The sequence below is a fragment of the Colossoma macropomum genome, unplaced genomic scaffold (genome assembly GCF_904425465.1).
Source record: "Colossoma macropomum unplaced genomic scaffold, Colossoma_macropomum, whole genome shotgun sequence".
NCBI lineage: Eukaryota > Metazoa > Chordata > Actinopteri > Characiformes > Serrasalmidae > Colossoma > Colossoma macropomum.
Window position 1 is genome coordinate 38,682,923 of NW_023494805.1, and position 274,909 is coordinate 38,957,831.

At 39.7% G+C, this 274,909-nt stretch overlaps 3 protein-coding genes across 3 annotated transcripts; 1 reads left to right on the plus strand and 2 right to left on the minus strand.

Annotated features, from left to right (window-relative positions):
* Positions 1-1,589: 1,589 nt before the first annotated feature.
* Positions 1,590-100,164, minus strand: ak5 (adenylate kinase 5). The gene is made up of 14 exons (XM_036596314.1): positions 99,811-100,164; positions 97,973-98,159; positions 92,915-93,082; positions 90,395-90,567; positions 83,914-84,027; positions 66,762-66,953; positions 43,454-43,544; positions 31,411-31,487; positions 20,051-20,093; positions 19,372-19,416; positions 12,764-12,927; positions 7,374-7,490; positions 5,806-6,000; positions 1,590-2,987 (listed from the first exon to the last, which is right to left on the minus strand). Exons 1-14 carry the CDS (start codon positions 99,868-99,870, stop codon positions 2,922-2,924), a joined length of 1,692 nt encoding a protein of 563 aa, XP_036452207.1. The 5' UTR covers positions 99,871-100,164; the 3' UTR covers positions 1,590-2,921.
* Positions 100,165-102,780: 2,616 nt separating this feature from the next.
* On the plus strand, positions 102,781-164,951 carry pigk (phosphatidylinositol glycan anchor biosynthesis, class K). The gene is made up of 11 exons (XM_036597385.1): positions 102,781-102,909; positions 105,976-106,029; positions 106,159-106,250; positions 112,168-112,303; positions 114,489-114,600; positions 117,249-117,345; positions 118,294-118,411; positions 120,225-120,335; positions 127,386-127,561; positions 147,397-147,472; positions 164,198-164,951. The coding sequence occupies exons 1-11, from the start codon at positions 102,826-102,828 to the stop codon at positions 164,312-164,314; spliced, it is 1,173 nt and encodes a 390-aa protein (XP_036453278.1). The 5' UTR covers positions 102,781-102,825; the 3' UTR covers positions 164,315-164,951.
* A 23,048-nt stretch (positions 164,952-187,999) lies between these two features.
* On the minus strand, positions 188,000-245,467 carry st6galnac5a (ST6 (alpha-N-acetyl-neuraminyl-2,3-beta-galactosyl-1,3)-N-acetylgalactosaminide alpha-2,6-sialyltransferase 5a). Its single transcript, XM_036596633.1, has 5 exons — positions 245,318-245,467; positions 244,386-244,577; positions 206,494-206,906; positions 189,606-189,713; positions 188,000-189,191 (listed from the first exon to the last, which is right to left on the minus strand). The coding sequence occupies exons 1-5, from the start codon at positions 245,330-245,332 to the stop codon at positions 188,945-188,947; spliced, it is 975 nt and encodes a 324-aa protein (XP_036452526.1). The 5' UTR covers positions 245,333-245,467; the 3' UTR covers positions 188,000-188,944.
* Between the last annotated feature and the right edge of the window lie 29,442 nt (positions 245,468-274,909).

A 274,909-nucleotide genomic window follows, 5' to 3' on the forward strand; every position in this document is an offset into this window, starting at 1 on the left:
GTCTTTCTACACCCGACTGTGGCATCGTCCTTCTGTCTCACTGTTCGTTTCGCTTTCCACTCTGACTTTCTCTTCAGTCATTCCAGTTAATAATGACAGTAAGTGCATTTACATGCACTTAATAATCCGATCATAATCAGATTTCTGCAGTTATCTGATCATTTAAATGGTCGTGTAAACAGCACACTCTGATTTGCGTTTATGGAATTTGGCAGACAATCTTATCCAGAGCAACTTACAGATCATTTTACACAGGTAGGCGAAGGTAGTGTTAGGAGTCTTGCCCAAGGACTCTTATTGGTACAGTGTATAGTGATTTCTTAGATCGGAATAAGGTCTAGAAATCTGATAAAGAGAGCTGAGTTTTAGCTCAGTAGTCCGATTTCTCAGTGCATGTAAACTTTTACTCTGATTTCTTTCGGATTTCTCAGTCTGAGCAGCTGCGAAAACAGACGGCCGTCCCGGAAATAAGCGAGCAGCGTTTCTGTGCGACGCAGCAAAACACTTTTGGAGCGACACTGAAACCGACTACATGCTTGACAAAATGGATTTAAATATTCTTCGTCTTCTAGATGATATTTGTTCATATTTTCAGATGAAGTGGTGCAATGTTTAGCCGCAGCATTAAGTTTGAGTTTTATGTTTACGTTGCGTCGTCTTCTGTGAGTTTATTGGCTTGTGGTAAAGCAGAAATCCGATTACTGTCTGACTCGTGTAGACCCGGAGTTTCCCCATTATCTGATTACTCAAGTACATTACTGACAAAATAAGATTTTCTGCAGATTATTCAAATGGTCATGTAAACAGCATACTCCGATTTCATTTGATAGGAATAAGGTCTAGAAATCTAGAAATTTAGAAAGTCCGATAAAGAGGGTGGATTTTAGCTCAGTAATCAGATTTCTCAGTACATGTAAACTCTTGCTGATTTCTTTCGGATTTCTCAGTCTGCACATGTGTAAACACAGACTGTTGGGCCAGGAATAAGTGAGCAGTGTTACCACGAGACGCAGCAGAATACTTTTGGAGCGACGCTGAAACCAAATGCATACTTGACGAAATGAAGGATTTAAATAATCTTCATCTTCTAGATGATGTAAGTTCATATTTTCAGGTAAAGTGGCCTCAGCATTAAGTTTGAGCATTAAGTTTGAGTTTTACATTACGTTTATGTCGCGTCTTCTGTGAGTTTATTGGCTGTTTGCAAAGAGTGAGTTCCCCCATTATCTGATTACCCAAGTGCATGTAAACTTGATCGGATTACTGACAAACTCTGATGTTCTGCAGTTATCGGATTATTAAATCCATGTGAACACACTCGGTGGTGCCTTTTTGCTCTGATTATTTTCATATTTGTATGTTTTGAACAAAATCTAAACAGGCTGAGCTGCAAATGTGGTCATGTAGCCACCAGATGGCACTAATGTAACAGCAATGTTCTCATAACACAAGTGAGGCGGGCACAGTTTAATAGCTCTTAATTATCCCTTAATTAATGAGCATTTAATAGAATGATTATTAGGAAAGAACTTGTTCACAGTTATTTCATTCAAGTATTTCTTTTAAAGAGAAATGCAAAATGAAAATGGTTCAGATGCAAAACAATTTATTGAGAATCATTGCTTACATGTCATCATCCTCTTGCTTCTGTATCAGTCCATGTGTACAGCCTCATACTTCACATCCCACGGTCTTCAAAACTCTCATAAGAACTGATTTTTTTACATATGAAATGGTTTTATTTCATCCAGACGTTTCAGAAGGAACACAACAACCAGACTTCAAGGTGAAACTCATCCGTTCCTTAAGCCTGTAGCCAGACAGACAGCAAATACAAAGCCTGAATGTCTTTTCATTAAATACACAAAAAGCGGTTGGCTTATTGATCATACTGCTATTCTGGCATGCTTTAGTGCACTAGGATGTGTGAGGAGACGCGACAGGAGATGTCCATCTGCTCTCTGTGCTGCTTCCCTTCCTGCAGGTTGTAGTAAATAGTGCTGATAAGATGTTGTTGAACTTGCTCAGCTGCTTATCTTCGGCTGCGTTTACATTACAGCAATGCAAATCACTTCCCTCTAATCGCTGGCTGCTTTGGGGGAGATGAAATGAAAGCAGGTTTAAAGAAGCAGTAGTGTATGCGAAGGTGTGGGCTACTTCTGAGCTGCAAAGAAGCTGACAACAGGCCAAAAATAATTCTTAAAAATGAAAAAATTCAAATAATGCTAAGGATAATAATAATAATCTCCCCTTGGATGTTTAAGATATATTAATCTCCGTGTTTGTCATTATCTCCTGTTAGTTTCTCCATGTTCTCTGCACTGATTTCAATGTTTTTGACTGTGCAACATGATGAAATGCACCTCTCTATGTAATATCATTGGCTGGCGAAATTAGCTTCTCATTTGCATAAAGTTCAGCAATTTATTTCCACTCTCTATGCTTACTCTTCCACTGCTACTCCCACAATGCCTTTGCACAGCACTGCTGCCTGTCTCCTTAGAAAATGAATGGAAAACAAAAAAAAAGAGGAAAAGCTTTTCGCTCCACTTTAATATAAATGCAGGAGTGCAGTGTGGCTGGAGTAGCATGAACAGCAGGATATAGGAATGAACTCTCTTCAAACTAGATGGAGCTGAAGAACTGTAGCCTGGAGAGGCAGCGTTTGCACGGAGTTCTTTAACAACAAGCAGGCGGGTGTGTTTCGTGTCTCTGCAGGCGGTTTTCGTTGAGCTGCTATGTACAGCGAGGAAGAAGAGTGGCAAGACGTTGAGAGACGTCACAAGGTGCTGGCAGATGTCCTTGCCCTGCTTTTGTGGATAGCTGTGTACGGTGTGTGGGGTTCGTGATAGAGGTTTGTGTGCTGTGGCGCTGCAGGTGATTGTTTGGTCCAGCAGGGGGCAGTTGTGCGGTTCTGGTCTTTAGCAAGAGTCCAGGGCCAGGCATATCTGCTCAAACACCTCGTCAGGGGGCTGTTCGGCATCAATCTGCACGCACACACAGAAACGTAAGGATGTTTGCATTCTGACATCGAAAAGTAGGGCAGAGAGACGCGTCACGCAGCGCTAATTAATCTTAAAAATACAGATCCTTTCTGCGAGGATGAGGGGGAAAAGCGTCTGGGGAGAACAGATTATTAGCTGTGGGTGAAAACTTGTACAGCTACACTGTTAAGTACACCGTTGAGAAAAGGGAATTACTGTTTTTCTTCCGACTCAGTAAAAAGAGAATTCCCTTTAACTTATCTCTGGATTTTCAACACGTTTCTCCTGGAGACCCTTCCAGAAATAACTGTACCTTCTAGTACTGCTGTTCTGACGGTTGTTGGATGAAAAGAAAGTGATAATTGCAGTTATGCATTTTAGACTCTGTTTAAGTGGTAGGAGGTACGAGGAAGTCTTGTAAAAATGAAAAGTAAGAGTTTCTGTCCAAAGAAAAACAAGCATCACAGCAGAAGGCAAAAATGTTCTTTACTTTCAATGGAAGTTGATGTGAAGAGATTTTACTCCAAGCATATTTGGAGCATTTCTGGAACATTCATCATGAAATTCAATTCACACAATGTAAAGAGCAGCTGCTGCACTGAAAATACGTAGAAAAGTATTGAAAAAAAATGGAGATGCATGTTTTTCTTTGGACAGCGATGATATATAATAAGTTTGTTCTCTTACTGGGTGAGTGAGTGAGGGTAGGATATCTGTCAGCCCAATCAAACGTCCTCACGGACCAACTTTGTCCCACGGGCCACATATTTGGCAGCTTTAACCTAGAAAGTCATTTTTCCAGCCTTTTTTTTTGGCTAGACTGACCAACATATTTTGAAAAACCTACAAGTTTAATTATCTGATCTTACATGACATTTGAGATAGAAGTCACAGATATTTTGAAACTGACCCAAATGCTGATAAATTATTAGCTACAGCAAAAATGTACAGCCTAACTAAATAAAAACAGGTCAGTTATCTGCTTTGAATGCTTCTTTCAGCTGAGTTGTCTTTGCTCTCCAGACTGTAGCAAGACCCGTTCACTGTTGTCTGAATAGCAAGTATATAACATGCTTCCCCCTCAAATGCATTCTTTTGTGATTACTGTTCAGAGACTGGATAAGCTTTACTGAACGCTGGTAGAAAAAAAAAAACATTGAACTTAAGAATTTCTAGCGTACATTGTGTTTGTAGTCTAAGGGGTGTTCAGATGCGCTGTGTTTTAAACCGCAGCGCATCGTGTTCCGTCTCGTGCTTGAAAAAAAAAGCAGGGCAGGTTAATGCATTTGATTAAGTAAATATGAAACAGTGATTTGAGAGAACACAAAACAATCAACCATTTCAAAACTGACATATACACTAAATAGACAAAAGTATTGGGACACACATCCAAAACATTGTTCTGGTGTTTCAGCCACACCCATTGCTAATAGGTGCATAAAATTAAAAAGCACGCCGCCACTCCGGAGCAGTGGAAACGTATTCTGTGGAGTGATGAATCAGCTTCGCTGTCTGTCAGTCTGATGGACAAGTCTGGGTTTGGCGAATGCCAGGAGAACGTTACCTGCCTGACTGCACTGTGCCAGCTGTAAGGTTTGGTGGAGGAGGGATGATGCTATGGGTTGTTTTTCAGGGGTTGGCCTAGAACCCTTAGTTCCAGTGAAGGGAAATCTTAATGCTTCAGAACCAAGACATTCTGGACAATTCTGTGCTTCTAACTTTGTGGGAACAGTTTGGTGAAGAACCTTCCCTGTTCCAGCATGACTGAGCCTCAGTGCACAAAGCAGCTCCATAAAGTCATGACTGGGTGAGTTTGGTGTGGAAGAACTTGACTGGCCCTCACAGAGCCCTGACCTCAACCCCATCAAACACTTTGTGATTAACTAGAACAGAGATTGTGAGCCAGGCCCTCTCGTCCAACATCAGTGTCTGACAAATGCTCTTCTGGATGAACGGGCAAAAATTCCCACAGACACACAAAATCTTGTAGAAAGCTTCCCAGAAGCTGTTAAAGCTGCAAAGAGGGAGCCAACTCCATATTAATGCCTATGGATTTAGAATGGGGTGTCATAAAAGCTCTTGTAGGTGTAATGTGTGGGTGTCCCAATACTTTTGTCCATATAGTGTATATTAATACAGAAAACTCTTATAATGTGTAGTGTGTAGAGTGTTGTACAGCTCTGCATGTTTGAAAACATCCCAAGCCAGCTTTTCCTTCCTGCTGGATGACTGAGTAGAAAGAAGGCATTCTCAGTATTGACTGGCCAGCTATGGATGTCGTATGGTGCTATATGGGTGCTCAGCACAAAAGTTGATGGGTTTTTCTACTTAAATGTGTAGCCTAAAAACATAAAGCGTGTTGCACAGGGTAGAAGAGTGTTTTTCAGTTGTAGCTCTAGTGCGTGTCGTTCCAGAACAATGAAAAAAGTGCATTTGATCGAGTTTAAAAAGCCGTTGTCTGAACGTCCTATTTGAGCTACATGTAACCTACACACTAGAGTAAAAAGATGCATTATGCCGCTGATTTAGCCAGCAGGTAACGTTAAAACAGCTGAAGTAGGTGAACGTCCTGCTTAGCCAGTCAATTAGATGTTTATCTTCTTAAAATTATGATCTAACATTGTGACCTTTCACACAAATACAAAACGATTTGAAATTAATAACGCACATCTTAAATGTAGCTAATTTCACAAAAACTTTGTGTGGACTACAACTGAATAAGACTTTTATTGCACCATGTAAAGCTTAGCAACAGTTGCTATGAAAGAATGCATTTGTGGGCGGAGCCAGTTGATGTGGGCCATTAGTTCACAGTACCCACCCTGCGCAGGACGCCTGTGTGTTCGTAGTGGTTGATGACGGGGGTGACGCTGCTGCAGAAGCTGTCGACCCGGCGGCGGGCGTCCCTGTCCCGGGCCTCTCTCGAACGCAGGCTGGAGCAGGTCCTCTGCTGAAGACGGTGGCTCATGATGTCTGCAGAGCACTCCAACAGCAAAACCACGCTCGGCTGCCCCATCTGACACACACACACACACATGCGTGATCCAACAACCCTCAGAGAGCTGCAGTTAACAGGGTCTGAGGGGATGCAGGTGGCATGAATGGTAAAGCTGTACAGGTTGTACAAAATCACACTGCTAGGCTGTTCTAACGTCTGCTAATGCTCTGATTTATAGATCAGGGGTGTCGAACTCAACCATTAAAAGGGCCAAATTAAAAAATCAACAAAAAAATATTTTAAATGTTATTTTTACTTAACATTTTGCCATGACCCCAACTGCCCAATGTTTATTGAAAATAAGACAAAAATGCAACAGCAATTAGGCATTGGGTTCTTAAACTATTAAAAAATAGTTTTAAATAAAATAAATAATTTATTACAAACCAATAGGCTACATTAGCTGCAGATAACTGTTAAAGCTCTTTGAAAGTCCTCAGGAGGTAGGTTTTTAAACACTGCCTATTTGCTTGAACTAGACCTGACATCTTTTCTTTTTGTGTAGCTGCTGTCCCATAGATTGTCAGGGAGGGGTTGGAGCGCACATTATATTGCAGTGCATGCTGGGGACTGTTGTGCAGCTCAGTGTGAAACAGCCTAATAATAATAGAAAATTAAAATAATTCTGCCACAGGCCTGATTTGGCCCACAGGCCTTGTGTTTGACACATGGGATATAGATCTTATAAACAGTAATTAACTCAGAACCAAGTGTGATAAAATGTGATGGATCTATAAGGGATGTTCAAAACCAGAGGTGGGTAGAGTAGCCTAAATTCAGTGTTGTTACTTCTGTGAAATAATGCCTATGAATATATTATATAATACAAATAGTGCCTTTTCAAACAACTTCAGTAGAAATAGAAAAGTAGCTGTTCAAAAAACTATTGAGCGTTCCAGCCGTAAACTAGCATTTAATGTTATTTTTACTAACAGAATTGACTTTTTTTTGTATTTGTCAGTGTTCTCTTACTACAATACCCAGTATGCATTTCACAGTTGCACCATACAACCATTAGGTGATGTGGTAGGCTAATAAATACAGATATAATATCTGGCTTCCTGTTGCCACCTCAGGTCTGTCAGGACTGTTTCTGTTGGCTTATTCATTAAATGTTCCCACAGTGTAAACATAAGCTGACACTTTCAAATGATGTTAAAAAAAGTTGATATTTGATAGGCGGTTCAGAGAGGTAATAAATGCCTTCCTTTCCTCCACTGCTGAACAATAAGGGGCAGCGCTGGTGCCTGATACGATTAGACCGTGTCTGCTTAACGCTGAGCTTCTGACGTCATGCGGCTGGACCGTGTGTTACATGCTACAAGGAAGATGGTTGTCCTTGACTGTGATGGGTTTTTGGCACGTAGCATTCCTCTCTCTCAGACACTGACCTTAGCCTCGTACTCCTCTGCCTGCCTCAGGTCCCGTGGGAATCCGCTGACCAGGAAGCCTTTCCCGTGTCGCACTGTAGACTCCATAGACTCACACAGAAGGTCCAACAGTGTGTCCTACACACACAAACACACAGCACATATTAACAGTAAATGGTGACGGGGGGAAAATAAGAGCACACAAATACAGGATGGGAGATAAATGTGAAATGATTCTAATATATTAGTCCTGTGGGACACAAGTCTATAATGAAAAATACATAGAAGCTGCACAAAAGTTAATAAATAAAAAGTAAGTAAATAAATTGCTGAAGTTCTTGCTATTCAGCGGCCTTAGCGTTCCTGCATGATTCGTTTTTTTAGCACCACAAGGCTTAACAAAGTGCCAACAGCTGGAAGTTGTGCCTATATATTACAAGCTCACGTTAGAAACAGTTTAAATCCTTATTTTTCTCAACTGTTATTAGCAATGGCTACATAGCAATAGCAGGATGTTCAAAGCTTCTTACAGCTTGTGTGTGCAAGTTTCCCAGAATATGTGTACCGTAATAACCCAGAATGATGAACAGAGCTGTAGATAAATCTGAAATAACTGCAAAAAAGTTACAGTAACATTAATATTCATAAAGTATTTCAATCACACCTTCCTGGAAGAACATTATACAGCAGTTAGTTTGGCACAATCTGATTTGAAAAGTTTTTTTTTAATGTGTGCAAATAAAAAGATGGACTACATCCAGTTCTGAGTCTGTCGTTTCACCTAATCAAGTTTTTTTGCAGCTATGATGACGACGGCATCTGAAATTAGTCAAAAACTAACAATTCAATTGAGTAAACAAGATGGTCTAAGAATTTAATACAATATTTATATATATAATATTTGATTAGATACAATATTCAGGGCTTCTTTGCTTTACTTGTTTCTCTGTTTTTCTAACTGTTGTATGATGATCTACTGTACTCGCCTTCAGCATCGTGCCTGCGACCAAATCACAGCTGTGGTGTTTTTTGTGATAACACACTCCCTCTTATGTTATATTGCTTAATTAAAAGATTGTTTAACTTATTTTGAGACATTTTAAGTAATTTTATTTCTAGGAGCATACAAACCTATCTGCCAATAGAATAATAAACTCTAGATACAATTACTTAAAACAAGTAACAAACTTTGAGAAATAAGAAAAAAAAATATTAGATGTGTTGACTAGATTTAAAATGTTTTCACTAACCAATATATATTTTTGGCAGAGAATTTGACAAAAAAATAAGATAAACAGATAATTAGAGTATGATCTTTATCCTTTAATAACTTCACTTCTGTTGTCTAGCTTAGAGTATTTAAATCTGCACTGTATAAGTTGTTACTAAACTGTAAAAAAAAGATCTTGTAAAGTGAAAACTACATTATCTTCTAAGAATATATAATATATAAGAACAGATGTTTGCTACTTGTATGTCATTTTATCAAACAATTTTGCATAATGCAGATAATTTTGCCTGTTTGAAACAAATGAAACTCTGCTAAAAGATTAAGACAATTTATCTCAGTGACTTAAAACAAGTGCAAATGCCTAGAAATAAGTTAAATCGTCCCAGAACATTCCAAAACTGAAGTATTAGACATACTGATTCACTTAAGTTTTCACAGCCAAGATAGCACTTTTTGTAGGGCGTGTATAAAATAACAAAGATTATTAATGTGAAAAGTGATTCAAACTTTTTGAAGGGTAGTGTTAAACCTGCGTTACTGCGGTTAACCGTATTTGCTTACCTGTATACAAAGCATATATTTACATGTTAAATGATGACGGCAAAGAGTTTCATACAAACATGCTTTCTTAAACAAACACACTGCACACACAGTGCAGGTCAACAGGGAAGAAGAAGAGCTGAGTAGATGCGCGTGCACACGTTTACCCAGTGTTCATGCATGTTAATCATGACAAACACATTTGCTTACGCATAAACAATACACACACACAAAGTCAGACGGCTGGCATGCAGGAAAGTACTTCACAGCAAATGTTAATGATGCCTGCGTTGCTAGGCAACTCCACTGTAACATAAACCATCTGATAGCTCCGAATCTGAGTCACTGAGCCGCACACCAAACCCTCAGAGCAAAGAAAACCTCTGACCAGAGGGTTCAGGTCTGATCCCTGAGACAACACGCCGACTGCATGGACTCCTAAGCTGAGAAGCACATGAGCCTCACTGAAGTCCCTGCTGTTCAACAGCACTAATGTTTGTCGTAGCGTTCCTGTATGATTTGGTGTTTTTAACACCACAAGGCTTAACAAAGTGCCAACAGCTGGAAACTCAAAATTAAAATCCTAGTTTTTACTTCTAACTGTTATGATATATGGCTATTTAGCAATGGCAGTGTGTTCAAAAGTAATTTTAGGGACTATTTACTACTTGTGTGTTTATGTTTCCCAGTGGGCCCTGATAACAAAATCAGAGTTTTCTGAATGCACTGTAGACCTGCCCTACCATTCAAAAGTTTGAAATCACTTGTTATATCACTGTTATTTCACATACAATAATAACTAACAATAGAATGTGGATGTAAAATTTATAAACTAGACATCAAAAGGGTACTTTAGATGTTTTAGTCAATATTTCTTTATTTTGAGTTAGTATATATTGCAAATGTGTTGCTGGAGCCTATCCCAGGGGTCATCGGGTGGAAGGCAGGAAACACCCTGGACAGGTCACCAGTCCATCACAGGGCAGACAGACAAACACATTCACACACACAATCACACCTAGGGGCAATTTAGCATCTCCAATTGGCCTGACTGCATGTCTTTGGACCATGAGAGGAAACCGGAGCACCTGGAGAAAACCCAAAGAGACACGGGGAGAACAGGCACACCGAGAGGACCTTGGTCGCCCGTCCGGGGAATCAAACCCAGACCCTTCTTGTTGTGAGGCGACACCAAATATAACCATATATCCTATTTATAGCATAATACTAGCATGTTACATCGCATGTTGCAGCTTATCACTGCTTTGACCTAACTTGTGTCAAACTGTAAATCAAGCCATTAAGAAGATATCATACATATTATTTTAACACTGTGCTTACATTCCAGTAAAGCTGTCTTTTTTATAAATATTACTGCTGCATTCTGAGCAGTAGTTTGAATTTCATGCGTACTGGACGACTCTCCAAACACTGTCAGTTACACCAGCTGTGTGGTCATCTGAGCCAAGAACGGAACAAAAGAGCTTTACACATACTGCTGGATTTTGTGCAGACTCTTTCTTTGTGGAGGATCTTTCTAAAGCAGCTTTGTGCCAGGGTTCATACATCTTTTCCAAGGTCCAATTCAAGCACTATTTAAGCACTTTCCAGGTCAATTTTCACACTTTTCCAGCACCTTACAGCTGTAGTAAATTACATATTTATACAAATACATACATGCTCAAAATAATTCATTCACTTTTTATCTCATTAAAAGAGATGGTATTATGCTATAAACAACCTGAATTGTGTTTGGTAATAGCAGAAGGATAAGAATTAAAGCAAAACACATATGCTTTATGTTTCAAAATGTGTCACCTGTTTGTAAGTAGACTTTCCTTGCTATCTAACCTCGCTGAGTCAGGATAAAACAATTACCCAAAAAATCACTCAACAAATAACTTTAATTTGAATAAATTCTTTACTAATAATGTCAAAAATAACAACATTCACCTTTGAGGTAGGCAGTCAATCAGCTCTATAACCTTTTCCACAGTATTGTGCAAATCAAAACAATAGAAATAGAGCTAGTTACAACTTGAAACCAGACTGGCAGATCGCAGTCATACACTAGCAAGTGGTGTATGGGTTGCAAACAAGCTCTTTGAGCAGGTCTTTTAAGTCAGAGGTCGACAACTCAAATGTTAAGAGCCACTTTGTCCTTTCAACAAAAATCAAACCACCTTGTGAGTCACAATATTTCATGTACATTTTGCCATCTTGGCTGTAAATATGACTCAGTATGTGCTGATGTGGTAGTATAAGCTAAAACATACATAACAGAAAACGTAGACTTCCTTTGCTTTAAGCCTTAGCTCAGCTATAGCCGCGCTTCTCGCATCTTTGGCAGGAAACTTTTCATCAAAAGCCGAACAGTTTCTTGTAAAATGCCTCTTAACGTTCGACTTTTTACAAAGTTGAATTCAGCTTCTTATTCACAGCTTCTTGGATGAATTGTTTTTGTTCCACCTTAAATGGTGCACCATTTAAGGTGGAATGGTACAATTCTAACAAGAATCTGACATCAGCTTCGCAACCTTTTACTGTTTCTCGTTGCAGATTAAACGTATCAGGAAACCAGCTGGAGTGGTTATAAATGCAATAATTCCATTTGTCTCTAAATTATCGATGTTTGTCTTAAATGTTTCTCTTTGCCTTTTCATTAGCTACTCACTAGGTGAGACTTGTGTGTGTTGCTATGGTGACCAGTAGTCTGGCCGCCAACCTTCAGGGTTAAAGGGTGAATTAGCAGTTCTACATTAACTCCAGTGTTTAAGACCATTTATTGTTAAACTGTGTTGAACGATCAGCAGAGCTTTATTTTACTGTAAAGGAGGATTATTTTATTTTTACCTAAAGATCTAATTCTGCTGTGGAGCCACAAAAGGGCAGTAAAAGAGCCGCATGTTGCCAACCCGTTTTAAATGAACAATGGGAGCCGGCTTCTGTCCAAGAGCCATTTGTGTTTCTTTCTTTCTTTCTTTTTTGAAACTTAATATAAGGGAGAATGTTAGGGTGATCCTCTCCGCAGTGGTATAATGAAGAGCCGTTTGGGAGCCAAAAGAGCCGGCACTTCTGGGTGAGCCGAGCCAAATGATCTTGGTTCACCAAAAAGAGCCGAAATTCCCATCACTATCACACACACAGATGCGCAAGCGAGCCCAGGCAGAGCCATTTTAAACTTTGGCTGGAACTTTTTTATTTTATTTCTCCATCTAATAACCAAACTATTCAGTCAGAAAGCTATTTGTTGTGAAAGAACTACAGTTACAATTTCAAGCATTTTCAAACACTTTATGCAAAATTCCAGCACTTTTCAAACCTGGAAAATACAGCATTAAAATTCAAGCATTTTCAAGGATTTCAAGCACCTGTACGAACCCTGTAGTGCAGACTTGCTTTGAGGAGTTTTTCTAGCAGTTTAGGTCTCCAGCCTCTAATCAGATCTCCATTCTGTATCGCCTTTGGCTTTATGGGTGTGCAAACATGGAGTTTCTCACTTTATTAAGACGATATAATGCTAAAAGTGAAAGACAGTGTTCTGGAATGCTGTTATGCTCCCATGTTACATAAGTGTCAAATGGATGGAGAATAGATAATTGTTCTTTTTTTGATAATAGAATTTAATTAGTGTCCTAACCTGAGGAAGCTGTTCTCCCCTCTCGAGGACGTCTCTGAGGAATCGTCCTCTCTCGCTGTGGGACTGCAACTCACTGCACAGGATGTCTCCGGGACACAGGCGCCTCAACCCGTACTGCTCCTCAATCTTCTCGCATTGCAGAGCTTTCCCTGAGCCGGGACCACCTGACACACACACACACACACACACACACACACACACACAATCATCATCAATGTCATCATAAGCATCATTAGCAGTCAACTGACACTTTAGCCAGTATAAGATGGATATTGTGATTATGTATACATACAATATATATTTGATATAATCTATAATTTATTATAATTTAATATAATTTCAAAACCTCGTATCTCCGAAAAGGTAACTTTACAGGAAAAATTTTCTAAATTTTAATGGAAGTAAATAGAGAAATATTAAATATATAAAAGTAATTCTGGAGCATTTCTGTTGGTCCTTTTATCATGAAATTTTGACACAACATAAATGGCGAGTGGTACAAGGTTTTGTCCTGACAGCAGCGATATAACATAGCCAATTCTCCCTCAAATGATCTAAAATGTTAACAAAATGTGTAAAAACTAACCAATATTAATTTTTAATGTTTTTTTTCAGGTTGAAGAATGGTGTTCATTAGAAATTAAAAGGCATTTTGTGTGTTAGAATATGCTCGAACACAGTCAAACAAAAGTGTGCTGCATGAAAATTCTATAAAAATGTACCAACTGGAAAGCAGATTTGGACATGGCACAAAAAATTCAAAGAGGAAGGCTGTCTGTGCAGGACAAAGAGATCTGGACGACTACCAATATCGGAAGATATTACATTTGTGAAGCTGTGAAATCGGTTATAAAATCTACATCCCTCTGAATTTCTTGTTCGAATTTTGAAAAATAAATCTTGTATTGTTCAACATGAAGCCTATTTAATTTTGTTTGTCCAGGACATGTAGTTACTTAGATATTGACATCTCACATGATGTAATTTTTTGGGACACCCTGTGTGTGTGTATATATATATATATATATATATATGCTTACATTTTTAGCATATGCACTGGCCAACCAGGACTCCCATATTAGTGACTGCCCTTCATTTCTAACAGGCTTTTGAAATAGAAAGTACTGGTGTGTTGACCACCCCCTTGTGGCTTCTGCCATGTCAGTCAGCGGCTAATCTTTTATCTACATTTCCATGTTTATTTTCGATTACAGTAACATTTAACGTGCTAATACTTAATGTGTTACCATTTGAAATGCTAGCTCCTTAGCAAACTTCGCCAGCCTTGATTTGAAGCTGTTCTTGGGAAGTTTTCGATGAAGGTCTGGTATTTGTAGGTGTCTATCAAAACCGGGTTCATTAACCTGTTGAGGTCTAAGCTCTAAATTTTTGCAACTAATTTTTACATTAAATATAAACTCCCATTAGTAACCATAGATTTTTACATATATTTGTTTTCAGCACAGACAGGACTATGTGAATCTTGTAGAATCAAGTGTGTCAAGTAATTTCACAAAAAGATAAAGGTATATTATTGATTTCAATCAGTGGAAAATTAAACTATACACTTTTGCATCATGAAATGGTTTCCCCAAGGCGATTTCATGGCTCAACTAGGGACATTTCATACCACACAGAAAAGAAAAAGCTCCTCAGAACCTGATGCATATGAGCACAGCGCTATCCAAATAATAACTATTCACATGCCATTGCAGTATTGCATTATGCTACATAACACTCAATGAGTGCTATGAAGATCCACAAACAATCTGGATGGACCAGGAGATGAAGATTAGACCCATCCGTACATTTTCATGTTTTTGTTGACACGTATAACGTTGTTATGAATGACTAATAACAAATAACTGAATCACAAGCCACTTGATTTGTCTAGACAGCTTCTTTTGTAGCTGCTGCTCACTCATTGCCGCTTTCGTGTTGTTTGAAAGGCAATTAAATAACATTACAAACTATCCACAAAGTGCTTTTTATAACTAAAATAAAACAACAAAAATATATGCAAATCTATGAAAGCTGAGAGTACATTTTTCAGATCTCCATGCCAAAAACAAAATATAAAGCAAGTCTATACAACAAGAGGTCCCAAAGTTATTAAACAATATCTGAGCTATGGTTTTTCATTGACTCATTCAATGTCATTTTCAGAGGATTAATGTGAACTAGCCAGCTAATACAATGTAATGTTAGCAACTTTAAACTCATATTAACTCAAATAGTTTATGATTCTAGAGAGCAGGAGTTCCTGAATTTGCTAGTTGATTAGTTGACCACTAATCATCATCAAACAAGCTTTTTCCACAGCAGATGTTACAGGAAACGAAAAACATCCATTATAAGTGAAAAGATAGAGATGGAGAGGCTGCATTAGAAACTGAACTGTGCACTAAGGAGCAGAGCTTATTTAATAGAAGCACTAGGGGGTATGTTATTGCTGACCCCGTCACTTACACCTTTACATTATCTATACAAACCTCGTTGGTCCAGAGATTCACCCTTCCTCTGACTTCCCATCATTACCATTCTCTACACGAGTAAAAACCAGCCTTATCTGTTCATGCAGGACGCAGCCAGACCTCCTCATGGCGAAGGCATCTCCGCAGGAAAACAGATATACTCCATTACATTAATCACTTGCCCAGGAAAGCCTACTTTTGAAGAGTGCTTTTAAAATGCCTAATGTTCTCTCCTGAAAATCTGAGGCTAGTGCAATGGTTGAATGGCTGTACTTGAAAATTAAACGTTCAAGAAACTGGTTTGGTTTCTATGCTCAACGTATGAATGATTCATACTGAATTTACAACTACATAAGAATGACTGGCCCATAATAGCTCAGTTTGATTCCCCAGTGGACAAATATTTGTTTACAACATTTAGCAGACACTCCTTTACAGAGCAACTTACAGTTGTAATCATGTTACAGAGGTAGATGAATGTAGCTTTAGGAGTCTTTCCCAAGAACTCTTATTGGTATGATGTGGCCCTTACACAGGCAGGAAACCCCAGTCTGCCATGTGGAAGGGAGCACTACATCATACCAACCACTTCAAGATGGCACTTAGATAAACAGAGTATGCACTTTTGGCCGCACAGTGTCAGAAACCAAATAATCTAATTGAAACCAAATAGTCTAGTTGAGATTACTTAACACCTCAACACGGTTTGAGGCAACTGTGTGATGGCAAAGGCATGCGGCTTGCATGATACTAATCGGTGTACATAAGCTTCTATTACTTATTAGCAAACCTCCGAGGCCAGTTGTGTCTTGGCAGATATGCTACACTCTGGGGTAAGTGGAGAGTTGTGTAAATTATTTTGAACTATTCCTTGAACATCATATACAGCTGTCAATCTCCATCAGCACAATATTTAGCATTCTCCTTCTGTCAGTAGGTTTCTCCTCAAGTCAGAATAACACTGTCTCTAAAGAATGCCCAGCGGCTTTGAAACAAAAGCTGAACCAACTCACAGTAACAGGAATGGCAATTAGGATGGAGGGAGGCATGGAGGAATGACACAGTACCCTCTCATTTAAGAACAGTGGAAGTGTGGGTTCAGAAAAAGCCTTGGGCTAAAGAGTGTATTGATTGCACATAACAAAGAAAGTAATATATTGCAAACATAACAGATTATATTCTATTAATTAACAGCTATTTCTTTTTCGTATGGGTCAATTATGGTGTGTCAGTGTTGATGGCAGCATTTAAAGCAGAATACATGTCCTCTCATAAGAAAACCTATAACACTCCAGCTTAAGTGAAGTGCTTTCTTCCGGCTGCGGTTGGCAAGATTGTCTCAAGCTGAAGATGTTCTAAAGCAGAATGTAGGTGTTAAAGACAGAAAACATCAAAACAGATGTAACTCACATCTCTTGAAGATAACCTCAAAACAAGCTGAAGTGAGAGTGTATGTGTGTGTGGCTCCATTCAACTGGGACCAATCATGTGAGGATGAAAATGTCTTAGATGTGTTTTAATTTGGGCAGCTGTGTCTTTAGAAGCATAAGATGCCGATGCTATCTGTTATTACAGGCCTAAGACGAAAACACTGACATTTAATTTCACTTTCCTTCATTGGCAGATGCAGCTTAATGAAAGCAATCTATTGTACCAAGAAGATACAGTTTGTAGCTGGGAAAGATGCCAAAAATTGATTGAAAAAGTAATAAATTTCACTGGTCATGGAGGATGGAAGACTACCCTTTTCACCCAGAGAGAGCAAACCTAATCATGATCTCTTGGACTCCAGGCCACAAACTCGCAATCTCCCAAAAACAGGGTCAATCCTTAGACTTTTGTGCCAAGTAGAAGCCCCTAAACTAGTTATATTTAATGAGAAGTTCATTTTGGTTGTCCAAACAGTTTTTTTTAACTGTCCATATAAATTATTCAGAGGTCTGAATCAATGATGCATTCACAAGTCAACTTTATCATCTCCATATGCAATAAGATTCCGTCAGAGCCAATTTACAGCGAGCATGCCCATCTCCTATTCATCTCGTTATTATGCCACGTACATTGTATTGGTATTATATTGGTATAATATCATATACTGAAGCTAAACTGAAACTAAACGTGACTGCAGAGCACCAGAGGGAGGAGGCTGTCAACATACCTGCAATAGCGACAAAGTGAAATACAGTATAAATTGCCTGAACTTCATATGCAGATGGTGCAAACTTCACAGAGACTATTAATGTAATTACTCAAGTGCAGAGCAGTACAGACTCAAGGTTGAAATTAATAAAGTTATTAAGTTATGAGCATTATAAGGTATAAGCATTACTGCTTTAGCTACCATGACAACGTTGTAGAGAGTCTTGTGGGAGGGTTGATAAACAAAAAGGGGGAAGGTTAAGGCCAAACAAAAGAAACAGCAGAGCAGCGTCTTTAAACTAAAAGGAGTTTCAGGAAACTAAAGAGTAAAGCAGTCACCAAAAGGGCACTCAAAGTTTTTTGTTTTGTTTTGTTTTTTTATGCTTACTCTGAAAGACACTCAAGTAACCACTCCGAGACTTGAGAGAGGAACGAATACCGAAATTACCCGCTTAGTCTGAGTTGTGCATGTGGCACTATGAACTCAAGACTGAGCAGAAAGCAGCGTGTGAGCACCCCTGAAGTAGGGTGCCCACAGCTGTTACCGCTCAGCCCTAATTATCACTTAGTGGTGCCTTGTCTCCCGCTAGTGGCTGGAGGTGGCCTAGCACGAGGCCGGGACATTACAAATACCTAACAGTTAAGGTTTATTTTATTCAAAGGCTTATTATTCAATAACTACAGGGACTTCAATACAACCTAATAGAGCTATTAGGTTATAGAAGTGTGTAGTAAAACTTTGGGCCTGCCGGTGAGCTCATGGCTTGTTAAGGAGTTAACAAGCCCTGAAATGTGCAGATACTCCACGGCCGAAGTTCGGAACCTGTATCGGGTGGCTTTAAAAGTCTCCACAGGGACATCTTTTGACCTTATTTGGAGCTTCAATTTCTAAATACATTCCCAGCTGGTGAGCTAAAAGAACTGAAAGCTTGACTGAGGTAATGATCGACAGCAAAGGTGGCTAATCAGTGGTTGGAGGGCTAAGAAAACAAGGTGGGGGTCGCAACTGGTCATTGGTCATCGCAGAGGTGATTATGCATTTATAACAAAAGAAGCAGAGGTGACTTATGGGCCCCTCAAATGTGGAAACACAAGTGTGGTAAGGATTGAAAGAATATGCTAAAATCTGCACATTTCTCCAATTCTTTCAATAAGATGAGGCTGAGAAATAATTTGTATAAAATTGAAACATACTTTGTTATAGCCAGCAATAACTTCAGTATGGGCTTTAACCGTCTGGACTTTTTTAGCCATAATAAAAAAGCTATTTTTATCTGGTTTTGTCCAGACAGAATTCAATAAATCCAACCATTGTCTTGTTCCCAAAGGAGTTGCTGAGGCCAGCAGTGATGGCCAGTGTAGCCCGTTCCATTCTGACAGGTACCTGAGTGCTGTTGGAGAGATGATTTATCTGCTCACCCAGCCTCTACCTTTTCAATTACTGCAATAACTCACACCATAGCATGTTACTGTCTTCTACAGTGCTTACATTCAGCTATTATTTCGCCAACTGTGTGACACTACAGCCTCTCGGTATACGGTCACCGTGTTAAAGCCGGACCTCCTCCTTCATTAACCTTTATCACTGACACCCAATTAGCGGATGATGGGGATGCTGGGCAGCAGTTAGTGGAAAAGCCAGCTAATTGTTTTTTCCCCTTTATCCCCTTTTCTTTTCTCCGAGACATGCAGTGTGGCTTTTTACTTTTATTTCTTAATTGACCTGTAAGAAAAAAAACCCTACAATAGGGGAATGTTAAAACAGATCATGCAAAAATAAAACCCATTTACAGTGGAATGAAGTGTATCTTTCAGGCATCTCAGAACATCACACCTTTACCCAAGTTGAAAAAACCCTGCTAATCATATGTTCTGGGAGTGTACTGTCTTGAATGCAGAATCGCAGTGATAATGATAAATAGCATCTCTTAGGAGAAGGGGAAAATAAGATTACAAGCCAGTAGGTGGTTTTAATGGCTCCAGCACTGAACATACCAATCACGAAGATGACCTTTGGTTTCTTCTTCTCCACGGGAAAACCTGGAAGAGAGAGACGGCATATCAAAACTGAGTAGCGCAAATTGGCAAACCGTGCTAGGTGTACCAATTAATATGCAGATGCCAAATGGTTCTTCCTACAGAAGCTCAGAGATTTATTATTTATTATCTCCTGCTTGATACCTCAGGGATGGCATAAAGAACAACGCTGATGTGGCCTAGACAAAAATAAATGTCCCATCCTTGCAGGGCAGTAAATAAACTGAACACCCTGCCCCCTGTCTGATCGATCAAGACTGGAGGAATGACTGCTGTGTCATTGGGTTTAGAAAGAGAACTGCTTATCCGTGCTTTCGACCGACTTGTGCCATTCACAGACAGAGGGTTATTTTTGGATTCCAATTTGAGGCAGTGCTAATGTCTGTTACAGAGTAACAAATGACTGCAGTGTCTGACTTTCTTTGACCTCGCACTCATTTTGCTAGATTCAAATTTCTACGTCTTTTCCACATGAATAAAATGTTACATCAACATAATCTTTGCCAAATGTAAAAAACTGCAGCTGATGTAATATGTTTTATTCATGTGAAAACTGTGAAACTGAATCAAGTGAATTTGATGCATTTTTGTTCAGGGTACACAGACAGAATAATCAATACAGCTCCACTGGACTCACTTTCTTCACTCTGCTCTGTGTATCCCAGCTCTTCCTCAGCAGCCTGTTCATGTGAGAAACAGCAGAGAGAAAAGTTCAGCTCAGTTTTAAGGAATTTCAGTCTAACATGGCTAACACATACTCTCACAGCGACATTCGACATGTTCAAGACACTGAGCTGATGGATTTCAGTGCCATCCTGAGTTTAAAACACACTATACGGCCGGATCTGCTGTGCTGAATGGGCTCCTGCAGAGTTAAACACACTGCAGCTCTGCTGGAGTAACTTGGTGACAATGAATGTGAAAGTGGTAATTTTACTGTTGAACTTCTCCACAGGATGCATACAGGTACGCATCACCTAAAATGAGAAATTTGTGTTCCATCCAAAATTTATTTTAACCCTTAGAAGTCTAGAGGTATTAAATGTAAGTAAATCTAAATAAATGGTTCCTAATTCAACAGGCAGCCACTTATTAATGCACACGTAACAATATGATCATTAACAAACTATTATATAATTACTACGTTAGTATTTTTTAGGGGCTTTATTATAGTGTTATCATAACTTTTCATCAAACTGACATCATAATAAAGTATATCCTCTTTTACTTAGCATGGACTGGAAAAGATTATGTATTTTTCAGAGAATTTCTCAGCTCGTTTCATGAGAGAAACAGCAGAGAGAAAAGTTCAGCTCAGTTGTAAGCAATTTCGGTCTCACATAGCTAACGCATATTCTCACAGCGACACTCGACGCGTTCGAGACGCTGAGCTGATGGATTTCAGAACCACCCTGAGTTTAAAACACACTATACGGCCGGATCTGCTGTGCTGAATGGGCTCCTGCAGAGTTAAACACACTGCAGCTCTGCTGGAGTAACTTTGTGACAATGAATGTGAAAGTGGTAATTTTACTGTTCGGCTTCTCCACAGGATGCATACAGGTACGCATCACCTAAAATGAGAAATTTGTGTTCCAACCAAAATGTATTCCAACCCTTAGAAGTCTAGAGGTATTAAATGCAAGTAAATCTAAGTAAATGGTTCCTAATTCAACAGGTAGCCACTTATTAATGCACATCTAAAAATATGATCATTAACAAACTATTAGACAAGCTATTAGATAAACTATTAGATAGTGTTACCATAACTTTTCGTCAAACTGACATCATAATAAAGTATATCTTCTTCTACTCAATATGGATTGGAACAGATTCTGTACTTTTCAGAGAATTTCTCAGCTTGATTCATGTGAGAAACAGCAGAGAGAAAAGTTCAGCTCAGTTTTAAGATATTTCAGTCTCACATAGCTAACACATTCTCACAGCGACACCTGCCACATTTGAGACGCTGAGCTGATGGATTTCAGAATCCTGAGTTTAAAACACACTTTACGGCCGGATCTGCTGTGCTGAATGGGCTCCTGCAGAGTTAAACACACTGCAGCTCTGCTGGAGTAACTTTGTGACAATGAATGTGAAAGTGGTAATTTTACTGTTCAGCTTCTCCACAGGATGCATACAGGTACGCATCACCTAAATTGAGAAATTTGTGTTCCATCCAAAATTTATTTTAACCCTTAGAAGTCTAGAGGTATTATTGTCGTTTTGCTATACATTCGATTTACACAATTATTTAAATGTAACATTTATATTACATTTACATTCTGGATTGACAGGTTTGAGTCTGCATTTCTGACGTCTTTGTCTGTTTGGTTCAACGTCAAATGTCAAAAAATGACAATCACTATCAAAGAGTTTGTTAATACTTTAAGGTTGATGCAAAAAAGTGTCTATTTCTGTCATTTTATCTCTTTTCTATTAATAAATTGATTTCCCATTGCGGTTGTTATTTTGATATGTAAAGAACATAATTTAATAAAGCTGAAAAGTTGTAGATTTTTATTTTGTTTGCCTCACAAACTACCTTTCTGAACAAGAAAGCATATGAATAGGAATACAGGTCACACATCAGTAATGCCTTACTGTCACTCTGATAACACAAAGCAAGAACCAGGCTCATCAGGTTCAAGTGATTAATGACTGTACACAGTGGATTAATAAATGGTACCATTTGAATTATTAACTGTTTACTTAATGAAATATAATCAATTATTATTTTGAATTGTACAAACCTAATCTTATAGTAGTTTGAATAGTTTGAACTACTAAACGTTCACTTAGTTGCACAAAAACAATTCAAAATAATTATGAATTAATTATCCATGTCCTGATTTAAATGATTAAGTAGCTATTTACTATCCTGTTACTTTATGATACAGTAACTTTATGATACTTTATGATACTTCATACTACTTCAGTACTATAAAGTATACTACTTTAGTAGTATAAAGTATGATACTTTATACTACTTTATGATACAGCAACTTTTCCCTACTTCTTAACTATTATTAGTTATATATATTAGTTAATATAGATATTTTCAAACTAACATTTTTTAATTGGAAGCCTATATTTCATATTACCTACTACAAATAAATATATTAACAATGCTTCAATTATTTATCACACAGTTCCTAATTCAACAGGTAGCCAATTACAGATGCACATGTAACAATATGATCATTAACAAACTATTAGATAATGATTGTGTTGGTATTTACATGAGCTTTATTACAGTGTTACTGTAACTTTTCATCAAACTGATATCATAATAAAATATCTCCTCTTCTACTTACAAATCAATTTAATATGGATTGGTACTTTAGATTCTTTACTTTCAAGAGAATTTCTCAGCTTGTTTCACTGAGCTATGAGCGAGAAATAATTAATATGAAATTACATCATGCTGCTATTATTGACGAAAATAACTGTAACATGAGGGCCTGGATTACGGCACGAAAATAGAGAGGCTTGGCAAGACCAACACAGAAATGGGCAGAAAAAGAAAGCTGATTCGCTGCCTTTGCTTATTTGGCTGCCCAAAAGGTGCACCATGCTGCATGTGTAGATAAGGGTGTCATGGAGAGGGTTGAAAGAGAGTGGGCTGCTGTGCGTGAGGCAGTAATGGGGTTGTGAGGAAGTGTGTGTAAAAGAGTGTGCCAGAAATTTTGATCCAAACCTGAACACAGCCTGAGCCCAAGCCTGACCCAACCCAAACCACATCACCAAGTTTTGAGTCTGAACTCAACCTGAACTGCATCAACTTTTGAGCCCAAAACTGACCTGTGTACAACAAAATGTTGACCCCAACTCATCCATCATCACCCAAAGTACAGAGTAAAACCTGACAGGATAGCACCAGTTACACTACTGTGGAGCAACAATAACAGCCAGCACTAGATCATGGATAAATAAAATAAAAATAATTAAAAATATTATGCTGTAATAAACAGATCAGTTGTCCAAAACTACGTTAATGTTTCAAGCAGTGCTTTAGAACAGCCTTGCCAAGTTTTTTAGTTTGGATAAACTTTCATACTGTGCTGCTTTATTTCCCATGCGTCCATTTTTTCACGAGCGTGGGCTCTCGTGGATCTCAGTGCTAAATTCATGAGTGGGTGACTCAGCATGATAGATTAAAAGCTGTTTCAAGGTAATGAAAGTAGAGAGGAAAATTCAAGTCCAACACATATTTGGGAAATTACTTCTGAACCCATCCAAACCCAACGTGAGCAGGTTTTTAGACAAATATTTCAAGCTCTAGTGTGTAGAGGGATAGTGGGAGTTGTGGTGTGGGAGTAGTGGGTCTGAATGTGTGTGTATGTGTGTGTGTGTGTGTGTGTGTGTGTCAGGGAGGCTGGGTGTCACGGATAAGCCGAATTGCAATGTGGGTGGGCCAGACGGTCCGATGACTCACTGCTGGAGAGAACAGGAGAGCGAGGGGAACACGCACATACCCACACACTCGAGCACAGCATCCGCGTGTACACATGCATATGAATTACAACTACTGTGATTACAGTACTGTTACAGCACGTTTCTGAGTCGAATTAGTACTTTTACTTGGGTTCTAATAGAGTACTTGTAGGAGGGGCCTACATACACTGCACTACACTGAGGCCATAAAATATTACAGTCAAAAGCACTCTGGTACTAAGCTGTCACTGGGGCAGTGCCCCTCTTGTCACTGGGGTGGTACCGTCACAGGTACATCTCAGTACCTTTAGTCAGGGAACAAAACTGTAACATAATCCATTGAAATTATATTTTCTAAGCTGTACTGACTCCACACACCCCGTCTCGTCTCCAGGCTTTTTATTTTATTGATCTGTTTTAAAACATTCGGTTATGAAAAGGTACAAATACGTACTTTTCACCTGGAAAAACTTATTTAAGGTTCACAATCAGACAAAAAAAAAAATAAAAAATACAAACTGAAGCTATCTCTGTAACAAAAATAAGCTCCGAGGACAAAAAAAAAGTTATATGCATAATGTTTTTCACAGCATCGATGGCTCAGCCTCATTTGTGTTATAAAACCAACGTCTTATTACTTTAAAACATACTTCCTTCACCCAAATCTAAAGAAACAAGCTGACTACTAAGTTTATATCAATAATCATCTCTTTAAAATGGAATGATGAGGGTGGGACATGGCTGTCAGGGGTGGACACTAACAAGGAGATGGCACTGAGTGACGTCTCCATGATGAGTACAGACTTTGCCTTAACACAGAACTTGGCTGTTTAATTTGAATATACTATTACACATTACATTTGCTGGCTAATTAATCTTAGCTTAATAGTACATCAATTTACTTGTTCATTCATTTTTCACTTCGATTCAGGTACATAACTTAAATGAAGTCTTCACGAGTGCCGATTTAAGTGCGTGAAAAAAAAAACAGGAAGTTCACAATTTCACTAATTGCTGCAACAAAGAGCTACGTCTTCCGAACTAAGAACAAGGACTGCACTCCAGCTCCTCTAATTAGCTTCACAAACAGGCAAGAAGGCGATGAACGGCGAACAGCCGACTAACTGCTGACTGGGTACTGATCGGCTTAAGTATAAGAAGAGAAAAGAAGGCTTTCATATGGACATGAGATTTAGACAGTGCCATTCGCCCCCTTCTGTCTCCTTTGCACTCTCCCTCCCTCCCTGTTGCAGCGAGCTGAATCATGAACATCAGCCAGCCTCCAGCTCATTAGCTGTGAAGAGAGAAAAGCAGAAAGGTTGGCCTGACACGGAGGAGAGGAGCGACTCTTGTTCTTGTGGAGCCGTGGGCGGTACAGGAAGTGCTGAACTGCCACTTCTGTGGGATGACTTTCGTGGGCTCGCTAAGTCCCATTTGCTAGTGCACCACACTTTGCTGTACGCTGACAAAAACACTGTTTTTACATTATACGATGTGAGTCCACATACTTCCTCTGGAATGACTGTACTGTAAAAAAAAGAATATATACTTTCTCAAGGAAAAAGGTTCCTAATAGGTTCTTGGCTTGGACGTACAGATAGGAAAGAACTCTTTTTGGCCCCTTTATTTTTAAGGGTGTATTATAAATTAGTAGAACTAATTTGGAGAATAATGAGCTAAACTGTGTCCTTCCTCAATGTAATGTCTTGTAAACCTACTCAAACACCTTGAATGTTATTAAAATTTTCTTGATTAAAAGTGATTCTTATTTTTTAATATACTGAAATATTCTACTTGAACAAGTATTTACATCCCTCACATTGAAATCCAAGTCAACTTTTGTTGCAACAACTTCACTGTGGTATATGGATGGTATTTCCTAAGGCATGGGCCGCGTTAGATTTGTGCCACTTTCACTTTAAATTCTGGCCAAAAAACTCTAACTTGGTGTCAAATATTTTTCCACATGTTAGTCGGGTCACTCTCATGCTTTGTGGCAGCTTCTTTTAGAGCTACTGATACAATGGACTCTTGCCCCTTTACTACTTATCTAAGAAGTCTCTACTTTATGAGATAACTCATAAGATGTAGATGCTCACTGATAGATGCAAATGTAAGTACTTATTGAAGTACTTATTGATGCAATTTAAGTACATTATTGAAATGTTTTGTATTGCGCTGTGTTTAATTCTGTTTCTTCTTCTCTAGGTATCAACATAGGCTTTTGTTTCTAGCAGTATCTGAGCTCATGACTGGCTTTCTGGCTAACCTATTTGTAACTAGCAAAGATACATTCTCTGAGCAGACAACAAAGCACTTTTGTAAGCCGCTCTGGATAAGAGTGTCTGCTAAATGCGGTAAATGTAAATATTCTTTTGGGCCCTTTTCCTAAATTATGCGTTTTTTTATGATTTTCTGCATCATCTCTAACTTCCATCACTTCTATTTAGTCTTCTTTCTTGCACATTTCCTTCAGATTTACAGCCTGACCAAGAACAGGGTGCCAGTTAATGGTTTTCAGGTAGAAACTAATTATGTGCAATTAAGAGGCAATTTTCTTTATCTTTGTTTTGTTGGCACTTCCAGAGCACAAAGGTTCGAACATTTGTACAGGCAGTTCTTTTTTCTTTAACATATCTGCAGACAAATAAGTCATTTTTGCTTTCAGCGTATTATTAGGTGTACTATTACATGTACCTGCATTATTAGTAAGTATTGTTGGTAGGGGTGTCAAAGTTAATGTGTTTATAATGCACCACTAATTTTTAACACTACAAATGCATTTCCCTATTTTGATCCTGGGAATCAACTGTAGTTCCAGGCTGAAGCCCAGCTGCTTGTGCACTGTAACTTGATATGATTGACTCGGCAACTCTTATATAAATATATATTTAACAAATATAGCCTTTAAATGAAGTTCCATTGATGGCTCTTTTGATAAAACCAGTCATTTCTAGCTACTGCCTTGCTGTGAGTATCACTGAGTCTTAAGTATCATTTAACAGCAAAATATGTAATATCAGTAAAGTTAGCACTTCAGGATGCCTGTGGCAGACTATGTTGTGCTTGTGGGAGAAGCACGAAAAAGTATATGAGCAATAAACTAAAGCAACAGCAACGTGGAAAGCTCCAATTCCCATTGAGAGCTACTGTAACAAGAATCCTTGAACTGTATGAATAACAGTGAGAGCAAGAGGCTACACTCATGGAGGGCTTGGAACAATTGACTGAATATATGATGTAGTTGTATGCAAATTTTGGCCGCCCCTGGTCAGATTTTTCTACAAGAAAATCAGTTAATATATCCTCTACAGAGAAGAGAAGGGGCACAATTACAAGTTTATTTGCTAAATTTAACATTGGAAACATTGAAAAAAATAATAAATCTGTGCAAAACTTATGCACATTTCACATCTCAGTCAAATAAATAAAATAAACTGTGCACTAATATTTTCATAAACATACCACATGTAAGTTTGTTTCCTGTAGGGATTTGTTCACTTATTTTACAATCACCAAACCTACACTGTTAGAAATAAAGGTTCTGTGCAGATACATCTTTCGTTCATCAAGGCACAAACAATGTAAATGTTCCCTCAAAGGTACAACAGTGGTGTTAAGGTCTGATTGTGAACCTTAAATAAGTTTTTCCAGGTGAAAAGTTCGTATTTGTACCTTTTCATAACCGAATGTTTTAAAACAGAGCAGTAAAATAAAAAGCCTGGAGACGAGACGGGGTGTGTGGAGTCACAACTTAGAAAATATCATTTCAGTGGATTATGGTACAGTTATGTTCCCTGACTAAAGGCACTGAGATGTGCCCTTGAGTTACCACCCCAGTGACAAGAGGGGCACTGCCCCAGTGACAGTTTAGTACCAGAGTGCTTTTGACTTGAGTGTAATTGCATATGATATGTATGATATATACACTCATTGGTTGGAACATGCATTGGTCTACTGCAGATGGGCAGCCTGACCTGAATGCCTGCACACAACAATAAATGGACGATGAACACCAACAACTGCTCTGAAAGAAGCCTCATGCTGAGCTGAAAACTGCTCCGAGATCTGTTGTGGATAATGGAAGTTTTTCCAAAAGTACTGCTCTCCTGCTGACAAGTACACATGATCCAGTTCTCGGTGTGTGAGTGGGTTCCTGGGGTGGCACAGAGAGAAAGAATCCATGGTGGCCAGCCTGGGTGCTGCCCACAACCTGTTCACACCACTTTCGAGATGCTCGCAACCTCAACTCGGCGTCCTCACCCACCACGAACAAACACTGCTCACTTCCGTCAACAGCATGAATAAACAAGACTTGTTTGGGAAAGCAAAGTCATCTCTCCAAAGGCAGGACGTGAGCAGCATCGGAGATGCAGCCATTCACTTTCAGTCTCAGAGTGCGCAGACGGCGGCGGAGCGATAATTTGCTTACTGGTCTTATGTAACGCGACCTAATATGTGAGGATTAAAACAAGGACCCCTCAGAACGCTTGAGAAAAATATAAGTGGGAGAGAAGAGAGACAGGAAGAGGGTGAGAGAGAGAGAGACAAAACAGGAGGTACGAAAAAAGCGTTAGTAGGAACAAAAGGTCATCTGATTAACACTTTTTTTCCGTACAGCTGTGTCTGAGCTTTCATAACCATGATTACCTAGTCCTAGGCACTGCTGAATATTATCTGTTGGTATTTGATATGTATGAATCATAGCTCTATGAGCTATTAGATATGGATTACTTTTGCCAGGATTCAAATGCATGCAAAAATACCATCTAACACCGGCATAGCCAAATGATGTTTTATTGTTACCAAAGCTCCAGACGATTAAATAGAAGACAGAATTTTCTTTGCTCTTGTGAAATAAAAACATGTTATAGACATGTATATACAGAACTAGACTGCTTATAACATCACTAAATACACAGGAAAAAATGAAGCCACTTGGCTACACCCTCAGTACTCCCTCTGTGCACTGTGAAGTGAATACTTATCTATGGGTGAAATGTATTTACATATTCACAAAGAACAGATATAACCAAAATGCTAATGAGCTGTACTGTGTTTTCCTGACACAATGCCAAATTTGTGGGCTCTGGCAAGACATTTGTAAATATCTGCATAGTAATATCTGCAAGTATTATTTTTTGACTAATATAATGCAATCTAGGCTATTTGGTGCATAGGTTCATAGAGATGGAATCTGAATATATATATATATACAAACTATACATACTGTTACCAACATCACGTGTTCATATAACTTACTCTGTGTCTCTGAAACAGACATGTGCAGTCGGGAATGAAAACAATGGAATATCTTCTGAATTTAAGTAGGATTTGGACAGTGTGCAACCTATAACCCTACAACTGCAGACATGGCACTTACGTTTGCAGACACAACCTGAATGTATATCAAGAAAAGTGCCTGAAATCATACCAAAACCGAACACACACTATGTAAGAATTTGGTTTAGTTTAACTGGCACTCAACTGACCAGCTTAGCAGAAAGCTCAGATAGCTAACAGGCTCCTTCAGTAATATTCAGTTTTCTGAAGGATTAATTCAATAATTGAAAAATAAAAATAAAGAATATGTTACATGAATGTCTTACCAACTTCAAATGTCCTCATTTATGTAAAGCCGCCATAAGGACTGTTAAACCAAGAGTGGAGAAGTGAATATAAACTTCTGTTAGCTTGAGGCTAACATAATGATTCTTATTAAGATGCTAGCTAAAATTTTACACACACACACACACACACACACACATATATATCTATATCTATCTATCTATCTATATATAAATATATATATATATATATATATATATATATATAACAAAACCTTGCATCTCCAAAATGATAACTTTGCAGGAGAAGAATAAAACATACTTCACTTTTAATGTAGGTCAATGTAACCAGACATTTTCCAAGCCATTTTGGGTTGTTTCTGTTGGTCTATTCACCATGAAATGTATACACAATGTAAAGGGCAACATGCATTTTCAATCTCAAATACTAAAAAAAAATCGAGATACGGGGTTTTGTTTTAACAGCAGCAATATATATATATATATATATATATATATATATAAATCTAACACATATTTATACCTAACACATTCCTTGCCTTCCCCCTCATTACAGTCTATGTACTGAAATACTAAGATGTTGTTTTTGTGATGTTGCAAATAATAACACATTTACATATATTCACCTATATGCCCCACCCATTCACGCCAAATATATAACGAGTGTTTTGGCCCAGACTGCATTTTGGACAATACAGGTCAGCCAATCAGAACAGAGATCATTTACTAAGATCAACAAAAACAACCTGTTTAACACTAAAGGATAAAGAGAAATTGGAAAATTATGTTAAAATGAAATATAATGATTTTTTGGTACATAAAACCCCAAATGGTATAAGTGTATATAAAACCTAGATGTCCTCTCTGAAAAGAGGACGACAACTGAATGAACAGGTTCGCCCAGAGGCTCCTGCTCCTTAGTTACATTCTGACACGACTGCAGCACTCACAGTGGACGTCACACCTCAGTTTTTCACTGAAGCACATTCTCCTGACCTCGAGAGGTGTGAAAGAGGTGGAAAAATACCTTACATGAAAGGTGTGCCAAACATTCTTCTTAGCGAAAGACACCTCTAAACAGCATCTACTACAACAAATCATAGAACTTGACTATAAATCACAGTGAGGGATTTCTGCTACCTTTTATATCATATTTTGCAGCATCACACCATGGGGAAAGTTTCTTAAGGTGAAAATACTTCTGAGAAGTTTTTCTACCATCCAGGTCACTGAAGGTGTAGTACATCAAGATGAATGATGGCATAATATATTGGATTTTATAAATTATTTTTTAATATATTGGACTTGTCACCTTGACTCAATACTACTAGACATCTCTATATTAGACGGACTGAACCTAGGCTTTCTTTAGAAGGCTCTCACACAGCATACACACGCAGAAGGTTATGCAATATGCACTTTGTTAAAGTGATATAATGCTGAGTTTGGTTACATCACCCCAATGAAGGCTGAAGGAGATCAATCATTCATTACCCAATTTGTGACAGTGATAATTAAACATAAGGACAGTCATGAACAAATTAAAGATTATAGCTGACATTAGTTAAAATGGCATGTTGGAGAAACGTCCATCTGCTAATGCAGGGCCACCGCTCACCGGCTCATTCCCGTTAAAGAGGCACACTCCCACCCTCGCTGACTCATCTAGCTTTCCAAATGCCAATTCATTGAGCCTCATTCTGAGCCAATTTAAGGTTTCGTTTTAATATCTTTCAATCACTTTGAGATTAATGAAGGAAAAGGGAAGACCAGAGCTCTGTGTCATAGCCTAATGAAAGCCTAAACACTAATGTGCCATTATAATAACGCCTGCAAGAGATACCATAGGAGCTTCCTATGCCGCAAGAGAAAGAGTTGCCATTAACATGCAACAAGGAGGTAATGAGAAAGTGTGACACAATTCTATACACAAAATAGGCCCACAAATTGGTAAAGATACTGGTTAGCATACCTGCTCGTCGAATTTGGAGGGCACCTCTGCCAAGCTGGTGCTGTCTGCTAGCAGACTCAGATCAAGCTCACTGGGGCCTGCACAAAAAGAAGCAAGACAGAATGACAGACAGCATTAGTATTACAGCAAACACCCTTGAGGGAACAGTGGAGGGGGACACTTCGAGCACCACAAGAACATCTGGATACTTTAAAATTTTACAGCTGAAATGAATACAGTGGTATCTGGTTGGTTGCAATTTTTACTATGACTTGTCTGTCACCAGAAAGTCCTGCTGAACCTTCGCGACAAGCCAGGTACTTCAAAAGAACAGCAGATATTAATGGATGAATTTTGTTTGAAGGATGAAACGAGTCTGTCCTTGCTGAGCTGTGTCAGATTCATTCAATCGATTCAGCACCTTTGGTAAGGTTGTGGTTCCAAGTGAGGGCTGAAGGTTGTAATTCTAGCAAAACCTTGATCTATCATGCATGGTCTAAATAAGAGTTGTGTAACGATCAGTTAGTTGGGCACTGAATCCATTTTCAAACCCCTGCCTTGTTTTTCAATCACTCTTCATGTGGCTGTGATGTCGTTAGAACAAAAGGCCAAAATCCCTCTAGAAGGATGGCTGGCTCCTCAGCGGTGGTTCTCTGGATCCAGGTGATACGATATTGCCTGGAATTCTGAGCTATGAGCCCTGCAGTGTGGTCCCCTATTCCAACCTGGGCTCAGACAAGTGAAACACTCTGTACTCTGTCTTTGTTGTGAAGCCTTTTCTAAGAGAATACATGTACTACTCTGCTCTAAAATGACATCCTGGTAATTCATGTAGTTCCACTGTGCACTGAAAGAATTGGTTATGATTTGTGCTAGTAAATTGCGAGAGGAAACCCTGGGGCACACTTAGGTGGCTTTGATCTTTGCTTTATGATCCTTATTTGTTACAGAGCATAAACATCATAAGGGTTTCCTGTATGTGAATGATTCACTTCTTTATAGCGCATGATCATGATAAACCTTGCTCTTGCCGTCTCATATCAATTCATGCCATCCACTGAGTTTGGGGCCATTTGGTTGGATCTGTGCTTTCGAATTCATCCTGCTGTTACTCCATGAGGTGGCATTCTCAGTGGTATTTTGGTAACAAAAATACCAAGGATTTACATCTTTGTGAAGTTCTAATAGAAAGTCTGAGAGCCCCTGCAATTAGGCCTTTTTCCAGGGGGATGCAATACAGAAACATGCCTGTGACCCAGTTCATCCACCGTCATTCGCTTCAGTATTTTCTAGTTTATACAGGGTGATGCAAAAATATTCATCTGATTTCAAAATGATTTATTTCACTTGTAAATCATTACAGAACAATGCAGTGAACTGTAAATGGTTTAAGTGTTGCATAAAGTTTATTCTGCAACTTTACAAGTGTTCAATATGAACCTCCTCCAGCTGTACGGACAACATCAACGCCATAGTCAAATTCATCCCATACTCGATTGAGCATGTCGGGTGTCGCCGCACTCACGGCTCTTTCAGTGCGATTTCGGAGATCATCCAGTGTTGTGGAACCAACAACGAACGCTCTGAGCTGTTGGAGCTTCACTGCCCACGAAAATCACGTTGCACAGTTATGACGGATTCACTCTTATTGAAGTGGAGAACACAGAACGCTTTCTGTTCAGGGGTCGCATCTCCTCTCAGACTGAAGGGAGCCATCTTCCACTGACAGTCAGAAAGTCTATGACCCCCTCTTTCAATTGGTATGTGATTGGTTCCTAGGCACTTCACGGTTGTAAAAATATGGCACTTTTTGAATCAGCCTGTATAATATTTGCCACTGCAATGGAAAATTCTGGTCTCCTGTTCTGGCAGCTAAAACAGTCAGTGTCAGTGCTTCAAGATGTCTCAGTTGCAATTATGTAACACAGTGACCAAATAAATGGCAAATGGTACAAGGAGCCATTTTGTGACGTTTGGAAAGTCTCCAGAATGTTCCCTCTATTTACACTGTTTTTTTGGTTTTCTATGCATTCTAAAGCCCTTTTAAATACTGAAAGCACACAAAATTGTTTTGATTACTCTCTTACAAAGGCAAGCAAAAATAGGCATATTGACCTAAATAACCTCTGTTATTTTCCTGCATTTTTTGATCATCACTGCTATTGTAATATAAAACACGCAGAATTGCCCTAAGAGGGTCCACTGAATAAACTACGCTGACCAGGTCAGAGCTGTGAGTAATACATCTCAGAGGTTTTGACAGCCTTCGAGGCGAACACGGGAGCTCTCGTTTCTAGAGAACGACCTCTGCTGAGAGGTGACACATACAGAGCTTGTGTTCAAAGCCAGAAAACCTTAATGTTTAATGGCTGTCAGTATGTGACCTGCTGGGAATGTCAAGGTGAGGTTTGCAGGTTTATGGACAGTTTTCGGCGCAGTGTTTGCACTGCCTTTTATCAGCCGGCGTTGGAGAAGTTAGAGAGAGACTGTCAACAATGTCAGTGTTGCCATTTTTATAGCTTAGAATTTTCTTCATAGTAGATACACTAGATTCAGGGATATGCTCTGTGATCAAGTTACTAATTTTATAGCACCCCAATGCTACTAACATGGACAACTAAATTTAATTACATGTTTTTTTGTAAAATGCAAGTCTGAGATACCAGTGTTTATCACACAATCTCTTATAACCATCTTTAAACAATTATAACACTTATAACACATAATAGAAACAGTTTCTAAGAATTGACTAATAATAAGCCTTTGCTGAAACAAATGTTAATAACATCATTTTTTAAGCACAGGTGTCCTCTTACCTTATTCACAAAGAGCCAGTGTGCTGCAGGTTTTCATTCCAACCAAAGAGGAGCACAACTGGCTCTACTTGTTTAATCAGTGGGTCTCAGTCTGTAAACAACTGATCAGTCTAGGAATTCTGGCCATTACTGAGGGGAAAGGAAGAGAACTTTATGCTTTATGGTTCTGAAAATGCTGGACTGGATTTTGAAGGGTAAAAAAGAATCTGAAAAGAGTCTGATCCAATCCTGTAACAATTCTGTCCTTAACCAGCATTTAAAAATAGCTCATTTTACATACTAATGTTTTTTTAAAGAAAAATTTGAATTTGTATCAGTATTAGCTGAAAATTTCAATATCAGTATCAGTATTGGAAAAGAAAAAGTGGCATCTCTATTCCTGGGGTCCACTCATCAAGTCAAGTACATGCTGTCTTAAATTAATTCATACAATAGAGTCTGCATTTACAGAAATCATGCAAATTATTCCTAGCTCAGAGAATCGCAATACTTTGGATCTTAAGGGGGCTTGTCCATTTCCACTTGCAGATTAGATTCTTGGTAACATGAATGTCAGCTTTACTTGATGGAAACACTTCCTACCATTAACAGTTGCTTTCTGTGGGAAACCAAGAAGCAGGTCATCTTTTAATTAATTAAAAACTTCTCTCATGAATAGACTATCTGGCACATTCTACCTGCTACGGTTTGAAGATTGAACACAGAAAACTATTCAAGATACATTGGCCAACTGTGCTGCTTTTACTTTAGTAAAACTAAAGGCCACTGACTTTAAAAGACTGAGCTACTCTAAGCTTTGGCTCAGCATGGGGTTCCAGCTCCAGCACTGTCAAGATTTGATGACTCCCAACATGGCTGGTCTGGTCACAGTCTGCTGCGCTGTAGCTGTATGTACTCTAAATCCAAAGTGACAGGGGATACGAGACAATGTCATTCACTTCATTAGCTACTGAAAGTACTGGCCTGAAATCTAGCGTCGTCCACATATCTGTGAGAAGGCAATCTCCAAAAGTGGTAGACCATCAAATAACTCTCGTCCCCTCCTCTATGCCTCTTACAGCCCTAGTGTCTTTTTTTTCCTTCCAGGCCTGGCTCTGCTGAGTGATTTTATTGACTCTTGATTGATCAATAGCAGTTTGAGTCAATGTTCCATTGCAAGTGGATTGCAAATGGGTGCGTGAATGAAACCGGAAGGAGTAATGGGAGATGACTCAGCCCTCTGGAAATCCAATTGCACATCAAAGGAATGTATTTCGCTGTAACAATGTGGCCATGTAGAAGAAGACCTTGTGACAGGAACTTAGTGGAAGAAAAAGCTCAGTTTTCACAGGTGCTTCATCCAGTCTCAGTGAGTTAGGTTCAAATTTGGATGCTTTAAAAACACCAAATTCTGCTTCTGCAAAAAGAAACCTATCATTTAATCATTTTCAATCAGCTTTACCCTGGAGTACAATATACTTGCTACACCATATAATATAAAGATATAATGTATATTCTCAATTCGCTGAATTGTTGGACAGAGCAAAATGAATTGCACTCCCATGACGTGACACTTAAAAGTGCATCAGAACCTGAGCATTACATTTTCGGCAACTACGAGGGGGCTTTAATAATGAGCCCTCTTATCAATCGGCATAAAGCAGAGGAGAGAAAGAGAATGGACTCATTATCCTGGAGTTAATAGATGGCACGAGGAGGTGATGTTTAATTAACTTGTGCTCTACTTGACTGACACCACAGGCCCACTTCATAAAGCCAAAGGCTGTTGCTGGATGGCCTCATATCTGTCTCTCATGTGCTGAAATATTGATGAGAAGATGCCCCAGATTTCTGCCTCAATAGACATTCTGGCAGCCACGCTGCACAAATGTAATTAGTGCTGGATAAACATGCAACGTTAAAACAAGGTGGTAAATTGTTTGAAATTCTTCTCTGTCTGTCTGCGCACTGTACAGTATCTGTGTATGTTTCCCATCTGTATATTACATTTAGGACTACAAATACTGTATAAAAGAATATATGATTATTTTGCCTGTACTTGGCAACAGGATTACGTGCTTCTCTATAAAGCATTAAGCCATGAGAGGCCATTTGTTACAGTGATATTAAGCTAGGGCTGAATGATTTGGGGACAACATGTAATTGTGATTAACTAATATTGCGACTGCAATTTAAATTGCAATTTTTTATACATTGAGATTCAGGTCTGATTTATTTTGGCCAAGAAGATCAAAATATCCACCTTTCTTGGCTTGAGGCTTGACTCCTGAACGTAGAGCGCCAAACTGCCAGTAAGTTGTAGTTGTGATGTCAAGTTTGGTTCCCTCTGATTTGTCTAAGTCATCTATAGGCATTTCACAAGCCCTCAAGGCTCAATTTCCCCACTCATAACTTAAAACAACAGTTTTGCTAATGTACACACTTTAAAAAGATGGTTCTTCAAGGGTTCTCTAGTAAAGACAATGGTTCTATACAGAACCATAAACAGTGAGCAACCCATGTGCATGCTTAAAAAGTTCTTTGCATGGTGAAATTGTTCTTTAGATTGATGGAGAATGTGTTGTACATGGTTCTATACATATTCTATTGCTACAAGCTTGACATCATAACAATAGCAGAAACCATATTTGGTGCTAGGACCATATACAACACATTCTCCACCATTCTGAGGAACTATTTCACCATGCGAAGAACCATTTAAGCATGAAAATGGGTCTTTGAGTGTATATGGTTCTATATAGAACCACTGCCTTTACTTTTTTAAAACATTGATGATCTTTTTTAAGAGAGTAGGCTTTAATAAAAAAAAATGCAGCTGTTGAGATTTGAAAATTGCAACTTAAACTGCGATTTTGATATAAAAACAATTAATCTTCCAGCCCTATATTAAGCAGTGTTGTATGGCACAACACAAAGCAGAGTAAAACCTCCTTACCTAGGGATGTCACAACTGGACAGTTGGAACTGATCCAAGTACATTTTAACGGGTTGGGCATCGTCTGTATTAGAAGGATCTAGTTCTGATTCTATGTATCTTGTTTAGTTGCATTATAATCACGCACCTTCACAGAAGCGACATAAATGAACCTCATTCAGGTTTTTTCAGAGGTTAACAAAGAAATCTAAATGTCTACAGTGCTGAGATATTTTATAGTGGAATCTGAAATATCTATAGCACTGATATGTTCGAGCTAGCCACATTTTGTCAAAACAATAGCATCTAAAATGTCAGCAAAAGGCCGTTATGCTTCCAGTCTAATTTCTGATTGGTATATCTCCAAAAGCACCTAGAAGGCACCCTCCCACCACATTTTCACTGAACAACTATTGTGGAAATATTTTGCCACCTCTGTCATCAAATGACAAAAAACAATATGATGAAATACAGCAATGTTGAAAACAGACATGTACTATTATTATTATTAATAGTAAATGAAATAAAAATTCCTCCACTAAGCAATGTAGTTTGCTGACAGCAGTCCGTTGTTGCCAAGTAACACATTAATTTTTAATAACTTGGTGCTTAAATACTGCATTCAATTGATGTGTGCAGTGAAATTGATTATTTTACAACAGCTTAGTACATGGCTTAGCCAAACAGGGCTTAGAACCAGAAATATCCATTCTACAAATCAAGATATCATAATGTAACAGTGGCATGGTACATGTCTCTTCCCTAGCCCTCTGTTGTGATCAGTTTCACTCTGCTCATTGCAAAGCCTTGCCTGTGGTTTACCCTTGTAATTCACAGCCTATCTGTACTTCCTTGTACCTTGTATGTCTAGTTAGCCTAGGCTGTGTTTATCTAGCTTCTAGTCATCTCTGGTTTGCCCTGCATTCAGGATTTGCATTTTGGATATGCCACAGATTATCCTGTGTGTTGTTCTCTGACCAATGCAGTGGGGTGTGCTAATGATTTAAGGAAAATCCCTATTGGTGTGGGGAAGAGGGAGGAGTTGGTTCACAATGTTGTGCGCTTGTTTCCAGTTGTTTTCAACTGGGGACGTGTTTTACTTACTGCTTTTGTGGGCTGAACACTTCATGTTTAACTGTCTTTTGTGCCAAACACTCCAGGCAACTGAGTTCAACTAGAAGAGGTCAAATACCCTACATCACAAACGTTTTTTTGTGGTGAACAACTGGATCAAAAGTAAGGAAGAAGGTCTTTAGTGGCAGTTTTAAAGTTTTAGTGTCGCACTGACTGAGTACAGATCGAAAGTGTCCTGACATAAACAAAACACAGCTTTTTTTAACTTTAGCTCGGTTTTGCTCACTGATCCACACTTGCAAGTTAAAAGTAGATCACTTTCTAAAAGGGCAAGTGTCAGAGCTTTCTTACTGAACATATTAAAGCTACATGTAGCTAGCACAACTGACTGACAGTTATGACGCTATTACTGCGTAGCAACAGGATATGCAGCAACTGCAGTACGCCTCACACCTTTAGAGATAAAATCTCATATTTATACTGCTTTTGCCGTTTGCCACAAACAGGCACCTCAGGCTATGTCTCCCCATGTTGAAGACGTCACATCAGTAATACAAATAGGGTCGTATTTTTTTATAACTCAAAGAAATCTCTGAATACTTTCACAGGCAAGACTAAAGGCTTTGGTATATTTTCAGCAAAGCTAAGCTTGTGATGGTTGCGCGGAGCTGAAACCACATTCATGAGCTTACAAGCTTGCATACTCTCTGTGGTCTTGTTCGGCTGAGAGCTGCTCCTCAAAGTTATTCATCTTTGAATGATGCCATTCCTCTTTTGCACCAACCCAGTTTTTCTGCAGAATTCGCCCTGCTGTCTCCAGCTGTTTGTTTTCTCCGCAATTATGTCACATTGTACGCCAAGGCCAGAGAAACGTCGTCCTCGAGTGAAGTACACTGAGGCTTTAAAGTAGACATACTGATCTGAGACAGACAGCTTGCTGAAGTAGTTATTCCTCCAATTAAGGCCTATTTGGTAAAAGGAATTTGAGCTAAAGCTGAAGTCAATTTTGTGAAAAACGATAATGCATCATCTACGAAATTTAATTTCTTATCTGTGAAATCAGAAAGCCTCTGAAGCGGCAGCAGCGATGCTGTGGCGCTGCAGAGAGTGAGGAGTAACGTCTGCGTGATTAAAGCTGAGGCTTAGAGTTGACCTGACCTCGCTCTGATGCGTCACGCTGCCCTGCAGAACAGAGGAAGTGTCCAGCCCACTGCAGCCTCAGCCTCAGCTTCAGCTCTCAGCCTCGTTCTTCTCCTGTCAGCATCCGCTCCAGCACACAGCTTAGCTTACACACACATACACACACACACAATGCTGCCAAGCACACAGACACACATATAAACTCACATACATATACATACACACCAGCATTTCATTATATAGGCCAGGCGGCCCGTCCAGCCAAGCTCACGTGTTGTATGACTTGTACAGATACAGGCATTAGGATGTAAACGGCAGGCTAATGTTTGCTTACTAGCATTTGGTTTGTATGAGGTACGCACTCATTTTTTGACCAAAGTAAAATTCTCAATTTATTTTCAAATAGAAAGATGCGCTAAATTCAGATGTGAAGTTCAGCACAGATCTGATCATTGATGTAACTTCACCTCCATATCAAGAGAGCCATCAATTACATTAAATTACACATTTAAAAGGTGTATTTGAATGAGAGGGCAACTGACAACAGCATGTGAGCAGCTGGGCTTCAGGCTGGAATTACACATGGTTTGAAGGGTCAAACTATGAAAAATGCATTAGCAAAGTTAAAAAAAAATACATAACAATAAACATTTAAAATGCATTAAGATGCTGATTAGAAGAAGAGACTTTTGGTTCCTGACTTCTCACTGCATGCCAGCCATTGCATGGATTTGTTAAATGTAAGGTAGCTGTTAATACATCAAATTCCTTAAGGCAAGCATTGGAAATAGTTAAGCTAATCCAATCACACATACCAATTAACAGTGTATGTTTATTTATTCTAATGTTAGTGTTTTTTTAACAAATAAACAGTTAATGTCCAGACTAACCGGCATCACAAATCATTTTCTGAGATTGCAAAGTAAACTTACGCAAAGTACTGTATGCACATAAACACACATACCCCAGTTACTAGGAGAACACTTTAAGGATTTTAACATGAAAAATCTGGTGCATTCTGAGACTAAAATACAGGGGTAATTATTTAGTTTTATTGAATTTGACAACCGTGCAAATGCAAGCCATGTCCAAAAATTGCATTGGCTTCTAGGATTTTGACTAATTTGTTAAAAATCTGTTGCTTACCGTAACATTAATTAATGAAAAACTCCTTAAATCGACATTATATTTAGCACTCAAAACAGCCAAACCACAACGAGTTTGCACGTATGCATCTACCAATATACACAAATACACACACACCACACTGAAATCCTCATGCACAAACACACATCATACTCACATAGACACACACATGACATTCACATCCTAATACACAAAAACACCAGCGCTGTCTCAGTGCCCGGGCTGATACTGTGCTGGGGGTCAGGCTGTATAAAGAATGGGTTCAGAGGTTTTCCAAGTCCATGCTGTTATCTGTCTAAAGCATTCTGGCCAGCATCTGTTGAGCTGTGCTGGATGTGTTTATTCTAAGCTGCTGTGTCAATATTTCTGTATGGCCAGAGAGAGGGTTTATGAGCTTAATCAAATGCTTGATTTTTGGATTAATGCCTACATAGTTTTACTGTTCTACCAAACCATTTAAGGCTTTCGATAACAATCATGAATATACAGTGCGCACGAGTTCTATATCTATTACATGTGGCAACAGTAAGAAATAACACAGCTGATACTGATCTGATCATTCTACCATAAAACTTCACACACACCTCTAAATCGCCTCATTATACCTTCTACTACTAACTAAAGTTCTCTCTCAACAAAAAACACTGTCATTCATAACACAATGAGCTAAAAACACTAACATCAACATCTTTCCCATATAAAATCTACTACAGTATATATTACAGAAATTAATCAAAAATTCTGAAATATACTTCTCTTCCAAAACCTACACAAATAAACATACATACAAGGGCCTGGCTACGGCCCTTTTCTTCATAATAAGAATAAAAAATGCTAGTAATATGCTGATGTCTCAGTAGCTAGATAGCTAAATTTCCCATTCCACCTTAAATGGTGCCAGAGGTGCCAGAATGTAACTGCTGCTCCATTTAAGGTGGAACAGGAAAATTCGAACAAGAAGCTGGTGAATATCTGACTTCAGCTTCATATCACTGAAGAATTAGAGGTGGGTGATAATAAATAATTGCCCCCCTCTTTGAAGGCATATGATGCCCTAAATGTAACTAAAGTCCAGCAGTGAGGAGCTGAACTTTACCCTCCTCTGCTGTCCCTGCAGACTGGCAGGGTCGCCTACAGAGCAGCGCTGGTAGCTGTTAATGAAGTAATGCTCTTTTTATTTGAGGGTCCCATTTTGTAGGGGAAGATTTCCACCAGTACCCACAGTAACTCAGTTCCAAAGTGACACTCGAAAACAAGGGGTAGGGGTAAAAATAAGAAATGGGATTGGGCCTAAAGCTCTTGCTCCTATAAGACAGACATCTAAAAGTACCACGTTCAAACTGCACAAAAACAAACTCTACTACTCTGCTGGCCTACAGAAAGAAATACCAATAATATATTTTATACAAAACAACAGCTTTTTTTACGTTCTGTTGAACTCTTTCAATAAACAAATGTCATATACAGTGCACGTGTGCAACAGCAGGCTAATCAAGAAATTGCAATTATAGTACAGTTTGCTTCTCAAGCTCTTAAATCATTATTTATTTTCTCTCCTGACATTTAAACCCAGTTTGTGTTGTTTTTGAATGCAACCTTGAAGTTCATATCCTATATTACAGTCAATACAACTTTAAAGCAACTGTTAATGTGCACCATTGATAAGCTGGTGTTTGGTTAACCACAATTACATTTTTGCAAAGCTGTTTTCATCTACAGTAAATATACGGAATATGTCCACTGAAGATGACATTCTCCTCCAACAAGCCACACAATTCCACTCTATTGCTCCACTCTGAGATGCACAGACATTTTGAAATGATGAATTGGTCACTGCCTTCCACTCATAAATCAGCCCAAGCTTTCTGGAATGAATCAGAAAATAAAGCTGCCTGTGTCCTTCAGCCTTCAGCAGGCAGACGGGTTCAGGTTGCCTTTTCTCCTCTATGCGTGGTAATCCTCAAAGTTTGGTGGCTTTTTTTGGCAGCTGGACATGAGCTATTAATGCGCATATTATCACACAGCAACTTCCCACAGCACCAAAACATCCATTCATCTCATCAGCTCTTACTGCTGACGCCAGTAAATAAACTCCAAGGCCAATCGGTGCAGCAAGGCAAGATTAGTTCCAGGATGAAAGGTCAACGTTCTTGGAATGACTCTGCTGAACCTCAGGCTAGATGATGGAAATGGTGCAGATGTAGTGAGGTATCTACAGAAAATCTAAGTCAAACCCAACAAAGTAATTATCATATTGAGTAAAAACAGAGTTTAGTTTAGAAATCTATGAAAAAAACATACCACTTCATAGGCCTTCACAGGACAGAGCCAAATAATCCATCGACTGCTTGCTTCTAAAAGCACAACTTCAAAAAAGAGTTGATTTAAGGAACTTTCGAAAACGCCAGATCCATTAGTGTCAGTAAGATCTGCCTTGGATCAAAACATCTTCCATTTAATTAATAAGTGAGCCAAAAATGGCTTTACTGAACAGACGCTGATGGATTTGGGTAGAAAGGCACCAGGACATCACGTTTTTTTCCACTGTGAATAAAGTCTACCAATTTGGATCAGCAGCGTTTTGAACTAATCTTAACTCACTGCTGTTTTTTGATAGACGCTGTTTTTCCATGGAAAATCTATCCGATAAACACTTAGCTGTTCATAACAGAAGATTATATTTAGCACAATTAAAGTGGGAGACGCAAAATATGCGCTTACTAACTACATGGAAAATATTCATGGCAATAACCCCGAATTACCAGAAAGGCAGCTACCAGAAATAAACAATAAAATAGCTGCTTAGGTCATCGTCCTCAGTGGCCTGCTTTATCTTCTGACAGCTGCGCTTCACATCTCACCCACATGCAGTGACTCCACTTAAGTGCTCGTAACAAATCATTAAAATCTGATACCAGTGTTTTCAGCTGGGAATAATGTATCTGTCAAGGCTCATTAGTGATAATGTTCTTACCTGCAACAGGTTCTTTGGTGGGGAACAGCTTGTTGTCCACCGTCATGCTGATGTCATAGAAAACTTCTTCCTCATCTCGGTCTGCATCCAGCTGTGCAGAAAAGAGAGGAAAAACATAGTTCAGCCTTACAAACTTTAAGAAGAACATTTAAGAAGCTCCTGATATCATTTATTTAAGCAATAGGACATGAGAGGGAGTGTGTTATCACCTATAACATCACGGCTGTGATGATCTACGGCGTCCAAATCACAGCCGTGATGTTATTGGTGATAACACACGACCTTGAGTGTTCTATTGCTTTCATACAACAGTTAAATAAATAGAGTAATAAATTAATAAACTGGGCCGTGAACGTGGTATCTAATACGTTTTAATGTTTGCAGTTTCCGCCAAATTATAGTTCCTTAACAAGCAGCTCGTTGCTACGTCAGAGTAACGAGCTCCGCCCACTCGCTGCACAGCCGGCAGTTTGTTCTCCAGTTCCTTACACTAAATTCCCAAACTGTCATCACCACTGAGCAGCTTTTCAGTCGGCAGCTGTGACAGAAGAACAGCTAAACAACCTGGAATCAGCCAGAAATTAACCGAATATAAACCGACTTAATACTTAAAAACGGTCTAGAAAAAAGATACATAACCTTAAATTAAGCTTGCAGCAATCTCAACAGGAGAAATGTTAAGATTTATTGACTAAATTTAAGATAATTTTACTCGACAAGAGACCATTTTTTTGCAGTGTATCCAAAGAGAACTCCGTCAAAACTTGGTGAAGGACTTGTCTTGGAGGGAGGACGTAAGTGGATGATCCACTGTTGTCATATCTTCGTCAGTTAATGTTGATTTTACATTGGAGACCTTAACATCAAGCCAGGCCTTCTCTTTGAGCCTATGCGTTTGATGTTAATACATAAAAACGTATGTCATTGTCCTACGAAATCCAACATCACGCCTCTGACTTTTAAGTTATTATTTCAGGCTTTACAGGGTGACTCACAGCAGTGCACTCACCCCATATTTTAGCCTGTTTTTTCTCCTGACTCAGTAATGCTGCCTCAATTTAAAAAAAAAGACTTATGTAGTGCAGCTTTAACGTATGTCATTATGAATAGGCCAAAACTAGGACTAGTACACAGAGTAAACAGTCCATTGTACATGTGCATATATAACTGTTTTCACACGTGCTATTTTTCCTTTATTCGTTTTTGCCTTGGCTTACCAACCATATGAGACTCACTGACTAAGAAAAGGGAATTGTGTGCTTGTAATGGAAGAGGGGTAAACAATCCAGCACACTAAATCCTAAACAACTCATTATTGGTCGTTATTGATTTGTAATAGAGAAAAAAAACATCTTAGAAGAAAGTGAAAAGAAGAAAGAAACATACAGAATAAATAGTGAATATAGCAAATTTGAATAAAAAGTTAGTACCTTAACAGTTCATTTTTGAGACCATTTCTCTCTCTAATCCAGCCTTTCTCAACCAGGGTGCTATCTAGCATAGTCAGGGGTGCCGTCAAAAAATATTCTGACATTGCTGACATAATACAATTAATTAAAATCCCAAAAAAACAACAGTTATGCGACTTAGAATGAACATGCAGATTATTAGCCGCCTCATACATGGTCAAAATTTGTCTCACAATCTTTCCTCATGTCACAACATCAACGCTGGGGTCAGCGTATGACCACGTAAAGGCTGACATAAAATAGCCTTTGACATACATTTTTAATCACAGCACAATGCAGTACAAGAGATGCATGAAGCAAACAAACAAACATGGAACGGTTTTTGAAAAGAAAGCCTCATAATTCTGAATCTCAGCCCCCAACTTCATCACCAAGCGGTAGCTCAGCAGCAGTATGTATATGTGTATGGGGTGTGTTTGTGGGTGTGTATGTATGTATTGACTGCCAGAGGGATGAAAAGTGTGTATTTTTATCTGTTTTAGACAGGGGTAACTCGAGATTTTGCATACCTTCAAAAGGTGCCGTGACTGAAAAAAAGTTGAGAAGCACTGCTCTAAACAACACAGAGAGAGTGACTGTTGCCTGACTGTCAGTCTTGGCCAATCACGTTCTTCGGATGTTCAAACAGAGATCCATGTTAATGTGATTATGGTTAATGCAATTCTGTTAGGCTAATGCAGTAAAGTTTAGTACAGGGAAAAGGTGGCAAGATTTATGAATGACGACAGGCTTCCATCGCTGGGGTAATTTCATTCACCCTCCCTCCAACCCTCACTCCTCAAAAAGAGGATGGATTGGCCAGTGGCCTGTTTATAATTGATAGCACTCCTACATCAGTTTGGAAAGCCTTTAAAAAGCACTTCACAAGACTGTTGCCCAAACACACGGGAACTGTTTGAAACAAAGATGAAAAATCTCAAGATATGGGGAGGCACAGGAACAGCCCCCCCACCAACCTCGCCACTGTTTCCATGACAACAGACTAAAAGGAGCCACCGTGTAGCATGCGATGCGTGGGAGTGTCCCTCGAACCTCAGGAGGCTGCCAAGCTGCTCCTCGGGACTAATATGGGATGCAGCAATGGGGGTCTGGGGACCAAAGATAAACTTTTAGAGACAATTTGGTTGTGAGTGCTTCTCTATTACCTTTATCGTCCCCTTTAAGTACAATTCTCACACTGAAGTGTGTCTGAAAAGAAAACTCAGGAAGACGAAAAAGAGCATCTAACAGTTACTGAATTTTTGTATTGTATGTTGTGAGCATCATGTTTAATTACATGTTCTTTCACTGTAAAAAAAATGTACATCATCCTACATTCATCCTTATTTTCTCACTTGAGTCAAAAGTTGTCTTAACTCACATTTTTAGCACTGCATTTAGGTTTAGGTCTACAAATTGCAGTTAAACCCTTGTGTGGTGTTTGTTACTCAGTGGTCTGGTGCATTATTGTTTTTTAAATCAATACAGCCAAAACAATTTATGTAAAAATACCAGATGTTTAAAATATCACACGTGTCCAGCGTAGGGTTCTCCTTTAGCAGCTGTAGCCAGTCAGCAGCCTGTCCATGTTGTCCACCCTCACACACACACACACACACATATATATAAACACACACACACACTAACAGCAGGCCATGTAGGAGGAGAACAGAGTGAAGGACACAGCACCTCCACACTTTTACTCCCCGCAGGTTCACCCAACACCACATGTGTAATATAAATGTGTGGGGGGTGAACAGAGTGAAGACACTGAAAATGGGTTATTTTATATGTTCTTCACAGAAAATGAGCAAAGACCAAGGAATCTGAGGTTGAAATAACAATAAATCACATCATTTATTCTTTTGGTAAACATTGAAAATGGGTCCCACAGACCTGAACACCACACAAGGGTTAAGTTGAGCTTAATTAACAGTGAATATGGTTGTCTCCTTGTAAGCTGAAATTGCTTACATTTTTGGCTCCATCTTCTCGTGTTTTGAGCACAGAGAGCCGAGGCATAGCTGGGATCTAAACTCATGATCTCTTGTCCTCTGATGACAAAACAGTCATGCCACAGGTAACAGTCTCCAAGCACTGCTCTGATTAATTCACCTATACATTCTTTCTTGGACAAAGACATGTGAGGGACTTTGTGGCTCCTGTGTGACGCAACAGTCTAATTATCAAGAAGTCCTAAGTTTGAATCCCAGTAACGCCTCAGTCCTGTGGTCAAAATTCTGAGAAGAAGTAGCCCCCAGCTCAGGGCACTGTGTTTTTGGGAGTCGTAGCCTACGGGTGGGAAATAGTTAATTAATTAATGGCTAAATAGGCAGGAAGAATTGAGTAACAATTCACCTAAAAACGTAAGCAATTTTATAAGTAGGCAAAAACATTCATCGTCTTGTTGAGTTTTTTCAAACTGAGAACTTCTGGCTTAACTAAGTTAAGAAAATTAAATAAAAGCTATGCAAAAGTTTGACTTGTTGACTTGACTTTTAATTCTTTACAGTGTTGGAGGTTTGGATGAATCGAGCATTCAAACGATCTAACAAATGAAAATTATGCAGGCCAATCTTATCTATTTTTAATGCATCACAGAATATACTGCAATTACAATATGTCGCAGTATAATCACAACATAATATATGATTTATATATGATATTTTGTCCGTATTTTGCAGCCCTAATCTGCAATTTCCTTTTTTATGCTATTCAGTCATTGGCTCCATAATTTCCTAAAGCAAACCAACCAATGTCGACATAACTAGTTTGTCTCAAGTGGGTGTAGTGCAATACATTTATTCTCAGTCCAGCTACAGGGAACAAGCAGTGGCTAGTGCATTGGCATTGCTGCCTCATTATGCCATATTATGTTGAGGGGGCTTGGTGAGGATTTACAGCAGCATCTGCTGGGAATAGAGCAGGGTGCCCATGCGCAGCAGAGTAATGGTTCCAATAAAGGGGTCATTTCGGTACTCATTAAAAAGACCCAAGCTTTTCCAGTGCCTGACACCATATCCCCCGTGGTGACGGTAGAGGGCTGCAGAACCTTAGCCCCTGAGATTTGTTAATTAAATCGATCTGCTTTCCTGGAATGAACGGGGAACTTCAATCAAAGCAAAACAAACAAGTCTCTGTGTGTGTGAGTGTATGTGTGTGTAAATCTCCTGTTCCCATTAAAAGGTTTAGAGCAGGCCTAATCATCAGAGGGCCCTGGCTCTGTCCTCAAAACTGCCTTTGACTAAGTAGAGGCTGCATCTGCAAAAGTGACTTCAAAGTGTTTAATTTAGTTGTGGAGTTGGTGTATTTCATGTGCACAGTCATTCCAAGAACTGACAATTTAAAAAAAGGGTAAAAAGGATCTGAGCACGCCTTCTGATGTTATAACAAAGCTAAGAAGATGGTTGTTTACTTGCTTGAACTGGTGAAAATAACTAGTCAATATCCAAATTATGAAGGAGCTAATAAAAGGTGCATAAATACTGATTGCCAGATCAGTCAATCAATCAATTATAGCTTTTTGTAATGTTTTGATTGGCTATTATGCTCCACACCATTGAGTAACAGGTTAATTAATGGCCTTTAAGGTTTCCATATTCATTATTATTGATTTTCTCCCCCAAGTAATCATGGTAACAGCGTTACCGTAGTGACACAGACAAGAAAACAGATCAAAGAAAGTTGTTTAGGATATGAATAACTCTTAAACCCATCATCCTTTCTGAACCTTCTTTGACATTTCAGTCCTTTCTCCACTCTCTCTTCTCTTCAGACAATCCACACAGAGGTTCTTCAGGGCCAGAGAGTCGAAGTTTAATTCTTACAGCTTGAGGACTCCGGCCGTTTACCACAGTTTATTAAATGCTTCTAATTAAGAAACTGAATTAAGCTGAACTCCCCACATGGCATTCTGGGGCACGCAGCTTTCTCCTTCTTGGCCGAGCATGAAGCCCAGAGTTTTTGCCAGAGCCTCAGTAAAGAGGCAGATCAGAGCCAGCCTCACAGCTCAGCGAGACCGACACTGAGTCACAGCCAAATTCTCAGATACTCCCAGGACTGTTCTGCTGTTCACAAGACTAGGTACGAACGCAAAGGAGCTGACAAAAAAGGAGCAACACAGAAAGAACAAAAAAAAAAAAAAGACGTCCTGGATGTGTCCCAGTTAGGTGCCAAAGATTCTGACTTGTAAAACACTGAGCTTGTACTTAAGCAACACAATGCTTGTAGATGGTGATGCGGCTGAATAGGAGTCACAACATGTACCATCACTTCAGTTACATAAACAGTGCTGCCCAGGCACTGTCTTCTTCTGTTTATTATTTCACCGCTCTGCATGGATGACCCCTTAGGTCCAAAACATTGTTCTCAATATTGCGCTAAATATTTCAAAATGCCACATGAGGGTTCAGTCCTTTGCAGAACCATAAATCTTTTTAAATTAAACCAAGAGAGCCACAATCTTCAAAACAGTTTAATACCCGCTGTTCCTAATAATGTGGGGAAAAAGGAAGTGGTCAGAGTCAGATTCCAGAGTGAGTGGGAACTCAGAAAAATGATGACAGGATTTGGTAACAAATAACAGGATGTTGATCATGCTGAGATCGACAACACTGGCATTTGGGGGTGAAAATATCCTTTAGATCAGAGGTATCAAACTCAACCACTAAAGGGGCCATATAAAAAAATCTTGACAAATATGTGGGCCAGAAAACACTTATGTTTTATTTTGTATTTAATTAACATTTTGCTATAAACTGAACTGACCATTCAAAATACACAGAAACCTAAATAGCGAAATATAGGCACTTGTAGTAAACCTTGAAATATTACATGAATACTTTTCTATTTTAAATGTAAATGTCCTCAGGAGCTCAGTCTTTTAAAGCTACCTATGTGCCTGAATTAGACACCTGGCATCTTTTCTTTGCTGCAAGTTCATTAAGACTTGGGCTCAATTTCTGAGCTGCTCAGCTGACGTTAAGTGTTTATGTTGGCTGAACTGCAGTTAGTTGTTTGGTGATATGACTGGTGTGGAATTATGTGGAATTGTGTAGAATTGAGGTGTAGATTGTTGTTGGGGTAGCAGAGTCAGATTACAGTACGTTACAGTGCATGCTGGGGGCTGCAGTGCAGCCACTGTGAAACAAGCTAATATTAATAGAAAATGGAAATACTTTTGTGGGCCTTGTGTTTGACGCACAAGCTTTAGATGATGCTGATGATTCTCATACAATACAATTAGCATTTTTGGGGTGAAGTCTTCCTTTAGATTATGCTTAATTGAAAAACATGTTTTTTAAAGGTTTTTCTGGCATGTGCATATCTTCACAATGAGGGTGGGATTTTTCCCGCTTGCGGCTTTACCAGCAAGCCAACTGGATCTTTTTATTGAAGGGCAGGACTTCAGATGCCATGTTAAGCGTTACAAGCTTTCCCATTCATTTTTCCACTGTGTTCTCCTCCTTTATAACGCCAACAATTACGCTGATCATTCCAAGAACAATACAATTAGCATTTTGGGGTAAATTCTTTCTTTTGATTATACTGATCATTCAGAGGAAAATACCATTTGCATGTTAGGGCAAACCCCTGCTTCAGATTATGCTAAACGGTGACTCCTTTGTCATAGATGTATGGCACTGCAATGTCCATTAAAACCCTGTGCTAAATCCTGTGGATGTTATCACACATGATGTGTAATTATCACTTCATTAGTCCTTGAAATATGCATGGATGAGCCCAGATTGCTTGCAAAAACAGTTTTCATTTTAATTTCCGCATGATTTGTTAAGAGATTGCGTGTATTTTCTCCCAGTGGTGCTGTACACAGATCTTATACATGCTGCTCTTAATGAAAGCACCAAGCTCAGCCCAAGCCTCCTCTAAAGCAAATGTAATTAAGAAATATTATTGCACGTATTAGTCATTAGAAAGTGCTGAGTCACCCCAAGCACAAAAGCTGTTAAAGCCAAAAAGCCCAAAAGTGTGAAAGTTTAGAGCACTATTTAAATGTCCGTTTGTTGTTTTTGATGTTTTTCTCATGATTCATACGCAAAACTACCCTGAACAGTCCAGGTGTGGTCTTGAATGTAGTACTGTAGTATTAGGAGTGTTTTCTTCCACAGTGGGCCTGTATTGTTGATGTTTATGATATACTATGGATTTATATTTATTTAATCCACAACACATCGTGTTAGAGCTTTACTGCTGGTCTATAAAGATATGCTGGTTCCCACATGACATCCTTTAATTATTTCCAAAAGAGACGCTAAACACTGTAATAATGAACATACTGAATATATAAATACTGAATATTTTACTGCCAATCAATTATACAATTGTACATGTTGGTCTTCCTCTCTGAGGCTTAGCATTCACTTTTTAATCACCATCTTTCGGCAGTTACATTATGTGCTTCACCTCCCACATCAGATAACGAGGGATTTTAGTTAAGTGAAACAGAACTCATCTCTGCGGTAATACATGGTAATGACACCCAATCAATTTAACCATTTTATGAGAATTTTGGTTGCTTCTGGACGGCTATGAATAACGAATCTAAAGTAATGAGTGACTAAAGACAGATACGGAAGATTTGCGCTTATTAAAGCCTCTATACAAGGATTTGTCAGTGGAAAATATCATTATAGGTGTGGATTTCGATCTCACGAATCCAATTGATAGATCTCCTACAGGCACTTTGTGACAGACAACGCAGGCAAAACATATCACTGGCCTTTTTGAAGAATTAGGATATGTGGATATCTGTAGGACACTTCACCCTGCAGACATTCTTTTCTAATCCCCACAAATTGGCCAAGAATTGGCTCTTTTTTCATTCTTAAAAAATCTTACAATCTGTTCTTGCTAAATTAGCAATATTATTATCTCTGATTGTGCTGCAGTGTATCTTAGTGTTACTCTTGTGCACTGGAGACCATATTTTTTATAACTTACTTTATATCTGAATTTAAGTCACTCTACTGCAATATTTCCTCATTGGCTACTAACCCATCTTTGCTCTGGGAAACTTCCAAGGCTTATGCCAGGGGATTGGTAATATCCTATACTGCCACTAAAAAGTGCAAAACTACAGAAAAGCACAACTTACAAGAAACAAAACGCAAAATAGCTGAAAGAGAATATATTAAAAACCTACAACAACCAAATTAAACGAAATCTAGCAGTCTACATTGGACTCTATTAACACAGAAACTGGTAAGAAACTAGGATTTGCAAAACAACAGTTATTCAAGCATGGGAATAAGCCAAGAAAATACTAGTCATATTTGACAAGTATGAAAGCAGCCTCTCAGTCTACAGACGTAGTGATTGATGTGTCAGAATGCCCCTCTTCTGATCCTAAAACAATCAACACAGTGTTTAGAAATTTCTATGAAAATCTCTATAATATGGAACAAAATAATGAGGCATAAAGTTTAGTGGAGGCTTTTTTCTGTAAGCTAGATCTCCCAACTATATCAAAACAACAAAAGCAGTTTCCCGATGCACCGTATATGAAGTGCAGTAAGCTGTAAGACTGCTCCAGACTGGAAAGGCGCCCTGGCCCTGGTGGGTTTAGTAGTGAACTTTACAATCACTCCTTTGGTTCGCCACCCTTAAGAGAGGCCAAGAGAGGCCCTCACTAATTTTCAAAATAAGGAAGCATCCAGATTAAGCACAGAAGTCACATCCAAAGTTCTGGCCAAACATTTGGAAGGCCTCCTACTTCCATAATTAAAAGTGATCAGACTGCTTTCCTTAAAGGCTGTAACTCCTCAAATAATGTTAGCAGGTTCCTAAATAATATTATATAATGGATAGTCTGCATAAGAACCACTAGATGCGGAAACGCCTTTGACCACATTGAATGGCCTTATCTGTTCCATATACTTAAACAATTTGGCTTAGGTGGGTATCAAATGGGTAAAAGTCCTATATAATACAATAGTGGTATTCTTGACTGGTGATTACAGGTCTGAAAATGTTAGAAATCCGAGTCAACAGGCAGCGAGTCAACAGGCAGTGGTGTTCATTATCACCCCTGTTGTTTTTGAAAGCAATTAAACTGTTGGCTGAGGCCATCAAGCAGGGCCCCGCAATATGCAGACTGGCTCTTGGTCACAAATTACACAAAATTACTTAGTATGCAGAAGATGTTCTGCTGTTTATTTTAAACCCTGCTGTATCAACCCAGCTGATTCCAGCTGTCACTTTGTTCGGCAGAATAAATTTCTCTAAATCTGCGGCTATGCCTTTAAGTAACCTGCAGCGAATGCCTATTGCTCCCACCCCTGGTGTCCCTCAGGATTTATCTAGGCATATTTATTACACCAAAATTTGAACAGATGTTTAAAGCCAATTTTGACACACTGCTTCACAAAATCAAACAAGACCTTGTAGAGCAGAATATTCTTCCATTTTCTTGGTTAAAGGTACTCCATTATCTACTTTACCCAATTCAAATGATACCCCTTATATTCACTGATTAAACAGTCATATAAAAAAAAAAACTAACAGCTGGTTTAGTTCTTTCATCTGGAATAAACAAAGACTCCTAATTAAGATGTCTTGTTACAATTGTCAAGTAACAGAGGGGTCATAGATTTCCCATGTATCAAAAAATATCAGTTACGTGCCCACCTATATTATATAGTGGACTGGGTGCGTGATGATGGCTTCTCCATATGGCTGGATATTGAAGCATCTCAGTCAAAATGTCTTCTCCTTATAGGCACTCTAACTACTGTTAAGGTATACTGTAATAACCAAATAACAGTCAAGATAGTCAAAGCTTAGAGAACAGCGCGAAGTATCAAACAGAGAACTAGATTACCTTCTGTCTTCATTCAGGTCGCTGATCATCCCGATTTCCTGCCAGGCGTTTGGGATGTGGGATTTAAATACTGGGCCTCTAAAGGTCTGTCTGTTTTTTGCGATTTGTCTGAAAATGGTGTTTTAATGGCTTTTAATCAAGTGGTGGAAAAGATCATATATCCAGAAATGATCTTTTCCTTTATTTTCAAGTATGGGACTTTATAAGGAAAAAATACGTACCACGTTGACTTCAATGCTTCGCTTATTGAAAAACTTTCTTGCTCGGAGGACTACGTCAGCAAGTGCTTTCTATGCCATCCTGAAATCTTACTTAATCTGTTAGGAACTGAGATTGACATAGGAGAGAAAACTGGGGGTAGAAATCACAGAAGAGATACAGAAAAACATTTGGGATATTGAAAAGACAATTACAACTTATAATCGAGCAAGAGCTTAATAACTTAAGACACTACATGGAGTACACAAATTCCCTCTCTTCATTTGTCCATATTCAAAGCTGGTGCTTCCTCTTCATGTAATAAATGCAAAACAGACACTGGAAGCCTCACTCATTGCCTCTGGTCATGTCCCAAACTGCAGAGATATAAGAGAGGTGATTTACAGGAAATATAGAAAATACTAGGGGAGAAAATGAAACTTGATCCATTCTAGGGTCTCCATAGTAAACATATTGTTGCACATAGGAAAAAAACACTCCACCACTGGATTACTGACAAAGTCCCTTCCATTTTTCAGATGGCATAGAATAATTCTGGAACACGTCCCTCTGGACTTTCTGACCTGCCTGTTTTATGAGAGTACACGGCTTTTTATAAAATATGGAAGCCTTTTTTGGACTTTTCTGATGTAAATATATCTGCTATGATGTGTGCACTCATATGAACGATGGGCTGATAACACCCACCCTGAATGATACTGTACTATTGCATTATGTAATTGTAATTTTCCAGACATGTAGAAAAATGCTTTCAAGCTTTGTGAGCCGTGCGTGTACGTTCTTTGTATGTTTTCCTATTTCTCTGTGTGAGAGTGGCCTTTAAATATTCTATGGGACCTATGTATGCAACATTTCTAATGCCACTGATGTTTTTTTCTAATGTTCAAATGCATAAATATAATTAAATAATAATGATAATAATAATAAGAAACGACTGATACACAACGATATGTTTTAGGTCTACTATTCATATTAACATACAGGACTTTTAAGTTTAGAAAAAAGAAATGATTCATAAGATATGGCTTGTTATTCATTACCTAATGCTTATATTATGAACAGTAATGTTCAGAGCTCCTTGCTGTTTCTTTGCAGTGCATTGTGAGTAATAATGTGTAATAATGGTAAAGCATATAAGCCTGATGTAAAACAATTGGCTCTACTGGAGACATCAAGCATCAAAACGTTTAGTTCTTGAGGTTTGATATGTTGGAAGAGAAAAAAAAACAGCAGTGCTATGTTTAAAAAATACCATCAAACTATGTATACAATGATTTATATTCAACATTTATTTCTATACTGCACTAATTCAAGTAAACAGGCCTTATTATGCTCTCTTTGCAATGAAACCTGTAGTTTGTTGTGTTCTTTAGGTAGTGATGATATCCACAGTACCTTCAGAAAAACATTTGTGATGTGTAATTTGTCACAATAATAATGACATGTCATCAAGTTGCCCATCTCTCGGTGAGGATTCCAAAGTGTCCACAAAAACCAAGTTTTTGCATTGACATTTGTGTTCTTTTTGGGCTTAATCAACACCTTCACACATCTGAATGTGTCAAATCAGATTTGAAAAAAAGGCAATTGTATGAATGCTTGATGACGAAAATCCATTAATGTGTCATATCAGCTTAGACAACGCAATGATTTGCATCAAATTTGCATCGGTTTTTCATTGCTTACGAAAACAACCCTTTTTACAGTATTGTGTGGAGTGACAGTGCTGTGCAGACTGTTCAGCCCAGTGCATTACGCTTCTTATTCTAATACTTCTTTAAAATTCAGAAAGCAAAAAAGTCAATATTAAAAACAATCTGCTGGTTGATTTTTGGGCTTTGCAATAAGCCAGTCATACATTTTTTTCTAATCATAGATATAGGGACAAACTGCAAGCAGTTATTCTCTTAAACTGCACTGTCTGATTCACTGCCCTAGCCCACAAACACAACGCGCAACCAAGCAATAAATTCAGGATGCAGGGTGAATTGGATTTGTGCAGCCTTGTCTCATCTGAAAATGTAGACTGGAGAAGCTTATTTTTTTGCCTTGGGGAGAGAAATTGCATCAGTTTAACTGCAGCTCAGGGAAAATCCTCATTCATTATGAAAGAACATTCAGCTGCTCCTCTGCCAGATATGAGAAATATCCCTCATTAGGCAAAACAGCCACACACTTAGACCTACAGCTGCTTAAGTTCAGTTTTTCAGTTTCAAATGGGCTAATTATGAGATATTGTAGGCACTGGGAGAAACCTGTGTCCAGTGGAGAGCTAAGTGGGGGCAGCTGAGGAGACAAGCAGAGGGAATTTTTAAGTGTATGGTTACAGATATGTTGTTTTTTGTTATCAAAATAAAAAGCAAATGTAATAATGTTATTGTTAGGATATTTGTAAGATATATGTGCTCATTACTCCCTTCTTTTCATGTTGTTTCATTTGCTTTCTGCATATCTATCCTCCATATGTCTATCACTGTCCCACAGTTCTGTTCCATAGAGTATCTACAAAGGTTTCTAGTTTGAATCATTCACACTGGACTATGATGACTATTCCATTAGAGTCTTTACTTCTACACAGATAATGACCCATACGATGAAACTGTCTTCCATTAAGTGCTGCAAATGTTTATATGCATTCAATGACTCTCTAATTACTGTGTTATCTCACAATCTCAAGCCAATTAAAGTGTATTCAAACCCTTAAACCTGATATACAATAATGCAGGAAAGAATTTGGACAAAAAGTCATTTAGGTTCCACCATTGTCTTGAATTTCAGAAACTCAAAAGCAAAGTTTTAACCACTTTATTACATTTGAAAGTGCTAGAATTGCATACAAATCAAGCTCCACATGTCCTTAGTGGCACTCTAAACCTTACCCATCAATAGGATAATTTAAAGGCAAATTAAAAAGTACTTAAAAAGTAGACAGTTTTGTAATGAAGTGTAAAAAAAACATCTAGGGACGAAGATCCAATCCCATTTCTTATTTTTACCCCATCCCTTGTTTTTGAGTGTCATCTTGCCCCTGGGAACTGAGTTACAAGTTGTAGTGGTTGAAATCTTCCCTCTGAAATGGGACCCTCAAATAAAAAGAGCATCACTTCATTAACAGCTACTAGCGCTGCTCTGTAGGTGACCCTGCCAGTCTGCAGTGACAGCAGAGGAGGGTAAAGTTCAGCTCCTCACTGCTGGGATTTAGTTGCATTTAGGCAATCATATGTCTTCAAAGAGGGGGGCAATTATTTAATAACACCCACCCCTGATTCTTCAGTGATATGAAGCTGAAGTCAGATATTCGCCAGCTTCTTGTTCAAATTTTCCTGTTCCACTTTAAATGGTGCAGCAGTTCTGATACCTGAGGCACCGGAATGTAACTGCTGGACCATTTAAGGTGCAATGGGAAATTTAGCTAGCCAGACATCAACATACTAGTAAGGATTTTTTATACTTGTTATGAGGAATCGGACCATAATTCATTGAAACAACGTTAATCTAAGACAATACAATGGTTATTATAATTTTTCAGCAGAGAAAATTCTCACATTTGTGGGTTTCTTTAGTCTCTTGTGCAGCCATCTTGCCGATTTTTCTTTGTTTCTCATAACACTCTGTTTGGAGTGAGTCTCTGAACAACCTCCGTTTGGAGGGCCATGTAGCCCTAACACTTCGCCCTACCCCTCTATCTCAACAAAAATCAGGACACCCTACTCCTAGATGTGAATGCGCAAAACAGAAGGGTAAGGGCTGAGTGGTAGGGGTGAGGGATGAATTGGAACTGGGCCAAACACTGAAAATTAGTGCACTGTTATCAATGTTGTCATATTTGGTAACAGAAAATTCCTTGTAATGTTCTATGTTCATGTATTTGTCTATTAAATAAACATTAAATTAATTAATTAATTGCTTGATGTAGAAAAAGCAGGACTGAATTCTGAACTCGGTCAGTGGTTGCAAAGAAGTTTGTCATTCTTTAGAGTCACAAAAATATGATGTCAACTGATTTAATCTAAGTCAAAATGTTATTTGTATAAAAGACAGATGTGTAAGCTTTGCTTAAATGTTACTGCTGTTGATAGATTGCCATGTCCTAAATCACTTTGCAATCGCATTGCAATGCGGATATAGTGTGAACAGATGATAAGATGGCTGTCCGCTAATGTTTAAGCATAAGTTTACTTTCAGGGGGCTTTTGTTTTGATGCTGGTAGCAGGACAAGCACTATGATGGTATTTGGATTCAGTAGAGCGCTGTGTGTAAATAACACCACAATAATCAATGAAAAATAAGGAAAACGATAAAGTGTAAAACAAAATTAAATGGTGTATCATGGTGATGAAAGGTTATCTTTGGTATAGTTAGCAGAAATGTTCACGATGTAGGGGCCGTGGAACGTTTTCTAGATAATAGAGGTCCTTGGAGGCAAATATTCCAGTAACAAATACTCAGTTAGCACTGACCTCTACATCTGCATCTATAGCAGCATTCCTGTTCAAATGTTTTGCAAATTTGAACTGACTTTGTTAAAAGAAATGCAAATGAATCTTTGTTTCCATCAACTAATCATGCACAAATACCTGAGGATCACATCATATGCTTGCACCATACTGAGTGAGACAGAGTCTCACTGTGCATGGAGGATTTCAAACTTCTATTTATACTTATCAGCTCTCAGCAGAGCAGTTTTGACAGCCCTCCGTCAGCTGTGCATGGTTGTACCACCGACAGTTCAGATACGACAAGCGAAGCTGGCAGTAGCCCATTTAATGAGGGCTGAAGTCACTGTCCCACTGTTGCCCTGCAAACCCTTGGGAACTCATCTAAATGTAAAAAAATTGTTTGCGATATTCAGGCATTTTGTTATTTCTGGCTTTCTTATCCAGTGTTTCATGCACATGTTCTAACTTTGCAGCAAGAGGTGGATGGAAAACTCTCTCATGATGTTAGTCTGTTAATGATAACATCTGTAGGCTAGTTACATCTGTACAAAATCCCTAGTAGTAATGGAACAGGGCAAAGGCTGATTTAAATGTTTTTGAGATGGTACTGACACAAAATATTGCATTTGTTTACCCACACCTACCTTGCTTTCCTTTTCTGACTTGAATAAAAGCATTTAAACTACAAACCCATCTCCAAAAAAGTCGAGACGCTGTGCAGAATGTAAATAAAAAACAAAATTTAATGATGTGCAAATCATTGAAACCCTATATTTCATTGAAAATAGTAGAAAGATAACAATCAGATGTTGAAACTTAAAAATTGTATAGTTTTTTTGAAAAATATATTCCCATTTTGAATTTGATGCCAACAACACATTCCAAAAAAGGTGGGACGGGGGCCTGTTTACCACTGTGTTTCATCACCTCTTTTAACAACACTCTGTAAGTGTTGTGAACTGAGGAGACACTGCTGTAGTTTTGAAAGAGAAATGTTTTCCCATTTTCGCTTAACATTGGATTTTAGCTGCTCAACAGTTCGGGGTCTCTTTTGTTGTATTTTTCATTTCATAATGCACCAAATGTTTTCAGCGGTGTCAGGTCTGGACTGCAGGCAGGGCAGTTTAGTACCCGGACTCTTTTACTATGGAGCCATGCTGTTGTAATACGTGCAGAATGTGGTTTGGTATTGTCTTGCTGAAATAATCAAGGCCTTCCCTGAAAAAGACGTAGTCCGGATGGCAGCATATGTTGCCTAAACATGTATATATTGTTCAGTATTAATGGTGCCTTCACAGATGTGCATGCCACCCATGCCATGTGCACTAATACCCTTCTTTACCATCATGAATACTGGCTTTTGAACTGTGCATTGATAACAAACTGAGTGGTTTTCAGCCCAGAAGACACAGTGTCCATGATATCCAAAAACAATTTCAAATGTTGGTTCGTCAAACCACTTTACACTTTTCCACTTCCCCTCAGTCCATTTTAAATGAGCCTTAGCATTACACAACTTTACCAGCCTTTTGTTGCCCCCATCCCAACTTTTTTGGAACGTATTGTTTTTGTTTTTATTTACATTTAGCACAGCATCCCAACTTTTTTGCAAATGGAGTTGTACTTGTTACTTTTGAAGCATATCTATTTGGGTCGAACTGACTAAATATTATTATAGTGTACAACATAATGTGCTGTCTTAGTTCCTATCTGTCCGAATTCTAGCAACAACATCACTTCCAGTGAATGTGCAGCTTGTTTGCCCAGCCAGCTGCTTCAGGTTCCTCACAATCTTGACAAAGTAATTGTGGCATGCGATGATTCCAAATACCACCTATCAACCCAGACTTAGTCTTTCAACGACAACAAAGCTGCTGCCAAACCAACAAAGTGCCTCTTTCCACTCGTCTCCTTCCCTCCCTGGGGTGGGGGAAGAACGCTCTGACAGGCCTGAATGACACTGGGCTAATAGCCTGGAATGCCAACGACCTGCAAAAGTCATTTTCTCCTGACAGCATACACTTGAAATGTATCTGAAAAAAACCTGCATATGAAAATAGCTGTGTGTCTAGCCATGGATATACAATTGCCATGCAATTCATGAGTATATCAACTGATTACCTTTTCACTTTGCACACATTTTCAGGGAGAATACTGAACGCAGTGGTCATGATCAGAGTCTAAAATCAGAAAAATAAACTTTAAAGTTGTTTAATTGCAATTTGTTCCTAATCAAATTAAACAAACAACAACTAGGTAACATGTTTTAGTAAACATTAACCTCATTGTAGTCTATCGACAATGCTAGCTGCAAATGGAGCGAGGCTCTTTCATTTGTAATTAACCTTGGCAGCACACGAGGAGAAAGTCCGGCGGGGGCACTTTTACAGCTTTTTAACTGTGGAGAGTAATCAATCGCTTTTAAGCTTGACACTAATGAATGCGCCCTAATTTGTAGGATTATGAGATGAAGCTCCTGTTCTTTGTCTGCTCGGGGTGGTGGAACTAGAGAATGAAAAGAAGTTAAACGGTTGAAATTACCTTGACCCTTTTCTCTGCCCTGTGTGGTTTTCACTTATATGCATTTTTAAATTCCACCCAATCAGTTTCCTGCGGGAGTTGCAACAGCATCACAGCTGAGATTACACATACATTCTATGATATAAGCTTGGACCAAATGGCTTAAGTAAAATCTGCAGCGACAGCAACTGGAGTGGAGAATATCTGCGGTACTGAACTTCAAAATAGTGTTTTAATATATTCAATGTACTGTTTTAGTTATATATGTAAACACGCAATAGGTTTTTAGGACAGCTACAGTTGAATTATGTTTAGCAAATGTTGTTATTTAGTTTCAAGGCAACTTTAAGCGACATTTGTTGCAAAAACATGTAATTCTAAGTCACTATTAAATGCTCCCATTTATGTCAGATCATCCGGTCTTGACAAATCTTAGAAATACTGTGTAAGTACAAGACGTTGACAGCACTGTTTAGGTTGCTAACAAAAGCAAATACTGAGTACACTTTATATTTTATTGTGTTATAATAATAGGACGCTTATATTATTATACATTATAAAGAGGGATGTGTTTTCGGTTGTTCTTTCGATTTAAATTACACCCAGGAATGACCTTCGCACTGCTGGTAAATTCCACATAGTGTTTAATCATTAAATTATTGATCCATATAAGTACATAATTACAGCTCCCACTTAATAATCAATTGTCCTGACTTCCCAAGGATGCAATGTTCCATTTTAATGTAAATTAATTGCACTGTTGATATCTTACGTTAACATCTTTTACACTTCCAGGGTATTCCCTTCATTTCAAGTGCATTTTTACTTCTATTCCAATCAGCAGCAGTGCAGAAAGGCAGGTGGGAATGAGGTGCTGTTCAGGCAGACAGCAGCGCTCTGGTTTATTTACGCTCTGTTGAGACGCACTCGCTCCGAGAGAGACTACACTCCTGTCAGAAGTGGAGATTTCAAGAGTTTCCACACGTCTTCAAGCCTTGTTGACAGACAATATCCACATCGGGGAGGAAGAAGAGAGAGTCCATTTGGAAAAAGTACAGTATGTTGCTTTTTTTTTTTAGTTATTCTTCACGGCGCCCACTACTGCCCTTCTCATTTCTGGGTATGATTAAGTATCTGCAGCAATTTAATGATCTAATACGTATCATGATTCAAACATCATGTCAACAAGATGGGCTGTAAAATGCTTTAAAGACTGGCTGGAACAAAATATCATTCAGGTTAATTTGGCAAATATTGAAAAAGCTAGGCTCAACCTGATATTGCGACTATCCATAACACAAAGGCTACTATTTTTTTGGCGGAAGGAATTTTCAATATTAAAGCACATTCGATGCAATGTTTGGACTTCGCTTTTGGTTTTCCTTTATTTTGCAGAACTGCACATTACCATACTGCTATTCTTATGGCCTCAGCATACTTCTTGTGAAACGAAATTCTCGATGGTTGTGCAAAGCCGAAAGCGCTTTCGCGAGCTTACAAGCTTGCATACTTTCTGCGATTTCGTGTTGCCTGTCGCGGACACTCCATGTGGCGCTATGTCATTTTATGATATGTTTCATGACCGCTGGAAAATTCTTTCACTGTTCTATGACAATGTTTGAGTTCAGAATACTGACACCATTTAAGGTGGAATGGGAAAATTCAAACAAGAAGCTGGTGAATAGAAAGCCAACTTCAGCCTCGTCCTCTTGTGAACCTAAATATAAGATAACCTGTATGTTTTGGTGCTCAGTACTAGTTAGTACTACCGAATAACAGACTTAACACCTTACATTTAGGAGATATTCATTGTTTATTTAACAAATGCACGTTTCACCGTGAAATATTATTGTGTCTGCCAAAACCGAAGCTCCTCAAAGTTGTCCATCTTTGTTTGATGGCATGCCTCTTTTTTACAGACCAATCACAGGCTTTGGCACCTAGCGTCTTCGCCTGCAGAGTTCGCCCAGCTGCCATGTGCGCGACATGGCAAACGAAGCTTCCGCTTGACCTCTGCGGTTGTACGTTTTCTCCGCAATTACGTCATGTTGTTCGCTGAAGCCAGACGAACATCGTCTCCGCAAGAAGTATGCTGAGGCCTTAAACCCGGCCTTGACTCAACCCATCATGACTGAGAATGTACTATAAGCCATGTTTTCAGTGCTATAGCACCCAGTTTGCATTTGTGGTTTGGCACACTGCAGGTTTTACAGTGTGAACAAACAGTTCTCTTCCCACTGATGGCTGCAAAGAGAGAGGCGTCTACACTGTGGTCAAAAAGGCTTGGCACAAACCAACACATCTGTTCCACTCGACACAAAACTGCAAGGCAAAGTCATTAGTCCCCACGCAGCAGTGAATGGCCTCGCCTCCATTTAAAACTGACAGTGATGCTTTCACCTCTTTTTTTAATCTATCTTTTGTTGGTATGATGTGGCTGTCTGTGTTCGTCGGTGGTAACAGCGAGAGAAAGTGAGAGATTAGCAGTGAGGGGTGTATGAATACATGAATGCAAACCAGATAAGGCTGGATCAAGGGATATTTACTACCAGGATTTATCCACTTTCCAGATAACACAAGCTGAAATTTAGTATTGTCAAAAAAAAAAAAGCTACGGTACTAAACCAGGGGATATTCCTACTGACCAGTCTCGACATTCAAGCTGTGGTCATCCACTCCTTGAGTGCATTAGGAGTCAGTTTCAGATATCTGAACAAGCTTGAAAGTAACTTGTGCTAGTTTCCCACTCTGGAAGCAAAGCATCTAACTGCCCCTCTAATTCAAATCTAGTCAGTCAAAACATGTTCAAGGTATGAAGTCTGCTTCTTTAGTGTGGCACTAGAGCTACAATGGTGGGTAAATAAGTACAACCCACCAATTAGCACAATGCAAACTGCATATCTATCATATAACAGGTTTGCATGATGCTAACTAGTGCAGTATAAGCACTCATTACTTGTTATTTACTTTTGTTCCACTGCAAAATTAAAGAAGCTCACTTCAGACAACAAACATGTCTTGGCTGACTGACTACCTTTGGGGTCAGGAGAACATGTCAAAATACCTGTTACAGATCTTGAGAAAGAGAGTTTTTCATGAGTACTGCTAACATATCTGCTTTAACCCAACAAAATGTCCCTTTACGTCTCTTTCTCCTGTAGATATGGTCTTTGTATTGATTTCCCCAATGTTCATCTCTGGCTGTATAGAGAAATTCAGCTTGAGTCTAATTTGGACTAAACGCTGCAGCATTTGCCCTCCAGCCTTCGTCGAGAAATGAACAGTTTCCAGGGAGAAGGAATGGGCTCAGCTGGAAAGAGCCGCGCTCGCTCGATATTAGTCATACGCGCACTTGGCCGTGCAGTACAGCACGCTACATAGATTTGACATTCAGCATAGATGGCTTCCTGTTTCTTTTTTTTTTAAAGACCCCTCCATACACCATTGTTCACAAGAATTTCAGCCTTCTTCGGTTTCCATGGTTACCCAATATACACCCGAGGGATGTGAGAAAATAGGCTGAATTTATACGTCGCTCCCCCGTTACTTGGGTTTAATTAACTGAAATGAGCTGGTTCTAGTTACAGCTGCAGCTCCACTGGGACACTGTTATCCAAGCTGAGGCAGACTGCCTCTGTTTCATGACAGTTAGGTTAGTGGCTGCTTTTTAGTGGCTGCTGAATTGCAGAGATGAAGACGATGGTAGCATGAAACAGCAGAGTCTGAATACAGGAGCTTAACAGCTGTCAGTCTTGAAGAAAAACTTTGGGGTCCTTCAACCTGTTCAGCATCCGGTCAAAGCCTTTCATCATGGTTCATTAAAGGGCTTCCCTAAGCTTACACACTTGTATTGCACCATGTTTTCATCATAGCTTACAGCCTTGCCTTTTCTAAGCAAGTAATGCAGAATGTGAAATGGCAAATGGAATGCTGAATGGCACTAATGGCATTATTTGCCTTAATCCTGATAATCATGATATCACTGTTGTCAGAAGAAAACCTTGTATCTCCATTTTTGACATTTTTCTGTTTTTGACATAATTTGAAAATACCTGTTGCCCTTTACATTGTATGTTAATTTCATGATGAATAGACGAAAAGAAACGACCCAAAATGACTTGGAAAATGGTCTGGTTCCATTGACTTACATTAAAAGTAAAGTAGGTTTTTCCTTCTCCTGTAAAGTTACCATTTTGGAGATACAAGGTTTTCTTCTGACAGCAGTATGTATGACAATCATGAATTGTAAAGAAAATCAGGATTTTTGTTTTGTTTGTATCACAAACTACCTTCTTGAACCAAAAAAGGAATAGAAATGTGTCAGTCATCAGTCACATTTTAGCAATTCTCTAATTAAACAAAACAATGAGTTTGTATACATGCACTCAATAATCCGATCATAATCAGATTTGTGCAGGTATCTGATTATTCAAATGGTCATGTAAACATCATACTCCGATTTAGAAATCTAATTAAGAAATCCGATAAAGAGAGCTGGATTTTAGCTCAGTAATCAGATTCCTCAGTGCATGTAAACTCTTACTCTGATTTCTTTCTGATTTCTCAGTCTGCGCATGTGCAAAAACCAACGATAGATGTCGAGAGATGGCAGCAAAACTTTTGGAGAGGCGCTGAAACCAAACACACAATAAAGTATTTAAATATTCTTCATTTTCTAGATGATGTATGTTCATATTTTCAGGTGATGTTTTAAAAAAGCCGCGGCATGAAGTTTGAGTTTTGCGTTAAGTTTACATCACGTCTTCTTCTGTGAGTTTATTGGATGGTTGCAAAGTAGAAATCTGATTACTGCCTGACTCATGTAGAACCGGAGTTTTATATTATTATCTGATTACTCAAGAGCATGTAAACATGTTGATCGGATTACAGACAAAATCTGTTTTTCTGCAGTTATCAGATTATTAAGTGCATGTAAACACACTCAATAATAAGCACTTACTGATCCGAACAGCAACGCATTCAAACATAAATTTAGTGTCATGTGACAGATTTCCCTCTCATGCCTCTTATAACAAACACAAACACAAAGAGCATGGTGGAGAGGTAGAACTGGACTCGAGAGTGTTTTTAAAAGGAATGCTGTCACTTTTCAGCTCTTACAGAGAGATGGCCAGAAAATGGAAAGTGCTCATCTCTATATGGCAGAGAAACATGATCTCTTGCGTAACAGTTCAGATGAAAAATAATAACAAAATTTTCTTATAAGAATGTTCTCTGGAAGCTAAACAACTTGCGATATACATGAAAGACGGAAATTAGAAATGGAAAGATAGAAATTACACTTTAGAGACGGAACCATAGCAAACACAATTTAGTTATCGATAAACCAAAAAAGAAATCATATTATTATATAAAGCATTTCTATTGCTAAAAGTCATTTTGATGGAAACAAACATTTGCATTGCTTTATGCATTTTCATTTTTGCACAGAAAGTCAATGGAAACTTAGCTAGTGTTGTTATACTAGCAGGTACACTATTCGTCCATAAGCATCCAGGCACCTCCTCTAATTAGAGAATGCAGCTACTTTAGGGGGCACTCATTGCTGATACAGGCATTCAACTGCACATACGGAGGCTGTATACTCTCTATATAAAAAAACACTGCAAATAGAATGGGACACTCTGAAGCAGCCACACATGAGCTTAAGATCGCCATGCCCAATGCCATTGTGTGTATATGTAGCCCCTGACTCTGTGTGTATCCTCATATAATAGTGGGCATTAATGACCAACCTAATATAATAGTGGGCATTAATGACCAACTTCGTATGCCAAATATCAAAGGTCTAGAGGAACAGGTAACTCAAACCTCGCCCTTACCGTGACGATGAGACCCTTCTCCTGGAAATATTTCACCAGTGGGACAGCATTTTGTTTAAAGTTGGCCAGTCGTCGCTCGGTAGCTTTGGGGTTGTCATCGGGGCGACCTTGCTGCTCCGCTCGCTTTTCTAGGCGCTCCTTTAGACGCTGATTGGAACAGGCCAGAAAGACCACCAGGTCTGGAGTACAAATCTGCAGAATCAGAAACAGTAGGCACTATGTTAAACACTGATATACATAATTGCATTTTACAGCAGCCACACATAAAACAAAACCAGGTCTGCACGATATGAATGAAATTCTACATAGTTATTATGATGTTAGATTTTGAAAACAGCGGTCACTAACCCTCTTCCTGGAGATCAACTTTCCTACAGAGTTTAGTTTCAACCTAAATTAACCCCAAAACTATTGTATCTGACTCAGCCAATCAAGGACTTATGAAGAAGTTAATCAGCTGGAGCAGGTGTGGACAACAGTGGTTGAAACTAGACTCTGCAGTAAGCAGATCTCTAGGATCAGGGTTGGAGACCACTTCCTTAAAATGTATTAAAACACACTGTTGAACAGCTGATGTAATATTTTTCCTAAAATCATTTACATTTGTCGGATCAGCTGATTGGCTTAACTCTTCAAAACACTCATTTGGATCATCTGTGTCAGCTTGGATTCTCACAGCACACAGAAAAAACTTTTGTGATTAGTTCATTAGAGTCATTTGCATATCGCTGCCTTCTGTTATGTAAGTGTGATAAAGGTTAATATCACAATAACAAATAACAAAAGATAAATTGTGCAGGCCTACACAAAGGTTCACGTGAACCGTGGTTTACCAAACATACTGATTCTAGATGTGATGCACAGGACACCACTTATATGTAATATGGTACTGTACAAAAATTCAAAGGCCATCCTTTCATTGATTTTATTTTCAGTCAAAACAGCCATTAAATACAAGTTAATCATTTTTCAGTATCAGGAAAAAAAGGTAGAAAACAAATACCTTAACACAGCCTCAACAACTAAATATAATATCATTTTTCAGTGTTTACTGTGTGGAGCTCGAGGATGTTAGATACTTTACACTTCAGGTTTGCTAATGTGCAACCACCTCCTTTTAGCATATAACTACAGGACTGACTAAAGGGTGTAGACAGCACTGACAGCGCTATAAATTTCTGTTTTTATGCTCTGTGTATCTCATCTATTGTGTACATCTTATACGCTTTGCAATAAAACATTCAATTACAAAGCAAATGCAGAGTTTGGGACAGTGTGCAGTTTGGACTTTAAAGCTAAAATATCTGAAAATCTGGATGAAAGTGAAAGTGTGTATCTGAATACTGAAAGTTACAGTTTATAGTTTATAGTTTATTTTGCACAATTTAAAATACACACAAATAGACTAAGAAAACATACAATGCAGGGAGAGGCAAAAAACCTGATTGGCTTATGTAAGGCCTCCACCTAAACAATGAAATTACACAATATAAGGGAAAATACAAAACAATATACAACATAATAATGACAAAAAACAAACATCAAATGACTTAAATATCAGCATCGACATAACACATTCAACAAAAACATTTGAATGTGTAAGCAGATGTGTGTGTTGTGCATGTGCACAAGAGCGTCCGTGCATAGATGAGATATAAATACATATGTGAAATAATAAAGATTTATACAACCATATTAACTCCTGAGCAACAGTAATAATAAACATCACAATAAATAAAGCAAATAAAACAACAGAAGAACAACTACAGTACAGATATTAAATGATCTTTTTAGCATTTTTTATAGGATTTTAAAGAAGCCTATTCCACATTTTACTGCCCCTAAATCATATTGAAAACTGACCTCTACAAGTGAGAAATTTAGGAGGATGAAGATCTGAAGATTGATGAGTTGAATATGGATGAACCCCTGAATTTGCTGTGAAATAAATTTTAAACTGCTCTGGAATATTCCGCTCACTTAAATATATCTTATAAATAAAAACACCTATTTGAAAAATATTCATATCATAAATAGTAAGAATCTGAAGTTTCTGAAATAAAGGAGCAGATGACGTATATAAATCTGATTGGGTTGCAATCCTAACAAAACGTTTCTGAAGGACCCAAATTTTGTGAAGAGTAGTGGAGAAAGTACTTGCCCAAACTATATTACAATATGAAAAATAAGGATAAATTAGACTATAATAAACAGTAAGAAGACAATTTGTGTTAACCAGATGACCAACCTTCTTTATTATACCAATAGATTAATTGATTTTTCTGCTAACCCAATCTATTTGTTCTCTGCAACTCCAACTCCAATATACCATTCTATACTGTATGAAGTGCTAGAGTATTACTTTTACTCTGGCCTTAGAGCCTCTGAGAGTTCACAGTATGCAACACCCGTGTTTAAACGAACGTCAAGCCCATTTCTCTTTCTCTTTCTCTCTCTCTCTGCCCACAAATAAGGAGGCATGTTTCTTCTTCCTTGCTGTCAAAGAATAAGTTGAGAGCTGCACAAGTACACCTTCAGTTTGCTCCCAATTCCTTCTTTTGTTCTTCCCCAGACAGCAGAGAGTGAGCTTAAGGGTGTTCAAAAATAGCATTCGGTGAGAGTGCTCCAATTGAAAACAACCCCACATAACAAGAACATCCTAAAAGATGAGACAAGCAAATCAGGTACGCTTTTTTTAAACAAAGCATCTGTTCCTGTTTAAAGTTTGCTCTGCTGTACTAATTTCGCAATTCAAGTGAGCCACATGGAGAATATGATAAGAACGGGGCACTCAAGCATTTACTCAGTGCCCATGTAGCATATTTGCAATATTTTGAAAGACAAGAGTTTGCAAAATAACTTCCTGCGTAGGCAGACATTTCACCTGAAAAGCAGCATTGCCCTCTCAAGAGTTGGCCTATTAAAATCCCTTGGGAGGGCATATGTCATGAATCATTCTCTGGAAAAACAACTGTCAGCTGAAGAAAACTGTCCTTTTATGTGCCTTTTATGCAACAGATTAATCATAATGATAATTCTTACTAGCGGTTCTGCAGGCAAAACTTCCAGATTATGAAGAGCTTCTATGCTTAGTGCAATACTGGCATTTTAAAAAAACAGCCATTTGATTCAAAACTCTCTCTAACCTTGATTAGAAGGTAATAAAAACACACTTATGCAAGCTATTTAGCAATTTAGCAACTTTAGCCCTGATGTTCATTTGACAGCAGGCGTTTACAGGTCCACTCTGTTAATTAAAACCCTGATGTGCCGAATAATAAGATGTGAAGTGGGGAAAATATCACGAGGACCTTTGTTTGACCTCACACAAAAGATGCCATGTCAGAAAAGTGAAAAGCTCTGATCTCTGGCTTTGTGCTCTTGACAGGTTTATGGAAAAATATCAAACAATCCCAAGTCCAATATTTACACGGAGGCAGGCTAATTTACGTTAGCCGTGCGATTCGGTTGTCTTCAAGGGAATATCAAACACTCCTATTAAAATGTTCGTAAAACGGCATAAAGCTTCCTCTGAGCGGAGGAAATTGTTTTTTCCAGACGGCGTACGGGGACAGAAAGAAATCGGATGAGTCCCGGAGGGGTGTCATGAGGTTAGATAAAAAGAGGGGAGAGCGCTATGCTTAGAAAAAAGTCCATGTGCCATTTTAAAGGTCGATGCAGCCAGAGGTCCTGAGCCCCTAGAGAAGCGCTGCCACTCATGCCTCCTGGTGGGTCACACTGCACACACATACAGAACCAGTCAAAATCACCTGATTGAATGTATGTGTTTCATAATCTTAAAGACATTATAATTTAAGGGCTTGTGCTTATAAGTTTGAAATTCGTTTCTACGATAAATATAAAAAGATGCTTAAATATGAATAAATTTCCAAAAAAATAAACATTTAACGTAAAATACTGATATACTCTTTCCCAACAAAGTCTCAGCATATAGAGAATTTTTACCAAGAGGGTTGTCGCTGCTCCCGGAACAAAACCTCCTTTCTCCATTTCTGTCGTTTTTCAGTTTCTGACATAATTTGAAAGTAACCATTGCCCTTTACGTTGTGTGTTAATTTCATGATGAATGGACCAAAAGACACAACCCAGAATTACTTGGAAAAAAGCCTGGTTTCCTTTGACTTACATTAAAAGAAGAGAATGTTTTTTCATTCTCCTGTAAAGTTACCATTTTGGAGATGCAAGGTTTGGTTCCGACAACAGCGACATGTATAAAGTTTAAACAGATTGAGTTTAATGTTCCCTACTTTGCCTGATTGTATGGAAATGTACAACATAGTTAAATTAAAATTCATACTACGATTTAGGCTTTTTGGCGTGTGTTGGAAAAGCATCCCAGAGTGACTCCTCATGAAGTTGCCTGAAAGATTGTCCAGAGCATGTAAAGTTGTGTCAAGGCAAAGAAGAGCAGCTACTTCAGAGTATCTAAAACAGAAGGTTTCTTTTTTTGAAAATGAATCATTTCATATCATATGGCATATGAAGACTATTATACTGAAGACTATTATAACACATATGATATGTGTTATATCAGTGATTATAGAGGAGTATTGTAACACGTGTTATATCCATCTTCACTATAACAGTTTTCATATTCCATATGATATGTAATAACAGTTACAAAAAAAGGTTTGACTTATAAACTGAGTATGTTGTTAAATAAATTGCATTTAATGTTCCCTACTTTATCTAATGGAATGGTAATGTACAATATGATTACATTAAAATTCATACTACGATTTATGCTTTTTGGCATGTGTTGGAAAAGCGTCCCAGGGTGACTCCTCATGAAGCTGCTTGAAAGATTGTCTGTAAAGTATGTAAAGTTGCGTCAAGGCAAAGAAGAGCAGCTACTTCAGAGCATCTAAAATAGAAGGTTTCTTTTTTTGTAACTGAATCATCATATTAGGCTATTATAGTGAAGACTATTTTAACACATATGATATGTGTTAAATCAGTCTTCACTATAATAGTCTTCATATTTCATATGACATGGAATTATACAAAAAAAATAACCAAGGGGGTTGTTTGACTTATAAACTGAATATGTGTAAAGGTTAAATAAACTGTGTTTGATGTTCCATACTTTATTCGACTGAATGGAAATGTAATTAAATTAAAATTCATACAATGATTTATGCTTTTTGGTGTGTGTTGGAAAAGCGTCCCAGGATGACTCCTCATGAAGTTGCCTGAAAGACTGCCAAGAGAGTGTAAAGTTGCATCAAGTGAAAGGGGAGCAGCTACTTCAGAGCATCTAAAATAGAAGATTTCTCTTTCTTTGTAAATTAATCATTTTATATCATATAGAATATGAAGACTATTGTACATGTAATATGTGTCATAATGGCCTTCACTATTATTCTGTCATGGAAAACTATAAAAATACAAAACAAATCTCTCAAGATTAGGCATGTCCAAAGTTTTGACTGCTACTGTATATACTCACAGGCTGACATGCTTAACCCACCCAGCTTTCCATCACACTTTCTCTATGGCTCTGTAATTTTAGTCTTGTTAGTCCTTCAAAACCTCTCGTATATCGCATGCTCTTTTTTATTTTATCTCTTTCATCTTCTTCTTTCTTCTCTGGTTATCTGCTCTCTCTGCTATCTTTCTAATCTTCAGCCCTGATATTATCCTTGTGTGAATTCCCCAATCTTTTTTCCCTCCATTCTCAACTGGTCCTTTTTTATTTCTCTTCAAAGCGTCTGTCTCTCTCTTTCTATCTCTGTGTTGCCACTACCGAGCTGTTCTTAGCCCATAGAAGACAGCACTGTGAACAAAAGCATTCTGTAGTTATATGAATTATTTCACACCAGTTCACTGAAACAAGCAGAGACATTATGTGAAAATCCAGATTTTAAACTTTCAATCCACACCACATTTGTGCTTGTAAGTAGATCAGAAATGTTATTGATTTGATGAAAAGTTATTATTTTGTAGAAAAAAATAAACAGCATCCTTTACATTTTGTCATATTTTGTCAAACAGAAAAAAGTCAGAAGTGTAGACTCAAATCTGCCGGTACAAGAAGCGAACTGAATGTAAATTAGCTACATAATAAATCTGGTAATTACCCTTAAATACTACAGCAGCTCAAAAATAATGACTCTAGACGTCTACGGTCAAGTAGCACTCGATGATTCAATGGATTTCATGCCATGTCCTCTTGGACCTATTATACCACTTGCCAAGCCAACGTGCACAGCAGTGACCCCAGGCCCAAAGCTAAAATATCAGCCGGTGTCGTCTCAGAAACAGTTGTCAACTGACAGGGAAACCCTCCACATATGCCACCAGTGCTCTATGTGCCCCATTCTGGCTCCACCTTGTCCTGGCCTTTCCTCTATTCTGCCGCCCCCAACTCTATATCTCCCCTGGCTCCTCCTGCTCAGTATCATTCGCACCTGTGTCCCATGTTGTTGTACTGGTCTCACCTAGGTTTAGTCCAGTTTCTACTTGTATACACTGTATAGCCTTTGGGTTTCTTGTTTAGGTGTAGAGTTTCTGTGTTGTTCTTTTCTCTCTTATTCTTCATATGTACAATCTAGGTTTCTTTTTCCTCTTGTATTTTGGAAATACTGTTGGTTTCGAAATGGTTTTATATTTCTTTTTAAAACTTATTATAATATATAAAACTTTGGCTATACACAAAATGGATCCCCACTCGCTCATTAGTATTGCACTATATAGGGAACTAGTTTACTAAATAGTGGTAAAAACACATGAATAAATGGTTGTGGACATGTTCTCATCATCAACCTGTGTCAGTATTCATCATTCGCAAAACAAACCAAAATTAGTTGCTTGCGAGGCTGAAGTTCGTAGATATTGCCATAGCATTTTGAAAAGTGCAGAAGACAAGGAAAGAGTAAACAATTCAGCTAGGGTAAACATATATGCAGTTACCAGTCAGGATTCCTGCTGTATGACGAGCAACATCAGAGTTTTGTTTTTACCTGTACAAAGCTGCTGTTTCTCCATAGAGTCGTGAGCGCCTGCTGTTTAATTTTCAATGGTCAGCAGCCATCGTTAACGTAATGTTCCATTGTCTGTTGCACAGTTACAAGAAATTCGCAAGGCACTCTGGTACACATTCAGATGGTGTAGTGACCTACGGTGTTCACTAGAAATATTACGATCCGGACACAAAGAGTAAAATGGTCGATGTATTCAGTAGCGCCGTATATAAAGAACTATTTTGGTCACAGTCACTGATTCTAAACTGTGTACAGTAGTGTACATCTGCCTGTCACTCAAATGACTTTTACTTTTTGTTTTCACTATTTCACAAATGCCTAACAAGGTTGCATCACAGCTGAAAGGCTTAAACCTGCACATAATGCCAAGCACACAATGAACACAATAACCTGAGCACTGCCTTCAGGCTAAGAGTCATTCCAGCCTATGTGTAACATGCAGGGTGAATTTGGATTATTATCACAGCCATTATCTCGTGACACAAGTCTTTTTATAAACCTGATACAACACATCACCTGATTATCAAAGCCTTCATGACTTAACTTAGCAGGTTTTAAGCAGGGAATGCATTTGAATGTGGAATATACTGCAATATGTTGTAAAAAAAATCCATTTGAATATAAAATATAATCTAAATATTGTGTTTTGTAAAGTATTTTTTTAGTACATTACATTTTTATGGTGTAGCTATCCAGTGGTTGGACAGTTGTGCTTTAAACGGTAATAAAGTTGCTGTAGAGCATCCACAAATTTAATTCTTTGTCTTTCCCAATATCTCTTATCCTCCCTTGCCCAGTGTCACATTAGTGTCACTATTTTCAATGAGGGTGCCAAAGGAAGGGTAGAAAAACAAGAAAACAGTTTTCAGACGTAGGTCTGTAAGTCAAGGTATAGTAAAAATAAAAGAAAAACTCTTTACATTTAAACGTCCTGAGTCAATAATTCTATTATGTAGGGCACCACAAGGGTATAATGGCCTCTTTAAGGAAAACATGTTTTTAAGGTTCCATAAGGTATAAACATCCATGAAATATATTTCTATTAACTGGATATTGATGGACTAGCACAAATTGGGAAATTTGATTTGATGTAAATCCATGAACACCTTATGAGAGCATCAGGAGGCATGGAGTTGTTGGAGGGGGTTGGGTTAGACCCTACACCCCATGTGTCAAACACAAGGCCAGTGTGTCAGATTGGACCTGCGACACAATCCTATCCGGCCCCCAAAAGTATTTTAATTTTCTATTAATATTAGCTTGTTTCACAAGGCTGCACTACAGTCCCCAGCATGCACTGCAACATAATGTAATCTGACTCTGCTACCCCAACAACAATCTACACCTCAGTTCTACACAATTCCACACCAGTCATATCACCAATCAACTGCAGTTCAGCCACTATAAACACTTAAAGTCAGCTGAGCAGCTCAGAAATTGAGCCCAAGTCTTAATGAACTTGCAGCAAAGAAAGGATGCCAGGTGTCTAGTTCAGGCAAATAGGTAGCTTTAAAAGACTGAGCTCCTGAGGACAGTTCAAGTATTCATGTAATATTTCAAGGTTTACTACAAGTGTCTATATTTTACTATTGAAGTTTTTTGTGTATTCTGAACAAACAATGGTCAGTTCAGTTTATAGCAAAATGTTAATTAAAATCAAAATAAAACATACGTGTTCTCTGGCCCACGGATTTGTTGAGATTTTTAATATGGCCTTTTTTAGTGGTTGAGTTTGACACCCCTGCCCTACATCAAGGGAGCGCTTTACCCCCAGTTCTATCCTCACACTTATTCCTTAATTATTGAAAAACTAATGCTTCCATCATCTTGAATGTATCTGACAATCTTATTCAGAACTTTTGTCAAACGATATATGAAATAATGTCAAGGCTTGCCCTTAAAAAGACGTCTGCAATGTTTTAAAAATAATACAACACAATCATTTTCCCTCAGGTTTGATCCTCCAGCACTGCACACCATGAATATACAGATTAGCAATCAACAATAACTCACAGTACATAATGATACGCAGCTGTTTGGAAGAAGGATGCATTGATGTTTTGTACTATCTATATTCACAGATTGTGAATGTAGATACAATTGTGAAATACAGTTTTGCTTCTTTCACCAATGTCATAACTTGCTGACTTCATTTTGTAACAGTCATCATGCAAACAACTACGGTCTTGTCTTTTTTTGCAGCTCTGAAACTATCATCTGGCCTTTAGCTTGTGACAGGCGAACTGCCTCCACATCATCTTCTTCTTTTTTTCTGCTCAACACATTAAAACATCAGTCTAACTGACTCTTCTGGCTGCCTGCTGACATTTTGGGATAATATTTGGTTGACATTTGCACGGACGAGCTAGGCTGAGTCTGTCGTCTGTTTCACTGTCATCATCCTGTCCAAAGCAGGAGTTCAAATCCCCTCCTGGACTCAGCAGTTGGCTTCTAATTGAGTTTTAAATTCCCTTTGCTGCCCTGGAGTCAATGCTACATCAATTAATACAGTTTTCTACAATGTGTTATTGGTCGTCCGATCACCCTATTACATACAGCACATTGGCCTTTGGCTGGTCAAGCCCCAGCTATAAGATTCAGCATTTCTGTTAGCTAATTCTTTCTTATCTAATTCTCATTCGTCCCGCTTCTCCGAGCATGGAGGCTGGAAGAGGTTGGAAGCACTTACAGACTGTGGACAGCACCGTACACTGTTAGAAATAAAGGTTCTGTGCAGCTACATTTTTCATTCATCAAGGGACAAACAATGTAAATGTTTCCTCAAAGGCCCAACAGTGGTTTTGAGGTCCAATTATAAATCTTAATTAAGTTTTTCCAGGTGAAAAGTTCATATTTGTACCTTTTCATAAACAAATGTTTTAAAAAAAATCAATAAAATAAAAGCCTGGAGACGAGACGGGTGTGTGGAGTCAATACGACTTAGAAAATAGAATTTCAATGGATTATGGTACAATTATGTTCCTTGACTAAAGGTACTGAGATGTACGCTTCAGGATCGAACCCCAGTGACAGGAGGGGTACTGCCCCAGTGATAGTTTCGTATTTTTATTTCTGAGAGTGTAGAATCCCTAAGGACAGGCAAAAAATAACTTTTAAGATGACTACTGCAATGGACAACTACTGCAACTGCTCTTTTTTTGAGCAGATGCGACAGTGCTTGGTTCTGCATGTAGTCCAAAGGTCTACAGTTAACCCTAAGCTAAGAAGTTGCCTTAAAGATCTCCTGTCCCTAAAGCTGTTGTACTCGTCTCCACTCCATTTCTTGTCTCTGGTTCAATTAAATCTCACCCTCCTCCACAGTGTTCTCTTCTAATTTCTCACAGGCTGGGTGTGCAGAGGCAGATGTCTGACATTAGCCTGGCAGGCACTGCTTAATTCTTCCTGGAACCGGGAGAAATAGTCTCCAACTCCCGGGTGCCATGCTGTGGGGGCGACTAGGGAACTCAGCCACGTCAAATTCTCTTTACCCAGTGTGGAGGAATTTTGTGATGATTTCTGGTGAGACACGATTTGAAGATTTCTGGTGATCTGGAGGTGGGTCCCATCATATGTCAAGAATGGAGAAGAAAATGGGCCATGAAAAGGGGCTGTAACTAAGAGTTTCTATAAGTGGTTAACCTATCGACTGTTTTTTTAATTAATAAACCAATCTAGCTCTTGTGTACCTGTTTTAATGTAAAAATACTTAATCAGTGGGAGCAGAAGACACATTGTAATATGTGTTCTTTTGTTTAATCCTTAAGATTAATGCAATGAAGCAGCTATTTCTGCCATTTAATCTACTTTTCCCTGTTAATAACATGATTTTGTAAAATTTATTTGAGTAATGAACATAATCTAATGATGCCAAGAATTACGAGACTTTGTTTTGTATCACGAAGTATCTTTGTAAGCAAAGGTTTGCTGTTGCTTGATTAATCCATTCGATAATAAACTGATCCAAAATCAATCCAAATTCCATTCTGAATGAGCCTGTGTGTTCACTCAAAAGTACTGGTGCATCCAGCAATAAAGGAAGCATGGTGCTTCTTTTATATAGTGATAGAAAATATGGTACCAAACAGAAACCTCCGGTTCCACATGCTGATCCATTTCACTATGATGAACATGGTCATGCATGCATTGTAACTACTCTAGGCGCAGGCTTTAATAAGTTAAAGGGGACGCTGTGCAAGGCCCAATCCCATTCCACCCCTGGCCCCTACCCCTTAGCCCTTAGCCCTCTGTTTTGCACCTTCACGTCTAGGGGTAGGGTGTCCCAATGTTTGTTGAGATAGAGGGGTAGGGTGAAGTGTTATGGCTACATGGCCCTCCAAACTGAGGTTTTTCAGAGTCACACTCCAATCAGAGTGTTATGAGAAAAAAAGAAAAAACCGGCAAGACGGCTAATAGCATGCTAATGTCTCGGCAGCTAGCTAGCTAACTTTCCCGTCCCACCTCAAATAGTCCAGCAGTTTTGACGCCTGAAGTGCCAGAATGTTACTGCTGCACCATTTAAGGTGGAATGGGAAAATTCAAACAAGAAGCTGGTGAACAGCCGATTTCAGCTTCATATCACTGAAGAATCAGGGGTGGGTGTTAATAAATAATTGCCCCCCTCTTTGAAGTCATATGATGCCCTAAATGTAACTAAAGCCCAGCAGTGAGGAGCTGAACTTTACCCTCCTCTGCTATCACTGAAGACTGGCAGGGTCGCCTACAGAGCAGCACTAGTAGTCTGTTAATAAAGTAATGTTCTTTTTATTTGAGGGTCCCATTTCATAGGGAAGATTTCAACCACTACCCCTTGTAACTCAGTTCCAAGGGGTTAGGGTGACACTTGAAAACAAGGGTTAGGGGTAAAAAGAAGAAATGGGATTGGGCCTAAGTCTCTGAATGTACCTCTGAGAAGACATTAGGTTTGTCAGGGTTAAATGTTCGTTTACTTTTTATATGCTGCTTTGTACCATGCTGTTACTTTCTATATAGATGAAAAGTCCCACGCTGTGAATCCTCACACTTGTCTTCATTGGTTCCTCTCCCCTCACTGCCACCATTATTCAAAGTTCCATCTCTGTGACAAGTGATGATGACTTCTCAACAGAAACCATATTGCTCACAGTGTTTCCAATATATTATTAAAGAGTTTTACAGAGTGCTTTTTCAATAAATACTCCATTTCACAAATATACACAAAATATATACAACCCCAAATCAGAAAACAGGGCGGGATGGAAAATGCAAATAAAAAAGAGAAAGCAGTGATTTTGAAAATGTACTTTAACGTATTTCATGGTAGACAAGATATTTCATGCTTTGTCTTGACAATCACATTTATTGGTAAATATATATCCCATCCTGCCATTCAGGCCTGCAACACATTTCAAAAAAGTCAGATGGAGACAATTTAGGGCTAGTAGTGAGTAAAATAATTAAATAATAATATGATTTAAAACAGGTGATGCCAACAGGGTACGCAGCATCAAGGAAAGGCCTAGTTCTTTAGAAGCAAAGATGGGCAGAGATACTAGAATATGGTGCAAGAATAAAAATTGAAATAAATATTATAATGTGCTGTTGTATTGTTTTCAATGTAATACAGGTCAAAAATAATTTACAAATCACTGCTTTCAGTTTGCCCTGCGATGGACTGGCGACCTGTCCAGGGTGTATCCTGCCTTCCGCCCAATGACAGCTGGGATAGGCTCCAGCACTCCACCGCGACCCAGAAGGATAAGCGGTTTAGATGATGTATGTATGTATGTATGTATGTATGCTTTCAGTTTTAATTTTAATTTAACATACCGTCCCAACTTTTTCAGATGTGGGGTTGTATACATTTTTCATGATTAATGTTGTCAACTTTGCCGACTAATTGTTGCAGCCTAGCCATCACTAGCATAGAATAGAATAGCATAGCATGGAAATAGCATGAAAAATGACAGATTATGGATAAAAAGACAAAAGATTATGGATAGCACTCTGTATGAATGCTGTCTTGTGGCCCACTGTGTCTTATATCTCCTGCCACTCCATCACTGTAGATTCTGTGGAGAGGAGGAAGAGAAGGCACACAAGGGACACTGCACTGTTGTTAAGTAAAGGCTGTGGAGTAGCCCGAGTCAGCCAGCCACCAGAAAGCAAACTAATTACCAGCACAGCAACACAGGAGGATAGACCTGCTTTGCCCTACAAGGAAATCATTATAGAGACGCTGCTTTTCTTTACTTTTGTTTACTGTACTATTTTTATACTTTAAAATAATAGTAAAGGCATCAAAACTATGAAATAACTTTATGCAGAGACCAAAAAAGGGTGCTCAAAAAGATTCATCCAATTTCAAAGCGCCATATTTTTACAACCGTGAGGCGCCTAGGAACCAATCACAATCCAACAAATATGTGAAAAGTTTATTGTTTTGTGGAAAGTTGTCCTGTACATTTTCACCAAACATCATTTTTTGACATCAAAACAATCAGAAAAGAATGCCAAAGGGAACTTGTCACTACAAAATGTAAAGTAAATATAATTATGTAATGAAAATGTAATTATGTAACTCAATTAAAATACAGGGTGATTCAAAAAGATTAATCTGATTTCAAAGCGCCATATTTTTACAACCGTGAGGCGTCTAGGAACCAATCATATACCAAATAAAAAGAGGGGGTCATAGAGTTTCTGACTGTCAGTATGGCAGTGAACCTCCAACAGCTTAGAGCATTCGTCGTTGGTACCAACAGTTCCAAGAAAAAGGTCACCAGAATCACCAGATCTCACGCAGTGTGACTTTTTTTTTAGGGGTACGTTAAGGATTCTGTTTATGTGCCAACAACACTGGAAGATCTCCGAAATCGCATTGAAAGAGCCGTGAGTACAGTGATACCGACATGCTCAATCGAGTATGGGATGAATTTGACTATGGCGTTGATGTTGTCCGTACAGCTGGAGGAGGTTCATATTGAGCACTTGTAAAATTACATAATAAACTATATGCTCAATTAAACCATTAACAGTTCACTGCATTGTTCTGTAATGATTTACAAGTGAAATAAATCATTTTGAAATCGGATGAATCTTTCTGAATCACCTGTATTATACAAATAAAAATGCCTGTTTTAGATTCTTCAAAGTAGCCTCTCTTCTCCTTTCTCCATCTTTAAAAACTCTTATCATTCTCAACTCTCAAGAAGCTCTATGAGGACCAACCTGGAATACTTGGATTGAAGGAGATGCTTCCTACAACTCAGTTCGACGGGTGAAGAGGAGGCAGACAGGCCGCGCTCGATCAGTTGATGTGACGTCTCAGGAGGCTGCATGATAAGCAATCTCCTTCGAGGTGCAACAAGTGGATTGCACACAGCTGTCGGCCTATGCTGAATGACCTCTCCGATAATTGGTGTGAAATGAGGAAGGATGAGCGAGTGATAAAGACTGGATGTAGAGAAGGGAGAGAGAGGTAGGAATCTGATTGTCTCCCGAAGTGTTACAGCTGGTGAAGGTAAGCAGGGATCCGATTTGTTGCGGAAGGAAAACGTGACATTTCCAGGTAGCGAATTCCAGCAAACTATCTCCGTCTGCGTTTAAAGGTTAAGGCATCACTGTTCAAATCCACCGAATTCAGGCATGGTGAGGCATCAGCCTGTGGAAGCGTAGCTGCTGCACGCCGGGGAAGGTCACTGAATCACACGTAATGTGGAATGCGCTGCTCGGGGAATAAAAGAGTGTGCGTCACACAGAGCTAATTAACTAAGATGAAAAATGGACTGAGACTGGATTGTAATTTAGATATGAGCACGCACATAGATATGAAACCAAAAGCCACGAAATATCATCTGTGTTAGGTCAACATCCTTCCATCAAATTTAAACTTACTGAAATTGCTTTGCGAAAAATTACAGAGTTTTTGTCAAATATGTGAAAAGTTCATTGTTTTGTGGAAAGTCCTGCACATTTTCACCAAACTTTTTGACATCAAAACAAACAGAAAAGAATGCCAAAGGGAACTTGTCACTACAGAATGTTAAGTAAATATAATTATGTAATGAAAATGTAATTATGTAACTCAATTTAAATACAGGGTGATTCAAAAAGTAACCAATCACATACCAATTGAAAGAAGGGGGTCATAGAGTTTCTGACTGCCAGTGTGGCTGTGAACCTCCAACAGCTTAGAGCATTCGTCATTGTTATCAACAGTTCCAAGAAAAAGGTCACCAGCATCACCAGATCTCACGCAGCGTGACTTTTTTTTGTGGGGGTACGTTAAGGATTCTGTTTATGTGCCACCACTCCCAACAACACTGGATGATCTCCGAAATCGCACTGAAAGAGCTGTGAGTACAGTGATACCGACATGCTCAATCGAGTATGGGATGAATTTGACTATGGCGTTGATGTTGTCCGTACAGCTGGAGGAGGTTCATATTGAGCACTTGTAAAATTACATAATAAACTATATGCTCAATTAAACCATTAACAATTTACTGCATTGTTCTTTAATGATTTACAAGTGAAATAAATCTTTTTGAAATCGGATTAATCTTTTTGAATCACCCTGTATTTAATGTAAATTGAAACAACAATAAAACTCGGAGGGTTAGACAATGCTTACACAGAAAGGGTGTTTTTGCCTGCAAAGGAAAGTTGTCTGAGTAGGTGTGAATTCAGCAGAGTGTGAACCATCCATGTTCATAACACAAGGCTGACTGAGCCAGCCAGCATGCCACTGGCGCTAGCCAACCATTGTTAATGACAGACAGGGCTGAGTTTGTTTCTGAAATCTTGTATAAGCAAAAGATCCACCCCACATGACAGACATGTCAAAGCAGAGATTAAGAAAACTGCTAATGGTAAACTCAACAGAGCCAAACATGCCATTTGTCCTTTTCTTTTTGGCTCACCCTCAACACTGGTCATTAAAGCACTTTTAAAAGCTAATGAATGCAAGCACAATAACGAGCGGCCTTAGCCTTCCCAGCTCCATCATCGACTCAGCAATTAGGCACTCAGCTGTGAGAGATTCAGCTCCATTAATGGTTTCGAAGTTGACATGTTACACACTGCTTGCAGCACTGCCCTGTTTAAATCAGGGACAGATAGGATGCTGCTGTGGCTGAGATACAGAACCTCACATGGGAATAGCTAAGGGTGGGTGATATGGCGAAAGTATAACGTCATGATGCTTCAAGACATTTTCACAATATGTATCACAATATTTTGCTTTTCTTTTACTTTGAAAATGAACTAAAAATAGAGTATTTACAAAGTAACCAAGGATAAATTAAGCAATTAGTAAAAATAAATAAATAAAATAAGATAATGTTCTGACATTCAATCAGTTGCTTGTCTTTATGCAGTTACTATACAGTGGTTGTTGTTGTTGTTGTTTACAGGCTCTTCATTACTGGTCTTTTTTATGATCTATACAGTAGTTCAGTGTTCCAGAAGTACTGATGATAAAGGTGGGTTGAGAATGAATTTACACTCAATTAAAAGTATTTTTACTTCATTAATGCCAATGATGTTTAGTAACTCAAGTAAAAGCACCCTTTCAAACCAAGTTGAGTACAAAAGTAGCTCAAAAAAACATTTAATTGCTGTAGAAGCACTGCAGTGAAATTCTTAGTATATTTATCATCTATCAGTGGAACTTAAGCTATTTAAGGCTCTATTCTTCTCTTTTTGATGCATTCTCAGTCTAAAATAAAAGGCTAAACCTCAGAAATCAGTGGTGTGACCAAACGCAAAGCAGTTCAGTCACCAACATAAAGAAATTGAACACAAAAAAATCCGTCATTAAATGTTAATGAGTAAATGAAACTAGTTACTTCCCCCTTCTGATGATGTGCTCAGACAGATGTATCGTGACCTAATTTACGATAACACTAACTCACTATCATGTTGCCCACCCCTAGCAATCGCTGATTCTGAACATGAGAACTGGCTGAAACAAAATTATTCTTTCTAAAAACCTTCTGAATTACCTTCTTGTGATAGGCACTGACACTTGAGGCTGGAAATCCTACCAGAAACTTCGCTGCCAAGTGAAGTTGGGCTGTTTGGTGACATTGTGATATGAAGGAACATGGTCCAAAGAGGCCAGCTGTTTAATATTGCAAGACAACCAGGCTATTTTTAAAAGCACTCACCTGATCTTCAAAAGAAAGCGCCTGTCCCACATCCCGGGGGAAGCCATCTATGACTATGCCATTTGCATCTGGTATCTTCATGATCTTCTGCTTGATCTCAGTGATGGTTGTCTCCTATTGGGGAACAATAATGGAGTTCAGTCACACAGGAGAATTTTTGTCCAACAATATTGATTGATACAGGTTTCAGGATGTAAACTTTAAAGATATCCTCATTTAGACCCTTTGGCTGTCTCTCTAAAACTGTTCCCTATCCAATAATGAAGAACAGCCTATTTCTTCTGTTCTCCAATCCACATTAGCAACAGCTGAGTCAGACACATTTAAAGCAACAGGGTATAGAATGTGCTTTATATTTTGAGCTGCTATTTACACCATAAGCCCTAATCATTTTAAGGACCAATGCCATTTTAAAACCATGTAGAGAAAAAGTCCTTGTGCAAAGCTGAATGTGCACAACCTCCAGGGCTGAAATGGCGGCAAGTGATTTTTCAGATAAGGACGCTATCAGCATTTCAAGGGCGACGGATGTGCCGTCCTTTTCTAGATCGTTCCCAATCACGGAAACAGTTCCTGTGCTCTACATCTCGCTCCCCACATCTCAGCATCTCTGATCTTTTGTTGACAGGTTTTCCCTTGTTGCCACCGAGCTTTCCTCCCCAGAGAAGCTGGAGCTGAATTGTTAATTTTAAAGGCTGGATACAAAGAAAGGAATCCGTGACTCATGACACGTAACTTAGCATTTTAAAGTCATTTCTCAACTTCTTATATAGCAGAGTGGTGTCTTTTTAGTGTATGCTGGAGGGCAATGTGCAAGCAGTGCATATCTAATGATGCAGAGGGAATCATTTAGGATGCAGATGAATACTTAGTGTGGGACAGCTCTAAAAATATGCCCGACTTGACTTGTTTGCCCTGGAGTTAAAAAAAATGCAGGAATGGAATCTGTACAGCCTAAAGCTCTTTCTTCCCCAGGTCAGCTGGATGAGGCTGAGAACTGTTTTAACTGTAGGACATAGAGGCTGCTGTCATACAAGCAGTACCATCCTGACTGCTCTACATAACAAAATGCAGCATCCAAAAATAGTTCATTGGAGTATATTGAGATTTTAATGCTGTGCTATCCGATTTTGTGTGCTTTTCTTTAAGTAGGACGGCAGAAAAATAGCAGTATTTTGATACATATAGTACAGTGTAAGCACTGAATCAACAATAATGAATGTTCACTTACCAGCCACTTTATTAGGAACCCTTCTAATACCGGGTAGGACTCTCTTTGCTTTTAGAACAGTCTGAATTCTTTGTTGCATGGATTCAACAAGGGTGGGAAACAGTCCTTAGAGATTGCCTTATGTAATTGATGCAGATTCTTCAGCTGCACATTCATGTTAGATTCTTCTGTTCTACCACATCCTATTGGATTGAGGTCTGGTGACTGGGGATGCCACTGAAGTTCAGTGAATTGACTGTCATCTTCATGGAACCACTTTGAGATGTGCTTTGTCACCATTAGGTGAATTATCATGCTGGAAGTAGCCTTAGAAAATGGGTAAATTCTGATGCACAGGGTCTGCAACAACACTCAGATAGGCTTTGTTTCTCAATCAATGCTTGAGTGATAATAGGGATCCCAATATTCCCCACACAGCACCACCACAAGCAGCCTGAACTGTTGACACAAGGCAGGTTGTTTCCATCGATTCATGCTGTTTATGCCAAATTTTGAATCCCAATTAGAGGATAACTGCATGACTAAACAGGTGTTTCTAATAAAGTGACTGGTGAGTATATCTTGTACTAGAGCTCATAATAAAAGCTGACAACAACCACTGTTGGAACCCTGAACTTAGGCTCTGTTCACATTACCAGGTTGAAGTGGAACAAATCTGATTTTTTTGTCCTAATGTGACTCAGATCTGATGATTTCAGGGCTGTGTGGACATGCAAATCTGATCTCTCTAAATCCGACCTAAGTCACTTTCATATGTGGTCCTAGATCTGATACGTATCCGATTTGTGGCCATGTGGCCTTAATGTGATTATTTAAACAGAATGCACTTGCCCATGGCAGGTTAGCCTCAGTGAGCTAATTGGCTAGCCATGCAAATGGCAATGCAAAACTTTTTTTAAGAATTGTGAGCATAACGTACATGACATATATGAGCTACTGCTTTGTTTAGCTATAAATTTGGAGTAGAACCGTGCTGTAGTACCTTTCTTTTTGTTCTTGTTAGCTGTGTAGCCTTTGGCACGCTAATGAGCCAGCTAGCAGAGGAAAGTAATGAAGTTGTATTAGCAGTCATGTATAATAAATGTAGTAGTTCGTAACCCAAAGCCCAGCAAATCAAATAGTTTTGAAATGTGAAGCATTTTAAAGTACTTTATTGCTACAGCTTATAAACAGCTTTGTTCGCCATTATTTATGGTTTGAAAAGGGAAATGTGCTGGTTCGCTATGATTTCTGGGCAAATTTTGCTGCTGAAGTCGACTCTAGCCCTTCTGAGGCCTTCACTTGAGCTAATAAAGTAGTGAAATGGCCTTTACGATGACGCTGAGGGTTGCCCCGAGGGAAAATGACGAGGCTAAGTGGACGAGCGCTTGTTAAAACTGCTATTTAAAAGGGGGGCAATTGTATTTCCCTCAAGTAAAGGATTCTTCTACTTTGTCCACCATTGAAGGCCATAAGCAATCACATACAAATGTATTACGTATTGAACATATATTGATATTTGGTATATATTGATGAAATATGACATTATTGACAGTACAGCTGCAATCATATGAATTGCATAACAACAAAATTAGATCCTGGAATTCAAAGCACATATTTCCGAACAAATTCCTAATTATTAATTAATACTTATCATTCATAATTATGTTAGGTTTTAATACCTAATTATGTATGAGCACATAGTATAGCCTATGCTCCTTTCCTCCTTTAATGCATGCATTATATTTTATGCATAATGTACTTTAAACAGGCCAAAATTTGCTTTTCTCTCTGAGGCAAATGTGGGTTATTTTTAGCCCCTTAAAATCAAACAGCCCACACTTCAATTCCTCACTCTCAACTACACAACTTACATATCAGATTCACAGTAGTTACTGAATAATCTGTACTAGTTACTGGAAAATAGGTCTTAAGATTAATCACTGAATAATAAGCCTAGAGTTTTAGGTGTTAATTCATTTTAACAGACAATTTAATGCTAAGAAATCCTTCCAAACTTCAGAGCTTCCAAGTGTGAACCTGAGTGAGAAAAAATGACACCCACGCCCTTGTTTTGAGCACATGAAGTGATGATCCAAATTTTTTTCAAGCAAGTATTGCTTTTTGATTACACAGAATAAGCAGCAGGCATTACCAACCAGTTGGACAAAATGACCCTGTCATACTTCCGTAGACTATGACGTTAACATGTATGGCAGATGTTCCTGTTTGACCTAATCCAGTAATCTTTGCCGGTGTGTCTTTATCTCTCTGTCAGGGAAAGGAAAGCCTGACTTGTCGTCTGTCCGATCATGTTAGTATGTATCTGAGGCAGCTTTGGATTAGTGGCTCACGTTGTCCATTTCATCCTATCAAGAATAAGCCTCATGGGTTGATGCCCTTATTTCTCTTCAAACTTACACAGGGGTCCTGCTTCTGGGAACAGAAAGCCAAGCACACGTTTTACGGTTTGTTTATCTTTTAAGCCCTGCACTACAAATCTCTCAAGCTTTTGTGCTCAGCTTCCTTTAAAAATGAAGAGGAAAGAGTGTGGAGCCACATAACCTGATTGCGGGGCTGCGGGGAATTTGGTATGTGTTATTGTTGGATTTGCGAACACATTGTGGTGGTACACAGATATGTGAATATAGTGCACTAAGCAAGTAGATTTTTTCATTACAGAAGGAGCTGCCTAACCCTGTTCTTTTCATAATACGCACACAGATAGATGCAAACACACAAATCTATTCTGGGCTTTTTCCTGGTGCCTCAAGAGAAGGTAAGTGTTGTGTGTCTGCATCTGAAAGGTGTTCACAAAGGGAATGTATGATGATGATTTGTGTTTCTGAAAATGAGTCACCGCCGACAGAGCCAGGAGGGAGGCAAAGAAGATGAGAATATTTAAAACAGAGAGCTGAACAGTGATGCTGAACATCAGCAATCCATGTTTTTAATATACTGTCACCTTCCAGACAAAAACAAGTATCTCCAAAACACTAAATTTACAGGAGAGGGCAAAAATGTTCTTTCCTTTCCTTTCCTTTCCTTTTCTTTCATTTCATTCCTTTGTATGTTAATGTGAGGAGATTTTATTCCAGGCATTTTTGAAAGATTTCTATGGGTCCAATCTCCATGAAATGTGCACACAATGTAAACAACAACTGCTGCGCTCAAATGTAGAAAGGTAAAAACTGAAAAAAATGGAGATACATGTTTTTCTTTGGACAGTGACAACATATTCTTCCACAATAACAACTTAAAAGCGTAGCAGTATTAAGCATTCATAAGACAACACTTTGAGTTTGTCCTCAAAACTCAAAAAAGATTAACCCATATTTATGTTGCACTATGACTGAGTCAAAGCTCATTATAATGTCTCACTGTCCAAAAATCCAAAACCAGCCCTACTGCAACTACAACATTTGCTCTCTGTGTAGCATTATATCACAATAAGGTAGTAAAAAAAAAAGAACCCTTTCCTTTGACCTCTGAGTTTTCGTATGGTTCAATATCCAGTCATAATTAATTTATTATTAATCCTTATTATTAATAGGATTAACACCGCATCCCTAGGAGCTGGTTTCTTGGAAATGGCTTAAGCCTAGACTTGGCCTAAAAATAGCAATGTCAATGGTGTTTCTCTTCTCTGTCAATAACATGATTTCTCAGTTCTGTTGTTTCATTTATTTGATGTATATAATGAATAATAATAATTAATTAATAAATAAAGACATTTGTTTGTGTCACAAGCTACCATTTTGAACAAGAAAACACAAACAGGAATAGAAGTCACAGATTAGTAGTGTTTTATCGTTACTCTGATTAAAACAATTAAAAATAAGGTTTTAATTGTGCTCTGAATGGATTGTATGTTCACTTGCAAAAAATACAGTTTATCCAACAATAAAACCTTTTGCATCTTTCCTATAGTGATATAAAACACAAAAAACTGGCCAATGTGGATATACATGCGCCGTAACTCCCCTGGCAGCAGATGTAAACGAGTTTAAGGGGCAGCTGCCAAATTCTCAGAATGGATCGCCTGCAAGACGCTCGGTTCAACAGGGTTAAGAATCTTATTTAATCTATGTTCAGGCTAATTTGGGTCTGTGAGACCAGCCATATGTGAAACTGATTCATTTCAACCTGCTCCGCTATCAAAATGATAATATATTTTGGAATCAATAAACCCTAGATGGTTTTGCTTCCACTAGGCCCATCCGCTATGAGAAACATGGGAGAGCACGGTGTCAGTGATAACTTGACCAGGGGCCGTATTATAGAAACTTTCTATCTTTTTGTTGAGTTTGTTTAAGGTCAAGATAAGATTTTTCACAAATTCGTATCACAGAAGTAAATCTTATCATGATTTAAGAATCTTATCTTACAGCATCTTAAGTTGGGAAATCTTAACTTACTCGACAGAAGTCGACCATCAACTGTCATGTCTGTTACCTAGCAACCGACCATACATGCACCGCTGAAACGTAAACATGTAATCAAGTTAGTTAGCCAGACAGCTAAGGTACTGAGGTATAAACGTCAAATAAAACTAAAGCTAATGCTTTAGCCGAGCGCGCTAACGTTATTCCTCCTAATAAACAGACACCCGTTCAGCTCTGTCTCCTCATTATTCACCATCACTGTAATACTGTATCTGATGAGTTTTATCAAACATTAACACATTAAGGCATTAAGAGGGGATGGTGGAGATCGTCTGTGCAGCGTCTGGGGTTTTTAAAACAAAATCAAAGCAGCGTTTTTTAATGTAGATAAATGTAACGTCATTATGCTGGTTATGGTGAACTGTGCTGAGACAGCTCAGAGGTTTATCTTAAAGTTAGGACAGAATTTAGGAAATTCTGTCTAGTTAGGATGTTTCTGTAATACTGTTTTCTTATCTGGAGATTTAAGATTACGAACTTAAGAACTGTTGTTCTGTAACAGCTTCTGTCCTAAATTCAGTCCTAGCTAAAGTTGTCATGGTGACTAAGCAGATAAGATTTCAGACTTAAGAAGTTTCTGTAATACGGCCCAGGACTATAAAAAAAAACTCCCCATTTAAATAGAAAGTGATGAGGATTTGGGAATGTAGATCAGGCCAAAGGGCATATTCAGCCTGCACAAACCCAAACCCCACTTCCATCGGCCTACTACTATTCACATTATTTCCTGACTCATCATTAAATGAAAGACTTTAATTAGCCAGCATGCTGTGCACTTGACCTTTACTTATAGTTACCATTCATTCTCCATTCACTGAGGCTTTACCTGTGGAGCCAGTTCCCCATTAGTGATGATCTTGGCGATCAGACTCCACTTTCTGTTGCTGGTGGCATTGTGGATCATCTTCTTCCTAAGCAGTTCACCCACGGAGACATACTCAAAGCCATAACGCTCAGCGATCTTCAAGCTTTGTGTGCCTTTACCACTGCCTGGTCCACCTGTTCGAGGAGGAGCAGTTAGAGAGATAGGACTGCATATGAACAAAACACCATATTAGCATATACACCGATCAGGAATAACATTATGACCACCTCCTTGTTTCTACGCTCTTTGTCCATTTTATCAGCTCCACTTACTATATAGGTGCACTTTGTAGTTCTACAGTTACAGACTGTAGTCCATCTGTTTCTCTGCATACTTTGTTAGCCCCCTTTTATCCTGTTCTTCAGTGGTCAGGACCCCATGGACCCTCATAGAGCAGGTACTATTTAGGTGGTGGATCATTCTCAGCACTGCAGTAACACTGATGTGGTGGTGGTGTGTTAGTGTGTGTTGTGCTGGTACAAGTGGATCAGACACAGCAGTGCTGCTGGAGTTTTTAAACACCTCAGTGTCACTGCTGGACTGAGAATAGTCCACCAACCAAAAATGTCCAGCCAACAGCGTCCTGTGGGCAGCGTCCTGTGACCACTGATGAAGGACTGGAGAATGACTAACACAAACTGTGCAGCAGCAGATGAGCTATCGTCTCTGACCTTACATCTACAAGGTGGACTGACATGGTAGGAGTGTCTAATAGAGTGGACAGTGAGTGGACACAGTGTTTAAAAATTCCAGCAGCACTGCTGTGTCTGATCCACTCGTACCAGCGCAACACACACTAACACACCACCACCACGTCAGTGTTACTGCAGTGCTGAGAATGATCCACCACCCAAATAGTACCTTCTCTGTGGGGGTCCTGTGGGGGTCCTGACCACTGAAGAACAGGATAAAAGGGGGCTAACAAAGTATGCAGAGAAACAGATGGACTACAGTCTGTAACTGTAGAACTACAAAGTGCACCTATATAATAAGTGGAGCTGATAAAATGGACAATGAGCGTAGAAACAAGGAGGTGGTCATAATGTTATGCCTGATCGGTGTATATTACAATTGCAATCTGTATTTCAGTGTAATAAAAACACATTGGAGAACCGTAGATGTGACTTTGTTAAAGGCTGATCTGCATTACGTTTACTGAAATATTTACTGTTTTTTCAGCACTTGTGTTTCCTGGTTCATGCAAATACACTGCCTCATAGAAAAGGCCAAAGAAACACTCATCTGGAGCTGTGATTGGTCAGGATGTTCATAGCACGCAGTAAAAACACTGTCATTGGCTAGAGAGATCATTTGCATGATACCAGCATTGCAAAATCCCATATTGTGACAACGATTAACAAACAATATATATTTCTCATCCCTATAAAGGAAGCAAAACATTTTCTGTCGCACTTAGACTTCCAATTTTGAAAGAATTTTAACAGTAACACTCAGACAACATATACCTGTATACACACATATATGCTAATTTCAATCAGCTGAGGTACTCAGAGCTGAGGACAATGAACTAGGTCATCTGTGCATATGTCTTAACTTAAACTTAAGGGTTATTAATCATACGACTTATTATGCAGTAGCCTTAAATAATTAATTACTATGAAACTAACATTTGCTCTGTAGTTATGAGCGTACGCGAGCAAGATCCCTGCAGATTAAGGGATTAATTGTATTATTAATTATATGTACAATATATGTTTGGTGTTTTTCAGTAACTCAAAGACTTTTTCAATAACTTTAATTAAGAATTTAGAGTGAATAATCTTTTCAACACTTTATATAGGATCTTTCATAACTCATAACTGTAGGAGATTTCAACTGTGGGACTAGATAAAAGAGAGACAGATGAATGAACTACTGTGTGTCTTATTTGCATATAGGCTGTGCAACACATACACATTTCCATTCCAAATGAAATCAGAACTTCATGTAGCTTGTCAATCAAGGAAACCAGATAGGACATGGCGGAAATATGAAACTATTTAATTCTGAACTATCTGCTTTCCATTCGCTCACATGGAAAGATTTCATCTGCTTTTCAAAACAGTTTTGATTAACATTTAAAAAGTGTTTGAATGGATATCACGCAAACTCTCATAATGCGCAGAGTTTACTAATTATCAAGTTTTGTCTTTCAGTTTATTTACTATTGGTAAAAGGAGACGTTAACATACAGGGTGATTCAAAAAGATTCATTCAATTTGAAAATTATTTATTTCACTTGTAAATCATTACAGAACAATGCAGTAAACTGTAAATGGTTTAAATGAGCATAAAGTTTATTATGTAATTTTACAAGTGCTCAGTATGAACCTCCTCCAGCTGTATGGACAACATCAACGCCATATTCAAACTCATCCCATACTGGATTGAGCGGGTGTCACTGTCACCACGTATTTAATTTATGTGGAAGGTATTTAGCTAGGTATCACCACACTTCATAGCTGTTGGTTATACACTTACCAATTATGAGGATGACTTTGGGCCGTGGCCGGGAGGGGTCGAAGACTTCGTACTCCTCAATCAGCTCGGCCGTTTCAGACAGGTCAGAGTCACTCTCAATAGAGAACTGATGGATGGGCGGCAGCCGGTCATACCTTCGATAAGGGAAATTGGGACTGTCCGGCAAAACTATGAGGAAGAAAACAACGAACATGTGAGAAAATCATGAAAGATTTCACTGCAAATCTTGCAGTCTCCTCAAACATTCGCCAGTGTAATGTAACTCTTTAATGTGTGGCCATTTCAACTATAGCTATATCTGACACAAACCGACATATATTCATACAACCCTGTTTCCAAAAAAGTTGGGACGCTTTGCAGAATGTAAATAAAAATAGGATGCAATGATGTGCAAATCATGTAAATCATATTTTTAAAGGAAAATACTACAAAGACAACATATCACATGTTGAAACTGAGAAATTTTATTGAATTTCATGTCAATTTTTTTAATTTTAAGCCAACAACACGTTCCAAAAAAGTTGGGACAGGGGCATGTTTACCACTGTGTTTCATCACCTCTTCCTTTAACAACACTCTGTAAGTGTTTGGGAACTGAGGAGACACTTGTGTAGTTTTGAAAGAGAAATGTTTTCCCGTTGTTGTTTGTTATAGGATTTCAACTGCTCAACAGTTCGGGGTCTCCTTTGTCGTATTTTTCATTTCATCATGCGCCAAATGTTTTCAGTGGTGACAGGTCTGGACTGCAGGCAGGGCAGTTTAGTACCCGGACACTTTCACTATGGAGCCATGCTGTTGTAATACATGCAGAATGTGGTTTGGTATTGTCTTGCTGAAATAATCAAGGCCTTCCCTGAAAAAGACATCGTCCGGATGGCAGCAAATGTTGCCAAAACATGTATATATTGTTCAGCATTAATGGTGCCTTCACCGATGAGCACGTCACCCATACCATGTGCACTAAGGCCCCCATACCATCATGAATACTGACTTTTGAACTGTGCACTGATAAAAAGCTGAGTGGTCTTTAGCCCGGAGGACACAGTGTCCATGATTTCCAAAAAGAATTTCAAATGTTGATTTGTTGGGCCACAAGACACTTTTCCACTTTCCCTCAGTCCATTTTAAATGAGCTCGGGCCCAGAGAAGGTGGCAGTGTTTCTGGACCCTGTTTATATATGGTTTCTTCTTTGCGTTTTTGAATTTTAACTTGCATTTGTGGACGCAGCGCTGAACTGTGGTTTTCAGAAGTGTCAGATGGCATTTAGAGGCACGCACAAATTGCTACACTTCAATCAAAGACTACAGAGAAACACAAATCTTGTCTTTTGAATAATATGTCATACAGATCGTGTTTAATGTTACCACTGACATGAACTAACAAGGTAAAAAAGTCAGTTTTGATTTCAAGCTGACTTCAAGAATGTTTGAAATTCTTGCTGATGAGTCTTGCAGCATGAGTACCTCTCTGACAAACAGTAAGAACAGTGATGAGCAACAGCCAATGAGCGTGCTAGAGAAACGCTTGGGGAGTGAGGTGGGAACAGTTACAACAAAAACAATCATGGCGAAGCGTTTATTAAAGAAAAGTGCTGCAAATATTTACTGAGAGGCTGCTCAGCTGCTCACCGCCCCACGCTTAGGGGTAGAAGCAGTCTCTGGATCAATATTTGCAGAACCTTTCTCTTATATTCTGGAGAAAGCACTCATGTTCTGTGAGGAAGAAAATGAAGGGGAAGCTAGTAAAGCACAACATGAATGCCAGCTGAATGTGAAGAGATTTTCTTTCTTTCTTGTTCCTGCACAAACAGCAACTACAGAAAGTTGCTCAGGCTCTAATTTGGCAGGTGATATCCTAGTACTGGGCGACATGACCTCAAATCAATATCACGATTAATTGAACGTTTTACCTCAATTACGATTAATAAACAATATTTTTTGTTTTTTTGTTTTTTGCCCTGATAGTTCACAGAAAAGGTCTGTACTGTAAATATGCTCTGCATATCTTAATGTAAATCGTCTCAACAGCCAGATCAGAATTCATGCAACTTTTACGTCAATCCAACTCAACATTCGTCATAATTTCGCACTGCAGAGACCTAATAAACATTTGGGGTGATATTTCTGTACAAAAATTAGAAGAGACTCATCCAAAACACCTCCGTGTTTCAAGAGATTTCGAAAGAAACGGCCAAGGAGAAGAACGCTGCAGCATCAAAGAACAGTTATAAGTTTGAAAGCAAAGTTAAAAGAATCCGAGGATGCAAACCAAAGAAGTGACCGCGCCCTTTTTACGGCTCGAACACATTCTGGGTGATGAGCCCAGCTGTCAGTCAGTGAAGCTTCATGATGGCTCCTGTGATGCTGGCGAAGATGAAACTGAACCCTCCGGGAGCGACTGGTGTTCGTTCATAGTCATGATCGTTTACGTCTGGATGAGCCACGTGAAGCAGCTTGACACATTGTTGTTTTGCGCATGCGGGTCAGTTTAGGAGCTGATCTGTTCAGACTGATGTCGCCTATAGGTCACATTTAAAAGATTTTGTGAACAGCCAAACAGAAAAATCAGATTTGGTTAGAAAATCACATTTGGGCCACTTTTACCTGCTTTGTGAACATAGCTTTAGCTTCCATGTCGCAGAGTGGACGTGGCGGAGTCACGTGACTACACACGCAGTAGTAAGTTTTTAAGGGGACAGTACATGAACACACAGATTGGGGAAAGGATTAACAGAATTTTTAAAAAATCGAAATAACCGACATGGGCAAGATTACGTCGGTTAGAGATTCTGAATATCGGTTTCGGTTACTTCTCGATTAATCGCCCAGCCCTATGATTTCCAGTTCTTGTGCTTATTTTTGTCAGACAGCAGGATTTGGGGATCGGGTGCTATTTGTTCCAAATCCCTTCATGTGAAAATGTAGTGTGGTATGCGAGCCTCGTCTGCACCCAATTGTGGTGCACACATCACCATGAAGGACTGTTATGATAATTACATGATTGGTGGACTGTAATTTTTTGACCTGACCACAATTTTGCATAGCTGTTAGCTTTTAAATCATATGCTCACATTGCAACAAACAGAATGTGAGTTGGGTGCATTTGATCAGTTGGGTTGAGGTAAATGCAAATAAATAAAAGAAAGCAGAAAGTTCGAACTTCTGATGCTATAAAACCTTTAGAGGGCAGCAGTGAGTAATGTTTGTTTAGTTGAGCTAAAGCTGTTTCTGTTGTCATTTGGGAGCTACAAAGAATCAACACCTAGGTAGTTTCTGTCACCAAAGCCAATTAGGCCCCTTTAGGCTTGTACTTTAATAGTTGCATGCAAATAACAAAATAAGACAATTAAATTGTTAATCATCTATTTTTGATTATTAATTAATCAATTAACCGTCACCTCAAATTTGATGACTGTGACTGGTCCTCTACCACACTGACAAAAAACTGATTGCAATCGACAAAAGTTCTGTAGTGTGAGCAGTTCACTACGCAATTTTATACCTTTTTACTCAAAATCAATTAGAACAACATCATTTTACAATTTTAGCATTTTGTTATTGGTATATTGTTAAAAATGAAAAGATAAAGGAATACAAAGGAGACGGGGCCCAACTGAGAAAATGGATGAGATGGGGAGGCAATCAATTCATGGGTCATTTGTTATGAATTTAAAAGGAAACGCCACCAATTTTGTCAATTTCTGCATAATTCATAAGTTGCTATGTAAACAAAGCCTTTTAGAGTGGTTTGATGTGAAATGGTTCACTGTAAAGATATTTACAAACTCAGATTTCTTTACAGTGGTGATAAAAAAACAGGGATTGCGACGTCTGCAATGCAAATATAGCCATTTTATTTACTAAACAAAATGACAAGTGAACCCACACGTGTCCCCTTTTCTGTATGTTACGTTGGCGATTGTAAAATAGTCATAAAATGCGAAAAAATATATTTTCTTTCGGGACTATTTTTCCACACAACACTCTGCATGTACCTCTCCATCATAAATGTATTAAAAAACAATTCGGAAAACAATGCCTAAGAAATCAGGCAGCATATTCATAATCATCTCATGTAGCAGCTTTCTGTGAGGGAGGTTTTAGAGACATAAAAATTTTCAAATGTCTGGTTCCTACCACAATTGTGAACAATTCTGACCCGGTTATTTTCTGTATAGCAGAACATTTCACATCAAACCATTCTCAATTACTGTATTTATAAGTTAATAATTTAATTATACAGAAATATATATAAAGATCAGAGGAATTCCCTGTTAAGGGTTAACTCCTTAAATGGCCAGCGCCCACCAGCAGGCCCAAAGTTTTATTACATACCTCAATAACCTAAGCATAGCTCGGCCAGTTTGAATTGACGTCCTTGTAGTTACTGAATAATAAGCCTTAAAAGTAATAAGCCTGGGATTTTAAGGGGTTAACCAGTTAATTGTGGTAGGTACATAGTAGTAGAGACAGTGTAATTACACGTGGCCCAACAAAGGCCAGTAAATGTTGCGTTGTGGACTGTCTGGGGGCTTATAACACAATTAACTCAGTGTCTGGCAGTCCAGAGTGTGGATAACATATTTGTTTTGCAAAGCAAACTCAACGGGTAGGGATGCTTGGCATTCATATTCCTATCTGCATAGCCTACGGCAAAGTACATTTATGACTGCAAGAAGTGTACAGACCTATTTGCAGATGACACACAGATGACCTCCACTCATAAGTCATACAATTGGAGTAATGTATTGAATTATCAGTGTAGCTTTCAGAATGGACCATTATTGCCAAATGCAAATAACCAACAAACTAACTACAGATCCATAAATGGTTTTATGAATTTAATTTAATGTTGCCATGTTTCTCGTCAATCAAATCAGCATTTATGGGCTTTGTGACTTTCGCATAAGATAGAATTTCACTTAAAATTGACATATTTTCTTCTGTAAGTCAAAAAAACCCCTCTCACTTTTTTGAATGTAGTTTGCATATTGTCTACTGCTGGCGTACATTTGTAACCGACAAACATGTCACTCGCCTACTTCCTTCTGTACCTACCGTTTCGGAAGAAAGACCGTCGTGATTGGCCACCATTAAGCGGTGGCAGGGATTTCTTCTCCTGCCCCACAAAGGTGTCCCACCGAACCTTCTCGGTCCCTCCCAGCTCCCTGACCTTCTTCAAACAGCACTCCAGATAGTCTATAGGGTCGTCTGGACGGTAGTACATCAAACCTGTCAGCAAACTCTGGAAGGACAGAATGTGAAACAGGCATTGCTTTAGTGGACATCTGCACCAGTGTTTTGGGCGATATATATATATATGTATATATACATATATATATCTGCATACCAGTACTGGTGTCACACAAAAATAGTTAAAAACAGTTATTGACAGATTATGGAACCTAATAAACCAAACAATTTGTTGGGTGTTTCAGCTTGTGGAGATACTGAACAGCTCAAAATGCATAAAAACTAAATAAATTGGTGGTGTTATTTCTGTAAATGTGGTTTATAGATATGGTTACTGTTTACAATTCTGTGTAATGTTGCCTTTGGAGTCATTTTAAGAGAAGAAAACAGAACAAAACAGTCCAACACAAACTATGATTCCAATCAAAACAAGCCAGAACCAGTACAGAAAATGAAATATCTGATACCATCATGTATTTGGAAAATACCACCCAGCACTATTCCTCATTTTTTCCTCTATCCTAGTTCCCAACATGCCTGAACCAAGCAATCATATACAGTGAAGAGCTGGTACAGATGCCTTGGAAAGCTAGAATAGAGCAAAAATATGTAAACCGTCTGGGGGTCCTCGAAGACTGTGGTGGGAATCTCCACACTAAAAACACTGCAAGCAAGAGGAGGCTCTAATACAGCTTCTCAGAACATTTGCATATGTGATCAATGACCACAGCACGGTGGGCCACATCTCCCAAATATCTTCTCTGCTTTTTCTCCATTCCCGTCATTGCGTGATACAAACAGTCCACTTTCCTAGACACTCTTTTCCTTCTCCTTTACATATGAATGCCTTCACTGGTTGGTTCTTCAATGCTTAAAAGGTTCCCTGCATGGTGATATGGTTCTTCAGATTGATGGAGAATGTGTTTTGGAAATGGTTTGACTTCATAACAAAAGAAGAACCCTTTTTGGTTCTGTATAGAGACTTTTTCAAAAATACATAACACATTGTCCATCAATCGAACCAGTAAACTCATTCACGGTACATGCAGAGCACTATAAGGCCAAACAGTCCCAAGGAAAACTTATTTTTGTCAGATTTACCCCTATTTTACCATCATCCTCATTACACATAAAAACTCAGAAGACACATATAGGTTCACTGATGGTTTTGGATAGTAAATAAAATGTCTGTATCTGCTTATCTGCTTTAGACATTGCTCTTCTGGCTCCTATCAGAAAATCAGAGTTGGTAAGTTTCTCTATAGTGAGCCATTTCACATCAAACCACTCTGAATGACTCTGCGCACATCTGAGTGACTGAACTATGCAGAAATTTTGAAAAATCGGTGGAGCTCCCCTTTAGGCGTCCGTTTACCTCTATTCATGTTATGAAATTCAGCTCTAATTTAAAGTGTTTTGCGATGTAAATAACTTGTGCCCTCGATTGTATGCCAGCTTCAATCATTTTATCGACATAAAACACCGAAAAAGGTGAAATCTCCATCATTTTCCTCTAATTTTTCCACAGAATAATAGTTGCCGTTAACTGAAATTACAGACCAGAGCGGTTAGCAGAATTAGCACGCGCGTGAGAAAGTTCGTTATTTTTCTATATGTTAGTATAAGGGCGTTGACTTGTGTTGAGGTATTTGCTGCCAAAATATCATTACGGTTCACAAGGACCCGCAAAAAACTCCTCTCACCTCAAACAGCTGTGGTATTTCTCTTCGGGAGAGGTATTCCTTGGCGTCGTTGGTGTTCATGGTTGTCTTGAGGAGGCGAAAAGTAAAAGTGCAAGACCGCTGAAATGACCGTTTGGACGGAGAAAGCTGCCTCGGTCGGCGGCTTCTGTGGCGACAACGACCGACGTTAGTTTGGTTGGAAAACGAGAAAGAGGCGATTTAGTTGCAGTCCTGACGCATTCTCTGACTATAAAACTATCTGCAGTCAAAATAAAAGGTGTAATTCTCTCAGAGAAAGCCGTTATGTGACATGCTGCTTTCCCTCCGGCACCTCCACTCAGCCTCAATTTGACAACCGTCAACAGCGCTGTTTTCTTTTCCCACCCACACTCGGGCAAATCCCACCAACCACGCTGTGATTGGGTACACTCGCGCCTTCTGCGTTGTGATTGGCTGGTGGTTCATGCAAACGAAAAGTCAACGGTTCGGCGGGATGCGCTTGACCAATCGCAGCGCGGGAGGCGGGGTTTTGTCGGAATACGGGCGGGGAATGGAAATAACGCCAGCTGTCAAAGAAGCCTGAGTACAAGTGACAGGTAGGTGGTGTTAGTTATGTGGACCCAGCCTCTCATTTGGTGGGCAGAGAAACAGAGATTAAAGGAGAACTTCACCGATTTTTCAAAAAAATTCTACATAATTAAATGGTTGAGATGTAAACAAAGTGATTCGGAGGGGTTTGGTGTGAAATGCTCCATTCTGGAGAAACTTGCAGAGCCAGAATTGTTCACAATGGCGGTGATAGGAACCAGACGAGTTTAACGCCCCTTAAAGCTCCCTCATAGAAAGTTATTACATGAAGTGGTTATGAATACTCAGCCTGATGATTGAGACATTGTTTTAGGACAGTTTTGTGACAAAATTTTGGCTCAAAAATATATTTTAATCCATTTATTTTAATCCATTCAATAGTCCACAAAAATAGTCCTATTTTACCATCATCAGCATTACATATTAAAAACTCAGAAGACGTGTAGGTTCACTCGTGGTTTTGGACAGTAAATAAAATGGCTATATTTGTGTTGTAGACATGGTGACGTCTGGTTCCTATCACCACCACTGTAAAGACATCTGATTCTGTAAGTTTCCCTACAGTACCATTTCACACCAAACCACTCTGAATGACTCTGTTTACATTTCAAGGACTGAATTATTCTGATATTGTGGGGAAAAAAGGTGGAATTCCCCTTTAAATATTTCATTTTGTTTTTTACCTTAAAGCTGTTTTATTTTTTTCAAGTGCTTATACATCAGATTCCCAGCCAATTGTCAAATGTCTGCAAATGTCATCAATCCGCTGTTATTTTCTTCACAAAAAGCCAAATGATGTCTCAGCAGGTCATTTTTATTCACATCCACATCTGGTGGGTGTAACCTGTAGCCTCATCTCCTCCATTATCAGCTCTAAAAGTCTGATGCAAATGCTGATTAATGAATACTGGATATTTATCATGTTGAGTAGAAGGTATTCAAAACATATCTGTGAGCTGACATATTAAACATGGTCTTTCAGGCCTTATCAAGTTTTATAGACCCGACCATTTCCTGCTGACACCAGTATCCATGAATAATATGTTGAATAATATGGTATAGTATCAGCCTAAAGACTATTTGCCTAAGATTGGCTGTATTTTGTAGAAGTGGGATGGATTGTAGTTCAAAAAAGAAGCATGTAGGCTACAGACAAAGTTCAGCTTATGAGTTTACATCAGCATTGGATCCTTTGAGTTTTGCGCATATGGTACCTAAGCAGCAAACTCTGTAGGCCTCATGCAATATGACAGGCACTCAGTGTGTCGGAAACACTTATTAAGCAATAAAATAGTCTATTTTCATACTTTACTTACATCTATGATGTTTCTCCTTCTCTGTTTCAAAATTTTGACATAGCATCTCAAACCAATTACTTATTTTCTCAAAATTTTGACTTAGTACCTTGTATTAATGACTTAAAATATTAATGACTCAAAATTATAATTTCAGAAAATTCTGATGTCCAATGTTGAAATAGTGACTTGTTTTCTAAACATGTTTACTTCATGTCAGTGAAATAATTACTCAATTTCTATAAAATTAATAATTTCTAAAAAATTAAAAACTCATTATTTTATTTTTTATAGGCTTAAAGTCTAGATACTTAATAAATGTTTTAAGTTTTTAAGTATTTTTGCTTAAGTATTCATACTTAAAAAATAAAAATATATTATTTTTATATAAATTATATTTAGGGACACTGGAAGTGCAGAACGTTTAGGTGACACTGGATTACTGTGCTAAAATGTCTGCATTTTATTGATTTCACTGCATGTGTAACAATACAGATAACTGTAACACAGCTTTTTAAATCAATTTTATTTTTTTATGTCGGCATCGGTAGATATGTGAAAAATATTGGATATTGGCATCACTGTATCGAAAAGAAAGATAAAGATAAGTTGTTATTTTAAAAGTCAATATTTTGACATACTGCTGCTACTGGCAAAATATGTTTCAGCAATTTTGCTCATACTTACACGAGAACTGTCAGTTTTATTGAGCACATCTGCATGATGCATTGATACATATAATGTAAGAACCTATGCATTTTAGGTGGTCTGATGATTCTATCCCATAAGCGAAGTATTACAGCCACATAACCATTAGGAATAGTAGTGTACTCAGCCCCAATTGAATTATGGGACTTAACTACATCTATTCTCACACTGAAGGTTTTGAGAGAACGTTTATATTTTTATTATGACAGAATTTTGTCTAATTTTTGAGGAACTCTGTAGCAACCAGCCTAATCTTTTTGGACTATTATTTTGGCACACTCTTTAAAACTAGAGCATGGGACTTTACAATGCAGCCATTGAAATAATCTCCCAGCTGTGCCCTATTAAACGCAGAACCTTTATTTTGAAACCGGGGCTTTTATGCTGAAGGAGCGACTTCGCTTACCCGGCGTAATAGGCGACTGCTGTCAGATGAAATCTCACCATGGCAAACTTCATATCTCTGCCAATATTTGCTGTTATAAACTTGCTCTTTTTGCTGCCGGTGGTGCACAGCAACAGCTTTGAGGTGAGTCTGTCTTTTAGCGCTGTCATGACGGTTAACATGGGTTTCTTTTTTGAAAAAGATCGGAAAGAAGCAGCGGAGCTAACGACATAGCAGCTACAGCAGCTACAGCAGCTCAGCAGCTACTCTATCGAGACTCGTATTGAAAATGTATTGATTCAGTTTTTAGATGCTGAAAAGTGAGAAATATCAACGCTCAGTAACCTAAATGTGCAGCGTTAATGATGCTGGATAGCGTAGTTCAGTTTACATGAATAATATGCTAAGTTTCATTCATTGTTTGGTTAAAATTGGTGCTGTATTATTCAAAAATTAAACTGAACCGCAAGAGATTCTGCTTTAGTGAACCTAAATATGTGGTGGGTTATGTATTAATGCTACTGTGAATACATGACTTCCTTTCTTAAGTTTCAAATCCACAGTTTTCTGTGTTTGTCTGAAATAGAGACCCATCAGAGGAACCAGAGGGGGATGTTTTCTTCCTCTTCTTTTCCTTAACCTCGCCCTTTTTCTGTTTATTGGTCATTCTCCTGATTTAAACCTTTTTTATCTTTTACCCCATCCCTCTTTCTCCTATCATTGGGCCTCATTCACCAATATCTTCCCATGTTTTTCTTAAATGTGTTCTTGAGAAAGATCCTAAGAAAAAAGTCTACTTCAGGTTCTTGATGTGTTCTTAAGCCGCAGAACTGTTCGCACCTTTGTGCTCTTGAGTGTTTGTGGACTCTGTTTTTACCTAAGAACAAATCCCAGATAAGAAAACATTGGTGAATGTCAGAGTCTTTGACAACTGCATAAGTGGGTTTTAAGAAGATTTTTCGTCATAAGAACGGTTGGTGAATGCAGGCTGTTGTCCTTACATTTTTAGCCCAGGGTCTTTCTGCTGTAGATGATATTTAAAGGCCCATATTCTACATTTTTCTTGTATTTTCTTGTACTTTTTTCCCCCTGAGGTCCACTTATAACATCTGTGTTTGATGTTCATTTCATTTTTGAAAGAATTAAATAGGTTTTTAGTTAGCGTGAGGGATGTAAATGACCTCTGTTTTGATTGGCTGCCTTGTATTGTGCCTCATTCAAACAGCAGTCTGAGCTGAAACACTCTTTCACACTTCAGTGTGAGTGGGAGGAGCTAAACTGCTGTTTGTTGACTATGTGTTGGTTTATGTGACATGAGGTCATTGGGCCTCATTTACTAACCTTTCTTAAGAACAAATTTCTTCTTAAAACCCACTTATGCAGTTTTCACTAAGATTCTGATGTTCACCAGTGTTTTCTTATTTGGGATTTGTTCTTGGGTAAGAACAGAATCTACACACACTGAAGAGCACAAAGGTGGGAACAGTTCTGCAATTTCAAAACACATCATGAATCTGACAAACGTTTTCTTAGGATCTTTCTCAAAAACAGATTTAAGAAAAAACTAAAAGATATTGGTAAATGAGGCCCAATGAATTCAAAATGCTTAGTTTTCATGTATAGGCTGGGGGGTCAATAGTATGTTTTGAAACTTTAATAATGTAAGTTCTTAGAAGTTCTGAAGTAGTTCTTAGTCTTGCAGTATTGTCTCCAGATGTGGATGTCAGTGGCGTTTGTTGGACCACGTCTTTACTTATTAGTGTCACCCACACAGGCTCAGAAAGAAGGTCCAGCTTGATGTTTATGTCTTAAATGCAAAACCAGCATTACGCTGATTCACTCAGAGGACTTGTCCTTCTTCAAGTTTTGACTCAGATCAGAGTCATCTACTCAGGGAAGGGGACCGAAGCACAAGCCACGTTACAAAATGTTCTTCTGCTCGTTGCATGCAATTACACCTTTCCACCAGAGGGGGCTTACATAGCTGAAAAACTTACATAGCTGCATTCAAATCGTTCCCTGTTAAGGCCTCAGCATACTTCTTGCGAAACAAAATTCTGAAGGGTGGTGCAAAGGCATTTTCGGCTTCAAAGCTTGCATACTTTCTGCAGTTTCGTTTGCCTGTCGCGGATGCTCCACGTGACGCTATGTCATTTTATGATGTTTCATGACTACTGGAACATGATTCTTTCACTGTTCTAACTATGGCGACGTTTGAGTTCAGAATACTGACACCATTTAAGGTGGAATGGGAAAATTTGAACAAGAAGCTGGTAAATAGAAAGCCAACTTCAGCCTCGTCCTCTTGTGAACCTAAATATAAGGTAACCTATATGTTTTGGTGCTTTGTGCTAGATAGTACTACCAAATAATAGACTTAACACCTTACATTTAGGAGATATTCATTGTTTATTTAACAAATTCGCGTTTCACAGTGAAATATTATTGTATCTGCCAAAGCTGAAGCTCCTCAAAGTTGTCCATCTTTGTTTAATGGCACGCCTCTTTTTTACAGACCAATCAGAGGCTACGTCGCGTAGCGTCTTCGTCCACGGAGTTCGCCTAGCTACCATGTGCGCGACACGGTAAACGAAGCCTCCACACGACGTCTGCTGTTGTTCTTTTTCGCCACAATTACATCGTATTGTTCGCTGAGGCCAGGCGAACATTGTCACCGCAAGAAGTATGCTGAGGCATTGAGGCAAATGGTGCACAGTGTAGGATTGTAGCGTGTTGTTTGAATTCTTTAATGAGAACTTATTTTTTCTTCTGTATTGTGATGTGTTTCTGAGATAAACAGTATCAGGGAGGGTATTTGAGCTTGCAGAGCATTTTCTCTTGATGATAGGTAATCAAAGTATGGTGACTTTCCCATCTCTGCAATATCTTCTAAGTTTTGATTACATCACTGTGCACCAGTGGGCAGGGGACAGTAATATTAACCAATAATGTCCTGTTTCACCTCCCTCTCCCTCCACCCCACTTATCATGGAGAGAAAAAGCTCAGAGACCCTCTCTGACACTGTAATTCACTTACAAATATGTCAGGATATGGAAAATGTGTTAGAATTTCAGATTCACGTGGCTGGTTTAAAAGAAAAACTCATTCATTAAACTCTTAATAGTTAAAATCTCTGAAGTGCTTTTCATTTTTATAAGCATTAGTCATACCTGCACCTACTGACCGTAACCTGTTGCTTGTTTTTTTAGACAAAAGCCACTCAGTTCTTCAGCAGCGGTCACACCAACAACTGGGCAGTTCTGGTAAGCCTAACTTTGTCCAGCTTGTCCTGAATGCTTGTCTTATCAACATATGAAATATGGTGATCATTTCCTAACTGTGTTGTGACGCTGAGTGGTGAGACTTTGTAATGATTTTTTTTAAATGTGCAGGTTTGCACGTCTAGGTTCTGGTTTAACTATCGCCATGTTGCCAACGTCCTGTCTGTGTACAGGAGTGTGAAGAGGCTGGGCATTCCAGACAGGTAAGTTTCAACATGAAAACAGCAATGTTGTGTTAAAAGGACAGATGAAAACCATAAACCAACAAATAAACAATTGTTTGACCAATGGTATTGTTTTTTTAGAAAAAGACATTAATTTCATTTCATTTCCAGAAAACAACAGTTTAAATTTGAATATGCGAGTTTATAATTCAATTTGTGGAATGTTTTTAAGTTGCACACATGGGGGCGCTAGACAGGCCTAATAAAAAATGAAGCACATAGATAAAAAAGTGGTTGTTTGGGAACAGTTTTTGTTGAAGCCATTGCAAATGATAACAAAGGCAACTCTCTCTTGAAGTACACTGAGTCAAAGCCCCATCAAGGCATTTATGTTCTCTTTAACTAGGCTAGTAGTGAGTGAGAAATAGAACCTTAGAACTTTAGAATGGAGAACTTTCAGTGTCTTCCATTTATTCCAGTCATTTCATCAATTTTTTTATTTTTTGGTAATAAAATCACACGTAATTCATTTTCAAACATGTCGTAGTCAGCCCCGCAGTTCTTATGTAGAGGATGTTTAATACAGTTTCAGGCTGCTTACTTCATACACACAGTGTTGCCTGGTTCCAACCACCAGTACCTCTTACCATAGTCTGTACAAGGAGCACTTTTTAATATCTCGCTGTAATAATACTGATTTCAGTTGATGTGAGCTCTCATAACAAAGGTAGACATATTAAAGCAATAAGGCACAAGAGGCCGTGTATTATTGCGATTGTATCACGGGGAAAGGTGTTCTTAGGCACGATGCAAAGCAGAGTAAAACTCCCTAAAATCACAGTAATGCACAGCCTCAAGTGGCTTATTGCTTTTATAAAACAGCAGCCAACATGAAATATGATAAGAAAATAATTTAAGCTATTATTATTAATAATATTAACATAAACAAGTATTCCTCCAAGAAATGTAGTTCCTTTAGAGTATGGTATCGTTGCTAAGCAACCATGGGCTGTTGAATGGGGAGAACATTTGGTCACCCATCGCTGCATACTGCAGTCATTTCATGAACGTTTTAATTTTTTGTCAGATAACAATGAACATATGATAACACAGCACTTTTTAATACAAAACTTTTTGGTCAAATTACCACCGAGTCTTACTTAGCACCAATCCAGCGCCGCTCCTCTTCTCACGCTGGGGCTGAATCTCAAATGTCTCCATGCTCCCTACGTAGTGCACTTCATAGGAGTTTAAATACTGGATCCTGCTGCTGACCAGTGCAAAATACAGCTGAGAAATAGTTATTTGGGACTCAGACACATCCACACTCGATAAATGATGCCCTGTTTGGCTGTAGAGGCTAGAATTTCTAAACTTCCAGAGCTAGCACACTATTTAGGGAATACAGAGCCGTTTGGGATTCAGCCTGGGTTTGATGCAACTTCTGACTGAAACACGGAAATTTGAAGCATGTAAGACGTTCAAGTGACATTTTTCGACTTTTATACTGCCGTTTCACTGTTAATCTGTTTACTGTAAGTGCTTTAATTCAAGCCTGTGATGTTAATGTTGGAGTTGTTTAGGCTGTTGGCTCTTTTAGCCTGTTAGTGAGCTGACCAGCCTGGTTCTAGTTAAGAACATAAGTTGTCAGCCCCTCAGTTTAAACAAAAAACGGGTTCTTACTTCATCAGTACACTCTGTGGTCCATGGGAGCAGCATTAGAGTCAAAGATTATTTCATTAACAGCACAAGAATATTTTGTGGCGCAGCAATACAGACATCAGGTGTTGTGAGGCGGTCATAGCTGTGGGTATATTGTGTAGAACTCGGCTCTGTCAGATTTTAGGACCGGAACTATCCATTTTATAACAAGCAGTGCACAAAGCTTTGAGCATGGATCATGGCAATAAAGTGTCAGAACTAGAAGTGCCTGTTTCACGTTAGATATTTTGATGGGTTGTGTTCGTGATTTTAGGCTTGCTGTTATCAGTTAATCACAGACTAATGATTGATTAATTTGCCAAAATGTGCTCTAGTTGAAAGAGTGTTTCTTATCTATTGTGAACTGAGTGCTTTTAAAGGACAGCGCTGACGTCTTGGCAAACAGTCCGTCTGTCACTTCCTCGTGTGAATGACACAGACATTGTGAAATCTGTGACGAATGTGTGAGTGAACATCATCTACGGTGTCTAAACTGAGAAATCTAACATGAGAAATAGTTTATCCTTTTAATGAAACTCAACATGATCTAATATGAAAAGAGAAGTTGAAGAAACTGTGTAAAGTGTGGATTTCACACTTCAGTCAAGACCACGTTTGTGTTTGTAAGTAGAAGAGGAGATAATTTATGATGTGAATTTGATGAAAAGTTATTGGTTTTTTTTTTTTTTCGGCCCTCTTTCATGCCCCTTTATGTTTTTACCACTTTTTGTAATTTTTCACATAGAAACAAACAGAAAAAGAGTTAGAAGTGCAGAAGCCGTCAGTATGGAATGTAAATCAAATCACTACCATTCAAAAATTTGGAACCACTAGTGAATCACATCAACTGTGTTTGTTTTATTCAGCAATAATTTATGCAATGTGTGGATTGAAATGCTTTAAGCTGGACTACAGAAGGTCTTTCTAAATGTTTTATTCAAAATTTTGTTATATTATTATTTATTTATTTATTGGAAACACGGTTTCTGCCTCCAGATTCGATCACTATTTTTGGGTATTTTTGGATATTGATTATCAGAATGTTTTTTCTGAATGTTAATGTAATTAACACTTCATTCTAGATATTAAAGTTATTATAGCTTCTTTCTGGATTTTAATTTTATTAGAACTTCATTCTGGATTTTAATTTTATTAGAATTTTATTCTGGATATTAATTTATTAGAACATCATCCTGGATATTATTGTTTTTTTTTTTTTAGAACTTCAGTCTTGATGCTACTTTTTTTTTAGAACTTCATTCTGGATATTATTTTTATTAAAACTTCATTCTGGATATTAATTTTATTAGAACTACATTCTGGATTTTAATTTTATTAAAACTTCATTCTGGATGTTAATTTTATTAGAACTTCATTCTAGATATTAACTTTATTAGAAATTTATTCAGGATATTAACTTTATTAGAACTTCATTCTGGCTGTTAATTTTATTTGAACTTCATTGTGATAAGTACATTTATTCAAACTTCATTGTGATTAATAACTTTACTACTTCATTATTGATCTTAATTGTATTAGAATTTTATTCCAGATATTAATTTTATTAGACTTTTGTTCTGAATGTAAAATTTATTAGAACTTAATTCTGAACATTAATGTTAAAATTTTATTATGAATGTTAATATGAGTGTTCATAAGAGTGTCAGCTTTGTCATTTCAGAATCATCTTCAGCTCATCATCCTGAACACATCTAACGCTTTATTATTTATTTATTTATTTATTTATTTACTTCTTACTAATTAGTGTGAAGTTGTGGAATATCAGCATCATATTATAATCATTTTTCCATTTGTCTGCAACAAACCTGGGTTTATACTGTATTATTTAAATCTCCAACCTTATATCAAAATTTCAAACTGTTAAACAGTGATTCCAAACCTTTGAATGCTATTGTAATTGTAAATTCGTTATATAACTCTGTAATTAATTACGCAATTATCCTTAAATAATGATGCAGTGTGAATGGAAAGTATAGCAAAATAATGACAATAACAGCAAGAATAGACTTCTAAGGGTTAAGAAAGGCCACCTAGTAGCTAATAACTTCCATTAGTTGTCAGATAGAAGTTGCTCTTCAGGTCGTTGTAGGACTGTGCAGTCTGCTCCTGAATCTTAATCTTAACCATTATTCAGCAATGACAGAAATTGATTTAGATCAGCCTGTAGAAGCTGAGTAGTTGAGTGCATATTGATGACTCTTCTTTGAGAGATTTATGCTTCTTTTTATGAGCTCTGATTTGTAATGAAGGTTCGACTCCCTCGGCTGCTGTTACAAATGACTGGGGAGAAATTCTGCTTCGCTGGATTTCTCACTGAAAGGCCCATTCACTCCAGACGCAGTTTAATACAAGCGTATCCACCGCCTGTCAGACCAGTGAAACATGAGGTTATTTGGCGAAAATTTTGTAGGGCCATTAATAGGGGGCAGGACGATATATCCTGAATGGCTGCTGCCTGTTTTTGTATTTAATGTGAGTTTTACACCAGTATAATTGCGTAATTGTCCTGTCACAGTTATTGCATAATCACTTCCAAAATCATAAAACACACACAATGTGAATTGAGTGTTTACCTCATTTGGGTTGAGACAAAAATATGTAGATAAAAGAAAGCAGAAACACGTTTATCGAGCCACATCACAGGTCTTTTAAAAATAAAGTTCTACTGCTGACTAGAGCTCTAAAACCTATAGAGGGCGGCGGCGATTTCTTCATTGATCATGTGTTAATAACTCCTTTAGAGGGCAGCGGTGAGTAACGTTTGTTTATTTGATGTTTGTTAATGACGCCTTTTGAGGGTGGCGGTGAGTAATGTTTGTTTACTTGAGTAATGTTTGTTTATTTTACGTGTTAACACCTTTTAGAGGGCGGCGGTGAGTAATGTTTGTTTATTTGAGTAGCGTTTGTTTATTTGATGTTTAATAATGCCTTTAGAGGGTGGCGGTGAGTAACGTTTGTGTACTTGAGTAGCGTTTGTTTATTTGATGTTTAATAATGCCTTTAGAGGGCAGTGCTGAGTAATGTTTGTTTACTTGAGTAATGTTTGTTTATTTTACGTGTTAATAACACCTTTAGAGGGCGGCGGTGAGTAATGTTTGTTTATTTGAGTAGCGTTTGTTTATTTGATGTTTAATAATGCCTTTAGAGGGTGGCGGTGAGTAACGTTTGTGTACTTGAGTAGCGTTTGTTTATTTGATGTTTAATAATGCCTTTAGAGGGCAGTGCTGAGTAATGTTTGTTTACTTGAGTAATGTTTGTTTATTTTACGTGTTAATAACACCTTTAGAGGGCGGCGGTGAGTAATGTTTGTTTATTTGAGTAGCGTTTGTTTATTTGATGTTTAATAATGCCTTTAGAGGGCAGTGGTGAGTAATGTTTGTTTATTTTACGTGTTAATAACACCTTCAGAGGGCGGCGGTGTGCAATGTTTGTTTATTTGAGTAGCGTTTGTTTATTTGATGTTTAATAACGCCTTTTAGAGGGTGGCGGTGAGTAATGTTTGTTTGTTTGTTTGTTTGTTTGTTTGTTTGTTTGTTTGTTTGACGTCAGTTGTGAGTTATTACATATTGACAGCTAGAAAGCAAGATCAAGCAGTTTGGCTACTTTAGACTTGTACTTAAGTGACCAAAAAAAAAACACATTACAAAACTACTACATTTGTTACTGATTCTTTGTTCACAGTTTGTTTTAATGTATAGATAGTATATTACATTGTACAACAAATGGATGATCTTGAACTTATTTGTACAGTTGTGTGCAGAAGTTTGAAAACCCCTGGTCAAATTACATGTTCTGTTGCGTTTGTCTTCTACAGGGAGTAAATTTAAATATGGTATTTTGTGCACAATCCTATTCACTTGCTGAGTTTAACACATTGATTTTTTTTAACATGTTAAATTCAGTTAATAAACTGCGCATTAAAATGTTCAGATGTGTGTTTTCTGTAGAGGATATGTGAGCATTTTTTTAAGATAAAATCTGTGCTAATGTTCTTATACCAACATTATCACATGATCCAGTTCATGCAACGTAATTTATAAGCTGTTTTTTCCTTTTTTACAGTTGCATGTTTTCTTTTAGAACAGCAAAATCGCTGAACTTGAAATTTTTAATGAAGTCCCAGCGAAAGCTTGGCTGTTTGCTCTCTGAACCTTTTCTAATTGGATGCGCTTGGATCCTCTCTCGGTTCTTGTATCGTTCTAATTGGACACGTTTGCTCTCCTGCCTCCACCAGTCACATCGTGCTGATGCTAGCTGATGACATGGCCTGTAACCACAGAAATCCCAAGCCAGCCACCGTGTTTAGCCACAAGAACATGGAGCTGAACGTGTACGGTGACGATGTGGAGGTGGATTATCGTGGATACGAGGTGGGTGGTAGCACACAGCCTCACATTAAGGCCCTTAACTTTCCCTGTTAACCTGGTAAAACGCACTCCATTCTGACTCATCTCCTGTCAAAACTTTGTGTGGGCTGAGAGGCACTGAACAAAATGGTGATTTTGGTCATAGTTTTGGAGATGGAGTTTGTCTGAGGGTGGATATGTTGTTCATGTTTGAATTTTTCACATTTATGTTTGAGTTATGTGGCCCAACAGATACATCAGTTGGCTGATAAAATTGGCCGATATTGACAACCAGTGATTTTATCGGTATCGGCTAAGTTCTGATGTGCATCTAAAACTATTCAGAGATAAATATTTTGGAAATTAGATATAAAGTCAAAGTAAAAAAGAGGATTTTCCAGAACTGAAGTTCATAAAATAATTAAGGCCCAATCCCATTACACCCCTGGCCCCTACGACTGAGCCCTTATCCCTCCGTTTTGCACGTTCATGTCTAGGGGTAGGGTGTCCTGAATGTTGTTGTGATAGAGGGGTAGGGTGAAGTGTTGGAGCTACATGACCCTCCAAACGGAGGTTTTTCAGAGTGTTGTGAGAAAAACGCAAGTTGGCTACACAAGAGACCAAAGAAACTCATAAATTTGAGAATTTCCTCTGTTAAAATGTACAGTAATGATTGTATTATCTTAGTTTAATGTCGTTTCAGTGTATTATGGTCCTTTTTTTCATAATAAACATAAAAATTGCTAGTAGTATGCTGATGTCTCGGTAGCTAGATAGCTAAATTTCCTGTTCCACCTTAAATGGTGCAGCAGTTCTGAAGAAGCTGGCGAATATCTGACTTCAGCTTCATATCACTGAGGAATTAGTGGTGGGCGATAATAAATAATTGCCCCCTCTTTGAAGGCATATGATGCCCTAAATGTAACTAAAGCCCAGCAGTGAGGAGCTGAACTTTACCCTCCTCTGCTGTCACTGCAGACTGGCAGGTCTAGTAGCTGTTAATGAAGGAATGCTCTTTTTATTTGAGGGTCCCATTTCAGAGGGAAGATTTCAACCACTACACCTTGTAACTCAGTAACAAGGGGCAACATGACACTTGAAAGCAAAGGGTAGGGGTAAAAATAAGAAATGGGATTGGGCCTAAAGGATACAAAGTAAATGGGACTCCTAACAACCACCTGGTAGACCAGCAAATCTGTAGCCATCGGATAAACAGCACTTAAAGCTTTCTTCTTTGAGAGAGAGGAGAAAATCAAGCCTCTTCAGATCTGGATAAATAACGCATTCTGTCCATTATTCCACTGTGAGAAGACAAAGAGGAAAACTGAAACAGAAGAACGCCGAAACTGGACATCTGAGATGTGCAGTAAGGTTTTGTGAACTGAGTCTAAATTTGCAGTTGTCCACACTTGGATTGTGAGAAGCAGAAAATGCAACCAACTTCTAAGACTGAACGTTGAAGGTGTGAAAAAATGCAGATTTGTTTGAAAAACTAAAAGCAAAACTTGAATTTAGTTGTTGAGGCTTCTGTGTAATTTTCTTTCAAATATTCTTTCTTGCAAAATTCAGGCTCCATGTGTTTAGCTATACATCTTACTTTTGTTCACTTTCATAAATGACATTAATCACACAGTACGAGGCACCGCATAAGCAAGCATATTTGCTGTATAGTTTAGCTGTATGTGATTATTTAGGCAAAGACTTTGCTCAATTGGTGGGGCATAACTGGGGCTGGGAATACGACTGTTTTTATCGTTATCAAGATTAAATATATCACAGTATACTTTTCTGAGCATATTGTAGGCATCATGCTTGTTTATAAACACTTCCCAAGGCGTGTTTGATTACAAAGAGAACATAATTAGTCCTCGTTAATTGGATTTAGTGCATTGAAGAATGTGAAATGTTCATTTTTGATAGTATTTTTAAGTGCTGTACTACTTTGTCTACGTTGACAACTTGACAGATGTCAGAAAACATATATACCTTGACATATCCTGCATCGTGAAAACTTCTTGAAGTATTGTGATATTGCATTTTTGCCATATCGCCCACCTCTTGGCATAATCTTCTGCTTGTTAGCTATGTTAGCCTTGTAGCTCCTTTGCAAATCTTAAGAGGCAAACTTTGCACAACTCCAAACTTTTCCTTGGCTTTGCAATCATTAGTGGCACATGCATTTGTAAAATGAAGCTCTGATTTTTTTTAGGTCACTGTGGAGAATTTTCTGCGAGTTCTAACAGGAAGACTCCCACCCAGCACCCCTCGGTCCAAACGGCTACTGTCTGACGACCGCAGCAACATCCTCATCTACCTGACAGGTACAGCTGGCACTGCTTGCAAACCAAAAAATAAGTGTAATTCTGGTAACACTTGAATTTGATTGTCCACTATAGCTTATAGCTCACCATTTTTGCCTGCACCCACCTGCTTGAACCACATGCCATGCCCACCCGCACCCACCTACTTCGGGCTGTGTTTGAGCTTTTCATCAACTCCCGCCTGTATTTGCTGTAATGAGCTTCACTGGTGTAGGACGTGTCCATGCAAACCTTGTGACAAAGCGGAGCCTCCAGACCCATCGCACCTCCACACACTCAGCAGCAGAAATAAACGCTTCAAGGTTGCAAAAGAAAAGTAAATATTTTATGTATTTTAGGCTAATCAAAGCCATGGGAACTTACACATGGCTCTACACAATGAGCGTCGCATCACTGACATCACTGTTGAAAGACAAGCGGGGAGGACCACAGGCAAATCAGCAGCTTGGCTTTGCTACTAACATTATCCTAACTTGTGTCAGCATAATATTATTAATATTTATTAATTAATTAATATTTTTAATAATTAATATTATTACTCTGGAAGATGTCTACAAGTCAGGTGAAATTAAATCAAAGCCGAAACAGAGACTGAGGCTGCGGCACAGGTTAAAAATCCAAAAGAACTGTCATGGAAGAAAATAAGTTTGATTCTGTGCCAAGTTGTTTATTTACTGGATGTTCTATACCTTCATGTATTGTCATGCTCGTGATCACTAACGTGTTTTTTTCTGCACCACACTTGCAGCTCATTTGTGGCTTGCCTGTTCGCTTCTACAATAATTGTTCAAGCCCACCCACTCAGCCAGCTATAATACCCGCCCACACTAGCCCACAACCAGTTGGCTGCTTACCTGGAATGACTGCAGTGCTTCAAAATGAATCCCGGCCTCATATTATTCAGCAAATCACACCGTTTACAACAGCAATAGCTACATATTTAACTTCGGCCAGTGTGCGCCCTGAAATTCAACCCTAAATCTCAACCTCAACACTCGCTCTAACCGAGAGGTCTGCGGGTTCACCTGGGGGTTCGCCTGATCTGCTAAATAATTTGAAGGTGGGATTCATTTTGAAGCACTGCAGTCATTGCAGATAAGCAGCCAACTGGTTGCAGGCTCGTGTGGGCGGGTATTACGGCTGGCTGAGTGGGGCTTGGACAATTATTGGCTGCTTGTGGAAGCAAAATACATGAAGCTATAGAACATCCAGCAAATATCTATGCACAAAATCAAATGATTTTTTTTCCACATTTTTAAATATGTAGCTATTGCTGTTGTAAACACTACTTGCCTTTTACAGCGATGCTACAGTAGTCTCTTGGACAAGATTTTCTGGATTAAAGGCTAAGAAAATCCCCTTTGTGATGATGTATCTTAATAGGAAGGGCTTTTGCAAAACCTCCGAGGGCCAGATACTTGAGAATAAGGTGTTGGAATATGTTTATTTTTCTGCTAATGCAAAAGGCTGACATTACTGATATGAAGCTAAATATTTGTTGTATCTGTTAGCCTCTACATCAGTGCATTTCTTTGTCGCAGTTGTGGGGATTCCTGATGGTTAATGAAATATAAGGCCTTGTTTACACAGCAGGTAAAAGTGGCCCAAATCCGGTCTTTTTCTTCGTATGTGTCACAGATGTGTGTCTGTGTGTCAGGGTGAACGGCAAAAAACACTGAATCTGACATTTTCTGACGATTTGAGACGCTTTCATACGTGGTCCTGAAATCCGATATCCGATATGCAGCAATGCGACTCAGCCTGAACAGCCAGATCGGAATTCATGCGACTTTTATGTCAATCCAACTCGACATTTTTCATAATTTCATGCGGCTGAGACCTCATAAACGTTTGGGCTGATGGTTCTGTACCAAAAAATTAGAAGAGACTTATCCAAAATCCTTCATGTTTGAAGAGATTTTGAAAGAAATGTCCGAACGCGGCCGTAGGAGAACGAGGCTGCAGCGTCAAAGAACAGTTAAAAGTCTAAAAGCAAGGTTTAAAGAATCCGAGAACACGAACCAAAGAAGTGACCGCGCCCTTTTTACGACAAGCTCGAACACATTCTGGGTGATGAGTCCAGCTGTCAGTCAGTGAAGCTTCATGGTGGCTTCTGTGATGCTGGTGAAGATGAAGCTGACCCTCCGGGAGTGACTGGCGTTCATTGGCAGTCGTGATTGTTTACCTCTGGATGACCCACGTAAAGCAACATAACGCCTTGTTCTTTTGCGCATGTGTGTCAGTTTAGGAGCTGATCTGCTCAGACTGATGTCTCACACAGGTCACATTTGAAAGATATATATTTAAATGATTTGGTGAAAAAATTAGATTTGGGCCACTCTTACTTGCTGTGTGAACATAGCCTATGTGTAAGGCATGCTGGGTATTGTAGTAAGAGAGCACCGATGGACAATAGCGGAAAAGGTCAGTCTGATGAGGCAGAGGGATGCGATGCTGCAGAATTGTACATAACATGATAAATACCAAGAGTGACTGTATACTAGCCTGACTTTAAGGCGAGGGTTAGAGTGAGAGGTTTTGGTTTTAGGTTTTAGGTGACCAAAACAAAGCATCTATGGTAGACTATAAAAAGAAAGCGTTACCATAATCCTTCGTATCCTGATTGTCTCTCCCGTACGTTTGCACAGGTCATGGTGGGAACGGCTTTCTGAAGTTCCAGGACTCGGAGGAGATCAGCAACGTGGAGCTTGCTGATGCTTTTGAGCAGATGTGGCAGAAGCGAAGGTACATTGATGCAGAGCGCTCCGCAGGAGGTGCATGTGCTGTTTGTTTGGCAAACAACACGATTTCATAGTTGGTTCATCTGCGTTACTGTTTGCCTCATACTCATTTTCTGACCATCACTGTTTGTGTAGTGGCAGAGGCCTTCACTGACATAATGCACTGATAAGGCTGAGCTATTACTGAGGTTTGCTCAATCAAGACGTCCTTAAAGTGTTGCTATTGAGACCAAATTGTTTGGTATCAACAAGAGCCAAACATATTGCGCACCCGGTTTGTTTCAGTGACCTCATTGCCACATCGCAACCTCTCGAGGCGAAGCACTTCTCTATTGAATCAGCCTAATCTATTAATGATGTGTTTTTAGCTGTGCTAATTGCATGTTTGGAGGCCAGTGCCGTGTAATTAGCGGAGAGGTAAATGTGATGGGCAGTAAAAGATTCCATTCTACCATTATGGCTCATAGCCCGCAGGGCCATGTCGCGCTGGCTCTGCATATCAGTCTGCGAATGCCCATCAGTGTGGTAATTGGAGGGTTGATGTACCAAATTACTGCTGCGGAATCTCCTTTTGTCCACCGCTTTGCCCATGACTTCACAATTATGTCCTTACTTCCTTTAGAACGAGTGCTTCTCTTTCCTATTTTCCTCTCCTAGATGTGGATGTTCAGGGGTTTTGCCTTGTTATTAAGGGCCAGAAACAAAGAAAAAGCAAAACAATGGCATACAAACTCCATGTTTTGTGAAAGAGTACCAGCCTCAGGTCTTTTTTTTGTTGCCGCGGCAACAGCCCGCAGAGGAGTGGGATGATTAGTTCCTGTTCTGTGGCAGGAAGTAGAGGTGGGCCCTCATGGCCTTGTGTTCTTTGTCCGTTTCTATGTTTTCCTTCTTCTTCCATTTCCGTTTTTTTACAGATCCAGACCTGTATTCAGAGCATTGTTCCTTTTCGTAGGTACAACGAGTTGCTGTTCATAATTGACACCTGCCAGGGAGCTTCCATGTACGAGAGGTTTTACTCGCCCAACATCATGGCCCTCGCTAGTAGCCAAGTTGGAGAGGACTCGCTTTCAGTAAGTCCATCAACGTTAGTAAAGCCTACACGCTTAAAAATGATGGTAGTTTACTAAAGAAAATGCTTCTATGTATACCACCATAAACACTCAGACAACCTGGAGTTTTTAAACACTGTGTCCACTCACTGTCCACTCTATTAGACACTCCTACCTTCTCAGTCCACTTTGTAGATGTAAAGTCAGAGACGATAGCTCATCTGCTGCTGCACAGTTTGTGTTGGTCATCCTCTAGTCCTTCATCAGTGGTCACAGGACGCTGCCCACAGGATGCTGTTGGCTGGATATTTTTGGTTGGTGGACTATTCTCAGTCCAGCAGTGACACTGAGGTGTTTAAAAACTCCAGCAGCACTGCTGTGTCTGATCCACTCAGACCAGCGCAACACACACTAACACACCACCACCACGTCAGTGTTACTGCAGTGCTGAGAATGATCCACCATCCAAATAGTACCTGCTCTGTGAGGGTCCATGGGGGTCCTGACCACTGAAGAACAGGGTAAAAGGGGGCTAACAAAGTATGCAGAGAAACAGATGGACTACAGTCTGTAACTGTAGAACTACAAAGTGCACCTATATGGTAAGCGGAGCTGATAAAATGGACAATGAGCGTAGAAACAAGGAGGTGGTCATAATGTTTTGCCTGACTGGTGTATATTGTTATTGTGATAAACTATGTCACAATACAATATAGTATCATTTTCTGAATATATTGTGCATATCATCATACTTGTAGAAAACTGACCAACTGTGTGTTTCATTATAAAGAGAGCTAAATTATTCCAATTTAACTGGATTTAGTGCAACATTGTATGACAAACATTGAGTAAAAATCATTATATTGACAGTTTTTGATAGTAAAGTGTATGCAGTATGAATCTCAGGTTTGATTCTACAGTATGAACTTACAGTGTCTGTGTTTACATGCAAAGATTTTTGCCAATCTGATTGAATACAATCCGATTGCAGATTCAGACTGAGGTGTTTATGCTCACTCTACTCAACAATCAGATGGAAAATCTCTGTTTACATGCTCACTACAAGTAATCAGATCCAAAATTATGCATAGAGAACCACTTAGAGTAAGTGTTACCATGACAACCAGCATCACGTGAGTCCAGTCAGAGTGAGATGAGCCGCAGTGAGCAGCGCTTGTGTTTTAATTACTTTAAAATGATGTCAGACTCAGGAAAACATCCTTCACATGTCCTTATTAAAGAAGGCCGAGAGGAAGACGTCGTGTTCTGAGACACATAAACTGGACGTCTGTCCCACCGATCAGAGCATAAACTTCGTCTCCTCTGCAGACCAGTTTCTGCTCCGCCATGCTGAACGGTACCCACCTCGTTCAGTCGGATAGAAATTGTATTTCGAATGGCCTCAGCTGGACTAGACTATTCCGATTGAGGTGTTTACGTGGATATATTCTATTCCGATTGAGCTATTAGTCGGATTATTAACGGATTATCAGGCTGCATGTAAACGTGGCTAGTATGAATCTCAGGTTTGATTCTACAATATGAATCTCTGGTTTGATTTTACAGTATTTTACAGTGTGAATCTCAGGTTCGCTTCTATGATATGAAACCTAAATTTCCCTTTTTTAGTTTGAATCTCGGGTTTGATTCTACAGTATGAATCTTAGATTCACCTTCGTTATGAATATGAATCCCACATTCACCTTTTACCTGAATCTTAGGTTTGCATTACATGTGAATCTCAGGTTTGCTTCTACAATATGAGCCTCATGTTTGCCTTTTACAGTATAAATCTCAGATTTGTTCACTTGTGGTTTCTTTCTCTGATCTGTAGCACCAGCCAGACCTTGCCATAGGGGTTCACTTGATGGACAGATACACCTTCTACCTACTGGAATTCCTGGAAGACATCCATCCTGCTAGCCAGGCTAACATGAATGATCTGGTGAGCGCATCTACACTTCACATCCACTTAAACAGAAACTCTTGTGCTTGTACTCCCGGTCCCTGTCTACTATATGAGCTCCACCTGCCTTAAAGGTCCACTATATAGGTGTAAAATTACAGACTGAATCCATCCGTTGCTGCACAGTTTATCGGAACCATCGGGATAGGGCTGGCATGAACAGCGTCTTTGAAAGTTTGTTAATATTTCCAAATCCAGATTATTACCAGCACAAAAGCCAGGGCCTATCATGGAATGGGGCTGCATTATGCCTATGGCACGAGTACCTTATACCTTATTGCTTACGCTTTTTTCAACATGACAACGTCCTGCACAGAGAGCGCAGGTGCTAGACTAACCGCAGTCCAGACCTGTCTCCCATTGACAAGGTGTAGCGCATTATGAAGTGTGAATACGACAACCAAGGCAGTGCACAATTGCACAGCTCAAGACTTGTATGATGGAAAAAACCTGTCCCATTTTTGAAATTGAGACTTGTGTATTTAAAATAATAATTTACTAAAATGTGATGATCTTGTTGGTGTGGTGGTTTCAGAGCACAATGTGTACTGTATTAACTGTGTGTGGAGGAGACTTTTCTCTGATCCAGCAGTAAAAACTTGTGGTAATTTCAGCAAAATAAACAGATGTGCTGTTTAGAAAGTATGTCAGAAAGTCTGAAAAAAGAGCTGATATTCCTGTCTGAAGCCTTTACGTGAGAGAGCCGTGTGGTTTGGACACAAGGTTGTACTCCAGTATGGATCACTGTACTGATGTGAGATGACCAACCATCTGATTGCACATTTTCACTGAGCATTTAATGATTTAAGGTGCTCCTTCACATGATTTCTGAGGCATCTCTGCTCTTTTTTCTTCAGTAGGCATGTGGAAAGTGACGTGGTTTGTTGCTCTCTGGTGACATGGATTGATGTTCAAGGTGAAGTGGTGCTTTTGGGGTTTTTTTACATACGTCAGTATCACTGCTAGGTGGTCAGAAGCTGGCCACTGATGAAGGGCTGGAGGATGGCTGATACAGACTGCATCAACTGATTAGCTGCCTCTAAATGTACAAGAGCAGGGGAGGGGTTTCCAATAAAGTGGCCAGCGAGTGCTTCTTTGGTTCAAAAAAAAAAATTTTTTCAGTTTTCCTCGAAAACTGCTATGGAGTGAGAGATAATCTTGTGTTTGTGTGCGATCTAAGGTTGAGTGCTTGCTTCTCCGAGGCCTCCAGCTGTGACAGATGAAAAAGCCCGGGCGGTGGATACTGCGGTCCCTCCGGCCGCGCTGCATTAAAAGGAATGGCTAATCCGCCCTTGGGTCAAGATGCTTTGAAACAGACAGGAGGTAGACCTTTTCTCTGAAGGCCTCGTCAGCCAGCCATTCGTTATCCACACATCTGACTTGGTCGGGTGTCCCACCCCCTCCTCCCAAACCGATTTTGATCTGGCCTTTATTTATTTATTTATTTATTTATTTATTTTTTACTGTCCTCCTCCACACTCTCAGACCGACCCAGATCAAACAGGTTCAACAATTGGGCTTTTATTCTGCACTGATGCTTTTTGCCGCCTGCGTCATCTTTTTCAGCCCGTTCTTTAGGATTACCGTCGATATTATGGATTTCCTCTGGGACGAGAGACTTTTTAATCCTGAAAGAAAGAGCCTCTCAGATGAAATTACAATGATGTCTCGTTTTTTTTTCACCTCCCATCTCTTGTTTCTCCCTCCCTCCTTCCCTCCGTCACTCGACTGGCAGCACTGACACCGAGAGAAAAGCATTGTGAGTCGCAGACGCCGTCGCAGTGCTGCCGATTAATTTAGCCCCATTTGAAACAGTTCAACAGGCATCAAGTATGCACTTAAGGAAATTTCACCTTGCCTCCAATTTGTTGCTTGCCGAACCGTTTGAAATGACTCGATTGAGTGCTCAGGAGCTGACATCTAGAAATATGACTTACTGCCAAATGCAGAGAACAGGCGTTCAGACTTTTTTTTTATGTTAATCGACATTGTTTTACAAGGTCAAAAGCCTGGCACTTAATTTGAGGAATAGACTCATTTAATTCAGTCAACTGCCGCAGTTGAACAGAAGATGTTTACAGTAGTGCCCATAATATCGCTCAAAATGTGCCAATAATTATCGACTTTTTTGGTCGCAGCATCACAGTGATTCAAACCTACAGTCTCCTGATGATTGGACAAAAACCTCACAGCAATACAGGCTTAACAGACAGGACATCCTTTATAATAACCATGTAGTTACATGTAAACAATGCATGCAACTGCTTTGTAACTACTGAGGATGTCTTCACTGTTTCAGATGGATCACGGTGTAATTACACATGTATAAAAGATAATTAAAAAGATAATTACGAGTTTTAATTAAGCGGCATGTTAAAGAGATACTAAAGGTGAGTGTAGGAGCCAAATTTGGCTTCTGTGTAATCTTGTCTTTGTAAATATTTCAGTACCGTTTTGGGAACACTAGGGGGCGAGCTGAACTAGGTGACGGGTCAGGTGACGAGTCAGGTGCTTATAGTCACAAGACGCTCGGGTGGCGGGAACATACGGTTCTTACCACAATTGCTATAACAAACAAAGCCTTGACTGGATTATAATTCTGCAATTCAAGTTCATCTTCATCACTGGTGACCATATTTATCACCTAGGGTAAAAGAGTCTTTTCTGTAGATAAATCTCTCAATAAACGGGAACACCACCCAAGAGCAAGTTTGGACTTTTGTTCTTTGGATGTGCGTGAAGGAACATTCTACGCCCCCGAGCAGGTGACTAAGAAATAGGTTCTCCGATGGTCACTACAGTGAGCACTGAGCTTGACTGCCTAATAAAAGGTGAACTGAGTTCCGCAGTTTTTTTTTTTCATTTTACTGAAGGTGTTTGCAGAAGGTCATTATCTGCAGATCTGAGATCAGGCATCAAAACATAAACAGACAGACACTGATGTACGCAGGTGCTTTAAGGTCATTTAGAGCCTTAAAGACTAGTAGCAGAAGTCAGTGTGGTTTTAAAACGGGAGTGTCTTTGTTCAGATCTGCGCTGCATTTTGTACGAGTTGTAGAGGATGTGTTGTTTTCTTAGGGAGTCCAGTAAGAAGATCATTACAGTGATCAACTCTGCTTGTAACAAATGCATGAACAAGTTTCTCTGCGTCTCTCTGAGGTAAAAAAGACCAAACTTTAGCAACATCTTTCATATGACGAAACCTTATTTTGGTTATCACGTTATTGATTCACTAGTACACTTTTATTGTATTACAAGACATATCATAGCGAGAATACATAGCATTAGTCACAATAGTGGTATTTTTGTCTTAATCATGCAGCTCTACTAGTGCCAAATGACATTTTTGCTGTGAAAAAATGAGGGAGAATCAAACAGAAAGACAGTCACAGAAAACACAGGTGTTCTACCCCACTGATCAGTCACGAGTGATGAACCTTTTCTCGTTAGCGTAGCGGGAGCTCGCAAATGTAAAAGGAAACGCACAGAATTGCTCACAAAACTGACAAACCAGTTTGATTAAATGCAGCTGTCAAGTGTTTGATATGACAAGAAGCTAATTTGAAACAAAGCTTCATTTTGGATGTGTTATCTTCAGTTTTGGAAACTGCTAAAACTTGCTTTGGAAATTGACCCATTATGCATTTTATCCAAAGCGCAGCACAAGTTGCAACAGTTCACCATTGACAAAACAAACTGTGTTTGGCTAGAACGATGACTCGCAATTAGGGATGGAGAATTTCACCATCTGTTCGAACAGCTGCATTTTTAAATGCATAGTGTTGGTTTCCCAATGAAAAAAGTATTTTATGCAGAACAGATGAATTTGGCCTTTGTTTATTGCTAGCATAAGAGGCGATCCGTACCTAAAGGGTTGGTATTTTAGTCTTTTTTATTAGATTATTTATTTTAGTGGGTCACTACCGTATGACCTACAGAACAATAACTCTGAGGCTTACAACTAAAAGACAAGGGCCAGCTGGCAGGCTTAAAGTTTTATTACACTCTTCTGTGAGAACTTCCTAAGAATAGCTCAGCCATTTTGCACTGGAGTCCCTGTAATTACTGAAAAATAAGCCTGAGATTTTAAGGGGTCAAAACACACAGCTTTTTGTCTGAGCTACGTCTGTATACAGCTGTGCTATGATGTTGCTGTTTTGCTTAACGTGAGATGCAGCTCACCATTTCCTGTGGTTCACAAGTCCAGGCAAAAACGTATTAGCTACATGTGTGCCATCTTCGAATACCTGAAATCTAAATTTTTAGATTCTTTTTACATTGTTAGTTCATCTCTTTGCTCCTATTAAGCACAATTAACCATCATTTTAAAAATTCTGTAATATTCTATTGTAATACAATGACTTTTGCAGGCTCTAAAAACACCTCTGGGGTTTTGATTACATCACTGTGCACTAGCCCACGACGCAAATTAATATTAATTAATATAATAATATTATGTTTTATTTTCCCCTCCCACCACCCCCACCGGTCATGGAGAGAAAGTGCTCAGCTAGCTCAGAGACCCTCCCTGATACCGTGTTTCACTCACAAATACATCACAATAAGCAAAGAAAATCGGTTATGGTTGTGCGTTCAACTATAAGTCGTTTATTTACTTAAGTAAAACTTTGTATTTGTCCTTTTCAGAGTACTTGCAACTTATTATACTGAGCATTTTTAAAGTACTTTTTACTCCTTACTTTATACATCTTAGTCATTAGCATTTAGTTATTATCAGATAGTTTATTTTCAAATTCCTTTTGATTAATTTGATTATGTTACATCTGTACTGCTTTGTGATTTATGAGGTTTTTCATTTATTTTAGATGAGGGCACCAAAACGTGAAAAACAGCCCCTAGCAAACTTCAGTTCCTGCTAATAGATGCTGGATGTACTAAAAAATTCCAGGCGGTTCTAAAAGTTATTCAGCACTTCAGTACTTGAGTATGCTTTTTTTGCCTGCTCTACCCACCTCTGCTATAGATTAAACAAATAAATACTATATTGACCACAGAATAGTAAATGAATGTGTTTTGATGTCCAAATAGTTTAATATCCACACCTATCTCTACTCACAATCACGGTCGTTCTTTTTATGTGCCTCATTAGACGCATTTGACATGGTTTAAAATGTTTTCATTCTCATCATTGTCAAAAACACAAATAGTGGCTCCCAGTTGGCGCAACCGTCTGAGTGTTGGCCCTGTTGTTGAGGGTCCAGTTTCTGGTGATGCCACAGACATTCATAACCAGAAGTCCAAGAGAGCATAATTGTCCTCTCTCTCTGACATAACAGATTAGGCAGTTAGCGTTCACCTCCAAATGTGTTGAGCTGTGTTGCCTTGGAGGAAGCATGTGTTGGCCTCCAACTTCCTAGCTAAGTAACTGGGTACCCAATTTGACACTAAATTGGGTTAAATAAAAATATGATTTTTAAAATAACTAAATTACGTACTACGTCACTCTTTGCTTCCTCCACACCAAAATTCTGCGACCTAAATTCTGTAAACAAACAGTCGTATGTCAGAGTTGTTTTGTCGATTTTTCTTAGTGAAAACTTAACAGAATATATAGAAATAAATAAAATGTTTGTTTTTTTGGTGAGGAGGATTTTTTTTTCCCCCAATTTTTTTCCTGATTTAAATGTGTCCACTTCCACCTACTAATTAGGACTCCCCCAATCACATGATACCACCAGCACTAGGAGGGAAGACTGTGAAAGTCACAGGCTTCCTCCAAGACCTGTGAATCTTTTCAAACTGGCACTAACACAACGTCAGTGCACAACTAAAAACGCTCGGAGGAAAGCGCCAACTGCCAGTTCTGTTAAGTCAGCTACATCGCACCTGCGCTGACTAGCATCGCACTGAGTGATGGGGGGAGAAGGGGGGCCATCCTACCCAAAGAGAGCAAGGCCAACTGTGCTCTCTTGGACTTCCAGTCATGAATGACTGTAGTATCACTGAGGATCAAACTCACGATCTCCTGATGACGGGGTCAACGCTTACACGGTTGCACCACTCGGGAGCTTAAATCTTTTACATACAACCGTAGGTTCTGTCTTTCTGTACTCAAATATATTATAGTTTCACATTAAAACATACAGCACTGTGCAAAAGTCGTAGGCACCTTTTATTTTACCATATGTCCTGAAAATAATGATGTTTTTGCTTGGAAAAACCAGATTATCACTAGAACTAATGCAAATAAACTTACAGTAAAAAGGAACAAGAATTTCTTATTTGCAAAGAAGTAGCTGTGAGCTCATTAGAAGGACAAAGTTTGGTTCCAGATTTTTCCAGGATGCTTCCAACCATCACATGGATTTCCATCACCAGCACATTTAATTCAGTATAATGAAGCACTGATTAACCAAATCTTTGTTTGGAAAGGGTTAAAAACACATTGACATACATAAAATCACTATTTATTACATAAATATTATTTGTATTTATTCTAATAATGTTTTTTTTGAGTAAACAAACCAAACTGCCCAGATAAATAGCTTTTTACTACTGTGCAGACTGACCATTCAGTTGTGGCTAAAAAGCTATTACTGAGTGGTTGGTTTCAGACACATAGCTATAAGTGAACGCTCTAGTGAATACTAATCAGACTGTAATTTTGAGCCATTGTAGCAGCTCTTTTTATGTTGACATTTACGGAGATGAAGTCTAAACTCTGGGCAATTGCTGCTGTGCTGTTCAGTGTATTTGTTTCAGCCACCTGTTATTAACAGTAATCTCGAAGGCCTTCTTCACGCATCCTGATATCTCCATATAAACTCCCTCAATTTCGCTCATAATTTAAATATGCAAACTGGTATTTGTTCCCGATAGGCAAATGCTATTACAATGCTAATGACTTATGAGTTTGAGGCATTTCCCTGATTTAGAAAGCTCTGCAGGCTGACTAAGAGACTAAGAAGCACAAAAGAATTCATGAATAAATGGCACGTAACTGCCTAGAGGGGTGGGGATGGTCTGCTCTGCGAATTAACATCCATTGAATGTTCTTGTGTGTTGCAGTTCAAGGTGTGCCCGAAAAGCCAGTGTGTGTCCACCCCGGGTCACCGCACTGACCTGTTCCTGCGAGACCCCGGAAGCGTGCTCATCACCGATTTCTTCGGAAGCGTCCGCAAAGTGGAGATCACCCGAGAAGCCGTCAATTTAACCTCCGCCGCAGAGCAGCCAGTGGAAGTGACGTAAGTGTAGTGGCTCTCTGAGAGCAGCACGCGTTTTGAACTCTGATGATGTGGTGCTTGAAGGAGTAGCTTGGCAAAGAAGCTAATTCACACAATATTCCCCTCACTGCAAAAGTAGTCAATCCACAGAGGCAAGATTGCTTCTTTGGTTGTGCAATGAATTTAATACACTTTCATATGCAGTATTGAAGTCCGATACGTATCCGATATGTGGCAATGCGACTCTGAACAGCCAGATTGGAATTCATGCGACTTTTACATCAGTCCAGATCCATATTTGTTATAATTTTGCGCTGCTGAGACCTCATAAACATTTGGGGTGATGTTTCTGTAAAAATTAGAAGAGGCTTATCCAAACCCCTCCATGTTTGAAGAAGTTTCGAAAGAAATGGCCGAATGGAGCCGCAAGACGCCAAGGCTGCAGCGTCCTGTGATGCTGGCGAAGATGAAGCTGAACCCTCTGGGAGCGACTGGTGTTTGTTGGCAGTCGTGATTGTTTCCCTCTGGACGAGCCGCGTGAAGCAGCGTGACGCGTTGTTCTTTTGCGCGTACGGGTCGGTTTAGGAGCTGATCTGTTCAGACTGATGTTGCATACAGATCACATTTAAAGATATTGTGAACATCCATCCATCCGTCCATCATCTAAACCGCTTATCCTTCTGGGTCGCAGTGGGGTGCTGGAGCCTATCCCAGCTGTCATTGGGCAGAAGGCAGGATACACCCTGGACGAGTCGCCAGTCCATCGCAGGGCAGACAGACAGACACACACATTCACACACTCACTCACTCACTCACTCACACCTAGGGGCAATTTAGCACATCCAGTTGGCCTGACTGCATGTTTTTGGACAGTGGGAGGAAACCGGAGTACCCGGAGGAAACCCACACGGACACGGGGAGAACAGGCAAACTCCACACAGAAATGACCCTGGTCACCCGGCTGGGAATCGAACCCAGGCCATTCTTGCTGTGAGGTGACAGCGCTACCCACTGCGCCACCGTGCCGCCCCGATATTGTGAACAGCCAAACAGAAAGATCAGATTTGGTGAGAAAATCGGATTTGAACCACTCTTACCTGCTGTGTGAACGTAGCCTTAGATCACATGTTGGAACATAAACAAATATTCTGTGATGTAAGTGGTGCTTTAAGGTCATTTAGAGCCTTAAAAACTAGTAGCAGAACTTTACAGACATCTATCCTGAATGATACAGACAGTATCTAAACAGGGATAACATGAGCTCTCTGTATTGTCTTTGTTCAGATCTGTGCTGCTCCATTTTGTACGAGTTCTAGAGGATGTTCTGGTTGCTTAGACAGTCCAGTCAGAAGAGCATTACAATAATCAACTGTGCTTGTAACAAAGAAATGAACAGGTTTCTCTGTGTTGCTCCAAGATAGAAAGGCAGAAGATGCTGAGTGGCATTTTTAGAATAATGCCTTACTAATGACATCTATAAAATGGACAAAGGTGCATTGCATTAGCTAAAATCAGCATTTATAGCCATGTGAAGCCTCAATTCTCTCTCTGCTTTTGTCCATTTGTATGAATAACGGTGTGTCGTACGGTGTCGGATACCACGTAAGCACATCGAGCCTCTAAATATGATTTTATTGAATAAGAAGACAGTCATGACTAGCAAAATGATAATGCCTCGCAGATCTGTCATACTTGAATGTAATTACGGATGCAATTACGGATAAAATTATGCATGACTCTTTGTTTTGTTCGTTAATTACGGGTGACTCTGCTTTGTTCCGCATAATGCACTGATTGACACATTTGCTAACTTCACTTACGGAGGACGTGCACGTGACCATTTCCTTCTAAAAGAACGCGTACAGCCGAGGCTCTGATCACCAAGCGAGCAAGTAAACATACACCTCACATCGTAAGTCACACATGCTCAGCTGGTTGGTCTAATTACCCTTTTTTTAAAATAGACTGCTGTGGAGAAAAGACTTTGGTTTGCCTTTGCTCTGCAAGCCTGGCCGGTGATCAAATAAAAGCCTTATTTGCGATATCGGCCCCTCTAATGACCTGCTAATAACCTGCCGTGCTGCTGTTGCTATGGTCACCACAGAACAGGACAAATCGGGACACGATCCAGTTTGTCCAGCGCTGAAAAGGCTCGCAGGGAGGCCACATTCCACCCAGCCCATTTCCTCCTATTAACAGAGTCCATTACTTCATTTAACAGCAGCGTTAGCTCCAGCTGTTCTACCAAACCTGTGTGTCCTGCACTGCCGCAGGATTTCTCACCTAGTTTTTCCTTTTGCCTGAATGTGTTGGTGGAAGGCTCAGTACATTCCTGGGACATAATGTGGCATCAAAGTCCTTCTCTGAGAGGATCACATTGGACTCCCATTCTAGTTATGTGGTGAATGAATGAGCCAGTGCTTTTACCCCATACTAGCACTGCTATGCTTTTAGCCTCACCAGCACTGCTAAGCTCCTTGTAGGTCAGACTGAGCCTTTGTTATGGACATCTCATGGTTTGGAAATGTCACCTAAGGACAAATTAACACTGTCCCAGAAGTTTTATGGAACAAAATGGTGAAATATTAACATCCAGCAACGTTTGAAAGAAAAAAAAAAAGGCAAAAAAAAAGATAAAACGCAGCTCAAAAATGCTAATTGAGAACTTTCTTAGCAGGCCGTAATTTCCTACTGACATCCTTCTATCCAACACTCCTAGACCGCTTCACTGTTTCTGCTGAAAGCGAGGAGAAATTGATAAAGCGAGTGCTGCATATACAAGTGACACTGTGTCCATGACTCATATAAAACAGTCCAGATTTTATGAGGCAATGCCTTAAAGAAGCTGATGTTATTGATCGTAAGTGCATCCAGGGAATGCTGGCATGGACAGTGTGGTGAGCGAATGGACAGGCAAATGAAGGACGTGCAGGCAGATGAGGTAGCTTGCTATATCAGTTGTGCTTTCAAGGTTAGCTTTCGCTTGGTTGTTAGCTTTCACTCATTAAACTGCTCATACTTGAGGAGAGGGAGATTGTGGGGGGCAAATAGTTATACTAAAGCTGTGTAGCACATCAGGCTTGTGATTGGTGAGGGTTATTGTGTTGAAATACATTGGTCATTTATTGGACATTTGTTGTTTATAGGACATGTTTTGTGCATGTGCAGTGTGCACCCACAAGACCGTGATTAGCCAAATTAGAAAGTAAACATGGATTTAGGCTTAAAATTTCAACTTGCTGGAGGTACTGAAAACCAAGTGCAGTACACTATCTCTCTCTCTCTCTCTCTCTCTCTCTCTCTCTCTCTCTATATATATATATATATATATATATATATGTGTGTATCTCGCTGTGGTCGGAAAAAAACCTTGTATCTCCATTTTTTTTTTGTCGTTTTTCAGTTTTTTACATAATTTGAAATGTAAATTTCACAATGAATGGACCAAAAGTAATGGCTCAAAATGGCTTGGAAAAAAGTCTGGTTCCACTGACTTACATTAAAAGTAAAGTAGGTTTTTTCCTTTTCCTGTAAAGTTACTGTTTTGGAGATACAAGGTTTTGTTCCGAAAAAAGCAATATATTAGCAAACCACAGTTATGTATGTTAAATACATTAAAAACGTAATCCCAACAAGTTGGTTCACCAATTTATAATGGTTCACCAGATATAAACAGTGTATAGCACCTTTTAGTACATATAGTGCAAATATCTGTGTATATATGTACTCAATGTAATATATAGAGATGCTTTAAAAAAATAATAAGAACACAGTAATGTTAAACAATGAGCTGGACTATGTCAGTTTACATATAATGGTTGAACCTCTTAATATGAATTTAATCTCAGGCATGTTTGTTAAATGTAAAAGACTGTAACACTGTGTGGACACTAGATATGTGTAGTCTGCTGTCATATACAGATGTAGCCACTGCCTTGTGGTGCTTTAAGGAGGCCACCACAAGGGGGCAGTAGCGCATCACCCTTTCTTTCCTCCTGTCTTTAGAGCCTAATGTTTACCATGGGCCTTTTTCCATAGTTAAGCTCCCATATAATGTCTTAGTTTAAGAGAAATCCCAACTAATCTGTGATCAAATACAATTACAAAAGCCTGCTTTTGCTAATATTATAATTAGAAGTTAAAACGGTTTTAAAACTGCTGACTCATGTGGCGTAACTGAAGCTGGCCAGTGTCACAGTATAGGGAATGCAATAGCTGTATCTCAGAGTATTGATGAGGGCACTGGCTTCCGTACTGGTCTGCAGATTCATTAAAAAGCCTTTTCACATAAATCCAAAGGTCTCACAAATACGGTACAAAGCATGCAACAGTATGAAATATGAATTACTCAATCGTAGCACAAAATACTAAACAAATCGACAACCTTGTTGCTTCACAGCTGTAACTCCCATTTGTAAATACGATGAGATGTTGTCAGGCCTGCAAATGTGCTGGCTGGCTTACGTAAATAGTGTTATGCCCTAATCGAATCGTCAAAGATGCTTTGCAACCAATTAGCATGTTAAATGAGGAATTAGTCGTATGGTTTTAGCCACTGCACGTAACTATTTTTTTTTAGAAAAACAAAAAAACTCCCGCCCCTCCCTCCATTCCCTGTTCCATTACCGCCCCGCTGATTAGTACCAGCGCAGCACGCTCCCTTCCCGAAGCCTCGAATTAAAATGGCCCAAATGAAGAAGCTCTCCCATTAATTGGACAAGCTGTCACTTAGAGGTGGTTGGTAATGGAGATGGCTGTTAGCATGTTTCCAGCACTAATCTTCACTTTTCCTCGGATGCGAAGTGGGACTGTTGTGAGATGAATGTTGTTTATGCTTGATCAGCAGTGTTGGGGGTTCAGATTGAATCGTTACTGTGCGCATTGCCTTTATTTGGGTGAGTGAAAAGTTTTCGGTCCGACAGTGACTGCATACAGCACTGTGAAAAAGTCTTAGTCACCTGAGAAAAAGCTGTTTATTTGGGCAGTAAGGCTAATCCCATTTCTTATTTTTTTGAGTGTCACCTTGACCCTTTGAAGGAAGTTACAAGGGGTAGCGGTTGAAATCCTCCTCTATGGAATGGAGCAATCAAATAAAAAAGAGCATTACTTCATTAACAGCTGCTAGCAGTGCTCTGTAGGCGACCCTGCCAGTCTGCAGTGATAGCAGAGGAGGGTAAAGTTCAGCTCCTCACTGCTGGGCTTTAGTTACATTTAGGGCATTATACGCCTTTCAAAGGTGGGGGGATGAGATAATTATTTATTATCGCCCACCCCTAATTCTTCAGTGAATACAAAGCTGAGGCAGCTACTCGCAGCTTCTCGTTCGAATTTTCCCGTTCCACCTTAAATGAAGCAGCAGTTTTGATGCCTGAGGCGCCAGAATGTAACTGCTGAACCATTTAAGGTGGAACGGGAAATTTAACTAGCTACCGAGACATCAACATGCTACTAGCAATTTTTTATGCTTGTTATGAATAAAAGGACCATAATTCTTTGAAACAACATTAAAATAAAGTAAAACAATGGTGATCTGATTTATTTATTTTTTTTTTTTAACAGAGAAAATTCTCACATTTGTGGGTTTCTTTGGTCTCTTGTTCAGCCAGCTTGCTGGTTTTTCTTTTTTGCTGTAGGTTTCGAGATCTACCCCATCTGTATTTCGGGGGGGGTTTGCACAGCTGACAGTTGAACTGGTTTTATTTTGTTAGTATTTCCATACAAATAAAGTAGTTTCTGTTTTCTAGGGGAAAACCTGGTTTCTGTTCTCTCCACCTGCAGTTTTTACTGCCATCCTTGAGTAGTCGACTGAAGCCCACAGCAACCTCTCATGGAGGGGTTATCAACTGATGGACTGTGGTCGGAAGTATTTCAGTGGACAAAATTAGTTTCTGAGAATAAACAGTTAATTATGTCCTGGCAATGCATATCTGTAAACGGCAAAAACCCTAGGGTGCCACGGATGAAAACAGTGTCAAGGGCATAACTTCTCCAGCTGTCAAACCATTGCGAATAATCTTTTTTTTTTTCTTTTTTTTTTTCTTTTTTGGATTTTTTCCCAATTTTCTCCCTAATTTAGTCATTTCCAATTCCACCCGCTAGTTAGGACTCCCCCGATCACACGATGTTACCAAGGCTAGGAGGGTGAAGGCTAACACAGGCTTCCTCCGAGACCTGTGAAGCGCCACCGCTTCTTTTTCAAACTGCTGCTCACGCAACGTCATTGGACAGCTGAACGCGCTCGGAGGAAAGCGCCAACCGCCAGATCTGCTACGTCAGCTAACAGACACCTGCGCTGACTAGCATCGCGTTAAGTGATGGGGGGAGAAGGGGGGGCCACCCAGAGGTCTTACCCACCCAGAGAGAGCGAGGCCAATTGTGCTCTTTTGGACTCCCAGCTACGGACGGCTGTAGCATCACCAGGGATCGCACTCGTGATGTCCTGATGATAGGGCCAACGCTTAGACAGTTGTGCCACTCGGAAGCCCAAGAATCTCTTATTCACAAAATTACTGAGTTAATTTTTCTCAGAAAATAACACAAATGTAAGAAGTTGCATTTAGAAGTGGTAAGATTTTAATATAACTAGTTTCTTATCAAAGTCAATGTAAATTAAAAAACCTTCTGGATAAAAGGACCATAATTCTTTGACAACATTAAACTAAGACAATACAATGGTTATCTGAATTTTTTAACAGAGAAAATTCTCACATTTTTGGGAATCTTTGGTCTCTTGTTCAGCCATCTTGCCGGTTTTTCTTTTTTTTCTCATGACACTCTGTTTGGAGTCTCTGAAAAACCTCCGTTTGGAGGGTCACGTAGTCCTAACACTTCGTCCCACCCGTCAGGATGCTCAGTATTATTTGTAGTTATCATTTGGCTAATTGATACTTCATTATATTTAATCAAGTGTGCTGGTGATGGAATGTAATAAATGCATGTGATCGCTGGGGGCTTCTAGAAGAAGTGTAGAATCCAGCCACTAGATATGAACAAGATCATCTACAACATCATCTACTTTTCTGAAAATAAATTTGTATTAATGTTGATGATATATGTTGTTTTTACAAGTAAGAACACCATTATTGCAAAGATAAATGGGTTTAAACAATCATTAGGTTCCTAATACTTTAGCACATTTTGTAAATATTATGTTATTGGTTACTTGGTTACTTTTTCCATCAGGTTATGTTCCACAACTTTTTGTTGGGACAAAAAAAGCGTTTTTGGATCCCTTACAGTCTGAAAAACAATTTCCCCACAGATTTATTTAATGAGTACAGTCCAGCTGTTCAAATGTTAGGCACATTAGACAAATATGTACCATCATGTTTTTTTGACGGGAGCAGAAGCTCTTCTCCTGTGGCTTTTTGCTGTTAGCAAACTGCAAATCTACTAAATGAGACGGCCTGTGTGCCGAGGTTTGGCCAGACTCATTTTTTGTTTGGTCTAATGATGGCATTCCTCACTGTCATATTTGAGAAATTCCTTTGGTTTGCTGACATAATTGGGATGCTTTGTAACCAGTCGCTGCTGCAATTTGGCTGGCTTTATGGCCTCGTTTGCAAGCACACCGAGGCAGATGACACATTTTGGTCTACTATTATTCTTCCTAAAACCAAATAGTAGTACATTGTACTTTGGAAATTTAGTCGATTCGGCTGTAGCTTGCTTGTCCTCCACGCAAAATAATCTGGTCTCAAACGTTTGCCTGTGCATTTTTATTACTTGGCATTCACGTGTTAAGAAGTGATGAGCATGGTGATGCTGTGGCATATGAGGTGAGATGTGCACAGCAGAAGAACTTTGAATTTCATTCTTGAAGTGAAAGAAATGAAGTTTCAATTTCAAGCTCTCTGCCCACGTAAGTACACAGAGCGTCTGATGTAAACTGCAGGCTAAAATCACCGCAGCTCTCACCTCTCACTGAGAATTTAAACTGGTTATCATGCTTCCATGCATCGTTTTGTTCAGTCCATTGGGAAACAAACGATTATTTATCTAGCTAAATACGGGTAGCAAGCAGTTTTAGACTCGGCCTTTTCTTTTAGAACAAGAAAAGGCCTGGTCACTAAACCAGAAAACATTTGCGCCATCCCAATTTAAGAAGTAGTTTCTGAATTTTGTTTGAAGCCGTAAATAGCAGGTAAATGAGGTATTCTCATGCGTTAGCCGACCACTACTCCACTATCTGCCACAAGTTTGGTTTTGTTGTGGAGACATTGAGCTTAACGATCTGTGGTTGGTCATATTGCATGTCTGTCAAATGGCTCTTTCCCATCAGAGGTGGCAGCTTTCAAAATCTACCCCACCTGTGTTTCAAGGGGGTTTGCACAGCTGACAGTTGAACTCGTTTCATTTTGTGTAGTATTTCCATACAAATAAAAAAAACCTGGTTTCTGTTCTCTCCACCTGCAGTTTTTACTGCTGGTCAGGCAACATCCTTGAATCTGAAGCCCACAGCACCTATGCAACCTCTCATGGAGGGGTTGTCAACTGGTAGACTGTGGTCGGAAGTATTTCAGTGGACCAAAAATTGTTAAATAAAAAGTAAATAATGTCCGGGCAATGCATATCTGTCAACTGCAAAAAACTCTGGGATGCCACGGATGAAAACAGTGTAAAGGGCATTACTTCTCCAGCTTTTAAACCATTGCAAAGCATCTTGTGTTCACAAAATTACTGAGTTAATTTTTCTTAGTAAATAACACAAATGTAAGAAGTTGCTTTTATAAGTGGAGAGATTTTAATATAACTAGTTGCTTTTCAAAGTCAACGTGAATCAGAAAACCTTCTGTATCGTGACAGATTCCTGAGTGAATCATGGCATCAGGAAGGGTCTCTGATCTAGCTGAATGTTGTTGATAGTTGGAGGTGGTGGGAGGTAGAGATCTGTCACCTGAACCCAGCGAGGCATGACAAACATTTGGTTTGAGTCAGGCTTTAGTTTGTTTTCTGATGAGTAATCGAATATGCCTACATAAACTTTACACATTCTTTCACATTTTCTTTTATAATGTGTAAAATATGGGTTTATCCAGACATGACATTTTCTGTCCATCAACTGAAGCACTTAGTTGGTCTCGCAGTTGTTAGTACAAGTCAGGTTTGGACAGTTTAATACCTGTGCAGACCTCTAGAAGGAGGTGAAACATGATATTTTTGGTTAATGTTGTTTTTCCCCACCCGCTCGTGTTGAGGTGGACAATATTCACAACACTTGAATTGCATAGATATTACCAAAAACGTGAACTAGCAAGATAAAGATCAATTTTGATGCTTTAAAGTAACCCAACTCTGAAGATCTTTGGTAGTGGACACTATAGGTCGGAAGTTTCGAATCAACATTAACTTTGTTGCTGCAATATGTAATATAAGTTTTGGAGATTTGGGAAATGTGTAATTGCATGCAAAGTGTGGAAAAACATGTAACATGAATGTATGGATGCAAGATGTCAGTGATTGATCTACTATTGTCCTCATATCTTCATCATCAGTGTAATGTTGATTTTGGATTTGAGACCTAAACGTCGAGCCGGACCTCCTTTTATTTAATACCTAAAGACGTATGACGTGGTGTGAAAAAATCCCGACCAGACACCTCTGACTTTTAAATGTTTATTTCAGGCGTTACAAGGTGACTCGCAGCAGTGCACACCCACCATTTAGCCTGTTTTATTTCCTCCTGACTCAGTAATGCCAATTCTTTCAATTTTAATAAAAAAAAAACTTATAAAAATCTTAGTCTTAGAGTTTTTCACCAAGAGATGTGAAACTGTAATATGTTTATTAATGCAGAAATAAAGGGTTTTGACAAAATATGTGCAGCAGTAGTGTGTGGTTGTGGATGAGTTTAGCATCTGCTGATTCTCCTGCAGAGTTTTATTGCAGCTCTAATCAGATACACCTGATTTCCCCATTCAGATCTTCCTGAAGACTTCATCAACTCAGTCGGATGTGTTATATTAGGTGTGTCACATTAAAATTAATGTGGTCAATGTAAGAGACTGTTATCAACAAATAATGTGAGAAAGATTTCTCCATATAAAACACCACAATAAGAGCACCTCACTGCAACACCAGTGGAGCAAACGTCTCTGGTTAAACAAGATCTCATAAACATGGTGGTTGGTTGTTGGCAAAATCATTTAATTTTTAAAATAGTCTGTTAGACTCACTGCCTGCTTCCGTACTCTTGTGCTGTAGTGCTGTAGGTGTGTTGAAGAGCTCTTGGAAAAGTGCTGAGACAGAGTGGTTTGGAGTCAAGTTGAGGGTGTGTGAATGAGAGGCATCCATGCTAACATAGAACACAGTAACTCATCTGCCCAGTTCATCCAGCATTTGTTATTATACAGTGGGGTCCACAAATCTGAGACTGTTAGAGAAAATACTTCTATTTTCGAATTGACTGCAAAGTTTTTTGTGACAAATTATATTATCAGCATTAAAAAAACTGAATGAAAAGTAGAATATTTACACACATTTCAGAATTTCTCAGTATCGGTCCCCCTTTCGCTTTGACGACAGTGTGCACTCGAGCAGGTGGGAAAGAGTAGATCAGATCCACCTGAGCGTCATCTGAACACGAGTTATGTCTTCCACCGAAAGTTTTATTTTAAAACTGATGTTTTTGTACAGATGCCTTAACATGGTCGGTGTCAGATTTGGTAAAATTTCAGTAGAGACCCAGATATAGTAGAAAATTGTGAATAGTTCTTTGTCATTTTAATTGACATAACTTTTTCACTATTAAAATGTTCTGTTATTTTCAGGTTTAAACGAAAAAATCCCAAATTTTTACAGTGGTCTCAGACTTTTAGACGCCGCTGCACGTAGCTCAGATGTGTGTAGAGTAGCAGCCAAAAGTTTGAGCACAACTGACTGAATGCATGTTTTGTTCTAAAGCCGTGTGACTGACTAACAACTGTTACCAGGACAAATGTAAGCATATCATTGCTGTTCTATGAACAGTATATAGGAGCTTTACAGAAGAAGGCAAAAATGTTCAAATTTAAATTGATTTTATTACATTTATTTGATTTTGGGCCATTCAGCATTTCATGATGGTCCATATTTGATGAAATGTTCACTAAATTTGAAGGATGGCTGCTCTTTTTAAATGACAGCTAAACGTTTTAGATGCACCAAAAAATCAATTTTCATTATGTGAAATTTGGAGCTGTAAAATAGTGACAAGTACATCATTAAGAACATCACATTACATCACTCACTATTAATTACTGTTTGTTTCTCGTTAACAGTCAAGTTAAATAATGTCCTCATTAATGTATTTGAGCCAATTAGCTGTGTTTTTGTCAGGGTGGGTCTAAATATCACTATTTGACAGAAGGCCAACATTTCTTAGTAGAATAATTCCATAAGCGTTATTTCATAGTTTTAAAGTCTGTAAAATGGGGTGTAATGATACATAAATATCACGTTATGATACCTAATACTGTTCGTTCATTTCAGTGTTCATTTTCTGTTCAAAGTCGGCACTTAGCCATTAGCCATAACTGACACATTTAGGTGATATCTTCACAAATGAGGTAGCATATTTGAGGTATTAGCACAGGTCCTTGATACTTGAGCAATATGGCCACACTGTCTTCTCCTCAGGTGCCGTAACTGTTGCATACATTTAAGATAAAAAGGGTTTAATTTGGGTTTAATGTCGACAAATAAGAAGCTAATTTCAGCTTCCTCTCAGTTTTTTTTCAACGTCCATGCTTAAAATTTTAGTGATGTCATGGACTGTGTTGAATAGAACTATAGAAACCATTCGAAATATCACATCTTATAGAATAAAATCTCCAACTACATGTAAACTCAGCTCAAAACCCGTGTGTGTCATTGCACCCCTGTAATGGAATAACATTATTATACTAAACTGTAGAAAATAGTAAAAATAAAGAAAACACTTTCTGAGTACTGTTTGTTTTAGATGGATAGACAGACAGACAGACAGACAGATAGACAGACAGATAGACAGATAGATAGATAGAACAACAGAAAGACAGAAAGAAAGAAAGAATGACAGAAAGAAAGAACTTTATTGATCCCGAAGGGAAATTGCAGTGTTTCAGTAGCAACACATAATTGCATGTGAACTTACATATAATATGCAGAAAAATAGAAATACATTTAGACATAAGTTAAAGTACAGGAGAAATAAGATAAGTGTATCTATTTGCATATTTACATGGCATGTGAGACAGATTTGTTGTATCTGCATGACAGCAGGCACTGAGTGGTATGAGATAAACTAAAAGCACATATTATAGACATAACTAACTCAGAGTTGCATCAGTATTGCAGTGTGAAGTGCACAGTGAGAGTGTCATTACAGTAGTAGTTTACACTGTTGCTTTTGAATGATGTTAGAAAACATACCTGCAAAGGTTTTGTTAGCATAAAGCAGCTAAGTGCTCATGCTTTGGCTGTAGCTTTAGCTTTAACACTCAGCCTCGTGTTCATCAAGGGGTCTTCCTCAGTATGAAGAGCATTATTTCTCTAAATAATGGTTTGTCAGATTTTCTTTTCCAGACTGTTGTTAAAAGCTGAGCTTTCATCTTTGTACTTGTGTCATTTGTTCCTTCAGTTCTGCAGTTTTTGCAGAGAGAAATGCAAATGAGCATCTTTCTGTTTAATATTTGAAACTGCCGCAAAGCCAAGTAGGAAATGCTGTGATATTAAAGACGCTTTGAAGAACTAAGTGTCCTCCAGCTTTTGAGCGGTGCTGTATGTCTGTTTCAATGTTATGTGAGCTGCTCAGTCATTCAGGTGGAAGGTCCAGTCCCCGGTCCGGCAGGGTCCAGCACTAATGAGCAGAGATGCTTTGGCACAGCTGCACCTCAGGAGAGGAGGAGAGGAGGAGAGGTCGCTCTGTCTCTCACTCGCATACAGCTGTCACGGTTGGCTAGACTTGCCTCCTCTCTCTCTGTCTCTACTTCTCTCTCTCCCTCTTTCTCCGTCTCTACTTCTCTCTCTCTCTCTCTCTCTCTCTTTCTCTTTCTCTGTCTCTTTCGCTCCTTCTCTCTGTCCTCTCTTTCTGCTTTTCTCTCTCTTCTTCTGTCGCCCTCTTCTCCTCTCTCTCTCTTTTCTCTTTCTTATCTCTCTTTTTCTCTCTCCCACTCACTCTTTCTCTTTCTTATCTCTCTTTTTCTCTCTCCCACTCCTTCTCTCTCTTTCTTTATTTCTCTCTTTTTCTCCTTCTCTACCTCTTTCTTATCTCTGTCCTTTTATTCTCTCTCTCTCCTTCTCTACCTTTGTTCTCTTTATCTTTTTTTTTCTCTCTCCCTCCCTTCCTCTCTCTTCACTACCTCTCTCTCTCTCTCTCTCTCTCTCTCTCTCTCTCTCTCTCTCTCTCTGTCTCCCTCTCTTTCTCTCAGCTAAGTGAAGAGCTCTGCTGTTGCCTGTTGCTCTGACTGCAGGTAAACGGTCACCTTGTACCCCGTCTGGACCTGTAATAGTACCAGCTATTTCTGTCACATCTGGAGCAGACTGGGTCCGTGTGACCCCGTCTTCTGTCCCACATAGCAGAATTTCCAGGACCCCTGAAAGTATTGAATCCATTGAATTATTCAGATGCAGTTTAAATATAGTCCTGTTGCTCATGCCTGAGGTTCTCACGCCTTTCAGTCTCACTGTAACCTGCAGGCTTTGAGTTTACATGCTTTTAGCAAACACCGGCTTCGGCTCCCGCCTGGGTTTCACTGAAATGGCGCACACAGAGCCAAGAGCCAGAAACCATCAGTATCATTCAGAAAGGCGGCTGGAACTATTTTTATAGCTATACCACATACAGTACTGTGCAGAAGTCAGAGACCACCTTTCATTTATTTCGGTTTTTAGTGTTTCAGGGAGTTTGTTACACATCAGCAGTCAAGCAGTTTATTGTTTTTATTTTGGCAGATCTTTAGGTTTTTATGGGTAAATAACTGGCACATTATGAAAGCTGCTGTAGCAGTTATACATGATTTATATGTATAATGTCTTCACTTCTTACTTTCCATATAGTGCTTTATTTGATTTGTGCTGATTAAAAAAAAAAAGAATTTGAAAAAAATAAAATGCCAGATTGGCCCATTTAAGAGAAAATATTGTTGTTTATATTGCCAGTTTGATGAATGAAAAAGGTCCTGGAAATGTTCTAGCAGTTTTCATTTGTCCATGTAGCCCATATAGTGGTTAACTTCAGATATAAAATGAAAAAAAAACTGCTGAAAAAATCTGCCGTCGGCCAATTTGGCTATGAAGAAATCTGAATCAGAATCAGCCATAAAAAATCATGATTGGTGCCTAGTTGTAGCTTTGGAAGGTAGGATGATGATGGCACCCCTGTTAGCAATAGGCTGTAGCCTGATGTAAAGACATTGAGTGCGTTTACATGTAGTTGGTTTCAGCATCATTCCAAAAATGTTTTGCTGCATCTCTGCTCGCTTATTTCTGGTACTGCCGTCTGTTTTTGCACACGCACAGACTGAGAAATCCGAAAAAAATCAGAGTAAGAGTCAATCAGAGTTTACATGCACTGAGAAATCTGATTACTGAGCTAAAATCCAGCTCTCTTTATCGGATTAAGAAATTAAGAAACCAAATATTCGGAGTGTGCTGTTTACATGACCATGTGAATAATCAGTACATATGGTAGCGTGGAAAATGTGGGGTTGCACTGATCATGAATTTTTATTTCTGATACTGATTCTGATTTCTTTAAAGCCAAATTGGCCAATTTTAAATTGCCTGGTTGTTATGTAGCCAAAGTCGCTACATAAATAACAAATTTCTCTTTAATGGATCAAACTGACATATTTAAATTCTCAAAAAAAAAACAGTTCCCTATTTAAATAACATGAATCAAAGTGCTATATGGTAAGAGGCAACTGGCTATTTATCACAATGAGTCATGCATTATTATGTTACAGCGTTTAAATGCAACACAAGGGCACTCACCTCCTTTACCTTATTTACTTCTCAAAAAATTGCAACGGCAATTAAAATAATTAATTGGCCAATTTTTGGAACAACGATCTGTAGATTCTGGACGTTTTTGATTGCACATCCCTATTAAAATATATTGGGAAAACACTTCAGTCCCCCCCATACACTATATGGCGAAAAGAGCCTGCACTCCTCTCTTCTGAGAACACTTTTCACAAGATTTGGGAGCGTGTTTGTGGGAATTTGTGCAGTGAGGTTGAGGTCAAGGCTCTGTTCAGGCCACTGGAGTTCCTTCACATCTAAGCTTGTCATATCATGTCTTTTATGGAGCTCTCTTTGCGCACTGGGGCACAGTCATGCTGGAACAGAAAAGGGTCTTGCCCAAACTGTTGTAACAAAGTTTGAAGCATATGACTACTTAAAATGTTGCAGTAGCATCACCCTTCACTGGAACTAAGGGACCAGAAAAACAGCCCCAGTCCATTATCCCTCCCCCACCAAACTTCACTGTCTTTGTGTTCCGATTGGTAGCGTTCTCCTGGCATCCACTAAACCCAGATTCCTCCATCAGACTGCCAAATGGTGAAGCATGTTTGATCACTCGAGGGAACTCGAGGTTTCCACTGCTCTATAGTCCAGTGACAGCGTGCTTTACACCACTCCAGCCGAAACTTGGCATTGCACATCTTCCATAGGCAGTTTGGAACTGTGTACTGAGTGATGCAAGGATTTTTACTTGCTTTGAGCTTCTGCACTCAGCTGTCCCGCTCTGTTAGCGTGGTCTCCCACTTCATGGCTGAGCTGTTGGTGCTCTTAGATGCTTCCATTTCAAAATAATAGCACTTACAGTTGACCAGGGCAGATCTAGCAGGGCAGAAATTTCGCAAACTGACATCTTATGACAGTGCTGCATTTAAAGTCAGTGAGCTCTTCAGTTCGACCCATTCGACTGCCAGTGTTTGTCTGTGGAGGTTGCATGGCTATGTGCTTGATTTTGCAGACCTGTTAGCAATGAGTATAGTTGAAACACTTGAACTCAGTAATTAAAGGTGTCCACATACTTTTGGCCGTGCAAAGTTGTTCTTCTGCCAGAACTGTAGTCATCATTGTTTCTTTGTCTCATTGTTCTTCTTCTTCAAGTCTCATTGTTCTTTTTAAATAACCTTTGATAAATTACTAACATAGTTATTGGTTTTCTTTTGTTCGTTTGAATGCTTCTGTCCAATGATTATTCTCACCTGGTCTGTTTCTTCGTAATTCATATATCATTTGGTGTTGTTATCGTGTTGTATCGCCACCTAGTGTCCCGAAGTAGCAGTTGTTCAGAGTTCACGCCTTTGCTGCAGAGATTAAATTGAGAAACAAAACAGTGTAATCAGTTAATCGAAAATGCCTCAAATGCATATTGATCATAATGTTCGATTTTTATAATTGTCGTTATCAGTTTGTCACCCAAAACTAAGAGTCTCACTCTCTTTATCTACCCCTCTCTCTCCTCTCTCTCTCTCTCTCTCTCTCTCTCTCTCTCTCTCTCTCTCTCTCTCTCTCTCTCTCTCTGTGGCGAGGATTTAGTGTGGTCAGCTCTTCCCCATCAAAACCGTTTCTCTTCCTTGCTGTCTCCACCACACGGCCTCTTCCTCTGCACTGTATCCAAGCCCTCTCCATTAAGAAAATTACGTTCCACGCAGAGAGGCGCTTTAATAGACTCTCCCGTCCTCTTTATGATGTGGGCCCACTCTTTTATGAGATTGTATTGTAATTCAACTTGGCCCGGAGGTGACGGCGTCGACTGCGGCGTGCCGGCCTCAAGCCTCCGAGTAATTAAATGTCAGGTGATGTTACCAAATGAAAAATAAATCAGGAGAAGTAATAAGAAAATGAGAGCACACTATCATTACACGGGGGGGGGTCTCTTGGGGGTCCGGCTGAAATAAATTTTGAAAACCCGTCGGTTGAAAGTTCACAGAGCAGCGTAATTGCAAAAACTTCCAAGGATGTTATTGAATTCTTCAGATACAGTGCGCCTGAGATACAGTGTCTTAATTCAATGGTTATATGGAGTTATTGCTAAAATTATTTATGTATGACTGATCAATGCAGACAGTGTGTATGAAATGAACAGGTCACTGTTTTATCTTTTCATGTGGTAGTGTTAACACCTACCTTGTACTTTCGCTCACTGGCCACTTTATTAGAAACACTAACCTCGTACTTCAGCTCAGTGGCCACTTTATTAGAAACACTTACCTCGTACTTCCGCTCACTGGTCACTTTATTAGAAACACTTACCTTGTGCTTCCGCTTACTGGTCAGATAATTAGAAACACCTACCTTGTACATCCACCTACTGGTCACTTTATTATACACCTACTAGGCTGGAGGACGTCTATGACAAACTGCATCAACATATGATCCACACTCTCTAACTGTACACCAGCAAGGTCCAGCTGTAAGAGAGGGGTTTCTGATAAAATGGCCAGTGAGTATATAGGCAGCCAGAGTGACAGCCAGCTCTGTCTATTAACGCAAAGTGGCCTTATCCTCAGAGGGTCATGATTTTGAAATTGAAATACCCTTTTTTTTTTTTTTCCCCCCGGCTTTCCATCCAGCCCACTGACGAGAAGCTATTGCTCCAGCAGGCTGTATTTCTCCTCATACCTCCTTTCCTATTCTTCATGGAAATGGGTTTACATCTGTTGCTGTTTGTTCAGCTCACACGGCAAAGACGCCTCTGAAATTACCTGTCACTCACCTCCTACACAACGGCAACCAAAATTTGAAAAGGTGTTTCTTCTCTCAGTCATTTGATTCCTCTCCTCTTCCCCGTGTGTAATAGTGTTTCTCCAGCGGCTCCAGATGCGTATCGGACTGAAAAAGTAACCTCACTGAAATCCCTGCTAGCGGAGCGCGGAGAAATAAGCTAATCTAGTCCAGAGGGATTTCTCAGCCTGAGGGCCAGATACAGCGCACTCTACATTACCATCAGATCACTCTCCGCCCGTCTGTCTGTCTGTCTGTCTATACATTACCATCAGATCACTCTCCGCCCGTCTGTCTGTCTGTCTGTTTATACATTACCATCAGATCACTCGCCACCCGTCTGTCTGTCTGTCTATACATTACCATTAGATCACTCTCCACCCGTCTCTCTGTCTGTCTATACATTACCATCAGATCACTCTCCGACCGTCTCTCTGTCTGTTTATACATTACCATCAGATCACTCTCCACCCGTCTGTCTGTCTATACATTACCATCAGATCACTCTCCGCCCGTCTGTCTGTCTGTCTGTCTATACATTACCATCAGATCACTCTCCGCTCGTCTGTCTGTCTGTCTATACATTCCCATCAGATCACTCTCCGCTCGTCTGTCTGTCTGTCTATACATTACCATCAGATCACTCTCCGCCCGTCTGTCTGTCTGTCTGTCTGTCTGTCTGTCTATACATTACTATCAGATCACTCTCCGTCCGTCTCTCTGTCTGTCTGTCTATACATTACCATCAGATCACTCTCCGCCCATCTGTCTGTCTGTCTGTCTGTCTATACATTACTATCAAATCACTCTCCACCCGTCTATCTGTCTGTCTGTACATTACCATCAGACCACTCTCCGCCCGTCTGTCTGTCTGTTTGTACATTACCATCAGATCACTCTCCACCCGTCTCTCTGTCTGTCTGTTTATACATTACCATCAGATCACTCTCCGCCCGCCCGTCTGTCTGTCTGTCTGTCTACTCCTGTCTTTCTCTCTTTCTATCTTCCTGTTTCTCTGTTTCTCTTTCTCAGCTATCTAATGTGTCTGTCTGCCCATCTGTTTGTCTCTTGTTTTTTTTCTCTCTCTCTCTCTCTGCTCACTCCTCACCTGCCCGTCTATCTCTCTGCCCATCCTACGTGACTTATCTTTCTACCCTTTTGTTTATCTCTGTCTGTCTCTTTCTTTTTAAATTTTTTCTCTCTCTCAGGTAACTCTGTAACTGGAGTTAGTTAGTTTTCTTTCTTTCTGTCTTTCTTTCATTTTTCTTTCATTCGTTCTTTCTTTCTTTGAATCTCTCTTTCTTTCTTTCTTTGAATCTCTCTTTTTCTTTCTTTCTTTCTTTGTTTTTTTTTTCTTTCCCTTTTCATTTTTCTTTTTTTTTTATTTCTTTCTTTTTTTCTTTCTTTTCTTTCTTTCTATCCCTGTCTCTGTCCCTTTTTTGTCTTTTTTTTTCTTCTTTTTGGATTTCTTTCTTCCTCTCTTACTCTGTCTGGCATATTCTGTCCCTCTTTGTTTCTTTTTTCTTGCTTTCTGTCTCTTTCTCTACTCTCTAATATTTTCTTTGTCTCTGTTGCTTTCCCTCTCTCTCTCTTTCTCTCTCTTCCTACCTCCACTTTGTCATACCCCCCCTCTATTACTGAGAGTCTGTCGTGTTTTGGTGGCTCTGCTCTAAATCCCGACTCTCTCTGTAGTTGATGTGTGGAATTGAGGACTGTCTCCTGAATTTAATTCCCCGCGTCACTCATGGATGGAGTTGTTGAGCTCTCTCCCTCCCTCTCTCACTCTCTCCCTCCCTCTTTCTCTCTCTCTGAGCTCCGATTGCTGTGGACCTTGGTGGTTCAGTCACACGAGTGACAGCCAAAACCACAATTGTACACTACAACACAGCAGCCAGCGGAGGGTGAGAGGGGGTTTGTTTGAGCTGGCAGAGTTTGGCTTCCTTCTGTTGTTGCAATTAAGGCCCTGTAATGCGGTTAGTTTAGAGAAATCCCAAGGTTTAGGGCTTGTAATGCAGCACTTGTAATTTGTTGTGGTGCTTATTTAAGTTGTTTTGTCTGAAAGCTGCATGGCCTCAAATCAAAGAACCCAGCGTACGGCGAGATTTGTTGTGTCTGCAACAAAGAAAGTAACGGCTTTATATTCTGTTTCTCTTCAGGTCCATCAGAAAAGAGCCGAAGACTGAACCCCTGTCTTACGTGGACCAATTGCCAGTAGCTGAAATCATTCATCAGGTACGTATTCAATTTAACTTCACTAAAATGTGTAAATAAAGCCATTGATTTTCACAACTCCCTCACAACCGCCTCTTAGAAAAGCTGCTCGTTTGGTGATTTGTGTTAGATGGAGTCGAGGCTGCTGAAAGAGGCAGTTGATTATAAGGTGGTTGATTTAAACGCTCTCCTGTGTGTGAAATCCTCACTGGTGCTGTGACCTATTCCTCCATCTGTCTGAAGTAATGATGGAGAATGGACAATAGCTTTAGCTGTGCGGCACTCGAATTGGAATTGGGCTTCATTATACATTACCTGCTATGCCTGGACTTCAGCTATGACCATTCAGCGGCCGTATAAATATCGACATCTGGGTTTTTTGTTTTAACGCCTGACGATTAGGAACATTGACCACTTTGCTAAGCTGCCGTTGCCCCTGGCAGTAACAGAATTTTCCATCACTGCTTCACGAGAAACATGGACTATCCGTTTTGATGTAATCAATTTGTCATCATAACAAAAACAAAGCATTCACCATTACATTTAGTGCTGTAAGCATGATTTAACAAGAGATTTTATAGGTGGGGAAGTTGACCCACCTCTGCCCTTAAACCCATATTATTGTTGTCTTGCTATACATTCAATTCACATTACAAAATTACTGACATACAATTGCATAATAACATAACTAATAACATAGGCAGGCACATAATGAATTACATTTCTATTCAGTTCACATTCTACCCTTTAAATCGATAACACATATGTCTTCATAAGTTGAAGAGTTTTTATTTTTGATTTGAATATGATGAAAGTAACTTTGATGGCACTCAGTTTTATCAAAAATGGAAATAGTGTTGTTGATAACATGCTCATATTACAGACTTTTAACTGGGATTCGAACCCACAATCTCCTAACCAGGGCAAACCATAACCTTGTGTGGTGTTCAGGTCTGTGAGAACCATTTTCAATGTTTACCAAAAGAAAAAATGATGCAATTTATTTATTTAAACTCCAGATTTCTTGGCCTTTGCTCATTTTCTGTGAAGAACATACAAAATAACCCATTTTCAGTGCCTTCACTCTGTTCACCCCTACACATTTATATTACACATGTGGTGTTGGGTGAACCTGCAGGGAATAAAAGTGTGGAGGTGCTGTGTCCTTCACTCTGTTCTCCTCCTACATGGCCTGCTGTTAGTGTGTGTGTGTGTGTGTGTGTGTGTGTGTGTGTGTTTATTTTTATATATATATATATATATATATATATATATATATATATATATATATGTATATGTGTGTGTGTGTGAGGGTGGACAACATGGGCAGGCTGCTGACTGGCTACAGCTGCTAAAGGAGAACCCCACGCTGGCCACTTGTGATATTTTAAACATCTGGTATTTTTACAAAAATGGTTATGGCTGTATTGATTTAAAAAAAACAATAATGCGGTGGGTCCAGCAGACCACTGAGTAACACATCAACACCACACAAGGGTTAAAGGGGCATTCCAGCCTACAAATAGCTTTTAATAGGTCATTTGTATTGTTATGCATACTCTGTAGTGCAGTTTTGCATCCCTCATCCTCATCAGGTTGACAGAATGTCACTTTTTTGTCTGTTTTCATTCATCAATGTTCTCTCTATATAATACCCAGCATGCATTACACAAATAGATCATACAACCATTTGGAATTCCCCTCAGTATGATAAAGAAATCACAACTGCCAGTGTAGCCACTGTTGCCATGAATACAGACGTGATATTTTGCTTCCTAGTCGTAACATTTTTTCTACAAAACATTTCTAATGGCCCAACCTCAAGTATCCACCCCTAAAACCGCTGTAGTTTTATTCTTCTCACCTTCAAGGTACATCGTTAGAAGGGGGTTTTCCGAGTCTTTAAACTAGAAAACCTCACTCTAGTGCTGCAGTGCCGCGGTAATATGCAAATTGAAAATGATGTGATATGTTATTGGTTACCTGAAGTTTTGGACCCTCAAATCAAAATCAGTGTTTGCTAGCGTACAGTTTATTTTGGCTTAAGAAAAACATGCATTTTTGTGATGTTTTTGCCTTTGTTGATCTTAAAACAAGTGGGAGAACATGTCAGAAGTGCCAGCTGATGCAGGCTATAGAGAATGTACATGTAATGTAACTATGCGATTATCATTTAATTGTGTTTACATCGGATACCAAAACAAAACTGTTAAAGCTTTGGGTTCACTACGCAACTTTTAAAGTCTTAACAGATTACACACACTAAACGATTAGGGATCACACACTACTGAACTTTTCAGCTGTTTTTGAACCGAACGGAGCTCACTGAACTCATGCTAACTCACACTAACTCTCGCTAACACTCGCTAACCCTTGCGTTCTCCCATTACTAGGAGACGCAAATAAACAAACATGGAGCGGCTTGCTGCTGCTGTTGTTTTCTCTGCCGTTTGCACTGACAGTAAAGAAGCAGCAGGTAAACTTTTTTTTTTTTTTTGGGTTCCCAATTTTCTCTCCAATTTTCTCCCCAATTTAGTCGTTTCCAGTTCCACCCGCTAGTTAGGACTCCCCTTTCACACAATATTACCAACGCTAGGAGGGTGAAGGCTAGCACAGGTTTCCTCCGAGACCTGTGAAACCAGCCACCGCTTCTTTTCAAACTGCCGCTCACGCAACGTCATTGGACAGTTGAACGCGTCAAGGAAAGCGCCAACCGCCAGATCTGTTACATCAGCTTACAGACCAGCATTGTGTTAAGTGATGGGGGAGAAGGGGGGCCATCTTACCCACCCAGACAGAGCGAGGCCAATTGTGCTACGGATGGCTGTAGCATCACCAGGGATCGAACTCGCGATCTCCTGATGAGAGGGCCAACGCTTAGACGGTTGCGCCACTCGGGAGCCCCCAGCAGGTAAACATTTAAGTGAGGCTCATGGATTTAAATTGTGATCATTGTGTTATTTTTAGAGTTTTAAATGTACATAAACCCGATTGTGCCTTATATTCGGATCATTAAAAAGCTTCACTTCACACGTGAGAGTCTTTTCACCATTTTTTGTTTGTTTACTTGCTGTATTTTCTTCTTTCATTGACTGTTGCAGGAGTCTGTTCAGACTGAGTCGTCCGGTTTACACTAGATGACGCTCAGTCAGGTCGGAAAAATCAAACGTGTGATAAACTCAGACTGGGCTGAAACGCAATTGGGAGGCCAAGAGTCTGTGCCCCTCACACACGACTCGATTCTCCCTCCAGCTGTCGACTCTGACCTAAAGTTCTGCAGGCTAGACCCGACTAGCACAGACTCGGCCAGACTGAGATTCAGGGCTAAAATCGGGGTAAAAGTCATGTAGTTTCTAGGGCTTAATCTATATGGTCAGTTAGATACCCAGTTTTCAACAGCACACGTTTGAGCATGTGTAATGGAGCAGTGTGAAAACGAAGCTTCAGCTGAGGAACCTCCATCACACACTCCACCCCCACCAGCAGTGCTTCAGAGAGGCACCGCTGATTGGTGCTCCCTCCCGCTGAGCCCAGGACTCTTATTACTGACCCCACGCCGGCACCATCAAAGCCTTTGATCCCTCAGCATCACCTGAGGAAGAGAAGCAGGGTTAATGGCACACTCTCCCTTACTGTTTTTTTTTATTTTTAATCTATATATCTTTCTCTCTATCTCTCTCTCTCAGCCTCCGCAGTTCATTCTTTCTCATTACAGTGGCATGTTTCGAAAAGCCCAGCTCACAGAGTATCTCAAAGGAGTGAGGCTGGAGAGAAGCCGCTGCCCTTTCCCTCCCTCCTCTTTTGATTAAGTCTTTGTGAGTTCACAGCTGTTCGTGTGCTGGAGGGTGTCGAGGCCTAGCAGTTCAAACAGATTTAAAGGGAAGTTCCACAGATTTTTTTTTTGATTTCTGCTTAATTAAATGGTAAGATGTACACAGAGTCATTCGGAGAGGTTTGATGTGAAAGGCTTTATTCTAGAGAAACATATCGAGTTGGAATTTATTCGCTGTGGTGGTGATAGGAACCAGACGTCTGAAGAGTTTAATGCTGTTATAAGCTGCCTTACAGTAAGTTATTACATGAACTGGTTATGAAAACGCTGCCTAATGCCCGCGAAATTGTTTTACGATGGTTTTTTAGATTAACTTTTTGCCTAAAACCTTTTTTTCAAAACACATTCATGGCGAAGATGTAGGTGCAGGGTGTTCTACGGCAAAATGGTCCCCAAAGCAAACTTATTTTTTCAGATTTACCACTATTTTACCATCATCAACGTTACATATAGAAAATAAAAGAAGATTATGTAGGTTTGAGTTCAAACCACTCTAAATTATTTTGTTTTTGATCTCTTAAGTATCGATTTCTTTGATAAAAATATAAAAAAAATTGGTGGAATTGCCCATTACAGTGATTTTACACTTTCACTTTTTTTAATCATACACATTTCCATCATACAAATGCAGTGGTATGCAAAAGTTTCGGCACCCCGGACAAACGACATGATCAGACAAACTAATCACATGCTACCATGCTAGTCACAATACAACAATACCATGCATTGCATTACTGAGGCTGTGCGTTACTGTGATGTTTTCACAGGAACAGTGTTCTTAGGCACGGCGTGAAGCCAAGCAACCATGTTTGTTCGCCCTTCACTGTATATTGCGGTCATTTCATGATTTATTTTTTTTTACTTTTTGTTGTATAACAGTGATACGTGACACATGATAACATAGCACTGTTTAATGCAAAAACTTTCTCTTTATAAGTTCTTTTTGGTCACCAAATCACCACCGCAAGTCTTATTTAGCAACAATCCAGCACCGTTCCTCTTCTCACGCTGGGGCTGAATCTCAAACAGCTCCCTGCTCCCTACATAGTGCACTACGTAGCACTTTAAATACTGTATCCTGCAGCTGAACAGAGCAAAATACAGCTAAGAAACAGTCATTTGGGAGTCAGACACATCCACACTCAAAAAATGGTGCACTATTTGGCTTTAGAAGCTAGAATTTCTAAACTTTCATAGCTGGCATATTATTTAGGGAATACGGAGCCGTTTGGGATTCAGCCTGGGTTTGACGCGACTTCTGACTGAGACACGAACATTTGAAGCGTGTAAGACATTCAAGTGACATTTTTAGTCTTTTATGCTGCCGTTTAACAGTTAATCATACTGTAAGTGCTTTTATTCAAGCCTGTGATGTTAATGATGGAGATGTTTAGGCTGTTGTCTATCTTTTTGCCTGTTAGCCAGCTGACCAGCCTAGTTCTAGTTAAGAACATAAGTTGCAAGCAACATGAGAGTCAAAGATCATTCCATTAACAGCCCAAGGTCTTTTTTATTTGTCATGGCGCAGTGATACAGAGTTCAGTTGTTGTGAGGCGGTCATAGCTGTGCGTATATCGTGGATTTTACAACGGCTTCAAACGGGCTCAGCCAATCAGATTTTAGGACCGGAACTATCCATTTTATAAAATACCAATACAACACGTATATATTGTTAGATCTGTACAAATATGAATTAGTTGATTGAAAGCACTTGGTGTAAGTTTGATTTTTGGCCAAACTGTCGCTTTAAGAATGGCCACAATGCTTCTCCTTTCATCCAGCAATCTGAAAAGGCTTTTATAGTAACATTTTCAGTTGCTGTGTTCGCAGTCTGCCCCCAGGACGGAGGAGGGAGGGGAGATTAAATTTTGTCGTATTGGAGAAATGTGCTCCCTCAGAGCAGAATCCCAGAAGTCAATGCACTGCTGTGAAGACTCACTGAGGGAGCAGTTCACGTCGAGTCTTCTAAATTGAATTCTCACTTTGCACTCAATAGAAGCACTCGTATTGTATGTACAGCTGAAAAAAGGCTTTGTCTGACTCCACAACCCGGAGGTAAGCAGCCGAGGGAGCCGTATCGCTGTCTAAAGCATTTTTTGAGAGCGTTATTAGCAGGTAATCAAAAGACAGCACTGTGCAATAAATACTGCGTGTCTCATGTCAGACCGGCTCTCTCTGCGGGAGACAAGGTTATCCACATGGTGAAGACTGAGCACACTACACTCCCTCCAAGATATAAGGCCTTCTTTTATTTATTTATTTTTTTCAGCACTAAACCTGATTACTTTTCACTCCCTGTGATCATTGTTCTCACCCAAATCCCGTCTCCAAACCAACTCTTATTTGTAACGTCGGCAGTTTGATGCCGCACTTCTGTGACTATAGAAAGTCAAAGATAAAGAAAAGGAAAGGAAAGACATTTGCTTTACTCAGGGATCTGACTTGTTCGCCTACTGTTTTCTCCAGTGTCGGTGTAGGCAAAGGAAAACATAGCGTTGCTTTCTCTGAATTATTTATCAAAATGTTCAGCTTTTTTAGTGCTGGGTTATGGTAGCAGTTTACATCCAGACAGAGTTGTAGATCTGTGACGGTGTAAGTTTTAAGCATCTCATGACAGGCTGCACTATATACAGCCAGATGTTAATGAAACTTACGAAATGTAATTACATTTCTGATTACAGTTATGCAACGAATTACATTAATTTTAGTTTAACACTCTCTATCAATAGGTTTGAATCTGCACTTCTGACTTTTTCCTATTTGTTTAGATGTTAAAGGAGCTTGTAGCTCGACTACAAATCAAAGCAAATCATGTTTATTCTCACATCACATAACACAGGTACGAAGGTGAGAGAAAATCTGCATAGCCCCCTTGTAGTGCTTACATACAAATATATATATATATATATATATATATATATATATATATATATATATATATATATATATATATATATATATATAAGACTCTAAATATATGGACATATACAGTATTACCCAGGTTGAAGATATCATCATACTATACTTCCTCCAAATATCTTTGTGATCCTAAAGAATTGTGACTTGACCGTTAACCATAGTCAGATCTGAAAAGAAAGAATTGAACTGGAGTGGAAGTCTAAAACACATCTCTGCCTAATCAGTGCTGTGTGGCTGTTTTAGACCACACAATGACCGACAGTGGCATAGCCACATCAAAATCAACAACCCTATAGTAGTAGCTTTTATTTTCTGGCAGAGGTTGGGCTTTAAATCTGTGTGAGATGTCTGATTACTGAGGTCTCTAATTACATCAGCAAAGCAGAGCTACAAGAAACAGGTTACTAATGAAGTGGTCAGTTTGTGAATATTAATATTTTACACTACTGTTCAAAAGTTTTGAATCTGTTGTGATATTGTTCATTTTTTATTCAGTAATGACGTACAAAGTGGGAGCTAAATTACTATAAGCTAGACATTAGAAGGTATTTTATGGTCAACTTAAAGGTCAAAATAACCACAATTCATCATACCGTTTTAAAAAACAAAATCAAGGTGTGATGACTTCTGCCATCCTCTTAACACCTTCTGATATTTCATTATGTCACCGTGCCCGATGTGGGATTCACTCCAGGTTCATTTTGGAACGACCACTTTTTATGAACCTATCAAATCCTGATGGGTAAAATCAAGTTCTGCTTATAGTTATTTCCCACACCAATATCTTCAGAAATGCATCAAAAATGTGTTCTGATTCAAGTTGACTTTAAGATGTTTTATTCAGTATTTACATTTTTGGTAACACCTTTAATTTTAAAATATATAAAGTTATAAATAGGAAGCTGCAATTACCCATTTACAACAGTTCTTTGGTAAGTTATCTGCTATCATTTATCTTCTATCTGTGAAAAATGCCCTAACTGGAGTATAACGCCTTGTTGTGCCAAATCAAGCTTGGATCCCTAATTGTAAATAAATGTATATATTGTTCTATAGTCACTTTAGAATCATTTACAACTCTTTTTTTTCTACTAATTAGCTGAAACCTGTGAAGCTGTAGAGTTGTAGTATCACAACAGTCATTTTATAGATGTATCTGCAAGAAAATTGATTCTGGCTTATTGAAAACATTAATTCCAAGCTTTTGAACTGTTGGGTAATTACAGTATAGCAGTAGTGAAAGTAGTAGTAGTATGTTTGTTATAAAACTATCTTGAGACCATTCCCACATGAAAAAAAACTGCTTTGTTTTTGACAGTGTTCAAACGAGGCTTCTGGCTGTATACACTCGAGGAAAGCTGCCGGCTTGTTTGGTCATGCTACAGTTGCAATGTCGGGGGCAATGCTGGCTTTGGCTTTGAAATATTTGTCTGAACCTTACACCCACTCACACACAGCTGCCACTCTGGGCATGTCTTACACTCGTTCCAGCTTCCGTTTGAATTCTTGACCCATTATAAAATGTGTTTGAAAGTGTTGAAAGGGACTGTGTGGATGTGAAGAAAGAGTTGTAAACTAGAGCTGCACAATACGGACATAAAAAGTGACGTTCGATAAAGTTGTTAGATGAATTATTGTTAGATGAATTATATATAAATATATACATTTCTAAATCGCCATTACTGTTGTGCAAAAATAAAAACAATGAAATTCTAATATCTACTTACATCAGAACTGCAAGCACATTCTTATGCACTGTACTGCTGAACAAAGACAGTGTCACTGACTCAAAGCACTACTCTTATGAATTTTGAGTGAATTTTACAATTGTGAGTGTGTTTACAATCAGGCTAGAAGACACAGATAAACATGCATATTGTTATAATTTTAAAAATATGCCTGCATAAACAAATAAATACATATTTAATTCCTTAAAGGCCTCCTTATGGTGATGCAGGTTTGTTGTAACACCACATTTATTTTACCACACAGTTTATGCATTTTACATACAGCAGTGAGAATGATTATCACCTTTTAACCATTTTAACAGGCTAGTAGTTCCTGATAGATTCATTTTTGGGCTGTGACTTGTAACTTGCCTGTTTCTAAAGCTACATTCCTAGTAATCTGATTGTCACTTTGCTGCGTACATACATGAGATAATTTGATCCATTCTGTCATCACTCATATTGTGATAATGATTAAAATATGATTTATCGTGCAGCCCTACTGTAAACACTACACATTCTTTTTCATCAGTTACCCCATCATTCTAGTAGAGGCCTGCATGGGTATGAAATTGAAGCCCGAACCCGACCTGAACTCTACGCACGTATTAACAGAGATGGACTATAGCAAACACGGTTCAGCTTTTCTAAGCGTTTAATTTAATGAAGGAAAATGTCTTGTACATTGCAATAAACTGGTGTTGTGCACATCTGTAATACACTAACAGTACTCATTTTTAGTATATTTTTGGGGAACTGCTGACTATACCTGGCAGAAAGCAGCATCCACCTTCCTCTAAACAACTGCTCGCCTCACTGTGCTAAAGTTCCTCACGCTACTGCTGCTACTGCAGAAAGCGAGCTTATCAAATGAAAGGAGAAATCTGCCTTTCCACCGACTCCACTCATCAGAACACACCTCTGCAGTTTTTAATGCACAGTTAAACATAAAATGTGGCCTGTGCAAGTTATGGCACATTTTAAATTGTGTTTTATTTTTTTTCCAAAATGTTCGATTCAGCAAATAGAAATTGTGCACGAACACGTGCAGAAAAAATGTCATAGTTAAGTTTCTTCCCTCTAGAGGGTTCTGTGAGCTTATTTTCGCTTAGACGACCTACAAGTATAATTTGACTGTGTGCATACAACTAGAGTCGTCTAAAGTATTTTAAAATATACTATTTTTAGGGTTGTTGTTTGATCAAGAACACACTTTTTGCAAAAAAGCAATGACTAGAAATGATTTGACCTTTTGTAAAACTGATTCATCACTCCAGGTATTGCACAAAAAATTCTTGAAAAGGCACTTCTTGCCCCGTTATCGAGCCAAAATGTCCTTTATTGAAGTTTCTTTTGTGCAGTATGGGCTACTTTTCCAGTCCATTTCCCCTGATTGTGTGTAGGTTTATGCATCATCATCCTGTACATAGTAATTATGGTTTATTTTAGGCTTTGATTTTTTTAAAGGACATTATAGCAGCTTTAGATAACATGAGTTAGACTGACCCTGAGTTAGAGAACATGTGTGAGGCTGCTTTGCTGCTTTTAGAGGCTGCTCTGCTGTGGGTGTCCAGCTAAGACTGCTGCTGTACTGGGAGGAAAACCGAAAGATGCTGTAGGTGGGCTCAGTCAGTAATCGTCTCTTATATGTAATTTCCCTAGCCACAATCTCGTGTAGATCAAAGCCCTGTCTGACAGCAGAGCGCCTGGACCTCCGCTCGACACATGGCGCTGTGTGATGATGTTGTTTCCATGGTGATGAGAGATCCTCTTCCCATAATAATAGCTGGCGGTCTCTTGAGCTGCTGGAGCAGGCATGACCGTGATCGCCCGGCTGTCTTGCGGCTTACCCAAATGTCAGGTGTGTGTGTGTGTGTGTGTGTGTTAATGGGTCATGAGTTCACCTTCACTTTGCAGTTAAACTCTAGAGTGACCTGAGGATTTGACATCTTCTCCTAAGCTGATGGAAAACAGTTTAAAGTGAAACTTTACACAGAATTGCCCTTACAGTATTGTGTCAGAGTCACAGAGCGCCATTCATGTATTTTATTTCTAGTCAGAACGGCCATTAGGTACAAGTTATTCAACAAAACAAGCAAAACATATATTTATCTGAGAATCACACTGAACTCTCAGCAACTATATATAATATAAACATTTTCAGTATTCAGTGTGTCACTCCTTACCTTTATTACAGCTTCTATTCTTTTCAGGAGACTCGCTTTCAGTTTCTCAAAGAATCTGCAGACACACCTCCAAAGTTCAGTCTTAGAAGCTGGTTGATCGTTTTCTGAAGTTTTCAAACCCATTCAGTGATGTTGAGTTCAGTCCATTGTTCAGCTTCTTTGTTTGATGTGTCCGTCTCCTTTTCTCAGTGAGGTTCTTCTTGACAGCTACACATCCTTTCAGACCCACAGCGCTGAGTCGTCTTCTCACAGTGGAAGGATGGACAGAAACACCTGTGGATGTTTTCAGATCTGAAGCTGCTTGATTTTCTCCTCTCTCTCAGAGATGAAAGCTTTAAGTGCTGTTTATCTGATGGGGGCAGTTTTGTTGTCTACCAGGTCTTCCAGGTGGTTGTTAGGAGTCCCTAATTCTATATATCTTTTAGTCAGTTTTTGAATACCAGTTTTAGACTCTCCTATGTTTTCACTTATTACTTTTTTTCTCTCCTTTATGCAAGTGCATTATCTTATATGTCTTATGTTATAGAAATATCTCCTTGTACTAAATGGCCACTTTTGACTTTTGTGCTGTAGTCGATTTGCCAAGACATGTTTGGTGCCTGAACTTTGCTTCTTTAGTTTTGCACTGGAGCTATGTAGCTAACATGGTTTATTTGTTTATTTTACGGGAACAATACACATTAATCAACATCAGTATTGATAATCATTATTCACAATAATGTAAATGGCTAATTTTCATCTGCAATTCCAGCTACAATTGATGTTCTTTAGGCCCTGTATGCATTTTGACACATTGGATTTGAAATGTAACAAAATTTAAGAAGCAATACATTTTGTTGTAGCTATATGGCTAAACATGGACAAAATGGATAAAATAAGCTTACTAAGAATGCATTTATTACTTCTAGTAATTCAATGCCATTATTTTTGTCATATGAATGCAGAATTCACATGAACCTTAACATGAAAATCATCTGATTTTTGAAGTGGATTTTTCCAAATTTTTAACATACCGATGTCCAGTGAGAGCAACAGTGGCTGCATGTTCCAGCTAATGAGTGACATCACATAGCGTATACACAGCCAGTGGTTCAGCTATTGTAGTGTCTCACTGTTGCAATGTTCATTAGCTTGTGGATTCTTGTTACAGTGGAGGCTTTCAAGGGTAACTGGAGCTCCACTGTGCTGTTGCTTTTGTTAGTTTGCTACTCATTGATTCACCCATAGGTCTTCAGCAAGTAATGAAAGTATCAATTTAAAAGCCATTTTAAAGCTGTATCCGAACAGGAGGGTTTAATCACAGAACCTATAATTGCGGCATACAGCTGGGCTTCGGCCTGAACTACTACACATGGTTTGAAGGGCCAAACTAGGAATAGAAATTAGTGCCACTAATTTGTCGCATTAAATTTTACAGCACTGAATTAAAGTCAATGTGAAATCAACGTTGACCTCACCTTGGTTTAATTTAACTTAGTTATCGTAAATTCTGAACTTACTTTGACTTTAAACTGCAGAATGTGTAGCCTTTGCTGCTGGTACCAGACTGAGGAACAGAACATCCTAATTGTTTTACAAATCGAATGCAAATGTTCTGGTTTTATCACTCAGGCCTGCTCTGTTGCAGGTGGTTTTATACTAAACCGATATGCAGCAGGAGCCCCTTCAGTCTATCAGACGCTGTAATAAAGCCTCACTTCTGTGAGACTTTGCTTCCGTTACATAAAGGCTGACTTTGTGAAGTGGCGTGAAGCACCCATTTCAGAATCGTCAGGATGCTCATGCCGGTAGACAGCGCTGTCTGTCAGACTCGCTCCATCACGTCTGGCTCAGCCGGGCATGAAGGCTCGCCATGTGCGGCTTCCTCTCCACTCATCACTCCTTCTCAGCTGCACCGGTTAACTATACATGCTTCTGCTGCACCTCTTCCACTGCCCTCCATAGCAGCCAATATGTATTGCCTTCATTGAGAAGTCTGTTTTTAGGCCACAGCAAGTAGAGTGAACCCTTAGAAGTGACAGTGATCACCAGCGACATCAAAAGCATGGCCTACTGTTAGACCAACCCAGTTCCAAAGAAGTTGGGACAGTATATAAGATGCCAATAAAACAAAGCAGTGATGAGCGAATTCTATTTGACCTGTATCAAACTGAAAACAGCATATTTGGTGTTTTACCTTTTGAACTTTTATTTACTTATTAATTTTTTGGTAAATATATGTTCATTACAAATATGATGCCTGCAATACATTCCAAAAAAAACTGGGACGGGAGCATGTTTGCCATTGTGCTTGTATTGTCTGCCCTATATAGTCTAGGTCAGGGGTCGGCAACCCAAATATTAAGAAGAGCCATGTTGTCCTTTCAACAAAAATCAAACCACCTTGGGAGCCACAACATTTTATATCCATTTTACCATCTTGGCTGTAAATATGTCTCAGTATGTGCTAGGGGTGGGAATCTTTAGGCACCTCACGATTCGATTCGATTACGATTCAGAGGCTGTGATGCAATTATAAAACGATTATCGATGCATCTCGATGCATCTTTATTCTCTATGCATGATTTCTGTCTTCCTACTGTCTGAGGACTTGGTAGTTTTAAAGCAAAGTATTTGTAATGATCCATAATGTAAATGCATTACGGATCATTACAAATACTTTGCTTTAATTATCCAAAATATCTTTTATTAATAAATCAAATGGAAGTGATGTGGCAAGTGAACTAGAAGGCTCTCATTCAGAGACGCTGCTGCCACTCATCTGCGATAAAATGCGCTGTTGCCCTGAAATAAGATCCAGAGGCAATGGGTGTCCACGCAGTACGCAGTAAGCCACTCTTTTGGTCTCGTTGTAGAGAGTCGGGGGCGTGTTTTCGAGACTGGACGCTGAATCTCGGCTCCAAAGTGTGCAGCATAGCGCGAAAGCCCTGGTTCTCAACGACTGAGAACAGACAGCAGACAGCAGGTCACACAGCCCCGAAGTCTGGCCTCGCCAGTAGCGAACGAAAAAACAGATTAAGACGAACATTTGGAGGACTTATTCGCATTTATAAGCAGCGCGGTTGGTTAAATCCGCTGAGAGACTGTCTTTCTCTAAAAAGTTGCGAAAATGAACTCGCTTCTCTTTCGTATTTTCCCGTTCCACCTTAAATGGTGCAGCAGTTACATTCGGCGCCTAAGGCAGAATTTAAGGTGGAACAGGAAAATTAGAACGAGAAGCTGGCGAATGAGAAGCGACTTCAGCCTCGTAAAACAGCCGGATGCTGAGACATTTTACAAGAAACTCTTCTAGTTTTGAAGAAAGGTTTTCTGGCGGAGATGGGAGGAAAGCGGCTAAAGCTAAAGCTTAAAGCAGAGCGAAGTAAATCTGCGCTCTCGTTTATATTTTTAGCCCATACTACGACATTAACACACACTGAGACATACTGGACATTAAATGTTGTGGCTCCCAAGCTGGTTTGACTTCGTTGAAAGGCAAAATGGCTCTTCTTATCATTTGTGTTGTGACTCCTGACCTAACCTGGCTTTAATGCAGAGGGAGCCGGTCGGATTTCTCGCTCCTCCAGTAGTGTTTTTGTTATGTGCCGCCACAGACTGTCCGGGCGCTGCACTTTCCCACTTACAGTTCCGCCTTTTGCGTTCCGTCAACATTACGTTATAAATTAAATATTTAGAAAATCGATTTTTGACGTTGAATGAATCGATTCAGAATCGTTCACGTCCGCATCGCGATGCATCTAAGAATCAAGTTTTTCCCGCACCCCTAGTATGTGCTAATGTACCAGTACAGGCTAGAAATAACACAGACTAACTTTGCGCTGCTTTAAGCTTTAGCTCAGCTAAAGCCATTTTTCTCACATCTCCAGCAGGAAACTTTTCCAAAAATGTGGAACAGTTTCTTGTAAAATGTCTCTCATTGTTGGACTTTTTATGAGGCTGAAGTCGCTTCTCATTCGCCAGCGTCTTGTTCAAATTGTCCCATTCCACCTTAAATGGTGCCTGAGGTGCCAGAATGTAACTGTGGCACCATTTAGGTGGAACAGGAAAATTCGAAGAAGAAGCTGGTAAACGAGACGTCGACTTCACGACGTTTTGGTGTTTAACAGTTTCTTGTAGCAGATTAAACATCTCAGTTTAACCCTGATTTTACAAGCTGAGTGCTTGTAAATGTAAACGAGTCACCATATTATCAATGTCCGTCTTAAATCTTTCTCTTTGCTTTTTTGTTAGCTTCTAGCTAGGTGACTTTTTTGTCTGTGTTGCCATGGTGACCAACTTTTTCTGCACCAATCTTCGGTGAATTAGCAGTGATAGGCTACATTAACTCCAGCGTTTAAGACCATTTATTGTTAAAACTGTGTTAGAGGAACTGTGTTAAAGCTTTTTTGCTTTTTCAATGAAATACATCCTTCTACTTTCTAAAATTAAAGAAAAGTTCTCGGCGAGCGATTAGAAACTGTTTTAACTTTCCGTTTTTAGCCGTTTAGCTCCCCAGGCTCCTCATAAACTGACTCTGGTTACATCAGCTAATAGACACCTACACTGGCTAGCATCACGCTGAATAATGGGGTAGCAATAGGACCATCCTACTTATCCAGAGAAAGTAAAGACAGTAATGCTCTTTTGGCCTCCCATGGATGGCTGAGGCAACACTTAGACGGTTGCACCACTTAATAACACTCGACTTCTCAGGGTTGAGTGATGTTTTGTTCCCATTGCTGGCGTTTTTTCCAGCTAGTTTGTCAGAGGTGAGTGGTTTGCGCAGCTGGCATTGATGACCTTGGAGCAGTTGACTTGTGAATCCATTGACACTCGCAGAAGAAAGAACCCAAAGGCCGTCTGCCCGAGTCCAAAGTGCCTTGTGTTGGATGTTGCTCAGGGCTGTTTTCTCTTTGTACTGTTTTTTAAAGATTTGTAAAAAGCATTGACCTCTTTCCACGCTCCTGTGGGTGGTGGCATCCTCAGGCCAGCTTGCGGCTGCTGGCCGGCACATTTCTGGGTCGCCGTCAGTTTCCTCCCCCAGGCGTCACTATGTTTGGCCAGATAATGAAGACTCGCAGTTTAACGGACGCTGGCGGTCACCTACAGTGTACACGAAAGCCTTTTAAGAACGTGGTCTCGCGCCCCGGCTCTAATGTAATTGGAAAAGTTATGGGGACTTTTCCTTTTTAGAGGTGAAACCTCTCTCTGTAGAATATTTGGACCACATTAGCATATAAATGCACTTCTGGTGATGCATGTTTAATAGGGGACGATTTAAAAGTATAATATCCATACACAAAGTGATGATGTGGCGGTAAATGGGCAAACACCGGCTGGGGAATGTGTCTCTTTATTTTTTTCATTATTTATTCATTCATGCATCCAACGCTCTTCTTTGATTCTTTCCCTATTCAATATATTATTAACATATTACTATATTTATTGAATTTTTCCCTTCTTTCACTGTTTTATTCATTCTTTATTTTTCACTTTATTTTATTTCCCTCTTTTTGTTTTTATCCCGTTATTCCATTAGTTTTTTCTTGTATTTCTCTTCTTCTGTAGTTTTTTTTTTTTTACTGTAGTTTTAATTTTCTATTTTATTTCTCTTTTTTCACTAATTTTATTTCAATTTTTATTCATCATTCATTTTTTCACTTTTTTATTCACTTTTAATTTTTTTTCGTTTTATTTTTCTATTTAACTTTTTGTTTTATTTAATCTTCATTTTGATTTTAATATTTTTATTTTAATTTCTTTTCACTATTTATTTTCCCTCTATTGTATTTCCTTTTTTTTATTTTTAATGTTATGCACAATTTTTTTGTCATCTTTTTTGCCTTTCTCACAACTTCTACTGTTATATTTTCTTTATTTACTTTTTTAATTTTTACTTTTTTCTTACATTCTTCCTTGATGTTTTACCCCTAGTGTCTCTTGCTTGCTGTCCACCCCCACTCCTCTCTCTCTCTCTCTCTCTCTCTCTCTCATTTGCATATCTCTGTTCTTTCACCATGTCTGTGTCTCAGCATCTAGTATATAATGAGGTGTGATCAGTATGAAGTTTAATAAAGCAGCCTCTTCTTCCTGACCTCCACAGAAACCCAAGCAGAAGGACTGGCATCCTCCTGACGGCTTCATCCTGGGCCTGTGGACCCTCATCCTGCTGGTGTTCTTTAAGACCTACGGCATCAAACACCTCAAACACATCTTCTGAGGGACCGTACTGCCCACCTTCCTGGAATGCTTGAGCAACCCTTCCTGCCTGCCTGGCGCTCATGAATTCTTATTTTTATTTGTCCGCCTAATTAAACTTTTATTGGCGGTGGGTTTATGGTCTGCACTCGTTCTTTTTAAAAGTCCTTGCTTTTTTTTTTCCTACCTGGACTGAAGGTGATCTTTGAAAAGACTTTGTCCTCTGCATTGCGAGCTGTAATCTAGTTGAATTTCAGTGCAGGGACTTTGTTTTGAAATGAAGGGGCATACAGGCAGCCTGCAGTGAGAAGCATTTTTAACGGGGGGGGTTGTTTTTCCCACCTATGTTGGTTTAATCCTCAGATACAGCCAGCCAAGGACACTTCGGTCAAACTCACTTTGGAACTTCTGCATTCATTTCAAGAGGAATTCCCGATCTTTAGCAGTGACGGTGTGCCACTGTCTTCCTTTTAACTATCAGTCATCACTTCTGTGGGGAGTAAATGTGACAACAGCTTGAAATCTCCTCTTTATCTTCTGTAAATACTGTAAAAACCTTCTAGGTTTAACTCTAATGCACTGAAATGAGGTTTATGTACTTGATCAGCTGTTTGGAATTTGCTAGACATTTTTAATACAACACCACGACTCTTAAGTGATGCTTGATTGATTGCATGTATCAGAAGTGCTGTTTCCAATCTGTGGGAAGCTTCCTTGTCCATCTAAGCATGTACAGTACAAGTGAAAAGTTTGGACACACCTACTCATAGAAGAATCTGTCCTTAATTATAAAGCGAATAGTTCTGGTCTGTAATTCAAGAAGGGGACTACAATATAGCAACATTAGGAACGACGACTGGGCCTCAGCCTGACCATTAACACATTGTTGCTGTATAGTGGATATATTTTGAAGCATAAATGTTGTTTTTAATGGTGATGATTGAGTATTCTATGGAGAGAATTTCACGTCTACAGTGAAAAAACGTGAAATGCAAGGCACACAACATTCCCATAATGACATGTAGAACACAGACCAAAATGACCAAAAAACAAAACCTCTTTACTGAAAAGCAGTGCATGAGGGTTTGCATTTTGAGCAAAGTGCTGAATTGGTGTCAGAATTGAATACGATCTGAATTGGAATGTGATAAAGGCACAACTGTATTGCTTTCCACTCTGCAGTACTTTCAACAACGGGAAATCAGTGTAATGGATCTTTTTACTTTTCATTTTGGGCCGTTTTCCACATGTTGCTGTTTCAAATACAATCTCATGTGTGCACTGCTTTGGTTGCATTTGAATGAGGCAAATACATTTAAAGTATAAAAAAGAGGACAAGCGATGTGAAAACAGTGTAGTGGGGGTTTTGCTTTTCTTTTTGGCATGTATTCCGCTTTAATTATAAAATGAATTGTTCTGGTCCTAAAACCTGTTTGGCTGAGCTGTGTTTGAAGTGAAGTACTCGCTGAATTCTGTTTTAATGCATCAGGTCACTAAAAACATGGTGCTGTGGACTGTTCAGCTGTTTTCATGGACTCCTGAGTGAACTGGTAGATGAAGTCAGGACCCAGATTTCTTTAACCTGTTGGACTCACATCTTATTTTCTAAATAATTAAGCAAAAAGAGTTCTTGAATGTCTTACACTTCTCAAATGTCCATGTATTAACCCCAGTGTTGGAAATCAGTTGTGTGGCAGAATTAGCTTGATGCTAACGCAACCCAGGAAATTGCCTATAATATGATAAAAATCTGTATTTGAACAAGTGGGCCGAAATCATGGCTTTGGTAGTAAAATACAGCGTCATCCTCCACTATTAATACTTTGTTGACGCCTAATGCATTTACAGACAACTCCAGAATTATTGGCACCCTTCATGAGAATGAGCTAAAATTAATATGTTAAATAAAAATGATGTAATGAGTAAGAATTTGGAGTAAGTTTTTATTGGATTATCACCTGGGACTTTAATAAACTTCAGAGGTTTTCCATTGGAATTGGGTTTACATCTGGAGACCGGGAGGGCTGCTGCTTTTTTAAGATGTGTTTGGGGTCATTACCTTGCTAAAAGGTCCACTTATGGCCAGCTTTCGGGCTTTTGGCAGAGGCAGGCAGATTTGGGATTAACTCTTGGCATTTAGAGGAATTCATTATGCCATTGATTTTTAGAAGAGCCCCTGGATTAAAGGTCAGGAGAGGGGGGGTTTGTATACTCATGCATCCTCTTCCTGGCAAATTTTCAACTGTTCCATACCTTTCAAACTTTTCTATTATCACCCTAAATGTGCTTAATGGTAATTTCAATTGACAACCATGTCCTAATCTGTGCAGGTCCACAACCTTCTGTAACATTTGCATTGACAACTCTTTGGTTCTACCTGTGCTGATGGATCACAGTTATTTTACATGTGTGTAACGTCATATTTAGATTATTTAGATATCAGTGAAACGGGAAATGTCATAGAGAGCAATAAAGTTCGTAGACTGCATGAGAAATGAAAAGAATTTTATCGCAAACCTTTTTTCGCAAAATTGCAAATTATTTCACTCTATATGTTTTTGAAATAGTTCACTATTCTTTAAACAAGACAACACTATTGTAGGAATGATTTCTAATAGGTAAATGGTCAGCAAATTCTCCAAACAGTTTTGAAAAACATTTGAACCATCACGTGTTGCTGATTTTATATGAATATATTTGTCCAGTTTCTTGAGAGGTAATTTTAGAGTTGACTGTATTTTGAAATGTAAATATTATTGTTGTTTTTAAGGGTGTACTTAAAACTTAGAACGAGTATTCGAACACTTGTTCAGAAATTCTAGTGTTTGAAGCCTGTAAGATGCCGTTCTAGCCAGCCTTAATCGTTTAAGATTATGAAAAAAAATGTATTCAATCTTGTGTGTCCAAACTTTTGACCAGTACTGTACATGTATGTTTCAGCTGAGGGAGCAGTGGGCAGCATTCCTGGCCAATTTGGGGGTTTGCAATTCTATCAGCATCCCATTAACTGCCCACTTCCATTTGTTCTGCCAGTAGGACATTCATTTTATCTCTGACTAGACAAAGTGCACAGATGAAAGACTGACAAATCGAGGGACCTCAACAGGTGGAAATATCAACAAACTGCACCACTTTCCTCTCGGCCATTGAAGCTAAAAGAGCAGCCATGCCTGAGCCTGTGGCTCGGCTATGATAGAGCTAAACTCGGCCTGTGTGTTGTTTTCCTTGATTTAAAAAAACAACGAACTGGAGCCGATGAAATGATTAGCGATTAACACAATGAACTTAGACTAAGACTGTTATGGTGATAAATAAAACGATAATTCTAACACCTTTAGCATCTACATGACTGATAAAACTGTAATTTAGCGAGAGGACTACAATATAGCTACAATATAGCAGCATATAGCACAACGGCTGGGCTTCAGCCTGACTATTTACACATTGTTGCCGTGTACTGGTTATATTTTGAAGCATAAATGTTTTTAAGTGTGAAAATGAGTATTATGTAAATGAGAGGAATTCATGCCTACTGAAAAACGTGAAATGCAATGCACAACATTACTTTTCCGTAGTGACATGCATAATACGTGGCAAAATACGTTCTTTCCTGAAAAGCAATGCGTGAGGATTTGCATTTTGAGCTAAGTGTTGAATTGGTATGAAAATTGAATACAGTCTGAATTTGAATGTAATAAAGGCACAACTATATTGCTTTCCACTCTGCAGTACTTTAAACAATGTAAAATCAATGTAATTGATCTTTTTTGGTTGCACTTTAATGAAGCAGATACATCTGAGGTACAAAAAAGTAGACAATCAGTGTGAAAACAGTGTAGTGGGGGTTTTGCTTTTCATTTTGGCATATATTCTGCACGTCACCTGTGAAAAAAAGTAATGCCACGTGTGCACTGCATTGCACTGTTTTCACTGCTATGCTTGCATTTCAATGAGGAAAATCTGTTTAAAGTACTGCGTAATGGAAAGCAGTATAGTCGTGCATTCGTTACATTTCAAAGTGGATTGAATTCAAATCATGAATTCAGCATTTCGTTTGTAAAATGCAATTCTGCATGCGGTGTTTTGCAGTTTAGAGGTCAAGCGATGTTATATGGGTTTTGTTCTTTTTCATTTTGGCACATATTCTGTATGTCACCAGTGGAAATTTAATGTTGTGTGCATTGCAGTTCACGTTTTTGTGTACGTGATTGCTTTTCATTTTGGCCTGAATTCCTCTCAGTAGTATTTAAGCACTCATTCTGAAACACGATAGTATTTAGAGCTTATGAAATGCTGTTTGGGCCAGCCTTAGTCTTATAAGAGTATGGAAAAAATACATGCAGTTAAATATGTGCAAACTTTTGACCCACTTTGACCCATGTATACAGAGCTCTGGGTAGCATTCCTGCACTATTCTTGGTTTAGGATTCCATCAGCGTCCCTTTGGCTGTCCAATTCCCTTTGTTTTGCTAGTAGGATGTTCTCTTAAAGTGGTTGCCCAATTCATCCCTGAATACATGAAGTGCACAAATGAAAGACTGACAAATCGAGGGACTTCAACAGATGGAAATCTCTTCTCTTTTTTTTTTCCTCCATTCTGTCTGAAGCTTTGACAGCTGTTGATGCTGGTATATGAAACGGACTGCGCTGGAATACGTACAAGAACCTGCACTGCTGCGTCAGCGCCTACAGCTCTCTGATGCATTATGAAAAAAGCATTTTCCTTTTTTCTGCTTCCCTCCTCTTTTTTCCTCTCTTTAGTCTGTTCCTCTCCAGCTTTAGTTTTGACAGAGTGAGCTCTTTCTTTCCTTTTCCAGTGTCATTTTCGTAAAAGCGCCGCTTTAGGAGGATGTTTTGAATAAAGTTGACAAAGAAGAGGCTGTAAAGACTTTTTGCTCGGCTTTCAAGGCTCCCAAACTAAAATAATGTACTGACAAAGTAAGGAAATTGAATTTTAAGCAGTTCCGAGAGATTTCAAGTGCTGAACGCGATTGTCGCAAAGGATCCGAAAGAAGCAACCAAGGACAAAAACCGTGCACCTTTGTGTTTGGTATGGCTTTGGCACCTCAACAATGATAACATCTATTCTATATCAGATTACCATGTGATGCAAAAAGCACGGAAATACCACTGCAGAAGCTCGCACAGGTTAGAAAATTAACTCACGTCTTTGTTACTCTTGGCTTAGAGACGACACGTCGAGCCATCCAGCTCAGATATTAGATTCACCCTAATTATTCTCATAATAGGATGTCGGCCCCCAGGCTGTGATAACCGCTAATTGCGACGGTTAGGCCATTACCCAAGTCATGGTCTGTAATTTCAGTCATGCAGACCAAATAAAGGCATTTCATTAAAGCTCCAACTAGGAGGATCGCATCAGAGAGACTTTGTTCTGTGGAACTCGACGCTCTGAAACCAGTGGAAAGCTTTCAAGTTTATGACTGGACTGCTATTAAAATTAGAAGAAATTTTTCCGCCAACGCCTTTTGAACAGATGCTGAAAACTTTTGGTAACAAACTCTAAAAAGGCAGCGTTTGTAAGGCTACGACACCCACATGAGCCTTTCATGACAACTGTCGTAAACTTAGTCAGATACAACCCTTCATTTATTAATTTCCAGTGAAAATGGAGTTAAAAATGATTAAAAGCTACAGAGAAAATGTGTCACCTAACAACCACCTAGAACACCTGGTAGACACCAAAACTGCCCCCATGAGACAAACAGCGCTTAAAGCTTTCATCTTTGAGAGAGAGGAGAAAATCAAGCTGCTTCAGATCTGAAAACATCCACAGGTGTTTCTGTCCATCCTTCCACTGTGAGAAGACGACTCAGCGCTGTGGGTCTGAAAGGATGTGTAGCTGTCAAGAAGCCTCACTGAGAAAAGGAAAGAACAATGGACTGACCACCCGAGAGTGGACTCCAAGCACTTGTCCTAGAGAGCTACAATCCTGCAGAGTTTAGTTCTAGCTTGTATCCAGTAAGCTGCCCTGCCCATTACTTAACTCTAATCTGATCCAGCCAATCATACACTTGGGAAAAGGTTAATTAGCTGGAGTAGGTGTGGCAAATTGTGGTTGAAACTAAGCTCTGCAGGAAGGTATCTTTCCAAGACCGGGGGTGGACACAACTGGTCCAGACCAACAACGTCATTGTCCAATGTCATTGAGATTACTTTGATTATGAGAAGCAGAAAATGCAACCAACTTTTAAGACCGAACCTTGGAGGTGTGGCTGCAGATTTCTTTGAAAATCCGAAAGCAAGTCTCCTGAAAAGAGTGGACGCTTCTTCTGCTTCTTTCCTGACACCGAAAAATCATTAACTTGTACTTATTGGCCATTTTGACTCTAAATTAAATAAATGAATGGTGGTCTCTGGCTTAGTGATGTCGCCTCACAGCAAGAAGGGCCTGGGTTCGATTCCCCGGCCGGGCAGCCAGGATTCTTTCTGTGTGGAGTTTGCATTGGCCAATTGGAGATGCTAAATTGTCCCTAGGAGTGATTATGTGCATCTGCCCTGTGATGGACTGGCGACCTGTCCAGGGCGTTTCCTGCCTTCCACCCAATGACCGCTGGTTTAGGCTCCAGCAACCCAGGAGGATAAGTGGCTTAGATATTGTGTGTTTGTGGTCTCTGACTTACACTACATAAACTTTCAGGCTTATTCCAACAAGCATGAGTTGTCGTAAAGGCTGCTTTTGCCAATTTCAATGTAATATCACCCCAGAAAGTGTTACAACAACTGATACTTGTTGAAATAAACATTTATAAATGTCTGTATTGGTTTACATCAGTTGTTATGAAAGGTTTATGTAGGTTTCATGTAGCCTACCTTCAGTAAAGTATCTCTAAACCTGCTAATATAATTCTTTCCACAGTGGAGTCTCGATATAATCGGATGTTTAATTAATTTAAACATTCCATCCAAAAGTCTGTATGACTGAATTAGGACCTTATTTGTTTCCTGATTGTGGAAAAGCATTAATTCCTTTCTGAATGCATCTGTAACTCAGAGGTGAATCTCTGATATCCTCCAGCGCATGAGAGCACCCACTCGTCTTACAATTCATAAAGGTCCACTCGTCGTAGGGCACGTAGCACTAGCGGGACACTATTCATCCATTATAAACGGATTCATCCAATATGAATGACCAGCTCCGGCGTTATCTTTGGCCCAGCGCATGCTGGACTAGCCTGGCACTCCTTTCCGTCACCATTATCTCAGTAGGCAGGGGAGCCTTGTCTTTCAGCCAGAGATTCACGGTTGAAAAATGGCTCCAGCTCCTCTGCTCGATAAAGCAGCAGGACAAAGCCCCCCTGCTGTAGCACTCGGACTCTCCCTGTTCTTCTCTATGGCTTACTTTCTCTGTCCTTTTGCACCAATTCTTTTGTTTCAGCAGGTCTAAAAACGTCTAAGTGCCTTCTAGAAGTCTCCCTGTTTCAATTCTAACACTATGTGCAATATTCTCTGTACACAGTGCACTGAATCTGCTGTCTGGAGTTTTGTGGGGGAGTACTGTATCAAATTCAACACTTCCAGTGTACAGAACTCTCTAGGGGTGTGAATCGCTGAAGACCCCACAATATGATATTATTGTAAGATTTGAGCCTTACAATTCTACTGCGATATTTATAGATTTGTTATGTGCAAAGTGTTTACACCTTCATCTCACTTCCCTCTTCAGTCTGTTCCTCTCCAGCTTTTCGACAGAGTGAGCTCTTTCTTTCCTTTTCCGGTGTCATTTTTGTAAAAGTGCCACTTTAGGAGGGTGTTGCAAATAAAGTTAACAAAAATGAGGCTGCCAAGACTTTTTGCTTGGCTTTCAAGGCTCCCAAACTAAAAAATTATACCAACAAAGTAATGAAAATGAATTTTAATAATACTAATTCAATAATACTAACTTCTGCTAGCACCCCTATGGGACTCAAGTAGCTTGTTATTGCTAAGATAACAGCAAATCACCATAAACACATTTGGCTCTAGTATATTATCTGGATATTATCAGTACACCGCATCCTGTTGCATTCCCTCATATGAACAGACTACATGCACCAATGCAACACAGCATCTGACCATTTATTTCTTCATTGAGAGAGAAGGTGACATCCAGTGTGACCATTAAAGACTGTTAAAGCTTTCCAAAGATGCATAAATTGACTTCATTTTCTCACATCCAGTATGAATTGCTTGGTTTTCTCTTTGCTAATCCAGCCCCATCCACAGGTTTCCATAAACACATTACGGAAAACAACATGTTGCTTTTTCTTGCAAAGGTGTTCCATGACATATCGCGATCAATAGTGTATAGGGGACCATTCACCGGCCTCTGTATTGGAATCCGAGATGAAACACGTGCACAGCAAGCAACCGAGGCTCTGACCAATGGCGGTGAAGTTCACATAACTCACCTCAAAGCGGATGAGTCCGAAATCGATAAGGCAGTGGCAGGCCAATCAAATAAAATAATGACCCTGTTTTGTAGGACGGAAGTCTTTTCTTAGGGGCACTCTGTCCCTGTCCGCCGCTTCCACTGGAGTCAGAACCGAACGCCTCCCATACGCTTGATCTTAATCTCAGGCTTAAGCTGGGCTGACACGCATCCACATTTACATGACAGCATCCCGTCTCTCAGAATCAATCATGCCATTAGCCGCTGACATATCTTTCAAAGCTGAGCAATATTAATGTGTCCGACAGCATTTGCAGATCTGACAGTGATCTAGTGATCTAATGCGGCTGCTTCAGAGCTCAGATGGTAATGAGGCAGTAACCGTGGCCGTCCCGACTCAGGGCTGTATATGTATGTCGGATAGGTGGGACACAGGCGATGTAAATAATGCATGGCCCTGACAGATGGAATTACACGTCAGTGCATGTGGTACATATCCTTACATATTCAAGCCGTGGAGGCTGCGAGAAATAATGGATGAGACAGTAGAGCCCAAAACCAAGAACTGTTTTTATTTCATCATTTATCAAAAGCTAATGGGAAAATTTTACTCTGTTGATGTTTCAACAAGAATACATTATACAGAGTTTAAAACAGAAACAGGTCCTGAAAAGCGTTCTTCGAGCAATGTGTTAGGAGAACCACTTTTGGTTCCCCAAATAACTATGTTTGAAAAAGAAAGAGTTATTCATGATTGATTAATATAATAACTTACTTTGTAGCATACTTTGTATGACATGTATAAACCGTTACTTGTTTGCGGTTAACAAATCAATTATTTTATGTAGCTCCGCCTTATCATGTATGTTCCCGACTTCTTGTCTTTGGTACAAGTAGTTCTCATGTTTCAGTTTGCCTTTGTCTAGGCCAGGGGTCAGCAACATATGGCTCTGGAGCCATATGCAGCTCTTTTACTGCCCTATTGCGGCTCCACAGCAGAATTAGATTTGAAGGTAAAAATAAAATAATCCTCCTTTACAGTAAAATAAAGCTCTGCTGATCGTTCAACACAGTTTAACAATAAATGGTCTTAAACACTGGAGTTAATGTAGAACTGCTAATTCACCAACGATTAACCCTGAAGGTTGGTGCACAGACTGCTGGTCACCATAGCAATGCAGACAACAGTCTCGCCTACCTAGTAGTTAAGGAAACAGCAAAGAGAAAGATTTAAGACGCACATTGATAATTTGGAGATGAATAGACTTATTTGCATTTATAATCACTCCAGCTGGTTTCCTGACGTTTAATCTGCAACGAGAAACTGTCAAACACTAAAAAGTCATAAAGCTGAAGCTTCACGTTTGACAACTTCTTGTTTGAATTGTCCCGTTCCACCTTAAATGATACAGCAGTTACGATCTGGCATCTCTGGCACCATTTAAGGTGGAATGAAAAAATTCGAACAAGAAGCTGGTGAATGAGAAGCTGACACCAAAATCAGCTTAAATCCAGCTGAGATGCCAGCAGCGAGTGAAGACACTTGTAGAGCTTCAGCTCCTGAATGAGGTGAAGAAACTCTATGTTCTCCTCTCACTGGAAAGCCTCCTGCACAACAGTACCGTTTGCCTGTTTTGTGAGGATCATAGGGCCTTTTTTGATATATATTCTGCCAATATATTCGTTTTTAACATATATTCTGTCCTTTTTTCCCAGTGAAATTCCCAAAAAAATTGCATAGTTTTGTGGTGGAAAAATCACATCAGAATATCTCACATTTTCGTGTCACTTGTTCACATCGTGTTCAGTGTGTAACAGCCTGAATGAACGGTAAAGAGTGGACACATGAAATACTGAAAAAAGAGTAAATTTTGTTGTCAAGGCTTTTATGTCATTTTTTATTAAGTATGTGACCCTGAAAACCGAATAACGCTTTTTGACTGGAATTTCTATACAGCGAGGGCAGTCTTTGACTTTAGCACATTCCTGTATATCATATTCAATATTATTGAAAAACGCTGTAATATTAAGAATATATGAGAAATACAGTTTATCAGAAATCATATTTGCTCTTCTTGGCAGTGGACCCAGACGGTTAGACTAAATATGATGTTCTTTTCTGATCATTTTTTATCTTTTCTTTTGAAAAAGGTTTAGTGGCCCAGTTTAAACCAAAACTGACATATTCAAAAGATCACACATTGCTTTTTATTCCAAGTGGACTTACTGAATAGTCTTTCCTGAGATTTACTGAAACCACATGCTTCTCACCTTTTCTATGACTCACTTGCAATTTAAAGTCAACCATTTATAACAGCAATAAGAGACCAAGTTTAAATTGAGAGCAATTCTTCATGTTCCTTCAAGCTCATCTATAAAAAGCCGGTGCCTGATTAAATGAGATTAAACACTGCGATTGAGCTGATCTATGATACTCGCTCCATATTTGGTGCCTTAAAATAGAAAGCCCTTTTCCCCCAATTTAGTCAAAGCAGGCTCATTTTGTAGTGTGAAATTGTGCAAAAGAACAAAATAGTCCTCATTTCTGAGGGATCAGAGAAAACGTACCATAGCACGCTCAGTGATGAAGATATACAGGTAAATAACAGGAAATCCCCTTTTAGCACAGACAAATAAGTCAAAAGTGAACATTTTTTAAGGGCCCATGTCTTACATTTTCCACCATAATTCATTTTACATGACCTCTCTTTGTCCCTTAGAATTCAACAGGCTGTTTTTGTTACAGTGCCTTTAAGACTGATGTGTGTAAATGAGCTCTGTTTTGATTGGCTACCCTCATTTAAAAAGCAGTTTGGGCTGAAACACTCCTCATAGCTCCAGCATGAGTGGGCGGAGCTAAAGTACTGTAGGCTGAATCAGTGGATATATATTCAAATGTGTCAGTTTTTGTGACAACACAAACATATAACACGCTGTTTATGCAGCTTAGCTTTCATATATGGACTGTATGGACTGGGGAGTGAATGGTATGTTTAACACCTCCTCCCATCATAGAATACTACCAAGATGGGAGGATAGGGGCTAGAACGTGCTCCCTCCGAGACACACTGCATCTTTTCAAACTGCTACCTATTCTAAACCAACATCATTGGACAGCTCAACACGCTGTAACGAATACACTGATGAGGCAGACAAGGAGGTGGGGCAAAAGTGCTGGCTCAGAGGGTAGGCAGGAAAGAAGGACTGGACAGGGGAATGACCTGGTAAACAGACAAGAAACTAGACAGAGAAACGAACAGGGGAAAACAGGAACCTGGTCAAAAGACTGGATACAGCTGGATGGGAAACTGGACAGTGGACTGAACGTGGGACAGGACAGGAGATGGGATGAAGTCCCGAAGAGATGGGACTAATGGCGGGTCAGGAGACTGAATTAGGTATGGGGCAGTAGACAAGTAGAAGATCGGAAATGAGATAAGACCTGACAACATCAACATCAAATATCAAACAATGCTGGCTGGGCAACAATGGAAACACAGTGGTATAAATACTAACACAGAAGACAAGGAACACCTGAGACTCATGAGAGGGCAGGGCTAGGAAACAAGGAACAGGTGAAGGCTGAAGTCAGGGCAGGACAGGGGAGGAGCGAACACAGTGTCAAAAGCACATGGCACTAGAAAACAAAGGCACATGACACAGGGAAACAAGAAAACAAAGGCAAAAACAGAGAAAGACAGAGAGTGACAGGATGTCACACACACTTGGAGGAGAATGCTAACCAAGTCTCGCTGAGCAAGACGTGAACTTGTAGCATGTATTCATCCGGGGAGAACTTGTTAAACTTTTGTTGTTTCACCACAAACAAGGATTATGTGCCCTCTAAAATGTAACCCCAAATTCCTTTAATGCTCTCTTAATGTCTGAAGAACAATCGGTAAGACAAGCAAAAACAAGCTAGCTGCTAAATGCTGACAGAACTGCAAGATGCAATGTTCATCACATATATAATGTGCTCTCGCCACATGCGACTAAAATTTCAGTTATTTAGGGGTGAGCTTTTCAGCCATGCTATCCATACAATCTTAAAAAAGATGGTTCTTCAAGGGCTCTGGTTCTATTTAGAACCATGAGTTATGTATAGAACAATTTGCATGCTTAAATGGTTCTTTGCATGGTGAAATCGTTCATCAGATTAATGGAGAATGTGTTCTGTGGTTCTATATAGCACCACAAGGGTTCTTCTATTGGTATGATGTCAAGCTTGTAACAATAGAAGAACTCTTTTAGGTGCCAAATAGAATCATTTTTGTGGTCTAAACAGAACCATTCCCTTTACTAAAGAGCCCTTATAGAACCATCTTTTTAGGTTTACAACAGGCTTGTTGACGAGTGCACCCTACGATCGCCCTCTACTTTGAGCTCCGCCTTCACAAGACATTGGATTGGTTTTGAAATTTCACTCTTGGGTTCTCGCGCTAATAAGTCCACATTCTCACCCACGTTTTCTCGTGGTTGTCCCCAAACAGTCTCATTACGAGATCACATCTGGCCCTGCAAAGCTACCCATTCAGAGAGAGCGATGCCAGTTATGCTCTGTTGGACTCCTGGCCATGGATGGCTGTGGCATCATTGGGGATCGAACTTGGAATCTCCCGATGATGGGCCACTTTTGATACATACACTCTCAGAAATAAAGGTACAAAACTGTCACTGGGGCAGTTCCCCTCTTGTCACTGGGGTGGTACCCTCAAGGGTACGTCATCTCATCTCCAGGCTTTTTATTTTATTGTTCTGTTTTAAAACATTCAGTTATGAAAAGGTACAAATACAAACTTTTCACCTGGAAAAACTTATTTAAGGTTCACAACTGGACCTTAAAACCACTGATGTACCTTTGAGGGAACATTTAGACTGTCTGTACCTTGATGAATGAAAAATATACCTGCACAGAACCTTTATTCAGTGTAGAAATTGGGCATTTCAGTGTAATTTAGTTGAACATAATTAGACATTACCATCATGTTACTCAAAATAATTACCTAGCACTTTGAATTTGATCTTCCCTGGTTCAAACCTGGTTAATACATGGAACGTAAGATCTACCAGAAAGACTCAGGAGGCAGGAGTGATGGAAGATAATATTTTAATCCTTGATAAGATTTTACAGTTTGAAGATCACAAATTTTAAGAACTAAAGAGTCTTTAGTATAAGTCCCATCCTCAGCCCAGCCGAGTGCTGAGACCCTTGCAGATCCTGCTGGACAGGGACAACAGGGGCCGAGCCCACTCCCTGGACAACCAGGTGGGGACCAAACTGGTGGTGATGGGGAGGAAGGAAGAGAACATTGAAATGTCGGCACCTAAAAGCAGCAAACAGGTACATGAGTTAAGTCATTTTAACGACAGGTGGAGTTGATCAGAGCAACGAATGAATGAGTAGCATTGGAGTCTTCCTGGCAGAACTTGCGCTAAAGCTTCCATGAACTGCAAAAGAATGTAAGCAGTTAGAAAGTTGGCTGTTTCAAAGAGGCTCTAAAGTCAAGTGCTTTTGCTTTTGGCAAATCAACACACAAGGTCAAATGAAATTCTCGACAGTGAATCATTTATAGCAACAAACAACATACATGATATATCTAAACCTCCACTAAGATGGGTTTAAAACATCCTGCTGTGCCAGAACAGGATGCAATTTATCAGCTATTTCAAAAATGTTAAGGCAATTAAGTTGGATGATGAGTGAGATCATCATTGTAAGGAAGATGAATGTTTGCTGAATCCCAGAATCTAGGATCATGTTAAAATGTGAGTAAGTAGTCCAGGAATGCAAGAAGCTGCTGAGTCCAGCTGGTCAGCACCTGGGAATTACTTCTTATCTATAGTCAGCGAGGCAAAGATTTTACTTTAAACAGATTATGACAAACCTTCAAACTTGCAGAGGAGGATAGGCTCTCCTTTTGAGTCTTGGTTCCCCTCAGTGGTTCTTCCTCATGCTCTTAGAGAGTTTTTCCTTTTGAGTCTTGGTTTTTCTCAGTGGTTCTACTTCATGATCTTAGAGCTTCTCCATTCGAGTCCTGATTGCTCTCAATAGTTCATCCCCCAATCCTTAGGGAGTTTCTCCTTCTGAGTCTTGGTTCTTCTCAGTGCTTCTTCCTCATGTTCTTAAGGAGCTTCTCTTTTTGAGTCTTGGTTCTTCTCAGTGCTTCTCCCTCATGCTCTTAGGGAGTTTCTCCTTCTGAGTCTTGGTTCTTCTCAGTGCTTCTTCCTCATGTTCTTAAGGAGCTTCTCTTTTTGAGTCTTGGTTTCTGTCAGTGGTTCTACCTCATGATCTTAGGGAGCTTCTCCTTTTGAGTCTCGGTTCTCCTCAGTGTTTCACCCTCGTGCTCTTAGGGAGCTTCTCCTTTTGAGTCTTGGTTCTTCTCAGTGTTTCTCCCTCATGCTCTTAGGGAGCTTCTCCTTTTGAGTCTTGGTTCTTCTCAGTGTTTCTCCCTCATGCTCTTAGGGAGCTTCTCCTTTTGAGTCTTGGTTCTTCTCAGTGTTTCTCCCTCATGCTTTTAGAGAGGTCTTCCTGCTACTGTCTCCCGCGGTGTAGCTCATTAGGAGGCTCGACCTGGATTTCTGTAAAGCTGCTTTGGGACAATGCTTGTTATAAAAAGCCCCATACAAATTAAATTGTCTGGTCCTCCATAACATTTATCTGAAACACTGATGCAGAAAAAAACAGAGTAGGGACATCTCTTAAATTCTCCTTTTTGATTTCAACTCACCAATAAACAAAGGCTCATTCAAGGTATTCCAGCTTTCTTCTCGGATATAATACCACATTCCAGTCTGATTGCTTGGGAAGAGATGTAACAGTATAGTGCAAGTAGAGTTGCACAATATGTGATGTATGGTTAATGTCTCATTGGTTTGTGAGTGGCTGTAAAAGGCTGTAGTATAAGACCTCTTGTGCTGCATAGTGACCAAGCTTAGATGACCCTGATAGACACTCATATATATGAGTGATCTGATAAATCACAGGCATGCTCATGGTCAGACATACATTTTTCCCATTGAAACCTTGCTATCTTTAACCATGTCACACAGAAATGCAGTTGAGCACTGATGTGTTTTGTCATATGACAAATCATATTGCATTGCAATATATGTAGTTCATGCTGTGCAGCCCCACTGCAGTGTCCTTGACAACACAGGTTATGATTTGTTCTCTTCCTTTGCGGTTGTTGGAGAGATTTATACATGGGAAGGCATGTAGATTATAGGGCAATATACCAACAATGTGAAAAACGAAAGAGAAATGTGAAATATCTGAATTCTTTTCTTTTTTTTAAAGTCTTTCACAAGAAATTTGTCAGCCTAGGTTTGACCAGTAGCTCCAACCTGCCATTGCCTGAATGGCATCCACTCGGATATGATGCATCTGCCAACGCTACACCCATTTTCTACTTCATTAAAAGGAGATAAATGAACAACAAGCTCATTTTACTATGTAATGATGTTTGCCTGAGCTCAGAACATCTGCTTGGCGAAATGTTATGTGAGTAATAAAAGCCGAACAGTTGGCGCGTTTGGTCTTTGATTTTTTTTTTCTTACTCATAAATCAGAGAAATTCATATTGATGGCATGCTGTTGTTAATTGGAACACAGATTTTGATTATTGGAGCTATACTGAGCACGTTAACACAACCTATATTAGTGTTTATGCAATTGATGTCTAGATTCTGCTATTGTGGACGTCAGTACTTTATACTGTACATCATTGTGCTGTAGGGAATGGTGAAAACCTGTCAGCCAAACAAAAGTGCTGTTAAGAGCCATGGCGAACGACGTGAGCTCAGAGCCATGCCCACATGCACTGATGAGAGGTGGCTTGAGGCAAGTGCCTGAGCTGAACATGCCGAGAAGAGCCACAGGTAGCTGCAGTCCAGTGGCCGCTATGCTAGACATAAGGCCCAGGAGGCAATGCCATAGAGTCACCCATGGCTCTTGTCGGCACTTGGGGCTTGGATGTTGACTATGTTCCACTCACTGCGGCTTTCGTTGGCACTTAAGGCTCAGGCACTGGCCTCAAACCGCCTCTCATGACTCTAATCTGCGTTTGCCAGGTTTTCCCTGATGTCCATGGTGCCAAGAGGCTTGGGCGCCAGCCTCTCACTGGCACATTATGTATATACATAGAAGGTTGCTAAAGGAAAAACCAACATAAAGAGTCTTAGTGAGATGGGCCAGCACGAGCTAGCAGAACAGCATCAGTGCACCTCGGCATAGATTCTAACTCTGGAACTCTACTGCAGGGATGCAGGGACACCGTTCCTCCACAAGATATTCCCTCAGTTGGTGGTTTGATGATGGAGGTGGAGAGCACTAAAATCTTCCATAGGTGTTCAACTGGGTTGAGATCTAAAGACTGGCTATAGCATATGTTTTACATCATATTGATACTCATCAAACTATTCAGTGACCCCTCATGACCTGTGGATCCTGAAAGAGGCAGAGCCGTCAAACTCCCTCACTGTAGGGGTCAAGCATTCAGACCTGTACTGTTCTCTTGGTGTACGCTGCGCATGCACTCCCCCACTCTAAGACTATGGTGGAGTGACTCATGTGACTATATTACTGTTGTCCACATCCCTGTAGACCAGCGCTGGTGGTTTGGACATAACCAAACTCTCAAAGGGTCAGTCATCTTTGTAATGAGGGGTTCATGTACTGTAGCCCTACTATAGCATCCCTCTCTATATAGTTGTGGATGGACTGTTCTTGCAGAGTCTGATCATGCTCTGTGTAGACATTCTCAGTCTCTTTTTCCAAACATATCGCATTAATGTTCGAGCATCACACTCACTGGAAATTATGCTTTCAACCACAATTACCAACAAAAACACTTCCTGTTTACTGTTGTCATTTCTACAAATCTAAATGCAGATGTCACTCTAGTCACTACTCATAGTGTTCGACTACGTCATTAAGAACACGTCGCCATGTTGGTAGGTCAGCTGTAACTCTGACTGTGCTCTGAGAGAGCTTGTCTCATCACTGTTACTGAAGCTACAACCCAGCAGGTGGATGAAGACCAAGCAAAATAGACCAGAATGACCACAAAAACATGAAAGGAAACATGAAAGGGTATGTGGACACTTTAGAAAGTCTCCAGAAAATGCTATAAGGAGATATAGATAGGATATAGGAGATTAGCTAGATTCATTTACTGTATACGTAAAGCCTGCACATCTCCAGAGTTCAGAACATTTAAATGTGTGAGATATTACAAGAACTCATAAAAGTGTCTACCAATACTGCCAAAGCATCATCAGCTTACCTCAATAATGCACACATCATTAATCAGGAAATGCATCAAGCTTTTGCTTGGAATTGTTTATTGAGCAGCTACCGAGCAGCACAGCAGAGCTATAATCGGCTACTGGAACTGATGGACTGTTGAACGCATCTCACTGGATGATCTAATGCTGCGTCCAAAACCAAACACTTCTATACTTCACCTACTACACTAATGAGTGCACTTCTAATGGTATATGCACTATTTTTTACAAGCTATTTAATGCACTACTATGCAGCTTGGTGTGGCAATAATAACAGTGGGAATTCTCAGCCATTTAGATTTCAGTTTTCATTTCTTATCACTACAGCAACAAATCAAATAAGTAACTTCATTATAAAACACTCAAATGTAATAGTTATATAATGTATAATATGTCTTAAAAATAGTTTTAAACTGCATATCCTGAAAAAAATGTGTTTTACTGCCTTTGCTGGATCAGTTATGGCTTTGTTATCTCATGCCCGGTTAAGTTCAAGTTATCTACCAAAATGGTGGCAGCGTGATTGCATGACGTCAGTGGAATACTATGAATTGCGTCAGTAGCCAGTTGAGCCCTCTTTGTGACTAAAGCTCTTGTCATTTGCACACCTATAATAAAACCTCTTTCAGAGTCACTTGGACCTTTTCCTCCTGCCATCTTGATCCAAAATCGAGGTCAAGTGGACCTGCTTAGCGCGCTACAGAGCACGGCAGGATGTTAATTGCTCAATTGCATCATGCGGTACACCTGACTCATCATGTTTACCCACAAATTTATTCGAGTTTTCTCCTTTCCTTTTTTGTTTATCCGGTGTTTAGCAACGTCTACCGGCTTTTCAGGCAGTGTCAGGACACGTTATGGTCAACTCCATGGTGAATCTGTCCGATAGCTGAGAAACAGTCCATATGTCATGCCCAGGCTGTCGCAAATCTGTCAAACAGAGGCACAGTTTTCATCAAATCAACCCAGCATGCAACAGAGGTAGAGGCGCAGCAAACAAACGAAGCAGTTAAAATGCTTAAAGCACTCTTTATCCAGCATTTTCGCAATTAGTATTGTTCTGTTTGTAAGATATTCACTTAGATGACTAACGGCACTATTTGTATTCATGAATTCATGTTTGCATTGCAAATGTTTGTTAATAAAAAATCTGTGCCCACTATGAAATACATTAGTGTTTAAAAAATTTTTCAGGGTGCTGAATGTGAAGCAGTGGAGCTCCAAAACAAAATAACAGATCATAACTGTGATGCCAAGGACGCAGATTGTATGTCTAATAGGACTAATGTTTAGTAAAGCCGCACCTACACTACGATTATATTTCATATTCCAAAGATCACAAAGATAACTTTGGTGCGGCATGATACATGGACTATAATTAAACATTAATAAACAATACAGAAGCAATAGCGAGACGATAATAAGGCTGAAAACGCTGAGACAAACATTAAAACAGTTCAATTACTGGGAATAATTCTAGCAAAACAAACAGGCATTAAAAATTAAAGTGTAATAGACAAACACAAATTGCTCACTGAAGTCCACGTTTAAATGGATTGAAGTGACAGTGGAGGGAATGAGCTACTTAATAGTGACTGTAGGAAGAATATAAGTTAAGAAACTCATTTAGGCGGCTTGTGCTGGACCAGATGCTCCAGTACCATTTGCCAGATGACACCAATGTGCTCTCGTGGGGTTTCTTATAGATTTCAGTGGAGTGATAAACCAATATGTTGGGCCAAATTCACTTTCTGGAGGGCTGAAGTGCAACTCTGTGATGCTGTAGGTAGGAAAGTGTTCTACAGTGATTCTGTGGGAGCTGTGAAGAGTTCTCGCAGACAGCTTAGCTCTTTTGGGTCTCCTTAGGAAGTGAAGGTAGTGTTTGTAGGTCAGGTGACCAGGTTCTCCAAGCTGGTGATCTTCTCAAAGGCTGACCTGCTGAATGATCCGTCCATTTTCTTCTAAAGCTGATAACCAGTGCTTCAAATTTGTCAGTGGCTATCCATCAGGCATCAAGTAGGTTGACTTAAGAGCCCACATAGAAGTGATGTACAGGTTGGCCGGTAATATCAGCCAGTATTGAAGATGGCATCATTGGTATCAATAATGCACTATATTACCAACCTTTTTGAAAGCGGCATTGCTGGAATTCAAACCTGTGGCCTCCTGGCAAAAGGGCAAATCCTTAGACCAGAGGTCTCAAACTACCAGCCAGACAGTGTTATATGACCCATCACATATTTAAAATTTATTCTGCCCATAAATAACTTTTTATTTCCATTTTTCTGCTAAATATTCACATTTCAAGGGTAGATTTGCTTCACCCACCAGACACGGAGGCTGGTTACCCAGCATAAGCTACATAATTAGTAAGCTAATTGAGCGGGAATTACTGTAATTTAGCCATAACTGCCATAACTCTCTAGCTAGTAACTATATAACTATAGTCGTAGTGGTATTTGACGCTTGAGAAAACCCCTCCCAGTACATCCGAACCCCCTCCCAGAACAACCGAAACTCCTCCCAGTACAACCAAAAACCCTCCCAGTACAACCTAAACTCCTCCCAGTATAACTAAAACCCTCCCAGTACAACTGAAACCCCTCCCGGTACAACCAAAGTGATTGAATGATCTGCGTCTGCGAGGAAGATGATCATGGAGGATGCATATGGTTGGGGACCTGGCGAAAGAAAATGCTTAATAGAAATATGGACAGACAGTACTGTGCTAAACAGGAAGAGGCTAAATGGATAAAAAAAATTGGTAATTGGTTGCTGCGTAACAAGCAGATTTGCATATTCTGTCCCACAGCAGTTGGATTTCAGCCCGACTATCCGGACATGCATCTGGCTGTGAAAATGCATGTGACAATCAGGATACAAGATGTAAATGGGGTCTGAGAATTCCTGCTGTTAATTTCTTCTACTGAAGTATACCATTAAAATCTAAAATCTGCTGATATCAGAAGTCCCTTTAAAAACATTATAGTTATCAGCCACAAAATGTACATTTCTATAAGCTTCTGAGAAGTACAGGATTGATTTTCAGGATGTAACTGGGTGTATTTTGCTCAGTTCAAAGCTGTGTTCAGAATCGCTCCCTATTAAAGAACTAGCACACTATTAAATAATGTGGCAGCTGTTCTGTGTGTTGCGTGAATGCTCAACGATAAATCTTTCGGTTGCTTCCCAGTCAGTTCAGAAAGAAAGCTATGTAGTGAATAGTGAATGAGGTAATGAGAGAACCATCCCAAAAGCAGAGTGCAACTGTGCCAAGTTCGGTCTCTCTGGGATGAGTGATGAAGGCGAAGCTGAAATGTTAAAAAATCTGGACTTAATTTTGTAAAAGACCCAAAATTTGTGCACCAAGGCCTTTCTGATTACCAAAACATTCACTTGCCAATACCCAGTGTGCATCTACACATACTACACCTATTTACTAATTTATTGATCAGATATAATTCAGAACATAATGACGTTTGTCTGAACTGAGAACATCTGCACACTTGAAATGTTGGTGTGAGTAATAAAGGCCCAACATTTGGTACATTTGTTCTCATTTATGGTATGTTGGTAATAGGGACACATCTGGAGTCTGAGTAAGTTAACTCAACCCAAAGTTACAATTGATCTTCCCAGGGTTTACAAAAATAGATACTTCGAAATTATTATAGTACTACAGCCGATCATAATCCTGATGCTCTCCTCATCTTCCTTAACGTCCACTTCATTTTCTCCTCCAATCACTGCTTAGCAACTATCCGCCAGCACTTCAGTGAGTTAGTTCCTTCGATTTTCTACTTTAAATTTGAAGCTACAGATATATGCAAATGATTTGCATGGGGGGTTTGTAAAAGTGAGACCTGATAGAGTAGAGTCAGCCACCCAAGTTAGAGTTGTATTGTCCTGGCCCATAGTGATCTATGCACTGCCTACTTCTGTACATAAAAGTTATTAGAGGTAATATAAATGGAAAAAAGCTCCACGCCCGTTGTGACAGTGTGCTTTAGTTCAGGATGTTTGATGATTTGGGTTTTTAAGTTTGTTGCTTTTTCCGTCTTTATTATGTACATCTCAGCTGTCCGACTTGAATTTGTGTCCACTGAGATGAACATATTGCTTGTTGAAATCAGATGCATGCTTTATTGGGAAATGTTACATTTATTATTGTGTTTATTTTGTGTTTATTATTGTGTTAATTTTGTGTTTTGTGTTTATTTTGTGTTTTGTGTTTATTTTGTGTCTTGCTATTATCTTGTTTCTAAAACAATATGTGATTATTATTATATAGTGGTGACGTGCCCAGCACTGCAGTTAGTGTGCTGCCATTGTGGTGCTGCATAGCCCTCATTGAACCTGGGACCCCGGGGATTTGCTAATTCGTCTACACATGCTGGGTATCTGTATTTGGCCAAATTATAGTGGTCCTAGGACAGCGCCCTGTGGAACACCATCAGTCACATGTACTGTATATGTATGTAAAAGTGTCAAGTATCAATAATTACTTCTCATGGATAGGAAATGTCCATGCATTCATAGCACAGACCGGACAATCACATGCTTCTTCTTGAGCATGTGATTCTCTGATCATTCCATTCCGTTGTAACAGTGTGCTTTAGTTTAGGATGCTTGACGGTTTGGGTTTTTAAGTTTTAAAGTGTTGCTTTTTCCGTCTTTATTATGTACATCTCAGCTGTCCGATTTGAATTTGTGTCTTCACTGAAGTAAATGCATTGCTTGTCAAAAGCAGATGCATACTTTTTTGGGAAATGTTGCATTTATTATTGTGTTTATGTTAACTTGTGCGTCTTGCTATTATCTTGATTGTAAAAAAAAAGATGTGCTTATTATTATATAGCACTGACGTGCCCAGCGCTGTGGTTAGCATGCTGCCACTGTGGTGCTGCATAGCCCTCATGTAACCTGCTGTGACATCGTAAAATTTCCCTGACCTCTAGGGGTGGGCAATATGATGATGCTTTATTGTTATCAAGATAAACTATGTCACAGGGCGCTCTTCTGAGCATATCATGAACGTTGTCAGTACTTAAAGAACACTGACTAACTGCAACGTGAGCACAACTAGGCCTGTTTAAATTTAGTGCAGTGCAGTTTGTAAAACATTGAAAATCATAGTAGTTGTAGGTTTATTATTACTGTAGTATGTTTTATATGCCATTACAGTTATATATTTTATGTATTTTGTCTGTTCCAACTTTCATCTCAGAAAAACTAAATACCATGATGTGCATAACGTATTGTGAAAATGTCTTGATTTATTGCTATATAACATTTTTACCATATCGCCCACCCCACTGACCACCCAAAAAAGGTAGCCACCTAACATTTGTGCCCATGGGCTGATAACTTGATGATCCGGGACTGATTAAACCTAGTCCTGGACTACATAACATTCATTCTCCACTGAAAGGAAAATGTAGTATTAGGAAACCAACCCCATTCTTCATTATTCTCCATTGAGAATATGCCTAATTGATTGTGTTGTGACATTAACCCTGTACTGTAAATCCTGAATTTAGCATGTCAATGTACTGCTTATACTGTAAGATAGTTACTGTATACTGTAAGAAGTTTCAGCAATCTGACATTAGCCCAGGGAATGGAAAGCATACTAATGTGTTGAGCTTAAACACACTCCTTTCAGGACTTGGAAAAGTGTGGAAATTGAAATCCTACAATATAATTATATAGACATGTCCAACATCCGACACAGCTCAAACCATATTTTATGACCTCACACCATATTTAATTACTTAAGAACTTGTCCACACTTTGCTGTTTGAATAGCACAGCCTTTCATAAATTCTTATCAAGATATCATTTCCCATTTTAGGCTTACGAGAAAGATTGCTCTCATTTTTAAGAGAAGCTATACTTTAGCAAGTGAATGCCATTCAATGACAAAATGCTACTGAGTTAAAGCTAACATTCTAGTTCTGTTTCATACATTAGAACGTCTCTGTATTGTGGGTTTCAGTTTCCAACAATGAAATTGTTTCTGTTACAAAATGAAATTCAACTGCAGTCTTTAATTTGGGCATTTCAAATTCATAACAATGAAAGTTCAAACCATGACGTTTCGATGCCAACACAAATATGGCTCTAAAACATTTCATTAAAACTGTAAATACAATTTGATAACTTCTATGCATCCTTGTGTGAGTTATTTTCTACTATGTACAATTCATTTTACAAAAGAAATGACAGATCCTGAGAATTCAGCAAAGTAAAACAGAGACAAAAACAAGCTCTGCTCAGAAAAATAAACATAAAAAGAGAAATCAATTAAATTCAATAAATGAGATGTCTGCTTAAATTCAATTTGTATGAGATTGAATTAATATTTTCTTCTCATAACCTCTTTTAAAACCTTTCCAGTTTGGCTGAACTCAATTTTCTTCTCCTATACATGGTGTTCAAATGACATTCATGCCTCAATTTAGTGCACTTTTGTAGATATCTTCCAGGCAGTGACGGTGGTTTATTTTCTCCATACACACCTCAAGGCCAATACGTTGACATATTTTACCCTGGGATTTGCTAACTCTTCTACACATGCTGGGTATCTGTATTTGAAATTATAGCGGCCCTAAGACAGTGCCCTGTGGAACACCATCAGTCAAATGCACTGTATATGTATGTAAAAAGTGTCAAGTATCAGTAATCACCTCTCATGGATAGGAAATGTCCACGCATTCATAGCAGAGACCGGACAATCACATGCTTCTTCTTGAGCATGTGATTCTCTGATCATTCCATTCATTCAAATACGAAGAAACAGCGATGTGCAAAAGGAAAAGGCGTCCTTCTTGGAGCTGTCAGGCACAGCACGAGTCCTCTCAGAGCACTGCCCTTTCTCAGTCTATCGAGCAGCTCTGTGCACATGGCAATGGGGCTTAGTCAGCCATGTTTAGTCAAGCATTTCGTGCTCTTCTGAACATGTCCCACTTGGAGTCACGTTCTCCGTGACTGAGGCAAGACTGTGGTCCCTGTGGTGTTTTTGGGCAAAGGCGGCGGGCTCCAGTCCGGCTGGTAGAAATGGATGTTGAATGTCCTTGCCCAATTAGCAAAGACGCGCTTCTCTGTGATGAAGCGGTGATGGCTGCCCCGCCGCCCGCGCTCGTGGGAGATGTACATGGCACATTCGTCCGGCCCCAGGGGCTCGTAGTAGTGATACGGGACGGAGGGGCGTTGAGCTTCCCTAAGGAGAAGAAGAAGACAGAGTAAGTTAAGGAAAAGATGTTCCAGCAAAGTTAGCCATACACGAGGAAGTAGATTCCCAGATTCCCAAATTAATCTTGAGCTGAATATCCATGGGCAAGGCAATTAACCTGAATGTGTCTAGAGAATAAGTGGCAATAAGCGGAATAAATTGATTCCATGTAACACAATAAGGCTTCAGAATGGCCTGGGAGAGGTCATGCCTCAGTGGGAAAGCGTAATAAATCATCTCATTTTCTGCTCTTGGTTATTGTTAGACTGGAGTCGGTGTGCAGCAGGGCACCGTTGACACGGGGTGGGTGTTAAATGCTATGGCACAGTGCTTCAAGCAAATAAAATAGATTTTACTCTCATACTCATTATGCGAAAAGATTACATTTATTGTAGTACTTACTTGCAGAAATCTGGAGGCACCATGCCGTAAACGTTGATTCGGTCGCACAGCTCCAGTGCTATGGTCATTGTGAACCATCCCGTACTCAACCAGGAGTTGGATATCTTCCTGAGAGGTAAAGAGAAAGGATGGGGATTCACTGATTGATCAAGATGCTATCATCACATTATGCAAATCTAGAAAAAGAATAATGAAATAATTCCTGGGGGCTGGCGAGTCGGAAAGGCGGCACCACACGAGCCCAACTATCGGCAGCATTTAGGAAGGGTGCCCACCTGACAAGATCGTTTCTATAACAGAGTGTTATCATCAACTGCTCATCAACTCCGCTGTCCTGCCATCTGATACGGAAGCCCTAATGATTTTCTGACAAATAACATAATAACGGAAGAGAAACAAACACCATTAGGGAAGAACAGCGAGGGACGTGATTGATTAGGTGGCGTGATTGCTGGTAAATTACCTCTGCCAACAGAGAGCTGCCCATCTGGCAGCTGTCACATCCATAATCTCCTGTGCATACGTGCCGAGGTGGAATATAGAGCACGCTCGTGCAACGTTACCACTTCTTCCTATCTGTCCTTTTCCAGGAGTTTGGATTTAAGACCTGGTAATTAGCCTCTAGTCTGGCCTCAGGGCGGCTTGACAAAGGTTACCAAGCCTGCTTTGTAAGGGCAGATCATTAGGTAGGAAGATGTTGGCCGGCTCATGCGAGAAGATGAGAAGGTCTTGCCTTTAGCTGTGTTGTAGATGACCTACAATATATCAAACCCCCAGAACTCTCTGTGGTGTGCTGATTGGAGTTTCTCTCTAAAGCTCAGGGTCCTTTAGAAATGCAGAAAAAGGGAGCAACTTGTTCTCGGGTAAGAGTGCCATGGAGACAGGCTTTGTGCTATGGTGAGTCAGCTTCAACAGTACAACCATCAAAATTGTGAACATAACTTTGGTGTGATTGGATTTCAAGAGACCAGTCGCTAGCTATATCAATGGATGTTCTTATATATTTATTTGACTGGGAGATTGGGCGGTTCACTATCTTAAAAAAAAGGACTATCTAAGCTTGGCTGGATTATTTTTTTTAAGTCAATGTTTACAAAATTAACTAATAGCAAAAAGGTAAACGGTTGGGAAAAGTATACTATTAAAGTATGACGTTATGATGGACAGCCAATCAGCTACTTGTTATTATGCAGTTACTATATCGCTGCTCTCAGAACAAAACCTCGTATCTCCAATTTTTGTTTTTTTTCAGTTGTTGACATAAAATGCCTGTTGCCCTTTACATTGGGTTTAAATTTTATGATGAATGGACTGAAAGAAACAGCCCAAAATGGCTTGGAAAAAATCTGGTTCCATTGACTTACATTGAAAGTAAAGTAGGTTTTTTCCTTCTCCTGTAAAGTTACCATTTTGGAGATACAAGGTTTTGTGCCAATTGTGATGTCATCATATTCCCCAGGCCTACAATTTAGCGTACAATCTGAGCTGGAATAACTGAATGGCTAATCTTCAACCCATAATCTGTGAACTTTAAGATGCTTCAAATGTGAGAGCATGTTGCCTCCTCCAGCTCCACAGATCCACACCATGGTTAACTCTCAGGTCCTTGTTTTATTTCCATAGCCTACAGTGAAAGGACAAAGCAAATGGTGCTTCTGAAGGCAGCTGCCTGAGTTGGCAGGACTCATAAGTCCATTCGATTTGAATGGCCAGTCATGCTGAGCCACCGTAAAATGAGCCAGAAAGAGCACTTACAGCAGGGGTGTTGAATTCCAGTCCTGGAAGACTGGACTAGAGCACAATCTGGTGATTTTCCAACTTAAACACAGCTACTAAACCTGGTAGCCGTGCGGAATGGGTGATGACCCTCAGGCTAACCTTTCACCATTTACTCAACTATGTAGTCCAATCATTTACTTATTATCCTACAATTTTAAAAATTGACATGCTAAACTGGGTCTTTGGGGTGATGCACCTTTATACCTCTCAATAAATGGTTCCTTAAAGAACGTTTGTTGTCAATAACAAATGAATAATGATGAACTCTAAATCCATTAAACATTCTTATTTATTTTGTTTTACCTAGAACCAAATGTCCAAATCAAGAGCAATTCGGAAATCTGAGAAATCTTTATTTTTGAGTCTTGCATGAAAATAGAGACACTACCAAGAAAGTGTTGACCCTCTTGTCAGCGATGCCATGGCCACCCTTACAAAAAAGAAATCTATTCAGGTGTGCTATTAGTATACTTCTTTTAAACTATAAAATAAGTAAGTATGCTTTAAATGTACTTTTTATATACTTATCAAAAATATACTAAATAAAATTACACTTGAGTATACTTGGCTTATACTGACAAGCATACAGAAAAGCCTAAGTATATTTGGCCTTATATTTATACTTAATCTTTTGATTGAGATGTACTTAAAAAAGTATAATTAAGTATTCTTGCATAAAGTTTAAGTATACTTGGCTTGTAGTTTGGGATGGAATAGCTCAGAGAAAACAGTACACATGTGAAACTCAACCTGATCTTTTATGTAAATTGTAGAGATGTACAACCTGTTTGTGGGCAGCCAGGGACTGATTTCACATCGTCACGAATTCCATTATCATTTAATGTGTTTTGTTTTGAACTGGAATGTCGATTTGAGTTCTTATGTTCTTATATTTTGGCGTCATATACAATATATGTTTGAAAATTCCGATTTATGTCTAGTGAATTTTGTATGTGTAGTCCACTGGTAGTGTTCATATTAGTAAGTTCAAGTCTACTTAATGTACAAAAAGTACAAAGAAATACTACCAGTTTACTTTAAAGTGCAAAAAAGTAGTAAACTATAAGTATCAATTAATTTAAAGAAAACTTACAAGTATACTTGCAGTGTAAAAACTATTAAACTAGTAGTTTACTAAGAGTATACTTAAGTGTACTTTCATAAACTAAAAAGTGGAAATATATAACTAGTACACTAACAATACTATAAGTTTACTTTTAGTGTAGTACTCAAAGTTTACTACTCTTACACCTAAAATATACTTGAAAGTATACTTTAATAACCTAAAAAGTGGGCAAATTTACTTCCAAGGAGTATTGAAATAGTACACTTAGTACACACAAGTATACTACTAGTACATTTATATCTGTATACCTACTACACAAAGTACACTTGGTAAATATACTCACTTAAGTTTACTTATTAAAATGAACTTTAAGTATACTTGTTTTGTAAGGGCATCCATGACTGGGAGTTCAAGACAGCATAATTGTCCTCGCTTTTATTGGGTGTGTAGGATGGCTAGTCAACATGGGCATCAGAACAGAATTGCTAGTAAGCAGTCTCCTCAAAATTAGCGGCAGTTTGAACAGATGTGGTGGCACTTCATGTATCTCAGAGGAAGCTTGTGCTGGCCTTCACTCCCCCAGCTTGATAGCATCGCATGCATTGGTCAAATGGTAAAAAAATGGAAAGGTTCAACTGACAACCGAGGGGGTGGCGTGTGTTTGGAGTCCTCTCAGATGTGTATTTGGGGAAACACGATACAAGTTTCAACCTCATCCCGTTTCGGACTCCGAGCTATTTTGTGGTTTCTGGGAAGATGCTCAGCTCGCTAACGTAGCCATCTTTCATCTTCAATAAGACTGTAAGACATGAGCTACTCAGCGCCGCTCACTGATCGCAATGCTAGATCATTTACTGGTGCCTCTTGACATGTTAGTCCTTTAATCAGCATTTTATTCCCTCTAACAAAACTGTCCACAGCAATAACCAACAACGTTCAGCATATCAGGCATCACTGCAACACTGCAGCAGTTCTCATTCTGGAGATCTTTTATATTATTTTTTTCTTTTAGTGAAATAAATGTTATGATAATCCCCACAGATTTTAAATTCCAATTTTCAGTTTAATTAACTTCAAAGATATCTCACTGGTTAAAGCTGGTTATCACACTTGTCCACAGATCTTGTTGTATTTTTTAGCTTTCAGCTCTACAATGGGCAAGGTTGCCAGATCCAACAAAAAACCTTCAGCCCAAAGTTTGATGAAAAGCTGACCATCTGTGTGTTCGGGACTGCATTTTCAAACTATCCCACTTTTGTGGGAAAACCATGGACCTGGTAACCCTGACAACAGGTATTCACAAGCTGTACCAAACACTCCAATGAAAAGGAAGGAAAATATGGATTGTCATTCATAGGGGATAAAAAGGGGGGATGGTTGTTTTAGAAGGGGGGTAGTTTCTATCATTTTTTATGACCAGAGGGATGTCATCCCCTCATCACCCCCCCTCAAATTAAGCCCTGATTCTGTGATAAAGGGGAGGCCTAGCAGGTGGAATTGGCTTTGACTTAATTCAGGAGTACAAGTGGGTAAAAACAGAGGAAAACAGACAAAGACAAAAGAGACACTTAAAGTTAAAGGCCTGATTCTGCACTGATTTAAATGTAAGAACCAGGTCACTCTCCACAGAGTAAACACACTGTGTCACCTTCATAACAGGGTGGGATGCCTGACCCCACCAGTCAAAATACCATGTGTAGTCCATGCTGGTAACTATCTGTTAGTTGAATCACACAGACATTTTCTAAACCGCTTATCCTTCTGGGTCGCCTATCCCAGCTAACTGGGCGGAAGGCAGGAAACACCCTGGACAGGTCACCAGTCTATCACAAGGCAGACAAACAGACATATACACTCACACTTTCACCTAGGGGCAATTTAGTATGTCCATTTGACCTGACCGCATGTCTTTGGACTGTGGGAGGAAACCCACACAGAACGGAACTGAACCCAGGCCCTTCTTGATGGGAGGCAACAGTGCTACCCACCATGCCACCGTGACACCCTTATAAATGAAAGAGTGTAATCATAGATAAGTCAACAGGAGACTAAAACAATACATCCTATTATCTAAGTCACTAAAGTATACAGAGAATACAGGAGGAGGGAAATAACCAAGACATACCAATATAAACCAACAACTTCACTCTGCCATAAAATAAGCAGAGTTTAAAGCTTCCACATAACTAAGAAAAGACTGTCACATTGACGTGAACTTATCAGCTGACCCCTTAACTGTGTTACTCTAGCTTTATGAAATACAACATATCCCTAATCCATTGTGCAAATACCAGGGGATGGCTGTCTTTCCTTCTAACCGTAATTTGTTGTCTAGCCACCAATGTGGCAAAAGATAAGACATAATTTGTTGCTAATTAAAATAAGATTTTGTGATTCCACACCAAATAAGGCAAGGGAGGCTTAAGGTTCTAAGGATTCATCAATAATGTTAGAAAGCATATCAAATATTGATTGGCAGAAATTAAATAGTTTAGGACAATCCCAAAACAGGGGAATTAAAGTGGCTTGGTTCTGCTTGCAACGATCACATACTGGGTGAATCAGGTGTGTTTAAGCAGAGAATTTACCCAATGTGCTGGACAGTACACTGGCCCCCACCAGGACCAGAACTGCTTTACAGACTTGGTCTTCTATAGAATTTAAAAGCCTGCCCTGCTCTATCCTCTGGGCGTGCTTGAGGAAATCAGTCGGGTTTGACACTGAAGCTATTCTCACAGCGTCCTTTGAAGGAATGGAAAAGCCCACTTGAACACACGACCAACGCGCATCAGAGAAGCTGAGCCTGTAAGCCTTTTATTTGAGGATAATCATGCCTGACAGAGTTTAGCGCGACTACAGCACTTTGGAAAATGGGGTGTGTGTTCGCGTCTGGGCGTGGGCCTTCGCTTCAGCTTCTGATTGTGTGTGTGTGTGTGTGTGTGTGTGTGTGTGCTGTACTCTGTGGGGAGAGTAATGGCTCTCGCTGTCATCACAGATGATGATTACCACTGATCAAGTTCAGCAGTCCAGAGAATTAAAGTGCAGGATAATGTTTTAGCCGTTACTTAAACCCACAGAAGTCTTTCTTCTCCGGCCAGCAAACAGGATCAGAAAAAGGCAATAAATAATATTAAGTAAAATGTGCACATTTTATTCACTTTTATTTAAAACATTGAGTTATCATGTAAACTTCCCACTGTCTGTGCTGCATGTGAGTAACATTTGCCGTATTTTCTGTACAGCTTAAGTGTGCCGGTGGTTAGTTATTCATATATAATGATAAGCTCCCGAGGCAAAAAGATTTGTCACCTTGCGTGTTTAAGGTGGTAGTAACTTCAGGCTCCTGCAGATGGCGCTGCATGAGGATGTTAGGGCTAATAAACATCTGCGGGGTGTGTGACAGGATTCATAGACTGAGAAAAGGTGGTACAGTGCAGTGAATGTCTCGTTCGATGTGTGGAAAATGGGTCGCAAAGCAAATGTTAATGATTGGCAAAAAGGAGTGACTGCATTTGGGCGGCCAAAGTCCACAGTGTGAAGGAAGTAGGTGAATTTGCAGGTTTCAAAGCATACAGTCATACGGGTCAACCAGCAGCGGCACAAATCCCAGTCTGTAGGAAATACTCGTCAGAATTGACAAAACTGATGGACAGAGACTGCCGATGTGTTTTACGGCTTGTGAATAAAAATCGCTTCCCTGTGGAGAGTCCTTTCAGAAATTGGTTGTGAGGGACCTGCATTGACTTCTAGATGCAATTCTTGCCTGGAAGCAAAGCGAAAAAATTAGTCACCACCTTAAACACGCAGGGCTACTTATTTTTGTCTGGGGAGCTTATTATATAATTATGAAAGCACCGCTGTAAAGACAGAAAACAGGCTTAACATGTAAAGCATGTGGATGTGGCTTTGGAAACTGCTTTCAGTCTTAAGTTCCTAAAGCAGGGAGTGCTATTAGCACGTAAATGGCCACGAACCTACACCAGAAGAAGCTTGTTAATGCAAGTGTTTGCAGTAATGTTTATTATAATAATGGGTGAAGTAGCTTTCAAAAGCTGTTGGGCTACTCAATAATATATATACATATATTTTAATACTGGGTTTCATTAAAGATTTTCATTTAAACAGTTAATGTTAAAAAAAAGCATATACACTAAAAATAGAATAGAAAGTAGGTCCTGCATGTATTTGTTTGGGGGAAGGGGTTCAGGAAGTGATGAATTATGATTTTTTAACTAGAAAATATCATGCTAATTATTTTTAATATCACCCAGGCCAACAGTACAACAGTAAATTTTCAAATTAATCAAGATAAAATATCTTATCCTTACAAATATAATATATAAAACCACATAAAATATAATATGTAATATATATATATAATATATAATACCATATAAAATAAAACATGTATGAGATTGAAAGGTAAGAATCTGCACTTTCTATAGAATTTCTCTACTTGTTTGAATGTGCAACATGTAAGAAATAACTCATGCAATATGCTTGATGAGGGTTCACACTGTGGCATTGGGAAATGATGAGCGTTTGCAACGCTAAGGGAACCTGTTTAGCGGCTCAGAAGAAAGAACTCACACAGTTTCCCATTATTTTCCACCAGACTGCTGCACGTTCTCTTTAGTTCAGCAGAACGTACAGCAGATCCTCCAGAGCAAATGCTGTTTGTATTCCTCACCAGTGTGTTCACACAGGAACAAATCAGTGTGAGGGCATGAGGACGGGAAAAACACACACAGAAATAAAGTTCCATGAAGTGTCTGCTTGGTGTCTGGCGTGCTGGGCTCATTCTCTCACCCCTGCTGCCACAACCGAACCCGAAGGCATCGCTATGCAACTGTCAAGGGCTTTATTCCTTCCAGTGCCCTGCAACAATTCAGTGCTGCAGTCAAAATCGTCACAAATGCTTTCAGTCAAGCCTGGATTCTCGTGCTCGTTTCTCGACGCTGAGCCAAACTAGGGCCTCGATATGCAGCGAGCCAATCTGCTGTTGGTTGGAATTGCAAAGCACATTCACGATTACTGCCAATTCAACACGACAAGCATGAAACACGGTAAAACAAACAGGAATAATCCTCGGAGAGAATTTTCATCATATCTATTTGTCACAGTTCAAGCCGCTTGTTCTTCTGATTGAGGCAGCAGCTGGAACGTTTGTTCACTGATGGGTTGCATTATAGCAAAAAATCTCAAGACATGTGTGGTTTGTGCTTGAGGCTAAGAGGCTAATGTACTTAGCAAGTAATAGAAGCTTATATCCCACCAATTAGCACTGTGCAAACTACATGCATTTGAGGTAAGTAATCTTAAAAATACTTGCTTATATGGTTTCTGACCGTTATCTATACATCTATCTGTACATCTATCTACACATTGTTATCTCCATTTTAGGAGACATTTTTATCCAAAGTGACTCAGAAAACAGGCGAACAGTAGAAGCCAAAGGGATTCAAAGTGCATGGAAATACAAATGATTCATGAGCGACTGAAAGCATTTTAGGTATTTCACCCTCTCTGGTGCAGAATATCATCAAAAGATTCAGGAAATCCAGAGAAATCTCTTTGTGTAAAGGGAAAAGATGAAAACCAATGTTAAATGCCTGTGACCTTCGATCCCTCAGACAGCACTGCATTTAAAATTGACATGTTTCTGTAATGAATGAAACCACATGGGCTTGGGAATGCTTCTGAAAAACCTTGTTAGTAAGCACAATTCATCGCTGCATCTACAAATTCAAGCTAAGACTCAACTTCACAAAGCAGAAGCCTTATATCAATAACATCCAGAAACGCCGCCAACTTCTCTGGGCTAAAGCACATGTGGATTGATGCACAGTGGAAATGTGTGCTGTGGTCTGACAGTCAACCTCTCAAATTGTTTCTGGAAGTAATGGATGTCATGTTCTCCAGACCAAAGAAGAAAAGCACCATGCAGATTGTTATCCAACATAAAGTTCAAAGGCCAACATCTGCCATGGTGTCAGATGGTAACTTGAAGGCAGCATTAATGCTGAGGGATACATGCATATTTTGGAGCAACAAATGCTGCCTTCTAGACGACGTCTTTTTCAGGGACATCCTTCCTTGTTTCAGCCAATTCAGACAAAGCCAAGCCACATTCTGCATGTTTTACAACAGCATAGCTTTGTAGTAAGATGACTAAGACAAGTGCAGGTGCTACACTGACCTGCCTGCAGTCCAGACCCATCTCCTGTTGAAAATGTTGCAGGCATCAAATTTAGAATAAGCGTGTATATACAAAAAACAATAAAGTTAATTAGTTAAACTTTAAATATCTTCAATTAATTCAGTGGAACATAGGTCAAAAAACATTTGCAAATCACTGTTTTCTAGGGTTTTTGTTTTGCATTTTACCTACATCAAAATCGTATAACATAAGAGACAAGAGCCATACCTAGCTTAGTCTAGATAAATGACATTGAGCACCTGCTGACTTTCACTTTGTATAAAAACTTCATGAAGAGCAGACCAATAAAATTGGTCCAAAATTACCTTAAATAAAATCTTCCTACATTCCATCATTTGTTAGCTACGTTAGCCTCGTAGCTCTAGTACAAAACTTTGGACATCAAACCTCACAATATGATACTTCAAGACATTTACTCAAAGCACAATATGGATTGATAAGTTAAAACCGATAAAAAAAAGAACCAGTAGTGCCAATATTATCAAAAACTATGAATACAATTTTGTTTTGTCCAACCTTTCACATACTACTCTGCACTAAGAAAAGCATATTGCGACATAATGTGACTACTACAATAAAAATAAATATCGTTTTATTGCCCACCCCAACCAAACAAGTCTTACCTGATCAATTGATGTATTGTGCAAAAATAGCATTTAATTAACTTCAGGTTAAAATGAACAGGACCAGGAAAAAAGCAAAAACTTATCAATGTTCAATGAAACATGTATCTCCTTTAGAGGAGAAAGCAAAACTTTTTCTTAATTTTAAATTTAAGTGACTGGAAAGAGATTTCATTCCAAGTAATTGTGGAACATTTATCTTGCTCCGTTCGTCCTGAAATTTTCACACAATGTAAAGGAGAGGCGGCAAAAATAAAAATCATAAGAAATGGAGATACGTGTTATTTTTGGACAGTGATGAAATATTTAACAGAAAATGACACAGAAGTAATAACTAACTTTTTTCACTATTTAGTCTGTCCACTCTTTCCCTTCATTGCAGCTCCCATTCTTTTCAGGAGACATGCTTTCAGTAGATTTCGGGGTGGTCAGTCCATTATTCCAAGAACAACAGCAGCCTTTTGTCATCTTTCGAAGATTTAAAAAAGCTTTAAGTGCTGTTGATCTGATGGGGACAGTGTTGGTGTCTACCAGGACTTCCAGGTGGTTGTTAGGAGTCTCATTTTCTCTGTAGATTTCAATCATTTTTTGAACTTCAGTTTTGGAAACCTGTGTCTTTTTTGCTTATTGTCCTTTGACTTTCTCCTTCCTTACGCAAAAAAGGATATCACTGTCGTCGGAAGAAAACCTTGTATCTCTAAAATAGTAACTTTACAGGAGAAGGAAAAAACATACTTTACTTTTTTACAAGTCATTTTGGGCCGTTTCTTTTAGTCCATTCTTCATGAAATTTACACACAGGTATTTTCAAAAACTGAAAAACAACAAAAACGGAGATACAAGGTTTTCTTTCGACAGCAGTGATCTATTGGCATTGATTTGTTTTATTTGATTGCATTTAAAATGATTGGGTCAGTAAAATCTTGTGTAAGGGTGCAAAAGCTCTTGTGGTCAGTTTTGTTAGCCACGGAGTTGTAAAAGGGAACAGATCTTGCTATGGCCATTAATTCCTTATCTGATATGTAACCTCCTCAGAGATTTCTCCTGAAAAATGAACAACCTGTGCTGTTTTGACTAGAATTGTAATAAATGAAGGGTGGTGTAGCGCAGCAGTGTATATTATAAAGGAAAAATCATGCTATTTCCTTGCTTGATGCCTTAAAGATACTGAAACGCAAGCTTTCCTGTACACTCTCCAAGAATACACGGTCTTCGCATGTTTTTTCACATGCAGCGCATTAATGAGATTTCCATCCAAACCAAGGCTGAATCCGCCCTCCAGAAGGAATCAGTCTGTTTCATATAGGCTTTGAGTGCCTCTTCAATGTGCAGCTAAATAAAAAGGTTTTTCAAACCAGAGAACACTTCAAAAGTGTGAAATGGAGTTTAAACAAAGAAGTCTTTAATAGCGGAATTTTCTGTGCGTGTACCTCGCTGACGTGAATCGCACTTAAACAAACCGAGATGCGCGTTTGCCGAGATTCATTTTTTTCCCTCTCTTGATTAAAGAATTTTCGCGTTCAGAAGAGACGACAACGACAGCCTTGGAGCTGTTAAATAAGCAAAGGCCTCATCAAAGTTTCTCGGGAACAACTTTCTGACAGGGCGAGTTGGCTCTGATGAAATTCTGAATGTGTCAAGGAAACAAAGATAAAAACTGCAGCAGCAGCTGGCCTATCTAACGCTGACATCTTACAGAGGCTTCGGCATGTTCCTCATAGCTATCTTCATTCCTTCATCCTCACGTCTTCTTCCCTTTTCATTTTGCTCACTTCGGAGAGTTACTCTGAGTAAATAGCAGATAAAAGAGGAAGAGGCGCCGCTGATTACATTCCATCGTATACAGTGTGGTGTAACTGTTAACACAATATAATAGGGAGCCAGAGATACCAAGAACCAGACTAATCCAGTTTGTCACTCAGACTAATTAATCAGTGGCAATATTTGTTTTGCTTTTGTAATTAGTCTCCACTGAGTTTGCGGGAAAGCTCCGCATCATTAAATTAGGCTGATTAGCTGATATGCCATGTTGATGTTGCATTTCAGAATTACATACTGATTTCCACACACAAACAGTGCCAGCTAGACATGTTGCAAGAGTTGGTACTTCAACGTCAAATTTGACACCAAAAAACCTTTTAAGTAAGGTTTAGACTAGGGGTCAGCAACATGTGGCCCTTATACTGCCCTGCTGCGGCTCCACAGCAGAATTAGATTTGTAGGTAAAAATAAAATAATCCTCCTTTACAGTAAAATAAAGCTCTGCTGATCGTTCAACACAGTTTAACACTAAATGGTCTTAAACGCTGGAGTTAATGTAGAACTGCTAATTCACCCTTTAACCCTGAAGGTTGGTGCTCAGGCTGCTGGTCACTATAGCAACACAGACAACCATCTCACATAGCTAGCAAAGGAAACACTTACGATGAACATTGATAATTTGGAGACGAATAGACTTATTTGCATTTATAATCACTCCAGCTGGTTTCCTGATACGTTTATTCTGCAACGAGAAACTGTCAAACACTAAAAAGTCATGAAGCTGAAGTCGGTTTTTCGTGGATTTTCCCGTTCCACCTTAAATGGTGCAGTAGTTGCATTCTGGTGCCTCAGGCACATTTTAAGGTGGAACAGGAAAATTCAAACAAGAAGCTGGCGAATGAGCCATCAGCCTCGTAAAAGTCGAACGTCGAGAGACATTTTACAAGAAACTTTTCTACTTTTGTTTCCTACAGAGATGCGAGAAAAGTGACTACAGCTGAGCTAAAGCTTAAAGCATCTTAACATCTGGATTGCCGACCCCTAGTTTAGACTAAGATCTTTTTTGATTGAGTGACCCTATACCTTAATTACATTACATGACAATGATACAGTCTCACTTTCTGCTCTAAAATGCAGGGGCATGGCGAAAATAAGGCTTCGTCTTATGTAAGGGTGCAAAAGCTTTTGTGGTCAGTTTTGTGAGTCATGAAGTTGCGAAAGGTTGGGAACCCCTGCTCTTTAGAATATCATTTTAATTAAAATACTACAAGTTAATTAAAAAATGCTTTTAAATAATTGTTTCATAGCAAGCTGCATTAAAATGCTGATCCCACCACAATCTGGCAACCCTGATTTTGCTCTGAATAGCCATGAACCTTAAAAATGAATACAACGCTTCTCAGTGAATGGGGGACTGATAAGAGTTTTTATCTGAATAATTGTCCTACTACTCTGGACAGCTAGCCACCCAGCATGCTCTTGTTTACTCTTGGTAATAAACGCAAATGATATTTGTTTTACTGCTTTTCTATGGCATCAGTACTACAGAGTCAAAGTTGGTTCCAAAGAAAACTCTTAAAATCTAGGATTTTACAAATAATTTTAAAAGTAAGTGATTAGAAACGCTGCTTTACGCATCTCTTTAACTTTTTAACATTTAACATTCAATTCTTCTGATTCTAAATAAATAATAATGATTTCTTGTATAACTATGTTTTATCACCTGTCTATAAAGCACTTTGAGCGGCATGAAAAGTGCTATATAAATAAAAATTATTATTATTATTATTATTATTACCTGAAAACATGGCACCCTGCTTCCTAGGCAGAATACAAACAAAGAAAAGAAAATGTCTCAGCTAGCATGCTAACGCCATCTGTAGCCACAAATTTGAAATGATAAAAAAATTGACAATTTATAAAATTTATTTCATGTAGAGTTTTTATTGACTGTGAGTTTTTTGGGTTTCAGTTTTGGTTTTTGGCCGTTTGTGATGTTAGTAAACCTACTTCTAAATGTGCTGCTGCAACAATAGTGCTGTTAAATGACACAAATCTATCTAGAATAATAAAAAGCGTTCTCATAAAGAAATGCATGCACTGGATATTCAGTTGTGATTATTCATGTTTGTCTTATTGCTCACATTTGAACCAAAAGAAAGATTTTCCTTTAAAAAGCAGTGAATTGAATTATAGGAAAGTCACCAGGTAGACCACCAGAACTGCCCCCATCAGATAAACAGCACTGAAAGCTTTCATCTTTGAGAGAGAGGAGAAAATCAAGCTGCTTCAGATCTGAAAACATCCACAGGTGTCTCTGTCCATCCTTCCACTGTGAGAACACGACTCAACGCTGTGGGTCTGAAAGGATGTGTAGCTGTCAAGAAGAACCTCACTGAGAAAAGGAGACGGACACATCAAACAAAGAAGCTGAACGATGAACTGACCACCCCAGAGTCCAGACCTCAACATCACTGAATGTGTTTGATTACTTCAGAAAATGATCAACCAGCTTCTAAGACTGAACTTTGGAGGTGTGTCTGCAGATTCTTTGAGGAACTGAAAGTCTCCTGAAAAGAGTGGAAGCTGGAATGAAGGTAAAGAGTGACACACTGGACACTGGAAAAAATATGTAATATTTATTTGTTAAGGCTTCTGTGTAATTTTCTGTTAAATATATGTTCTGAAAATGCGCACTCTGTAATCTCTGACTACATGGTGGCAATATAATGGACACTTTAAAAGCAAAAGGAGTAATCAAGCCTGCACCCTGACCCTAACCCAAAATCAATACAGTACATCTGTGAACAGCATGATAGAGTGAGTACATAATGAATAAATAAGTAAATCAAAATACAGCCGCAGAACTTTGGCATTATTTTGGATTCGCTGGAGACTTCAGCTTAATGTGAGAATCTTAAATCCCTCAGAAATTGATTTCCCCTGTGATAGCCCCAGCGCCTCAGTTCAAATAGGCTGAAGCTACTCTGTGTGCTCATAACTCAGAAATGAGAATGACCTCAGCACACTTCACTCTAGGGCCCCAATCTACGTATTTCTCTTCCTCACATTTTCCTCTTTTCTCTTCAAATAAAACAGGTCACTGATTTCGCCGCTACAGTTTTGGTGAGCTGGTGAAAAGTGGAAACTGAGGCTCGGGAAGTGGAGACAACTACATAGATCAGAAAAGCAAGAATATAGAAAAAGAACTCAAAAATATATGAATATTGAGGGTCAGACAGGGGTGATGCCACAACTCCAAAAGTGGTGGGGTAAAACTTACTGACTGGCTGACAAAAACAAGCCTTTTTCATTACCTGCGTTTTTCATTTGCTTCGGTTGGCTTCACGCTACAACGGCTAAAATGGACTAAATTGCACATGCAGGTGTTTGTTTATTGATCAGAAATTTTGCAGGAAAACAAGCAATCATGTCAGGGGTCGGCAACATGTGGCTCCGGAGCGACTTGCGATACTTTTACTGCCCTGTTGTGGCTCCACAGCAGAATCAGATTTGTAGGTAATAATAAAATAATCCTCCTTTACAGTAAAATAAAGCTCTGCTGATCGTTCAACACAGTTTAACAATAAATGGTCTTAAACTCTGGAGTTAACGTAGAACTGCTAATTCACCCTTTAACCCTGAAGATAAGAACAGACTGCTGGTCACCATAGCAACACAGACAATCTTGCCTAGCTAGTAGCAAACGAAACGGCAAAGAGAGAGATTTAAGATGAACATCGATAATTCGGAGACGAATGGACTTATTTGCATTTATAATCACTCCAGCTGGTTTCCTGATACATTTAATCTGCAACGAGAAACTGACAAACACTAACAAATCATGAGGCTGAAGTCGCTTCTTATTCGCCAGCTTCTTGTTCAAATTTTCTCGTTCCACCTTAAATGGTGCAGCAGTTACAATGGTGGCACCTCAGGCACCATTTAAGGTGGAACGAGAAAATTTGAACGAGAAGCTGGCGAATGAGAAGCGACTTCAGCCTCATAAAAAGTCAACGTTTTACAAGAACCAAACCTGGCAGATGTGCAAGCGAATGAGTTTGACTATCTGTCTGTTTGCGATTGTATGTTATCAGTTTAGGCAGAGTTGCGATGGAAGTGGTGGGTGGTCGTCCTAGTACTTTGAAAAGTGGTGTGTCGAATGCCCACTCACCCCGTAGTTCCAGTGGCCAGATTTACCAAAAACTGTCTAAAGAAATAAGATCTTCTTTAATGTGCTTTGTGTTCATAAACACTCATTAAATGTTATTCTTCAAGGTTATTCTTGCCCTTTCTCTAAGAACAAGTGATTTTTCTCTTACATATTTTTTTAAAGCTAATTAAAGCTTTAATAGTCTCACACTCAGTCTGAGACTGAATGAGTTCACAAGGTAAATGCTCCAAAACTGTGAGTTGACCATTTATCTACCATGGCTTACGATGTGCCTGGCATCATCCACTTGGAAGCTGCTGAAGGCTGGAAATTTAATAGGGATTTTAAAACAGAATTCCACAAATTACTGCATGATTGTGTCATCATTCAGAGTGGTTTGGTGTGAAACGCTCTGTTCTAGAGAAACTTACAGAGTCAGAACTGTTCACAGTGGTGGTGATAGGAACCAGACGTCCACCTCTAAAAGCTCCCTCACAGAAAGGTATTACATTAAGTGGTTATAAAAACATTGCCTGATGTCTGAGACACTGTTTTTCATCTATTCATGGTGGAGGGGTACATGCATATATAAATGTAGGTTCACTGGTGGTTTTGGATAATAAACAAAATGGCTATATTTGTGTGGTAGCCATAGTGACCCCTGGTTCCTATCACCACCACTGTAAAGAAGTCTGAGTCTCTACAATCAACCATTTCACACTAAACCACTCTAAATGACTTTGCATCTCAGTGACTAAATTATGCAGACATTTGAAAAAATCAGCGGAATTCCCTGTTAAGCACTGATGGCCGTAGGGCCGCAGTGGTGACCGCACACTAATTAACGCCTATAAAATGTCCGAAAAGTCATGGGCATGTGAAAGCTGAGTTGCTGTGATTGCTCTGCACTACTATCGTCTCTGGTATGATATGAGCAGATGATTAATCTACATAAAATTGACTAAATTAACCACTGTCTTTACAAATCTGCTGAATTCATTTGCTCAGAGGGAACTGAGATTGAACTGAGATTAAATAGTATAACAGGATGTAAAATGAATATTGCCGTGTTACATAATAAACAACCTCAGAGCTTGCATAAAAAAATAATTAAGACCTAAGAGAATACATGAGAACTTGTTTTTTTTCAAGAATTGATTATAGGAACATTCTTTTGAACTACACAGTGTTTTCGTTTTTTTCTTTTTTGAATCCAGCCCCAGTTTAGCCGTGCAAAAGACCACCCACCATCTCAGCTCGTCAGAAGAATTTTAATCACACCCCACCTGTCTTTGCCCGTCTCTCTCTTGAAGAGGTCATCGAACTGCAGCATCTTCTGCCAGGAGATGATGTAGACCTTGAGCTTGGGCAGCACCTGGTTCATGAGGCGCAGGTTGTTGTAGACTAATCCCTTGCCGTCTCGCCTCATGTAGCTGCTGGGGCCCCAGAAAATGAAGACGGTGTCCTGGCTGGAGTTCAGCAGCTCGTGGCGGCTGCGAAGGACCCGCTGCATGCTGGAGTGCGCGATGACCCTCAGGCTGGTGCGGCGGCCCACGTCCTGTGCGAAGCCACGGCCGGTGGGCGCGTCGTTCATGCGGATGACGCACTCTGCCTGGTCGATCTCCTGGCCCCGCCCTCCGCCCGTCAGGTGACCGGAGCTGGTGACCAGCGCACAGCTTCCACAGTGCATCTTCAGGGGCTGTGGGGAAAAGAGCCACAGGTCAGAGAGTGGCCAGCTTCAAATTTAAATAAGAATATTTTTAACAATTATTATATGATGTTAACTACAAATTCATTTAAGCTAGACCCAGAGGGCCCATGAGCAGAGGTAGTGCTAATCTAGCTAGCTAATTACACTCGATGGTAGTTAGTGAGGGTGTCTGTTATCTAGTTTAATGGAATTGGCAGTTAGTGTTCTCCTTCAAGCGTGTTGAGCTGTCCAATAATGTTACTATAGTGGCAGCTCACATTCAGCCACCTTGCTTGGTAGTACTGTGTGATAAGGGGAGACCTGACTAGCAACTGGAACTGAGAGAGAAAAATTAGTAGAACTCCAATAAAATGGCACAGATGAAATACAGGTATTACATTTGCAAATGCCCATTAAAGTTGCATGATATGGGGACAAAATGTGATGCTCAATAAAGCTGTTTTACGTCATGATGATGGTATAAGAAGCTTTCTCTATGTTGCAAATCAAAAACCTCACCTTAGATAACCCCTGTGCACAACAAGGTACCTGTCTCTCTGAGACAACTGCCTTTATTAGAATAAGAGCCACAAGTGAGGTAGCTACAGCTGTTCCAGTTTCTCAAACAATACTATGGCAGCACACATCACAGGCAGAACATCTTGTAAGGGAGGAAAATAAATGTACCCAAATAGCAGACAAGAATTCAAGGGCTCAGTTGGTCTGTCATTACCTTCTTACCTTGAATTGTAGGTAGTTTCAATTTTAGGCCCGTGAGTGGGTTTTTAGCAGCGACCAGCCAGCAATAACGACACTATAATATCCCGGACAAAAGGTACATTTATCACGCTTTTTGTTAGTAAACTCAGACGTTCCTTGAGCGGCCGAGACCCAGTTTCGTAAATCCTTGACACCGGGGGATTTAACAAGAGACTCTGCCCTTTCTCCACACCTCCTCATTCATACCAAGCACTATTTCACCATCCATTCTTTATGCCTCTCCATGAATTATTCCAAGCCCACGTAAAAAGTACAATTGGTATTCAGGTGATGATAAGGGCACTTCCCTTTCACCCTGCCTCGTAATACAGATAAAGAAGGAAGGGGGTGTTTTTCTGGGATAAAGGCCTGTATCCGCTGCTCAAGGAAGTCTTGCATTTATTGCAAATTTTCCCTTCCCAATCCCGCCGTTCCGCTGCTTAAATCAATGATATGCAAAGAGCCCATACAAAGCTGTGTAATTTGTCCTGGATGGCGGCATCTGCTCTGAGAGAAATAATAATAACAAATGGCGCTGGTGCACTCAGCGGCCCGCGGGCGCCACCGCGGCATTTGCATGCGTTCCTGGTTTTGGCATCCGCGCCTCTGTTTCTCTTGTTAATGGAATCCGTCGGCCCCCCTCCGGGTCACCGGAGGCCCGGGCGCTGCTCCACTGACATAATGTTTAATGAAGCCACGAGTTAATGAGGTCCTGGTGGCCCCATGTGAGCTTCCCATGTCTCTTCAAGCACTCCCTTCAACATTCCAGCCAGCCGTGACAAAAAATAGCAAGGCTTCCGCCGAGAAATCCAGGGACAGATGCGCGGCTGAGCTCTGGAGAGCCGTTCTGTTCAGGTGTTGAGAGTAACAGAGCCTCCTGAATGAGGACACCAATCAACGAGCCAGTCAGTCATCACCTTCCATATATATGTGCTGGGCAGGGAGGGAGCAGCCTGAGGATATGCTTTAACAACATGAGCACATTTCCAGAGGCTCAACCAACCTGCAAGAACCAAATCAGTCATATCTGTGCTCTGCACGAGGGTGGAGGACAAAGATGGAGTAGACGTTTTTTTTTTTTTTTTACCCCCTCTCCCAGCGGAATCGGAGCCATTGGCGGCGGCAGGGCTTGTCCTTCACGCGCTGAGGAACATGTTGCGGAGAGGGGCAGAGATGCTGGCAGCAGGCTTGAGAAAACATCATCTCTGGCCTAACAAACAGATTAACCTTGGGGAAAGGGCATGAGCGCAGCAGGGGCTAGCAGTGGGGTGGGCATGGTGGGTTCTTCCACTGCGGTTGGAGGGTAACCTTATCAAATAACATATCAGCCCAACTCCGCTTAGGGGCCGACCCGAATTGAGACGAGTACGTGGCCTGTACAAGGTCTAGCATTCCATTTTGTAACTCGTACCTGGTCACGTCTGTGGTCAAAGGTGAGGGACCAATGCAGCATCAGTGCCAAACCATTAAAGCAACAGTTAGTTAGACGTTTGTCTGCAAAGCAAAATCCCTTGAATTAACGCCTACAGTGTTCATTTTACACCAACGTTCAAAATTATGGAATTACTGTATATAGAACATTTTTTGCAGCTCATGTATGAAGTGATTCTATTATGGTGCTCATGCTCTACAACTTTATCGATTTCAATTAATTAGTAGGAAGCTGTAAAACAATTAAGAAATGTCATGTGTCCACAATGATGAGATGATTCTGAAATTACTGAGGAAGCTGTAGAACACTGAGAATGAATTTCTACTGAATGCTACATTTCGAGTGCTCGTATTTGGAAAGTGGTGATCAAATCTCAGGCAAATAACTTTCAGAAATTTCTGTAAACACATAATTATGGTTGCACATTGCAAAGCAACCTTATTATATTATTATTCTTCTCTTTTACTCGTTTTTCTGCCGGATTTTGCCGCATAACTCGTCCTGCAGTTTTCAAGATATCAACACCATTCCAGACTACCCGGTCTGAATGTGTGATTCAGGCTTATATACAGCTTTTTGATCGGATGCACAGTTTTTGTGCAGCAATGGAATTTTGTGGATTTTTTTCACATAGGAAAGAATGGAGTGCAAAAGTTCTGGTTCTTTCTTGTGCCACGATGATACAAATATACTAACACCCACACTCAATACACCACACACTCCACAAATACACTCAACACACCACACACACACACCACACACTCCACACATAACACACCAAACACACCACACAAATACACTCACCACACACACACACACCACACACTCCACACATAACACACCAAACACAAACACTTTTAAGGTAGCAGTGTATTTAAGGTGGCACTGGATTTAAGGTGGCAGGAGATTTAAGGTGGTAGTGGAGTTAAGGTGGAATTGGATTTAAGGTAGCAGGAAATTTAAGGTGGCAATTGGTGGTTGCTATGGCCTTAGCAACCACATAGCAACCACATCTGATATCAGAGCAAGCACCGTAGATAAAGAAATAAGTAAAATGTTAGCATGGTTTCTCACCTGGTTTTTAGGAAACCAAACAGACTAAACTAAGCTAGCCAAATCATGCCACTAAAATAATATAAAAGTCAAAGTCATCAGATGAAAAGATGCATTAAATGTTAACACTTCCAGGACTTCAGCAAATGGGAAAGTGCAGCTCAGCTGTATGTTAAAGCATAGTAGAATGAAACTTTTAAATTATGAAATACACACTTGTGATTGCTTTATTTCACAACTATTCAATAACAAAAGTGAAGAAGAAAACGCACAACATTCCCACACTCCATTGTATTTCCTTCAACGTCTTGCTCGCAAAAATTCCGTTGGCAAAATGGAATCTCTTTTTGTTCTGCAACAACAAATGCTTATCATCACAGAAAAGCAATCACAGATGTTTTCCATTCCATCATGGTTTACTTTAAAGACTGCTGCTCTGTGGTTCGGTGCTTTTCAATTTACATCTTACAAAAACACAAAAGCAGCTTTGGTAAGACATCAACATAAAACAATTCAAACGAAAAGTGTTAACACTGAAAATGTCACTTTACAGAGCAGTGTCTTCTTAAACAATGCAGTGATGCACATTCCTTTTTTCGTCTTTCAGATTCCAGTTAGAGAACCAAGGACAGAAATTGTTTATGTGCTGGCGTTTATTGCAGGGATGGTTGTCATGGTTAGACCTACAAACCACAGCAAATGCTGCCAACAATATTCAAAACTTCTTTCTTTTTCAGCCTGTCTCCTGTCCATCAGTAGTCATGGGGTTCATGCACTCGTTGGACACAGCAAATTTAAGTTCACTGTGCCCGTTGGATGGGTTTACAAGCTGATTCGTCCTTCCTCGTCTTGCTCAACAGTTAAAATCATATCTGCTTTGCCCAATAAAGCACAATAAAGGAGAAATAAGAAACAAAGGCAGACACCTCTGTGACACTTTTGCCTTTAAACCAGTTCTTTCTACTGGCAATAAACTTCATGCACACGCCTGCTACTGAGGTGCTGCGTTGCCTGCAGCGTTGCTGGTGTAAAGGGCTACTCTGGTTTAAAGTTATGTAGAATTTTCTATATTTCTGCGTAAATTTTACCTAAAACTTCAAGAGTTTTTCACCGAAGTCCTAATAGTACATAAAGAGATGCAGCAATAACTGCAACTAAAAGTGCTGCACATCAGCTTGGTGGAATTTTAACCCATTCCTCCGTACAAAACAGCTTCAACTCTGTTATGTTGGTGGGTTTCCTCCCATAAACTGCTGCTTCAGGTCCTTCCACATTTCTATAGGATTAAGGTCAGGGCTTTGACTTGGTCATTCTAAAACATTAGCTTTATACTTCATTAACCATTCTTCGGTAGAACGACTTGTGTGCTTAGGGTCATTGTCTTGCTGCATGACCCACGTTCTCTTGAGTTCCAGCTCACAAACAGATGTCCTTACATTTTCCGTCAGAATTTGCTGGTATAATTCAGAGTTCATGTTCCATCAATGATGGTAAGGCCACATTCAGCAAAACAGGCCCAAACCATGATACTACTACCACCGTGTTTCACAGATGGGATAAGGTTTTAATGCTGGAATGCAGTGTTTTCCTTCTCCAAAGATAACACTTCTCATTTAAACCAAAAAGATCTATTTTGGTCTAAAAGGTTCCTTTGTAAACTCAGGGGCCAATTACACGCCTTGCTCTTGGTGTAGTCTTTGTTGGTCGACCACTCCTGGGGAACGTAACAGTGGTCTTGAATTGACTATGGATTGGTGGAGTCTAAACTCTTTAGAGATGGTTTTGTAACGTTTTTCAGCCTGATGAGCAGCAAAAACTCTTCTTCTGAGGTCCTTCTGAGGTTTGTGCCATGATGCACTTCCACAAACATGTGTTGTAAAGATCAGACTGTGATAGATCCCTGTTCTTTAAATAATACAGGGCGGTCACTCACACCTGATTGCCATCCCATTGATTGAAAACACTTGACTCTAATTTCACCTTCAAATTATCTGCTAATCCTAAAGGTTCACATACTTTTGCCACTCACAGATCTGTAATATTGGATCATTTTCCTCAATAAATAAATGACCAAATCTAATATTTAGTTTAATTTGGTTCTCTTTATCTACTTTTAGGACTTGTGTGAAAATCTGATGAAGTTTTAGGTCAAATTTATGCAGAAATATAGAAAATTCTGAAGTTTTCACAAACTTTCAAGCACCACTGTAGGAGCATGCTGCAAGCAGCACTCAACGGCCCAGTTGCCGGTACTGGCCTGAGTGATCTAAGCTGGTCAAGCTCATGTTTAGTGTGTCTTGGTGGCAGGGCTGTTTGTGGTTTGCTGTATTTGGGCTAATCACTCGATCTATGGTATGGCATCATTCCAATAGTCACTGTCACACTGGAAAATCTTCCACTCCTACAAGGAACTATTTTATACAGTGTACAAGATTCTGTCTACATACACCATTACCCATGTATCCCCTGTTTTATATCTTGATGTAGATGTGTCCTGCTCACTGCATAATGTTCAACTTTGGTGACCTGCCGGGCCCTCATCCCATCATACCTCATTCATTATGATTCATGTTTAAACACACACCAACAAGGAAGAACTTGGCACAAGGCCGGTGCAATGAGCGAACCCTGCAAAGGTAATATTATGTTTGATGAAATTTTCCTTCAATGACAATTCCAGGTCCTTAGTCCTCAAGGATGATAGCTATTCTGTCTCTGAGGTTGTTTTCTTGCCACTGTCACCTCTGGTTTGTAGCTCTGAGGCGGGACATTGTGTAAGGCAAATTTCTGACAAGAACACTGCAAAATGAATTTTGTTTCTTATACTGTTCCTTAGCACAGCAGTATTAACACCACTGAGCTATTCTGTAACAGCTTGAGGTCACGAAGGTCAAGTCCATTTTCTGTATAATTACACCACTGAGTAGGATGAAAAGTTGAATAAACACAAAGACACCATTTGGTTTGCACCCATTTTGAGGAGGAAATGAATGGAGGAAAAGCCTGAATGAGAAACACTGAAAGCGAAGAACGCAGGGCGCCCCTATGAATAATCGCCATGCAGTGGCACGACCCAGTAAGATCTGCTGTAGCGTACAAGACATTTACGCTGTTTAATTATCCTGGCACGTTATTTAGCGAGCAAACGCTGAAACACATGCTAAGAAATACAGAAACGACACAAAGGGAGCGCTTGAGTGTAAACGCTCCGAGGTGTTTCCGAGAAGAGTGGGGGGAAAAAAAAGGCAAATATTGTTTTCAAATGCGCTATTGAGGGGAAATCAAATTGCATTTGCATTATGGGAGGAAAGGGGCTTAGGGGCATAGTCGATTAAGAGCCCTGCTGGGAGAGCTCTCTCGCTCGCTCTCGCTCTACTTCTCTCTCTTTCTCTCTTTCCCTGCCAGCCTGCTGATCGGAGATGCCCACAGAGCAGCGATACAGCGAGCTAATAAAGGTGAACCGTTTGGGCGTGCCAACCTTACCAAAAACCGAGCACCAATTAGCCAAATCCCTTCGGCCTCCCATCATCCTGCTTTGATGGCAGCTGCTGCATGTTCCGACTGTAAGCTCTTAATTAGACAAAAAGCTTTTTCTTCCACCTCGTCTTGTCGAAGATCTTCCCTAAAAAGAAGCAGGGCCCAATTATCCAGGGCCGAGAGGAACGGCGCATGACCCAAAGATGGTTAATTAAAAGGAGTCTGCAAGGGGTTGGAAGGACTTTTGTGGAGTCGGGGTCTGGGATAAAGAGATGGGAGAGGTTTGTGTAGGTCAGGTGAGAGCTGGGCTGACTCGTGGACCCCCGAGAAGGAGGGTTTGATCTAGGTCTGCGGTTACGCAGAGGGAACTGGAGAAGAGGGGGCGTGAAGCTTGGAAAGGTAACAGCGTCCCTAAAGTCTGATTTTTCTTCCGACAGTGTCTCTCACCTGCAAACTAAACTCAGTCAAGGAGCTGACTCTAATTTCAAACTGTCTGGCAGGTCTGATGCTCATCTCGTCTCCCTCTCGCTTAAGTGCTGCATCAAATGTTGGTCTTGGGTAGCTTCTGGTAAGCAACACGACACACTGCAGTAGTGCATCTCATGGGGACTGCAGTGTTATCCAAGAGTGCTGCAGCGCTATCCTACCCACTAACGCTCCTCAATTACGCATCAGGCAGCCTTTACACGTCTCTTGGCTGATTCGCTCAGCTTTAAAGCAAAGGCATAACCAGAACTCGTACAGTGGGGTAGGCAGGTCTGTCAAAGTGAGTTTTGGTTGTAAATGTGTTAGAGAAAGAGAAGAGGGCAGTGATGGACAGTAAAAATAAACTGCAGGCCAGTCATGTTCTTCAACACCAACCTCAACAAACCTCCCTCTTGGACCTCATTTTGTTCACAGGGGTATTGTCAGGCTGAAACAGGGGGTCTTCCCCAAACTACTGCCACAAAGTTGGAACCACATGATTCTCTAGAATTTCACTGTATGCAGTGGCCTTAGCCCAAACCATAAAAAACAGCTCCAGACTGATTATTCCACCTCCACCAAACTCAGCAGTTGACGCTATGCACATGGAAAAGTGTTGCCACAACTTTGACAACATGGTGGTCTGGACATACCCAGTAATTTATGGTAGGACACTTGTTAGTGAAAAATAACTCCAGCATTACAAAAAGAATTTATGTCTTGTGTCATTCAGATAAAGAAACTACAGTAAGCAACATTCCCTTTTCTATATTATGGAATGGACCTTTGCATTTGTTTGGTTTTCTGACAGTTAATCTAGGCTTTGTTAATATTAATTTAACTTAAAGTTAACACTTGTTTGTCCAATCAGAGCATGAACAAACTATTAATTTAGTTAAAACTGTAAATTCATTATACTCATAGTTATGCTTATATTACACTGCTGATACTCAGTTATGCTTATATTCATTGTGTTGTAACTACCTCCTATCACTTAGTGCAATACCTGCTCTCACGTAAATACAACAAATCTGTTTTATATGTGATGTAAATATGCAATAGATATACTTTTATTCCTACTAATACCCAATATATATCTGTTATTATTCCTATTTTATTTCTGCCTAATATATGTAAGTTTTTGTGCAATTATATTTCTTGCTACTGTAACACTGCAATTTCCCTTTGGGATCAACAAAGTTCTATCTATTAATCTATCTATCTATCTATCTATCTACATATATATCTATTATAGCTTTAGAAATGTAATAGCTAACAATGTTTCTATAAAGTTGTTCAGTTCAGTGACATTAAGTAGGCTAGCCAACTAACTAGTGCTACATGCTAATAACATTAGCCAGTGAAGTGTAGGTTAGCCAGGTATGTTAGCCGCTTCCTTTACGTTTGAAATTTTTTTGACTGCCTGCTCAAAAACTGCCAGGAAAGAATCACCTAATCTTTTAAACATAGTAGAGCATCGCTCTCCACGATGTTAAACCTTCACCAGCGTCCAATACCAGTTATCTGTAGAGTTAGCTCATTAGCTCATCTGAAGAGGCAGCTTACATTACTCACCTGACAAAATACTGATTTTCATTCAACTCCTATGCGTACCCGAATATCAAAAATTAGAATGCAGATTCCTGCTAATTACATCATTGAATAACCTGCAATCCCTTGAATAATGTGCTAAATGCTTAGCTATAAACTATATTTCCTTTGATGACAGTTAAAAAGCCAAAAATGGCCAGGCGGTTTTAATGGACTCCTGTCAATGTTGCATTTGGGCTCTCTCCTGGAAAAACATGTCAGTGCAGTTGGTCAGGAAGTGACCTTGCCTCCAGCCCCTGTCTGTTTTGCAAGTGGCAGCTCTAGCCTCTTCCTCTCCAACTCAATCTGTGAGGTGCAGGGACTCGGCTCAACTTCATGTGGCAGGCTCATTGTCTCCACAGCGGGAGTAGGAAGAGAGAGCGAGAGGGAGGAGGAGAGGCAGAAAGGCGAAGACACTCCCTGTCGAGATGACTGCCGCACTGCAAACTCAGGGCTCATGTGGCTGGAGAGACCAGTTATGGGCGGCTACAGACGATTCCTGGCCATTAAAGCCCAGTGCACGTGCGTCTAACGAGACAAGATGGTCTTATACCGTTTTAAAAGCAGTTTGATCAGTGTGAACTTGAGGTCTGTGAGGGACTGTTTTTCAGTCCCACTCCCGCCCGCTCCCGCAAGATTTCACCCCGCTCCTGCAGAAAATCGTAATCATCTGTCCCGCCCACAATGAAATGTTTTGGCCCGCTCCTGCTCGCACAGTTCGGTCAAGGTGAACTGACATCCAATATCTGACACAGTCCAGTCACAAATAGTGAATAGTGATTTCTGGTGTTTTGCTGGGCAGCTGTGGCCGTCGGACTGAAAGCTCTGCCTAAAGCTGTAAACTACAAGAATTTGCGTGTTGTTTACGTGATCATCTGCTTCGCAACTCTTTAGAATGACTTCATTTATTTTAACTGTTTTACTGTTATTTTATATTGTTTACATTTATGATTTAGTGATTGTTCTAGTTTATTTAGGCTATTCATTCATTGGCCGGATTTCTCTTCATGCGTTCCTGTCCCACTCCTGCCTGCAGTGTGCTGGTTTCCCACCCACTCCTTCACACAACACCGAAAATTAGTCCCGTGCTGCAAGATATTTTGGTGAGTCCAGAGGGAATCCCAAGGGAGTGCAGACCTCTAGCTTGAACTCTCTAGTTTAAAACTCTGGATGTCAGTGGTTCAACTTAAAAAGTTGAACGTTCATAGCTAATCAACACACATCAAGCTTACAACACATTAGAGAAATCTGCAGAATGTTTGATGGGAGAGAGAGGAGCTCTAAAGATCATGCCTCATTGAACGAGTGAAAGTTATAGTAATAAAATCACTAAAGCCAATGCCATCTGGATTAGAGTAACAGGTAAGAAAGTGCTATAGGTAGGTAAAAAAGCATAAATAACATCAGTGACAGCAGCATAGACCACCATAGGGGAATGTCTTTTTATGGACAGACTGGTTCCACATCGACAAATGGGCCCACTATCAGCTTACCTCTTCAACCTGTATGCAGAACATATAATGAGAGAAGCAGGACTGGAAGAAGGTGATGGAAAGTTCAGGATTTGTCCATCATCCACGATATCCCATTATCGCCCTATCGCCTAGGCTAAGGTTTGAGTACTAACGATATCCACAATTCGCTCAGGTATGTCAGATTAGGGTGGGAGATCTCCAGGACAGGACTGGGCTCCCGTGATCTACAGCATTGCTGCAGACGTGATGTTATTTCTGGTAACACTAACACTTAATTATTTCCCAGTCAGACGAGTATTTTTGAGCCCTGATTTCCCAAAAGAGCGTTTTAAAAAGAATGTGAGATTTCTGAGGCTCTCTGTAACTCTCTCTGGTCTACACTCTAAATTCTCTGTAACTGCCCTCATTAGAATAGGCTGAACAGCTCTGCAAGCTAACAGGTCTAACAGGCTTCTCCAATAATAAAGCAGGCTTTATGTTTTGATCTTTGCTGAAGGATTCACTATAAAATCTACAAATTTGAAAAAATGTAACCTGAATGGCAGGCTACAAGTCTAAAATGTTCGCTGCTGTCGGAAGAAAACCTCGTATCTCCATTTTTGTCGTTTTCCGATTTTTGACAGAATTTGAAAATGACTTGGAAAAAAGTCCGGTTCCATTGACTTACATTAAAAGTAAAGTAGATTTTTTTCCTTCTCCTGTAAAGTTACCATTTTGGAGATATGAGGTTTTCTTACAACAACAGCGAAATAAACTACTGCTAGTTTGGTGCTAGCATAACATAAGGAAACCCTTAGGGGTGCTAGCATTATGCTAGAGGTGTTTATTGAATAAAAAAGACTGCTTTGGTGGCACATTTTCATGATGTTCTGACTAACATTATGTGATTCTGAGTGTAAACAAAACTTAAAAAGAAAAAAAAAGACTTTTTTAGTACATACTTAGACATTTCAAGCAATTTGTTAGCAAGCAGCTGGCAGAAAGACATGTCAGACAGTAGGTCTAGTAGAAATTCACATTTTTTATGTTGTGAAAAGATAAACTACTTGGAAACAAACGAGGGGCTCACTTTGACACAAAAAACATAGGAGGTAAAATCACTGGTCAGCAGGATAATATCAGTCTTGTCCACAATACATAAGACAATTTAAAGAGAAAGACTGACTGGAAGGAAGGACACCAGACCAAAGTAAGTGAAAATGTATATTCAATGTTTCAGAAGCTGTTGTGTGAAACCATTAGTGTGGGTAGCATATCTTAAAACGTTGCCTACAACATTCTAAAGCCCCACAGTCTCGTCTCAGCGGATGAGTATGAGCAGGGCTTAACAAGAATATCTCTCTGAGGAATCCGCATCCCAGCCCAGCTTTGGAAGCCTGTGATGGGCCACAATGATAACAAGCTCTCCTCAGGGGGATAAAAAGCAGTGCCAAGGGAGGCGATAGAGAAAAGGGGGTGTAAGGGGGTGGCGATTGCATCAAAATGAGCGAGGAGCAGGGGATTGAGAGAGCGTGTGTATTGAGTGGGAGTCGGCAAAAAATAGGGCAGAATCCTTAGCATGACAAGATTTCAGAGGGATTCTGTGGAGAGCTTTGAGTGGCAATTTCTCTTAGTGGCAATTCAGGTAGAAAGAGCAAATGGATGGAGGTGAAGAGGAAAGGACGTCTTATTACTTCATCTTACTGGGAAATGCTAGGGGTCTCTTTTCCCTGAAGCAGGCTCGCAGAAATATCTGAAGGTTCGTTCGCCATTCTCCCTCTTTCATACGTCTATACTGTGTCCCAGCAGGAGCGCAAACTGATGGTCATTATACTGTGTTCCAAATCATTATGCAAGAGATATATCAATAGGATTTCAGTATAATGAGCATTTACGTTTTGTTTTTGTGTGTTTGTTTGTTTCTCAAACTGCTGTTGTTGGAACAAAACCTCCAAAATGATACCTTTACAGGAGAAGGAAAAAACATGCTCTATTTTTAATGTAAGTCAATGGAACCAGATGTCTTTCCAAGTCATTTTTGGGACACTTCTGTTGGTCCATTCATCATGAAATTTACATACAATGTAAAAAAAAACGGGTACTTTTAAATTATGTCAAAAAATGGACATACAAGGTAGATAACTGGTGTTTAGGTAACGGGTGTTAATCTCAGACAGGTTTGTTCATTAGTTTGCCAGGTGATCTTGATTAAAGTGGAAACTTAAACAGGTTGTTCCACATTATTACGCAAGTCACAGTTCTCATGCAATATGGGTAGAAAGAAAGATCTCTCTGAAGACGAAAAGCGTGAAATAGTGCAATATCTTGCAAAAAGGCTAAAAACAACTGATATTTCACGAAAACTGAAGAGAGAGGTCACCAAACTGTGAAAAGATATGTGAGAAATTCAGAGCATGGGTGAATTACGGTCAGATAAAGGCTTATTAAGGAAAGTTTCTGTCAGACGAATTAATCGTATTAAAAGAGCAGCTATGAAAACGCCACTGTTGAGCAGCAAACAGGTGCTTAAAGCTGCTGGTGTCTCTGGAGTCTCAAGAACCTCTTGATGCAGGATCCTCCACAGGGTCGCAACTGTGCATAAAGCTGTATCTCAGCCACCCCTAAGCAAGGCTCACAAAGAGAAATGTTTGCAGTGGGCTTACAAATACATGAAGACTAATTTTCAAACAGTGGTATTCACCGGTAAATGCCGTGCCACACTAGATCCAGGTCCAGATGGATGTAGTTCTGGATGGTTGGTGAATGGCCACTCTGTTCCAACAAGACTGCGACGTCAGCAAGGGGCTGGCGAAGTGATGATTTGGGCCAGAATATTGGGAAGTGAGATGATAGGTCCATTTAGGGTCCCTGAGGGTGTTAAAATGACCTCTGCAACATATGTAGAGTTCCAAACCAACCATTTTCTGCCGTGGTATAGAAAGAAGACTCATGCCTCCGAAATAAGATCATTTTCATGCAGGACAATGCACCATCCCATACTGTGAAAAACACCATTGACTGCGTGGCTGCTATGGGCATAAAAGGAGAAAATAATCATGGTGTGGCCACCATTATCCCCTGACCTCAATCCCATCCTTAGAAGGAAGATCTATGAGGGTGGGCATCAGGATACCTCGAAACAGCAGCTCTGGGAGGCAATACTGGCATCTTCAAATGAAGCACAGGCAGAAACTATACATGGATTTATAAGTTCAACTTGATCTGTAAATATAATTTTGGTTTGTTTTTACTTGTTTTTATCTTTCGAAAAATGATCTGTCCATAAAGCAAATATGACCGATTTCTGTTTGAAATGATATGAATGTCATTATGACCCAGTGAATGTTTTCAAAAATTGCATTCTGCATAATATATGGAACAATATATTCTGTGTTCTTTTCAAAATATCAATAAAGCACTTGCCAGTATCATTACTTCCACTTGCAACAACATCCACATTGTGATATAATTGTGGAGGATAAAGAAATCCTTACACATATTGACTGTTCAGGAAAAACAAACAAAAATGGCGCATGCATAATAATTTGGAACATGGTGTCCATTAGAGCTGCACAATTAATCATAAAATGCTTAAAATGTGATGATTATTCTCACTCTCAAGGCTCGATGTACTAAGCCTTTGGAGCCAGTTTCAGAAGCAAATCAAGAGCATGTTATGAGCGAGTGTTATTAGCTAAGTCTAAACAAGCGGTCTGAGCTCCTCTGCCTCCTGCATGTGCATTCAAATGAGGGCCACACAAAATGGGGGAGGTTCACGCGAAACATGGGTGGAAATGTTGAAAGTGTGGATTGTCTCCATGCGTAAGAGTTTTAAAAAGGTGCTGCTGAGAACAGACACAGCCTAAGCAAAGACCAACGGAATAACATCCTTAAACATCATTAGATTTTGTACTGTTTTAACTATGAACTGGCATAAAAGAATGGTCACAGCACTGGCTGCTGTTACAACAAACCTGCATCACCATAAGAAGCTTTTAAAAGAATTAAATACGTATTTATTTGGTTTTGTAGGAATAAAAATACACATATTTATTCGTGTTCATAGGCCGATTGTAAACACAAAAGAAAAAGCAATTTAAGGAATTCTGACTTTTTATAGTGAAGCATCTCATGGAACGTGAAGGCTGCACATTCTCCAAACAAGGGGGAGCCAATAGCGGTCAAATAACCTTAAATGCTTATTAAGATGCAAAAAATCTATACTTGAGGCACACTATCGTAATAATAATTTATCATTTCTCATATCGTCATTGTGACATCCAACAGCTTTATCAAAAGCTGGCAAGTGCTGACTGGACCTTTATCATTTATGTAAATGAACTGATTGTAAATGTTCTGATTGGCTGCCTTGTATTCTCCCTCATACAAAAAGCAGTTCAGCCTGAAACACTTCTTACAACTTCAGCATGAATGGGCGGAGCTTAACTGCTACAGTCTACAGTTATGTGCAGAAGTTTTGGCGCCCCGATCAAAAGACGTTTTGTTGATTTTCTAAGTGAAAATAAGTGAACACATCTTCTACAGAGAACACAATTCTGCACATTTAAATACACAATTACTGCTTGCTTGCTGAATTTAACATACTGGGAAGAAAAATAAAACATAAAATGTGGCCTGTGCAAAATTATGGCACATTTTATATCGTATGTTTGTTTTTTCATGCACTGAATTTTGTTTTTTCATGCACTGAATTTTGCAGAATATTTTGCAGAAAATGTCATATTTAGGTTTGTTCCCTATAGAGGATATGTGCATTTATTTTCACTTAGAAAAACAAGAGAAAATGTCACTTGACAGGGGGTGCAACCTTTGGCATACAACTGTATAGACCAGTGGTCTCCAACCCTGGTCCCAAGCTACCTTCCTGCAGAGTTTACCCCACCCCTTTCTTAACTCTAATACATCTGATCCAGCCAATCAGGGACTTGGGAAGAGGTTGATTAGCTGGAGCAGATGTGGCAAACTGTGGTTGGCACTAGGCTCTGCAGTAAGGTAGTTCACCAGGACCAGGGGTGGACACCACTGGTATAGACTGTATGGACTGCGAAGTGAAGGATATGTTTTGAAATAAAAAAGCTGTGTTTACATACCAGATCAAACTCTTATTAAAAAAGTGTGGAAAATTCAGTTTTTCATTATATGGGCTTTTTAAAATATGCGTGGATCAGCTCTGATCCCAGAAACTAGAGAGACAGTATGCAATGCATTGCTATGGAGGAGAGCACAGGCACACAACCCTGAAGGCAAAAGGCTTTAACTCCAATGATCAGTCACACTCACACCGCCACTGCATCCATTACAGGCACTGTACACACACACACACACACACACACATGCTGTGCCAGTCATTTACTTCACAACTCTTTATCTGATAATGATAATGATCCTGGCTCCTGCGATGCCGTATGCTGCAAAGCGGATCTCGCAGTGATAATGGCCTGATGGTCCACAGCTTTTTCCTTTGTGGACTTATTGATAGCTCTCTTACATTGATTTCTCACTTTTTTCTATGAGACACACCTCTGACATTTCCCTCCATCCACCCACTCTGGCCTGCCAACAAACAGCGCGACCACTCATGTGGTCTGAGTAAAACTGACAATGATGGCCGTCTGGAGCAACAGCTTTTTAAGTAACAAGTGCATGAATAATATATAGCGGATTTGATTATGAATGAGCGCTATACATTAATAATCAACACATATTAAATTTACATCATTCAGATACACAGCCTGATGGCGGTTCATTCATTTCTAGGTCAAACTAGGCCACGGCTGCAAAATGATGGACTCAAATGATAAAGAAATGACATGCTAAAAACACATATAGACTCACACTGGCAGTATGAAAAAGACCGAGACCTTCATTTATTTAATTTCCAGTCAAAATGTGCATTACATACAAATTATTCATTTTCAAGAGATATTTCTATTTTTTAGATAATCAACAAGCATGGAAGGGGTGAAAGTCAAAGGAAAATAAGCAAGTTTCCAAAACTGTTCATAAAATGATTAAAAGCTACAGAGAAAATGAGACTCCTAACAACCACCTGGAAGACCTGGTCGACACCAAAACTGCCCCCATCAGATAAACAGCACTTAAAGCTTTCATCTCTGAGAGAGAGGAGAAAATCAAGCTGCTTCAGATCTGAAAACATCCACAGGTGTTTCTGTCCATCCTTCCACTGTGAGAAGACGACTCAGCGCTGTGGGTCTGAAAGGACGTGTAGCTGTCAAGAAGAACCTCACTGAGAAAAGGAGACGGACACATCAAACAAAGAAGCTTTGAACATTGTCCAGAGCATCGCAGGTCCAGTTTAGATGCTTGCGTGCCCTTTGTAGGCTATTTCAAAGGTGGACAGGGGTTAGTGTGGGGTTCTGACCTGTCTGCGGTTATGCAGTCTTATACACAGCAGGGCGTGATGCACTGTGTATTGTGACACATTCCTCTTATAACCATCATTTATGTGACTTGGGCCACAGTAGCCCTTCTGTTGGTTCGGACCAGATAGAATAGCCTTCGTTACCCTCACAAAACGATGAGCCTTAGGCACTCAACACTCTGCCGCCCGTACATGGTTTGTCCCTCCTCTGACCACTGTCATCAGGTATTCACTACTGCTGACCGGAAGCATCCCACAAGCCATAACAAGATGCTCTGACCCAGTCATCTGGCCATAACGATTTGGACCTTGTTAAAGTCGCTCCAGTCTGCATGCCTGCCCATTTCTTCCACATTCAACACGTCCACTACTAGAATCGAAAGTCTAATATATCCTAGACCTCGACATGCGCCACTGTTATGAGATAATCAATGTTATTCGCTTCATCTGTGAGTGGTCACAATGTTTTGGCTCATTGTTGCACTCAGTTTTTTGACAATTTTGCCTTAGGGGTACTTAGGATATTTCAGGCAAGCGGCCACATGCCGCCTTTTTTGCCAGAAAGTTCGGCACATTCATTTTTTCAGTCTTGAAGCTTGAATGCTGAAGGAACTGCCAGTTTGTGAGCTCTGCACAACCAGGTTAAATTTCCTGGCTTAAAACTTATGACAACTTTGAATAACGTAGGACGTTGCGATTTTGATACAAACCGATTAATCATTCAGGCCTTGATAACACTGCTGGAGATGAGACCCTACTAGCCCATCCTGGGGGTTTAGTCGTTTAAGTGGCATAATCAGAAGACTTGCCATTTCTGGCTCGCCTCCCTCATCTCGGAGACAGCCGTCAGCGACAACACTGATCCTGAATTACTGTCAACTCCCAGCGGGGCTCTGAATATGCATAAGAATGGGAGATAATGCTCAGTTTGTACAATAGCGCTCATGAAGTCCCAGACAATAGACTGTCAAGGGTGTTTGAGACCAAACCATTGTTAAGACGCTTTATACTGTCATGTTGTAAGCGCCACCGAGAGCTGCTGACAGCACCTACCATCCGCGGGCTCATTAGGGGGTGAAGAGTTGTGGGCAAAGCGGGTGAATGCCTTTGAGAACATCACTTCTATTTGGGTTTTCTCTGCTCGGAGAACGAGAAAAAAACGTGAAGCTGTTTCGGGAGCGCCACTTGTTGAACCCAAAGGGAATAATGCTAGATAAACAGATATAAAAATGATTCTCCGCCAGCGAGAGAAGGCAGTGTGATTAAAATTGCACTGCTTGAAATAGTCGAGGTCTCCCAATGGCCATAACTTATCGCACTGCAATAGCTGTAACTCATCGCCATCCCCTAAGTGTAAAAAAGTGATTTGGAGCAGCTCCAGAGCAATACAGCTTTGGCAGAGCTTTAATTAATAGCCTCTACATGCAATATGCCGCTAATCTCTTGGGAAATGCAATCGGCATACAAACTTATCACAGCCAAATTACATAGAAAACACAAATAATAGCTTGATCATTCCTTTTTTCTGCGCCAATGACAGCCTCATCAATCACACCTAAACAGCTGAATAATGCCGCCGGCCCTACAAACACATCGGGGGTAAAGAAAAGCATTACTGAACAGCACTCATCTGTGGCTTTTCCACCTCACAGTTTCTCATTAAGGAAAACCCCCTGCAATCTGCTCAGTTTATCTGCTCTATATGGCCACAGAACCGGTCAGAAGTTTGGACACATCTACAGACATGTTTTCCTTACCTTTCAGACATCAAAACAATGAGACAACAAATAGACAATCAGGCAGAAATCTTTTTAGACTCTTCAATGTAGCCTCTCTTTGCTTTGATACAACTCAACATGCTCTTGATGTTCCTCAAGCAGCTTCATGGGGTACTTTTCCAACCGGCTTTGAAGAAGATACATCTATTTTTCAAATGGTGAACAAAAAAGCTGACATTAGCTAATGAACATATCCTGGAGATTTCAAAAAAATGTTTTTTTTGTTTGTTCAGAAACAAATTCATTGGCCTTAACGTCACTATCTACATTTGTCTTAGAAACAATGACCAAGCATTTAGACTTTGACTGTTATCACAATAAATTATTAACATCACTAACAGTTTTAACACATTTTCCGAGTTTGACCCTCCAATTCGTGGCAGGCAGGCTGAAGCCCAGCTGCAGTGTGCTGTATGTAGTTATGAGAGAATCTACCACTGTAGTCCTATCATTAAAATACAGCTTCTAAATGTATTTTAAGCAAAACCTTCAGTACCTTCCAACAACCAGCAGCAAAGTAACAAAAGCAACGGCAAAGTGGAGCACTAATTCCCCTCGGGAGCCTCCACTGTAATATAATATCTTTTTTTATAATGTACTTTTCATAAGCTCACTGTGCTTTACAGACAGGTGATAAAGCTTAACTTTAATAGAAGAAACAGTGTCTGTGTTAATTTAAACTCATGTAAGACAATGACACGTCAAATTAAAAAGATAAATATCAAATAGATAAAGAATTTTAATTAAACGCTAAGTTATAGAGATATGTGAGCACTGAGCTTGACTGTCAAATTAAAGGTGGAATTGAGTTCCACAGTTGAGAAGCAGAATAACTGAAAGAGTCTCTCCATGTCTAAGATCTCACGCTGGAACATAAACAGGCAGACATTCTGTGATGTAAGCAGTGATTTAAGGTCATTTAGAGCCTTAAAAACTAGAAGCAGAACCTGAAAGATACAGGCAGTCAGTGCAGTGTCTAATCGGGACTGATATGATGCTGATATGATGATGATAGTGCTGCTGAATTTTGTACAAGTTATAAAGGATGTATTGTTTTTGTTGGAAGTCCAGTAAGAAGATCATTACAGTGATCAACTCTGCTGGAACAAATGCATGAACAAGTTTCTTTGTGTCGCTCTGAGATGGAAAAGGCCGAACTTTAGTGATATTTCTCAAATGATACTTTAGTGACTGAAAATCTTGTAACAAGAATCCATGAGCTGAACGAACAATAGTGAGAGCAAGAGGCTACAATCACAGAGGAGCTGAACCATATATATAATAAGCTACTAAGGCAAAAAATAAGTCACCTTATGTGTTTAAGGTGGTGATTTTTGTCCGGGGAGCTTGTGAATAAAAATCGCTTCGCCTCCAGGCAAGAATTGCTTCTAGAACTAAATGCAGGTCTTTCACAACCAATTTCTGAAAGAAACTCCGCAGGGAAGCGATTTTTATTCATAAGTCGTGAAACACGTCGGTGGTCCCTGTCCGTCATTTTCATCTTTCAGCCACAATTCTGATGAGAATTTCCTGTAGACTGCGATTTTTGTCACTGCTGGTGACCTGTATGACCATACGTTTCAATACACCTGCAAATTCAGCTACTTCCTTCACACTGTGGACTTTGGCCTCCCAAATGCAGTCGCTCCTTTTTGCCAATCATTAACATCTGCTTTGCGACCGAGGTTTCCACACATCGAACGAGACACTCACTGCACTGTACCACCTTTTCTCAATCTATGAATCCTGTTACACACCCCGCAGGTATTTATAGCCCGATCATCTTTGTGCAACGTCAACTGCAGGAGCCTGAAGTTACTACCACCTTAAACACGCAAGGTGACTAATTTTTTGTCTGGGGAGCTTAAAAGTGTCTGCCAAATGCCATAAATATAGGTTGAAACATGCAGCCACTGTTGCTCTCACTGGACATCAGGTCAAATTTGAGCAAATGAATCATGACTGATTACTTTTATATCTTTAACATTTTCAAAAACATCCAATCAGGTGTGTCCACATTTCTGACTTATACTCAACATCTGTAACCTCAAAAATTTCTACTGAAAATCTCATAATCATTCTTGATGCTCCTCTGGCAGGATTTCTCCACCCCTAAGGCTAAAATGCTTCCGGCATGCCAGAGATTACCCACGAAACACATGAAAAATCACTATTCTGAACACACCTCGCGTTTAAAATCATCCCCCGCCATGCTTTGGGCAGAAGTGGATGAATTTAGCGCATGATGGCCATGGCGAGAGAGCGATTATTCTGACGAGGGAGCGCTTATCGAAAGAGAATGAAGCGGTGCGTCTGGAATTGCTTCCCCACGCCCCATGCCGGATGCCCCTGGGCTGCCTTTTGCTTGGCAGAGGAGGGCTCCTCTGATGTTTGTGCTGTGGAGCTGGACGTGCTAGACTGGCATACAAAAGCCTGGCTCTACAGGGGTGTTTCATCAGAGCGCACCAGGATTTCAGAGGGTTCACTAAGAACAACTTCAAAAGTGCTAATCTACAGCATTAGCATGGGTTAAGTTGAGCTGGTGAGCTGCAGTGACTCAAAAAAACAGCACTGCTCGTATATATTCTTCACACAGCTACAAGTTAACTTCTGTAGTCCCTTTCAACGAAATATGTCATATGAAATGTCATAGCCTTCAAGATCTTTTGAAATTAGTTTGAAAAATTAATTTGTGCAATTTCTCCCTACCCCTAAAATTGTGATCGGGGTGAGGCATGTTTGGTGTCTGAAGTTTGCCTCTTTAGTTTGGTACTGAAGCTTCAAAGCTAAGGTGGCTAATAAGCAATGGAAGAGTATACCCCACCAATTAGCACTGTGCAAACCGCATGCTTAAATAATAATAATAATAAAAATAAATCTTTATTTAAATAGTGAAGTCACCGGCTCGTGGCCTGGTCATACTCCGCTGTCATTGCGTAAAGTCCCCAGCTCATGGCCCGGTCAAACTCCGCTGTCATCGCATGAAGTCCCCAGCTCATGGCCTGGTCATACTCCGCTGTCATGGCGTAAAGTCTCCAGCTCATGGCCTGGTCATACTCCGCTGTCATGGCGTAAAGTCTCCAGCTCATGGCCCAGTCAAACTCTGACTCCGCAGTCAGGGTGCAAAGTCCTCAGCTTGGGGCCTAGTCAAACTCCACTGTCACTGTGAGAAGTCACCAACTCACAGCCCAGTCAAACTCCACTATCGCAGTGAAAAGTGCTCTGGCTCCCAGGCCCAGTCAAACTCCAGCGTCACAGTGCGAAGTCACTAGCTTGCAGCCCAGCTTGCAGCTTGCAGTGAAAAGTGTCTTGGCTTGGTTAAGTTATCTAAAATAAACTTACTGATGTAGTTTTTAACACTGTATGACACACTGTTATCTAGGGGTGACCAATATGACAATATTTTATCATTATCGTGATAAATCATCTCACAATTATATTTTCTGATCATATTATATGATCTTGATATTGCCAGTACTTAACGAACACTGACTAACTTAGTGCAGTGCAGTTTGTCAAACACTAAATAAAATCATTGAAGGTTTATTACATATTTTATACGTTGAGTACGGGTTCTATTTTGTCTGTTCCAACTTATTCAATCTCAGAAAAACGAAATATCACAATGCATATTGTGTATTGTGAAAATGTCTTTATTATATCATGATATAATATTTTTGCCATACTGCCAATCCCTAATGTTGTCTAAAAAAAATGGAAAAAAGCACAAACATCAAAAATAAAAGCTTCTTCTTTTTACACCCTCATCCACAAAAATGCATATTCCTTCACTGTCTGGCTCATAACTAGAAACGGTCAGCTCAAATAACAGAATAATAGCCCAGAGCTTTCAGGGCTGATTAGTGACTGTTTGTTCACTGCAGTCTGCACTTAGAGATATAAGATACAACAGTGAATGAGTTTTCCAGTCTGAGGCTGAGACACCCTGCCATTCTGGTAATTGACAAAGGGCAAAAGCAGTCGGAAATGACTCCCTGTGTACTGTGAAGGTGGCTGTGCTTATTTAAATATACAGACATCTAAACTTACCCTTCAGGGGAATTGAAACTTACTGCACCATTAAATGAACAGGATGTAAACAAAGTCACTCAGAGTGGTTTAATGTGAAGCGTGCTACTCTAGAGAAACGTACAGAGTCCACAGTCATGGTGATAAGAAGACACTAGACATCCAAAAAGTTTAATGCACCTGAAAGCTACTTTCCTGAAACTTATTACACAATAATATTGAGATCTTTAATAAGCTGCATAGGGAGTAGAGAGCCATTTGAGATTGAGCCTTTGTTTACATCTTAATGATCTAAATGACTGTCCAATAATATAGAGCCTGATATATCAGTTGACTGAAAATATGGACCGATATCAGGAACCAGAGGTTCTAATAAGGCGGCAATATTTAGCAACTTTTTGTTGTTGCAGCATCATCAGCATTCCCGATAAACTAACAGGAAAACAGGTTAAACTTGATCCAAACCTAACCTTTACCATGAGAATAGCATGTTATAGCAAACAAAAAACCTTTTTTATGGTGAGAACTGATTCTGGGTAGCGCCGCCCCCAGCTCTACAATATTTATATTATTAAGAACGAGAGTTTCTGCTCTTTATTTGAGTTTAAGTGTGACATTTAGGACTGGACAACAACATATGTTTAGACAAATGATTATCATCTTCAAAATTATCACAATTGTCCCTGCTTGAAATATTATCATCATATAATTACCAACTGGACCAGCTTGAAATCCTACTTAACAATTTATAATGATAACTGTATTCTGCACATAAGGCATTTAACACTGTTAATATGCAGTGGTAATCAGCATTTGACTGGTTTGGAAACTAAACCATCTCCAAACTGGTGCTTCTTTTGGAGAGCACTGTCCACTTTACTCTCCACCAGAGAGCAGATCTCATGAGTTTCTTTGATTCATTTGCATATTGTCAAGCTGTTTAAAGTATGTATATGTGTAGTTAATTAGCTGATGATGTTCTGTTTTTACAGCTTAAAATTAGGTGCACTTATTTAAATTATCACGATATTCAGTGTTGTCAGTTATGAGCCCAAGGCTAGTGGCAAGTGACAACTGGCAATCATAGGAAAACAGGGTAAAACTGTGTAAAACAGAAAAAAAACTGTGTAAATAAAACTATTGGAGTAAAAACTTAAATTAAAAATGAAATCTTACGTTATTGTGGATGCAAGATGGATCATCAGTATAGGCAGATATTTGCCTGAAAAAAGGATCCCCTACCATCTGTGTGCCTTAACAGAAATCGAGATTCATTAGACCAGGCTACATTATTCCAGTCTTCAGCTGTCCAGTTTTGGTCAGCCTGTGCCCACTGCAGCCTCAGCTTTCTGTTCTTGTCTGATAGAACTGGAACCTGACATGGGCTTCTGCTGTTGTAGCCCATCCACCTCAAGGTTTGAAATTTTGTGCATTCTGAGATTCTTTTCTTGCTCACTACAATTGTGCAGAGTGGTTATCTGAGTTACTATAGCCCTACTAGAACCAGTCTGGCCATTCTCCACTGACCTCTCTCATCAACAAGGCATTTCCATCCGCAAAACTACAGGATGTTTTTCCTTTATTGTACCATTCTGAGTAACTCTACAGACGTTGTGTGTGAGAATCCCAGGAGACCAGCAATTATAGTAATACTTAAACCAGCTCATCTGTCACCAACAATCATGCCACAGTCAGAGACCACATTTTTTCCCATCCTGATGGTCGAAGTGAACTTTACCAGAAGCTGCTGGCTGTATCTCCATTATTTTATGCCATGCTGCCAGACGATTGGCTGATTAGATAATTGCATGAATGAGTAGTGGTACAGACGTTCCTAATAAAGTGCTCGGTGAGTGTTTAGCTTTGACCAATATTTCAAACTAATATTTGATGATGTATTTATTGGTTTCTGTTGAAGGTTTAGGTGCTGCTGGACTGCTACGCTATAAATATCTGCATTTTATTCATATTACTGCATTTGTAACCCAAAAGAAATAAATGTTATGTTTCTCTGTAATGCTAATCAAGGTATCATGTAGTCCCAATTTCTTAATTTTATTAAAGTTTATGCATCTGCATCACTATCAACATAGCCAGATATATGCAAAAAAAATTTCTATATCAGTGCATCTCTAAAAATACATCGACCTGTATCATCGATTACAGGGAATTTTGCGCCCTAAAATTGGTATCGGTCGCAATATTTTCATATCGGTCAGACCCTACAACAAATGTAATAGGTTTGGGTTAAAATTATGGAATCTTTAAACCATATCCATTCAGTGGTTCACCGAAGTGTTGTAATACATAGCAAGGTATTTTACAATCACAATACATATTAATATAATTACAGTATTGTATGTTTTCCACATCGTTCAGCTCTAGACTCTATAACATGTTACATTAACAGTTGTATCAGTGTATCACCTCTACTGCAGCCAGCTATGAGTCAAAGCAGAGAGAGCTTCAGGCTGAGAGCACATCTGCCACCACTAGAGACATCAGGCTGCTACCGTGTGTAGAGAGAAGCCCTTTGGGACCCCCCTCCACTGCTCACTATCTGTCCCCCCCCTTCTCTCTCTATCTTTCTCTCTCTCTCGCTCACTCGCTCTCCCCTTCCCCCAAACGTACACTGACTCACAGATGCTCTGCACTGAGAGGATTCAAAGAAGCAGCCATCCAGCAAATGAAAAGCAGAAAGAACTGACCAAAGCCTCTCTCCGGTCACCCATCAGGAGCGACTGTATTGATCAAACAGACGAAGATAAAAGGTCAACGTTACATACAGAATGGCTAAATCGAAGGGCGGCACAACGTATCATTGATCATTTTCAGAATGTCGGCTGTCTCAATGCTGAAGATATTGCGAAGTATGTAAAAGAGCCTCTAACTAATCAGTGAACGACCTGAACAGATGGAAGCAATCATATTTTCACAGTCAAACAGTCACACAGATAATCACAGTCACGAATGTTGAACATTCTGTTTTATATTCATAATATACAATATTTTCTCATTGGAATATTCAAACCCTACGCTGTAAAAATGAGAAGTCAGCTCATCTTTAAATGATATCGTACCTGATTACACAGCTTTTTGAGTTAACTCAACTTGAGGTCAACGGAGTTCACCCAACTCAAACTTCTTAGTTGAGTCAAAAGTTTTTCTCATTTCTAGTATCTCAGTTAAGAAGTTTTTGGTTCTATATAGAACCATCTTCAAAAAGGTTCTATATAGAACCATATACAACACGTTCTCCATTAATCTGAAGAACGATTTCACCATGCAAAGAACCAATTAAGCATGAAAATGTTTCTATATAGAACTCATGGTCCTAAATAGAAACACTGCCTTGAAGAAACTTTGTGTGTACCTTAAAGACAACAGCACGTTTACATGCAGCCTAATAATCCATTAATAACATTAGTAAACTAATAGCTCAATTGGAATAGAATACGTCCATGTAAACGCCTCAATCAGAATAGTCTAGTCCCGTTGAGGCCATTCAGAATACTGTTTCTACCTGACTGATCGAGGTGGGTAATCCTGTAAATAATCTGTTAAATAGAAGAATAATATCCGTGTAAACGCCTGTATCTGATTACATTCCCTATCAGAAAGTTTAAGTCCGTTCTGATCATGTTCGTCGCGTCATAGTGAAAGTTTATAAAGTTCAACATGGCGGAGCAGAAACTGGTCTGCAGAGGAGACGAAGTTTATGCTCTGATCTTTAAAAGACGGCGGTGGGACGGACGTCCAGCTTATGTGTCTCAGAACACGACGTCTTCCTCTCGGCCTTCTTTAATAAGGACATGTGAAGGACGTTTTCCTGAGTCTGACATCATTTTAAAGTAATTAAAAACACAAGCGCTGCTCACTGCTGCTCATCTCACTCTGACTGGACTCACGTGATGCTCGTTGTCATGGCAACCTCTACACAGTTATACATACATCGCTGTTGTTGGGAGAAAACCTCGAAATAGCAATTTCCAAATTTTTCTGAAATCTCCAAAAATAGTAATCTTACAGGAAAAGTTTATTTCGCTGCTGTCAGAACAAAACCTTGTATCTCCAAAATGGTAACTTTACAGGAGAAGGAAAAAATCTACTTTACTTTTAATGTAAGTCAATGGAACCAGACTGTTTTCAAAGTCATTTTGGGCCATTTCTTTTGACCCATTCATCATGAAATTTACAAACCATGTAAAGAGTAACAGGCACTTTCAAATTATCTCAAAAACTGAAAAACAAAAAAATGGAGAAGTGAAGGTTTTCTTCCTACAGCAGCTATATATATATATATATCCAGGAGCTCAGTGAATTCCAGCGTGGTACCATGATAGGACGCCACATGTGCAACAAGTCCAGTCGTGAAATTTCCTCGCTACTAAATATTCCACAGTCAACTGTCAGTGGTATTATGACAAAGTGGAAGCGATTAGGAACGACAGCAACTCAGCCACGAAGTCGGCCACGTAAAATGACAGAGCGGGGTCAGCGGATGCTGAGGCGCATAGTGCGCAGAGGTCGGCAACTTTTTTTCCAAACTTCACGTGGCCTTCAGATTAGCTCAAGAACAGCGTAGAGAGCTTCATGGAATGGGTTTCCATGGCTGAGCAGCTGCATCCAAGCCTTGCATCACCAAGCGCAATGCAAAGCGTCGAATGCAGTGGTGTAAAGCGCCGCCACTGGACTCTAGAGCAGTGGAGACGTGTTCTCTGGAGTGACGAATCACGCTTCTCCGTCTGGCAATCCGATGGATGAGTCTGGGTTTGGCGGTTGCCAGGAGAACGGTACTTGTTTGACTGCATTGTGCCGAGTGTAAAGTTTGGTGGAGGGGGGATTATGGTGTGGTGTTTTTCAGGAGTTGGGCTCGGCCCCTTAGTTCCAGTGAAAGGAACTCTTAATGCTTCAGCAGACCAAGAGATTTTGGACGAATTCATGCTCCCAACTTTGTGGGAACAGTTTGGGGAGTTTGGCCCCTTCCTGTTCCAACATGACTGCGCACCAGTGCACAAAGCAAGGTCCATAAAGACATGGATGAGCGAGTTTGGAGCGGAAGAACTTGACTGGCCTGCACAGAGTCCTGACCTCAACCCGATAGAACACCTTTGGGATGAAATAGAGCGGAGACTGCGAGCCAGGCCTTCTCGTCCAACATCAGTGTCTGACCTCACAAATGCGCTTCTGGAAGAATGGTCAAAAAATTCCCATAAACACACTCCTAAACCTTGTGGAGAGCCTTCCCAGAAGAGTTGAAGCTGTTATAGCTGCAAAGGGTGGGCCGACATCATATTAAACCCTATGGATTAAGAATGGGATGTCACTCAAGTTCATATGCGTGTGAAGGCAGGCGAGCGAATACTTTTGGCAATATACTGTATATGTACTACAGATGCACTGATACCACTTTTTCCTTTCTGATACCGATACCTTTAGTATCGTTTAATACGTCTAATACATCTAATACGTCTAAAACTTATTTTCTTATTTTTTTGGTTAGTGGGCTGCTATCCTAAAGGCTAAATCGGGGCTAAAGGCTATCATTACGGCAAGAGTTTGGCGGTTCCTTCGGCTCTCTCAGTAACATTACCTCAGACTGTAAGTGACCACACAGCGGCAGACGAGTGATAACTGAAAGAAGCAGCTCAGCTGTTCAGGTAAGCGGCTCCGTTAGCGTGTTTTTCGCTCCAAAAATTGCTGTTACAGGTTCTGCCATGCGCATTTTGTTGTTAAGTTCTGTCTACTGACACACATGCATGTGTCAGAAATTGCTTTGTGTGTCAGTCATAGGTATCGGTATCCCCATCACCGGCACTGCTTTTGCGTCAGTATCGGCGCTGATACCAAAACAGTGTTGGTATCGGTGCAACACTAATATATAAACTGTGATCTACATATTTTGCCATACCACCCACTACTATTCATGACTGATGCACCTCTCAGTGTGTCTCCTCAGTCACTGGTCAAACAAAAGAGCACATCAAATTCGCAATCAATATGATATTACTATGCTTTTGCACTGCTTAACCATTAGATGAGATGTTATTGTCATTTTGCTGTACAATTTTAATGTAATACAATCATTTCACAATCAATTACATAGTTACATAATGTATTACATTTACATTATATTCTGTATCAGCTTGTTTCTGTTTGTTTTGGCATAAAAAAACATATTACTTTTCATCAAATTCATATCATAATGATGTGTTTTTGACTGAAAGTGAAGAACCTGCACTTTCAATGGAATTTCTCCACTTGTTTCTATGAGCTATGAGTGAAAAACACGGAGATGATTCGTGTTTTGTGATTACAAAGTGCTCGCTGTGCATTGAACGCTGCACAGAGAGACAGAAATATGCAGGTCAAAGCCTACTTTTAAACAAAAATCTGAGAAACACTGCAGCAAAGTGGAAACACGCAAAACTGAATTTCTCTCATACAGCATTACGTTTGATGGTAGAATTTGCATTCAGCTTTCAAGGCTTTCGTATGAAGCCCTGCTCCTCAAATCCTCTCAAGGCAAACACTGAGCGAAAAAAAAGAAAAACATGCATCTAGAAAAACCTTTTAAGCTGACACATAAGAGCACGTTCGCCTCGACAACCGCATGAATTAAATTTCCTACAAGGACCGAGCAAAAGAGCACTTAGACATACATTTGACATAAATGCCAGCATGCATGACTTCATAATCCACCGAAATAATCCCGTCACACACAAACAATGCATGACCTCCACGCAGTCCATCCAGCAGATAACGTCGCCTGCCTGTTTAGGGGTCTTTATGTTTCAGAGAAGATGGAACTCACTTATGTTTATTGTTGCAGTGCAGAACAGGATCATCTCGTGACTAACAGTTTTCTTTGTGCTATGATGCTTTTAAGAAACCCTATTGTAAAGATGCAGAATCATAAAAACCAAACACAGGGTGCCTTTGAAATGTCATACTACTATACTACTAAACTACATACTGCCCTAGTATATACAATGCACTACATGCTAGACTGCCCTGTGATGGACTGGCGACCTGTCCAGGGTGTATCCTGCCTTCCGCCCAATGACAGCTGGGATAGGCTCCAGCACCCCACCGCGACCCAGAAGGATAAGCGGTTTAGATGATGTATGTATGTATGTATGTATGTACATGCTAGACTTCATAGTCGAATACTGTACGATGTCCAGTGTACAACAAACACCATGTGCCAACTAGACTGCCAGCATCGCGGACTGAGCCAATCAGAACCATCTCAAGACCCGCCCCATTTTCTTCAGCTCTCCAATCACTTCTTGGCAACTGCTGCTAGCCGCTTTTCAGCTCTTTTTCAGAGATTTGTTGCTGGTAACATATCGCTGCTGTCAGAACAAAACCTTGTATCTCCGAAATGATAACTTTACAGGAGAAGGAAAAAACATACTTTACTTTCAATGTAAGTCAATGGAACCAGATGTTTTTACAAGCAATTTCGGGTCATTTCTTTTACTCCAATCATCATGAAATTTACAAAAAATGTAAAGTGAAACAGGTATTTTAAAATTATGTCAAAACCTGAAAAAACATCAAAAATGGAGATACAAGGTTTTCTTCAGACAACAGTGAAATGCTAGTTTAAGCAGTGTGGCTCTACACATCATCCTGAAAAGCAGATGCTGAGCAGATTGTTTGGTTGAGATCAACTTTATTAAGTCACTATTTCAACTATGTTATATACGTAGTACGTTAGACATGCATCGATACCACTTTTTTCCTTCCAATACCAATACCTGATTCTTTAGTATCGGCCGATACCGAGTACCGATACTAACTCTGTCTAACCTTACTCACAGAGAAGTCCTGGCACAATTACTTTTTAAAATATTTTATTTTGGTAAAATCTGTGTTCTGCATCACAAATAAAACGCACTCAGCTTGGCTAGATGGCATTTACTTGTTGGATTATATTTTTTAGATGCTTAAGAAGACTCATTTTTGTTTATTTACTGTATGTATTTAGTATTTACTATCATATAATTAGTTTAACAATCATTTATCATAAAGGTTCAGGCATAAATGTAAAAATATACGGTCATATATGTAGTGTACATATATGTACGTGTCAAATATTGGACATATGCAAAATATATGAATGAATATGCAATGGTTGAAAAATGGCTAATTTGAAATATGTTGACATATACACCGATCAGGCATAACATTATGACCACCTGCTTGTTTCTACGCTCATTGTCCATTTTATCAGCTCCACTTACTATATAGGCACACTTTGTAGTTCTACAGTTACAGACTGTAGTCCATCTGTTTCTCTGCATACTTTGTTAGCCCCCTTTTACCCTGTTCTTCAGTGGTCAGGACCCCCATGGACCCTCACAGAGCAGGTACTATTTGGGTGGTGGGTCATTCTCAGCACTGCAGTAACACTGACGTGGTGGTGGTGTGTTAGTGTGTGTTGTGCTGTTATGAGTGAATAATAAAATAAGTTGGATATAAAGGAAGTTTATATCGCTGCTGTTGGAACAAAACCTTGTATCTCCAAAATGGTAACTTTACAGGAGAAAGAAAAAACATATTTTACTTTTAATGTAAGTCAATGGAACCAGACTTTTTTGCAAGTAATTCTGGGCCACTTTTTTTGGTCCATTCATCATTAAGTTTACAGACAATGTAAAGGGCAACAGGTAATTTCAAAATATGTTAAAAATTGAAAAAAGTTCCAACAGCACTGATATATGCTAATATAGTTGATATTCATATATTGCCATAGATCAGATTTCCATATGGGGCTTCTATTACTTATTAGCTACAACAGCCTTGTAGGTCCAATGCAAAACTAAAGATGCAAACTTCAGACATCTCTGAGATGAATAACAGAACACCTAGTTAATTCCAACAACCGAAACCTGCATCTCAGTCTTCTTTTCTACTGAGATCACATCAAGAAAGACAGTGGATTTGTCTCGGGGTCGAGGTAATTCATCATGGCTGAAGTCGATCCGGCCAGCAGAAAGACCTCTATTGAGTCTGGGTGTGAGGAAGCTCCATTGATAACCAATCCCAGATAACTCCCAATCGAACCGCAGCGCCGTTCGGGTTTTCAGCGCAGCATCAAAGACATGCTGCCACTTCTCATCATGACTGCGTATTTTCCGGCAAGCCTCAGCAAAGAAAACAGCCCAAGTCACCTGCCGGAGCCGAGACGAGAGCTGTCGAGGAGGGAGCATTCCGGATCCATCAATAGGAGATGGAAGAGAGGAGCGAAAGCATATTCGGCAGGCGGTTATTGAGTGGGCAGTCTGCATGTGCCGGGGTAAATAGTGATTAATGAGAAACAGAAGGAGATGTTTTAGGGTTGTGGGGTAGGGTTTCCGTTAAATACTGGTATTTGAGCAGAGAAAAACTCAGCAAGACTGGCCAATTAAAATTCTGGGGCTGGTAAATTTTCTATCACCCAAAGTACATAAAAAATGTAAGTACATAAAACACATTCCATCATTTCTTCTTTTTAAAAAACGTATTTTTAATTAATATAATACTATAAATGAAGCCATATAGCCAATTTCTACATTAATAAAGCTCAATCGGATTGGGTGCTGTGCCTACACAGCTGCTATACATGTAACCTTAGGCATGAAGACACAGAAAAAGTAATGACTGTTAGCAGCCACATCATAAGCCAACGACACAGAGTGGTAAGCTTCAGCACTCCATATGTCCAAGAACCACCTACTTTGACAGGAAGGGGTCATCTGATATGCAAAACACGTCCACTTTAAAGGAATAGTTTGGTGAAAAGTCTAATGTACACAATGGTACACTTATCTCAGATGTTGTTGATCTGGCAAGATGTGTTTGGTGTCCAAATTTTGCCTCTTTAGCTTAGTGCTGAAGCTATGAGACTAATGTTGCTAACAAACACTGTAAATCAATAGTCACCCAAATCTTTTCCATACATACATCTCCAAAACTTCTCTCAACCTGCTCGATCTGCATCTTCAAAAGTCAACATAGTTATTATACACAGTTATATTAGCTGTTATTTATAAAAAGAAATAACAGAAATCCTGAACGTAATCTGTTCACGCAAATGTGAATTATTTCGGTGCCTGTTGTCTAAAATGGCTGCTCCCAGCATTCAGCTACACGGCGGAGTTCTGTTCATTTTTCATGGGTTACAGAAAAACATACTGTATTCTAAACCATATCAAGTCTGCACACACTTAATAAAGACCTGGATGCGGACCGAGTGGGTTAAAATTCAGTTTTAGGATGTATTTACAAAAACTATTTGGGTGACTATTGACTTCTAGTGTTTGTTAGCAATGTAACTCCAGCCCTAAGCTAAAGAAGCACAATTTAAACACCAGACGTGGCTGGTTGACTACATGTGGTGTAAATATAATAGTTTGCCAAACTATTCTTTTAAATTTAGTATTAAACAATATTGGCTGTTTAAAACTCTCTCACAATCCAAAGTCTGAATCTAATCTTACTCAACAAGCTAGCAGAATAAGTAGCCTTGTTCTCATTAGCCAACCCTGTTAGCCAGCTAGCCAGCTAATGTTATTTAGCTAGCTAACCAGCTAGTTGAGAGGGGTATAAAAAATCAGTGGGAAAGTAACAAGTAATAAATAATTGCAATTTTCTAATTGCAATTATTTGAGATGATTAGAGTTATTTAGGAGTGCAATAGTGTTTATCTATTTGCTAGCTAGCTATTTCTAATGTTTTTAGCATGAATGCTAGCAGAATGAGTGTTTTTTGTCCTTATATTTTCACTGTTGTGTAGTTTTCCTTGACTCAACACTTAATTCTTTGTGACGGTAGAGATCTGTGTGTACACTCAACAGTATATAGTACATCATTTTGACAGTACAACCGGTATTAGCTGTTAAACTTAGCTAAGAAGCAAGATGTCTAATCAGCCAATTTAGGCTGTACTTTAGTTCAATCAGTGAGCAAAACAGACAATTAAATTGTTAATCGCAATTTTTTATATGGCAATTTATTGTCATGTAAATTTTCAGGAGCGTGACAGCCGTAATCTGTTTGTTGGTTCGCTAATGCTAACGATTTTAGCATGTATGCTAGCAGAGTGAGCACTTTTTCCTCATATTTTCACTCTTGTGTAGCTTTGCTCGACTCAACACTTAATTCTGTGTGACGGTAGAGATCTGTGTGTACATTCAACAGTGCATAGCATTTAGACTTTACAACCAATATTAGCAAACAAACACAGCTAGGAAGCAAGATGGCTAATTCGCCAATTTAGGCGGTACTTTAGTTCAATTAAAGAGCAGAAAAAGAGAATTAAATTGTTAATCGCAATGACTTACATGACAATTAATTGTCAAGTAAATTTTCATGATCGTGACAGCCGTAATCTGTTGGGTTAGCTAGCTAAATCTAACATTTTTAGCATGTATGCTAGCACACTGAGCACTTTCTCCTCATATTTTCACTTTTGTGTAGCTTTGTTTGCCTCAACACATAATTCTGTGTGACTGTAGAGATGTGTGTGCACACTCAACAGTATATAGTATATTATTTTGACAGTACAGCCAGTATTAGCTTTCAAACATAGCTAGGAAGCAAAACCGCTAATCAGCTAATTATAGTCTATACTTTAGCTCAATCAAGGAGCAAAAAGGACTATTAAATTGATCGCAATGAATTTTCATGATCGCGACAGCCCTAATTTATTTAGCATGTATGCTAGCGCTGTGAGTGTTTTTGTCCTTATATTTTCACTTTCATGAGTCTTTGCTTGACTCAACACATGATTCTGTGTGACTGTAGACATTTGTGTTCACACTTACAGTATATCGTGTATCATTTTGAAAGTACAACCAGTATTAGCTAATAATCAAATATAGCTAGTAAGCAAGATGGCTAATCAGCCGATTTGGCCACTTTAGGCTGTACTTTATTTCAATCATTGAGCAGCAAAAGACAATAAAACCATTAATCGCAATTATTTATACAACAATGAATTGTCATCTATAATTTCATGATTGTGATAGCCTCAAAAATAACGTTAGCAACATTAGCAACATTCCTGCTTTCTTTGGTAGTTAGAGCCTTTCAGATTGAAATTCCACCACTGTTCACTGGCACAAAAAAATTTCCAAGTGGAAAATATTTGTGGGTGACTCCAATCTCACTTTCCCCTTCAGCTCAAATCTCTAAGACAAGTTCAGGTCCAATACAGGGCGCTAGAACTGCAAGTAGCTGTAATGAAATAAAAACACTTGTGCCAAAAAGGCCATTTTCCAATTAATGCTAAGCAAAAGTTAACTAGAAACCTTTCTCATTCTCAACTCACATTACAGACGCCATAAGCTGACTTGTTTTTCAGCCTAAAGTAGAAGAACAATAACTAGCGGCGAGCAAAACAAGACATTTAAAATAACATCCACACAAACAGCAGGAAAATGTCAGCCCTGTTACGAAATGCCACCGATTAATTTTTAGCCACACAATTCCTTCCTCGTTATTCATGCGTTTAATTCCTTAATGCATTGCAACAGAAAAGTGAATTATGAATACCAACGCATTCATCACTAAAATGCACCTCCATATTCATCACCAGTCTGCATAAATTTAGTCCAATCGCAGTCAAAAAAAATGGAATATTTTAAATGCAAAGCAGGACAGGCAGGCAGACGTCTGTCCTCCTTCACTGCCGTTTAAGTATTGGGTGATTGCACTGCTGAGGATCATCTAATAAAAACCAATCGCCCCAAAAATAAGCTGTGTTTTGGGAACATGGTTTTCTTGGTTTCTCATTTCTCACTGTTCACTGCTGTCCTTGCTCTACAACATCCATTTTAACATCATATAGTGCTTGGTAATGAGTTGATGAGTTGGAAAACATACTTTTTACTGGAAAATCTGACCCTGGCTATAGCTTATAGATAACTTTAAATGAGTTTTCAACCATTTTTTTCAAGATTTCTTCATATTTAAATGGGTAAAAAGTTTACAAAGTCATTCAGAGTGGTTTGATGTGAAAAGCTCCTTTCTAGAGCCAAATATGTTCATTGTGGTAGTGACAGGATCCAGACGTCTGAAGTGTTTAATACCTTAAAAGCAGAGGTTATTACATTAATTTTTAATGAATTTGTTGTGTAATATCTGAAACACTGTTTCACAATAGTTTGGAGATACGTTTTAGCCTAAAACCATTTTATTTAACCATGCATAGCGGGGAGGGTGTTGTAAGGCAAAATAGTCCCCAAAGAAAACTTATTTTCCATCATCAACATTACATATAAAAACTCAGAAGACTTGTGTAGGTTCACTGGTGGTTTCGGATAGTAAATAAAATGGCTATATTTGTGTTGTAGACATGATGACCCCTGGTTCCTATCACCACCACTGTAAAGAAATCTGAGTCTCTACAATCAACCATTTCACACCAAACTACCCTGAATGACTTTACGTCTCACCAATTGAATTATGCAGAAAAATCAGAGGAATACCCCTTTAAAAGTCTGTAAAAACTATCTCAGGTAGCATTTTTTTGGAAAAGTGCACTGTGCTAAACCCAAGTCACTATATGAGCCGAGCTTATAATAACAGACAAGGTGAAACTGCACACAGATACTAGATCAGCACTCCTGATCTGAGAAGCTTTGTGGATACGGGAGCTGGACCACACAGGACTCTGAACGGTGATTCCCCATTGAAAGCAAACTGCAATCCAGGACCAGTACTGAAATAATTATTCGTCATTTTTGTTAATGTCGACTACAAATATTCCCGTTTTCGATTTTCCGTTTGAAGTGACATCCAACCTAGAGGCAGTTAACGACTTGACCTGAAGAGGGCAGCAGTACACCTCAAGTGTTGTACCTCTGTGAGCAGATAGCAAAAGAAAATAATCAATTTTAGCTGAAATTTGAAAAGAAGTAAAGACTGGGAGTTTTTTTAACATAGTAATGTAATATAGTTCTAATAGCATGTTATCGCCATTAATATTATCACACATTTTTTAACTTTGTTGCATCATTTGACTACGTGCCACTGGCTATTTAGCTTAAAACACAACTTATACTGTAAACACAATTTTCACGTGGAAAAATGGCGTCCTAGAAACCTGTTCACACAGAGCTCTTCTCGTGAACTAGCATATTAAAATGTTGAAAAAAGTTGATCTACATATTTATTATTACATGACTTATTTTTAGCTATAGCTTATTATGTATTGTAGCTCAAAGTTATAAGCAGGTTTACACATCAGATTTTTTCTGTGATGGTAGTTTAGCTATTGGTGAAACAGAACCTCAGTTTGCCAAACATTTTATTAGTACAGTTCTTCACATTAACAGGCCACATTTAAGCCGATTAATTCATGTCAGATTTTTTCAGCCCTACACTCAAGACAGCTTTGGACCTTGCAACGTGGGTCAGGTTGGGTCAGTTTCAAACAAAATTATGTTGGACACGGGTCAGTTTTGGACTCAAAATTGATGATGTGGGTCAGGTTGGGTCAGTTTCAACAGAATTTTGTTGGACATGGGTCAGTTTTTAACTCAAAATTGACGATGTGGGTCAGGTTGGGTCAGTTTCAAACAGAATTTTGTCAGACATGGCTCAGTTTCGGACTAAAAATTGATGATGTGGGTCAGGTTGGGTCAGTTTCAAACAAAATGTTGTTGGACAAAGGTCAGTTTTGGACTCAAAACTTGATCTTGGTCAGGAAGTCAGGTTTGGACTGTACTTCAGGTCTGATCTGGCTCAGACTGAAGCTTCTCAGGCTGTATTTGTGTTTGGACCAACGCTTCAGGCCCAGTCAAACCTCTATTAAAGAACCACTGGACTAGTGGAAAAGCCCCCTGAGAAGCTTTCTGAACAAATGAAGCGGTGCGCACTTGTTAAAGGAGTTTTGAACCTGCATCTGTAGCGCACAGTCATTTCCCAGCATCTGCCCCATTGGCTTCTCTTCTAAACACTCTGAATTAATGGCTTTTCAAATGCCAGATTCAGATAAGGTTTCAAAAAAATGCATGAGTGTCCATTCAAAGCCATGTGAGGACTGGTACTCACACTGTGGTCGATGATGCTGGTGTAGCCCTGTAGGGCTGGAGGAGCTGGCCGGGCTTTGGCTGGAGCTTTGGTGGTCTTCACTGTCTGGCCGGCCCCATCGCTGGATCTGCCCCCATCGCTGTTATTCACGTTATACACAAAGAACAAGCTGGTGCACATGGTGATGGCCAGAAACACGGCTGCTCCATGGCGCTGAAGAGAGAGAGATCCCAGGTCAACAACATCAAGATGCGCAGCTTCCAACCTGTCAGCACTGCAATACGTGCAAAAGCATCATGCACTGCGAAAAGAAAGCTCCAAAAACTGCATCACAACAATGCATGTTGTACTTCAGTGCTGGAAAAGCACAAATGCAAGCTTGCAAAGTTGTCTGTGCAAATGGGAAAACTATTTTTCTGCAAATCAGATATTGATTACACCCTGTTGGCAGCTATAAAGGAGACAAGATCTTTGAAAAACTCCATCACAGGTTGATTACAGGTTGCTTTGCTGCAAAAAGAGGCCAACATATCAAACATAATAACTGAGTTTTTAATAGCAGAGACTGAAAATGCAGAAATGTTTTGCCCCCAGACTTGCATTTGCAAATTCACGAGGCTGAAACTGGCTCCTCATTCTAATTTTCCGTTCCACCTTAAATGCCACAGGCGCCAGAATGGAACTGCTGCACCATTTAAGGTGGAACGGACAATTCGAACCAGCAGCTGGCAAATAACAGAGCAACTTGTGCAATACTGGATGCCTCGTGCTACAAACTCTAACCCCAGCGCGAGCGGGTCGCTTAGGGCTGCTTTCTATTGTTTTAAGCTTTAATCTCTGATAATGCAATGTGCCGTTGCAATGCAATCGCCGCAGCAGCCCCACTTCACGAACAATGCAACGAGCAGTGGTGGAAATAGTTTGAATTTAACAGTAAAAAGGAAAAGTGCTACCATGGCTGTCCTCATTTTGCAGAGCTGGGATCTTCCCCCGCAGATCGGCGCTTGCAGGTCCACTTTTGTGTCCTCGATGTTGGAGCGCTACATGAGATTATGTGGACAGAAGGGCTCCCATCCTCATCTGCACAGCGCGCTCCGCTCTCTCCTCCGTCAGATTACTGTGTGAGTGTGAGAGAGAGAGAGAGAGAGAGAGAGAGGGAGAGAGAGAGAGAGAGAGGGGGAGAGAGAGAGAGTGTGTGAGAGAGAGAGAGAGAGTGTGAGAGAGAGAGAGAGAGAGCGAGAGAGAGAGAGAGAGAGAGTGAGAGAGAGAGAGAGAGAGAGAGAGAGAGAGAGAGAGTGTGTGTGAGAGAGAGAGAGAGAGAGAGAGAGAGCGTATGTGAGTGAACACTGGCTAAAACCCATTCTTATCGTGGAGCGGCAAGCAGATGTTGCCCGCTGTAAAGCTCCATGGTCTTAAGAGCCGCTGGATTTCTGGCTTCCACGCCGGGCCCTCCCACCAAGACTCCAGTGCACCTTACTGCATTCATTTCTATGGACGTCTGGTGACGCCATGAGCTGAGACAACGAGCTAATTGTCTCCTGATCCCAAGATAACAAAGATGTTATCTTGAGACAATGAGTTAACTCTCTTGTAGTACTTCAACTTTGTTACCTTGAGATCACAATATAATTAACACGTAATCTCAATATAACAACTTTGTTGCCTTGAGATCACAAGATAATTAACTTGTTATCTCCAGAAAACTACGGAGCTCTGCTGGTGACACCCTTTATAAAATAAAATAATGCGTGGCCATGACTTAGTAAGGCATGCGAAAAAGATAATTAAGTTGTGGCAAGTAGTGGGAACGAGATCCTAATGCGTGGCCATGCGTGGCCATGACTTAATCATCTCATTCCCACACCTTGTTAAGTCGTGGCCACGCATTAGGACCTCGTTCCCACGTCTTACTACGTGGTGGCCACATAGAGCCCTGGTGATGACATCCTGTATAAATAAAAATAATGCGTGGCCACGACTTAGTAAGGCGTGGGAACAAGATCATAATGCGTGGCCACACATTATTTTTATTTATACAGGATGTCACCAGCAGGGCTCTGTAGGGCTCCGTATAGTAAGGCACGGGAACAAGATAATTAAGTCGTGACTTAGAAAGGAGTGGAAACGAGATCCTAATGCATGACCACGACTTAGTAAGGCATGATCTTGTTCCCACACCTTACTAAGTCAAGGCCACGCATTAGGATCTCATTCCCATGCATTAGTAAGGCCATGCATTATTTTTATTTATATGGGATGTCATCAGCAGGGCTTCATAGTAAAACAATTTTGTTTTCTTGAGATCACAAAATAATTAACTCGTTATTTCAAGAAAATAACTTAAAGTTAAGATAGTTAACGCGTTATCTCAAGATGACAACCCAGAAAATTATAACTACCTCATGGCCTCTCTGGACTACAGTACATTTCTGCATTCATTCACAGCCACAGACAAGGTTGGGCAGAATAATTTGAAAAAGGTAGTGATGGCTGAATACTTAATACACTTAAATACTTCATATTTCATTACAATGCATAATGAAGTAACACACTCAGAATGCATTTAGAAGACATATTGATAAGGCACATGCTGTTGTAAATTTTATTTAACTCTCACCGTTCCTCGCTGTCCTAGAGTAGGACACAGACGAGACCACGATTTCCACCATGAGGAGTGCTTTTTATTAAACACCAAGGAAGAAAGGCACATACAAAGCACCAAACTCAAGGTGGAGCTCACCACCAGCTACAGGCTTCACCCTGGCGGTAAACCAACCCCCCAACTCAAAACACACTAACTAAACCCACACCCTGATACAAAGCAACACATAACACATCTTTACACTAACAAACAACAACATGTAAACACTATGTTTAATGAAATGTCCACTTATCATTTGCAGGAAGTTACAAAATTCCCATTTTTTGCTGCTCCACTACTGCTTCCACAATCCCCCAAGCAGGAGTCCAGTACAACACTGATGCTGAGCTTATCACTCATGAACATGTCAAAGATCATTACTCAAAACAGTTTAATAATGCAGAGATTAATAACTGCTGATCACATTGATTTATCAGTCTACTCAGGCTTTAGCAGAACTAATTAACACTGAGATTAATAACTGATCACATTGATTTATCAGTCTACTCAGGCTTTAGCAGAGCTCAGTAACACTGAGATTAATAGCTGATCATTACATTGATTTATCAGTCTACTCAAGCTTTAGCAGAGCTCAGTTACACTGAGATTAATAACCGATCACATTGATTTATCAGTCTACTCAGGCTTTAGCAGAGCTCAGTAACACTGAGATTAATAACTGATCACATTGATTTATCAGTCTACTCAGGCTTTAGCAGAGCTCAGTAACACTGAGATTAATAGCTGATCATCACATTGATTTATCAGTCTACTCAGGAGTTATATGGGTGATTGGTTGGCATTACTGCTACTGAGTGCTAATTGGCTGGCATTACTGCTACTGAGTGCTGATTGGTCGGTGAGCTGATCAGCTCATTGGCGCTCACTGACGTCATGAATATACATAAGACACTGTTAGAAAGTCCTATAATTGGAGTTCCAACATCAGTGGTGTTGATATATTTTATATTTGATTGTTCTGTATGAAAGTTATTAAGCATTTACAAATAATTATTTTTTATACAAAAGCTCCATAGGATCCCACTCATTTAGGACTGGCTTGGGAGCGCCCTCTAGTGTCTGACAAACCCAAAACACACTACTGAGTGGCAATTGTCTACACTAGAAATTCCGTATTGCTGGAAGTACAGAATTAATGGTGTCCATTTTTCACACACTTCAACTCTTTGTCAGCTCTGTTGTCCAGTTAATGGATTTTTGTCTGTGATTTTCAATGATTTTGGACACTGTAATCTTTCTAAAGTACTATGTTGGCACACTATTTAAAGCAGAAATACAGGATTTGGACACATCCTTAGTGTTTTCCTGTTCTACCACACTCATTTTACCCTCATGAAGGGCTCCGTAATGAGCTGGTGAGTTGAGTCAGGCATGTTGCCAACAGGGAAAACATTAAGACTGCGTCCAAATCTGGAGAAACATAAAATGCAGGAAATAAATCCATTTGAGCTTGAATAGGTCTGCAATTCATACTGTAGTAATACCTCTTCTAGCCCAAATATAATTTCATGGATTGGACATCATCAAGCTCTTAGTGAGATTAATCAGAGATTACCGAGGGAGAGCGGTAATTTAGGTCTTTTGTCAGAGATGATGATGGTGATTATCTTAATGGATAGAGTTGTTGTTTTGTTTAAAGGATAGAAATCATCCCCAAATGACACACATTGCGTTCTTATTTACTGCTTAGGTTTGTGATGTCTTTCATAAATGCGAGGGATTGTTAGCGTTCATGACTTACGAAAAGCTGCTTTGAAAAAAAAAGACAAAGGCCTTATTACTAAATGACTGCAGCTGCAGATTTATTATGATGTTCTACTGCTGTTTTAATATAGGAGGGTGGGCCTCATGTCCACCGCATACACAAGAACACATCAAAACTTCGGGTTTCCCAGTGCCGGAGTGGGAAATTGGAAGAGTCGGGAGAATTCCCAGTGGGCCGGTAGCATTTTGGGCTGATTACTGTGTGTATAAACTCATGAATATGAGCACAAGACACACAGACAAACTATAATTATCCCTGCTGAAAAAGACAGTACAACTGGTTTATGCTGGTCTAGTGCTGGTTTAGCTGGTCACCCAGCATGGTCGACAAGCATACCAGCATCCAGCATCCAAAACACAACATATGCTGGTTTTGCTGGTGAACAACATGCTGCTTTGTGCTGGTATGCTGGTCACCCAACATGGTCAAGCTGGTTGACCAGCACACCTGCATCCAAAACACAACAAATGCTGGCTTTGCTGATGATCAGCCATGCTTGTTTGTGCTGGTTTTCCTTGCAGTAGTTACATCCGAGTGTATATCTGTAGTAATGTAGGGGATAAACCAGCGCCCCCAACCTCAAGTGGTGCAGCCTCGGTTTGCTAATTCTAACTGATTGAGTCTCGTACAGTGAATAAGAATGAGATAAAGCTGAAGTTCCACCTTAAATGTAGCCGTCACGTTCAGACGCCTGAATTTAAGGTTGAACAGAAATTCAAATGAGAAGGTAACATCAGCCTCGAGAGATTAGCATATAAAATTCAGTGCAATGGTGTGAATCTGATGCTGGTGCTCTAAAGAGTTCCTAAATGGTTTTGCATTACCGACATAGCAGTTTTCATATGTGGATCATGTGAAGATGGATAACAGTGGAAAAAGTGGAGCTGAGAAGACAAGAATGAAAAAGCTACTTATGAAGGATGACGACATATCCGAGCAGGTGGGCAGTGAGAAATGCATACCTTAACTCGCTCAGCTAGCATGAGTTTGCAGCGGACTGAGGGTTATGACTGTCATATTTAAGCTTTCACAGTTTTTATTTTATCATTACTAAACCACCCCGGGAAAAATTAGGCCCAACCCTATTTCTTATTTTCACCACTACCCCTTGTTTTCGAGTGTCATCTTGCCCCTTGGAACATACTTACAAGGGGTAGTGGTTGAAATCTTCCTCTATGAAATGGGACCCTCAAATAAAAAGAGCATTACTTCATTAACAGCTACCAGCGCTGCTCTGTAGGCGACCCTGCCAGTCTGCAGTGACAGCAGAGGAGGGTAAAGTTCAGCTCCTCACTGCTGGGCTTTATTTACATTTAGGGCATCATATACTTTCAAAGAGGGACGATTATTTATTATCACCCACCACTAATTCTTCAGCTATTCCCCAACGTATTTTCCCGTTACACCTTAAATGAAGCAGCAGTTCCGATGTCTGAGGTGCCAGAATGTAACTGCTGCACCATTTAAGGTGGAACAGGAAAATTAGCTAGCTACCGAGACATCAGCTACTACTAGAGATTTTAATGCGTGTTATAAAGAAAAGGACCATAATACACTGAAACAACATAAAACTAAGATAATACTGTGTTTTTTTTCTCATAACATTCTGTTTGGAGTGTTGCCTCTGAAAAACCTCCGTTTGGAGGGCCATGTAGCTCTAACACTCCACCCTACCCCTCTATCTCAGCAACAATCAGGACACCCTACTCCTAGACATGAACACGCAAAACGGAGGGGTAAGGGCTGAGTGGTAGGGGCGAGGGGTAAAATGGAATTGGGCCTTAGTGTAGCGTATAAATAATAAATGAGAGTAAGAAATGAAGAAGATGAAAATGCGCTGAAAGTTTGCACAAAGCCAATGCTGTGTATGTAAGGGAGAGTCTGGTGTGGTCTTTGGGGACTATTTTGCCTCACAACACCTTACACGTATCCCTCCACTATGAATTGATTAAAAACCATCTTTAAAATCTTCTCAAGACTACCATATAACAATGTCTCAGGAATCAAATGGCACATTCATTACTATATCATGCAAGCCAGGTGGCTTTTAGAGGCCTTAAACTCCTCAGACGTCTGGTTTCCATCACCACCACTGTGAATAATTCTGACTGTTTGAATGGACCATTTCGCATCAAATCTCTCTGAACGACTTTGTTCACATCCTAACCATTAAATGAAGCAAAGCGTTTGACAAAATGGTGTAATTCCCCTTAATTTCAGGTTGACCTTCACAAAGCTGCAGCTTCTAAAGAAAAAACTACACAACCGGAGCTACTTATCAGGAATCCTTTAATGTTGGTCAAGCGCCTGCGTGTTACTGGCAGATCTGAGGGCATGTTCAGTAGAGGCTAAAACGTGTAAAATGTGTTTGGACCCAAAGCTCGCTCTGAAGTAGGCTTGATGTACGACATGGTGTAAAAGTATCAGCAACGTAATCAGCATCAAAAGCTCCGTCATTAATATCAGTCTGATGTCCGGCGATAGAGGCCCGTTCGGCCGAACAGCAGCCCAACAGCTTCTGTGTGCTCATCTCATTACATCTCCCGCCAGCAGGCACATGTGTGGATGTTGCTATGACAGCCACGAGGGGGGGGGGCGGTTTGGGGGGGTTGGATGGGTAGGGGTGGGGGTTGTCGGGCTACTGATTTGCAGCTGCACTATATGTCATCTGCTGCCTCATTTCATGTATATTTCATATTTCTCTTATGTTTCGATGTGTGAAAAGCTTCCATACAGGACACTGAATTTTGAGTAAACGAAAAAGTAGATGACACGAGCCCAGCAATCGAGCAAGCCGGGGCGATTTTACACTTGTGTGCAAAAGTTTTGGCACCCCTGGTCGAATGATAGGTGAAAATAAGTAAACATCCTCTACAAAGAGCACACAGTTGTAATGCACAATTACTGTTTATTTGCTGAATTTTACAATGTATATATATATATATATATGTGTATATATATATATATATATATATATACACACATCGAAACACACTATATATGTATATAAATATCGCTGCTGTCAGAACAAAACCTCATTTCTGCAAAATAGTAACTTTACAGGAGTTTTTGTCCAAGTAATTTTGGGCCTTTCTTTTGGTCCAATGATAGTGAAATTTACACACAATGTAAAAGACAATTTTCAGATTATGTCAAAAACTGAAAAACAACAAAAATGGAGATATGACATTTGCAGAAACATCTGTTTTCACTTACAAAATCAACAGAACATGAAATTCGACTGGGCGCACTGAAACTTTGGCATACCATCGTACTTGTAGTATAACCTTGCCATCAGTCAAGGGCTTATCAGTTGAAGCAGCTCAGATGAATGATAAAACATTTTCAAGTGCAGTAACCTTGATTTACGAGAGGAGAGCGGGACGCAATCCAGCACTTATTCGTTTTTGCTAAACAAAAAATAAATGAAAAATAGGTATTTGAGCAAGATGAATATTTTTTATTAACATGTTTATGCAGGCAGCCTACATGTCTCTGCTACAAATCAAAGCATGAACTGTTTATGTGCAATTCAGCTGAAAGTGACAGGAGTGCAGATGTTACAGCCACAACACCACAGGCACTGTTAATGGTAACAGATGGAGGGGCCTAGTAGTAACAGTCTCTAAAAAGTCTGGTAAATCGATGCAAAGACAATTAATTCAATGCAAATCTATGCTGTTTGAACCTTATGAGCTTTCCAACCTAAATACATGAAATAGAGATCCATCAAAATAAATATGAATAAGTCCCGGACATCACATTAGTCTACAAAACACAAAATAAAATTCATTTATTCATTTATGCCTTGCAAAAAAATGTCAGTTAGTGCGACCGTCCAGCTATATATGCAGATTAAGTAAACTTTTACAAAGAGTAATTTAGTCATATATTCCTTTAAAATCATTTAAAATAATTACATGCTGCATTACAGTCTTTAAAAGTGTACACCTCATTGAAAAAGCTTTATCCATAAATTCCGATTTCCTCAAATGTCATGTGGCACAACCGGCAACAAAGGACTTTTACTCTGACATGCTTTTAAGAAAGACTGGGCAGGATATTGCATCATAAAGAAGACCTCAAGTGACCTTCGTTGTGCAATGGCAAGGTCAGTTGCCCTTTCACAAATAGTGAAAAAATTCATGATTAAGCTGGGTCAGTTTACCAAGTCATATGGTGTGACCCCAGGAAAACAATGAGCATGTGTATTATATCATTATAATAATGTTTAATTATATGAAAAATGTTAAAGCTCCTGGCAACATGGTTTCAAATGGTTAAATGTTTGTTTTAATAGAAAAAATATATATCTTTACTATTATACAAACACACACACACACACACACATGTATATATACATAAATACATATATATATATATATATATATATATATATATATATATATAACTGAAATGTGAATAAAAAATGCAAAATGGAGAACAAGCTGTCTGATGGTCACTGGTCTGTGCTGGTTTATGCTGGTCTGGTGCTGGTTTAGCTGGGCACGCAGCATGGTCATGCTGGTTGACCAGCATACCAGCATCCAAAAAACAACATATCCTGGTTTTGCTGGTGACCAGTTCTGCTTGTTTATGCTGTTTTTTTTGTAGCAGAATCACAAACATACCGTGTCTCAAATTTGAACGTTCAGCGCTAACATTGTATCCGTAACCTGTAGACACCGTGCAGACAATGTGCTTATAGACGGCAATGGGCTAATGTAGGTAGGAAGCAGCATCAAGCTACATTACAAACAACAGTGTAATAAACCTTTATAATAAGGTTTATTATTTGCAATTGAGACCTAAACATCCAGTCAGACCTTCTTTTTGAGTCATGTGACATTTAAATGATTATCTCAGGCTTTACAGGGCGACTCGCAGCATCGCATTACACCATATTTAGCCTGTTTTCTGCTGAATGCTAATACTATCATTTTTTTTAATAAAAAAAAAACATCTTGCATAGTGCAGCTTTAGGCCCGAAACATGCTCCACGCAAGGATGTGACGCTTCAAGCTACACAGACAGAGTTTCATGCGTATTTGCGTTAAAAAATGTGTCACAGCGCATTTCATAATACAACACAAGCGCGAGCTGCATAATGAGTGTGACAGCAGGGGGTGCTATAACAACAGCCAACTCTTACGCAAAGACGGCTACATAAACATAAAAATATGATGCATTATCATCTTTCCATTCCAACAGAAGAGGTAAAGCAGCTCACTCTCCTCTATTTGTCTATGTTTAGCTGTTGAGGCTGTTGGAATAACAGTAGATCCCTCTCTGATTTGTCCTCTAGCGCCCCCTTCAGTGCTGACTGCATAAGAACACACAGTGAGTTTGTACAGAAGGACCAAGTGTTTGCAATGCATTAGCCGAGCGCTGTTATTTGCGTTCATGTACTTGTGTTGAGAATGTTTCTGACCTTAAGCTGACCATCATTTTGGACTGTTAACAAATTTAAACAAAGCTTGCTTGCAGGGAGTTTTGTCTGGGACTTTTGTTTTGTCTGGACCAGGGAGAGATCAGTCACTTAATGTGAGGAAGAGGAATGTTATATATTATAATATAATATATATTATAACTCTAATTGGTACTTTGGCACATCTGAGGTCAACTTTGCCAAATTTAGTCCCACCAACTTGCAGAAAACAGCAAAAAAAGTCATTTTAAACGTCTCTCTACAGAAAAAAAAACAACAGCATTCTGTCTCTGCCAGCTCACAGTAAAAATAACTATAGATAATAGAAGAATATCATGAAAATGAGTACACAGGAGCTTTAATACACATTTTCAGTAGTGATAAATATGTGTAAATGTGTGTCTGAATGTTGGTTTAAAAATGAATACACAAAAATGCACATCCTTTTAAATAAGGCTTTTTAAAAGATCACTGTAAAAGCCTAATTGGTCATTGACTCATAGATGTCATGCTCAGTGTAGAGTCATCCACAGACCGCTGCTAGTTTGTATAAGAACCTTTAGGCTCTCTAAGCGAGGTCTATATTTTTGGTCAGAGCTCTTTCGTGTCTAATAGTCTCCGGCACGCGCTCTGCCTGCAGTTTCCTGGGATGAAAGTCATTAGAATTCAGTGGATGAGGAGAAAAAGAGGGAAACAATATTAGATTTGGAGTATATTCGCTGTTTATCCTTTCGATCCCTCCGTCTCATTGGTGATTCAAGCTGACTAGACGCGCTGGCCTTTTTTTGGATCTGAGTAAAGCCCTAGATGACTCAGTTGTTTCTTTGCAGATAATAGAGAGCGCCTTTTGGATGAGAATCAATATTCAGGGTCAACATAGGCTTTGCAGATAAAGCATTTCAAAAATCAGCAACCAGCAAAGCCGAGAGCAAATTGAGTCTTGATATTAGAGAAAAAGATTTCTCACCAGGGGCGTAGACGTGTCACCAGCAAGCTATCGCACATCTCTTACACATTACACAGACGTGGAGTGCGAGTGAGTTAGAGGATATTAAATCCAGGAGTGACAGATCACACCATCGTGAGGAAGAGTGGGAAAGCGTAGGCAGGATATGTGCTATAACCAGCCAGAGGATTGTTCCCCTAATGGGAAAAGCTTGGTTGTGAAGAACACTTGGTTCTCTACAATCCAGCAGTCTAAAGCACTGTTTCTTAATCCTGTTCCTGGGGACCCACTGCGCTATTCAGTTTCAAATAGGCCTGCCACAATTATTACCGCCTGATCGCAATAATTTAAGCTGATTATAATTACTTAAAGCCGCACTGTGTAAGATTTGGGGATTTGGAGACCTCTCTGGTGGAAATGTGTAATTGCGCTCACAGTGCAGAAGAACATTTTGTAATGTGGGTTGTGCTTCGGACCCCTTCCCCAAAGGGATGAACTGAATTGCAAGAACGTTAAAAGAGAAATCAAAGAGAACTTGGGGGATGTGAATGAATGAATGATCCCCTATTGTCATCATATCTTCATCAACATAATGTTGATTTGCATTTGAGTCCTAAACATCGAGTCGGACCTCCTTTTTGAGTCGGTGCGCGTGACGTTCAAATGATTATGTCAGGCTTTACAGGGTGACTCGCAGCATTGAACACACACCATATTTAAGCCTGTTCTTTCTGCTAAATGCTAATGCTACTTCAATTAATTTTAACAAAACCATCTTTCATAGTGCAGCTTTAGGCCTGAAACATACTTCATGCAAGGACGCAAACGCAGATGCTTCAAGCTACGCAGACGGGCTTTTGTGTGTAGTTGCGTTCAAAAATGTTGACACATTTCATGACACAATGCAACCACCCTGCATTCTGAGCGTTACAGCTAGAGGCGCTATAACAACAGCCAAGCCTGTGCAAGCGGTCTCGTACCACCAGCGTGCTTCTCAACTGCCATAGCAGACGAGCAGTTGAGTCTCACGAAAGACGACTACTTTAACATAAAAAAATACGATACGTTATCGCCTTTCCATCCAACAGAACTTGTCCACGTTTAGCTGTTGAGGCTGTTGTAATAACAGTAGATCCCTCTCTGATTTGTCCTCTAGCGCCCCCTTCAGTACTGAGTGTTTTAACCGCAGTAACATAAGAATGCAGGGTGAGTTTATACAGAAGGACTGAACATTTGCAATGCATTGCCCAGCGCTGTCATTTATATTCATGTTTTTGTGTTCAGTGTGTTTCTGGCTTTAAGCTGACCACAATCCTTCTGAACAATTGTTAGCTTTGTTTATGTGGCAACAAACGAAATGTGAACTTGCTGCGCTTTCATCTGGTGAGTTGATGTTCTGGAGACTGTAGAATCTATGTCAAGGTGAACTGAAGCTGAAGCTGAAGTTTGTGGCGGCCCGACAGTTTATGGTGTTTTTCTTTTAATTGTCACCTGTCTGCATTTTATGTCGAGATCTGTCAGGCTGAACAGGCTCCCAAGTGGTGCAACCTTCTGCATTGGTCCTATGTTTTTTTTGGCAAGTTTGATCCCCAGTGATGCCACAGCCATCTGTATCCAGGAGTCCAAGACAGCATAATTGGCCTCTCTCTCTGGGTGGGTGGGATGGTCCTTCCTCTGCCGCATACTAGCCAACACAGGTGTCTATTAGCTTATGCAACATAATTAGTGCGTTGAGCTATCCAATGACGTTCCTTTAGTGGAAGTTTAAAAGATGTGGTGCCTCAGAGGAATCACGTGCTAGTCTTCACCCGCCCAGTTTTGTGTGATGGGGGAGACATAACTATAAGGTGGAATTGGACATGACTACAGGAATGGTTTTCTGAAAAATCTAATTTACACAATTTTTTACTTACCACAGATGTAGTCTATCAGCCAAGACATGTCTTCTTTAGAATTGGCCCGGCGAGGCTAATATTGCTAACAGATACTAGAACTCAATAGTCACCCAAACCGTTTCTGTAAAAATGCATCACCAAAACTTCTCTCAAACTGCATCAAGGTGTTCATTAAAGTCGCACAGACTTGCTAATGTGGTTTAGGACACAGTATGACTTACTGTGAACTATAAAAATGAACAAAACTGTGGGCTACCGCTTTACCCAATAGAGTCTGTATTCACAAACCACCCCAGGAGGAGCAGTTCTGCTCTAGAATCAGTATTTGTGACAATGGCCGTCATAAATATGGAGGATCTGATGCAAGATCAGTCCTGCTTTATGAATATCAGCACTCGTGTGGTCTGAAATGGCTCCCCAAAGCGGTGAGGTTTTATTCATTTTTATAGCCCACAGTAAGTCAGACTGTGCTCTAAATCACAGCAAGTCGCTCGGCCTTAATGAAGACCTGAGCTGGCTGAGAGCTGCTTTGGGGATGTATTTTAACAGAAATGATTTGGGCTCTTTGGATGAACAATCCAAACTATTCCTTTAAGCAAAAACACAGTAACTGTGGGTTATGGCTACTGATTGTTTTGTAGTGGGTAAAAGCTGAAGTAAAAACATCCAGTCTGTAAAATGTTACATGACATTGTACATGACAAATTAGTAGACGACCAAAATCACAGGCATATTCTGGTCATAATTACATCGTCACACTTCCCCATGTTCAATTAATCCTGTCTGAATAGTTCTCAAGAAATCTGAGCTAGCCTGCAGAGCAGTTTGTGCGTCCACAGCAATTTCCTCGCTGTCCAGCGTGCCATCAGAAGCTGCGAATGAAACAGAAGCTACATCTACAGAGCAGCGTGAAAACACACCTCCAGCAGGGGGGAGGCCATCACCAGCATTGTTGTCTGTGGGGAGTTGCTCTAGTGCCAGTTCCCGTCTGAGGCTGTTCATCAGCGACTAAGCGTGATTGTTCAAGCTGAGCTTCAGATGGGGGCCTCCTGCTCAGAAATCCCATGTAGTTTTGTAGGACCTGCTCGGAGATTAGCTGAGTAACCACAGTCTGTTACAGGCCAGGATCCCACAGGAACCACGGAAAGTTGGAGAAGGTCCACCAATACCTGCAATAGCGGAGGACTAGAACAACAAAGAGAATTTGAAGAATTCAAAGTAGAAACAGAGCTGTAAAATGTACCACCCTGTTTGCAAAAAAGTTGAGACAGTGCGCAAAATGTTAATAAAACCAGAATGCAATGATGGAAATAGTAAAAAGACAACATATCAAAAATTGAAACTGAAATTTTTTTGTTTTCGGAAAAATATTTGCCCATTTTGAATTTCAGACATTTAAAAAAAAGTTGGGACGGAGCAACAAAAGACTGGTGGAACATCTCACAACTAATTGGCTGCTTAATTGGCAACTGGTCAGTAACATGACTGGGTATAGAAGAGCATCCATCCCAGAGAGGCTGAGTCTTTCAGAAGTAAAGATGAGGAGGGGTTCACCACTCTGTGAAAGACTGAGCAAGCAAATTCAAGAATAACGTTTCTCAAAGTAAAATAGCAAAGAATTTGGGAATTTTATTTTCTACAGTACATAATAACATTAAAGATTCAGAGAATCTGGAGAAATCTCTGTATGCAAGGGAACGAAAACTAATATTGGCTGGCTGTGATCTTTGGGCCCTCAGGCAGCACTGCATTAAAAACAGACATGATTCTTTAGTGGAAATCACTGCCTGGGCTCAGAAACACTTCTGAAAACCACTGACTGTGAACACAGTTCATTGCTGCATCCACAAGTGCGAGTTGAAACTCTACCATGTAAAGAAAAAAACATATAAAACAGGATCCAGAAACACTGCTGCCTTCTCTGGGCCCAAGCTCATTTAAGATGGACTGAGGCAAAGTGGAAAAACGTCCTATATGTATATCTATATGTAGAGGACATAAAATATATAAATATATAGTTTTAACATTTGATATGTTGTCTTAATACTATTTTCAATTGACACAGGGCTTATATGATTTGCACATCATTGCACTGTTTTTATTTACATTGTGCACAACTTTTTTAGAAATGGGTTTGTAGAATAAAGTGTTATTTAGGCTAGAAATGGTTACCTTCTTATTTGTTCAGCTAGTTTCATTCTCAGAGTTTCTCAAGAATGTAGAAACAGCAAATTTCTAGAGTTGAATGTACTGTTTTATGCTTAATCAATATTGGAGAATTAACATATTTCAGCAACACTTTCTGGACCAAGTGTGAAACTGTTCAAAGGCATAAAACTAGGGGTAATCATAATTAGTGTGCTGAACTACTATTTGTAACATATCCTATATCATATATATTTCAGCCTCGTCAGTTTGATCGAATTCACAATTTTATATCATTTTCATGTTTTTGTAGGTTAATTTTCCTAAACTACAATACCCAGCATGCATTATTCAAATACATCTCAACAAATCCTAAGTCTGATCTAGAGAGTAATAAATGCATCTGTGGTGCTAGATAGCAATTGGCCTGCCCCCCAGGTATCCACCCTAATGCCCTTGTAGTCTTTTAAAATGTACTTCCTCCTTCAAGATGCAGCATCAGAAGGGAGTTTTCATTGTCTTCAAATCAGGCGCTGCTGCAGGAGGCGAGGAGGCATGTTTGCAACAGATGTAGTGATGGTTACGTTTTTCATTGGGTCCAGAACTGTCCTTTCCAAGAAAGTATGGACATTGTTTGGGTGGCTGTATGAGGTGACTAGACAGGTCCTTTCTTCTGGTATGAGCCCATGGTGACTTATTAAGGCCTGTTAGCAAGCTAGTCTCCTTGTAGTGTTACTTAGATGAGCGGGGAGTTTTGGGATGTTTTGTTTCAGAAAGAAAAGAACTGTAAACTATCTAAACTCCAAGCTAAAAGCAGAATGCATGAAGGGAAACACCTTCTATACCAAACTGCTTCAAAAGCATGAGCAATGATCTTCAGAGTTTCCCAGGAAAAGAGCATTTCAGTCTACACAGCTTGTCCTGAGTAATAAAATAACTGAATACGTCAACAGAAAGTTTTATGTCATAAACAGGGCCCGGTTTAATATTTTGATCTAAAAAAACTATATTAAGAGCCGTGCTCAAATATATGATCAAAAGAGAAGCAGCCGATGTTGCTGCAGTATGTTTGTATTATATAATCTCTCCATCAAAGATATGGCACTAGAAGGAGATTTCCTAGTAATAATCCCGATTTGTGTCATTAAGGAAGCACTGGAAGAAGACATGAGCTCTCGAAAAGCACAGCGCAGTGAAAGAACTTTCCATCAAGCCTTTTAAAAAAGTGTTTATCAGCATTGCCAGCGTTGCAAGAAAAATGCTGTAGTTGTGTTTTCTATAATACCTTCAGAATTTTCTACACTCGCTAGAAAGCACCAGTGACTTACATCATTAGGCTCAAATGATCACTAATGAATACTATGAGGTCTTTGACCCTCAGAGACTCAAGCACTGATTTTGTTGATGTTGATTTAAACAGTTTTTAGGACGCCACTCACAAAAAACATATGATTTTGCTTTGAAATGGATTTTTGGGGAGATGTTGCAAAGAAAGAAATAAAAATACAGCACTGTGTAAATGTCGGAGATCACCCTTCATTTATTTCCCTTGCATAAAGTAAAAAAAAAATAAGTGAAAATATAAGAGTTTCCAAAACAGTCATTAAAATGTGGCTCCTAACAACCACCTGGAAGACCTGGTGGACACCAAAACTGCCCCCATCAGCTAAACAGCACTTAAAGCTTTCATCTTTGAGAGAGAGGAGAAAATCAAGCTGCTTCAGATCTGAAAACATCCACAGGTGTTTCTGTCCATCCTTCCACTGTGAGAAGACGACTCAGCGCTGTGGGTCTGAAAGGATGTGTAGCTGTCAAGAAGAACCTCACTGAGAAAAGGAGACGGACACACCAAACAAAGAAGCTGAACAACGGACTGACCACCCCAGAGTCCAGACCTCAACACCACTGAATGGGTTTGATAACATCAGAAAACAATCAACCAGCTTCTAAGACTGAACTTTGGAGGTGTGTCTGCAGATTCTTTGAGGAACTGAAAGTGAGTCTCCTGAAAAGAATTAAAGCTGCAATAAAGGTAAAACATTTTAGGTCATTTTGCAATAATTTGCATGAGCTGTTTATGAATATCCATGCACTGCTTTACGAACACGTTATTCAGTGCTTTTCTTGGTAGCCTTCAAATAAAGTTCTACCTAATTTTGCAACAGGGGGTCTCTGAGGGTTAATGTAGTGATTATGAAGGCTTACTAAATGCCTTATTAGGACCATGTTGTGGCTTAATTCTTTAAATAAACACATTCTGGGGCTTGTAAATCATTTCTAATAAGTGGAGTCTTTTACAATAATTGTACAATAAAATGACTCATTAAACACAATTATTCGTTATAGTATGAGATACATCACAAAAACCTTTACTGCTGTTCAACAAACTGCAGCACAGGAACAAGAAACTGAAGCTCGGCAGCTTTTTTCCCACTGCAGTAAGAGCGACATATCTTAAAAAATCTCATCCTTACTGGTTCTTATGCTCCCTTTCCAATTTATGATAAGACGCACTGTCGTCCATCACTGTAATGCGCTTCGCCTTGGCTGAGGCCGTATTTCTGAGGGGAGCAGATATTTGTGTGCGAAAACAGGCCTCCCTGCCATTTGTCACCAGCATCTGAGTAATGAACGAGGAGGACTGGATGTACTCGCTAATTATGTAGAGGACGGCGAGCCGGCCAAATCCCTAGTCAAGGTCCCCCCCCAAACGCTAGCGCTGAACACCGGCTCATGAATTAGCGGCCATGCCGCCATCTCAAATTAGCCACGGCACAAAAGAGAAATGTAGGACGGTGCTCATTACAATCAAGCCAGAGATCACAACGGCCTCCGGAGGTTCTACAGAGCAGCGACTCTGGGATTTAAAGGCAATAGAAATTTCTTACTATTGTCAGGCGGCTCTTTCTGGCTTGATGAGAAGTAAAACCATAAAGATTCCATGGCATATATAATCTAGGGCAGCAGTTCCCAGTTCCTGGTCCTGCTGGTTTTGCTGTGTTCCCTGCTTTGACACACTAATTAGCTCACTTACCCAGATGTAGTTAATCAGCCAAGACATATTTGGTGTCCAAATTTTGCTTCTTTAGTTTAGCGCTGGGTGGCATGGTGGCGCAGTGGGTAGCGCTGTTGCCTCACAGCAAGAAGGGCCTGGGTTCGATTCCCAGCCGGGCGACCAGGGTCGTTTCTGTGCGGAGTTTGCCTGTTCTCCCCGTGTCTGCGTGGGTTTCCTCCGGGTACTCCGGTTTCCTCCCACAGTCCAAAAACATGCAGTCAGGCCAATTGGACATGCTAAAATTGCCCCTAGGTGTGAATGTGTATGTTTGTCTGTCTGCCCTGCGACGGACTGGCGACCTGTCCAGGGTGTATCCTGCCTTCCGCCCAATGACAGCTGGGATAGGCTCCAGCACCCCACCGCGACCCAGAAGGATAAGCGGTTTAGATGATGGATGGATGGATGGATAGTTTAGCGCTGAAGCTATGAGCCCAGTATAGCTAACAAACACTACAATTCAATAGTCACAGTCACACAAAACAATAGTGTTTTTCTCTTAATACATCCTCAAAACGTCTCTCAACTGTCAAGAAGCCCTCGGTGAGTGTTTACATGTACTTAATAATCCGATAACTGCAGAAAATCAGATTTTGTCAGTACTCATCAATACGTTTATATGCACTTGAGTAATCAGACAATGTGAAACTACTAGTCTGCATGAGTCAGACAGTAATCAGATTTCTGCTTTTCAACCAGCCATTAAACTCACAGAAGAAGACGTGACGTAAACGTAATGCAAACTCAAACTTCATGTTGCAGCTTTTTTTAAACCATTGCACCACTTTACCTGAAAATATGAACGTACATCACGTAGAAGATGAAGAATCGTGTTGTGTTAAAAGCTGCTTATTTCCAGTAGCACCGTCTGTTTTTGTGCGCAGACTGAGAAATCCGAAAGAAATCAGAGTAAGAGTTTACATGCACTGAGAAATCTGATTACTGAACTAAAATCCAGCCTCTTTATTGGATTTCTTAATCAGATTTCTAGACCTCACTCTGATCTAAGAAATCAGAGTATGCTGTTAACATACCTGCAGAAATCAGATTATGATTGGATTATTGACGATTATTTTCTCACTGAGAAAAGGACAAAAAGAACATTTGCAAAACAAGCAAAGAAGCGGCTGGTGAAGGTATATGTATATTCTCTGAGGCTTTGTTGTGTGACATACATATTTAAATACAATACAAATTGTTGAAATATTGTTTAAATTGAATCATTTTGATAAATACTGTATGAATCATCTTGAAGGTTGTGAAGGATTCATTTGAAATGAGCTGCATGAGGGATAAGAGGGAGATGAAGAGATGTCAGAGCCGTCTGTGTAGTGTTAATGGAAGCTAACTGGTGAGCTATGTTGTACACAAGCTGTGAAATATAGGGGGTCCTGGGGTTTTTAGGACCTCATAATTAACCACTTGGACCCTATAAATGTCTCAGAATCAAAAATCTGGTGGGACCCTGACAATAAATGTATGATGTTCTGCTGACCATTAAAGAAAAATACATGCTTAAATGGAAATTCAGGACAAGGTCATTGTTTAACTGCTTCACCCACAATCAAGCTTCTGTCTTTGGTATTCTTAACTACATAGAGCTGCAGCACTGCTCTGCCTCAGGGTGGCGCTGCAGCAAATTGGGTTGACCCAGGTGGTCCTTCATAGCCTAGCAACTGTAACTGTGCCAAGAATATCTTTGAAAAAATTGCTATAGAAAATAAAAATTTCAAAACTTTGCCCAGTTTCCCAAGAGTTTGGTGCAAAAAGTGAATTTTTACTGATTTCTCAAACTAAAGACGAAAGAGGAGAGTTAATGTGAGGAAGAGCACATTACCAAACTAGAAAAGAGCATTTCCAGAAGAAGAACTGTTAAACCAAACATTTTGCTGCCATTGAAGGTAGCATTAGCGCTGCTATGGTGAGTTAGCAGCCAGGCTACGCTGGAGTAGCCAGCCAACATGGCATACAGGTTCACATACAGGCTGTGAGGAACCTTAAGCACGCTTACATCAGACCATTTCAGCCTCAAGTAGCTGTGGCACATTGATTCACTGAAGCCAGAACTAGAAGCAGCACAGCTCCAACATTTTTATCCGAGTTTGCTTGGAGCTGATGATTGTCCTGCGCTCGGAGCAGAGCGTTAATTAAATTGCTCCCCGAGGCATGATGAAGCCGGAATCAAGTTTCATGGGCGACTACACCAACGGGGCCTAGGGACTCCCAGCTCCGCACGCCTGGCCGACTTCTGTACACTAGAGCTCGTACCCGCTCGACATTCTTCCTCCCTGATAGCCAAAACTCGAGAGTAACAACCAAAGAGTTCTTATTCTTTTAAATGCAGAAAAGTCCTCAGCTTGATCCAGACATCTGGGACTCGGATTTGCTTTGCTAAATGAGAGACAGGTGCGGACGTCCCTCTGAGACACGGGGGGAGCCGTCATGCAAATATGTACCATCCATGGGGAAGTAATTTGTGTGCTTATCAAATTTGGTTCATTAGTGGAGAGACATTTTGTACTAGCCTCTGTTCACAGACTTCCCGTACTTAGTGAAAGAGGGCAGTGATGGGAGCTTTTCTTTCCTGCAAATTATATCAGATTGTGTTAATTACCACTTAATTCACACCTTCAGTCTCTAAAAAGACCATCATGCGAATATGCTGGTGAGTCTAAAGTGCTGACCACATGATGGCAGCGTGCTTTACCACTCGTGAATACAGTTACCTGCTTGAGTTTTATGACACATCTGTCACCTCCCGAGAGATAACAGGTGCTAATTAGCCCTTTCCTGTCTGCTTTTCTACATGTTGGTTGAAGTTGCGCATGTACAGTCATATGCAAAGGTTTGAACAGCTGTAGTTAAAGAACATGTTTTTGAAGTGAAAATAAGTTAACATCCTCTACAGGGAACTTAAACAGAGAACTGTATGCTAATTTTAGTGCACTTCAATCTAGAACACATTTGTGTGCGCCAGCGTTAGCCTAGCACTAACATACTATTGGAAATCCCATAAGGGTGCCGGCACCATTAATAGATTTTCATTTATTTCCATTTATTTGCTCAGTTGAACATATTGGAAATATTTTTAGTTTGTGCCACTTTTTATTTTTCTTTTATATCTTTTATTTTATTTTCCTCCTAATATATTAAAGTTAGTAAATAAACAATAATAGTGCAATACAAAATCAACAAAACATGTCATTTGACCAGGGGCAACAAACTGGCGATCCATGACTATTCGAACTAGGCCTTCAGTTTGGGTCATAACTGTCAATAAAATAAAATAAAATAAAATAAAATAAAATAAAATAAATCACCCACCTCTACAGTAATGCTCATTTCTGCTAGCAGTCTTGTGGGATTTCCAATGGTATGTTAGTGCTCGGCTAACGCTGGAGCACATTATGGTGTTCTAGATTGAACACAGAAATTTGAAGCTTGTAAAAGACATCAACATATCGTCACTGTTGGAGCAAAACTTTGTATCTTCATTATTATCGTTTTAAAATGTTTTTATATAATTTTTAACTGCTAGCTGCTGTTCACATTGTATTAAAATATCAAGATGAATAGAGCAATAGAAATGATCCAGAATGAGAAGTGAAAAATCTTGTTCCATAAACTTCCATTAAAAGTTAAGGTTGTTTTTTTCCTTCTGTAAATCTACCATGTTGGAGATAAAAGGTTTGTCATGATGGTGATGATATACATTCACTTGCATGTATCAGTTTTACAGTGACTCAGTAAAGAGTTCTGGCATAGAGCTGCTGCCACTGTTTTCCATTCCTAACAACTACCTGAAACCTGCTATGGTTCATATTCACAGTTAGTGACGTATCCAGAACTTCCAGAGGGCCTGGAGTGACGATTCATGCTCTCATGAAATTAGTCCCACACACTGTAAATCATAACCTGATTTGTTGATTTTCACTGTCATTTCCTGATTGTGTTGGTGGTCAACCTAGAAAATAAGGCCTTCTGTTCAGCTCCTGAAGTCCTAACCAATCGGAGAGCTCGCTTGGCCGTCTTTCTTCATACCACCAACCTTTTTATTTCCAGACAAAACTTAATAACGAAATGCGAGTTTAAATACAACAAGCATGATGCTTATATTAAATTACAGGCATGTGTTTAGTTCCCAGAAGTCACTGGGCCTTCACTGAAGGTCTAGAAAGCCCAAAGTGTTCCACTCTGATGTAAATCCTGAAGAACTAAGCCATGTTTTTTGCCCATCGCCTGTTTTTTTTAGTATTCTGAGTATAGTTTTGCATGCAGGCACTCTGTGTACCAATGTTTTGACCCCAGCTTTGTATGATAATTCGATTTTTGGATTAGCCCAAATGAATTTAGCATCCTGCTGCCTACGCTTTCCATTTGTATTCCCTTATGACATCTTCCTCTTCTGCATGGGGTCTGTAGTGCCAGTCACGTTCGTCGCTTTTCTCAAGTCATTTCTTATTAGACTTATTTGTTTTTATTTAAAAACTGGTACCATCAGCCTGACTTAATCACAATCCCAACACTCCAATCAGAGCACTGGAGTGTCAGGATTGTACAGTGTAACACTGACATAACCATGACATAAACATGTCATAAGCAGCATTGCAGTGATAATTTTCACCTGTGTCAAAACAGATGTAGATACCTGATTCGTCCATAGCACGGTGTGACATCGCGTGGCTGTTTGAAACATATAAAAGTCTGTGTAGATAACAAAGTTGGCCAAAGACTCTAACTCAGCACGGCCCTTATTAAAATTCATGACGGAGCTCTATAGTCTTTGACTTCAGACGGTACCGCGCTGACTGAGATTTCCGAAGACTTTTCTGAGATAAGAACTCTTTAAAAGGCTCAATTACTGAAATCAGCAACACGCCAGAAAAGACTTTAGCCTCGGCTATACCAAGGTTAATGACTTATTCATTATGTATTAAGCAAAGGTATTCTTGAGTCAGATCATGTAAAATTCTTGTGGAAATTCTCCATGTAGGGGTGTTTTTGTATGAATTTCTCATGCAGTCCCTATTTTCTGAAAAATGAAAAGAAACTGAGACTGGCTCTAGTTTTGCGCACCCCTGCTCTAATGACATGTTTTGTTGATCCCCTGCTTGAAAATAGTCAGAGAACACACTTCTCCACATTTTAATGCACAAATACTGTTTATTTGCTGAAATGAAAATGAAAACTGTGGAAACATTATGACACATTGTAGATTTTGTGCTTTATGTTTCATTAAACTCAGCAAATAAACAGACTTTGTGCACTAGAATTGGCAGATTTGTTCTCTGTAGAGCGTGCATGGGTTTAAAGGGGTGTCCGATGTGGTCTGTGCCACCCCTAAGATCTAATAGGCCACCCTCGATGCCACCCCAAAATTTCGGCCACGTCACCGGCCTCCACCTTGCTGTGGGGTGGGTGTTTGTGCCTTTACGGGGAGAGCTGTTTTACTATCAGCACGCCAACTCTCTAACCCCTCTCAGTATATTTGACCATGAATTTTTTAACTTTTGCCTGTAGATTTTAGTTGTAGGCCCAAAAATATTGATATTTCAGTCAAGGGCAAAGTATGGTGTGTCAACATGGCAGGATCTATTCTTTGCCTCAGTGAACTCCTCTTAAACGTGGCACGATCCAGAATTTCCAGACCTGGACGTGTCAGATGTGTCATGCATGTGAAGAATAGTAAAGCACTTCATGCTCTAGCACCAGCAACCATGTGCGGTCTCCCTCTCTAGCCAGCAGAAGCACCGATTCTGGTCCGAGTTCATTTCTGTCGGCATGTTGTGACCCAGAAAAGTCTCGCTTTTTATCAGCCGTGAGCAGAAACCAACCACGAAACGGGAAAGTCCCAGACAGAGGCCCTATTTTTCAACTTGTTATCGCCAAACACTTTGGCTCGCAGGGCTATGCATTCGGACGAGAGGGGAAAACAAAAGGAGCTCTTCATCTTTGGCTGGACTCGAAAAAAAACATAAAGGAGGGCATTCATTCTAACAATGAATGCAGGGGAGAATATGCTTGCAGAGCGATGGGCACATGGCTGGATCTTTGAAGCAATCTGTTGCAGTGGACCAGGGAGTCGTGTTAATTGGGCTGCGGCAGGGAAACTGGATACTGAGTCCAAGAAACTTTGGATCAAAGTAGAACTCGTTGAAACTTTGAAGCAACTCTTCATCCAAAAGCTACTACTTTAGAATAAGGCTATCGTTATAAAGCATTTATGAATGGTTTAAAATTAGTTTACTGATGGTTATTGATAGAGACGCACCGATACCGATACCTGATCCTTTAGTATCGGCCGATACTGAGTACCGATACCAACTCTATCTAACCTAACTCACATATAAGTCCTGATATTTATACAATAACATTTTTTTTTCAGCTTAGCTAGATGGCGTTTACTTGTTGGATTATATTTATTAGATGCTTAATAAAACTTGTTTTGTTTATTTACTGTATATATTTAGTATTTCCTGTCATATAATTAGTAATAAGAACCATGTTTAACAACTTAAGTAACTAAAATATCTTTATTGTGTGAAACAGTTAAACACAGAGCTGAACAGTAAACAGATAAACCTGTGGTGTTTACACATCAACACACAGCAGCTTCTCTGGCTCAGAAACGGAGCTGAATGTTGTTTTACATCCAAATTTCGCGAGTCGCTTGTTTCATATTTGCGTCTTATTCACTTCCGCTGCATCTCTGTCAGTTCAGTAAATATCACCGTCGTTCTCGCTGTCAGTATCAGCGACGTTCAGTGTTTTTTCTGGCTTGGTTGAAGCGACGGGCCGCGAGACCCGCTGCTGAGTGATACAGCTGACCGATGGAGGCGCACTGCAGCTGGGGCTAGTGAACGCACAGGCCCGACTAGTGGGCTGCTATGCTAAAGGCTAAATCAAGACTAAAGGCTAGCATTACGCCGAGAGTTCGGCAGTTCCTTTCGCTCTCTCAGTAACATCAACTCAGACTGTAAGTGGCCACAGTGGCAGACGAGTGAATACTGAAAGAAGCAGCTCAGCTGTTCAGGTAAGCGACTGTTAGTGTGTCCTTCACAGCAAAAACTGCCGTTACAGATTCTGCCATGAGTGTTTTTACTGCTGCTTGTCGTTCCACACCGCCGGCATGTTACGCTCTGTCTATCGGCACGTATGCATGCATCAGAAAGTGCTTTGTGGTATCGGTCATAGGTATCGGCAGCCCCATCACCACTTCCGTTTAAGTGCCAGTATCAGTGCCGATACCGATACTGTGCAACACTAGTTATTAATAAGGTCATAAACACCTTATAATCATTAATAAACAATTACAACACATGAATAAAATGAGTACAAGGGACCTGCTACGTCTAATAAACATGCATTTCTGATGAAGCTAACGGGTTTAATGCTGACTGATGAAGGCAAAGTAAAAAGTAACCAGTAAAATCTGAGATTCAGTATAAATGAATGTGTGTTTACTATAAGGCAAACAACAGATCCCTGTTACCCTTGATATTTATGTGTTGTAGCTGCTTACTAAAACATCTTAAAGTCTTCATGAACTAATTAAAAACCATTAATAAACTCATTTTAAACCATTCATAAACCTTTGTAAGGGTAGTCTTATTCTAAAGTTGTACCATCCAAAATGCTAACAATGTAGCTAACAATGGCTACATGCTAGCAAGAAGCAGTTAGCATAGTCTCATTTCCAGAAATATTTCTTATGTTTTTTTAGTGCTGTGAAAACAAGCTTTGAAATTTTGAACATTAAGTGAATTTAGTTACAAAATGTACATTCAAACGTATAAAATGTTCATTATACGGTTTAAAGCATGTGTCAGGCTCCAGTCCTCGCAGGCCGAAACTCTGCAGACTTCAGCTCACCGCCTCATGAAACACACCTAATTCAGCTCATCAGCTAAATAGCAAGGCCCTCATTTACTGAATTCAGAGTGTGAGATGATGGTAAATGCTAATCTCTGCAGTCTTTCGGCCCGGAGGACCCCCAGTTTGACACGCCTGGTTTAAAACCTCAGCTGCAGCTCCTACCAGGCCAGGAGTTTTGTGACATCATCATACAAAACGACCACAAATGAGAGGACGAGCATGAAACTGATGACGTATATTACTAGCACTTAATACGTTATTTACAGAGCCCTGCTGGTGACATCTGGTATGAATAAATATTAAATAAAAAAAATAATAATAACAATACTTAGTAAGACGAGATCAAACAACACTGATCTATTTTGCCTTTAGTTAGTTTGAAATGTATTTCAATTTGCATACATTCTACAGCTTTTCAGCTGACACAAATTGTTGGTTGCACTTTCTGCTTCTAATCCAAGTAAACACATTCAGTGGTGTTGAGGTCTGGACTCTGGGGGGGTCAGTCCATTGTTCAGCTTCTTTGTTTGATGTGTCCGTCTCCTTTTCTCAGTGAGGTTCTTCTTGACAGCTACACATCCTTTCAGACCCACAGCGCTGAGTCGTCTTCTCACAGTGGAAGGATGGACAGAAACACCTGTGGATGTTTTCAGATCTGAAGCAGCTTGATTTTCTCCTCTCTCTCAGAGATGAAAGCTTTCAGTGCTGTTTATCTGATGGGGGCAGTTTTGGTGTCCACCAGGTCTTCCAGGTGGTTGTTAGGGGTCCTAATTTCTTTTTTCCTTTTAATAGTTTTTTGAATTCTTCTTTTTTTACTTATTATTTTCCTTACTTTCTCCTTCCTTATGCAAGAAATATGTATCTCCTCACAAATAACTCCCATAATATTAATAGCTTAAATAAATGAAGGGGGCTCTGTGACATTTGCACAGTACTGTATGTTCTGATCTGAGGAAACTGAATGGTCTGCTTCAAATGGAAGATCTTTTCCTGAGAAGTGTGGGGGGTTTATGGGTTTATGGGAAAGTCATCCTCAATCATATGTCAAAATAAGCCTGTGTTCTTTTTCTGACAACCACTCTGCTCTGGAGACGCCTGCTGTTTATGCTAAGACGTAACACTGACTCAGTGACGTAAACAATGGATTTAAAGTGGCATTCCAGCCTAAAACATTTACTAGCACTTAATACGTTATTTACAGAGCCCTGCTGGTGACATCTGGTATGAATAAATATTACATACAAAATAACAATAATAACAATACTTAGTAAGGCGTGGGAATGAGATAATTAAGTCGTGGCCACCACTTAGTAAGACATAGGAACGAGATCCTAATGCATGGCCATGACTTAGTAAGGCACAGGAATGAGATAATTAGGTCATGGCCACGACTTAGTAAGACATAGGAACGAGATCCTAATGCATGGCCATGACTTAGTACAGCATGGGTACAAGATCCGAATGTGTGGTCACGACTTAGTAAGGCATGGGAACAAGATCCTAATACATGGCCTTGATTTAGTAAGGCATGGGAACGAGATAATTAAGGTGTGGCCACGACTTAGTAAGGTGTGGGGACAAGATCCTAATGTGTGGCCATGACTTAGTAAGGCATGGGAATGAGATCCTAATGCATGTCCATGATTTAGTAATGTGTCCTAACAAAGTGTGTAATTATCTCATTCCCACACCTTACTAAGTCATGGCCACACATTATTTTCATTTATAAGGGATGTCACCAGCAGGGCGTAGTGATTTGTCATTTTCTACAGCATACACTCCTCAAAAGGCGGTTCTTCAAGGGTTCTTTAAAAAAGAAAATGGTTCTATGTAGAACCATGAACACTAAGAGAACACTTTGCATTGTTAAAGGGTTCTTTGCGTCATGAAAGGGTTCTTCAGATTGACGGAGAATGTGCTGGAGATGGTTCTATATGGAGCTTTTTGAAAATGGTTTTATAGAGCACCCAAAAGGGTTCCTCTGTTCTAACAAGGGCAAGCTTCTATCAATGGAAGAACCCTTTTGGGTGCTATATAGAACTCTCTTAAAAAAAGTTCTATGTAGAACCATCTATAGCAAATTTATGCACATTCTCATCAGTCTGACGAATATATATATGTTTATGTAGTAATATGTTAAACAAACTGTAACGAGTCAGAACAAATAAGACGCTCGTGGATAAAAACCAGGTTTGAGGTTTTAATGAAAAGGGAAGATCCAAACTCGTAGTGACTAAACAGGCGAAGGTCAAAACCTAAGAGAGCACGAGCAAAAGCCAAAAGGGACGTCCAGCGAAAGGTCAAAAAACACAAGAACAAAGCAGGTCAAAAACACAACAGGACAGGCAGTTAAACAACCCTCAGTGAAACTGGGGCAACACTTCACAAAGTGAGGACAAACAAACAATATATATAGGGCTGGACCAGGTGAGGAGAAGCAGTAATCAGGCACAGCAGATCTGGATAGGATGATGCATGAGAGTCATGTGGTCCTCCTCTGAATCCTGGGAGTTGGAGTTCGGGAGTAGAAGAGCAGCAGCAGAGTTGGTTAAATAGCTGAAGTTAATATAAATTGCCATATTTAAGTTCGTTCTCATGTGTTGACTTATTTTCCCCTTCAGTTTAAATTACAGACTCTAGCACATCTGTCGCTGTCAGCCCCTGTCTACTGCATTCAAATAAGCTCCTATACACCAGCAATGGTGGGTGTTTCCAATAAAGTGGCCAGTGAGCGTGAAGTGGCCTTCAGGAATGTCAGCTGGGGAGGATGGTTCCCAGTTTAATTATGCTAAGCTGAGACGGCGATATAGACAGGTACCCCATCACAGTATTCCCAGGAAAACTGGATGTTTATGTCATTTAGAGGGGCCCAGAAAAGCGGTGCTGTGATAATGTGACTGAGTTCAGTGCAGAGGCATAGGTGGTGGCACGGTGCATATGGTAGAGCCATCTGTTCGGCAGAGAGCAGCCACACTTTATTAAAAATAACATTTTAGGTGGAAACTGCCGGCCACGTTTTTGATGCTTTTCATGCTGGCCTTAGCATGGAAACGAGACAAGGGCCCAGTCCCATTTCTTCATTTTACCACTACCCCTTGTTTTCGAGTGTCATCTTCCCCCTTGGAACTGAGTTACAAGATGTAGTGGTTGAAATCTTCCCTCTGAAATGGGACCCTCAAATAAAAAGAGCATCACTTCATTAACAGCTACTAGCGCTGCTCTGTAGGCGACCCTGCCAGTCTGCAGTGACAGCAGAGGAGGGTAAAGTTCAGCTCCTCACTGCTGGGCTTTAGTTACATATAGGTTTATATAGGAGCCTCCATATAGGTTTTCAAAATTCCTGCATAATTAAGTGGTTAAGATGCAAACAAAGTCAGTCAGAGTGGTTTGATATGAAATGCTCTGTTATAGAGAAACTATAGAGCCTAAAGAGCAGCGCTAGTAGCTGTTAATGAAGTAATGCTCTTTTTATTTGAGGGTCCCATTTCATAGGGATGATTTCAACCACTACCCCCTGTAACTCAGTTTCAAGGGGGAAGATGACACTCGAAAACAAGGGGTAGGGGTTAAGTATTATTTGAAAGGTAACACTCTCAATTTTGTTTCCCAACCATCAGAATAACTGTAGGAACTACTGACACAGAGTAACAGACTGATCTTTGGAGGTGTGTCTGCAGATTAGCCTTTTTGGGGTTGGGTGGGTGTTGAGTGGTTGTAAATCAGGCCTGACCTTTAGCTGGGGTCGTATTCTGTGAGTGACGCAGGGGGAAACATGCTAAGGGATTTTGAAAAAGCTCGCGTTCCTTCACTGTCGCACACTTCATTTACACTTAAATGAGAAGAGCCGCTTCACTATTAATCACGTCCTCCGCCCTCTGAAGCACATACGTCCACAAAAACAACGGTCCCGCACCGTCATCTTCAGATAATACTGCAGAAATGTCATCAAAGCACGGACACACACCGGCCTCGTCTGCAGTTCACCCAGCCAGGTCCATCTCCATCCATTTAATGCAGGTCTGGACCACCAGGACGCTCCAGCAGGGCGGGTTTATCACGCTTTCATAGTAATGAAGTAGTGACTAGTGCCTAATGGAAACTCTTAATCATGCTGAGGTCTCTTAATTTGGGACGCGAGGCTATTGATCACTGCTGCTGTGTGGAAATGTGTTCTAATCACAGAGGAGAACCGGCACATCTACGCTACCTTTAGTGTCTACAGTTAGTACTGTTGGTTTGATACGCAGTGTAAACCCAATTTATGAAAATATGTAAGGAATTGCAGATAAATGAGAACATAGGAAATTACTAGGGTTGCACGATATATCGGCTGCTGATATATTTACTGATAAATATATGCTGTACGTACGAAGTATAACTTGCAGATATATGGAGAATTTTTTTTGTATACTGTACAAAAAAGGGAATTACACAATAAGAATCCTTGGGAATTTATGTAACTATGTAAGAAATTACTCAGGGTGCACAATATATCAACCACTGATGTATTATTTGCAGATAAATTGAGAATTGTTTTGTATACTGCTATATGAAAAAGAACGCCACAGTAAAAGTCCTTGGGAATTTATGCAAGTGTAAGAAATCCCAATATATAGGCCACTAAAATATTATTTGCAGATAAATTTAAATATTATTGGTCTGATATTGGAATTACTGATAATTACCAGTAATAATTTAACGCCCTATTTTTCATATAATGCTGTGGGAAAAAGAGAAGGCTACAATAAGAGCACTTGAGAATGTTTGCAGTTATGTA

Bases quoted from the DNA above. Each gene is read 5' to 3' on its own strand.
- pigk (XM_036597385.1), top strand. From the start codon at position 102,826: ATGGCAAACTTCATATCTCTGCCAATATTTGCTGTTATAAACTTGCTC. The intron at 102,910-105,975 runs GTGAGTCTGTCT...TTGTTTTTTTAG, and splicing joins TGCACAGCAACAGCTTTGAG to ACAAAAGCCACTCAGTTCTT. The intron at 112,304-114,488 runs GTGGGTGGTAGC...GATTTTTTTTAG, and splicing joins TGGATTATCGTGGATACGAG to GTCACTGTGGAGAATTTTCT.
- ak5 (XM_036596314.1), bottom strand. From the start codon at position 99,870: ATGAACACCAACGACGCCAAGGAATACCTCTCCCGAAGAGAAATACCA. The intron at 98,160-99,810 runs GTGAGAGGAGTT...CTGTCCTTCCAG, and splicing joins AAATACCACAGCTGTTTGAG to AGTTTGCTGACAGGTTTGAT. The intron at 20,094-31,410 runs GTATGCTAACCA...TCACATGAACAG, and splicing joins CCTCCAAATTCGACGAGCAG to GCTGCTGAGGAAGAGCTGGG.
- st6galnac5a (XM_036596633.1), bottom strand. The intron at 189,714-206,493 runs GTGGGGTGTGAT...TTTACCTCTCAG, and splicing joins AGAGAGACGGGCAAAGACAG to GAAGATATCCAACTCCTGGT. The intron at 189,192-189,605 runs GTAAGTACTACA...TCTTCTCCTTAG, and splicing joins GTGCCTCCAGATTTCTGCAA to GGAAGCTCAACGCCCCTCCG.